Source organism: Podarcis pityusensis (genome assembly GCF_964106645.2).
Source record: "Podarcis pityusensis genome assembly, chromosome: 11".
In the NCBI taxonomy this organism is placed as follows: Eukaryota; Metazoa; Chordata; class Lepidosauria; order Squamata; family Lacertidae; genus Podarcis; species Podarcis pityusensis.
Window position 1 is genome coordinate 60,742,433 of NC_138036.1, and position 288,358 is coordinate 61,030,790.

At 42.4% G+C, this 288,358-nt stretch overlaps 1 protein-coding gene across 2 annotated transcripts; it reads right to left on the reverse strand.

The window, feature by feature from the left end:
* Positions 1-7,546: 7,546 nt before the first annotated feature.
* On the reverse strand, positions 7,547-151,325 carry RORB (RAR related orphan receptor B). 2 transcript variants are annotated; one of them, XM_080972888.1, is made up of 10 exons: positions 151,240-151,325; positions 52,681-52,766; positions 49,721-49,862; positions 40,866-41,267; positions 19,181-19,302; positions 17,284-17,416; positions 16,085-16,192; positions 13,534-13,644; positions 10,230-10,342; positions 7,547-8,088 (listed from the first exon to the last, which is right to left on the reverse strand). In XM_080972888.1, exons 1-10 carry the CDS (start codon positions 151,244-151,246, stop codon positions 7,933-7,935), a joined length of 1,380 nt encoding a protein of 459 aa, XP_080829014.1. In that variant the 5' UTR covers positions 151,247-151,325; the 3' UTR covers positions 7,547-7,932. The 2 variants fall into 2 exon arrangements, with proteins under 2 accessions (XP_080829014.1, XP_080829015.1); XM_080972889.1 differs by lacking the exon at positions 151,240-151,325 and adding an exon at positions 53,064-53,079.
* Positions 151,326-288,358: the final 137,033 nt, after the last annotated feature.

Here is a 288,358-nt window from a genome sequence, read left to right on the forward strand (position 1 = left end):
AGCAAGTTGGGGAAGGATGGTGCAGGATGGCACATGAGTTCTGAGCACATTTACCCATCTTGTTTCTCCAATTGTTTCTAGAATGCGACATGAAAGAGAAAGGCTTAAAGCAGAGAATTTAAGTGGGCAAATGCATCAGTAGCTTTATGTAGAGCCTATGCTGTACCTTTGGTTCCACAGGAAGCTGCCTGATCTCAGGTCAGACTATTTGCCTATCTGGTCCAGCTCTGACTTGAAGCAATCTCCAAAATCCTATGGAGAGTTCTTTTTACACCTGCTACAAGATCCATTTTTTTTTTTAAAAAACCAAAACCATAAAGATACCAGTTGCCTCCTACATATACAACAAGTGCTTTACCATGAACTGTGGCCCCTTCCTTGGACATCATTTGAACTGGGAAATACTGTTTCCAGGATCTCTAATGACCTAATTTGAAGGGGCAGTTCCTAAGCCAATCTGAGGGGCATTTTTTGATTTCCTTTTGGCCAAATGAGCTCTAAGAAATGTACTGCAAGAAATGGTAGGACAGAGCTTACACACTTTGCTGTCATTCTTGCAATGGCGTAAGTGTTAAAAAGTACAGGTACAAATCATGGAATCGCTTCAGAGATACCCACCAATCCACACAGTACTTCCTTTGCACGATTATAGGCACATACTGCTCAAAGACAATTGTGTGGAGAATATTTGGTAGCAGAAATGAGAGTGTGAGCTGGCTCTAATTCTTTTAAGGGTGGGATACTCTATGAAGTGCTTTGGTCTGTCAACAAATAGAGGGGCTCAGCTGGATGATTCTTTTGCAATAGGAACAACTTGGTTGTTATTTTACTGCTATCCCATATATTTTTCCATGTGGTAAATCAGCAAAACTGTAGCAATTATGCAAATGTGTTACAATTGTCTGTCAAAGATCTTAATCAAAACACACTTACTTAGATTAAATCCCAAGTCCTGCTGCCTTAACAGGGACTTATATTCAAGCAGGTGTGTTTATAATGGTAGTGCAAGTAATCCATCCTTTTTTTTTGACCACAGAAAATGCTTTGCAGACCAAATGTTAAATATGCCAGTACTGTACTTTGAAATTCTATTTATATGGTCAGAATTTGATTCTGAAGGATGGAAATTCACAATATGGATCTCGTGCTCACAATCAAAGTGTGAAATCAGTGGTGCATGTTGCTGAGGAAATAGTAACAGTGAATTCAGTTTGTAACCTCATCATCTCTAATAGCTGGCTTGAAAGCCTTGTCTGGGTCTTCCACATTTTGGCATCTCAAATTGTGCCTTTCAACACATTTCTAATAATGGTTTCCTTATTATTACTGTCATTTTATATATCTTATTATTTTTAATAAGGTAATATCCCTGAGTGGCATACAGTGCAACATCTGCATCAAGCAGTGATTGTCATTTACAAAGTGAAGATTTAAAAGGAAAGAATAAGATGGCCCTAGTGTTCGATATACAGTTCTTACAGCATATCAGAGACACTGGTTAGTTTATAAAGAGGAGGCAGAATGGCTGAGTCATGTGTACACACACACACACACACACACACACACACACACCTTTTTAGTGTCCAGAAAAAAATAGCTGTTTGTCTCAAGTTTCAAAGTTTCAATTCCATATGCATTTCACCATTGATCCCATATTACCATTTTGGAAAACACAATGGCACCCTGATGCAAAGCCCTTGGATGAGTGGCCTGCGGTGCTATTTCCAACAGGGAGAGAAGTTGTGGTTATATAAAGGAATGGCAATATGAATCTGTCTGGGCATCATAGTCTCTACTTCACATAATGAATTCCTGGCATAGGGCAATAGTTTGGTGACCTTATTTTTGGACTGGACCATTAGAATTCTCGTTTTACTGGTGCAAACCTCACTATGTGTGCTCATTTGAAAATGAAAACCTACCTGCCGTTGGCATCCCACCTTCCTCTTTGTCTGTCATTTTTACCATGTTGATAGTGTGGAGTTAAAGTGAGTACTGATCTTCAGCCCATGTAAATATATCCTCAGATTCAACAGAAACAGATTCAACCCAAATCCTACAGCTTGGGAGCATCCCAACATCCCCACAATGTAGAACCCACATAGAGCATCAAGAAGGAAAACAAGAAGATTATGTTAGATGAGAGTTGAAAGAGCTCAAGACCTCCCTGCCTCAAATCCTGCAAGGTCCCTAACACAAACCAATCATCAAATATATATTGCATTTGGAAACAGCTTGGTTTAATTGAGTGTCTTCTATTACCCTGTTTTCCTAGCAATCAGTAAAGTAATCTTTCCATTAGAAGGAAATATGACTCTTGGAATTAATTCTTTATACAGAGAGCCAGCAGGAGTGACATTTATACAAAATTAAGTCCCTGTAGAAGTGTAACAAGCAGTCTACATCTGTCTGCTCAGACACTGAGAATAAAGTGGCTCAGTGCTTTTACATTATCAGAATACAATATAAAGTGTTATTGCTGTGTTGGTTCCAGAGGAGGAGAGACAAATCAAGTAAAGGAAGAAGGGGTATCCGTTACAAGGACAGCTTCTGTTGTCTCGCCATATCCTGTTATTTTGAAGAGGGAAAGCAGAAGAAGAAAGAAGAAGCAGGAGGCAGTCCAAGAGTATTCAAAGGAGGTTTTTCCTATTCAGTTGGCATGGAGCTCAGACTCTTATTTTGTAAAACAATTCTTTATCAGTTGCTGAAAAACCAGTGCCATTTATAGTGTAACTTCTGCCTGTCTCTCTGTTGTTAAAAGCACAGGAGCTTTATAAGGGGCAGAAGGATATATGGCGATGTGACACCCAGAGCCACTTGGAGGGACATAGCCTGTGGTGATGGGGTGGGAAGTGGAAGATCTGATCCTGGTTTGGTTAATGATTCTAAACATCATTGGATTTTTTATATATATATACTTCAAAATAATTCCACTTTCAGGAGACTGCATCTACTGAGACAGGAGACTGCAGCTATTGAGATGTGATGTAAGAAAGGCATGTATAAAGAAATGGAAGGAAGGGGAAATCATGAAGGAAGGGTACACACACAATGTGGGTTGCCAGTGCGGAGGAGCAGATGAGTGGGAGGGAAAAGGACAGAGTGCGCATGCACATTCAATTGCCTAATGGCATCCGTCTCACCAGGAGATTGCAGCTGCAGAGATAAGAAAATGAAATTCATTCCGCTATCTGGAGAGGTCGCTTCCTGGTTCGCATGGAGAAGCCCAGCACCAGAAGCATGAGATGTATTGAGGCAGCACCGGATGTTGAAATTCTGTGCCCCCAACAATTTTGCACCCAGGGCTACAGCCCCTGTGCCCCCCCCAATGCTACACCACTGTAAACATGAGTTGCCAACAGCTGCAGGGAGAAGGTCAGGCAGGCCAAAGCTCAGAATGATCTCAGGCTTGCAAGAGAGGTTAATAAGAAAAGAAAAGGTTTCTTCAGCTATGTTTGAAGCAAGAGGAAGAACAAGTAATAGTATGTCCCTTGCGTGCAGAAGATGAAGAAATGCTACTGTGTGACAGAGAGAAGGCAGAACTGCTCAACACTTACTTCACCTCTGTCTTCACCCAAAAGCAAAGTGATGCCCAACCTGGTAAAAGCACAATAAACAAGGCAAGGAGGGAGTTGCAGCCCAAGACAGGAAAAGAGGAGGTAAGGGAACACTTAACTACTTTAAACAAATTCAGTTCTCCAGGACCTGAAAAGCTGCACCCAAGGCTACTAAAGGAGCTTGAGGATGTAATCTCAGAGCCTCTGTCTATAATTCATGGAAAACACGTGAAGTGCCTATGGACTAGAGGTGGGAAAATGTTGTTTCCATCTTCAAAAAGTGGTGGTGGTGGGGGGGGGATGAGAAGACCCAGCTAACTACTGGGTCCGGTCAGCTTTATGTCAATACCAGAAAAGGTCCTGGAACAGATAATTAAGCAGTCAGTCTATAAGCACTTAGAAAAGGATGCTGTGATTACTATCATCCAGCATGGGTTCCCCCCATGCCAGACAAATCTCTCTCTCTCTCTCTCTCTCTCTCTCTCTCTCTCTCTCCTTCTCATAGAGTTACAAGCTTGGTGGATCAGAGGAATGCGGTGGATGTAGTGTATCTTGATTTCCATAAGGTTTTGACAAAGTCCCCCTTGATATTCTTGTGGTGAAGCTGGTAAAATGTGGGAGTTAATTGTTAGGTGAATTTGTAGTTGGTTGACTGATCAGACCTAGAGTACTTACTAACAGTTCCTCATCATCCTGGAAAAAACCTGACAAGTGGGGTGCTGCAGGGCTCTGCCCTGAGACCATTGTTGTTCAACATCTTTATAAAAAACTTGGATGAAGGTATTCATCCAAACTGGGAGGGGTGGCAATGCCACAGAAGACAGAATCAGAATTCAAGATGACATTAACAGATTGGAGAACTGGGCCCAAACTAACAAAATAAATTTCAATAGGGACAAACGAAAGGTTCTACAGTTACACCGGGGGCGGGGGGGGGGACCTGGTGTGCTAGTAGTACATGTGAAAAGGATTTAGGGGTCTTAGTTGAACATGAGTCAATAGTGTGATGGAGCTGCAAAAATAGCCAATGCTATTCTAGGCTGCATCAACAGAAGTATAGTGTCCAGATCAAGGGAAGTAATGTCAGAACACAATTTAATAAGGACACTGGGAAGCTGGGAAGTGTTCAGAGAAGGGCAACCAAGATGCTTTAAGGGTCTGGAAACCAATTCTTATGAGGAATGATTGAGGGAGTTGGGTATGTTTAGTCTGATAAAGAGGAGACTGAGTGGAAACATCATCTTCAAATATCTCAAGGGCTGTCACATGGAGGATGGAGCAAGCTTGTTTTCTCCTGCTCTGAAGCCTAGGCCCTTAACCAATGGATTCAAGTTACAAAAAAGGAGATTCTGACTAAATATTAGGAAGAACTTTCTGACAGTATGAGCTGTTCGGCAGTGGAACAGTCTCCAGTGGAGTGTTGTGGACTCTCCTTCCCTGGAGGTTTTGAAGCAGAGGTTGGATGGCCATCTGTCATGCATGCTTTAGCTGAGATTCATGCATTCCAGGGGGTTGGACTAGATGACCCTTAGGGTCCCTTCCAACTCTACAGTTCTATGATTCCATGAAATAGAGTGCAAGATCTTCATTAGTTCTAATGTAGGTCAGGCATTTAATGATTTTGTTCTCATTTACAACAAAGGACAAACATTTGTAAATTAAGTTGGAATCTCTAGGTGGCACAGCAAATTAATTTAGGAAATGAAAGTGAATTTGCGTATGTCAGTTAATGTGTTGCTATTTTGGAAAATGGGGTACTGGCTTAAATCACCACCACCACCAAAAAACTCATTCTACTTTTTTTTTTTTTTACAGCTGTGCTTTTCCAAACTAAAGTCTGGAATGCAGAGAACAGATTTCAATAAAATTAGGAGCTGCATATAGTACAGTATGGACTTTAAAAAAACTTATCCCAAGTCTGATGTGATTGCTATGGGCCATTGTTGTCAGAGGGTATAAAGAATATATTTGTGTCATAGAAAAGAGGCAGTAGAAGGTGGAACATAATGGGTTGCAGAAGAAAGGCAAGAGAGGATACATCCCATAGTATCTAGCAGGCTTCCAGGAGGTTTGGAAGGTGGGCCAGGGCAGTTTTAGAAGACCACAAATATGTTGCAGAGATGGCAAGGTTTATACATGGATTCTTGTGTCCTGAGCTGTTGAAGGACAACACATGCCCAAGGCATCTAAGATGCAGCTTTGAAGAAGACTGCTAAGAGAGATTGGATCCAGTGTACAGTTGGGAGACATCTGCTCTTGGAATGGCTCTGCCCTTGCAATTCTTAACACATCTACAACCGTAGGGGTTGGGGAGTAGGGGATAGGTTTCATATGAAATCTCTTAGATGCTGGTGGAATGTTATGTAGAAGCTCTGTGGCTTGAGGATTCATGGTTCAGAGATCAGGGGCATTAATGTTAGGTGCTTCAATGGGTTGAACTAGCACTCCTGTATTGTTTAGACATACCAGTTGAGCAATGAAAGCCCTGGATTTGAAATGAACTAGTGAAAACAGCTGTTGATCCAGACACTGGGATATTAAAATTGCATTCAACAATGGGTATGCAGATGGAAAGCCTCCACTTTCACCTCACAGCCTCACAATAATACCTTAGTGGATGATAACAGGTTGTTTGCTCTTGTAACTTTTACTTTACTCCTTCAGAGTTACATCACTGGGCTGCTCCATCACCCTTGGGGAATATCAGAGCAATAGTGATGATTTTTGTTTGACGATGTGTTAATAAAATAAACTCTTTCTGATTCACAAAAAACTGTTTTGGACAAGTCTACATTTTACTCTGTGGTTTAAATACTCTATTGGCATTGTGTCCTATAATATTAGGTTTAATATATGTTTTATCACGGGGGGGGGGGGGAATCTCCCAATAACTTTTTCTCTGTCCATTTGAATTATCCAGACAAGGCTTTGGCACCATAATACTAACCTGACTTTTCATTCACTGACTGCGTACTGCATTCACATTATATACAAACTGATCAGAAAAGGTACCATCTTGTCATTATACATGGGTGGATGGCAGAGCAAAATCCTAATTGCCCAACATAAAACTAGCACATTACATGAAGAGTTAAAAATGCAGAAGAGCGTCCCTAGAAAATAGGCATCTTTTAAGCTACAGCAAGTGTTTGCGTATTCCATATATGTGTGTGTATATATGTACTATATTGGTATATAGCAGGGATGGCTATCTGGTGATTCATTAACCAATTTCATCCTGAGTCTGGGGTTGCTACCAAATTTGAATCAAGTTGTGGTTAAACTTTGCCTGTAGTTTTATTTTAGGAAAAGAAATGTTGATTTTATGTGTGTTAATGCTTTTTAAACACTTCATCTCTCTTGGGCATATTGGAGCTCAGCCGCCCAGCATGGTGAAGTAGAGATGTGCAGCAAAATAGACTTCTGGCACCTGACTGCTGTTTTAAGGACAGAGAATGTCAAAGCCATCCATCCCTGGTATATACTATCCATGTATGTATACACACAGGACATGATCCTTGCCCATGTGTTAAAAGATCCCCAAAGGGCATAAGGGAGCCCTGTTTTCACTTATTCCTCTCAGTTTGTGCAGAGCATAATGGAAATTTACAGAGAATGGGAAGTCCCTAAAGCTTGTTCATGTAAGCTCAGACGGGGGTATGGGAGGCACATAGAGACCACCCATTGCCCAGATTCCTCTAGAATGCTGCACGCACAGGGCCAGGAACACGGGCTGCGGAGAGGGTTGAAACAGAGCTCTTTTAAGCCCCCTGAGGTATCCTCCATGCACCCACACGGCATCCAGGCAGGAAAGGCTCATGCCCATATATATATATACACCTACACACACACACACACCTATTTCCAAGACAGCCACATATTGCCACATGCATTTAACTAGCTAAAAACATAGAAATAGGTAAGCCTAGTTTAGTGGAAATTTCTTAAATTATATTTGAACAATAAACAGCAAGAGTAATACCGCAAAGTACTCCTCTGTTTTCATTTATATCTACAATAAACTTCTATAAACAGTTTGTCTCCCAAAAACAAAGCCCCCAATAAAATAAAATCAAAAATAAAGGTAACACCCAGTGTTCTATATTTGCAAATTTCTGGTAAGTTAAAAATAAACAAAACAAAACAAAACAAAAAGAAGGGGAAAATTAACATAAAGGGAAAAAGAAGAGAAACAAAAACAGGCCCCACTCAGAGGTGCATATTTACATTCTTCAAACTGTAGCGGTGAAAAATAATTCTATTAAGTGCAGGACATTCCTAGTGTTGCAGTAGTGACATATTTAAGAAAGTCTCCATGAAAACAATTCTTTTGTCTGAAGAGTGATGCATTCCATGAAATATTCTAGCTTTGCCTTCACTTGCAGCCAGTGGCAGAGTCTGGATTGAACAGTTCCTTGTATAACGGAGGAAACAGTGTATTCACTATATCGGGATGAGATTGTTTAAATACCTGCAGTTTTTCTCCGTGCAAGTTGCAAAGTGCAGTGATAGTTGGTATCTTGGCTACTAACTATAAGACAGACAAAGAAGCAAATTGAGAGAAAGTTTATTCTTAAAGAAATTGTCTCATGAAATCCTGATTTCTAAACTGATTGGCTTTCCTGCTGCAATTTTCTTCTAAAAGCAGCAGCTGTGCATGAAAATGACACAGAGAGGTGTGTGCATGTGATTTGGGTTGGGGCTTCTGAGTGGGAAGTGGGGTTCTACATCCTCACATTGCTGAAGCTGCTATTTTCTGGCTACCTGAAGGAGCACCACCTGCCGTATAGATTACCTGGGTCTTAAGATCAACTTCCGAGGGCTTGTTTTATGTGTTAGGCCACTAGGTATCTAAGGACAAGAGTTAATGCCTTTTCAGTGGTGGCACTACAGCTCTGGAATATCCTCTATGTGGAGCCAATAGGCTCCATCTCTGGCCAGTTTCTACAGAGAACACTTTTCATTTGACAGATTTGTAATGTTTAAAACTTTACTACTGATGTTTCTCTCCAGTAGCTTTATATGACTGCTTTTTAGTTTTATTTATACTGGTGTTTTTAATGTGTGGATTTTGCTTTCTGATTTCCTCTTTCTTGTGTTGTGACATTCCTATGAGTGCCCTTGGGGCACAGGAGCAGACTATGAGCAATGGAGGCAAATACATGTAGGCACACATTCTATGCCTGTATATTTTCCTTTCCATGGCTAATAGCAGCTCCATGGGAAAGACTTGGACCATAACATACAGGAAGCAGAAGCCCCTGGTGTGTGTGTGTATGGCTGGGGTGGCTGGCAGCTGCCCTACTGACACTAGTGTTGCTGGTGCTCATCAAATGATATGGGGTGCGGCAGGGAGGTGGCAAGGTCAGGAACACTGCACATGCTCAGTGATGGAAGCACTGGCTTGGCTTCCCCATGTTGGGAGAGCAGCTCTGGGGCACTGCGGCCTCGTCATGCTGGCTGCTCCTAATGGAGGGGAAGCGTTGGAATTCCCTTCGCCGTACCAAAGACCTTATCCAAATCAGCCCAGCTGCTTTATGAGGTTATTTTTCTTTATAAAATAAACCCAAAGCAGCTAATAATAATAATAAGCATGAAACACCATAAAACAGTTCCAATTACAGTGAAAAAGTTCAGATAACTGCATTCAAATTCACACAATAAAACTAAGAGCAGAATACAACAATTCATCATGAAGGCGGTGGGACAGGTCTCTGCTGTAAAATTTAATTAGAGCCTAATAAGTTTTTTTTAATAAAATAAATTAATTGTAATACAAATTATCAGAGCATGGGGATTGAAACTGAATTATTTTTCTTTGAGTTTTTATAATGTATCTTGACTGATGTTTTAAATTGGTGGCTAACATCAGCAAGCTTGACATGCAGTTGCATTGTGCCTATTAGCCTGTGATCAGCAGATCAGCTGGAGCAAAAGGGCATGTATTCTAGCTCCATCAACACAGCTCCAAGTGCACAATCTATTGCTCTACATGCAAATCCCTTCACACACTGGATGCAGCAGATTTTAAATTCTGGCGTAGATTCTAGCATGTGTGTGGAATAGAAGCCATAGCAATGTTTGAAGATCACATGGTGAGTTCTGATATACAAGGAAAATTCCTGGGTAGGAGTGTGAAGAACTATTTGATTCAAACAAGAAAGCCTTTGGGGGCAGGAACACTGGAATCACTAATAAGGTAAAGGTAAAGGTACCCCTGCTCGTACGGGCCAGTCGTGACCGACTCTGGGGTTGCGCACCCATCTCGCTTAAGAGGCCGGGGGCCAGCGCTGTCCGAAGACACTTCCGGGTCACGTGGCCAGCGTGACGAAGCTGCTCTGGCGAGCCAGCACCAGCGCAGCACACGGAAACGCCGCTTACCTTCCCGCTATAAAGCGGTACCTATTTATCTACTTGCACTTAAGGGTGCTTTTGAACTGCTAGGTGGGCAGGAGCTGGGACCGAACGACGGGAGCTCACCACGCCGCGGGGATTCGAACCGCCGACCATGCGATCGGCAAGTCCTAGGCGCTGAGGTTTTACCCACAGCGCCACCCGCGTCCCTGTGGAATCACTAATAGCCAATCAAAAAAAAGGGGGGGAATTAAAATCAATATTAATTAACTGTACACTTTTTATGTAGGAGTGTCAGTTTGTGTACTGAAGAGCTACCTTTGCCAAAGTCTCATCGTCAAGATGATTCTTCTGGATCACATGTTGAAGTGCAAAATAAATCTTTTCCTGAAGCTTCTGGACTTTCCTTGGTTCCAACAGCCAAGCCCGATCTGGCCAAAAGAAATAAAATAAATTCAAATGAAGGCATAAACTAAAGCCAGAAAGATGGAAAGATGACTTGTAGCAATAGGTGTTAATAGCGTTGTGGTCCCAGTTGCAGAACCACCCCTCCTTGCGCAGAAGCTATAGCTAAGGCATAAAGGAACAAACCCAACCAGACTACAATCTGGATTAGAAATGGACACAACTTTATTGATTCCAAATGCAGGTGGACTTTTGCTCAGGCATTGGGTGCATATCCATCCAGCCTCCTGCTAGAGGGCTGAAACTCTGACAGCGTGGTGCCAAGGTTTATGGTGTCCCCAAGAAGCCAAACTACCAAGGTGGCCATTCCCACCTGCCCCGCACTTGGCTTCTGGACAGAGACTTCCACTAAGGCCCCTCTAACAGGGTATCCTGAGTACACACCTGATCTTTGGTCAGGGTGATGCACCAATTCAACTGGGACCTTGATAACTAGGATTCCACCCAATGCCTTACCTGCCCAAAGTTGCTATGGGGAAAGTTGCTCGTTTTGCTATGGGAAAGGCAAAACCTCGCCTGTTTGCAGGCAAATTTCTTCCTGGCTCCAAATATGGCAACCATTAGTAACCAGAGCAAGGTCAGGTATTACAAGGAATAGTAAAAAAACAAACAAACAAGTGACTTGGAAAGCAAAATAAGGTTAAACAAGACACATGACAAAAGCATGGCAAGGAGGGAGGGAGGGTTTGCTCTTCTGCCAGCTGTGATGAAGGTGCCAGGCTCAGTTGGCTTTAAAGCATCCCTGGTGGACTGGAGAAGAAGCATCTGCTTCCCAGTCCATGAGGCTCTGCTCCCTCAGGCGCCCAGGATTTGGTGGGCAATCCCATCCTGCAATGTGTCCGGCCATGCCCACGAGTCCTGGCTGCCACGACAGGCCACAACTGCCTTCCACCCGAATAGGGTAAGTGGCCATTGTAACCCCACCATCAGGAGGAAGTGCAATATTTTAGCTCCCCATCTCAAAAGAGCTAAGTTTTTAGTACTTGGGTTTATCTGATATTAGCTTTCACTTTAGGTGCAGGTAGCACTGCATTCCTCTCTACCCTTGCCCTATGGCTTTCCCAGCCCCTGCAAGATGCTCACATATCACAGCTGTACTAGGCAGGTTCTGGGGAAAATAGATGTTTTGGAATCTTACCACACAATCTAACAGACCACTGTGTAAGTCTATGATTGGGACACTAATTTGTGAAACTTGAAACCACATAACTTTAAAGGACGTTCCACTGAAAACAAGAATGTTTGTTTCCATTGCAAGCAATGTGGTTTGAACCAATATGCTGAATGTCCTCTCCCAGTTTCTGCTCTGACTGAAGATTAGTGCTTTCTGGTTCTTGGACTAGAAATGGCATCTTTTCTGCTGTAGTTCTGAGCCTCTTATTTTCTCATATGTGGAGATATTTGGCAGTGGCCAGAGCAGTCCTGGTTTAGCTGCTTTCCTGCAATTTTCATTTTTTTCTTTTTATTATCCTGTTGATGAATTCCATCAAGATAATGCTGCATGTAACAGGGGAAACAAAATAATACTTCGGTTCTATCCTTGAAATATCAAATAACTGCCAGGAAAACGTCCACAAGTTTAGTAATGGAATTGAATTAAAGTGCAATGGAAACTTTGCTGTACAATATCCAGAGTTATATGGCTATATAGTCCGTATGCCATACCTGTTCTGTATTCAAACATGCACACAGCAGCAGTTGTAACTTGTAACATCAATTCTTCTCCTTCTCCACTAATCCTGTTTCACAGTTTGGCATGCCTGGCCATTCCACCCTTCAGGTTTAGCTGTGCAAATTGCCACTGCCTGAAAACCCACCTCCTTCCCTGCAGAGAGGTTTCTCTTGGTAGTTCCATTGTCATCAGCATCTTAAAAGTGGTTGGCATTCTCTCTGGCAGTTGTGTAACTCCCTCCCCACAGAGATACATCTGGCATCTTCTTTATGCAGCTTTTGGCAAATACTGAAGATGCTGTTGCAATACAGTATACAGTTACGGACTCACACTTGCATGCATGAAAGGGTTAACTTGGGCCCTGAGCTCAAGCTGCCAATGGGTGGAGTTTAGTGGGCTCCCAGCAACTTTTGATCCCCCCTTTCCTCTCTCTGCTGTCTTCCTGGATGAAAGGAGTCATGTGGAATGGCTCCCTGACAAAGAAAAATCAAGTGAATGAATCTCTCTAAAATAGATTTTACACCCTGCAGCTTTCCTAAAGCTTGCCCGATCCTTTTGTGATGAAACCAAGTTCTTTTCTTTTAAGTCATTTGGATCCTTTTTTCTTCTTTGCTTTTCTTCCTGTGGGTGGAGACTTTTTTTGCTGTAACTCCTGAAACTCTGAGTAACCTCTTCAATTATTTGGAAAACTAAATGTCTGATTTATTCTAGTATTTTCATGCAGATTGTTTGTTTAAAGGTTGATGAGGTGAGATTTAAATCTAACCAAGTTTTAATGTGCCTGGTAGCTATGAGAGAGTAAAAAATCTTTTCCAAGCCTCTTTCTCCAATAGATGTAGCTCTTTATGCTGGCTGTTGGCACCTGAGATGTATATCTTTTAGGAACCACATCATTTCTGTGATTTCAGGTTGTTTTCAACATTGTGTTTTAATTGTTGTAACCTAACAACAACAACAACAACAACCACCTACACTGGTTGTTCAGCCGCTGCTTTCTTCCATGTGAAAAAGGAAGTGTCACCAGGTTATGTGCTGCTGTGACGCACTTTAAAAAACCTGCCACATGAATCAGGATAAACTTACCCACTATGCAGAAGCACTGCAATATAATACACTATGGTAAAGTCCAAGCCATGCAGTAGAACAGTGTGGTCAGCCCCAGCTAGCATGGCAATGGTTTGGCGTGATAGCACCATCCATCACCATCTGGCCGACCATTGCTCATTCCTGCTCTAGCACATATTTACCCAAGTTTGTTCCTGTAAACGTCAGGGATCATGTAGCCCAGCTTCAATGCTTAACCTCTTCAGTTGTAATTTTTATTGAATTACAGGCAAAATACAAGACAGATCAAACCCATTCAGTAATTTAACGTACGTACTTATGTGAAGAACAACAGTAACCAGCATAGGCTGAAAAGAACTGGAAATAGTGAAGTTTCTATGGGATGCAGGTGGGAAAGTATAATTTGTTGAAGATAACTACCTGGTGATATCAGAACAGCAGATGAAAACAAGGCAATTTCCTCCTCAGTCAGCTGCAAGGAACATAAATTCTTTGCAAAGTCAAATGCTTCATTCACGAGGTCATCAGAACCTGTGTGCAGAAGACAAAGTCAACATAAAATCATATTGTTTCACATGTAATGTTTTCCCAGGAATATTATTGTGATCAAATGCATGCATGTGTCCATAATGAATGGGCATCAGTTCTCTTCCATTTCCCTTACATCCAGGCAGTGAAACAAATATATCATGCAGAAGAACCAGTCAGTTTCCTACACTAACAACACATACATTCTTGGTGCTTAGAGATAGTTATGAGGAAAAGTAGTTTCAATCTTCCCTGAAGAGCTGCTGATTGAGATCAGAACATTAGCATGAGTACATGAGAACTGAGGATATTTTCTCTGGGGTCTGTAAGGGATGTTCAGCAAGCATGGCTTTCACTGCTGTCGTACTTCAGTGACAGGACAACAGACCACTTGTCATTTTTCTTATAGCTACTAAAGACAGAGAAGGCCCATTTCTTGTGCAAATGAGAAGCTAACTAAACTATTGCCTTTGGGCGATTTATTTGAGGCCTTATACAACTTGCCTCATATATATCCTAAAGATACAACATTTTGAATCCAGAGTTCCTGTGAGTGAAACTCCAGTCATGGGAAGTTCCTACTGGAAGAAGTTGGTTGTATTTTGTTGAGTCTTCCTTTCCTTCTGCAACCTCTGAAATAACTGCTAAAGAGCATCATACTCTGATGAACATGGTAGGTTGGAGGGGAGGCTTAAGGGGGAACTGGTAAAAATCATCTTTATTCAGTGGGAACCTTAGCTGAATCTCATGCTCTTTCACAAGTTCTTCCAGCTATAGAGGTAACTCTGGATCCAACCAGTACCCTTGAGTATGCCAGAAAAAAGCACTGGATCCAACCTCGTGGAAAACTCAAAAAGAGAAAGACCAACTATTGCGCCGAATGCTACAAAAAAGGCTAGGTATGTTTTCAGTTACTTTTCTAATCTTTCTGTGTTATGAGTTATAGTTTTACAGCAGATTATCAGTTGTGTCCAATTCAATAGTCAGAAAAGAACTCCTCCCACAAGCCCGATTGAAACATAACAACATAAGTGTGATATGAGGTTCCAGTCAAATATATAGTTGTATGTGCTTATTTACTCATTTAAAGCACTTTTACACCAGTCTTTAAAAGAAGAAGACAAGACTCCAGAGTGGCTGACAAAGTTCAGAGATAAGAAATAAGAAGATAAGAAATAATTCCAACTCATTTCCACCGGAGTTTAATGTACAGACCTGTGCCTTGTATTGTGGCTTAAATTTATCTGGCACACTTATGAAGGTACACTTATAAGTGGATACTAATAGAATCCCTTTTCATGAATCAGCTTTACCTTTTGTTCTTGATCACTTCACGATTATTATAATTTTACTCTGATTACTCTCACAGTTTATATTTGAGCATTAATTTTGTTTCTACCATACAATAGTAATATAAAGGAGGCTCACAAAAAGATATAAAGCAGTGAAATACAACAGTACAAATGGGACAGCAGCATATTGGCCCAGTATACCTGAAGGAGAATCACCACCCCCATTGTTCAGCCCAGACACCTCTGAGGGCCTTCTGGTGGTTCCCTCACTGCAAGAAATGAAGTTACAAGGAACCAGGCAGAGGGCCTTCTCAGCAGTGACACCCTCCTTTCAGATGAATACCATTCCTTCAGATGTCAAGGAGATAAAGAACTACACAACTTTTAGAAGACAGCTGAATGCAGCCATTTATCAGGAAGTTTTTAATGTTTGACATTTTCTTATGTTTTATATGTGCTGTAAGCCACCCAGAGTGGCTGGGGAAAACCCAGCCAGATGGGTGAGGTACAGTTGTTATTATTATTATTATTATTATTATTATTATTATTATTATTACTAGTCAAGGGTGGTGCAATTAAGGGCTTATCCACACTTACCTTTGCCTCGCACTTTCCAGGCACAGGCCTGTGCTTTAAAGCTCTGTGTCCGTGCATTTTTTTCTTGCCCTGAGCTTTCCCTGTGAATACTTGCTCTTTAGTGCTCAATCAGAGTAAACACCAGTTCAGGTTTTCCACCTTCAGTGTACATTAGCATCATTTTTATACCTTATACAGTAAATAAAAAACTTAAGTGGATCCAAGCCCTGATTTACATTCTTTCTCCTTTGCCCTTTTCCCAAATCTTAATATGGCGTTAATGTTTCTCCCAGCTCTGTTTACCCAAAGGGCTGGAGAAGAAGCATCTAAAATGATGATTACACAATCAGAGGTTCAGATTAAGGAGAGTGTTATTAACCTATGACCTCACTTACATGGAAACAAGCAGTGCCTGGGGAATTAGTGGAATCTAACAGATTCTTTTTATTTCAAATATCTTCAATGGTGATGAGTTGATACTCATTTGATAATATATGGCTGCAGGTGCCACCACTATATACCCAGATCACACCACAATTTTATGGCTTGAGTAAACAATGAAGAAACCACCCTACCCAAAGCCTTGAACATTTGCATCCCTCCATATTTTCCTTCAAACAGAACAGTGTTGTTGAGTGGATTGAAGGCACGGCACATTCTGACTAAAACCACTTCCAAGCAGCCTGGAAAGACAGCAAAAGTTACTGTACAGATATATCATGATGAGATATTTGCATTCAGCCATTTTCTGGAAGCAGAAGGTATTCACAAACAAATTCTTATTCCTGATCTCCACTGCTAGATACAATGGTTAGTGCAAGCCAGCCTGCAGCTCTTCTTTTGCAATTGTGGGATTTCGGTAATATTCTGTGAAAAAGGCAGTGAATGAGTGGATGAGCTGCTTCTCCCCTGTCACAGAAGGGAGAAGTCACAGAATTACTCTAATTTAATCATAACAGTGCTGGCTGAATATGCATGGAAACAGTATTGGACGACTCAATTGTGAGAATGTATTGTGGACCACCAAGCCCTTGCTTTGCCTATTTTGGAGTTGAGGTTGTCCTGCAAAAGTAAAAAACTGTCCAGCATGCTTTGCTCGAAAAATCCCACCCCTCCCCCATCTCATTAAGAGAAAAAAGAACAACCGAATATAATTTTAAACCAACAAAATATATGTAAAATATTGTGTTCTCTAAACACTTTTGTTGCATTTATTTATTTATTTTTGATAGGCATTGGAAGAAAAAAAACAGCATTAGAAGATAGCTGCTTGGCTGAAGTGATGATAATGCAGTTCTGTAGTGAAGTTGATTTTATCAGTCTTTTTTGTCCTTTTTCCAGCTCAGCATTATTTGCAGGGCAACCCTATCCATGTCTTTTCAGAAGTAAGTCCCACTGAGTTCAAAGGGTACAAGCATTTTAAAACTCTCACTTCTACTCAGGTGTAAGGGGGTACAACAGGATATCCTCTGTACATTTAGGTCATAGTCAAATTTTAGGCATTGTTTAACACTCCAGCTTTTTCAGTGACACAGCATGATGTCCCATCTGATACCCTGTTTGAATCCTGAAGCTGATTTATCAATGTTTCTGTAAGCTTTGGTAATTCTGTTCCTCAAATACTGCTGTTAGCAAATTAACTTCCCCAACCTGATCCCCTCCAAAAGTTGAGCTACAACTCCCATGAGCCCCAGCCAGCTGTTGTTTAAAACACCTGGAGGGCCCTTGGTCATGAAGGCTAATGGAAACACTGACACCATCCCTGTTTACTCACCTGATTTGAGAAGTAGAATTTGATCATTTTGACAGAGTTCCATGAAGCCTGTTATCCGCTTTGCAAATTCCACCACGTACTGAATGGCATGTGTGATCTGGATTGCACACTGCTGCCATAATGCTTCTCTTGACTTTCAGAAGAAATGTGCGTGCAAAAGGAGAGCAGATAGTAATCATAAAGCAAGTTGATCCTTCAGACATGAAATGAATGTATGCTGTTCAGCCACATGATCAATAATATATTGATGACAATTACTCATGCGATAGGTGCAGATCCTATGGTTACTGAAGCAATAGGTGGTATTCAACTAAGCTTTACTTCAAGTAGACCCACTGAAATGTGTGACATGACTTAAGTATTTTAATAGGTCTTCTCAGAAAACTTAGTTGAATACCACTCATTGTGCAGATGCTTTAACCTACTATGATAATTACTAAGTGCATATATTAAAATAGCAAGAAAAAATAAGACTATTTAATAGGACTGTTTTGTGGTGTTAAACACAAAAACATTCATGTAAGTCCAGGGTGCAAATTTCAGGGTGTACTCACTGCTGAATTGACCTCCTCTGAGGAACTCCATAGTGCAACCACTCCCTGCCCAAAGCAGCGTGATGTCAGTGCTGTTCTGCTCATTGGCACTGACAGCATCACTTGCCAAGGAACAACTGGGAGCAAATGAAAATGCCCAATGTAAACGGCCGCACACACCTGTCAAAGCAGTCTATATGTTGGATCCAGTTTCCCACCCCTGCTCTAAGGTAGAGATGTGCATCTCTCACCTGGTTTCTGGAGAATGTGTTTTTTCCTTCCCATTAGGTTTATTCAGACTTTTTGTCCAGTAAGCCCCTGAACTTCCACCAGCAAATCGAGGGACATCTGAGTCCATCAATCCATTGTATGCTTTCTTATCTGAGTGGAGGAGGATCCACACCAACATCTCATAAAAAGGCCCTGACACATGTGGGAACTGCTAATTTTAGGGAACAACACGAATCCACCAATGGGACTCAGTTCCCATGTCTTTTCTGCCATGTTCCCTCACAGAGCTGAAGAGGACAAGGAGCAAAGCCCCAAGAGTGGCTGATGTAACCTGCTTGAGCAAGGCTTGTTCTAACACACGGAGCATCTTTTTGCTCCAGTGCCTGTTTATGACTGGGTTCCTTGTGCAGTGCTTGTGGGTGCTCTGGAGTCCTCAGATTCGCCCCTTGGCATCCATTGAGCCAGCCTTCCAGCTGGCTGCTAAAACTTTATTCTAAAAGGAAAAGGAACCCTGCTGCTACTGGGAAGGGATGTCCTATTCAACAACAATAATAATTTATTATTTCTAACCCACCCTCCAGACTGTGTTGCCCCAACCACTCTGGGCAGCCTCCAACTTATATAAAAACATAATAAAACATTATCATTAAAAAACTTCCCTATCCAGGGCTGCCTTCTGATGTCTTCTAAAGGTTGCATCTCATTGGCTTGGGGAAGGGGGTGTCACATAAACGCCATACCCTCCAACATTTCTCCAGTGAAACATTTCTCCTAAGGAAAAGTGGGACATTCCAGTATCAAATCAGAAACCGGGAAGACTTCTGTAAACCTGGGGCTGTCCCTGGAAAATATGGACACTTGGAGGGTCTGTTATTTTATTTGTTTATTGGATGTGTGTGTTGGTGTTTGCCATAGTGCTCCACTGAATTCCTCCCTAAGACATTGCTCCTGTTTTAAAATGTCATTTTTCAAAAGTGCTGTCCTCACGTGTGTTATCCAGAAATTAATTGGCAGAAATAATGCACAGAACAACAGTGATTAGGAATGAGTAATAACAATAATAATAATAATTTATATGCTGCCCATCTGACAAGAATATAGAAGCCTAATACAGTGAGTTGTCTTTTTGGTACCTTGCTCTGGTATTCTTTGACTTCTTCATATGTGTGGGTTTGCCAGGCCAGCTGGTGTAGTTCCTCTATTGTGTACTGACATGTCTCCAAATGGGACTTAATGATATTCTGTGCAATTCGGTCTAAGAAAGAGGAACAAAAAGGAAGAAACTCTGCTTCACAATCATTATTATTTTAAATATACTTTGTTTTACATTGCTCTAATCATGTTTTCTTTTGCTAAGAAGGCAGGACAGAATTAAATAATGTTATCTAGTAATACTAGGATAATAGTAAAGATGAGGATAATCCTTTACTGCAGTGACCATACGATGAGCTGGCAGCTGAACAATAGTCTCAAGAACACTTTCTCCATTGCTACAACACACTGGGCACTTTTTTTTAGTGGTACTGTACTCCACTGCCAGGAGCACATTTTGGGGAATTCTGAATAAACAATTCAGAGTAATGTAGAAGCAGTAATTTATTACTTGCACTTTCTATTAATTTGTCTTTGCAAGGGTCAAATAACATAACCTGATAATCAGCCAACAACAAACACAAATCTTTGGTTGTACATCTTGCTTGAACATCACTCCTGTAGCCATAAAGTGATGGCAAAACAGCAACTAACAGTAAGTACATGCGGAATGCAAGTGCTGAAAAATTGAAGTGGAAGAGATTCAAGCCCATATTGGGGAATGTAGACTTGTGCAATTAAAGTGGACGAAACTGCTTTATCCCCCACCATGCAACAAATCCACTTAAAAAAAGTAACAGACTCTTTTGTGGTCAGGAAAGTAATGGGGAAATGCATTTTTGAAAAGGGTGGAATGAATGAATGGCTTATAAACACCCCAAAAGGAAATCAGGATAAATTCAGGAAGCTTGCTCCTTGCAAATCAATAAGAATGAATGCTCAATAAAAAATGAATATAATCTAACTTCTACAAGCAAAACAGGATGAATGCTCAATATATAGGTTGTCTGCAGGAGCCCTGGAAAACAGGGAATGAGACATTCTGCAATATAGTACAATAGCTACCGGTATATTCTACCATATTGCACAACTGCTGAAAAAGCCAGTAAGACACAACAAGGACACTCAATAAGAGCTGAGCTGAGCTGCTTCTCTGCTCAAAATGGCACTCGTTTTGCCATTTTGAGCAGAGAAGCAGCTCAGCTCAGCTCATGGATCTGGAAGTATGCATTATTTAATTAATCCATTTATTTAAAATATTAATGATTCAAATATGCATTGCAGTATAAAAGAGAAATAAATAAAAATTATTAATACCAAGTACAACATGTGTATGGAGAAGCAGCAAAAACTATAAGGCACAATGAAGCAGAATAAACATTAAAAATTCCATGACAAATAAAGGGTGACTTGGCTTAGCACTGAAAAGATTTTAATTATGGCACCAAAGATCATCTTGTATAGCATACTTCCACTAAAGAAGGCACTCAGAGAATAACCTCAAATGAAGACTTTTAAGACATGGGCAGACTGTTATGGGAAGAGTTGTTCCATTAGGCATTTGGGTCCCAAGCCATTTATGAATTCAGTGGTAGGTGCCAGCTCCTGGCTTTGGCTTTGAGGTGAACAGGCAGACAATGCAGTTCGTCCAATAAATTGTGTAATCCAAATCTACTTCACTAAACCAGCCATAATTTTGTAAGCCAAGTTCTACTTCAAGTCATCTTCAGGGACAACACCACTGGCGTGTCAAGGTCCCCAAGATACTCCCCCCCCCCCAAAAAAATAACACACACATCACATAGAATTTTTGTTTAAGGTTTTTGGCATAATTTTGGCCACAACTTTATTAACATACATGGATGTGAGTGGTTGCTTAGGCATTGGTTAGGACTATCTGTCCCCACGCCCAGGGACAGAACTGACTTCTGGATTCCAGCGAAAGTCAGTAAGGGGAAACAATATTGGGGAGAAACTGGAGCTGTGCCACAGGCCCTCACCTTCTCCCCGCATGCTCCCAGGAGCTTACGCGGGCCAAACTCGATTCCAGGGATTTGGACGAAAGCATGGCAAGCCCCTGAATTCCTTTAACGGAATTCCCGTGCAGCAGCAGCATTGGAGGGGCAGGCACAGCCAATCCATACCCCTCCTCCAACCAATTTTTAACCAATGCCTAACCACAACCTTACAAGTTGTGACGATTTGCTATGCAGTAGGCAAAGACCAAATGGCACCGGCCAATCAGCCAAATGGACAAAATTCCTACCAGGCCCCTGCCCCAACGGCAGACAACCCCATGACAGGCATAGCAAGGTCAACACACAAAACCTAAAATAAGGGAGGGAGGGTGGGTGATCCGGTGCACGCAGTGAAAGAGAAAACTGAACGCTGTGTGCACTGCTTAAAAAACCTCTGTTCCCTCCCCCTAATTAGCAACATCAGAATTACCCCAGCAACTCAAACTACCAATCCCTGCCAGAGACCAACCACCCCAACCCGCCTGGCAATAGAGGGGTGGCTTGGCTGGCCCCCAGCACAACACGGGCTCTCTTTTAATGAGAACACGCCATACAAGACAGTACAGAAATCCAGCTGGGAGGTCCCCAGAGCAAGGATCACTGTCCCAGGCAACCCATGTAGATGGCAGGCAAGAGGCACTCAATGCCACTGAGGACACCTGGGCCGCCAAGCACCAGCCCCCTGTATAGGCAGGTTTGTGTCCCATAAAGACTGTAAAGTATAGATACATATTTTAGGATCTGTGGTCACTGTGAGACCAAGTACCATTCTAGTTTCACCCAATGCACCCTGCGAAGTGATCCCAGTCACTTCACATGCTTCTTGTAAAAGGACAGATTTCCCTATGGCAGCAATGTAGGCCCAGGTTCACATTCACAGTGCGCATATCTGCACTGATAGTATTTTTGAAATTTAAAAAATCTCAATTTTTGGTAACAGGGCAAGATGTTGGAATTCCAACCAAACCTCCAAAATCCTGGCCATTGAGCCACTGCATACAAACAGCTTTCCAAGCAATAACAGAAATCACGCGGAGAATTCCAAGCAACCTCCACAAAGTAGCCAAAACCACTTAACAACCACCTTGCACTATTATTGATTGGCATAGCTAATATTTACACCTTTGAAGCACTTAAACTATTTTGTCTCATAAATGTTAGTTATCTTGAAATAAGTTGGTTCAGCAGCTTTTGAAGTTAAAGCCCTCTGCCGCGCCACATCATAGCTTTCTGTGCATGTGCCCCTTGTTCCTCAGGATGATGGCAAACCTCCATCTAGGTGTGCAAAGCCTTAGGGTGGGCAGCAGAAGCAGCCGCTGCCAGCAAGGCTCTGTGTGCTGGCATCTGAAAGCAAGCCAGGTGCAAAGGCAGACTTGAGATTCTTGTGCCCCAGGCCAGCAGAGCTGGAATGTATCAAAGAAAGGCTGTGCTTGGACTCAGGGGACCCGAGTCTGACAGCTCATTCTGTGGGCTGATTAGAGTTACATAAGCATCGGAGGCTGCTTGCTTGCTTAGTTGGCATTGATGAAAGAGAGAAAGGGATTAGTCTTCGAATGGAAGACAGTGGGCTGAAAGGTCTTTTGAAAAAGCCACAAAAAAGCTTGAGATGAAGAGTCCAAGTTAATGCGAGCTTTTTCATAGACTAGCCAACAACAGAACACATGCCAGTTAAAGTGGGTGGGCGGGTAAGAGGAGCAGAGATCTGTTTTTACCCAGACACTTCAGAATGAATGCAACTTTCTATCACGTCAAGAGGCCTGGTGCCTCAACCAATAAAGTCTCCATGATCCATATTTCCTGCTATTCAGAATCCCCATGTTATGTTGGCCATGGAGCATACTCACCACAAAACTTCTTGTTCACTGGTTAGAATTACTTTCTTTATGTAGAACTACAGCAGGTAACACTCAAATTATTTTCTTCAGATCATTTGGATGAGTCTTCACTATCAGATTATTATTTTCCCTTTCTTTCTTGGAGAAGAGTAACCCTTTCCCAAACAGAGCTAGTGAGGAGAAATGGAAATGCTGAGAAAGGAAAAAGGTCTCCTCCCGTGCTGCAGAGGCAAAGTGGACAAGGAGTGTGGGGAGGGATCTTAAAGATCATCCAGTCCGCTGCCTCTTGATGGGTCACTCCCTGCCCCAGTGAGCCCAAAATATGGGGTTTGGTGGGGCAAGCTCATCCCGGTTAAGTATGGGAACACCTATCTCTTCATCAAAGAAACGTCAGGCATCTCCAGTTTCCTGCATTTTTCAAACTTAACCAGTATGTCTCTGTCCTTATTTCTCTCCCGCTCCCACCACAATCCTCTCAAATTTTATTCTATTGCTCTTGTACACTAGTTGTTTCATTTTGCATTAATTTCATCTCATGGGTCACAGTGCTAATATCAGAAATTATGGATGAATCTACACTTAAGGTTTTTAATGTTCAGGAAGGGTTAAGGAATGGTTTGGATAACATATGTGGATAACACATAACGTCTTACTTTTAACATTCAGAATGTGTTATTAAAATGTGACACAAGAGGGTGGTGCAGAGTGCAACCAGGAGTAGGGAGACAGCATTTTGGTGAAAAAAACAAAGGTAATAAATTCTTTATTTTACAAGTGACATTTTAGAACAATGTATCTAATATGGTTCTAATAACATTAAATAGGTCAGTGTAGATCCAGCCTATGTTGCCATTGGGGGAAGAAAGGGATTTTACATTATATTCAGCAGAGAAACAATCTATGACTCTCCTTTGTGGCATTCAGTAAAAAGTGACCTGGGTTCACATTTTTCATAGCTTAGCCCAGGACCAATTCTTGCATTTCAATTTTTATCCAAAATCATACCCGTGAAATATAAAGTGCCAAGGATTTATAGTATACCTGTATCTACTCATAAGGGGCGTGGGTGGCACTGTGGTCTAACCCACAGAGCCTAGGGCTTGCCGATCAGAAGGTCGGCTGCTCGAATCCCCCCGACGGAGTGAGCTCCCGTTGCTCGGTCCCTGCTCCTGCCAACCTAGCAGCTCGAAAGCACGTCAAAGTGCAAGTAGATAAATAGGTACCGCTCCGGTGAGAAGGTAAACGGTGTTTCTGTGCGTTGCTCTGGTTTGCCAGAAGCGGCTTAGTCATGCTGGCCACATGACCCAGAAGCTGTACGCCAACTCCCTTGGCAAGGTGAGCGCCGCAACCCCAGAGTCGTTTGTGACTGGACCTAATGGTCAGAGGTCCCTTTACCCTTTACTTTATCTACTCATAAGTCTGGACTCTCTATATGCTATACAGGCAATGCTTAAAATGGGCTAGAGTGATGCCTTACTTTAGTCGCTGCACTAATGTACAGAGTCAACAAGTGCTTCTGCATTGTGTGGAAATGTCCTAAGTCAGTGACATCATGGTCTGTTCACACATGATGTGGAAGTACATATTGACAGTTCTCCATATCATGACCACACCAGGTATAAATGGACGCTATTTCAATTGTTCTCAGCTCAACATGCTTCAGACTTAGGTTGCTGGCTTGCTATTTGAATTGCAGGAAGATGTGGTATACATTCTTCCAGTGTTACAATCTGTGCCATGGAAGTGACTCCTAGATGATTGAAAAGTGACCCTCCACCCGCTTTGAGTTCCATAGGGATTGTATAATGCAATGATGCAGGAAAATGACAGTGTGTGGCGCAGAGTGCTCATGTCAAAACTGGAGTTATATAGTACACAGCTTTCAAAATAGCAACTGACCTTTTCTATTTCTGATTTCAGTAGGTTCTCTTCCTGACACCATAGTCCCTTATTTTTAGACTACAGCAGACTTTTCCGCAGAAGAGTATCTTCAAAGGTTACTTATAGCTAAGATGTGAGTTTCACTGAAGGCTTAAATAAAATATCAACAACATGGACATGTACAGAAAAGAAGCATTATCAGTTAGATCTTAAGATGCTGTTAAAAATGATAGTTATTTACTTTAGTAAGAAAGCAACAATTTATTATATACTGGATTTACACTTCATGCTACAGCCCATATTTTATTTCTGTTTCTTAAATCTTATTGGCTTTGTGAAGTACCAGCTGCTCATACTTCTCAACTTCATCTCTATAACTCTCTTGGAAAGTGTGAAGGCTTTTTGCCAAAGATAGGTTGCCTCCTACAAGCCCAAGAAATAAACTGATTTGCTTTTCTCTGTGAGTGTTAAATGTCATTTGCCTAAACCATGGAATTTGGAGCCCAGTTCAGAGTTGGGGAGTTGACCACACAGAAACAGGCTCAAACAACATTTACATTGAGATCATTATTTTACCTCAGAGTAAAAAATCACCCAGGTTTTAAGATTGGTCAGAAGAAGAGTGAATGGACAGAGGCTACAAAACCCCTTTCTCTCTGCTGGCTATTTTTCAGCTCATAATCATTCCAAACTGTGTTTTTACGTACTGGGAGGTGAAAAAGTGGGGATCAAGATGAAGAAACATTGTGGGGGAGAGTTTATGAGTTGGAAAAGGACCAGAGAGAAAAGGGTTAAGCAACTTCTGGCTTATTAGACTCCAGACTGATTATTGCCTTAAAAATTCTCTCCATCTGAAAATGACCAGAGGGGAAAGGATTAAGCTGCCTCTCTCCATCTTCCCTCTCTCTGCCCCCACTAGCAGCCTGCCTAGACTGACCTCGGGTCCTGTGCTGCTCAGACTGTTCATAGGAACAGCACCTTCTTCTCAGAGATGCCTTGTGCCAGAAGAAGGATGCCAAACAAATGAGGCCTATAGATGGGATTTGTTATTTCAAAGGAAGTCTATGTCATTTCTTCCCTATGTTCCTTTAGCAAGCAACCAGTGTATTTTGTTGCATAGTTTTGTGGTATTTTTAAAAGAGAGCTTAACATTTCCTTGTTTTATAGGAAGGTGTACACTAAATTTAGGAGCATAAGCTCAAAAGCAGTAAAGCGCTTTCCTGGATAAAGTAAATAAATACACTTGGAAATGAATACCTAAGACCCTTTTTTGACTTTGACCTTTTTGCTTCATTTCCTGATTCTTATTAATTATTTACTTAGGACAATTTAATTCAGTCTGTTTTAGGAGATGACATTTTCTGTTTAAAATTTGAATGTGCAAAAATCTGAACCAAGAAGGGAATTGAAGTTAGAGCTCCTAATATCTTGCAGTGAAATCTATTAAGAAAGGGCAGAAAATGGGTGGCGGTGAGCACTGATTAGGTAAAAAGGTAAAGGACCCCTGGATGGTTAAGTCCACTCGGAGGTGACTATGGGGTGCGGCGCTCATCTCATTTTTCGGGCCAAAGGAGCCGGCGTTTGTCCACAGACAGTTTTCTGGGTCATGTGGCCAGCAGGACTAAACTGCATCTGGCACAACAGGACACTGTGACGAGTGCCAGAGCACACGGAAATGCCGTTTATGTTCCTGCAGCAGTGGTGCCTATTTATCTACTCGCACTGGCGTGCTTTCTAGGCTCCCCCTCTTTCCCCTGCAGTGCTGACCCTTCACAACCTTTCACTTTGATATCCTGCAATCTTGGTGGGATCATTTTTATAAATAGACGATCAGAATAAAAGTACCCAGGAAACAAAAAAGATGCTTAAAAACGAATGAAAGAAAAAGTTCAAACCTTTCCTAGGTTTGAGATTTCTGAAAGTCTGAAAATTTCACAATTTGTGGCTCTCCCCACAAAAAGCCAGTTTCCTTTGAAGCTTCACTACCCAGCAGAAAGAATGGAATCTGCTTAAAACTGAAGCACATCCTTGACTTCTTTATCACATGTTGGTGTCAGTCAGTCAATTGACCAATAGGAATGTTGGTGGAAGACTAACACCTCCCTCCTGCTGGTGTCTGGGGTGGAGCTTTTTAAAAGAGATTTCCCAAAGTTGTTGAGCTGCCCAGCAACCCCCGTGATGCCCTACACCCCCTGTGCCCCCCCCCGTTTCCTACGCTACTAACAGTATTGGAGAGAGATCCTTAATGTGGCATAAAGGTCAGACACGTCTCTGGCCCCATAATGTGATTCCGCATATGGCCCTCGTGTTTTTTTATTTAAGTCTTTCCTGCCTGGCCCAAGAATAAACTGCTCAGAGCCGAGCGTGCTCAATGTGTCTCCGAAGCACCTTCTTTCTTTCATTTGTTCCTCTTTTCTCTTGAGAGAGCCCTGCTTTCTTAGCATCCACTTCTTATGCACAGGGAATAACAGAACTTTGAAGTATGTCTCCTAAAATACTGATAATCATCCTCAATTAAAATGAATAATGAATTTTAATTTGCTACTTACCCTTAGGATACAGTTGAGTAGCTAAGAGCTCATTTCAGCTTATACACTGACTTGAGTTCTCTTAGGGATCCATTTTGAATTAATGCCGTATTGGCTCCATGGCTTTACTCTGGTGCTTGGAAGTATTTATTTGTATCATTTTATCACACATTCTCTTTCTTAACTAGAACTAATATTACTGGCCCCAACGCTTCAGTACTGCTAGGTCATTTGTGATAAATGGCATGCTTCTGAACCCCAGTCCAAAAGACTGGTATATATTTTTCTGGAGGAGCTAAGAGTGGGACAGCACCAGGAGAAAAGTCAGTGAACCAGAGGCAATTAGTTGCATTAGTTTTATAAATGGAATTTACAGCAACAGAGATTAAGCTACAGATGAGCTTTGCTACAGGATTCTCTGCTGATGTTTAAGAGACACCAACAACAGGATTTGATGAGCTCAAATTCAGGTTTCTAAACAGGGACATTAGGGATCTTCATTTTGGGTCATCCATTAACACTTATTCTCATGTGAACGTATCAGTAGTTTTAAGGAAAACACTCACGGGCTGTAAATACAACAGGATAAACATTTCTTGTTGAGGGCAATCATTGCAGTTGTTTCCCTGGTGCTTTTGACTCACCCACCCCTTGCTTGCTGACTTATATCTCACATCAGGCCTGGCAAGGATGAGCATGGTTTTGCCCAAAACAGGCTCTGAAGCCTAGCAGGCCAGAGGATCCCCACCTGTGGACAAATGGAAGGGGCTAGCCCTGGTCTCATGATGGTTTGCTTTTCATTTCTCATGACTTATTGATTTATTTAAAATATTCCTATACTGTACTGCCTTTCATTTAAAAAGAAACAAAGCAAAGCAAAGCTTAAAGGTAGAATCACAGCAATTTGTGAAAAGACATGAAAAGTACCGCAAGGCAAGCAGCAACTCTTGCGCCAGTGCAGTTCACAATAAGATGATTTTACTGGCAAGCAAAGTGTTCCTCTCCTGCTCTGTTCAAACATTATAGCAAGGCTACAGATGCATTTTGTAATGTTTTTCAGTGACAGGGATGCCTTTACCACGGCTGCAGTCAAGGCTAACTACAGGGCGAAGCTGGTTTTGAGGACCTAAAAACTGACTGTACCACATTTTTGCTGTTCCTTGGGTAGTAAGGATGCTTAATTTGATTCTGTCAATTGCAATTAAAACACATCTGATCTGCACCTCCTGGACTATTCTGCATCTCATAATGTTTTATCATCACTTGGATTTCATACTCCTCTGAATATTGTGATGCAAGAGTGAGGCTCCAAAATTATACAAAATGCATATTTAAATATGGTGTTGTTGTTTTTAAATAGCATTTAAACATGTACTTAAACACAAGTTTTATTTTTAAAAATGAAGATTAAGCTTGAAACATGGCAGAAAAGACTTATGGATAGTGTTTTTAATGTTTTTAATATTTGATGTTTTATTGTGCTTTTAATTCTGTTGGGAGCTGCCCAGAGTGGGAGGAGGAAACCCAGTCCGATGGGCGGGGTATGTATAAACAAACAAACAAACAAATAAATAAATAGATAGATAGATAGATAGCAGATGTGAAACTGATGCAGATCAGAATGGTTGAACTTTGGCATAGAGGGAGTTGCTTAGCTCGAGTGGATAGCTGTGGAGGCTGGTCTCTTAAGAGGAGAGGGGCACATGCCCACCGCCCTCAGCCTGCCTTCACCCGGCTCTCCCTTGCCTGCCTTCTTACAGCCAAGCCAGTAGGTGGCACTTCTTGTTACTTGCCTCTTCCTTAGTCTAACTGTAGCTCTTGCAGAACTCCAGGGAGGAGGATGGAGTCTGTTTTGCTTGTCAGGGGCTCTTGTTCCACCTACTGTTGGTCTTCTTGTCTTCTTCCCAGCCAGCCCCATTGGGCACCAGCCACTACTTACAAGAAGGAATTGCCTGTGTAGAGGCACCCAAAAGGGAACACACAGAAGCTTGCAGAGCCATCACAGACACATTTTGGGGCAGAAGCGGCTTTTCTTTCAGAATATGCTGAGAAGGCACAGAACAGTTATAGCCTGTCCTCCCAGTTAAACTAGTTTAGCTCTCTGCCTGTGAGCTGCTTTTTAAGCAGTCTTAATTTTTTGAAAAGCAGTGTTATGTTTGTAGGTTTTTTAAAATTTCATTTTAACGGATATTTGTAAACTCCAACTCTTAACAAGCATCAAAATCATTAAAGCTTTAAAACTTTTAAATCTTTAAAATATTAAATTTTCAAAATGCAGAACAAATGACCAGCACTGAAGCAAATTCTCTAAAAATGCTTGGCAAAACAAATAGGTTTTTGGTAGGCAATGGAACATAAGGATTGCATGTGCCTATTTGATTTCAATGGGAACTTCAGAACTCAAGTTGCTTTTCAGAGTACAGTGGAACCTCGATTTATGTACGGCTCTACTTACGTACGATTCCAGTTACAACCCTCAGCAGGTGCTTCGACTTATGAACTTTCCTCTAGATACGAACAGAGGCCTTGCTGGCCGGCTGGCCGGCTGTGGGGCAGCGCTGGGGCCTCTGCGGCCGGGGAGAGGCCTCTGGTTTGCCGGAGCTCAGTCCGCCGGCGGCGGAGCACTTGTCTATGTGACTGTGTGGCACCTGTGTGGCACTTCAGCTACTGGTTGATTGTGTGACTGCATAATGGATAAAAGCCCCCCCTCCCCCGTCCAAACAATGACTACTGTATCATCAGTGCCCGTAAGAAAAAACATAAATGTTAATTTTTTTTTCATCTACAATACTGTCTTATTTATTTTATAGTACAGTACATTGATTATTGCCTTCATTTTATGGATCTATGGTCTCATTAGACAGTAAAATCCTTCCAGTAGCACCTTTAAGACCAACTAAGTTAGTTCTTGGTATGAGCTTTCGTGTGCAAGCACACTTCTTCAGATACACTGAAACAGAAGTTGTTTCAGTGTATCTGAAGAAGTGTGCTTGCACACGAAAGCTCATACCAAGAACTAACTTAGTTGGTCTTAAAGGTGCTACTGGAAGGATTTTTTTATTTTGACTATGGCAGACCAACACGGCTACCTATCTGTAAGTAAAATCCGTGTTAAATTGCTGTTTTAGGGGGTGTTTTTCATTGTCTAGAATGGATCAATTCACTTTTCTATGGAAAAGTGCGCCTCTCCTTATGTATGTTTCTAGTTAGGACCGGACCTCCGGAACGGATTATCGTTGTAAGTAGAGGTTCCACTGTATATTGAATAGCATAATATCTGTTGGGGGAAGAGGAGGTGATAGGAGGGAGCATTTTGGTTTTTTTTGTTTTGCCTCTTTCTACTCTTGATCTGGACAGAAGTGCTTTTACAAAATAAAAATGGAGAAGTAGCTTCTGGATTTTTTATGGTCAAGCATCTGAAGAATGAAACCCACTTAACAGTAGCATGCACCTTAACCATTAAAAAAAATTACGGTGCTCAGATCCTCATGAACACTAAGGAAATTATTGCACTACCCAAGCAAAACATGTTGATTTCCAATCCAATGGGAAAGTTGTATTGTTTCCTTACTGCTTTCACCTTGTTCTGTTATTATTTGCAGTAGTGCTGTTGTAGCTCACCCACACTCTCACACCCTACAGATTGAGAATAATATTTCATGCATTGATGAAGTAGATTGGTGTCCGCCAAAACCTTTAGCGTAATAAATCTTTTATACCACAATTCATGTCTTTTCAGAAGTAAGTCCTATTGAATTCATTGCTGGTTACTCTCGGATAAATTGGGTTAGGATTGCATCCTTAAAGTTGCCACAGGTCTGTTTCATTTTTGCTGCAAGAGATGTAACACAGATCCCCTTCTGGAATTTATTTGCACCTCATTTAAGTGGCCAACATTGCACTTCCTAGTATATGCAGCAGATGAAACAGATTCTAATCCCAAATATTATGTCCAATAAGGAAAACACCATTCTGAAACAGCAAATGCTACTTTGGATAATTTTCATTATGTTCTTGGAAACATTCTCCCTCTCACACTTGCAGGCTCCCCCAGCTTAATATTTCAGGAATATTATAAAAAGAAAGTCATATCAAGCCTGTATCAAAAACATTTTTATTTGCACACTCCCTTTCTGTACCACCAAGTTCTTATTTACTACCACAAATGTGGGAGAAAACAACAACAACAGCAACCCACCCAATGCATCCCAAACGTTAGACAAGAGGAGCAGGACACTAGGACTTGGAAAAAGAAACCATAAATATACTTGTGAATATATATGGGATGGGGCATGTCAGCATCAAAATGTTCCCCCAAAAGGGGGATCTTGAAATGATTCCAATCTCTCTCTCACACACAATTTGTGCTCTCAATGTGGACTCAGACCTTATCCTCTTGTCCCTTAGTAGTTATTTTTAATGTGGTGACCACAGAAATTATAGGCTTGTTGCTTGCTTCCCACATTAAAAAAATATATTATTGTATTTATAGCCCACCTTTTCACCCAAGGAACTCAAGGTGGTGTACATGGTTCCCTCCTTATTTAATCCCTATGAAGTAGGCTAGGCTGAGAGGCAGTGACTGGCCCAAGGTGTGAGGATTTGAACCCTGGTCTCCCAGATCCTGGTCCAACACTCTAACCACTACACCACACTCTGTTGCCGCATGCATGCTTGGCATGCTATCACCTGCCCACTTCTCTGTTACCTCTGCCTTCACGGGCTAAATGGCACAGGCTCAGCTTCTCACAGGCAACTGGTTGGCAGCCCTCATTCTTTCTTTCTCTGCTTCCACTCTCTCTTGGATGGAAAAATGTGTTGCCATAAATGTCAATTATAGCTTTTGTGTTACTTATTGCCTACAAATACTGAAAAATGAGAAAGGGTTTGCTTCTCATGAAGCCCACGGGAAGAACACACATTTTGTCTCTTGGCTTCCACCAGGGACAAAAGCTTGTTGTTTTGTAAATGAAAGCAAGGAATTCAGCCCAGGTAATGGTCTAAAGAGGCACTGGCTGGCTTGGATAGACTCCTGGTGAAACCTGGTGAACTGGGAAATATGGAGAGCCTGTGTTGGATGGTGCAGGCAGGGCCTGGATGGGGCTCAAACCCTCCCAACATGAATGTGCACATACAGACACCTCTCCAAATTCTATCCTTTGCCCTCTTATGGGGTAAGCCCTGCTAAAGACTTCCATAATGACTGTGGAAGGATTGCCCGTTCCCCTTGATTGTCTAGAACAATGTCTTCCTATAACTACAGAGGGAATGTTTGGTGCTTTCCATTTTCTGTTCAGTTACCCGTCTCTAGCTCATATTCTTTTTTCCCTTCTGCTATGAGTGGTGGGTTTTCTTCAGTTAGTTCTCTCTGGATAGCAAGTTCTCTTGCAGTCAGAGTTTCCTTAGAATCTCAAGCATGAATTTATGATTAGGGAAATTCTTTCATTTCTCTGGAAAAGGGATGCCTCGGGTGTTTATCAGAAGAAGCCCCGTCCCCAGCCTCCTCCTCCTCCTCCTCCTCCTCCTCCTCCTCCTCCTCCTCTAGCAACAACTTTTATTTCAAGGATGCCTCAAACATTGTAAACAATTATTTTCTGCAACTTAAGAATTTGGGATGGACAGATCTGTCAGTTTTGGTTTCTCTCTGTTTCTCATTTTTCTAATTTTAAATTCATATCTCCATATTTTTGCAGCATTTTGTGATTTTTTTAAAAGACCCTCAAGAAAAATAGAGTGCAATTTAGTGTGAATTTCCCCTAATAAGCACATTGTTGTAGGCAGTTTTGACTAATTTCCTCTAATATTATGCATTTCAATGCAGACTTTTCTCACAGATGCATTTCTGTACACCTGATATGCGTGAAGAACCGCATTGCAAAATGCAGAAAAGTACAAATTTTGAAGGGTACCTGGATTTCAGTTCACATATTGGTTTGAGAGGTGCAAATTAGGTAGTTTCTCAGTGGGCAATGATTGGCAGAGCCAACTTTTTCTAGTTTTCTCCCCATCCTCCTTTCTGCTGAGCTGCACAAGGGAATATCTGAGGCCACATTTGCATCATACATTTAAAGCACTATTATATGACTGTAATAGCCATGGCTCCCCCAAAAGACCCTGCAAGTTGTAGTTTGTTTTGGGTGACGAGAGTTGTTAGGAGACCCCCTATTCCCCACCCAGAGCTACCATTCCCCAAGTGGTTCAACGTTAGTCCCTCTTCCCAGGCAAACCTGGGGGTTGTAGCTCTGTGAGGGAAAAGGGGTCTTCTAACAACTTTCAGTACCCTTAGCAAACTACAGTTCCCAGAGTTCTTTGACGGAAGATGTAACTGCTTCAAGTGACATGATAGGGCTTCACGGTCCGGTTGTGGCCTCTGAGTAAGGAAGAAGAAGGTGACAGGCTGTGCCCTTCCCTGGACAGATTGTAAGCAGGCAGAGCTGACTAAAGTCAGGCAGATGTGGTCATACCAACATGAAACAAAAATAGATGCAACTTTCAGTGGTGGAAAATAATGACTTGTAAAATATACACAGATTTTCTAGTTAGCATATGGAAGAAGAAACCTGTGCGACATGTTTCCCATACTTTAGCAAAGCAAAGAAATATGTATTTCTCAGCAATAATGGGAGAGTCAAATGCAGATATTGGACATGTGTTTTGGGAAATTCTGTACCTGTGATCCACATAAAATATGCCCGTTTCTAACTACTTTCAAAAATGAGCAGGACAATATCACTTCTGAAATGGCCCTAATCAAAATGGTGCCCTCCATGCTGAATTACAACTTCATTTTAGGAGCTGATGGGACAAGCAGCCCAACTTCTTCAGACCTGGGGCCCACTTCAATATCACCAAGCTTCAATATGGGATTCACTTCTCTCTCTCTCTCTCTCTCTCTCTCTCTCTCTCTCTCTCTTTCTCTCTCCAACCCTCCCTCCTTCCCTTCTATAATCTTTCACTTCTAAAACCATTTTTTAGCCTTCTAAAAACCAAAGTCCATTCATTTGATATCAGTAACTCAATATCAGCATATAATACATCTTAGAAAATATGCAAGTAAGTAAATATCAAACCGTCTTATGTAAAGCTCTAAGGGTCAAAAATCAAATAATGTAGTCTGCCAATTTTAAAATACCTTTGGCTCCAAGCCATTGCTAAAAGCTAAATGTACCCATGTCCCAGTGATCTCTTGTGCCAATCCTAGGAGATTCCTCAGAGTTGACAGAACAGCTGGGGAGTTCTGTTGGGCAGTTTTTTGTCTTTCTTTTTAAACACCTCTAAAAACAAGTCGAGTGTGCTTGCATATACACTCCTTTGGATTATTGTCAACTGTAATGATGATGATATTTGTATACCGCCCTTCATCCAAAGATCACAGGGTAGTTCACAACATAATAAAATACTGCTGAATATGTTGAGCTAAACATTTTGACATTTTTAATCTGTGTGTGTGTGTTTTATTATAGTAGCAGTGATGCATCACACTGGAGCAGGACTAATTATCCTGGCTGCTTCGCAGAAACATTTTTATGAGAAAATTGCCCCCTCTCCTTCCCAATCTTTTGCCCTCAAAACGATGTGGCATAAACAAAACATGAAGTGGTGGTGGGGGGCTCCAGCTCACTGCAGGCAGATGGTGTCTTCCACTCCCACTTGGAACACTCACTGACGCTCCAAACAAAAAGGAGGATATTTGAAAGGCTTTGGCACGAGTGTAAATTGATTAAACCTCAATTAGGAACACTGCCAAGGGCCATCATTTGTCAATTTTATAGTGACCTTATTAGATGGCCCAGAACATATGATGAACTGGATTAATTTATAGCAGGGATGCACAGCGTAAATCACTCTACTGTTTACTAGGAACCTTTTTCTCACCCAAGAATAGCATGGCTATGTTAACTACAAAAGTTTTTTTCTTTTTCTTTTTTCAATTTTATCACTGTGCTCTTTTTAACCCATTCTATACTGGTACCCTTTTCTTTTTCTCTCTTCACTCCAAAACACACCTTTTAAAAAAAAAATAATTCTGTTCATCTTCCTTCCTTCCATTCCCCCCTCTACTTAATCCTGTGCTCTGTTGTATCACAGCCCAGCCCAGTCCACTCGCTTCTCGCTTTCTCTCTGCACCACCATACATGTTTGTAACCCTCTCTGAGCTTCTCCCTTTTTCGCTTTCCCTTTACCTCCAGGTCTCTCTACAGCCTCATTTTCCCTTTTGCTCCTCATCACATTCTCCTTTCCTTCTACCACCCCAGAGAGCTGCAGCTCCACTTCTATTATTCCTCTTTTTTCTTTCCTTCTCCCATGGATTTCTTTGCAGCCTCATTACTCTCAGCTATTCCTGAGATATCACACATGTCTCTATTTTTCTCTCTGCACCTCACTGCCAGTGGAGGCTTGTCTGCTAGAGCAGATGGGGCACTGCCCTACCAATTGCTGCCTGCTCTCAGCCAGCCCCAATCTGCCTTCTTACTTACTTACACCCAGCCTAGCGGGTGGAGCTGCCTGACAGCTTCTTGCTCCTCTGTAGAACTTGTCACGGGGCAAATATAGAATTAGTTGGCTCTGCCTGTTGTTAGCTCTGTTCCACCTCTTGTTGACATCTCTGCCTTCCTCCTTACCAGTCCAGTGAGCACCAGCCACCTTCGCTCTTTCTCCATCCCACAATTTTTCAGCATGCCGACTTGGGTGGCAATAGCATAAACAGCCTTCAACATCCGAACATAAATGACTTTCACCCTCCCAGCATAAACAACCTTCAATACACACCAGAGAAATAATGTTGGACATGACTAGGCTGCGCAGCACAACTGGCCACAGCATGGTGATCTCCACTGTACACCCCCAAATTCAGAGTAGGAGCAACACAGAGGATGGGATGGAGTCTTTCCCCTATTTCCCCAGGTTTTAAACCCTTTTAACACAACCAACCAGAAGCCGTGAAGCCACAATGCTAACTATTAAAATGCAAAACCCGCCTAATCAACACTTCCCCAAACAATATATGAACTGAAACTCATCTAACCTTCAAAATTTGGAGTTTTCTGAATTTTGCGAAGCGGTTCCCTAACCCGAAACTGTTTATAAAAATGAATATATTGGGGAAACTGTGCATAACAACGCTTGTATTGATGAAAATAACATACAAAATGGCATTAGGGAAATTCATTGCAAACATTTGACTATTACACAAAGCTGCATACAAAAATGTGTACATTAAAGAGAAACCTGCAATAAAATGCTGATGAATTTTCATGAGGACTTTTTAAAGAAATCACAAATCAACATGGAAATGTGGTGAAGTGAATGGAATACTGTGAAAAAAGCATAAACAGAGAAAGGGCTAGATTTAGGGTTTGATTTGTGCATCCTGCCGATGGGGCAGTACAAGAGAGAGAAGAGTATTGCATACGCACTTTTTAAAGTGAGTGCCTTTTGTAGGACTTTTCAGACAAACCCCCCAAACACTAACCATTTAAACTTAGGGGAGTTTAGAAGAGGGGGAAATATGTGCCGTTTTCAGGAGTGAACATTTAATAATGTTTAACAGTAATTTCTGAGATGGTAGAAATTAGTAGATGGTAGATACTGTGGGAGAACTTCATTTAACATTGCTTTATTTGACTTTAAATTTTGTTTTAGAAATGCAGAGGGAATCAAGTAATTTTTTGTATTGTAATTTACAAGGCTTCATTCCAAGGATTGTTGAGAGCACTTAAGACTGTAATCATATACATGCTTTACTTGGGAATAATTCCTTTGGTACTAAGTGAGAACCACTTCTGAATAAATGGTCTAAGAACAGTTTAGCATAGGCAGTAATATAGTTTACGGGGGGGGGGGGGATGGCACCCTTTGAATTTGTCCAGGCATGGTGTCAAAATAATTATTGAATGTGATTAGAACTTTTAAATAGATACCCTGTTATTTGATTGCATCTCAATTGCATCTGCCTAGGCTCTTGCTATAGTAGTAGTTAAATTACTCACTAGATGGCAATATTGATCCATATAAATATAGTTGAGATGCATACACAGGATCTTTAAAGGAAGAGTAGAGTAATTAAAAATGATTTTCTATGTGGGATCTTAAAAAGTATTTGTGGGGAAGAAAGATAAAAGGAACAGTAGCACAAGGAGTCCCTAGATGAATCAGTTTGTGTGCAATGAAGAAATGTGGGTTGAAAGAAATTGCATAAAAGGGGGTGTATTCTGTAGCTAATTGATCAATGTCTAGTAAACACATTCAAACACAGGACGAGCTACTGCCTTGGGTAAATTCAGCAGAGTCCGAAGCATGACATTTGCATAGCACCCAACAAGCACCTCTAAACTGCAAGCATAAACTGGCTTAAACCCCCACAGGGCATTCAGCCCTGGGAACAGGCTAGGGATATAGCCTTTCAGCAAAAATTCTCAAGCTTCCTTGTAGGAAAAAAGTTTCCATACCATTTCAAATCAGCATAAGAAATTGGGGTGTTTCAATGAAAACAAAGACAAGGTATGTTTCAGTATAGAAGTATATGCCACCCTGAGCCCTGTTTAATACATCTGGGGAACTTTTCCACCTAGATGAATGTGTGGTGTCTTTGGAAAACAAATTGTGTTGTGTAAAACTCACACTAGGATTTCCAACTCCTGTTCTAAAAGAGTCCCTGTGAGGTTTTAAGGACAACAGAGCAAGGAGTAACTTGGCATCTATGGGGTGCAGCTTTTTAGCAGCACACCTGCTAACCTTTCCTTTGTCAAGCCAAGGCACAGGATTCCCCATTTGCTCAGGACCTGGCAATACTAGAACAAGCTTGGATTGGCAGACTTGCTTTAAAGGCAGCACAAGTAATCTGCATAGAGTGCTGAGCATTCAAGGCTTTTATGCAGCTTTAAAGCAAAAGGAAGCATTGTTCAGTTTTGCAAGGAGCTAAGCGCTATGATCCCAATCTGGAAAATGTGGTTAGAACCTTTTCAACCCTCAATCATGCTTTCTCATGGGATGGCCTGGGACCTAACAGGGTAGCTATTGTACTCTCCACCCCCTCCCAATCACTGACTCATACTCTGTTTATCACTAATGCAACTAGCTCAAACGGATTTTAATATCACATTTCCATTTTTTAAATGTTGCAATTATTACATGTTTTGGTTGGATTAGGACCAAGCCTGCCATTTCCAGGGGGGCTCCCTCCAATTGATACCATATTTTTATTTGTACATTTTTTATTTATCTTCATACCAGGCAATGTCTTGCTTAAATTTCTGCATACCAGGCTGCTGTTAAAGGCACAAAAGCAAAGACAGAAAAATGGTGGCAACCTCTCCTGTTCATGGTCAATTTCTAGGAAGGGAGGTACAGAGGAGGTTGTTTAGAAGACATGCCTGATGACCTGGAAGTCTTACCAGATGCAAAGGAGAACAGGGATACATCTGAGTGAATAATTAATCTTTAGCTTCTGTACCTCCTTCTAGGGGTGTTGGATAATATGGATGAAAGTGGAAAAGGAAGCAGACATTGCTTCAGTTTGAATGTTTGTCTGTGGTCAGGAATGCAAATTAGTCAAGTGAATGAAATAGGCAATTATTTTTTACATTGTTTCAGTTTCCTGTTGAAATGAATGTGAGTTACATAAGTTACATAAATAGTTGTTACATTAAATAATGGACAGGGAGATTAATAACTTAATATTTGGCAGAAAGTGAACTGCAGCATGACAGAAACAGCACTGATTGCAACAAACACAGGTCAACATGGAAATCGCTGTCCTCTTAGTACCTTAAAGGTAAAGGGACCCCTGACCATTAGGTCCAGTCGTGGCCAACTCTCAGGTTGCGGCGCTCATCTCGCTTTACTGGCCGAGGGAGCTGGCGTACAGCTTCCGGGTTATGTGGCCAGCTTCTGGCAAACCAGAGCAGTGCATGGAAATGCTGTTTACCTATTTATCTACTTGCACTTTGATGTGCTTTTGAACTGCTAGGTTGGCAGGAGCAGGGACCGAGCAACGGGAGCTCACCCCATTATGGGGATTCGAACCGCCGACCTTCTGATTGGTAAGTCCTAGGCTCTGTGGTTTAACCCACAGCACCACCCACATCCCTTCTTAGTACCTTACTGACCCTTATCTCTGTAGGAAAGAGCTCAGAAACTGCACTGCACTGCCAACTTCTAGGGAACAGGAAAGACATGAGATCCACAGAAGGACTGGCTAAACCAAACCTGAATTTATTTCCAGTGCTTTCTACCCCTTTTATCTCCCTCTAAAGGGAAGAAGCTGGTTCATGGGCTTCATCACCAATGCCACAGCCCATAAAACATGGTCTACCTCTTCCCTCAACGTATTATATTTTAAAGTTCAAACTAATTAAATCCCCCTTTCCATGGTTGCGCACTGCATGGTTTTGTCTGTGGCAATCCATACTGGTTGAACAGCCTTTCTTCCCTGGTGGACTTGCCTGACAGCACCTTTATACAACTTCTATGGCCAGGTCAAGGCTTCTCATTCCTTCAGTTTCTTAGCACTTTTGGGAGTGGAATATTTAGGTTCTTTTTGCTTTTTAATATATGTACATTTTTAATATATATATTTAATTATATGTACACTGCTTTCAGCCTTTTAAGGAAAGGTGCTGAAAAACTAAATATTTCAGCTGTTGCCTTGGTGTCTTGGACATTTCAATGAACAGCAAGTTCAAGCAGCTCTTCTGTGGCCGCTGGTTTGTATGCATTACCCTTAAATTAAAGGGACTTTAAGGGAGGATAAGTTTAAAAAATACAAGAGAAACTCTGCCATAGATATCAGTACAATATGTATCACCTGAAAGCAAGGTAAACAACTGGTTGGTTTCTGTAATTAAAACACTTCTTATGGGTATGAACCAAACATTGCTCACCAGGAAAACATCACTTTTCTTGCTATGCAAGACACCTAACAACAAGGTTATCAATCATCACCATCAAAGTTGGATAAATGATACCCCAACACATGAAACCACATCTTCCAAAGAGTTTACAAAGACAGTATGAACCCATCTATTCGAGATCTGGAATGCAGTTTTACTGGTATAAATCCAGAGTGTTCAGTGCAAGATCAAACAATGATGTTGTGCATTGTAATTAATTTAAGAGTGAGTTCTATTAATGATCCACCTTCAGAGCTCTTTGTTGACAAGAATGTGTATAGTTGTCAAAAAGATCATTAAAGCCCTCCTGATAATGAGCTCGTTTGATACAAGCTCCCTATTTAGTAATTATCACTTGATTGATTCATCAGTGGCTCTGGTGTTTCAGCTTCATAAACAGATCATGAATTGCTCCATTTACGCAATGTAAACATTTTAGAATTCTGTTAACTGAATCCACAACAAACCCAGTCATACATATGCCTCAGGACCAATCCATTCCAAAGGAAACTGCACGGTTAGAAATACAAGCACACAGAGTCATTATGAGAAGTTAAAGATAGACTTTTCTTACCTATTTCTGCCACGGTTATCCCAGGAGCTAATTGCCCATTGTTGCAAGAGCTATAGGTAAACAAGTTTGGTACTGAAGTGAGGTCATAGATAGGTTCCTGCTTGATCTGTTTGATTCCAGTCATGTCTAAGCCAGACTGATCTGGGGAGGGCTGGGCAGAATCCACATTGTAATAGCCTTCGGACTTTGGCAGGTCAATGACGTGCCCGTTTGAATAAGTGCCACCAGTTTCATTGTTTAGGTTGCTCAAGCCATTGGTGATGCTGTTGCTGTAGACTCGGGCCAAGGCTTCAGCCTCGCCACTTTGCTGCTGCCGTTGCTCCTGCAGTCGCTGTTGATGCTTCTGTACCTCGGCGTACAAGCTGTCCCTCTGCTTTTTGGACATTCTTCCAAACTTTACAGCTGAAACAAATCAACCAAAAAAAAACCAGGCATTATTGGTGGTGGTGCTGACCTTTAAAGCCCTAAATGGCCTCGGCCCAGTATACCTGAAGGAGCGTCTCCACCCCCATCGTTCTGCCCAGACACTGAAGTCCAGCTCCGAGGGCCTTCTGGCGGTTCCCTCGCTGTGAGAAGTGAGATTACAGAGAAGCTGGGCAGAGGGCCTTCTCGGTAGTCACGCCAGCCCTGTGGAATGGCCCCCGCAGATGTCAAAGAGATGAACAACTATATGACTTTCAGAAGACTCTAGTTTGGCTGATTACATTACATAACTAGTATCCAGTATTAAGATCACTTTACTGTAATTTACTCTCTGTGGAGCCTCCTTTGAAGAGCAACCAGAACCTACAATTGGGCCAGAATGCAGCATCCAGCCTCCTAGCTGGGGGTGGGGGGAGTGAGGCTTTCACAGGCTGCTCCTTAAAGAGCTTCCCAGTTTGTTTCAAAATCCTAAAGGCTCTGTGTTCAGAGTATCTGAAGATGCTCCTTTTACTAAATCATATGTGTTTTGAAATGCTACTGGAAATATTTCAAAATATTTATGTTTCTGTTTACACTGCAGCAGGTTATCTTCTGCCTTAATAGACAGAATTGTGCTCTTTCATTTAAATACATTTTTGTTAGCTCTGGTGACGAAAGGTAGAATATAATTTTAAAGAACACACACATTTGTCTATCTCTATTTTCATTTCTGAAATGATGGAGGAGACTCGATATGGTAAGATCTGCTTTGATCTCATGGGGGCAGTTGAACCATATGATACCGTCATCACAAAATGGCAACCCGTTGTTCTCTTACACGTGCACCTGCTGCTACATTTTTGACAGACAAAAGCCTTAGGGTGTAGCCTGTGATCCTTACCCCAGTCACTTACACCAAAGTAAGTCCCGCTGAAACCAATAGGACCTGTTTCCAAGTAAATGTGCCAAGCAGCCAACATCCTGCTGTGAATAATGAGCAGGCCTGCTATTTCTTTTTCATCTCTCCATGTTCACCAAAGAGCAAACCAGTGCTCTATAAAAATGTACAGCCTTCAGATTTGTATCCTGTGTGATTTATCAATTTTCCCCAAACCTTTAATCTGTGCACTAACAGGATTAGTACCTTCTGAAGATAACAAGCCCTAAAGCCCTATTATCACAACCTGTCAACGTGGCTGTTATCTTCACACACTTATTTTGAAGGGAAAAAGAGAGAGAATGTTACAGGTTACAGTTAAGGCCTAGGGGGAAATAACAGACTTGAAGGTAAACACTCTATAGGAATGGCATTTCTTCCAAAGAAGCAACATATTCATGGATTACTTTCCAGATATACATTTGCAACATATAATCTTAAAGTGCTAAATGTGTTCATTCCTCCTGAGATGAAAGAAGAAGAAATTGTGTTTCCATCGGAATAAGTCAATGTCATAATTCAAAGGCATGTCTCCATCATTTGCAAAAGGCAAAGAGACCATTGTACAGTGGCCAATGAAGTTAATCCAATTATTGCTAAGTGATTTTTTTTTTTTGCAAAAGGCAAAGCAAGAGTAAGGTTTTCATGACCCTTTTTTCTAGTTTGATGCACTCCTGACAGCTGTGCTCTGTAGAGTAGGGCACGTGGGCACCCTACATAGTCTGGAACCCTCTGCATTGGCAGGACAGATGAGGGCTGCACCTGAAGAGCGCTGCAGTCTTTGCTGCAACTGAAAGTTCCCAACGCCTAAAATGAACTCTGAGTGGACAAAGAAACCTGGTGCCAGCAGGGCTGGGCTTGAAGGATGTAATAAACACAAGACAAGCATATTGAGATCAAAACAAGCCACAGCTTTATTGATTTCAGATGGCAGTAGGTTTTGGTGTAGGCATAAGACGTGTATCCTGAATCATCCAAGCCACTGCTGGTTGATTGCTTGGCAGGGTTGATCCTGAGTTAGGTGTTGCCCTATGACATATCTCAAATCAAGGTGACCCCTCCAAGTTCACCACCTCAGGCAGGTGCTATGGCCCATCGGCCCCCAGTCTGGGCATCCAGACAAATGAACCACCCCTGGACCCCATTAATGGGGAACCCCATATTTTGGAGGGGTGTGCCTCTCTCCCTCCTGACTAAGGATCCAACCCTTATGTACTAGCAAGTTGTGACAATTGCTATAAGGAAGAAACCCCCCCAGAAAGGGCCAATTTGCCCAGAGGAATGTTTTCATAGCAAGGCCCTAAGCATGACCGCCCTCTCAACTTTGTGCAGGGGAAAACCTGCTGTAAGGGGTGGGAGGGTGGGAGATCCAACTCTGACCTAGGCACTGCGGACAACTGTGGCCCCATTTTAAACCTGGGGAACAGACCTGGTTGAAGTCCAATGAGGAAATCTGCCTTTAGGCTCACTACCTAGGTCCCACCCATCAGGTTGGACCAGTCACAGGTAGGCGCTGTCAGCCCCCACAGCTGGTGAGGGAGGACATGATGCCCCCCACTGACCATGTGGGAATCAGAAGCCACCTCTGCCTGGTGGCTAGCAGCCCTGAGCCGCAACTGCTGCTCCCGTTGAAAATGACATGAGAGTCCTTCTGCTTCAAATGTTGCTTGATTTGAAGTGAACATTATCTGCCATGTCTTTATGGATGAATGTAAAACTGTCTAATAATGACTGCTTCTTGGGCTGTATGTGCACCAAATTCAGTTTGCTGGTGATCAAGAAGTAATGTGACAAACTTCCTTCACAATTCTATGGATTCTGAGCTTACAAATGTCTTCCTTTCATACTTTTATAGCAATTACCATATTTTGGGCAACATGCATCCTCTATTAAAGCCTGCTGGGTGGCCTTGATGTACCTTAACCATTCTGAAGTGCATATTGACCCCCCATTTTAGGGAAGAGGTGTACAAGTATCATATTTCAGGCTTTTTTCTACTAGCAATATACCGTATTTTTCGCTCTTTAGGACGCACCGGACCATAGGACGCACCTTGTTTTAGAGGGGGAGAAAAAGAAAAAAAATTCTCCCCCTCTCTGCTCAGCGCCCCTTCAGCAAAGCAGCAGGAGAAACGGAGCCCCTTCCATTTCTCCTCCTGCTTGGCTGAAGGTCTTGCTCTCCTGGCTTCAGCAAAAGAAACCCGAAGCCTTTGGAGCACAGCACAAGTTCCCGTTGTGCTCTGGAGGCTTCAGACAGCTATCCCTGAAGCCTGGAGAGCAAGAGGGGTCGGTGTGCACCGACCCCTCTCGCTCTCCAGGCTTCAGGCTTTGCATTGCTATCGCTGAAGCCAAGGAGCCTGCATTCACTCCATAGGATGCACACACATTTCCCCTTAATTTTTGAAGGGGAAAAAGTGCGTCCTATAGAGCGAAAAATACGGTAAGTGTCTTGTAATATAAACATTATGGGCTACATGGTGTGATGGCCTGGGAATCCGATTCAGAGGGTGAACCGGAGGAATCCCAGCCTGCACAGGAGTCCCCGCCTCCAGGGCCGGCTGAACTGGGGCAGGGCCTTGATTCTGAGGCGCCTGCACCTGTGCCGGATCCTCAGGAGCAGGCACCAGGTGAATCCACTCTGGCTCCAGAGGTGGTTGAGGACTCAGTGCCTACAGGTGAGTCTCCCCCTGGGCCCAGTAACCCTTCAGCCTCTCCTGAACTGCAGAGGCTCAGGGCAGAGAGGCGAAGGGAACTGGTTTCTCCCAGGAGGAGTGCTCGCCTTAAGGCCAGGAGAGGCGGGTCTCCTGGGGGCCGGGACCGCCCCTGGCCTCAGAGAAGATAAAGGCCAGTCAGCCCGGTCCCAGGTTGTGGGAGCAACGTCGTTGTTGAGTACCTGTTCCTGCCCGGACCCAGACCTGACCCTCCATTGTTCCTGTCCCCGCCCGGCTTCCTGCTTCGGACCTCGCCCTGCTCCTTGTGAACTGTTTCCAGGCTAGTGACCCAGGACCGGACTTTGACTACGCCAACGGTAACCTTCCCCCCGGGACCAGCACACATGGTTTGTAGCTCATCAGAAAGTACTCTAACAATTTAAATACCGCATGTGACTGTCAAGCAGTGAGCTCAAATATATTTATATGTTTCGTCTCTGCTCCCAAGTCTCAAAGCAGCTTAAAATAACAAAAAATGCCATATAAAGCCACCCACTTCATCAAGCAAAAGAATTGTCACAAATCGCCGTAACAACTGCTGCTTCCGAAATTACTCCTAAAAATGCAGCAAAGGATGCTGCTATGTAATGTGGTATAGTAGACCTATCTTTGGAAGAGGTTCCAGAATCTGTGATTAACAACAGCAAAGGCTCAGCTCCAGATGTGCACAGACAATTCATATAATTCATGGAACACATATTGAAGCAAGTGCTGAGCAGTTAATCAAAACACCCATAGTGGTACCAAATGGAAAAGGTGCTACCTATGGTATAACCATTTTACAGGATTCTAATGGTAATTAAAAATAGAGGCGTAGTATTAAAATTTATTGAATTTTATTTTTAAGAGCATTTGTAGCCTGGTGCCCCAGCTGTGCTCCTGGCCCACTGTTAACACAAACATGAAATATCAACCATTTCTGCCACAAGTTGCAGGAGACTCACACTACAGAAGCACATTCAGTTTACATGGCCAGGTATGTGGTGAAACCTTCCTGGATTAGGGCTGGGTGGGACTCATCACCTATAAAGAATGTAGACAGATAAAACTATGGATGGCTTTTATTTTATTTTTTAACTTTTTCTCTTTGTACATTTATTAATAGGACAAGTGGTGCAATTAGGTGATCTTTAACTTTGGACTTCATGGACCTCTGGAGGTCTCATCCCTTTTGGATGAAAATGTGTATTAATTCACTTTGAAATGTGGCAATGTAGCCCTGCTGCACTGGGGGCCCCTCCTAGGAACGTGGGAAACGGACTTAGGTCAGAGACCATTGCTCCATCTTGCTCAGTACTGTCTACACGGACTGGCAGCAGCTTCCCAGGATTTCAGGTAGCCCTACCTGCAGACAGTGGTGGAGGAAGGGGGTGCGGGGGGGGATGCGGTTTGCCCCAGGTGCCATGGGCTCACTTTTTAGGAGTGATGTGGCGGCTTAGGCGCCTGCAGGTTCCGTGCTGCCTAAAACTGCAGCTTGGGACTTGCGTCTGCCGACTACCTCTCCCTCAGCCGCCCTACAGCTGAGAGGGAGGTGGCGGAGAGGTTCGCCCCGCCCCCATGGGCACGGATGGCCCCCCCCCGGCTGCAGGACATGCCCCCACACCAGGCACCTGAGCAGCTAGCTCCGCCGCTGCCTGCAGGGGGCAGACATTGATCCAGGGATTTCCGCCTGCAGCATTTGCTCTGTCCCTGAGCTTTGGCCCTTCTCCTGTTATTCTCCTGCGTGGGCCCTGGACTCCATCTCTAAAGTTCTGCCCTGCTGGCACCTCTGAACAGGACTACTATCAGCATCAAGTATGATAAACTACTGAGGTAAAACTGTTACACATTTCCTTTTGGCAAAACACAAAATCTCAGGAGAAGACTATTTTAAATCCTCTGGAACTTTCCATTTCATTGTCTCCTTATCAATGGCTAAACTATAAAGGCTACAAAGATTGACAAGTATCGTGGGGTGAGCAATTCTGCCTTCCTGACTAAATAATAGAAAAGGCTTTCAAACTTTTGGAAGCTTTTGGACAGGTCAAGGGCAGAGTACTAGCAGTTGTATTCGAAGACCTGTATGAGCCGACATCAAAACCCTGAAGGGCAGAGAGGAGATACTCCTTTAATGCCAATACTTTTAACACAATTTCAATAACCTTTCAGCAAAAATGAGGGCTTATGAAAGAAGATCGCTGAACTTTAACATCCAAGAAGTTGCATTGATTTTAGAAGACAAACTTCATTAACCTTCCTGTGCTTGTTTTGCCACAAATTTTCATGAATTCACTTGGCCAGTAAAATACCATGTGCTAAACATATTTTAAAAATCTAACATTAAAGTAAACATAAACCACTTATCTCATTCTAAGCTATTCAAAGGATCATTTTATTTTACACTAACTAAAAAAAACTTTTGTTGTCTAGAGGTGAGGGAAAGTGATGTGATAAAAGCATGGCTGAAAGATTCTAAAGGGATGTTGCATCCGAGAATGGGAAATGAGGCAAGAGCCAAATAATTCTGCCTTACTTGCTACTGGTGCTTGAATCCTACAGCCCTGGTGGAGTTGTGCAGCTCAGCAAGTCAGAAACAAAATCATGAACATTCAATGTGTTCACTGTGCCAGATCTACCTTGCAAGAAAAATGAAAGGCACCAGCGAGGGGAACGAGCCCTTTTTATTATATTTCAACCCAGTGCTCTTTTTTTCTTCTTAAAAAAATGTTTAGGGGTACTCTCATTTTGACTCAATAAAATCACCATTTTATAGTTCAAATCGGGAAAAATAAATACAGTAAATGGACAAAAGTACACTTATTCACAAAATGTTTAGGGGTATGCTTACCCCTGTGTCCACCAAGAAGAAAGCACTGTTTCAACCTATAGCATATCCTGCCCTCCCTCCCATATCTCTACTGGGCCTGTGAAATGCAAGGCCTCTGAGCTAGGATTCTTTACTACCGTATTTGGTTTTCTCTCTCTTTTTTAATTGCATCAGATTCATCTAAGGAATACCCAATCTGAACATGTAATAACACAAATTCCATTTTATCACTATTGCTTTCAACATCTACACCTGTAATCTAAAAGCTTACATGTAATATTTTAAGAGCAGTAACAAACACTGTTTCTCCATGGCGCTGTTTAGGCAGAGAGCCTTCTCGGTAGTGGCACCCACCCTGTGGAACGCCCTCCCATTAGATGTCAAACAGATGTCTATGACTTTTAGAAGACATCTGAAGGCAGCCCTCTATAGGGAAGTTTTTAATGTTTGATGCTTTATGGTGTTTTTATATTTTGCTGGAAGCCGCCCAGAGACCTGTGCCCACCAACATCCTTGCAGCTGCATGTTGAGGGGATGGATGTCTGCAGCCGGGAGCTGAGTGTACTCAAGGATCTTCCATGCTACAGACACACAGCCCCAAATTGTGGTGGCTTGTCAGGTGCTCAGTAGGACCTACAAATGTGCCCTCATTATCCTCCATCCTGCCACACATAGGCTCCAACTCCTATGGGCTGAGGTGTCATCAGCCCTCTCTATGTTGTTTAACAGGGGGTTCACCCTACTCTGAAATATTGAGGGGTGGAGGAGGCCGAGTGGAGTGCTGCCTTGCGCCACCCCGCTGCTGCTGCCTTCTCCTCCCACCACAACTGTGGGTCTCTTGGGAGAAGTGACTGTGGCGATCACAGTTCAGGTGGATCTGCAAGTGGCCAGCCCTCCTACAGCCAGGGTGCTCTGCTGCAGTGCTCCGTTGCTGCCACTGTTTTCCCCTTCCACTACCACCAACTGCAGCTGCTGTGGCAAATGTATTGGCAGCTCCCACTCCAGCCACAGCCCGGCTGGCAGGAAGCTCACCTGGTCTTCCACCAAGCTCGGTGGGCTGGGCTTGGGTCCTAGCCTCCTCCTGGCTTCATATGCATGTGTGACATCACAGGTATGCGATGCTATTTCAGCCCTTGATATGTCCAAACTGAGGCAGTCAGTTATATGGCTGCTCTTGGCCAGAGGTGTAGCTAGCTACCCAGGAGCCTGGAGCATTGCATGAGCCCTCCGCCCAGGGTGGGGCAAGCCACCCATCGGGTGGGGCAAGCCAAGGCAGGGCGGACTACATCAAGCCTCGCCTCTGCCTCCCCCTCAGCTGTAGGGTGGCTGATGGAGAGATGCCTATGCAGACTCTCCTCCACCCACCGACTCTTTACAGAATTGTGGCCCAATACTTCTTATTGGGACGCGGGTGGCGCTGTGGGTAAAACCTCAGTGCCTAGGACTTGCCGATCGTATGGTCGGCGGTTCGAATCCCCGCAGCGGGGTGAGCTCCCGTCTTTCGGTCCCAGCTCCTGCCCACCTAGCAGTTCGAAAGCACCCCTAAGTGCAAGTAGATAAATAGGTACCGCTTTATAGCGGGAAGGTAAACGGCGTTTCCGTGTGCTGCGCTGGTGCTGGCTCACCAGAGCAGCTTCGTCACGCTGGCCACGTGACCCGGAAGTGTCTCCGGACAGCGCTGGCCCCCAGCCTCGTAAGTGAGATGGGCGCACAACCCTAGAGTCGGACACAACTGGCCCGTACGGGCAGGGGTACCTTTACCTTTACTTATTATTTATTCTTTTGCAAATTGTCCACTAGCAATATCAAACCATTTTATCACCCTTCATGTTAGTCTTTTCTCCAATAGACACCTCACCAAACATCAAAATGCCTTAGGTTTTGGGAACAGCCACGGTCTCTGTTACAGAGCAGCAAGATGCCTCTCTGTCGGGAGTGAAAAGCAGAGCGCAATGAGTTTCAAAGGATTGATCTGTGGAAGCAGGAAGCAAGCTCTTTACCATCTCGAGACATTCCTAGGGCAAGACACTTCTGCAGTCGGCAGTGTTGGCAACGGTTTCTGTTGGTTCTGTCAATTAAGCAGTTTCTTTGCCTTGGGCAGGAGTATGAGGCATTGTTCTGTTGACTCCTCCTAAAGAATCCCTGGGGGGGAGAGAGAGAGAGAGAGAGAGCTTGATTCAATGACATCGTGTAACGTACTTTCTAAATGCTGCTTTTGCGATGTGCAAGAAAAGTCATAAAGATAATGAAAATCATCATGAGATTCTCTTTGCATACCAACCTCAGGAGCCAGTGTGGTATCTATTTATTTTATATTAATTTCTCAAACCCTCAGTGAGTTAGAGACTTTCCCTGCATGCAAAGAAAGGTCCCAGCGGATTGAGCGGAAGAGACTAATAGTGGGTCAGGAAGGTCATGTGCCATAGAGGGAACTCCATACCCAATCAAAGTAAAAGTTAGGGAGGAACTCTGAAATAGTTCCCTCTGTAATATCATCACCACCACCATCATCAATTTCACAGAACTGTAGAGTTGAAAGGGGTCCTGAGGATCATCTAGTCCACCCCCTGCAATGCATGAAGATGCAGCTGTTCCATTCAGGGATCAAACCTGCAACCTTGGCATTATCAGCAGCACAGTACAACCAGCATACCCTGCCTTTTCCCCTGACTAGACTCAAGGCAGCTTGCAGATAAAAACAAGAACACTAAAAACAGAAAAAAATTAATAATTAAAATACAATTAAACATAATAGATTTAAATATATATACATATATAAAATCTGTTTAAAACATATCAATAATTACAATTGAAATGAAAGCTGGTACATTGCCCCCTCCCCTCCCCACCCCATCAGGGTTGCAGCAGAAGAGATTAGGCTAATTGATCTGATACTTTTAAAACCAGTTCAAAAACAATAGGGTTAAACCTGCTTGAAGTGGGAGAGCTTCTCCTTATCTCCATGAGCTGTCTCCATGCAGCAGGGCTGAGGGGGATCATCAGCCCACAAGGCACACACAAAGGTAGCCATTAATGCTAATCACATCTAAACAGGACTGAGCCTTGGAGCAGCGCTGGCTGGCTCAACTGCCTCTGAAGGCCAGGAACTCCTTTTCTGCTCAAAGCCAGATTTGCTCCTGATCGTCTTTATGCTGGGTTTGAAATGATTGTATCAATCAGGCTAATCCAGCGCTATGGCCATCATGAATCACAGCAGCATCAGGATGGGAATTGTTTCAATTCTGATGGTGCTGGCAGATGGCAAAATGTAAATTTTAAAGGAAGGGCATGTTTTGTGCATGTTCTGTCCTCCTCAGCATCTCCAATGAGGATCCTTGAGAATGGCTGCCAGGCAACTTCCATGGATCACTGGTCAATATAAAACACCTTTATTCAAAGTGTTTTGGGGGTTTGGCTAGAAAATAATGTTATCGTTTTCAAAGAGAGTGAATCCATATATTTATCATAATAGTTGGACAGACTTGAAACTCTTGCTTAGCAATGCAGTCCTAGGCAAAAGGAAGTCTCAGGCAAGTGCAGACAGCAGCCTCCCACAACCTGGTGATCTCTGGATGTTTTGGGCTACGACTGCCATGAACCCCAGCGAGCTTGGGCAATGGTCCATAGGTGGGAGCTGCAGTCCAGAATTCCTGGAGGGTGTCTAAGACGGCAGCCTAAGTCTCTGTTCTAAGCTTGAGCTGGATGGTACTGAAATCCTTTTTGATGCACCTAAACATATTTTCTTTGTCCATATGATCACTAGGGAGGTGAGGAGGCCCCGCCTGCCCTGTGTCCATCACAGGCTGCACAGCTTCTATTCTGCTGGGTGTCTGACAGAAAACACATTATTTGTCTCACTATTTGCTATGGTGACATTTACATAATTACTTGCACAATTAATCAGTTTATTATTATATGACTCCACAACATTCATTTCAGTGAATGAAAATTGGCTATTCCACAATGCAAATTGGAAAAAATGTCCTCAGGTATATATCGTTATGTAGCATTTGGAGACACAAACAGTTGCAGAAAATACCACTCATATATGCTGGATTGATTCCCATTCTGGACATTGGATGAATAAGCAAACATTGACAGTTTCCGATGTCTTTTCTGTTTTCGTCAGAATTTTTTGACATCACTAATGATCATTAATAAAGCCTTACATATTTTAAAATGTATTTCACATACCTCTTTGGGCTAATTGTGAGGAAGTGCATATAGCTAGCTGTACAGGGACTTTTAATGTGGAACCTGCTGCTTCCTCCACTTATTCATATAAAGGCCTGGTTCACACGACTTTGATTGTGTGGACTCCCAGAGAAGAGCTCACAAAAATCTTCCCCGGTTCCTTTTGCTCCAATACTGTGCTGAGCTAAGCCACTGAGCTGACAGACCCTCTGTGTCCCTATTTTCCAGGGACGTCTCTGATTTGGAGAAGTTGTCCCAGTTTCTTATTTGATCCCAGAATGTCCTACTTTTCCTTAGGATGTCCCTATTTTCATCGGAGAAATGTTGGAGGGTATGAGCTGAGCATGTCTCCAGATTTGGTTTTGTGATTAAGCTCTCTCCTCATGAATAACAACCTGCAGCCTGAAAGTTCCCTGACAGAATTTATTTCACGTTAACTAGGAGAAAGTGGAAGATCCATGTAAATTTAAAACATTTTTAATTAGGAAACTTCTATACTGAACTATCAGTGTTTAGTTCAAATAGTTGCTAGTACAGATAATTCCAAAATTCAAACACAGCAGCATTTAGAGTATAATTTCATTGCTAAGTCAAGAAGGCAACGTCAAGAAGGCGATATTTTGTACAAAATATTGGTCCTTATTGAAAGCATATATGACAGCTCATAATTATAGAATTGACGAAAACTAGCACAGAGTACAGATCTCTCTCTCTCTCTCTCTCTCTCTCTCTCTCTCACACACACACACACACACACATCTCATACCTTGCAGCCTTCACATGTGATGACTCCATAGTGTATTCCAGAAGACTTGTCACCACAAATTTTGCATGGTATCACTTCAATTTGTGCTAGAAAAGAAACAAAGAATTAGTGCATGCTTGACAATACAATTTTCTCTCTTTCTTCCTTAATTTTGCATCATGGAAGAGACAGATGGACAAGCCCTTTTCCTGCCTAGCCATAACAAGTGACTGTGAAATTGTATCCTACACTGATGTAAGTTCTCAAACCTTTCATATAGTTTGGTTTTAATGAGCTCACATTATCAAGCTACTCCCATTCCCCTTGAGAGGGTGCTCCACAGATTTCACCCTGAATTTACTTATCATGACATTAAGTCAGACTTCTCCTTTTGTTAATTATACCTCATGAAAATCCATTCTTCTCCTCTACAAATTAGTCTTTCGCTTCTCATCAGCCTTCTAATAATTTTGCAGGCAGTGATCTTGACCTCTCCCACACCCTTGGATAATGTACTGTGTAATAACAAGTCCTCAATTGCTCTTGACACGGTGCAGTTCATATCATATGATCACAAATACAAACCGTAGTTATCTAAAATTTTCATGAAACTCCATATGACTGATAGAGGCAACAAGGCATTCATTGTTTCCATAAGCATATACAGATTGGTGCATCCAAACAGCAAGACTGTCTGCATTTTGAAAGCTAGGGAGATCCCATTTCCCCCATCCTTTATTTCTCAATAAGTAACAGATCACATATTGGTTTTCAATGTGGTAAACGCCTCATTTTACCACATAATCACATAGTCAATGTTATATATCTGGCCATAAAGTAATTCATGTGAACCACACAGCTATGGTGAACTTATTTCTTTATTTCAGCCAATTACCAGTATTTATGGTGAACATAGTTTTAGTAAGAGAGTAAAACAGGAAGTAACTCTATAAAGTAAGGGACAATTTAAACCATGGGTGGAGAAACTGAACTACAGCCCCACCCCAAACCATTGGTCATACTAGCTGAGGGTGATGGGAGCTGGTCCTGCAACTTCCAGTGGGCCACAGATTTGAAGGAAAGTTGTGAATGTATGGAACTGTCTCCAGATTTTTGGGTGGGGAAAAATATGCAGTGAGGTGAAAAGGCTCACCACGTACAGATTTCACCATGCCAATAAGTTATATACATGTCAGCTCTAAGGACTGTCAGTTGAACACATTCAGAGATATGGATCAAGAACCCTTCTGTATGTAAGAAAGGAATCTCAAGATGCCCTGCTTTACAGTCAAGCAAACTGACTGTTCTACAAAAAGTGCACATAAAAAAGCTAATTATGTTTTACAAAATACATCACAATTTAAGCAAGATGTATGATGAGAGTTTATGACTAAGTAAAATTATTTAGCAGTGATTACTTTGGGGCTATTCAATATGCCACAGCCACAAATGATTTATATGAAGATGTTGTATAGAAATGAACAATTTCACTACAAACTTGTTCATGCAACACATGTTCCAGGCATCAGAAATACTCTTGGGATGCAGCTTTTGTAGAGTATTGTGCAAATGGGTAGATCAAGCTCTAGCACATTGCATCTAGGAGCAGAAAGTCTGTTTCCTCCAGAGAAGCAACAGAGGGAAGTGTGTGGATACAGAATGGAGCCCTGGTAATCTCTGTGGTCCAGCAGCTTCTGCAAGAGCTCTTGGAACATGCTTTTCAAACTGCACCATGCATGGATTGAGACACCAAAAATGCCTGATAACATGATATATGATATGTTTCAAGAACTGCTACTTTGGGGAGCTGAGCTGAGAATTTCTGAAAAACATGTAATTTTTGTAAAACGCTTACAATTTATTTATTTTTTAAGCACACAAACCCAGAACATTTGTTCATATGCCTGCTGAGAGTATCATGTTGAGATGCAAAGAACGGTACAACTAGGTTAATGCTTGCAAGGGAGTGTTAGGCTTGCGTTTCTTACGCAGCAGCCTCACTTGTGATATCACAAGCAGCTTTGGCAATGGCAGAACTTTCAAAAGCAGATTGTGATCTGGCTTTTGGGAAATAGGAAGGTGAAGGCTGATGACCAGAGGACAGAGAATCAAACGTACCTCTGGGTGTGGCCAAACCCTTGGGTGTACTTAAATAAATTATCAAAATTTTGGATTGCAGTAATTTATTCTGTATTGCTTTAATCTGTCCAGATTATCTCCACTACACAGCACTAACATAGGAGTACCAATGCATGGGTTTGTTTGTTTTTTAAAAAAGAATGAATGACAAATGCCAGAAAAGCTACCTACTCCAATCACAACGCATCACCATTTTGTGAAGATTTTCTATGTTTATCTTTTTTAAAAATAAACCAGACACTGAATGGGCACTCCTACATTCCTGCTCTGGAGCACACATCTAGCCACAATTCTTCTGCAGTTTTTCATTTTAAAAAAAGAATGAATGACACAGTATCATGGCTATACTGAAGCCACGCCACTCTCCTCCCCAGTCTGTGAGATAGGTTTATCACTTTGACTAATTCTGTGAAAGGAAACAGAAACTGACCATGCAATATGAAACATGCACATACAGTGGTACCTCGGGTTACAAACACCTCAGGTTACAAACACTTCAGGTTACAGACTCCGCTAACCCAGAAGTAGTACCCCGGGTTAAAAACTTTACCTCAGGATGAGAACAGAAATCGCGTGGCGGCAGCGGGAAGCCCCATAAGCTAAAGTGGTACCTCAGGTTAAGAACAGTTTCAGGTTAAGGATGGACCTCCGGAACAAATTAAGTTTGTAACCAGAGGTACCACTGTATTTTTAAAAGCTCCTCAGGACTGGTTTGCATACTGGACAGAACTGCTAAGTTCCTTCCATGTGCTTGTCCTTGAGCTCAGTTTTTCGTTTTGACAAGTGCTTGCTAGGATTGCAGGACTCACTGCAGTATGTTTGCTGTGTGCATTCATGCCTCCAGCTCAAATACTATCTCCACATGACTGTGGGACTGAGGCTGCATTCACATGGCAGTTTATTCCATTTCTTTCCTTAGAGTTTCCTTAATGTCTGCATGATATTTAAGCTTTCACATGACGCAAAAGCCACTATCAGAAAATGAATTACATATAGTGTATGTTTGCACTCATCTTCATGTTTTTTGATTCCAATAAAATATTGGTTTACAGCTCCCTTAACCTTGAAAATTGCGGGAGTAAGTGACAAAATTTTGGGCAATAGACTGGAATCCAGTTCTTTCCTGCTGTTTTCATTGGGGAATCCTGGGGGGACAGAAGCATGTGCAGAAAGCATGGGAGAGTAGTGACATTGCCCACTATGTTAGTTGCTTCACACCATGCCCCTGGTGTGAATGAAATTTAGCATGACACAGTCATATTGGACAAAAAGGCACAGTTCCATAGCACAAAAGGTACTGCAGTGTGGAAGGAACAATAGAAAATGTGACAGGTGCATTAGCATTATAATCAGGAAAAATAATGAAGTTTTCCTAATGTCTAAATACACCCTGAGTGAACTCAAAGACAGCAAACAGAGGAGAAGGAAATTGATGGTAACGCCACCTGTGACCACTTTTAAGGAAGGGTATATCAGGTGAAAGTGTAAGAGAAGCAGCCTTTCTAGATGTCAACATCTTACAGTGCTTGTCAAGTATTATGGTGCACAGCCAAGTGCTCTAGCAGAATGCACATTGCTGCAGGAAAGCTGCCAATGAAGTTTATATGCTTCCAGCTGCCATTGCCCCCATTCTCTCAGTTCTAAGGTTGAGCCACTTGGGTTTTGTGATGAGCTGTAACAACAGCTGGAGTTCCTTCTCTTGCCTGAACAGTCAGGCCTCCCTACCCACTGCCATCTAGTGGCTATGTGCCAAACACCACACCAACCGTGTGAACTGAGGGACAAGGTTTGGCTGATGCTCCCTCCTACACAGCTCGGACAGCAGTTAACTGGAAATGCTGGAACAGTTGCATTTCTCATCCTTCCAGTTAAAGCCACTTGGGCGTACCTAATGCTGTGCAGGACAAATGGCTCCGGATTCTTTCCATAACTAATAAAAAAGAGGGGGAAACATACTTGATGACTGTGATAGCTGACGGAACAGGCATCCTCACTAGCCTAGAGAAAAGAGATTTAAAGATGTTGGAAAATGCAGACTTGATGGCGTTCTCATAGGCACTCCTCTTTTGTCTAACAGACAGCAGGACAGTTTAAGGACTTGTAACAGAAAACTCAAATCAATTAATTGTACAGGCCTGAAGAAAAAGAAGCTTGTGTATTCTCAGAAACATCTTGAATTACTGTAATTAACACCCAGTGTACCAGGTTTCCTTTGCAGATTTAATGATTGTCAGCAGCTCCTACACCTTGTTCACATTGCAGCTTTGTTCGACAATCTAGAACTAGGTTTCCCTCTCTTTTTTCAAAGCTTGCCACACTTCCTCATGCAGGCAGTCAAATAACTGACAAAATAATACAGCCTGTTGATCTTTCTTTCCAGGGTGGTCAAAAAATGAGTTTCCCTTACCAGGTTTGCCGCATTTAAAGTTTCAATCATGTTTTGCAGGTCTATGCCATTCTAATGCCACATTGAAATATGAAAATTTGCCATAAATATTGGTGTGATCTGCCTTCTTAACTTCTGCTTGTGATCTTGATTCTGTGGACTTGTCTGTGTGGAAGATATATTTCCACCTCTGTCATCTGTTGTGACAATGTTGTTAGAAAAATACTTGCAAATATAACATATATAAATATCTATGACTGCTCTTTTATTCAATAATTAAGCCCTGTTCTGAGGACATATCCCTGTTGATCATTAATAAAATGCTCAAGCCCTGCACAGATGACATGAGCAGAGACAAGCAACGTGCGGGTGAGGCTGGCAGTGCTGGCCCACTGGCCTCACTCTTGACCTCCTTCATGTATTCATCCACATTTATGCACACAGCCTACAAACCTCACATGGTATCTCGGACTTCCGGGTTGGCGCCATCGCCGAATGGCGGACTCCCTCCGAGCTCCGGAGGGAGCCTGCTCGGCAGGGGCTGGGTCCTACCGCACCGGCGATGCGGGGACCCTTAAAAACCACGGCCACGAGGGTCGTGGACATGGAGACTCGGCTGGCACCGCTAGCGCCCTCCCGACTCGTGAAGGAGCCTTTTTAAAGGCTACGGATCGGGTGCCGGGGAGAAGCGTGGTGCTTTGAGTCCTCTGCTATCCCTGCCGAGCGCAGCCGCATGCCATCCGGCGGAGAGCGCTGACTTCTTCTATTGAAAATTCGGACTTTTAGACAACAACCCGTGAGTAATTTGGAAACTGGGTTTAAAAGGAGGAAAAAAAGAATTTCTTTTTGAATTGGATACGAGCGGGGGGGGGATCCAAAAAGGAAGTCAGTCCCCCCCCCTATTGTAAACCTTTTAAGACAAGGACGGGGAAACCAAGGTCCAAAAAGATTTGTATTGCTGATAATCACTAAGAATTCCACGATGGGGAATCATAAGAACTGTGCTGGAGGATGAATTGAGGGAGAAGAAACGTAACCCCCCCCCCCCGGGAACCGGGGTGATTGAAGAGAGAGCCTGGTGAAAAGAGTCGGAGATTTTGACAGCTGTCAAAGTAGCTGTCAAAGTCGGAAAGCAGAGAGGATTTTATTATGAGAACTTTGCTGGCTAAATTTGTTACAATTTGCTACAACTCGTTAAAACTTGGATACAAAATGGCGAAAATATGGATAACAATCGGACTTTTGGACTAGAGACGACAAAGTTATAACAATCCCCCTAGAGGAGTTTCGGGACATTACAAAGATGGTCGTAAGTGAAAAAAACACCATTGGAATTTTACAGGACTGGTTATCTTCTGGGAAAGCTGCAAAACGGAAATAATATTTTGTCTACAGGGTGTTCAGCTAAAGGAGACAATAGAATTTTCTATTGAAGAAAGGAAGGGACTGAACGCAAGTTTTTGTTCCTGAATAACAATAATCCCTGCAGACTTACTAAGCTTCTGAATTAGAACGTTTCAGCAGCGGAACAAGAGGAAACTGGACTCTAATTTGGAAAGAACAATGGGGGGAGCTTTATTAAAGATCTGAAGTTAAGTGTTCTAAAAATAATTATGAAAGGGAAAAAAAGGAAAAAAAAACCAGCAAGGAGTTGGGGGAAATAGGTGATTCATGGATTGTAAGAATATGGTTTGGTGGTCAGGGGGAAATTAAACCGGGGACAGGGGGGGAGAACTAAAATCCAAAGGCTTGTCAACTTCTTTTTTTTTGAACTGGCTTTGTCTCATCTTTTATACTTTTTATTTCTTATTTCTGATATTTTTATTATGTGGGGTGTTTCTATTATTAAAAAAAGGGAAATTGTGGAATGAAAATGGGGTGGGCCCTGGGAAAGAAATTTTCTGTGTTTTATTAAGGGTATTGATGTGGAGTGTAGAAATTTTAAATTTGAATAATGGTTTAAACAAATTAAGTTTTTATTCAGAACTGAGAGCTTGTGGAGCCAACAATATGAAAAAGGAATATGGTAGGGGTGGGGGAAGGGGGAAGTCCCAGAAAGTGGTTCTATGAAAATAAGGCTATGAACGTATTTTAATTATTGCTTTCTGTATTTTCTTTTTTTTGAAAATCTTAATAAATATTATTTAAAAAAAAAAAAAAAACATGGTATCTCTTTACACAAGCCTTCCCCACCCCTGGTGCCCCCCAGATGTTTTGGACTCCACCTCCCACGAGCCCCAGCCAGGCCAGGATGGGAGCTGTAGTTGGAGAAGACTGCCCTAAACAGTCAGGGCGAGGGGAGATACAAGTCACAGATACTGTATAGAGAAGGGCTAAATACCTACAGCTTGTTTGTGTGCAAAGACTCTCCCCACATGAGGGGGGATCTAAAGTTGTAAGCTCAGAATCTGGAAAAGCTTATTGTTGCTCTTTCTATGGCTCTTTCATTCATGCAACCTCTATTCAAGTCCCTTTGTAACTTGCCACTCCTTGAGCTAAGATGTTCACAAAAATGAAAAAAAGAGACCTGTTAGGAACATGTGGTCAACAGCCTGTCTTGGTAAGGACTGGCTGGAACCTACTTTGGTCAGGACCAATTATTTCCCTTTTATCAGTTACCACTGCCAGAATCCACAAAACCAGATAATTAGTGTTTGGTACCTATGGAGGCATAAGGTGCCAAGTGTTAGAGGTCAAGGTCCCTTTGCACACACATCCCAGTAATATATTTAAGGGGGCTGCCCCCCCCCCAGTTGATGGGCATTACCATTCAAGTGGGTTGTATGTGTGTGCCCTGTCGTGTGATTGATTATGTGGGGTGGGGCTTACCTGGGCTCCCCCAATATTTTATTCAAGTTGGCACCCCTGTATGGAGGCTTTGAAATTGTTTGACATCCATCCACTGCTGGTGCCTCTTGCAGCTAGGCATGGTGAAGATTGTTTCTATAAAAAGTGATTCATGAAATTGTAAAGAGAACTGTGCAACAAGGTGATTTTTTAACAAACCCAAAGCCACTTGGTATATTCAACATAATTCTAACCAGTTATTGCAAGCATTTTCAGGATGTCACAGCAGCTCAGCCAACAATGGGTGTAAGAGAAGAAAGCCTCCCTGGAACGCTACAGATGACAGCCAGCTTTTTAAAAAATGTACCATTATGCATAGTCTCACACAGGAAGCAGCCACAGTGGACGGGAATGGAAATGGGACTAGAACTTGCTAGTTCCAACAAATAAATCAGTATTTGCCATTGTTCTTTGCAGTAACAAATGTCCTGACAAACATGGGTCAGGAATGAAAACCTATGCCTTCTTACACCCCTAACCATTGCCCAGTGGAGTTTTTTTGATGCCAAACCCCTATCATAAATCAGCTTGGGAAATCCCTTTTAAAAGCAGTTTGCCATGTGGCACTGGAAGGTTGCTGTCCAGGGAAAAAACTGAATCCCTGCTGGGTTCATGACCTAGCTTCACAGCTTTCCTTTTTTTAAATTTTGGCCATTAGTTTTTACTTTATATATTAAGTAATAAATGGCTGCATCCCTAAAACTGCATTTACTTTTGAGTTTCTGGGCTAAACATGTTTACTGAATGAAATGATGGGAGCTATGTTCTGAACCCTTAACAAAAGAGAATAGGGAGTAAGAAATGCGAGTTTAGAATGGCTACGGTGACAGAAGACATTGCTGCAAAATAAACATAAGATTATTTGTTCTTCAAACCCACTAGGCCTCAGAGATTCAAGATACCATTTCCCTGATACAGCACACTTTCCCTAAAGAGATTACGACTGTAATCCCAAATATTATGCTAGTGCAGGCCATCTCATATTTGAGCTCATCAGATTCAATGTTCTGCACATAATCTCCAGCAGCTTTAGCTGGTGTTATATAAAGCTGCCCAGGGAATGGCTGTCTCTAAGTAGTAATGATGACCACACAGTAAAGTAGTAAGGGCCACACTTTTCAGGACATAAGGAGGAGGGGTGTGTGTAGACATTACATTTTACTCCTTGTCCCTCCTCCCCTCCAAAAAGTGTTCCATATATTTCTAGGTACCTGCAATCTTAATGAAAAGTATGCAATATGACATTTCTATTTACAAACCAAATTATTTGCTGTCTTCTATATATAAATTTTCTTCCCAAATTTGTTTAATACAATGATCTCTTGGCGTACTAAAATTTCCTAGTGACACATTTCCCTCCAAGTTTCAAAATAGGGATAACGCCCACAACTCCCAGCAAAACACACACACACACCTGGAGACTTTGCTATGTGTTTGCTGTATGTTGTAGTCATTTATTCTGCAACAGCTTGCTTCTCCATTTACATAAAAGCCAACACACTGTTTGTTCTTTTGGTTAAATATATATTGGAAAATTGTCTGACAATATGTTTCTACCATTCAAAATACACCAAAGTAGCTGGAGTGATATAGCAAGTTGTGCGCTGCTTTTGTGCTTGTAAACATGTTTCTATTAATGTGCTTTACAGACAAGATACATCTATCCCCAACCCACAGGGCCAACCCAATACCTTTCCCCCAAGAATCAACCCTTCACAAAGCCATTGAGGTGGGAAGGCAATCAGGGCTGATTACCAGACAGCTCAGGGAGCAAATAGAACTTGGGAATGACATGACAGAGATAACACTGGAAGGAGCACATATCTTGTAAAGGGCAAATTCTTTGCTCAAATATCTGCAAACGCTGCACAAAAGAAAGCCCAGAAAACAATCTGACTATTTTAAAAGTAGTATGATGGGAAAAGACTCATCCTTTGCAAGTGGAATATGTTCACAATGTGCAGGAAATGTTCAAAAAAAGGGAGTTTTATTATTATTATTATACTGCCCTATACCTGGAGGTCTCAGGGCGGTTCAAATTTTTTTTTTGCTATCATGTATCATGTCCAAACGGTACAGTGTGTGACCACAGCAATTAATGCCAATTTCTTCTTAGATGTCATTATTTTGTTATTTACTCTCCATGAAGAACAAACCTAACTATTTGTGGGACTGTCATTAATTTCAAGATGAATTGAGGAGGTGTTGTCACAGTTATTTCACAGCATTCCAGATATTAACAAGGCACAAACCATTTTACACAGCCCAGGGGATGCTCTACACTGCTTTTTGATGCTATAACACAGAAACAATCTATAAAGAGGAGCAGTTAGTGTTCATCATGTTTGCAATATAATCTCAGTTGGACATTAGCTCTCAGAATGGGACTTTTGAAAAATAGGAGATGTTAAATTTGGAGACAGTGACCTAAAGGTGTACATTGTTTCAAGACTTAGTACCAAACTATGCAGAATACTACTAGAAACACACCATTCTGTTACCCCACCATGTGGAAATGGAACTAGAAAAGATGAAGGAGTTTGACATAACTAAGGAACTCGCCTAACCTACCTCGTGGTTTGCACCAGTTGTCCCAGTCATCAGCATCTGATTTTTATAGGTTATCAGAGAAAAATGTGCACTTTCCATACTGAAGGACTTTCTCCCAAAAGCAACAGGAGCTGAAGAACTTTCCAAAGTTGATGCCTCAAGTAGTTTGTAGTGAACACCTTTGGCAAAGCAAAGCACTAAACTGACTATCTTTCTCACACTTTTTGGGACCTCTTGTTATCATTGTTTGCCATTTGGAATCACAATGCTCTTGAGATTTTTCACAGAAAAATGGCAGAACTCCTTGGAGGCATAAAAGGAGCCACTGTTTTCATGGCACATCAATGAAATACCATGACAAAACGCTATCTGTCATCTTGAATATGCTCTATGAATCTGGACACAAGTGAAACAAGGAGAAATTAATTTCTTACCATGGTGAACTAGAGTGATCACACAACATGCAATAAAACCACTCTCAGAAAAGCTCCAAGTCACAAGGGACCCGAAAATATCAATTAACCTAACATTACAGAAATGAGGTGCTCTCTCTCAGAATGGTGATCTATACAGGTTGATATTTGCAAGACAGTTCAATAGAGGCAATAAGCCTGTTACTGAAACCCAACATGTCCTGGGCTTGAGGATTAGAACATGAGGCTACCTTCATGAAAAATGGACTTGATCTCCAATAAAGTTCTGTGATGTCAACAAGCCCACAATGGTTAGTGCTGATGCAAGCAGCTATGAACTAGTCTGAGTGTTACTACAGCTTTTACAGATACCAATGTGCTCCAACTTATTTCCTCACAGACCATAAATCTTCAGTGACCTTAAGCAGAAGAAAAGATTTGAGTCAAGTACCATTACAATGTGAACATCTAATAATGAGATTCACCCCGGTAGTCAAGTATGTTCTATGAAAAAAACTGGTCATGGCAGATACCTTGTCCTAAGCCCCACAATGCAATTGATGGCTACTCGTTAGAGTAGGATGTCAAGGCTTCTATTTATATTGTGTGATGTTACTCTTTTTATTTTTTATTCTTTATTGAAAAATAAAAACTACATAATTACGAGTGCACAGAGTAAGATAAGACAAAAAACAACAACAATAATACCCATGTAGAAAACAAAACAGAACAACAAAAAAGCAAATTATATACATTACAAAAAAGAGAAAAAATATTTTGGTAGTTAACCATCCCTTAACCTAATATGGCATTGTTTCTCTACCAGCATTTCAAAATCAGCATAATAAGATGAAAAAAGCTACAGTGGTACCTCGGCTTAAGAACTTAATTCGTTCTAGAGGTCCATTCTTAACCTGAAACTATTCTTAACCTGATGCACCACTTTAGCTAATGGGGCCTCCTGCTGCTGCCACGTCGCCGGAGAACGATTTCTGTTCTCATCCTGAAGCAAAGTTCTTAACCCGAGGTACTATTTCTGGGTTAGTGAAGTCTGTAACCTGAATCGTCTGTAACCCGAGGTACACTGTATTCAATCAGATCCAGAAGTTCAAGAAGTCTTATACTGTATCAGATTAGGATGGCTTAAATGTCTTAGCAATGCTTCAGGGATGGCTAGAAAGTATTTTGATGACAATGAATCGGAAGGCCTAATAACAAAAGGAAACTGTATTGTTGTACCACAACCCATAACAACCAAAGAGTATCAATAGTGGACATCTAAATTTGTTCACTTTGGCATATCAGGTGGACTTGTCACTGACAATGTAATCAAATTTACAGCAGAGGAATTATGGTCATTCTGGATATTACCACTAGCTCAAACAAGCAGGGAGTCAGGGTACGAGTATGAACTGTGAAGAAAATATTGAAACTCCTGTATTTCACCTTTTAAATTCTGGATCTACACTACTGATAGTTTCCAGATTGCGGATAGGAAGACTGACAGTACAGTAGTACCTCGGATTACATATGCTTCAGGTTACATACGCTTCATGTTACAGACTCCGCTAACCCAGAAATAGTACCTTGGGTTAAGAACTTTGCTTCAGGATGAGAACAGTGGCACAGCGGCAGCGGGAGGCCCCATTAGCTAAAGTGGTGCTTCAGGTTAAGAACAGTTTCAGGTTAAGAACGGACCTCCAGAACAAATTAAGTACTTAACCCGAGGTACCACTGTATTCTTACTACATAGAACGCCACCCAGGGTTCATCCAAACTTCATTTTGCACCATGTTTTTATGCAGAGTTCTAGGCTTTAAAGCTCTGTGTCTGGGTGTTGGTGTTGTTTGTCCTGACACTTTCCCAGGAAAACAACAATACTTGGCTATGGAGCTTTAAAGCATGGACTGGTGCCTGGGAAGTACAGCACCTAAGGAAGTCTGGATGAGCCCTCACTCTGGTTGAGTTATTTGGAAGCCTTAAAGATCACCTAGCATTTCAACAGTACTGATTCAGTATTTGTTTCTTTAAACCAGGGGTGGGGAACCACAGGCTCAGGTGGGGAACCAGTCCTTCTTCTCCAACCCTGAGGACCCTTCTTTGGCCATGCCCCCATCCCAGACCACATACCTTATCCTGCTCCGCTCGCTCCTTGAGTGCTTTTGTCTTGCTAGAATGTGTCCTTTGGACTTTGTGGATGCCTTTTGCTTGCCTGAATGAAGGATTGGAAGGATTGGAAGGGGTGTGTGGGTGTGTAAAGAAAGAAAGATAACTCAGTTTTTGTGAGGTTGAAATGTACCTTACTCAGTTTTTGTGAGGTTGAAATATACCTTACTGTACAAAGGGTAGAGTCACATCCCTTGCTCCACCTCCTTTAGCCTCCGGCCCTAGTCACTACTGGCATGTGCTCCAAAGTAAATTGACCAAGAGGGAATGTGACTCTCAGGTTGTAAAAGGCCCTGCACCCCTGCGGTAAACAAAAGCAGGGAGATATGTTGAAATCTTCATCATAAAGTTTAGTTAGTAGGTGACTAGTTTTAACTGGTTGAGCCAGGACTTTCCTGCTACTGTTCCATTCTTGTTAGAAACAAACAATGAAGTTCTTGTCCCACTCCCCTACTGGTGTGTCCTCTAAGTCAGGGATGGGGGATCTGTGGACCTTCAGATGTTGTTGGCTACAACTCCCATAATCCTTGAACACTCACTGCGAATATGTTTCAGGAATCTGCACTTGGCCCCAGCTTTCTGCCTATGAGGGCACACCATGGCAGCAATAAGGGTGTACAAAGAGTCGGCTATTGCTGCCCAGGGCCACAGGAAGACTTAATGTGCAGGAATAAATGTGGGTGTCCAGTTCATCCCCTACACCACACAGATAATGTCACTTGCTGGACATTTCAGACAAATGGTCAGTCAGAATGGAGGAGAAAGGTGATACAAATTGGAAGTCTGCACAGTTGAGCAGTGATATAGAATACCCACTTCACAAGTGATGTTACCTGCATGGTTGAGGGGATAGATGGCAGGGATTTTTCATTATAAAAAATGGGGGCACAGAGCATTGGCTAACTATTTCCTAGACAAAGTGGTAAAATCCTTCAGTGTGTGAAACAGCTGAAGGTCACAACATCAACAAATGCCATGAAACAGCATGTTTAAAAATGAGTGCAAGTTTTGAACTAAAATGGGCAATGACTTGCCACCATTTAAGCAGGCCAAGAGCACTACAGATCTACAATTGCAGAATTTCATACTGGCTTTTAACAACTTTAGGCCCTAACTAGAATCACCATCTATAATCCTTTGACAGTAGGAGGGATGGAAGAATGAGCATTCCTGAGTACGGCTTAAGATCTGAGCATAATTCTAAATTTAACTTCCCCCCACTACCTTTTAAATACAGTCGTTAATATATAAAACCAAATCCTTCTGCACGGAAGGATTGAATGTAACACTATTTTACAAAAGTGCAATAGAATGATATGGTTTAACTATTGGCAAATACTTCTCACGTGAGCCCTTGGATTATTTTAACATCACTATTCTCCTTGGCTATCCTGGGTTGGAACAGTCTCCCCCTTCCTGTCCTCAACTTAATTATTCCAACCAAAGAACAGGAGTCCTGGCAATAGCAAAACCTTAAGCCTGGCTGTCAGAGGGACAATTAATATTCAGAAATCAAGTTTGACTCTTGTCCTTCTGAGCTAACTGGATTCTCTTGGACTTCACTATCTACCACCTTTGCAGAGTCAGACAGGTGTGGTAAAGCTGGCTTGGGAGCCTGAGCATCTTTACACACACACTGGAGAACTGTGCAGGGGATGTGATCACGCAGCATTAATTAACATAGAAGAATTAGTATTCTGCCCATTGACCAGAGACTACACACATTCAGCATAACATCTTCACAGAACTCACATGCATATGAGCTGTCCATGCATAAACTCTCCAGAGCTGGGTCCATGTTCATGTTTACAGGGTCTAGATAACACATATGATGTGTGTGCAGTTCTGCTGCTTTGCTCTAATGAAGTTGCTTGTGTGTGGTTTTAGGAGAAGCCAGAGATCTCTTGTTCTAGTCAAATTTCTAAGGTTCACTTTAGACCCCATAGATCAGGGCTGGGGAGCTTGTGACCCTACAGATGTTGCTGGACTCTGAATCTCATCAGCCCCAGTCAGCATAGCCATGGTCAGCCATGATGGAAGTTGTAGTCCAGCAAGGTCTAAGAGCTCACATGTTCCCCATTCCTGCATCAAAAATGCCTTAAAATCTGAAGAAAACTTTTGTCTGATCAATTTGATTTGCCATCTTCCTTGATAATATTTAATCCACATTAAAATCCCAATATTTCCTTTATTTATCTATTCACAGCTTTCACCAAAAACAAACTTTTATAATAAAGATAATACAAAATGTTCTGTAAAAGATGATTGAAAGAACCAATCATACTCAATTCTTTCCCCAGTTCATGGCTGAGATAGTAGAATTACCATAATAAATAGGAGTGTCACATGAGGGAATGTGACAATCCTACAGTATGAAAAAATGCAAAATAAAATAAAAATAATAAGACTCACCAGCTGTATCTGTTTTTATGCCAGGTTGATTGTCACACATTTTGACAAATCCAAGAGAGAATTTTTCTCCCTAAAAAGTGAACCCTGGCTTTAGAGGATGTTGTTGCTCTGTGGGTTGGTGACAGCACCTGTACTGATTCAAAGACTCTTATTAGGAGTCTTATTAGGTTGCATTAAAAGGATTAAATGAGCAGGGTCTTAGTGGCATAGATTGAGCCATTTCATTAAACAAGACAAGAAGCTGCTTGAGGAAACCATAGATAAAAGGTTCTTCTTTAGGCTCTTACCTTGCGTTATTTATGGTCCACATAACTGTGATAGCATTTAGTTCAGTGGGGTAATAATAATTGTGGAAGAGCTGAAGTTTGTGGATTGTTATTTGTATTTGAAATGATTTGGTGAATGGGGTTTTCTAATGTTCGGGTGGATTTTATTAGCAACTCTTCTTTTCCCCCGAGAGTTGTGAAGTGAGCAGGATTGCTTTCTAATACACAAAGAAATTAGATGTTTGGGGCTGCAGTCCAAACCCCTTTTGCACTGGGCTGAAGTGAGAGTGGAGAGGGGTGATGTCCGTGTCACTGAGCCAGCACAAAGTTCCCTTTTCTGACCCTTCAGTGTGTGGAGAAGCGGAAATGCTTGGTGGTAGAATCCTGCAGAATGCTCCATGGCATTTCAGGGGTGAGGAGGGGTTGAGTCTGCCCGGGATCCACTGCATCATGAGTCATATGATGACACTGGGCTCCAGGTGGCCCAATGGCTGTGCAAGTTCCAGGCTGGTGCAGTGATTTGTCTGTGGCTCCAGCTGGCATACACAGTCTGTCTGTTAAGCCCTACTATTTTCTCTTTATAAAAAAAATGCAGGCCATAATACTTTCTTTGGCAAACCAGCTATGTTTGCAGACAACCAGATGTCAAGTATTTCGTATTAAAATATATATTAGCAGTTCTGCCAGAGTTTTCTGCTTTATTTGAAAAATCCTAAACATGAAAATTCTGGGGGCTACAAGATAGTTTAGATCTTCTGTGGAAAAAGAGGTCCGACCTTGCAGGGTGAAATCTGACCTTGGAAGGCTGAGATCCATGGCTGTAGGGTTATGCACTGAGGCTGCAATCCCATACACAATGACACACCAAGAACAATCACCCACTGCAGGTTATGAAGAGGGAAATGTAAACCCCTGAGGGATAGCGGAAATGAGCCTGTTACCTCTTCCATCTCTTCATTGCCATTTCAGTCTTTTTCAACTGTTGGAAGGTAACTGTATGGAAAATTGGGGTTTGAAACACATGAGGAGTCCTTACAGATACAAAAGGCCCCCTGCTTCAGACCATCACTTTCTGCACACTGTCAGGTGACTGAAACGGTGGAGCCTGGCAGCAGTGCACTCACTTCCCCTGCCCTCTCACACGTTGACATTTCTGCTTTTATAATGCCTGAAAAGGACTTCAATGGGCCTTACTCCAGAGTAAACATATATAAGATTGACTTGCAAATCTTATTTATTTATTTAAGCTGTTTTTATATCACTTAATTGATGATGCTTTTAAGTGGTGTACATAAAACATACAGCGGATAAGATCAATTAAAATTAATCATAAAAGCAGATTTTCTGGGGGGGAAATCTTGCAGGTTTTCATATATATAGCTTTGTTGCCTAAGTTTAGACTACAGAGCAATATTTGCAACTCAAGATGAGTAACTTCCAAATAATCATAAACTCCATTTCCTATTCTACAGTCCTAGGCATCCTATATTTCTGATTAATAAGAAAAGCTCCCTATGAAGAGTTACCGAACATGACAAAGAATAGAGCTAGCCATAGCCCTTTTATTTCACAAAACACAAGTCTTTGATGTTGTGGGCCATAATTTTCCTTGACTTGAAAAATAATTGGTGTTTAATTTCCCTCTGTTGCAACATTTCATTCTGATCACAGGAGGGGGAAAAACCCTTAATGTTCACTGTCTCATCTTGTACTTTTACACTGAGCAGAAAACAAAAACTCTGATCAAAGTAATAGCCAAAATAAATTCGAAACCTAGTGAGTTGCCTTGCCATTCTGGTGTGCAGCTTTAAAATATGGATCTGCCAGAGTAAGAGGATAAATATAATAAAATAATCCAGATGATGTTACAGTATTTGGAATTTGACCATGTGGGCCCCAAATGTTGGAATCTGAGAAAATAAATAACCTGAGCCATTTTAGTCTGTACCTCAATGAGCCAAGCAAAATTCCAAATTGATCCAAAAAGAGTTCACCTATCTCTCATTCACCTCTTACATTCACTAGCTGAGGAGACAACTCCTATGAATGAGGCAAAATGGCTTCACAACCCTGAGTGGACAATATCCATGGCAATTTCCTGCAAATCTTTTACCTTGTGTGAAAATTAGCATGTGTGACAAGCACATACATCAAAGAAACCAACTCCTAGGGGCTGAGGTCCAATAAAATATCTGATGGCACTGTCCCTCTCCCCAAGTTGATGTGCATTTCCATTCAAATGGTGTGTGTGTGCTGCGTCATGTGATCGATCATGTGGCACAGGGCTTACATGGGCCCCCAATATTTTATTCAAGTTGGCACTCGTGACACACATATCTCTTTGCTCTGTGTATAGAAGGAAGCCCCAATTTCCAGCAGGTTCTCAGCACGAGTCAAAATAAACACAACTCACGTCATGGTGTCCTTTGGGAGGAAGAGCAGGGTATAAATTGAACGAATAAATAAATATATGAATGTGATATCCTCAAGGAAGACTTTAGCAATCTGAATTGCTATGGCTCTCAGCATAAGCATCTTTTCTGGACAAGGCAGAAAGAGAGAGAAATCTGATAATGGAATCTATTCCATCAAAGTTCAAAAAGAACATAAACCAAGGGGAACAAAACCATCAAACCTGATGAATAAAATCATAAGATGCCAGCTAGAATGCTATAGAATACACCAGAAATTCTAGCAAAGCTCAGACTTGAGTGCTATAATGTTAAAAACCTACACTGGAGATGAACTCACCACTTATACCCCATTCTCCAAATCCCCAGTTTCTTTAAGCAGTCCTTATATGGCTAGGAGAGCCATATAAGGCATTCCTTCTTCAGCATGCTGGTGGCGCTCCAGGATGCTAGGCCCAGAGGCCCTTGGGAAATGTAGTTTTGTTCTGGTGCACTACTAGTGTGCCACACCGGGGGGGGGGGGGGAGATCTCCCTTTTCCCCTTTCTCCATGGCTAGAGCACCACTGCTGGTCTAACAAGATCGGAGTGAATTTATATTGACTCAGAAATAAAATGAGCAATTTCTCTTTTGTGAGGAAAAAGGCTTTGCTTATTTCTGTCTCAGTCCTGACCTGAACCAGTGGGTCATTGCCCATCTTTAATAAAAGGGCAGCAGACATTTTTGTTGTCATAGAATAAAAATCATTTTAAATACACATATATTGATAATCATAGTTCGTAAAAAATAACCCACCAGATAAGAGGGCATCTTGCAGCCATTTCTATATAGACAATGCAGCACATGGATCTAGCTGAATTCTGTACATCCAGTCTGTTCTTCCTGTAGTTGAGTGACTTTTGCAGGCTCCTGTTTTAAAGGCAATGCACCCATCTCTGTGGCAGTAAAACTTTAAAGGGGACTGCATAGGCCAGAGTGAATTCTATGTAAAATTTAACATAGCTCTACTTAAGATGAGAAAATGGTGCTAATTTTCACCCGAAACTGGCCTTTGCTTCCTCGTCTCTCTTTCTTTCTTTCTTTCTTTCTTTCTTTCTTTCTTTCTTTCTTTCTTTCTTTCTTTCAAAAAATACCTACAGAACTTTTCTTAAAGGGTGCACATTCCTTGACTGACTTTAGTATGCCAAAGGAAATTCAGTAGCAATGTCTAGAAACCTTGTGCAATTTTAAAAGATAAGTGCTTTCATTGTGGGAAGCAAGCATTATCCTTAGGGAATGTCATCAGATGAACTTGTGGGCTTGCTCTCTCTGTATCTCTTGCTGTTTTGTATTACTTCAGCCATGCAAACTCCAACAAACCTTCTAAGTGTCCTTTTTTTACTGTCTTCCTTGTAAGTATAAGTGCAAAGAATAGTTTCGGTTGCAAGTCTTGTAATTGTGACATCTAAGTTGCTGCAGCTCTTGGGACATTTGAGCAAAGCGAGTCAGGTTCAGTCTTTGTAGGAGGTTAGGTTGTAGCAAATGAGACACTACCTCCTGGCTTAGATGAAATTCTATACCAATATGCCTATGGCATGATCTCTGTCAATGCTGAGGAATTACATCTGGCAGCCAAGGAACAAGCAAGGCAACATGTCTTTCCTGAATCCTATGAATGGTGCAGCTGAGCAAAAATGGCCTTCTAAAATTATCCATACTGTTGTGGGAAGAGGGAAGGCATTTTGTTGATACATAACCACCTGATCCTTAAGGTCTTGGTTGAAGGTCAGGGCTGTGCAGGTACATCAGCAAATCCAATCTGGTGCCCCAACCTGTGGGGCCACACGGACTTCCCTGCTGCCAGGGGTGTCAATTCCTGGGGACTGAGCTCTTTTAGGGCCCTCCAATATTTTAGGGAGGGGGCTGCTGCCATGTCCAAAAATCAGGGGACAGAGGAGGGGGAGTGCAGAGCCAAGTGCTGCGTGGCTTCAGTGGCCGGCTCCCCCTGCTGTTGTGGAGGGGAAGGAGGTCGAAGCAGCCCCCCTGCCAGTGGCAGCAGCAGGAGCCCGTGGAAGAGGAGACTCTGGCCATTGAAGCCATGATGCTGCTGTGTTCAGCATCACCCCTGTCTCCACCCCTGGGGAACCTCCTGGGCTGTGGGTCCTGCCTCAAAGTTGCACTACTGGTTAAAGTTGCACTCTAGCTGCACTACTGATCATTAAAGGAATATTCAAATGCCTTCCCTGCTTTTTTAAAAAGTAGAGATAAATGGATGGTTGTGGAGAACCACCATGTTGCTGCCGACTACTTGGAGGGCAGGTGGCATATAAAGGTAGCAATTAAATACATGGACTCCCTTAGACTTCTAAAAATTATTTTCTTCACAAATCCATAAAATCTGGCTACAGCATTGCTTGTCTCCTGTTACTAGGCTGCATGATAGCATCTGGTTCCACAAGTGTCCTAGTGACTGCCATATTTTGTCTTGGCATGCCTTCTACTCTGAGTCAGTAGGTCTGACACTTGCAGAGGCACTCAGGAATGGCCAGCCTCCATGCAAACATTTGCTAGAGCAAAGAACAGAGTCAGTGTAACAAACTCATACGTTTCTACTATAGTCACTCCTTTCAGACACAGTTTCCCCGATCTCTGGTTTACTACTGTAGAACAGAATCAACCACACAACACAAGCTTGTTGTATAGGCAAACTGTACGTTAATGAATTGACTGGTACTTGGGCAATTCTTTATCATTCACATGGGTGTAGAGTCAAAGACAGACACACAAACAGGAGTTTCCCCAAAGAATTCTGAGTGTGTCTGTGGAAGATTTGACAAAGTCTAAAACCAAATGTCATCATTCACACTCCTGCAATCTCAATGGGAGTAGTAAATCCAGCAAGGCAAGTGATTATGCTAATTTAATACATATCATCCATTCAGATTTTCACATGGGGACATGGAGGCTAGCTCTCCTGGTGGCTATTAGTGAAGATAGCTAATTGGCAATATAGTGTTCAGTTAGGGATGCTTGAAGAAGTCAATCTTCATGAATTCCTGAACAAATGACTAATGTGCAGATTGGAACTCAGCTTTCCACTGGATTTCACACCCCTCTGAATGTTGCAATGCAGTTCTCAGCAGCTTAAGTGGATCAAATCATTAATTAAAATATGTATTTTGAGGGGAAAATACACATTTAAATGTGATTATATGTATTTTGAGGGGCAGTACATGTGTAAATATGTATTTAGAGAGATAAAATTAAATTCACAAATTAATGCAGAACTGGCATGGAACTGCTCCATCTTTAAATATGCATTTTTTTAGAAGATACAAATGTAAATAAGCATTTTTAGTGGGTGGGTATACTTGAAACTTCACAGATTAATGTAGAGTCAGAATGGAATGGAGTTATGGGTAGAAATGTGAAAAAGTGACATGCACTGGAAATAGGCAGATTTGCATATCCCAGTGTTCACTGATAGCACACCTTCCAGAACAAGATGTTGGAGGCAGACTATGACAGAGTGGCGATCATGCACCACTTTTGGGGTTCCAGAAGAATCTGGAACCTCAGTGTTGGAAAGAGAATACTGGGCTTGGGGTCCTTTAAGTAGAAAAAAGACTATTGATTTCGGCCCAGACTTCTTCCCCTATTGAAGCTTGAGCCAGCCAGAGAACTGATGCTGCCGTACCCATCACATCAATGTATTTCAGAAGCTGAAACTATGGGCAGCACAGATTAGATGCATGACTACTGCCACACTTGAAGCTCTTTGTGATGACACAGAATCATGGAAGTGTAGAGTCATCTAGTCCAACCCCCTGCAGTGCAGGAATCTCCACTAAAGAGCCCATAACAGATGGGCAGCCAACCTCTGCTGAAAAACTCCAAGGAAGGAGAGTCGCCCATCTCTCATGGGAGTCTCTTCCACTGTTCTTACTGTTAGAAAATTCCTTCCTGATGGTTAGTCAGAATCTCCTTTCTTGTAACTTAAAGCCATTGGTTTGGGTCCTACCCCTCCTTGCCCTCCACCAGGGCAGGAGAAAACAAGCTTGCTCCATGTGATAGCCCTTTAGATATCTGAAGATGGCTATCCTGGCAAGCCTCTAGCAGATACTGAAGTATTGTATGTGCTGTGTGGACATGAAATCCAAATAGGCAACAGAACCAGAGGAAATTGTCCCCACCAATTACCTGCACATTTCCTTATCTGAGTTGTCATTTACAGTGATGTGGATAGGAGTGGAAGCCACATGATTACAGCTGATTTGGGGAATACTTTCTGACTGAAGTGAGCTTTGGAGGGAAAAGAAAGGCACCCTGGCTGCCAGATTGCAAGGTCAGCTGCAGAAGAAAGCATCACTGCTGGGTTTCTAATCTTGAGTCTTGTGCTCATTAATAATACAAAATACAACATCAAACCTTTCTAAAACAAGAAGCCAAGAACTTCACTTTAATCACTCTGTCAGCACTTCTTGTTTGCGCTCCCAGAGACCAAGACTGCGCTCGGCGACAAAAAGAGTGCATCCATTTTTTAAGTCATTCTTCTAAACACACCAAAGGCTTCTGTTTCGAAGTGCAGCCAGTGAATAATGCATGCGAAGGCCAACTTTTGTTAATGTAAGGAGGGAAGGAAGAGATTTTAGCTGACTGAAAGGTCACTGCTGTGGTCTGGGAAATAAACTTAATTGGGGAGATGTAACAATAAAGGTAATTGTATTTTGCAGCTTTCTCAAGCTATGATCTCTCAGAGTGCACATAGGCACACACACCCACACCCACACACACCCTGGTTTCATTAAATGGTGAAGTTGTGGGGTTTTTTTTTTGCAGTATATGGTAGGAAAATGCATGGGACCCATGATTTAACTTGTATCTGTGCATTTTAAAAAGTCTGGAGTGTCCAAATCACTCTGTACACTTGCCACTGCTGTCTTTGTTTCAGGTTCAAAGTCACTCCATATAAAACAAAGCTCTGTGTTCTCTCAGTCACTATAGAGAAGAATCAAAAAGAGCTATAACTTTCCCTTTTTGGACAAAGTGGATGAAACTTACTGGCAAATGGGCCTTTTCAGAGTGAATTAAGTCTACCAAATTGCAGGCAAATGGGTTTAGGAGCTAGGGGACAGGGAGTAAAAGGGAATTTCCTTTTCCCTCTACTCCCTTATGATGGGAGGAGTGGGGGAACTGTCTCTTTCTTACTTTAAGGTAAGTAAGAGGTAGACGAGTGATGTGTATTATTGCTTGTGCATTTTTAAAGATTCCTACTAGTCTAAATGTATATTGTCCCTTTAAAATCACTCCTGGAGTAAAAGCAGATTTAGCTTCAATAAAACCTTTGGAGGGAGGCCCAAGTTATGTACCTGCAGGTACAAGCAATTAGGCTAACAGGGGTGAGGCCTTTATAGCAGTGGCCCCATGTTTATGCAACTCTACTCCAGCTGAGTTTGTATGGCTTCATAACTGCAAGCCTTCAAAGGGGTGCTAGAGACCTAAATGTTCCAAATGGTTTTTTCTTCTTTAGAAGTATATTTCACTGCTCTTAATTTATTACACAACCTTTCTACACTGCTTAATTGCAATAAAATATTTAAGCAGTTTCCAGAAAGAGCTAGTATGGAATTATTCTGTTCATTTTAATGATTTTATCAGCCCAAGTCGGGTGGTTTTATTTGTTGCTATTTTTATGCTGCTACTTTCCAATGTTAGTCATATCCCAGGGATGAGACAGGGCTTTAGGGTTTCTCCCATATGTAACATCCACTTCATCAAGAAATCTTTGGATATCCTTCTTACTCCTCTCAGGAAGATACTGTCATCCTGTGTTTAGGGTCAATGCTGCAATGATTCCCTACTCTAAGCATCATTTGAGTGGTGAATGGACCCAACATCACAGTAACCTTCCAAGGCACACTTCTGCCCTACTCACAAGTAGGGTATCCGAAAATTCTGTTGGAACCAGAAATGGAAGTGGAAACTGATAGAATTTGCATGTTCTGAAGTCAGAATGGAAATTAGGCAAGTAAATATGAATGTCATTTGTTTGTTTGTTTGTTTTTGACTGCAAATGTTATGTAAACAATTGTGTTATTTTCTGCATTTTTTTTTACATTTTCCTACCATTGAAATGCATTGAAATTAAGTAATTAATTATGTTTCAACTATAGGAGATAGCTATAACTAAGAAAGGTTTTAGTGGAAACTGAAATGTGATGGAATGGAAACACAGCAGATTGTGATGAACACAGAATGAGATGAAAACCAGTGCCTCCTTCCACCTCTACTCATGACTCAAGGCACATCAGTGTGTCCTGTTGACACTCAGTCTGGGAATCACTGAGATATCAAAATAAATGAATCAAGAGGATAACTCTCTATTTTCTCTGCTTTTCAAAGCCATCATTATGCACAGTGCAGTAGCAAAACACACACATTTATTGTTGATTTTTTTATTGCTAAATCCCTTTGGGATGTTTTATGGGAAGCAATAAACAATTGAGGGGGGGGGGACAGACTGCTAAGGAGGACTGGGATCATGTCCCCACATGGACATACATCACCTCTTGGGTGACCTTGAGCCAGTTCTCTTAACCATGCTCCCAGGTTGTTATAAGTGGAGGGGGAGTAAATATCCCCATGTACATAAGGGACATGTAATGGAGTATTCTTGTTCACTGTTTCAGTCAGCCAGTCAGCCATGCCCTCCCCAATGGTACAGTACTCCATTCCACTTCATTCACCCTCCCACAACAGCAAGTCAGTATTCTGTAGCTGCTAAATGCACACTGCCGTTATTTGGCTATTGGTTTTCCCCCTCCCTCTTAGCCCCCTCCCCAAAACATTATTCATACTTCTACAAACTTTGGAGTTGCATGAAGTCTGCTGATATCCTTCTATTGTTTTTGAGAGATGCTGTTCTAGCTGTATAAGGAGTAGCACACAAGTCCTAACACAGGATATAGAAGGGATGGTTTGGCTCATGATACTCATGTTAACTCAAGGACTAAATTCAGAGTGTGGTGAGGGAGAGGACTACACAGGACAGTGAAGGGAGCCACTCTTCACTGCAACATTTTTAGAAATGAGGTTAATTAAATACGGTTGTAAAACCTTAGAAATAAGATTAATTAAACAGGGCTGGGATTCTTCTCCTGAAAGTCACCCAGCCAGCAATCATGAGTAGAGGTTTGGAAAATGCAATGTCAAGGTGGCTCCTGGTACTTTGTCTATAGTATCTATCTGTCTCCTAGGGGTATTTTTTTCCTTCACTGTGGAGGTTTGACTTCCCTGCAAAATCTTATGTGGAGATGGCTCACTTGTAGTTCCCAACCTGAGGGAACAGAAGGAGTCTTGTGAAATGAGAGGAAGAGGTTGATCGGTCTCCTAAACATTGTAGAAAAATCTGGATTCATCTTGCTGGATGGGTACTACCATTGTAGAAAGTGAGACCTCTTAGTGGAGGCTCACCAAAGCCAAACATACATTCCGCCTGATGTCCATGATAATCACACAGAAATCACACTTGGAGCTCTCCAGGAGTAAGTCTGAGAATGGTTTATCCCATCAAAATCTTAAGGAACTAATCAGTTGCCAAGGGTGACTTGCGGCATTGTGAAAAATCAAAGAAAAGCTCTAAATTGTACATTAGCAGTAATGGCAATACTTTTCATTTATAGAATGCTTTCAAGTAGCCCTAAACTTTGCAAAGGACTTGATGCATTTATGTGTGTGATAAATGAGAGTCGATGCTCCAAGCACCCCTAAAACAATAGGGATTGTAATAATTATTACCACAGGTTATAATTATAGTTGATTTGATTAGCGGAATGAAACATAAGTGCAATACAAAAAAAAAAAAAAAAAAAAAAAAGGAGGGGCGGGGGAGAAAATAAGATGAGTCACTGAAGATAACTGAAAGTCTTCTATGTCTCAGGTCAGGCAGTATCTGAAGGCCAGGATCCAAAGAGCTATTTCCCCCCTTTAGAGGGCAGAACCCACACCCTCGTCCATCCATGTATCCAAACTTTTAAAAGAAGTTAATGGGCACAAGCAGATGCTCTTTGAAAAGAGCTGCCTTGGAAATTGGGAACTAGTTGTGCAGTTCTTTGAAGACAGGCTAAAGCATTTTCATGACTCTTGGGGACTCTCTCTCTCTGCCCACTACACACACATATGTAAACACAGAGCTTCTCATACATGTATCAACTCTCCGAATCACCTGAAATGAAATGCACCTCTGTTAGTCATGCCTATTAATTTCAATGGGTCTACTCTGAATAGGAATAGTATTGGATTCAGTCTGATGATTCTAGATAATAAACTACAGGTTCTCACAAGTTGGTAGTTAATCAAATAATCCAGTGAGGAAAGTATAACGAGAATCATAATAACATCCTCTAGGTATCTAATTCTAACAAGTGTGTGATTCTCTGACAGACAATGTACAAATCAATCCTGCTTCCTAGTGAGGAAAAACTTAATTTCCTAGACAATATTTTTTTAAAAAAAGAACTTGGAACAATCAAAATATTTTTCCTCTTTTCTTTTCTCTAACCAGTAGATTGTGTATGACCATGGTAAAACACTAAGCTACTTTCTATAATATTCTTAAATCCTTAAATTATAATCACATTACCGTTGTGAGAAATAGCATCTTTATTAAAATGTCTTAATGGTGTGCTTATAATGACCTTTCATGCCATATTTTAATGCTCATTTAGATGAGGGAAAATATAGTCCTTTAAACCAGATTCTCTTTCTGCACCATTCTTATGCATAATGCAATTACAATGACTTTCTGCACCTCCAAAGTACTAACATTTTCTATAACTGCAGAGGGGAGAAAAACATCCTGAATTCAAAGTACTGTACATGACAGACAGATCTTAGTACTATATCTCTTATTGCTTAAAATGATAGTGAGTAACAAGAGACTGCACTTGCATTTTCATTTTGGGTGGTTATACCTTCCTTATTACCCATTCCTAGCTTCACATTTCACTGGACATAATGATTTCTTATCATTCAGTTGAAAAGATCCAAGAGAAGCTGTAATACTAGGCTTAGTAAGAAGCATCCAGACAGCAGAAACATAATAATACCAGCAAACAGGTGCCAAACTATGGCACTTTGACAGTCTCTGATAAGGCACTCTTACTGGGTACAACTTTAGTTGATATCTCCAAGAGAAGAAAGGGAACTTGAAACCCCCACATACATGCCCATACACCCCAGCAACCGCCTGGTTCAGTTCCTATTACTTTTCCATTAGTATCTGCTGGACAACAAAGAGTTCTCCTTCCCTTCCCAACTGATATATTTTTCTTTGGCGATGCTGAAGGGCAGGGAGCTTCATTAATATATAGTTAAGTATTTGCGTGTGTGTATGTGTGTAAAACACTCTTTCCCTTTCTTTCCTCTGCCAGTAGATCTACCTGGAAATCTTTATAACAAAATTCTCTCTTCTTCTCTCTCTACTTCATCGATCTAATGCTTTAATTGGCAGTCAGTAATGTCTGATGCGAAAATAATGGTCTTTTAAATACCTGGGAATGAAAAGCAAATTAAGTTAGCACAGTGTAAGAGGCAAGTAATTACATCATGTCAATTCTGTTTTATACAGTTTAGTCTTTAAACAGCATGCACAAAAAAGGACATGTCTGGGAGAAAATATGAATCCCATTTCTTCAGGTGACTCAGATGCTTTTTCCTCAGTAAGGAAAGGGGATTATTACACGTAACAGCAGGCTTTTAGCTGAAATGTGTCTCAAATGCAGCTGCTAACGCCATTAGTTTGTGTATATTTAAAGATTTCCCGTCCTCCCATCACTTTGAAGTGTCAACAACCAGAGGTGCTAAGATGGTCCTCACTGATTGGATTGGGAAATGGTTTGTGTTTGAAATAAGAATTTCAGCTCCTGTAACTATGAGAAAACAGAAGTATGAGTATGAAAAATGAAAACAAAAGAAGTAAAATGAGAAAGATACATTGAAATGGGCATTTTGTGGCAATTTTGTAAGCTGGCACATGATTTCTCTGGAGACCCTTCAGAAGATAAAGAAAAAGCTTTTACTGGCTCAGGATAGGGATGTCCTGGTAATCTACTAGATGCAATCTCTGATATGGATATTAGCATTTTCCTGGTGCAATCCTGCACAGCCCTGATGTCTGATTATACCAGATTTAATTTTGATTGGGGGTGGTGGTCAAACTCTTAGTGGAAATCTCTGCAGAAATAAAGGGAATGTTTTGCACACTTTTAGCTCATGTCTTGGGTCACTAGATTTTCTGCACTACTATGACACAGAACACACATTATTTGCTTAATTACATGTCATTATTTGTTAAATACACCTGCCAGGAACTTGTGACTGACCACAGCTCCCTGCTGAGTGGATCCTCAGCGGCAAAGCAAAGATCACCTCTGCGGAATGGCTCCTAGTCTCAGGGATCTGGGAATGACTGTCAGAGAGAAGGTCACACCTTTTGGCTCATACTCCTATACTATTGGGTTGTTTTTGTTCTCTCTCTTTGTATCTCCATTCCATGGACTCCTGGGATGCCCTTTCATGAGAAACCAATTGCATTTGGCCTTGTCCATAAAGCTTTTTCCTAACCCACCTTGAGTCCTGGTGTGTGAAAAAGGTAGGGCATAAATATGATAATGATCATTAATAATAATAATAAAATAAGCTTTTCTTCTTTCCCTCCTCAGAATGAATCAGGTACTGTAATGAACCCCTTCTTATTCTCAAATAATTCTTGTAAATTTTAAAGTTTAAAACAGGAGCTGGTGTAGTGTAGTGGAGTATCAGACCAGGGTTCAAGCCCCAACTCAGCCATGAAGCTCACTGGGTGACCTTGGGCCAGTCACTCAGCCTAACCTGCCTCACAGGATTGTTGGGAAGATGGAGAGGAGGAGAACCATGTATGCCAACTTGAGCTCTTTGAAGGAAATATGGGGTATAAATCTAACTTGTTTGATCCCAGATCCCATAGTTCCTTCCAAAACAAGGGATGCTGGGAAGGAAAGTATGGTGAGAATATTAACAACATAATGTCAGCAACTTCAGATCTAATATATGGTGGGAAATAAAAAGTGAAACATCATCATTTCATCCTACAGGTCTGGATTGCATGGAATCTGGAAGTGGAAGCATGCCAGAATGGATATTTTGAAGCTCTTGATTATATTCAGAAAGCTTTGGGAAGAATAAAGTCACTATCGTATTTATTCTACGTGACAAATTAGACCTTCAGATACTCTTTTTCAGACTCATTGACTTCCAAGCATGGCAGCAATGGCATTACTACAAAATGAGCGCTTGACCAAATTTTACTGGCCATTTTCGTTTAAGAGAAATGACCCTAACACAAAATAAATAGAGCTGAAATTAAGATATAAAAGCATAGTTCAAGTTCAGTGTCAGTGACTGTTCACAACATAAATTCTCATTACATTTGAGTTTTTCACCTTCTATATCCCAAAGAGAGTTTACTAATGTTTTGCTCTTGCAGTGCTTCAATTCCCTAATTGGGCATTAAGATTATTTAAGGTATAAGCTACATCACTGGACTTACTGTCTTTTTAGTTACTTGTCCACTCAGAAATAAATCCCCTATAATTCAATGGGAACTACTCCTACTGTATTTTTCCGTTTATGAGACGCCCCCATGTATAAAACGACCCCTATTTTTTTAAACCCAAAATTAAGAAAGTGCACTATGCACTATCCATGTATAAGACGACCCCTTATTTTAAACTTCGAAAATTTAGGAAAAAATATAGTCTTATAAATGGAAAAATGCGGTATGTCTAGGATTGCAGCCTAACAGTACAATCCTAGGATAGTTTACTTTGAAGTAAGTCCCACTGGTTTCAATGAGGCTTATGCCCAGGTAAATGGGCATAGGCCTCAATCTTAAAACAATCTTTTTCACATGAAGCCATATATATCTTTATGGTAGCTGATGTGGGGGGGGGGGAGGGAGAGGGGAAGTGGCTCATGCTGGCAAGTGTGGAAGGTGAAGATGTACAGGGGAGCATTTCCCAACTATTCTGCTTTGCCAACTCCAGGCAGCTGCAGCACAGAGGCCCAAATCTTCCCAGGAATTGAATTGTCTTTTGATCCAGTGGATTCATCACTGACCCTGCTCTGACCCCACAACACCCTGTCTGGGGTTTTTACATCAAACTCAGGGGTGGTGTATGCTGTGTTGGTCTTTGGGGAGACAGTGTGGGGGCCTCTGCAGTACCAGAGCTTCCCATAAGTGGAGTCTGGGGAAGGGACAACTCTGCCGAGTCCTAATCCCACCAGAAGCATGGATTATGGATTAGGATGGTTTTGACCCACATTCTGTGAAGCAGGATACCTTCGTGTAAGAATTTGTCCTCCACCCCAGGGCTCCCTGCCATCTCAGTCCATCTGGTAAGACACAGTTCAATCTGGATTTTCTGGAGTGTTCAATTTTAATTGTTTACTTCATATTTTCTTTACTAATGAACAACCCGATTATAAGATTTGCTAGAACCTGCAGCCAATGGATGGAACACAGGGAAGGGGCCAGATCACCCCCCTCATCTTTAAACAATTGTGCTATCTAATGGTAAACTCTATATATTGTACAAGGTTGCACAATCCTACACTGAGAGAAGTCAAGCCAGTAAAATATTTTCTTGTACTTCATCTCTTATACAAATTCACAGTTCATTGATGGTGTAATCTCAGAACAAATTATTATTACAGGAAAGAAATATTTACAAATGATAAATAAACAATAAATATGCACACATGAAACTTCTTATTAACTTGCCCAACAGTCCTACAGTTGTTTTGTTCATTTTATCCTCCTCATTATTGAAATGGAATACCAAATGATCTTAACACAAATACATTACAATGATTGGATAGACACTGTCTGCCAAATAGGTTTTCATTACATTTTGCTGTTTTTAGCGCTCTCCATCTAATATCCCCATGCATGAGAATATATCTAATCTGATCTATAATTTATTGCTATATTTATAGCTATCTCACTACAGATTCATTCGCCATATACACTATTACATGCAAATTGCAACAGATATGTTAGCAGTGCCTATAATCAAACAAACAACATCTATACTGTCTTTATAAATTAGTGTGTCAGTCACTAGCAGATTTTGAAGTGTTATATAGTGGTACCTCGGTTTATGAACTCAATTCATTCCGGAAGTCCGTTCTTAAACCAAAACCGTTCTTAAACCGAGGCATGTTTTCCCTAATGAGGCCTCCTGCCCAGAGCCATCTTTCCCATAGGGCTTAGTGGCTCATTGCGCCAGGGCACCGGCCTCTCGGGGCCCCCCAGCAAGTGGGGGAGCTGCACAGATTTGCCGGCAGCCTCTCCTTTCCCTGCATGCCGCCAGCTGCGCCCTGCCAACCTTCCTACCCTCCTTGGCCCACCCCCCTCTTCTGGAGGGCACTTTGGCGATGCTGCTGCTGCTTGTGCTGCTCCCACAAGCGCTCCGTGGCAGCAGCGCGGGCTGCAGCAGACGAGGAGCTGCTCCTTGACTCTGAGGCAGCGGCTGAGGACGGGCCGCCACCTCTGCCACTGCCGCCTCTCCCTCGGCTGCGGGAATCCCCTCAGCCGCCCCGCCCACCGAGCCACTGTCATCATTGTCTGAGGAAGCAGTGGGAGTGGCTCCCAAGGGGCCTCCTCTGCCCCACCAATGCCTGCTGCCTCACCACCACTCCCCAGGGCACAGGCAGCGGCATGGCAACCGCCTCCTGCTCCTCGGGCCCTCAGGCCGCTGGGCAGCAGCGAGAGCGTCGGCAGTGGGCTGTCGTTGTCAGGCAGCAGAGGAGGAAGAGGCGCCCTGGAGCCTCGCAAGTGAGTGTGGGGTTCCAGCAGTCTGGCCAGCCACACCGCGTCCACCACATCGGTGGCGTCTTCTGTGGGCGGCGGCTTCCAGGGTGCTCCGCGAGTTGGGCCCCAAGTTCTAAATTCTGGGAAAGGGGGGGGTGCTGGAGGGATCTTTGCACCACGGCATCGGATATGCTTAAGACAGCCCTGTTCCCGCCGCAGGTGCCCTTCCACCATTCGGATTCCGTTCTTAGACCGAGGTTCTCAAACCAAGACACTATTTCCAGTTTTGTGGAGTTTGTAAACCAAATCATTCTTAAACCAGACTGTTCTTAAACCAAGGTATCACTGTATTGCCTCTGTACTTACTCTCTCAAATGCATTCTTAATAGGGACCTGCCAGTTGACACAGAATTGTACATATTTTTCAGCTCACCTGATATCCAGATATAAGAACACATTGCTCTGAAATGCCATGTAGATGTCTGACACTCTCTTCTAAGCAACTTAGGCTCCACAAACGAATCAATGGCTTATACTCATCCATATGTAGTTTATCATCACTGACAGATATAAAATGGATAACAGTCTCTATGTGATAACTATGCAAATATAATGCAAGAAAGACTGAAATTAACTTTTAGCCCAGCCTTTGAAAAATTCATTTGGAACCCTGAATACAGGCCATCACCCTGAATGAGCATTGCTTATATAAAATATGAGGGAGCAGAATGGCAGTATTTAGAATCTCCTGCGAGTCTCTGTACAAGATTTGCTAGAGCTCAGGTTTCACGGCATTTGGGGAAAGTCACGTTCTGATCGCATTAGCAATCAGAGGCCTTTTAAGTTCATGCTGCAGTTCTAAATTCTAATGCAGTGGATGCTGGCTAGAGCTTCCTGCACGGTTGGAAGCATGTAGCTTGTAAATATTAAAGAAATATATAGGATGCTTCACATGTACCATACAGGTTTCTGATATAAGGTGCTGGCACCGGAAAAATCCACCTGGCAATGGTCCTACAAAATCCACAATCAATGGTGGTTACAAAGGAACAAAAGCAGATTTTTGTAGCCTTGTAAAAGACTAGCCTAGCAGAAAAAGCCCAAATAGCAGGCAGATCTGCCCTCCCAACACCAGCATTGGTGCAGCCAGACAAGGCTGCATTGGGACAGGATGGCTGGGAGGCTGGGGCTGTGCAGGTGTATTAGTGGAGTCAATCTAGTGGCCCAGGCACTCCCAAACTTGTTGCCACCCTGCCCTGCTCTGCCCCTGCTCCCTTCAGGTAAGCCGCAGACATGCCAGTGTTCGAACGGTGACCATAGACGTCACTGCTGCACCCGAGGCATGAGAGCTGTTTGCTTTTCTTGATGAAAAGTGGAGTGCGAGGAAGAACAAAGTTTAGCATGCCCCTGCAAACTGATGAAACTGAGCATTTGTATAGGTGTGCAGATATTCAGCGCAAGCCATGCATACTCACAAGAAGGGGAAATGCGGATACAAAGGATCTGCTGGGCCCTGCATTTAGGTACACGCCTGAGGTCGCATGTTTCTCCTCATTTCTGAAATATAGTGCAGGAACAAAAGGATTCTAAACTGCATGTGGAGACTACATGAATAAAAAAGGCTCCCCACTTGGTGAAGTTGTGAGGAACTGGATGAAGCCACAGGACTTCAGGGGCCAGACTGATGCACAGCAACACAGAGAGAGGGTTAGCAAATCCTACATGTGCAGTTACTTCTCACTTCTGCTTCTGCTGATGGCCCTGACTGATTGCCAGAACAAAGTATATGCCTAGCATGCCAATAGCATCACAATAGTGTGACAATATATATGTGATTAAAAAGCAGAGGCATCACCTTGCCAACAAAGGTCCGTATAGTAAAAGCTATGGTTTTCCCCGTAGTGATGTATGGAAGTGAGAGCTGGACCATCAAGAAGGCTGATCGCCGAAGAATTGATGCTTTTGAATTCCGGTGCTGGAGGAGACTCTTGAGAGTCCCATGGACTGCAAGAAGATCAAACCTATCCATTCTGAAGGAAATCAGTCCTGAGTGCTCACTGGAAGGACAGATTGTGAAGCTGAGGCTCTAATACTTTGGCCACCTCATGAGAAGAGAAGACTCCCTGGAAAAGACCCTGATGTTGGGAAAGATGGAGGGCGCAAGGAGAAGAGGACGAGATGGTTGGACAGTGTTCTCGAAGCTACCAGCATGAGTTTGACCAAACTGCGGGAGGCAGTGGAAGACAGGAGTGCCTGGCATGCTCTGGTTCATGGGGTCACGAAGAGTCGGACATGACTAAACGACTAAACAACAACATATATGTGATTATATTCCATTCATATATTATCACATACTATCAATTCATGTAATGTCTTGTTCACACCCTATATTTAAGGCACACCATTCATTTCTCAATATTTATTGGAAAGGGCCCTTGGGTTCCTGAATGTTGGGGGGGCCAGTTGAGTGCCCCACACATGCGAGGTCACTGCAGCTTCAGCAGCCTGCCCCTCCAGAGCATTCAGCCTCCTCCAGATGAAGAAGAAGAGAAGAGTTTGGATTTGATATCCCGCTTTATCACTACCTGAAGGAGTCTCAAAGTGGCTAACATTCTCCTTTCCCTTCCTCCCCCACAACAAACACTCTGTGAGGTGAGTGGGGCTGAGACACTTCAGAGAAGTGTGACTAGCCCAAGGTCACCCAGTAGCTGCATGTGGAGGAGCGGAGACGCGAACCCGGTTCACCAGATTACGAGTCTACCGCCCTTAACCACTACACCACATGCACATTGCACGTGCTGGACTCCCTCAATCTTGGGGACAACCTGGCACCTCTGGGTTGGGCAAAAGGAATCTGCAGGTGTAGACACGAGTTAAAATTAGAGGCATAATTTATGTTGTGTGCTTGATCTCTGAAAAAATATTAATTAAGCAGCACTACTACCTGAAAATGGTTGGATAGTGTCTTCGAAGCTACAAACATGAGTCTGACCAAACTGCGGGAGGCAGTGGAAGACAGAAGTGCCTGGCGTGCTCTGGTCCATGGGGTCACGAAGAGTCGGACACGACTAAACGACTAAACAACAACAACACTACCTGAAAAATGTCAGCCAAAGAGTTGCTCTGCCATTTATCTTAGTTTGAAAGTCTGTGTTAAAGCCTTCAGATTGAATTTAGGATACCACATTACAGTGGTACCTCGGGTTAAGTACTTAATTCGTTCCGGAGGTCCGTTCTTAAGCTGAAACTGTTCTTAACCTGAAGCACCACTTCAGCTAATGGGGCCTCTGGCTGCTGCCGCGCCGCCGGAGCACGATTTCTGTTCTCATCCTGAAGCAAAGTTCTTAACCCGAGGTACTATTTCTGGGTTAGCGGAGTCTATAACCTGAAGCATATGTAACCTGAAGCATATGTAACCTGAAGCATATGTAACCTGAAGCATATGTAACCTGAAGCATATGTAACCTGAAGCGTATGTAACCTGAGGTACCACTGAATTTGCATTCCTTTATCTGTATATATATCCATGTATCCTGGTTTTGTAAGTGGATACACGTTAAAGTCATTGGCCAATCCATATGAAGACTTCCAAATGCAGGTTGGCCATCAATCTGGACCACATCCAGCTATTTTGTAGAACAGGATGCAATGGATTTCTCCCACAACATGAACACAAGAAGTTTCATTGAAGAAGAACAAGCTGTCTCATTTAGTTGCAGAAATCTACTTTAAGGAATAATACGCTTGTGCAAAGTGATACTTTTAAGAGGGGTGGGGAGGTCTTCTGTAGGCCAATAGTTCCTCCTGCAAAAGACTGCTTAAAGAACATTCATATCTTGTGGTTTAGAATGTATTATTTGCTTCGTTGTTCAATTTTAGTGGTTCATATGAAAGCTGCAATTTTTTATGGGGCTATATAAAGGGCTGGACTGCTTCTTACATGGGCGCTTTTTTCTAAAAAAATGTTTAGGAGTACTCTCATTTTCCTACTCATATTGAAATACTGCCCCTCAATGAGGCCAAACTCAGATTCACAAAATGTTTAGGGGTATGCGTACCCCTGCATGCCCCCCCAAAAGCACTGGGTATAGTACTAAACTTTAGCATGTGCATAACCCTGGTGTAGGGGAAACACGGAAGACCATTGTAATTTCGAGGAGTTAGATGACATGTCTCTTTCCCTTTACATCCCCGGTTTAAAGTTTTCTGATTCATGCTGGTATAACTTGTTTTCCACATTCCTGTGCCAGGAGTTTCCTGGGTCTCCTGTGTTCTAAGTGCTGATTGGCTAGTGGGGAGGATACCCAGTTGCAGTGAATTGGGTTGGAGACTCTCAGCTGCTCCGCATTCATGTTGAGTCACACCCAGTGTCCCGGGCTGATCAATCAAGTCAATCAAAGTTGGCTATAAAAGCTGTAGGTTGAAGGGGCTCAGAGAGCGTCTTCACAGGTTGAGGTACCAGATACTGTGAGACTGTTGGCTGGGGTCTCTCTCGTTGTTCTACCTGGAGCTCTGGGCAGCTGAAGGGGAGACTGTGTGTGACTTCTGTCTGGTGTGCTTATTGGCTCCAGATCCAGAACGAACACCTGGGCTTTCTTCCTTTCTCCAGTGCAGCCATGAAGAGACCAAAAGTTTATATATCCCCCCCTCAATAAACTATGGTTTATTGTCATATCTGAACACCAAATCATGGTCAAGCTTAACTGTGGTTTAGAGGAACAAACTAGGACTGTAAACCACTTTTCTTTACTAAACCCTAGTTAAGATTAACCACAATTTGCTGAGGCAAAGATATAACAATTCACCATGTTTATTTGGAAACAGAAGCAAAAAGAAATAGTTCAAAATATCTAAATGATGCCACTGCACCTGAACATTATTGGGGGGGGGGGGGAGAGAGAAAACCAATCTCAAACCAGAGAAGTTGTGCTGCAAATAAATGTGTTGAAGAAGACACTTCTCTCCGTCTTAAAAGCTCTCATGTACTGAAAAACAGGTGGAACAGAATGCTCATAAGAGAATCACAGGTGGCACTCCTGTGTTCACTTACTTGGTAGAAAGCCCCCTTGAGCTCCATGTGATTTACTTCTGGGTAAACAGGCATATGATAGGGCTGGACACTTACTGAGATCAGGTACAAATGAGTGGTAATTTTTCACTCACTGAATCAAGCACAAGACTACTGAATAGCTAAGGCAAGCCAAATCTCCTACCAAGGCTCTGCACCAAGGGATACGCCTCTACCAAAGACCCGGAAAAAGATGCGCAACACCTGCTCTGTTTGTCGTCTGAATTATTTTCACTTCACACATTTTCACTCAATATAAGCCATCACTCCTTCCCAGGCAGGTGGAAATATTGCACTTTTAGTTTGAGGTGTGAATTTGAAGGAAATAACACAGAGGCTATTCTGCAATAGTGTCTGTGAAATGTTGCTTAATAATAGAAAAGTCTCTCCTTCTCAGAGAGAAAAGATCAGAAAAAGAAGACGTGAGAGAAATCAAACCCACAATTGCCTCTTAATGCTGTAAATAACCATGTTTCTTTGGGCCTCTTTTCTGGCAATAATTCCTCTATTTCCCTCCATAATCTTCCTTTAATTTATATTGGTTGCAGTCAACTATGTTTTTTGTGATTGACAGGTATAGCTTCTGATCCAGGGGGCAGCTCTTCCATCACAGTACTTTGGGGAGCAGATGTTCTGTGTTTTTGATAGTTCTGCAAGTGGTGCTTGCTTGGAAAATGCCTAACACGCACAAGCCACGCACACCCCAAGCTAATTTTCCATAATTTGTCAGGTTTTTTTAAAAGCCTAGAGTAACCTCATTTATGTAAGCCATTATTACATAAAATAGCCAGAAAACAATAGGGGAGATTAAGTGGATATTTTTTAGCCCCACCAAAACTATAAAAGCTGTTCTCGCAGAAAAACCACTTCAGCTATCCTTCTGAGATTTGACGGGATTCACCCGCTCAGAACAGGCTAACAACCTGCAAATTTCATAAATTTCTACCACTTTTAAAATAAAAAAGTCATAGAAGGTTCCTTAATTCCTCACTGCCAATGTATTCAGCACAACCTCCATGGACCTACTCAACTGTAACTTGGCAGGATTAATTCATTCTGGAGGAGCTGCTGTGCCTCCAAACATCATCCAATTCCGTCACAAGGAATTCCTACTCCCACCCATATTATTGCCATTTTTAGATTTACCCATATATCCCCTCTCCTGCACCAGACTTGCACACTGATAAATTTGGAGACTGTTTTACTGATGCTGCCTTGCTATCTGATGGGTATAAATCCTGGAGCTGTCTGGGTAGAGGCACCCGAATTATGAAACTTCTTAAGGTGTGTGTGTGGGGGGGGTGTTGTCTGTCAGTTTTCCTCTCAGTTCTCTTTTAGAAAACAGATCACTTTGATTAAACTGGCTGCTGTGTTGTTTTTTGTGTGGTTTTTTTGAGGATATAACAGCCATCTACTATACTGTTTTAATTTGTCTTATTTGTCCTTGTTAAAGATTTTGAAAATTGGTTCTCCTATTTGTTCTCTATGGAAGCAGTAAATACAAATTTGAGAAAAAGATTGATTAAATGAATGCAGAAACAAATAACATGAAACTTTCCAATTAGCACTTTAGTTTATCAAAGAGATGTTAGCTTTGAAAGGTAAAGGTAAAGGTACCCCTGACCATTAGGTCCAGTCGTGGACGACTCTGGGGTTGTGCGCTTATCTCGCTCTATAGGCTGAGGGAGCCGGTATTTGTCTGCAGACAGCTTCCGGGTCATGTGGCCAGCATTGGTTCTGGCGAACCAAAGTAGCACATGGAAACGCTGTTTACCTTCCCGCCAGAGTGGTACCTATTTATCTACTTGCACTTTGACATGCTTTCGAACTGCTAGGTGGGCAGGAGCTGGGACCGAACAACAGGAGCTCACCCCATTGTGGGGATCGGCAAGTCCTAGGCTCTGTGGTTTAACCCACAGCGCCACCCACGAAAGGTAGTGATTTCTAAATACTTGTGGGTCATTTTTTCCTATAGTAGTCTAAATGTGAATAAATCTCAGCTTTTTTACTTTACAAATATTCTACATAGAGCAAATAAATAAGGGGGGGGGGGGATTGGGTGCTGCTTCCACCATCAATATATAAAACTTTACCAACAAGGAATTGTACTTTCTAGAAGTAGAATCTTTAAAAATAGCACTGCAGGATTTCGTATTTCTGGCCTCTCTGTCAAATCGTATCAGCTGTGTTGAGTCTACTTTACAAGAGAGATGGGATTTTGTTTTCCTCATGGCCAGTTTCAGCAACTGCAGCTTGTAGACAAAGTGTCAATTTGGGCTCCTTACATTTTAGATGGAAAATATAAAAATAGTTCTCACTTAAAATAGTTCACCTTCTATTTCTGGCAATCTTTTTTGCCCAGTCCCACAAGAACTTAATACAACAATGGAGTGGTGCAGTTAGGTAATTTTAAGATGCAATCCTATACCCATTAACTTGGGAATAAGTTCCATTTAACACAATGGGACTTACTGCTGAGTTAGCAGGCGTGGGACTACACAGCACACTATGGACTGCAGGTTTTACACCTCCACTTCTGTAGATGGCAATGTGCATTTCTTCAGGTCACTCATTGTCTTCAGGTCACAAAATGAGTTGACCTGCTGCAGGGCCCTGGACTTCTGTCCCCAAGTCCTTCCTTGATGACACTGCTGTGGGAAAGTTGCAATGGATTCTTCCACCAGCTCATCAGGGGTCAACTTGGGCTTTTTTTTCAAGGCCAGGACTTAAGGTTGCTTCTCTTGCGCAGATGTAACTACATGCACAACAGTTTCCAAACACCTCTAATTATAGTAAAATAATGGGGAAGAGGTGCATTATGTGGTCCCTGGGAAGGCATCTCAGGGCCCCATACACCCATAGAAAGTGAGGAGGAGGAGGAAGTCCACTCTCACAAGCCTTGCAAGTCTTGTACGCAATTTTACCTAATTCACACTTTTTTTGGCAAAAAAAAACCCTAATAGAGTGCATTTTTGCATGTTATCTTCACTAATTACATGCACTTTATGCACACTTTACCATAGTATATGCATTTCTGTAACTACTATTTAGCTGGAGAAGTGCACATTTTAAGGAGTTTTGGTTTGCAAATTGTTTTGGAAAGTGCAAATTAGGTATATTAGCTTTTTAAAAATGTGTACTGATTCAAATTTCTTTCCCACCCATCGCTGCCAGCTTGAGTACTATAGGCAGAATCATCATCTCTAGGATTCAAAAGGCCACATCTTTCTCTAGGATTCAAAACTTTCTTCCGTCCATAAGCAGGGATAGGACTAAACATTAAAGATCCTTCCAAGGATGCAGGCAGTTGTACAAGCATGCAGGACAAAGACATCAGTGGGTTTAGCCTTCACCTGGTAACCTCTCTATGTCAATACTACTAAGGAACATCTCAAACCACCTGCTAGCACATTGCATAACTTAATAGCATAAGGGACAAATGAAATGTGACCTCATTCTCATTCAGTTGTCAGTTGTGTCAATGGAATTTTGAGTGCAAATAGCAGGCACAGCAGTGGGATCAAGACTGAGATACTGGTGAGGCAGGGAAGCAGCTTTAACCCCACCACCAGCACCTGCTACTTGCACTATTTGGCATATATTAGCCCTTTCCTTTCAGTGCAAATAGCAGGCATAGAGGCTAAGGTCCAGACCAGGACTGCGGGAAAGAGCAAAGAAAAGCCTCTCCTACAAGGGTCTTTATCCCAGTTGACTCTATTTACACTTCGAGAAAATGAGACATTTACACCTAAATTGATGAGTTAAAAGAAATTTAGGTTGTTCCTGCTTCCTCTACAAGGCTCAGAACCAAAACTCAGGACCCCCCCCCCCCCAGTTCTTTAATAGATATAAATGCTGTTGTGAACAGCAGCAGCAGCAGCAACCACCACCATAATATTAGTGCCCAGATAGGAAAACCCACCATGTTTCTTAGGATCCCACTACTTGCTAGAGTAGACTATAGCTGTGGATGAAGCTACAGACACGTAATGTGATTGATGCCACATCTAGCCTCAGCAGAAAATTATGCAAGAATCTTTTTTTTTAAAAAAAAAGTATTCAAGCAACTTAAAAGCCAGGTCAGCTTACGCTTCTAGAAGCAGAATAGCAGTGGTCTAAGAAGAGGAACAAAATACACACACAGACAAAAACCAGGGCTGTCTTTCGCAGGTCATAAAATCCAATTAAAACCCTAGGAAAGTACATAAGCCGTATCCCTTTAAAACTCAATGTCTCCTCTATCACTTGGACAGAAAAGACTCACACCTACACAGATCATTTTTTTAAAAGGGGGGAAAACCACTGGGTCATGGAGCTCTCTTTCATGTGAGGTTTATTATGTAGGCTGCCAATGAAAAGTCCAGATGTCTCTCTCTCTCTCCCACAATAGAAATGTGTTGAGCACAATTCTGGCAACCTGGCTTTGTTCTTTAGCTGGTAAACTTTATTTTTTAATTTTTTAAAAAAACAACACACAATTCTAGGACACTTCATACATTCCATATTTTTTCTTACTTAAACTCAACCTCTTCCTGGGCAGAGGCACCTGGGACATAGCTGTCAACTTACAGATTTGAAAATAAGGGACCAGCAGCCAAAATAAGGGACCAGCAGCCTTGAAAATAAGGGACCAGCAGCCAAAATAAGGGACCTGCAGCCTCACCTGTTCCAGGCACTCCAGTCTTCCTGTCCTCCTGCAGTCTAGTCAAACTCATGCTGGTAGCTTTGAGAACACTGTCCAACCAACTTTGTAACCACAGGTTAAATTGAATAGAATCTGAATCACATGTACCACAAGGCCTATGCAGCCTCAACTTAAGATGGCTCCCTGGCCTGGCTTTGCACTGCAAAGTTTGCAGCAGCATGTGCAACAAAATGGCGTCCAGCATTCAAAAAACCCCTCAGCTTGCATTAACTAGCCACACACAAGGCATGCAAGCTCCACCCCCCAGTCGTTCTTAGACTTCTTATTGGGTGAGCAACACAGCCAAGCAACACAGTTGGCGCCTCCCTCCCCTCTGGCCGGCAGGGAGGGAGGGAGAGGAGCTGCTTCCTTTGAAATTTAAGGGACATCATTTAAGGGACATTTAAGGGACATCCATCAATAAGGGACAGCAGCGGGACATGGCGCTGGAATAAGGGACTGTCCCTTCAAATAAGGGACACTTGACAGCTATGACCTGGGAGAGTTTATTTCTTTTATTTCAGCTGAGATCCAAGGCTACCATGCTGATTATTGTTCTTGTGACCAGCACTTTGTGATATTCCTGGTATCCAGCATGGATGTAGGAAAGAGTATCCCACTGCATATTGGTTGGAATGATCTGTCCATTCTCCCTCACTAATGATCTGCCTTGAGCAGCTCTCATGCTGCACTCACCCAAACATCTGGCACTCTCCATCTGAAGAATATTCCCAAGCTACCCTTCTTCACTACAGCCTTATACAGTGTTTGGTTCACCCAGATTTCTTGCAGCTTTTGCACCTGATGCTACAAGACCCACAGGTAGGACAATCACATAGAGACCTGCTCACATAACTTTATAAACAAACACACTTGATCTCTGCTTAACAGTTTGAGCTATCGGGGGGGGGGGGGGGAGAACGGTGGATGTACTAGGCACATTATACTGTCTCCTAGTTCTCTGCACTTGGAAATTCCTTTCCAATACCTTCTCTCCTCAGTGGCAACACTCCTGTATGTCTAATGTAATGACATGTGTAGAAGATGGACCTGATTGCTCTATTTATTAGTATTAGTATTAGTATTATTTACAGTTCTACTGTATTCTACCCAGCCAGATGGGTGGGGTATAAATAAAATGATGATAATAATAATAATAATAATAATAATAATAATAATAATAATAATTCAATTACTATTGCTACTACTACCAGCACCACTATTATGAAAACTATTGTGAAAGTCAGAGGAACAACTTGGTATCTGTTTCAAGTGGCCAGTGTTGATCTTCAAGTCTATGAAGAGAAACCAAAGACTAGTATTAATCTGTGAGATTTCTAAGTGGGGAGGGTGTAATCATTAGTTCTACATTTTACATGTTGGCCCTGAGGAACAGGGAAAGAAAAAGGCAACCCTTCTGCCTGATAAATTTTAATGCTGCCAGATTTCCAAAATCTGTAGTACTATTTCTTCAAAAGTGTTATTGATCCTGACTAAAATACAGCTTGCAGTGCAGAGAGGTAAAATGAATAGAACAAGAATCTGGAAACTTTAGCAGCCAAACTGGCTATTTAAAATCTTATTCTAGAGCACAGGCCAAACCTATGGCAAAACAGCTTTTACACGGAACGCTTCTCCTGGTTTTCTGCTGCTTGGTCACAATTACATAATTGTATTAACTTGCTGGTCAACAAATTATTTAGTCCACTAACTATTTACATGACAAGTATGAATTGTCACTCAATTAAAAGCCAATCTAAGGCAATCCAACTTCAGAACAAAGCCATGTGGTTGTTTAAGGGCTTATCCAGACCTCCACTTGCCCGGCTGCTTTTCCATGGGGAAACGCAATCTTTAGCGCTGAATTTTCCATGCATTGCCCTTTGTTCAGATTCAGCACTAAAAAGCAGTTTTTCCAGGTAGGGCAAAGCAAAATTGCTTGGAGCCATGCGTAGAAAGCACGGGACAAGCAGAAACTTGTTCAGACCCATGCTTTCTAGGCATGGGACAAGTGGCAGTGTGGGTGAGCCCTAAGGCCAAAACGTCTGGCTTTAACATGCTGCAATGTGCATCTAGGGTTGCCATATGCCCAGGGGGATTTTTGAAAAATGCCAAAATGCCCAGAGCTCTGGGAGCACAAAAAGCTGTACGGTGGAAGCAGAAGCAAGTGGTCAGAAGCCAGCGGTTGCTTCCTTTCCTGCCGATAGCGAGGCCGTCGCTAGCCAAGTGTGCAGGGTGGGGGGTGGCAGGGTGTGCGTGTGTGCGTGCGTGCAGTGGAGCACTTAGAGAGAGGTGGGGAATGTGAACACAACCACCGCCTGCCTGCCTCGGTCCCCTCAGCTCCTGGCTTCTGGCCCAGCACTGCCTCTCCAGGTGCATAGCACTGAGCTCCCCTGGGCCAGGAAGCCTGGCATCTCTGGGAACGCCGTGCCAAGGCTGCATCAGCACTGCAAGAGTCTTTACGCCTTTGGGAAAGTGATCCTAGTCCACGGGCAAAGGTGTTTGCACAGAAGGGGCCTAGAGGAAGGCTTGGATGGCTTAAGGTGGTTCTGGGATGGTGCAAAAAATGCTTAAGTATCTCTTTCCTCACCTGGGCATGCTAACTCATGAAAGAAACAGTGTATAATAGGCCCACCATGATTTCACTGACAAAAGGCAAATGCATTTGGAAGGTATGTCCTCTACAAAAGATTTTAAAGAAATGAAAATTAAGCAAAACAACATACAGGACGACAACAAATAATAAACTAGTACAGTGGAACCTCGAGTTGCAGACGTAATCCGTCCCGGAGGCATGTCCACAACTCGAAGCGTTCTCATCCAGAAGTGCCACGCACACAAAGCAATTTAGTGCTTCTGCACATGCGCGAGCGGTGAGACCCGGAAGTAACCGTTCTGGTACTTCTGGGTTGCTGTGGGACGCAACTTGAAAAGATGTAACCTGAAGCGGACGCAACATGAGGTATGACTGTATAGAGCATGGGTGGGCAAACTAAGGCCCAGGATCCAGCCCAATCGCCTTCTCAATCCAGCCCGCAGACGGTCTGGGAATCAGCGTGTTTTTACATGAGTAGAATGTGCCCTTTTATTTAAAATGCATCTCTGGGTGAGGCATAGAAATTTGTTCATATTTTTTTTCCAAAATATAGTCCAGCCCCCCCACAAGATCTGAGGGATAATGGACCGGCCCCCTGCTGAAAAAGTTTGCTGAGCCCTGGTATAGAGGCAGGTTTTATTTATCTAAGTATTTCTGTATTGCTCTTCACCATTACAGTCCCAGGACAGTGTACAACAAAATAAAGTAAGGCACACATAATACAATAATTTAAACCAACTCACATGAAATATGCATTGCTAATATAGTTCCTTCATTACACTTAAATCTGGCTTCGCCCATCACAACTCTCCATGCCTAATTCCTTCTAGTTCCTAGAACAGGGACCCTGAAGTACAGTTTCAGTTTCTGACATTGCTGCTTCAGCAGTTTGAACTTTGGAGGGTTCTATAGAATTATTTCTCTTTAAATGTCCCATTACTGCTTCTGACTATAAATACAAACCTAGGGAGACTGACAGGATATGTTTAGCAGGTGACCAGGAAGAGACTACTTTTTCTATAGTTTTTGTCATGACTCTGTCATTACCTGTTCCAACCTTTTGACCAGGGAAGTATTGAAACAAATAAGTGTGTGTGAATGACTGCTACAGTGAGTATTCAGATTGCAGTGAATGTTGGAAGTCACAAGCAGATGTCAATAATCCATTACATATGTTGAGGTCCCCAAATACTGAGACAGACCAGTGAGCATAAACCCATTTTCTTGCAAAACATATATTCAAATGTGACAATTTTTTAAAAAAATTGGAAAATGAATTCACAATCCTTGTCAATATTCACGTGGGTATAATTCCATCATTCCAGACATTCTATTTGGTGCTTGCAAGATTATCAGTCTACCTTGGGGTGGTTGACAGTCCACTTTGGACATTTATGAGCCAAGTCAGAGTGTTCTGCTAAAATGTTTCATTGTCAGATGGACTCCTTTTTCTCATTTCAGCTTTCTGCATGTGTTGCACTAGATCTCACATGATCTAGTTTGCATTTTGATCTGTGGTCTGATTTGTTAGGAATGCATGAGTACAGGAAAATCAGTCACATGTATGTTGTGGGTCGCAATACAGAACCATTTGAGTTCCATTCCCAATTCAACAATTCTAAAGGAAATGCTTATCTGCCCTTTGGAAGAATTGTGATACTTTCCTAAAAGCTGTGAAACAAAGTGAAGTCCTTAGATAAAAGGCATGAAAATCTATAGAAATGGATGAGCAACAATTTTTCTAACCACTACAAAAACTCTTTTACAGAATGGTGTGCAAAGTCTTTAAAAAAATACCCACTCTCAATATAAATATAAAATGTCAACTTCATTATCAACTGCAGAAACAATATGAAAAAGGCGATAGAACACTATGATTAAAGATCAAACTGCTCCCGTTACACTGCTGCCATTTAGTCACCTAGAAGAATCTTCTTAACAGTAGAGAGCCTATTTAATGTAACATTATATCCTTGAAATTCTCTCAGTGGAAAAAACACACTTTTGTACTGCAAGGTGGAGGGGATGGGAAAGTTCCTGTATAAATAAAAGCTCAGATTCACAAGCATTACAAAAGCTTTATATAACAGTGGACAATGGAAACATCAGTGTCAAAATTGTCATTACTCAGCCCTCCTATAGTGCTCAAACGGGCTTAACTTGGTTGGTCGTCATGCGGGAAGTAGTTTTTTTATTATCTTTATTAAAAATGTACATATTTATTTTAAAACTTCTGTGGTGGATTTTAATTCAATAGGATTGAATGGTGTTTGTTTGGATTTATTAAAGGAAGAGAGACTGAAGCCTAACATTTATTCATTTCTAGGACTGAGATTTAAAATGTCTAACCTAACCAAGCACTTCAAAAATACTTCTTCATGAAGCCTTCCAGCCTTCACACTGAAGCTTCATTCAGCTGACTGCCACTTCTTCCCAACCAGTGACACAAGGGAGAAGGAGATCTGAATCGGTCAAGAACTTGGGGATGAGAGTAGCTGTGGGACTGCATATGCCCCCTTCTTGCCTGGCCCCTCTCAGGTGGGAATTCCCCCTGGCTCCTGTGCTCAGTTCTGGCTATCTCTTAAACTCACTTTGAAAATTGAAATTAATCAGTGTTCCATGGTGAGTTTATTTCCCATTTATACATTCCATGTATATCCCAGCTTTCTTCCATCAAGGGGCTCAAGACAATCTACATAAGCTTCCTAGGCAGCCTCCCTTCCTAGTATCCCTTCCTCCCTTCACACCGAGACCTGCTCAGTTTTCAGCAGGGCCCCTTCAGACCATACTCTGTGACCTAGGACAATGAATGATTTCCATTTACACTGAATTGGGAATGGTCCTGGGCAACTCCTAAACAGATAAAGGGTGTATGTGTGTGCATCATTGCACAAAGAGGTGGTGAAGGTCACACCCTACTCCCAGTCACTAAACCCAGGTTCAGTTGCTAAGTGTGAACTGGGCTCAAGCAGCTGATAAAAAAAGTTCATGGGTAGACTTCCCCATTAGGATATTGAGCCTCTATATTTCCAGTTCTCCCAGACCTAAGAGTTGTTTAATGGCATCACTGTTTAAAAATAATTGGAAATGCTCTTGATTACTACAAAGCTTCATGCGTGTTCCTTCCCATTGCCATATTCTCCAAGACAACATGTTTGTTAAAATATTAATTAGAAAAACTTTTCTCTCTCTCTCTCTCTTCACAGTGGCCTCTGGAGAAAATCTCACAGCTCTATTGTGCTATTGCTCCGTTAACCCCAATTTAGTAACTAGTCTCCATTCTGATGATGGCAAACTGCTTTGTCCTTTCTCCTTCAGAAAGTTGTGTAACTCATTAGCAAGCCCTTGCTAATTGAATTTGATTTAGTGTCAACACTATCACAGTCACACTGAAGAGCGCCAATAAAATTTCAATCCTACTTGCTGTGATCATTAAGTCTGGTTGTCGAACAACAGGAGCCTTGCCTTTGTGCTGAAGGTTGTCAGATCAAGTTCACAGGAATTACAATGCCCATCTCCATTCTAAACTGAAGGCAGAAAATATGGCATGCACAAAACACTGCTCTTGACTATTCTTGGGTATCTGATCTTTTGAAAATAAAGCATAGGCACAAATTTAAATGACTAGGTACCCTAGCTATAGCAAAATGCTTCTATTTAAAAACAGCATGAAGATATCTCAACACTCTTCAATCTATTGGTTTTTTCATAAGGCTCAATTATTGTGGTTATCACCAGAGTCCCAAAGAAGCCTAAGCACAAGACCTGCATTCACAATGGGATTTATTTTTTATTTTTTTAATCCACTCATCAGCATCCTCTATTCTGTTGCAATTTAAGGCTGAAATTACCGAAGAGTTTAAAAGCAACATGTCATGCTGTTTAGGGAAGTTGCTGTTTGGGCGTGTGCACCTTTTCATAAGCTGTAAAAAAACATTGCTGCCACTCTAGGTCCTTTTCCATGGGTAAGTGAGGACTATGATTCCCACCCTCACTTAGCCTGACTTGGCTTTTGGATGCCATGCAGACATATCTGAGAGGCTACATATCATTGCCATATAATCATCATGGGATATGAACTGAAATTGCTCAATATTCAGTATGAAGGATTTTTTTAAAATGGTGCAAAAGCTGATCAGGGATGTAAACAGCTGCCCACGTCCCCCAAAACCCAGCAAGGACTTTTTGGAATATGTGTATCCCCAACCCCAGAACTACTTTCGCAGTGGAACAATACTCTGCAGCCTATGAACCCATGGAATGTGGGGTTTAGCCTTTGCCTTTACTGTTCTAGCCTTTGCCTTTATTCCTGGGAAAGAGTAGAATTAAAGGTTTAGGGCAAAGGAGCAGCTTGGTTATACAGTGTTGTCCAGTACATCTAACAGGAGGCCAGTAGGAACAGGACTAGCCCCCCCCCCCCCCCAATTCAGTAGCCTAATCTTCATCAGCCCACCCTGCCACTTAATGTTGCAGGGCTAGCTGACAGGCTGAGCGTCAATTTATAGGGCACCATCCATATGCATGGCACTTTACATGACACTATAAGAGAACAGGTATCAGCCCTGAGGCGCATACACCTTGGATCTCAGACACCTTGACTCCCAAACAAATTGGCTTCCGAATGATCAAAACACGGAAGTGAGTGTTCTGGTTTTGAAACGATTTTCGGAAGCCGAACATCCAGCGCAGCTTCTGATTGGCTGCAGGACGAACAGTTCCAAGAGTTAAACGGACTCCCGGAACGCATTCTGTCCGAGAACCAAGGCACGACTGTACAAACTAAAAATGGACACACATGGAAAAATAAAAGAAAGGGGAAGGATGCAGATTATGAGGCACTGGAAATAGCAAGATGAGGCACATTATCAGTTCAATAGAACATGAGACAGGGATAGGGATACCCCCCCCCATTTTAAGTTTAGTTTTCCAATTTCCACATCAGTTTTCATCCCCCCACCAAGTCCATTAGTATTTTAGTGTGGAGTTCTCATAATATACACATTTTATGAAATTTTGCCCAGTATACCCATTTTTGTAAAACCCCATATATTCACATTTTCCCTAATGCATTTCTCTGTGTTATTATCTCTAACACATGCATTTTAGACACACTTTATTGTGTTTTATGTACACATTATTTGGCTGGAGAACTGCACTGCAAAATCAGACTTTGGAAACTGCCACTTTGGGAGGATGTCTATGTTTCAGTTCACAAGCTATTTGGAAAGGTGCAAATTTGCCTTTTCATGCAAACTGAATTTGAATTTATCCCCCATCCCTAGACAGAGAGCACCTCTGCTGGCCTCATGGCCACAAGTATCACTAGTATGAGATGAGTCCCAGGGGAACAGTTGATGGCTATGTGCATGAGCAGCAAAGAGAAGTTAACTGTTGTTGTTGTTTTACTAATCTGATGCTTTGAGTGCAGGTGGGCATCATCTGATAAGCTCAGTTGATAACATATGTTCTTTCCTTGCTCTCTGTTTCTGCATTGCATAATAGAGAAGTATGGCATTTCATCAGTTAATTACGTTGCATGTCACCTATGTTAATTTAACAAAATTGTGACTCTTGGTCCATTCTTTGTGCATTTTCATTTCATAGCACGCATGTATGTCTGATATTTCTTTGCCAAAAAATTGTGTGGTGCTTCTTCTTCTTTACTCTGTGCTATGTTCCTGAAGGCACAACAATGTCATGAATGGTTTGTCCCATGGGTGTTATTTTTCTGAGTTAAATGGTGCAAGCGTCTTAATTGTATAAGTTATTACCACCTAATGAAAGATGCTGTGACAGATTCAATAGGCATGAAGATACTTAGAACTGTTGTATCCATTTCCTGATGGAGAAGCACATCGCCACATGAAGCACTGGGCTTATTTGTAAAGCTTTTGCTTTGACAAAAAGATTTCTTGAGAAACTGAGATGCAAAACACACCAAAACATCCTTTACATTAACATTGAATATATTATATTGACATTCTAAGTAGCACTTTGGTGTTTAGACCGAGGGGGCAGTGATCATTTATATCGGCAGGCCAACCAACTTCCTCTTGTCCTGAGGGTTTTCCTTTAAATTGTGAGGACTCACCGCTGGTGAGCCCTGGCACCTGGCCAGCCCAGATACCAGCCCTCTTTCCTTGGGCTCATTCTGAGACTGAAGACAAGCTGCTAAAATTAACAAGGCGTCAAAGTTATTGCAGAAATGCTTCTTCTCAGTCTAACCTTTATTATAAAAAACTAATTACTTTTCTTTTAGTAGCAGCATGTCTACTAGTGGCACAGAACAGGAAAGGATTGGAACATCTGTGTATCTCCCATGGAAGCAGAATGTGTGGTGTATTGCTTTATTAGAAAAATTAACAAACAGATTACATGTATTAAATAATACAAATGATGAAGATGATTTTGTTGAACTATGGCACCCTTTTTTAAAATTCTAACCCTGAAGAATGGCAACTACCGATATCACAGATTGGACTTGGGCAACCTTAACTAGATTGATCCATCCTGAAGTGGGGAGGGGGGAATGAGTTAGGGTTTTGTTTTTGTATCTTTTTCTCTTTTTTGTAAGTGTGTGTGTGTGTGTGTCAGTCACATGGGGGGATGCCTCTTCTCTTTCTTCGTGCACTTGCAGCCACTCTGTGCAATATTAAAGTGGAGGGGGGGGGATCTGTGACTCTCCAGATGTTGCTAGGAGCCCCAGGCAGCATGACCAAGGGATGACAATAGGAGCTGGAACCCAACCACATCTGCAGGGCCAGAGGTTCCCCATCCCTGCATTAAAGCATACTGTATTTCCTTAAAGAAATGGAAATTCATTCACAGGCTGTAGAGAAATCTAACTCTCACTTTGTAAAGTTATTGGAAAACAGAAGTTGTGCTTTCCAGCACAAGTTTAGATGGATAAACAACCTTACCTTCCAAGGCTGTCTCAAGCTCAATGACTTTTCCATACAGTTGTGTATTGAGCCAATGTGGTGTAGCAGTTAGAGTTTTGGACTAGGCCTAGGAGACCAGGGTTCAAATCTACACTCAGCCATGAAGTTCACTGGGTGATCTTGGGCCACCCACTTCCTCTCAGCCTACCCTACCTCACAGGGTTGCTGTGGGGATTAAATGAGAAGAGGGAGAATTATGTACAACACCTTGAACTCACTAAATAAATAAATAAAATTTGAGGCATCTTTCCATGTATGCACATCTGTATAGAAAGTCAGGTGTATAGTCATTTTAGCCTGCTGAGGCAAATAATTAATATTATATTATAATACTATATTATATTAATCTTTTTAAAGTATTATTTTATAGTTTTGTTGTTTGCTATCCTGGGCTCCTTGGTGATGAAGGGTGAGATAAGCACTGCAATGATATTAATGATAATATCAACAAAGAAGTTCATGGCACCTTAAATATTAGCAAACATATTGTGGCATATGCTTACATGGGCCAGAACCCACCTTGTCAGATGCATAGTCAAGCAAGGAAGCTTCAGTTGCCATGATTGTGCTGGAACTGGAACAGGAAGTATAGGTTTCCTCTTTCACTAACTGCATCTCTCTGAAGAGGGTGATAGAAGAAACTTTCCTTCCACTTGCTCCTCATGTGCACACAATGCTGGCTGACAGAATATAGAGTTCTCTCTTGCTAAGATGTGAGTCTTCTAGTAAAACTTGGCAGTGCATGACTGACGATTTCTTGAATGGCTTCGAAACTAAGCTGCTGACAGCAGAAAGAGAATGGGAGGAGGAGATTTGTGCTATCCTGAAATCCAGATCACTGAATATCAAAACAGCTATTAAGTGACAGGGGAGGAAAGGGTTCAAAGACATTTCTCTTGGGGCCGCTGAAATACTTTGAGAATCAGCTCTTTGGTGGCCTTAAAAAAAAGGTAAGCTCACATGTGAGAGAGAATAGAAAAAAATAATGCAAAACAGCTGATTCAAGACTGGCACGTCTTCTGTGCAGCTCTAATGCAATGTATATTGTGTCCACAGTCTTTTTTCCACCTTCCATTGCTTTCAGATTAAAAGAATCTTAGGTAAGCAGAAGTCAAATACACGTGATTTGCTACTCTCCCTTCAAAGTCGTTGAATCACAACTATTTGTCTAATCCTATTGTGATTCTGATACAGTCAAATATGCACTGCATATCAGCTATTTTGGGCTGATTCCCTAACTGGCTCTGACTGCTGTGTAATAACCTTGCTATTTGCACATTCCTTTAAAAAAACACACACCATTTTTGCAGGGCACTGTAGATTACTGTGACATACAAGCAACGGGTAATCCTGTAATGTAAGGGGTTTTTCCTGAACACTTCAGCACTGAATGTGCAAGGTTGTGACTGCCTACTTTCATGGTTGTAAATGTACAGCATGCACTGCAAATATTTGAATCTCTTAAATACAGACGTGGGTAGCTTTATTTTGATCAGTAAGCAGCAGTGGTCCTGTACTTATTAAGGTCCTGTTCCTTTAAATGTGGCTTTAACTGGGTCTGGCATTTCTGTTGTCCTCTGATATCGGCTGAAAACCTACAGAATATTTATTCTGGGCAGGGGTGGGGGGCGAGTTCTGGTGTGCAGAAGGAACTGGCAAGTCTGTTCTCATCCCAGTATACTTCTGTCATTTTGCAGTCTCACTAGACAAAACAGGAACTTGAATAATATGAATCATAATTACATTGACTTTCAATTCTGAAAAATTAATGTAAATGCACACAGCAGGCAAATACAAAAATGAATTACTTGGGTGTCAGAAAGTGCTGTCCAGTGCTTTCCCCCCCTTTTGTTGTTTAAAATTAAGCTGTTTCAAATCCAGCGAATGCTATCATTTATTTTTAACCACCTTGGATATTGTGAAATATCTTGGGCACCCTTACAAGGCTGAAAGTCAGAGCTAAGAACCTAAGAAGAGCCCTGCTGGATCAAGCCAAATACCTGTCTAGCCCATTCCTATCAGTCTCACCTTGTTCAGTCCTATTGGGTCCACTCCTATTTAGTAATATCCTGTTTTCCATAGGAGGCAGCCAGACCTTTGGGAAGCCTATGGGAAGCCCAGAAGCAGAACCTGGGCAAAATAGCCCTTCCCTGCTGTTGTTCCCCAGTGAGTGGAGTAGGAGATATTTATATTTATTCATTATTATTTTAACACTAGGTGAGCAGAATGTTGTTGTGTTCATGTCCCACTTGCAGGCTTCCCGTTGGCATCTGGTTGACCACTCTGTGAGAACAGGATGCTGGACTACATGGGCCCTGACCTGCTTCAGCTGACTCTTCTTACGTTCTTAATTTTCTTTAAGTGCCACCAGCTCATACAATATAACATGGCAGTGTACAGCAGTAGGTACAATAATGGGACCAGTGACACCCAATGCCCAACTTCTAGCAGAGGCCAATTAGGGGAGAACGAACAGCGCTCTCCGTGGTTGGGCTGTGATAGAAGAACTCAGGTCATTCTTAAGCTCAGGGTGATATGCAAGGCACATCAGGAGGCACATCAGACTGAGAAGGGGCAATTAGCACCAGTCATCCAGGGGCTTTCGCAGCTGAGTAGCTATTTGAAGCTGCATCACCTCAATCCTGGTACCTGAGACACTCCAAAGCATTACACCATGCTGGCTTATTACACCATGCTCACTACAGATGCTCATTCAACTTATCTGCCTCCTTAAATTCTGTTACACTTGGTAAAGGCATCTGGTATAGTAAAAGTAAAGGAAGGTACACCATGCTAACAAAAAGACTTTTTGCCAGGAGGCAAAGAAGCAACATTTGCACACAAAATATGTAAGTGGCAACAGCTTCTCTTAGCATTTTCTCTGTGGTGTGGCAAGGTATTTCCATAAGAACATACAGGGAATCCTTCTGGATCAGGCCAGTGCCCATCTAGCCCTGCATCCTGTTCTCACAGGGGCCACCCAGATATCTGCCCACAGGAAGCCCACAAGCAGGACCTGAGCAAGAAACCCCACAAAAACAAAACCCACCCTCCCCACTTGGGATTCCCAGAATTGGGTATTCAGAGACATAGCATAGCCGTCACAGCTAGCTGCTTTCCTTTGTGACTGACCAACTGGTTGCTGCATAAAAAGCAGGTTGTCTTCTTCGTACACAAGCACCATTCAGACTCTACAGGACAGAACTGTTCCTTCCTTCAATGTTTCTTCCTTGGGTCCTCACCCACTCACTGAAAATGTTCATTGCATGAGATGCACAAAAAGCCCTGCATATCCCATCAGAAGAGTGAGATAGCTTTGCGTAACACTCCATACATTTATCCTCATAGCCAAACTACAGGCAAGTCCATCCTTGGACAAAGACAGTTTTCAGGGAAACTGTAGCATGAAATCTTTGAATTGCAATTAATTGGGCAATTCAATTCTAGAACCTTCAAGTGCTCTGGCAGCTGCATAAACTAACATCCACTGCCTACTGGTCAAAGGAGCCATGACATAGGACTGGGCTTTCTATGTGATGATTTCTCTCTGGGAACTCTCTCTCTCTGGGAAAGCATATGTTCATTCCAGTTCTCCACAGTTCCACATCAGTTTACACTTTTCTTTTTAAAGTCCTCACGAAGATTCATTAGCATGTTGGTGCAAATTTATACTAATTGCATATTTGTATGCAATTCTGAGCAATAAACATATTTTTGCAAAGCAATTTCCCTTAAAATAATGCATTTTTGTATGTTATTTTCACCTAAAACAATACATTTTTATGCACACTTTACTCCAGTTTATGCATTTTTGTATGTGTCACTCAGCTGGAGAACTGCATTGCAAAATTCAGAGAAGATTAAGTTCCAAAGGTGGGCTGCATTTTTATTCCTGTATTATTTTGAAAATGCAAGTGAGGTACTTTGAGAACAGGACATAGCCCTGTGGTGAAGCATTTGCTTTGCGTGCAGAAAGTCCTAGGTTCAATCCCCAGCATCTTAAAGTAGCGCTGGGAGACGCTCCCTGACTGATAATCCTGGAGAGCTGCTGCCAGTTGGTGCAGACACTACTGAGCTAGATGGGCCCAATGGTTTCACTCAGCATTTGGCAACCTCCTCTGCTCCTAGGTAGTTTGCCTTTAAATGCAAACTGAATCTAATTTCTCCCCCAGCACCAGCTGAAACAGAATTAACATGACTACGCCTCTAGAATCTATTATTTCATTTTTCTCTATCAACCTCCAAATTCCAAACATCCACTGAAGTGGGAAACAGTCCCTAGTTATCACACACTGCTGATCTGAGTACCACCCCACCCCACCCATAGAGTTCTCCTGCGAATGGGACAGCTTAAAAAGTAGAGTGCTGGTGCAGAGAGATGGTCATAGGAAATCTTACTGGATAACTTTGGTGCACTGTATGCATTTCTAGATCATGGTCTTTATTTCTGTATTACTTCCTTTTGTGCTTGTGGTGGGGAATCTCAGACCCTTAGAAAGAGAATATAGTAATCAGAAGGTGCATTATACAGACAAGGGTCATTGTCCCATAGAGCTCATTGGGTGTTTCTATGCACTGACTGATAGCAGCTGCCTGGGGCTTCAGGTGAGGGTCTAGTCCTACCTGGAAAAGCTGGAGATTGAATCTGGGACGGTCAGGATGCAAAGCAGCTGCTCTGCCACTGAGCTGAACAGCCTTAGACTTAAGAGGGAGGAGAAGAATGGTAGTACAAAGCCTTGTTGCATTCAGGGTCACACAGAAAAATTGTTTTGCCTAATTGAAATGTTATTAATTTAAGAGAAGATATGTTAACAGTTATTAAACCTCACCTTTAATAAAGCATTTAAAAGAACAAAAAATAAGAGTAATGGGGAAATACAAGTGGAATATAATGCTTTGCTGCTTTAGCATCAAGCGCTCTGGAGTAACTAGTTTACGGATCAAGTTGTAAAACTTTATGATGAGCAAGGAAAAGGGTCTATTATTTCTCTCTTGTTCCCCTAGAGATTCCATTTAGAGATTCGTGAAGAGGAATGGAGTTTATTTACATCTTAGCAATTCACCATCTGAAGAAAACATTAACAATACCAAATACACACATGCACACAGAAGACAAAATGTCATCTTTTACAAATAAAAAACCCTGAGAAACAAAAAAGAGATAAATTATTCCCATGGCGAAAGCTTACCGTATATAGTCAGAATGTCATAGGCATAGTCAGCCATATTCATTTTTCTACTTCGTTTTTATTCCATTTTCCCCTTTGTAAATTGTTTAAAGGAATAAATAAAACAAACCCCAAAAAGAGCAATTCAAACTATAGATCAGTAGCAAATCCTACACTTCCGTTTGTCACTATCTTAGCATGTTAGATCTTTTGGATTATTGAAGCACAATAATAATTCCAATTCTGTTGTTTTAGGGACTCGACTCTGGATTTGTATAGGGTTTGTTCCTTAGCCTTCTCTTCTCCTGAAGATGTCCTGAAAGGCAGCTACCAACTTGGATGACTGTAAAAGAGGGTTAGACAAAATTGTGGAGGAAAAGGCTATCAGTGGCTATGTTCTGTTTCCAGTATCAGAGGTGGTGCACCCCTGAGGACCAGTTTCTGGAGAACACCAGAGGGGAGAGTGTTTTGGTGCTCATGTCCTGCTTTCAGGCTTCCCATAAGTGTCCAGTTGGCCACTGTGAGAACATAGTGCTGGACCAGATGGGCCTTTGGCCTCATTCAGCTGGGCTCTTCTTATGGCCCACCAACCCCTGCCCTGCGCAGCATGGTTATGCCTTGTAAGGGTCTCCTGTGGAGTGAGGACATTACCAAAGGCTTGATCCAGTTCAAGAAGGATGCCTGAGCAACGCTGGATCCCCTGCCCTGCTGCTTCCTTTCTTCCAGCCCAGAGGGAGCTGATACTCTTTCATATTTACAAGCATTTCTTTTGCACTGCCCTCCTGTCCCAAAGGGCACCCCTCTCCACTGGCAAACCATTTTTTTCCCTTGGGTAGGATGGGAAGCTATGGGGAGGGAAGGGGGTCAGGGCAATGGCAGAACCAGGTGTCCATCTGGCATAGTATTGTCTACACTGGCTCCCAGTCAATTTCCCAGCCATACCCAAAGATGCTGCGGACTGAACCTGGGATCCTCTGCACTCAAAGCAGATGTTCTGCCACTGAGCTATGGTCCTTCCTCTGTTAAATATGTTAGGAAGCAGGAAGCAGGAAGCGTTAATCTTTCTTTTAACTGTAGCCAATCTATCGTGTAGAATTTACAGCTGGTCAAACTTCTGCATCTTAAAATAAATAAATCCTAGGCTTTTTTTTACCTTCCTTCTCTCTTTTACTTGCCACTTTTCCGGTGCTTAAACCTGTAATAGCTTTTCAATTAAATAAAACTGAATTTCAAAAATGCACAAACCCATTACTTACCTTTGGTCTCCATTTAAAATTACCCCCCTCCCCCACCTCCACACACACCTCTACTATCTTAATTTAATTCAAAAATATTATACCTTTCTCTAAGCATTCTGGGATTAAATAGTTAGGTCACAATTTCATGATGACTAGCTGATTATAATTTCATCATATAATTAGCAGTGGCAATTAGAATGCTTCAAAATGATGTTTAATTGAGTAGTACATGTTACAAAATTACCAAAGGCTTCATTATAGGTAATATGGGCCAAGGAAACAGGTGGTAGCCCAGAAGTGAACTTCAATGATATCAAAACCTTTTGAAAAGCATTATTAATATCATTTAGATAGCAGGCCGATGAACACAGACCAGGAGTAAGTCCTACTGAACTCAGCGGAGTTCACATCTAAGTAAACATGTATAAGGATTGCACTGCCTGAGGTACAAAAATACTGGAATCCTTATACATGTTTACTTAGATGTGAACTCCTGCAGTCGGAAGCAGTGTCCGGGTGGAAATCGCTAAAAATGTCTGGGAAAATCCGGATGTATGGCAATCCATGTCAGCTCAACAACTTTTCTGTCCAGATTTTCACTGTTTGAAAAATGGCAACCCTAACATTGGATGTGCTAATGCTGTTGCTGCTCTGATCTCTAAAGAAATATGCATGCTTTACTGTGAAATCTGAGAAGAAATATATGCAGAAGAGAACAGATAATGTTATACACTGTATGACTTTTAAAGAAGCTGAATAGAAGCTTGGCAAGTCATCTACAAGTGATGGGATTTTTAAGAGCTTAAAGATAAGTACTCTTAAAGTGTCAAAATAGTGCATTCAACAGTAGGAACTTGATGCATGTCATTTATCCTCTGCTAGGCTTATTCCTGGTTATTCCTCCTCCGTTCTTCCATACTGATTTTGTACACAAACTGCCCTGTCAACTCCTACATTTGGAAGCAGCAGAAAGCAGTAATGTTAGCACCTACCTGAAACTTTAATCACTCTTTGGGCTCTCAAATTTCAGACCCAGCCAATGGCTAGGAATGATGGGAGATGTCATGTGAAACAGTCCCATGCAAGCTTATGCTGCTGTTGGCAATGTACTGCATAATCCATACAGCGTTCTGACAGCAGAAGCGTTATTGAAACCCATGTTGTTTATCCAGCCTTTCAAGTAAAGGTAAAGGGACCCCTGACCATTAGGGCCGGTCGCGGATGACTCTGGGGTTGCGGCGCTCATCTCTCTTTACTGGCCAAGGGAGCCGGCACACAGCTTCCGGGTCATGTGGCCAGCATGACAAAGCCGTTTCTGGCAAACCAGAGCAGCGCACAGAAACGCTGTTTACCTTCCCGCCGGAGTGGTACCTATTTATCTACTTGCACTTTGACATGCTTTTGAACTGCTAGGTGGGCAGGAGCAGAGACCGAGCAACAGGAGCTCACCCTGCTGCGGGGATTCAAACTGCGGACCTTCTGATCGGCAAGCCCTAGGCTCAGTGGTTTATTTCCACATAAATTGCGCAAACATACTTCTGTCAGTCTAACTTTTATAAAGCACTTCTGTCGAGTCCCCTAAAAATATTTCTTTATCAACACAGGTGACCAGGCAAAGGACTGTTTTCAAGCCTAGGTAACCTCCTACCAATTCAGTGAAGGCCCCAAACATTTTTACATTTTGACTGTTTAATATGACAGTCCTATACTTTTACATGCAGAAGTAAGCTCCACTGAGTTTTGTGAGATTTACTGAGGTGTGTACAGACCTCAGTCCTAAACCCTCTTGTTTGGTATTTAGGCTGTGTACACATAGCAGTTTAAAGTGGACTCAATACATGCCACATGTGCCTGTTTTCTGCATCATCCATGTGACATTGTCTTCATTCAGGCAGAGGGAGTGTGCCCTGTTTTGCTGCCAGAGGTAAAATGGGAACACGCTGCCCTACCCCGCTGCCAAAGCCTCCCTTACCTGGGTTGCAGAGCGGTACCCACAAAGCAGTAGAAACAATGGCAGGTTCCAGCCAAATCTTGTGAGATCTCACCAGAAACTGGTGCTGCTGCCAGCACGACTTCTCTGCCAGTGTCGGAGAGAGTGGGGTGGGCATGGCACCCACACAGCACTGCCTCTTGGGCTTGCACCACCCAGTGCAGCTGCCTCACCCGGCCTCATGAGTGGGCCAGCCCTGCACTTAAGTGACAGCCTGACCTCCCCCTCCTTTCATTTGAATTTTCCTCATCTGCAGACAATACAGTAAGGAAAATAAAATCCAGCACAAAATTGCATGTTAATAAACTGGGCATATTGAAGCACATTGTGTGGGCAGGTTGTTTTTCCTACACATGGGTGCCATCTATCACTGTGCCCTGACTTCTATTGGAAATATGCTCATTGCTAAACTGCTGGTGGGCCAGTAGTGAAACACATATGTTGTTGTTGTTGTTGTTTAAAAAAACCCTGCTGTTTTGTATATCAGAAAACTTGTGTCTCAAAAATAATTTTAAAATGGTCCCATGCTCAGGTAGACAAATCCCTGCATGCATGCTCACAATGGACTTTGGGTTTCTGATGTGCAGGGAGGGGGTGGGGAGATGCTAACTGAGGTGAGGGGACACCAATGCAGTGCAAATATGTCTCATCAAGCGCTGCTTGTTAGTGTGGATAGGAAATGTTGAGACAGAGTTCAGTTGAAAGTGATCATGTGTGGACAAATATGCACAAAAACACACATGGGATTATCAGGTCTGTGTGACTCACGTGTACATTAACACTCTTCTTCGCACCCCATTCGGCCTGCAAACTGGTTGGGGGCCACCAAAACGTAAACCATCCCAGTTGTGCCATCCAGTACGGGCCTTCTTGCCACAGCTACCTTGGTCTCTGTCCCAGTGCCAGATCACATCAAAAGTTTCCTCTACATGAGGAAAAGGATGAAGGAGCTGGGTGAGAAGGCAGTCAGTCCTTTTAAAGCAGGGGCTGGCAACGTGTGGCCCATGGGCTGGATGCAGCCCACAAAGACCAATTTCCCGGCCCACGAGCTGCCCCTGAACCGAGCCACCCACTCGGCAAGTCCCCCGCGCACTGCACTAAACCGCTGCAGTGCAGTGCAGGGACTTGTTGAGAGGTGCTGGAAATCACGTCTGCACATGCGCAGATACCAAAAATCGCGTCTGCGCATGTCCAGACACCAAAAATCACTTCTGTGCAGGCATGATTTTCGGCATCTGGGCATGTGCAGAAGCAATTTACGGCACCTCTGATATGCGCAGCCGCGATTTCTGGCGTTGCGCTGAGCCAGTCCAGCCCACAGACGATCTCCATGGGAGTGATCCGGCCCATGGCCGGTAAACCTTGCCGACGCCTGTTTTAAAGGGAGGCTCTACTCTGACCATCTATGAGATCTGATTGGACTACATGGCATGTAACCCCCTCCCTCAAGATCTTGCAAGGAGATCATCTTTCCTTTTAGCCATGGTGACCATGGTACCCCCCCACCGGCAAATCAGCTGAAGGCTTTGATGAGTTCACCATGCTGTAACACTGTAGCATGTACACAGTCGTAATCTTACTGCCATCAGTGGGGGTTGCTTCTGAGTAGACAAATGCAAGATTAACCTGTTAATGATCTATTTGGGCTCCAAATAGATCTAGTTGGAACAGCAGCCCTCCGTAAAGCATGGACACTGGAATTGGTTTCCTTCTTCCAGTCAAGTAACTTACTCTTTTTCAGTTTTAATGCCAAACTGGAATCTTGCCATGACAATAAACAGTAATTCCCCCTCCCTCAAAAAGTTTGCTTTTGCAATTATAGAACATAATCAAATCAAAAGTATAAGCTGGATCTGATTTGCGGTTTTCACAAAATATAATAGCTTTTTTTAAAGTTCCTGCTTTTCACTTGTCCCAAGATTAGTAAATCCGCTCATTTCTTGGATACGAGCCCCGTCACGGTCTAATAAAAGAAGCTAAATCACAGTAGGGACAAAGGTCTCTACTGTAGTTTACAGAAAAATAAGATTTAGAGTCATATGCTATACAGAGAGTGCTGAAAAGCTTTCATGAATGGAGCAAAATGCAGCACCTCTGCGACGGAGTGGAGCAAACTGCAGACATCTTTGAACTTAGGCCTCATAGTAGCTGTCAGGAAAGCAAAGGGAGATGGAGAAGCAATCTGGGAGGCAGGGTACCACTTGCTTTAATTAGTGGTTTATGATACGCTGCATTCCCAAGTTTTAGCTTGAGCCTGTTTGTGCTCTCTTTCCCTCTCGAAAACGAGATGCTATATACAATACTAGAATGACAACATGACACCATTTCCATTTTGGGCACCCTGGGGCTGCCTGTCGTTAGATATGCAATTCTGACGGAGAGGAAAGGAAAAGAGAGGAAAGAAGGAGAGCAGAGGAGAGTCAGTGAAAGTGGCGGGTGCTTCCCAAATATTCCTTGTGGTCGTCAGAATTTTTGAGGCTACTGTTTCCAATCCTCCCCACCCCCACCCCCACCCCCATTCTCCATCGGCCCCCTTTGTATTAACTCGTTCTGCAACAAAAACTGGCTTGTCTCAAAGCAGCAATCAGATAAGTGATGAATGAAATAAGACACCAGCCTTTCAGTCTTTTAAAAAAAACAAAAAACAGAGAGAGAGGAGAGAAATATTCAAACTGGACTTCTGCAGAAACTGAAACCCCAGGTAGCCCTTGACTTGTCTTCTCAGGTTTACTTCATGATACACTGGAGATTGCCACTTTTTAATTATTCAGCCAAAACAAAGCACCAGCATTAATAACATGCCAAAAGAAAAAACAGCTAGCAATGAAAACGACACTTTAAAAAAGAGAGAGACTGAAATAAGCACCTACTACTACTACTTACAGAAGCTGGAACTTGCAACAAGATTTAAGCTGCAAGCACATGCAGATTCAGATCCCCACTCCCCACCCAGATCCACACTGGGTAATTTGGCACCCATCATTCCACTGAACCTACCTTTGGGGAAGCCCATAGCTCAGCGGTCGAGAATTTACATTGCATGCAAAATCTCCCCGGTTCAGTCTCTAGGTGGGGCTGGGGTAAGACTTCTGTCAGAAACCCTGGAGATCTGCTCCAGTCAGTGTTGACAATACTGAGCTAGATGGTACAGGGTGAGTCCTTTAAAAGAGGCCCTGTGGATACAGAGTACACATGTTCCACGTAGCCTCTTTTAAAAGACTCACCCTGTATAAGAGTGGTGTAAGTGATATAGGAGTGCTTTAAATGTATGATGTGGGTGTGATAAGGTAGAATAGTATAAGGTGTTAGTATCAGTATAAGGCAGCTTCCTAAATTGCCAGTCTCTCTGGAGAGTGGAAACCCTTTGGAGACTGAGGGTGGCACAGTGGCTAGAAGGTCAGACTAGGACCTGGGAGGCCAAGGTTCAAATCACCACTCAGCTATGAAGACCGCTGTAGCCTAACCTACCTCACAGGGTTGTTTTGAGGGAAGGGGAGAACCATGTACACCACCTTGAGTGTGGCAGGATGATGTGATGTAATTGAGACTGAATGGGCTAAATAAAAAAATAAAGGACCCAGGTTCTATTCCTGGCATCCTCCCTTGAGGCTGCGTGAGATTTCTATCTGGAATCCAAGAGAACCACAACCAGTCAATATATGCAATATTGAACTAGATGGAACAATGGTATTCCAGAATTATTATTGTGAAATTAAATGTGTGTGGGGGGGTGTACGATGCATACCATGTAGCCTTCTGGAGGAAAGGGTGGCTATAAATGTGTGTGTGTGTGTGTGTGTGTGTGTGTGTGTGCCCCCTTCTCTAGAATTACCTTCCATTGAACACAATCAGACTGATTTTAACATCAACACATATAGGGCTGAGTTTTTAAGTCCCAAATGCCTCAGAGAAGAAACAACAAAAGTTCAGAGGGAACGTCTCTAGTTTGCTTGATCTGGATTTCCCTCTCTGGAACCACAGGAAACAACTGTGACAAGAAGGAGGTTCACAGATACATTCTAAAGGTAAAGGTAAAGGTACCCCTTACAATTACGTCCAGTCATGAACGACTCTGGGGTTGCAGCGCTCATCTTTCTTTACTGGCCGAGGGAGCCAGTGTCTGTCTGCTTCCGCAGACAGTTTTTCCGGGTCATGTGGCCAGCATGACTAAGCCGCTTCTGGCGAAACCAGAGCAGCGCATGGAAACGCCGTTTCTAAAGGTAGCCAGAATGAATTACCAAAACTTTCTATGAAAGCTACAGAAATTAAAGAAGAAAATTCAAAATTCATAACATGATCCACTCACCTATGCTGTGTACTCTTAGATCCAAGCAGCAGCACACAAAAATCTATTTGATGAAGAGAAGCATTATCATTTACTCACTCACAAGGGAATGCTTGAGGAGAAATTTCACTTCTTAACTGTAATTCATGTGACCAGTTTTAGGAAGGCAGCTGTGCACAAATGTCAGATTATTTCTTCTTTAAAATGTCATGGGGAACCTGTGACTCTCCAGATGTTGGTGGAGTCCACCTCCCATCAGAACCAGCCAGCATCACCAGTCATCAGGGATGATGGCCTCTGAGGTCCAACAACATCTGCCACAAGTTAGCTGCAGCTGCTTTAAACTGGCTGTCACATTGAAGTGTGTGTGAAGGAGTCTTGGGAGATTGCAGATTGCAGCTCCGGAGGGAATATTTTAACCTCCTGTCCTTGTGGTGCCTTATCTGGATTGGCTCCCCGCAATTACTTTTGAGTAAGAAAAGAGGTGCATCCTAGCTTAAATATAGGGATGAGAGAATCTGTCTTTATCTTAAGTTCAGTTCTCCACATTTCCACTTCTGTTTGCTTCTTCTTTTTTTAAGTCCTCGTGAAAATTCATCTGGTCTTGGGTGCAAGTTCCTCCTAATGTTTGTATGCAATTTTGCCTAATGTACAGATTATGTTCCTGAATATAACACATTTTTTTCTATGTTAGTTTTACTAATATTTCCATTTTTATGTACACTTTAGTATATGCATTTTTGTACACATTACTTGTCTAGAGAACAACATTGCAAAATTCAGAAACATGTGAATTTCAAAGGATGGCAGTGTTTCAGTTCATGCATTGCTTTGGAAGGTGCAAATTAGGTAGAGATGCCTTTTAATGCTAACTGAAAATAATTCCTTCCCCATCCCTGCTTGGACATAATATGCACCTTGACTCTAGGAGTCTTTTAATGGGACAATGTCTCTGCTTAATAACATACTTTTCAGAAGATCCACCAGCATTTTCTCTTCTTACTAGTAATCAAATATGTCAATGGTCAAAGTATTGGACCCCCACATTTTAAATCTAATTTCAAGTGCAGAGATTAATTTGGACAAGCAATGGGCTTGGGTGATGGACTTTGACAAGTCTCTGCTGTGCAAGATCTTCCAAATTCCATGGAGCGAGTGGAGTAGACTTTTTCCATGGAATTATTTTGAGTGAGTTCATCCATCTATAATATCAAACAACTTTGTTTCTTATCAGGCAAATTCCAAAGAGTGACAGGGAGAATTTGTAGCAAGTTACTTTTCTAGTGCTTCAGAAGATATTCTTTCATCAAAAAGTTTGGGGACTGCGACTGTGCTTTAAAGTGATACTAGATGATTATGAAATTCCTTTCAGATTAGAATGATGGACTAGTCCAGAGTTTTAAACCTGCTTTGTCCTTGGCTATCTCTCCATGTGTAAAAAGACTCTGTCATCTATAAAGGACTGTCTAATGGAATTTATCCATATTATGGGATGGGAGGTTTTTTAGAGTTTTAAGGTATTGTAAGTAGATAATAAAACCTTAGGGGGTTCTGTGTAATCTAAGAGTCACTGTTCTTTCCTGCACCTCAAAGGACTGCCTCCCACCCCCCCTTGTTCCCTCTCAAACATGATACCTGGATATGAAAATGGATAAAATGTATGAAAACCTAAAGCTGTTTCAGTGCTTTTATCCTAAAAAATGAATCTAATAGGTAGCAACTTGCTTTCAAAGAGTCCCAGTTTTGTACCAGGTTTTTAGATGAGCCAGGTGGAAAAAGCCTTAGCCCACTGGTAGGTGCAAAGCCATAGGGCGGTTTTGTAAGTGGATACAGAAAGATATAGCTGATGATTCCCCACCCCTCATTTACTATTATTTTGAAAATTTGGAAAGCTGGCATCCAGAACATGTGTGTATGTTTGTGAGTGTATGTGAAGGGGATGTGTGTAAAATAGAACACTCTTGCAGATTGTTATTCTTTTGCTAATTTAATTTAAATTAATTAATTAGATTCATAACTATTGACTCATTAATTTAATTCCATTCATAACTATTGACTCCATGAAGAAAGAAAGAAAGAAAGAAAGAAAGAAAGAAAGAAAGAAAGGTTGGTTTAAAGCATTTTTCCTCTCTCCCTTATTGATACATTTTTGTACCTATTTTGGAATTAGTGAGGGGAGCATTAGGATGCACGGGAACCCAACCAATCACTGTGCAAAAGGCTGCTGTTTCCATATAAAATAAATACATGTTTCACCTTGTTCCCCAGGGCTCCAAATTGCCAAGCATGTGATGTGCTGTCATAACTTATGCGTGACTGGCTGGTTACAGTGTCTGCTGATCTATATGGAGAGGTGAGAATTTGTCACTGTGCATAAGCAGAAAGATCAGTCAGATACAGTGATAGATCTGTTCCTTGTCTGGGTTCATCTGCTGCTATATTAAGGAGCCTCAGCAGCTGCCAAATCGAATTCTGAACTTAGTTTTGTAGTTAAGAAAATGGATGGGGGAGGGGAAGGAAGCAATGCTATCCTGATGCAACAACTTTATGATGCAATAACCATAGAAGTAATGTCTTATTATTGTGTCAAAATACTCTGAGCAGCCATCGTCCCCCAAGTCAGCCATGAGGGGCCCAGTGCCATTCCATCATCTTTCCCATTTCATGGCAGTGCGTGTACAAAAAGAGCATTTCAGAGTAAAACACCAGGACACAAATAGGCACACACTCTTCTTTTGATCTATTTAGCATGAAAGTGTCTGCTTCAGGCAGAAATAACCTTCTCATTCTCAGGCTCTGTGGTGTTCTGTAGGATCTACTGAATCCAACCCCTCCACCCTTGGGCTTAATATGTGTGAGTAACAGTATCGTATTCTGAAAGCATTGTATATATAACGTACAAGGCAATCTCTGCTTGGATACACAGACCTTATATCTGTAAGATGTAAGGGGAACAGTGGTGGAATATCTGCATTGCAGGCAAAGGCCCAGGTTCAATCACCGATATGCCTGTCTGAGAGCCTAGAGTCTCACTGCTGGTCAGCATACATATCCCCCAAGTGTCCCAATTTTCCAGGGACAGTTCCAGAATTTCAAGGGGACTGAAAATGGGGGAATCGATGAGGGTCAGTTGTGGGGGGATGAGAACTCATGGGGTGGGAGCAGTGGCAGAAACACTGACACTGAAGGGGCAGCATATCCTCCAACATTCCTCAGATGAAAATGTCCCTATTTTCATCTGAGAAACATTGGAAGGTATGAGTGTAGACAATACTGATCTAGACAGGCTAATGGTCTGACTTGATGGAAAGCAGTTACTTATGTTCCTAAGAGGATTCAAACAGTAAGAACACACACAACAGAATATTACAGGTCAGCATTTAATGCCAACTTGAGATGGGACTCTTTCCAATTGATCAAGTTAATGTGGTTTGTCAACATACAGGGTGACCTAAGCAGTTTCTGTGCCAAAACTGGGCCTAAACCCCAACTGAAATGGATCTAGAAAATCAGTTTCCTCCAAGAACTCCTGGATCTGGGCCAGTACCACCTTCTCAAGAACCTTGCCCAAGAAGGGGAGTTTGGCAACAGGCCTGTAGTTAGATTTTCTGAATCCAGAGAGGGTTTCCTGAGGAGTGGTATTACCAATGCCTCCTTCAAGCAGGCAGGGACCACCCCATCTCACAAGAAGGCATTAATCATCTCCCTGGCCCAGCCTGATGTCCCCTCCCTGATAGTTTTTTATCATCCAAGAGGGGAAAGGGTCCAAAACACACATGGTTGCCCTGATTGATACAATCACCTTGAGCCTTACTAACTGAAACTCATTCAACAGAACAGGACTAGATAGTGTTCTGGACACTCCTTGAGATTCATTTGCTGTAACAGCGGCGTCAAAATCAGCTGCATATATGTACCTGAATATTTCATGGTGGCACAACACAGCAGAAAAATAAGTAAGTTCAATTTGTTTTGTGAAAGGCACATACAAAAACCGCCGTTCATTTCATTGACAGTGTCTCCATGCAAACTGTCTAGCGCATGGATTGGCTTGACCGTATGCACAACCTCCACATTGTCACTGCTAATATGATCCTCCACAAGGATGCCCTTGTGGAGCTGCCACCAAGCATATATTTCTTCTTTTGGCAATCTCTTCAGAAGATTTGAGTGGGCTGCAAGTACTCAGTGATTCACAGGGGCAGCGATGTAAGCTATTCACCTCTCTGTTATCATTTCCAGAACACAAGAGGCTGCCTTGTACTAAGTCAGACCACCAGTTCATCTCGCTCAGCACTGTCAACACTTATTGGCAGCAGCTCTCCCTGGTTTCAGGCAGGAGGCATTTCCAGCCACACCTGGAGCTTTCTGCATGCCAAGCAGCTGCTCTGCCCCTCAGCCACAATCCTTCTCCTAAATTTGTTGTACTTGTTTTTATACAATTCTGATCAAATCTTATTTCCCAGATGGCTTAAGTGTCCTGCTGTTGTTCAGTGTGGTCAAACAGAAATCTGTTTTCTTTATAGTACAAACTGTTCATGCATATGTAGCGCTAAGAAGGATTTGCTCCATTCAGCAGGAACAAACAAGTCTGAGTAACAAGTAAGGGGAACACTGTTGGGAATGAAGAGAAAAAGCTGATTAAGTGAAGATATTGTCACAGTTCCTCTGCTGAAAGAAACTTGTTCATGGTGTTTTACCAATACTTTCAAAATGCTGGTAAACTACCATTTTTATTTCATTTCAGCACCATAACTTTATGTGTTTTGCTTTCTAGAAAGTACATCATGGAGCATAACTGTCAAAATTATCATCACAAAATTAATGCTTAATATATTTTTAAAAATTTATAATACGTCTCAGTGAACCTAGAAGCCAGGTAAGATTATATGACTGACTCACTGCTGCCAGCAAAACCACTGGTTGTAATCTGGTACTGGGCTGAAAATGTCTCCTGCATTTTTTGACCCATCTCCATCAATTAACAAGAAAAAGTAATTTCATTCAAAAACTATCAAAGAGGAAAGGGGGGAAACAATCAAGGAAATTGTTACTGGGTGGGATGTGCAGGTTTCATTACACTTACCTTACTTTCAAGATGACTGGAAGGTTTTGAGAGTGTCTTTTCTTTCATGATACAAATCCTTCCTCTGGGGCTGTGCATTCTGCAGTCTTCCAAAGTGCCTGGGCTTTTTGAAAACCACGTGATGGCCTTACCCAGGCTTCCTTGTAACACAGTAAGCCAGGGAGCCTACCTACCATGTCCCTGACATCTTTTCATTGTTAATTTTTGTTACATTTAAGAAAAACCAGTTTAAATGAAAAAAGATAACAACAAAATCAGCTAGCCTTCCAGTGCTTCAGTTAATGTCCACGAAAAGACACCAGGAAGCAATTCCTCCCATGAGCCTTTTTCAGCTCAGGAAACAAAAGGAACCAGGGGTGCAGGGTGCAGACAGAGTTCTGTAGAAATGTTCATTGGAAAGAGAAAAACTAGGTTTTGCTAGGGGTGTTGGAGGAAAGAGACCATCAAGCAGATTTCCTTCTGCCCACCTGTTCATCTCCCATCATGCCATGGACCCTTGCTATGAGTGATTTTTATCTTAGATCTGTACAACAAAACATCCACACGTTATATGAAGATAGATACGTAAGTTGCTCTACAGTGTACATTACTTACATATTCATTTTTGTATAATTGGTACTGTCTCAGTAGTTGCCTTATTGCTTTTTTTTTTAAGTGTTGCTTTTCACTGCTGGAGGCAGCCAACATGCACTAAGGCTAGGATCTTAACCATTTCCACTCAAAAGTAAGACCCACTGCATTCAATGGGACCAATGGGGTTAGACTGCAGTGTTAATCTGCTTCCTACTGGGAATTTTTTTAACCAGTGGAATGCACTATTTATTGTTCTTTTCACATGGAAAGATGTGAACTGTTTTGCTACTGTAGACTTCATCTGCATTCCTCAGTGAGTTAAAGTTTGAGCCTCTTTGCCAAGGTGAGAAAAGCCATCCTATCCATATATCTCCTTTGTTTTAAAAGTGTCCTTGTCCCATTTCTATTCTTTATTAAGGTTCTTTTTTACATGGTAGGAGAAAGAACTTAAAGTGCTCAAACATAAAACAAACATTTCAAACAAGTTAGCTTGAGCATCATGTTTCAACAGCCACACATGAACAACCATCAATGGTTCCTCTCCATCCTGGAGAAGAGTGACTAGTGGGGTGCCACAGGGTTCTGTCTTGGGCCCGGTCTTATTCAACACAAAATATCAACAGGATGTTAGACCTTTTCTCTGTGATGCCAGAGTGATAGGGAAAAGATAGAACACCATGTTTATATTGGTCTATGGGTCACTGGATTCAATAGGGACATGGGGTGGTACTGTGGTCTAAACCACCAAGCCTCTTGGGCTTGCCGATCAGAAGGTTGGCGATTCAAATCCGTGTGATGGGATGAGCTCCCCTTGGTCTGTCCCAGCTTCTGCCAACCTAGCAGTTCGAAAGCACACCAGTGCAAGTAGATAAATAGATACCACTGCGTTGGGAAGATAAATGGTGTTTGCGTGCACTCTGGCTTCTGTCATGGTGTTCCGTTGTGCCAGAAGCGGTTTAGTCATGCTGGCCACATGACCCAGAAAGCTGTCTGTGGACAAAAGCCGGCTCCCTTGGCCTGAAAGCGAGATGAGCACCACACCCCATAGTCACCTTTAAGTGGATTTAACCATCCAGGGGTAGTTTACCTTTACCTTTTACTGGATTCAATGGGTATATTCAGTGGCTGAATTGAAGTCATAGATAGCTTTGTGATGGACCATTAGTCACCTTATTAACTCTGTCTTTAAGATGCTACAAGACTGTTAGTTGTTTTTGCAGCAGAAGTCTAACAGGGCTACCTCCCTGGAAATTCATTACCTTTGAAAAGTAGTGCCAAGGAAAGGTACTTTATCTGTAAATATCTACTGGTGGTTGAGATATTGTGCTCTATGATATACATAAAAGTAAAAATTCTTACATTTCCACATCAGTGGCCAATGAAATGGAAGAAAGACTTGGGCAAAATAAACCAATTGCAGCTGAATAACAAATACAAGATGAAAGTGTGAGTGAATTTTTAGAATTGATTGAGGCACATTTATACATTCCTAGATTCTACTGACTTTGCTCAAAGTCTCCTTCCCAGAGCCATGGTCATCAAACTAATTGAGTGCAAGGACTAGTCATGAGTGCTGGATGGAGATAAGAGGGAGCCACTGATCCTTACTCCACTCCCTTCATGCAACTGAGCAGCAGGTGGATCATGTCCCCGATTTTATCTGCTGCAGCAGTAGAGGAAGAGGCAAACCCATGCTGCAGAGACTTTTACTTTATTGACACACAACTGTCATCACTAAGAAAGAAAAAGAACCTTAGCCTCCTAGTTCTTTAAAAAGAAATCAAACCACACAACTGACTTAACTAAAGCAAAATGCTCTTTGGTCTCCTGCTGTATTCTACAAAAGAATCTTGGAAATATGACTGCTTGCTGCCATGGTGTTTGAATAGGGTTTCTCCTGCTTGCAAACCTTTAGCTAATAATGAAAAAAAATCAATATACTCTCCCAACTCGTTATAATGTCTTCATTTTACATTGCCAAGAGTTTAATAATGCACAGTAGGTATTAAGGACAGACTAAGCACATCTTGTTTATGTCCTTCAGTCTTTTTACTTTAAACACACAAACACTGAATTACGTGCTTTCCTCTGATTTTGATGTACTGAAGCAGGGATGCCAAATCCTTGGGGACAAAGCATCCCCCCCATTTGTTTACCGGGGGGGGGGTGACTCAATGTTCGCCATGTCAGGTCAGAGGAGCTAGGAACACAGCAGCATCCCCAAGAAGCAGAGCACCAATGCATCTTTTGAGCCCTTGTGGCTCGGGAACTTCTCCTCTTGCCAGCAGCTGCATCCTGCCCTTGCCCAACCTACCCACTCTGCATCTTCCCTTGGCTTTGTGGAGCCCTGCATGGGCCATGGGGTGAAGTGTGATGGGGGGGGGGCTCCTCGAGGCCCAGTAGCTGACCTGCTTCCACTCTCGTGTGACGTTCCTTGGAGCTGACCCACTTCATTTCTTCTCAGCTGTGCTGCCCCACCTTGCCTGAAAGAAGGAGGGAGGGGGGAAACACTCCTATCTGTGTCTGGAGAGGGAAAACAGTGCCTGGCCGGCGGCAGCAGGAGGAGGAGGAGGAGCCACTGGCCATTAATGCCCTGCTGCTGCCACGTTCCTGGATCCTCAGCCAGGCACAACATCTGGACATGATGTGACAGGCATGGTGGTGCCCCCCCCCCATCTCATTCACAAGCTGGCATCTCTGTACTGAAGTTTTTGTTAAAGGGGAGAATTATTATTTTCTTATCTGAAGATTGCAAACATAATTTTCATGGTAAAACAATTTTCCATTTCCCTCTGATAGAATGGCGGCACTTGTACTAAGCTCACTGAGTCACACGAAACAAAACAAAATGAAAAGGGAGGCAAATCCTGATTTTGCTATGCAGTATGAGACCTACCAGACATGCCAGTCTTGCTTTAAGGATGGGTGAGTTCCCCCTGGCTCACCTTGCAATTTGCTTGGTTTTTCCAGTTTTTCTCAAACATAATGGCTTTATTACAGTAATCCAAGAAAGTTTAGAAAGCTGAAGCTCAAGTGAGCTTCTGGACAGTCCTCCGCATTCCTCCTCTTTCCCAAGCAAACATGGCCTTGCAGAAGAGAAGATTGCCAAGGCAGACATATTGGATGTGCTCAGACTTACTCAGAGGCACCTGTTGTCACTGGGACGCTTAGGAGATGTTGTTTCCAGTGCCTCCCAGCCTGATTTAAATCAGCTTCCTCTGGAAAGTGCTGCCATTCCTATGCATTCCAATGAAAATAGATGTCTAGAAGTATCCACAGGGGCAGTAAGGCCTTAAGGGTGGAGTCAGCAGGGTCTCTGCCACACTGCTGGTTCCCTCTCTTCGCATTATAAAGGGCGAGGGCTCTCCCTGAACCTCATTAAGGTTGCAAGTCAGATTGCAATAAACTTAATGGCCCCTGCCTGAAACCTGGGGAGCAGCTGCCAGTCAGCGTAGACAATACTGAGCTAGATGGTTCAATAGTCTGACTCTGTATAAGGCAGCTTCCTATGTTTGGGGGACAAACCACGGAATCCACTGTATCACTGCTTATCTTCAGGTGTGTCACTAATATACTTCACTGTGCAGAAAGGCATCTTGCAGCTGCTTCTAAGGTCTACAATGAAACTAAAACCCCTTTAAAAAAAATAGATACTATGTTGTAAAATTTAAAACTTTTTATTTTTTCCAGTGATCATCTTCTCTCCCCCCCACTCCCCGACCATCATATGTGCTTTCAGAGCATATAATAAAAGAAACTGAACAAAATAGATTTGGATGGACCTATTGCTGGTAATCAAATTAGCTGAAGGCAGAACCAAAGATGTGTAGTTCAGTTACATAATCATGTTGCAATACACCTGTGCTGTCTGTATTACGAAAAGCAATAATATTTAAGAATATGGCTTTTTATTTTACTTCATTTGGCTCTACTGCTGTGTTGATGTAGATGGCTGACCTTTTACTTGAACTTGGCTGGATAAACTGCATAATTCTATCAGTGTCTATAAATCTAGCTGCTTAGCAACAACAGCAACAATAGTTTTCAGCTGAGCAATATGATACAAACTATGGAACAAACTAGTTCTCTTGGTGTGGGTTTCTGTAGGAAGTCTATCAGATACTTTGTATTATTGAACAGAAGGAAATGGCAAACGGACTCAGCTTGAATAAGCTGATTAAATAAACATAGATATTTATATTATTAGAAACCATTTGGTTCTCTTTAATTTTCCATATGGTGGCAGAAGATCAGAGTTTATACAGGTCTTTAAAAAAAATGAAAGCCACATCTGGATGAACAATATATATATATTTTTATATATACACACACTATATAAGAATATGGAAAAAATGTTTTAAATATTCAAATGTTTGTAATATCAGGAAAAATCAGATCCAGGTAGCTGATCCTCACAAAATAGGAACATTTAAACGAGGAAATTGGGGAATCTAATGGCTGAAACCCTTAGCATGTGTGTTTAATATGAGGAACAGTGTAAAAAGGGAAAAACAATCAAACACAAATTCATACACACAATTGCTTACAAATATCATCATCTGAAGGATAGTTTACCTGGTTTTTTTAACTAATGAAAAACGTATTTCATAATAGTGCCAGCAGCACATTAAAGAATCACTCATGTGCTGTGACTGAGATCAGAATGACACAATGCACCGCAGCTACTTCCTTTCACAGCAATTTAATTGACTGATTCCCACTAAAAATTCTCCAAATGCAGACAATAGCTTCATGTTGTGTTTTTAGAGTAGCGCTACTCAGGATCCGAGGGGAGCTTATGTAATGGGTACAACAGGGGATGGGTAATCAGGACAAAAACTGAGCAAACTCTGCTGGATACGATTCATGTGGGTTACACATGAAAAAGGCCTGTCGGGATCCATTTGTAGGGCTTGGCAGTGGGGAAAGCACAGGCTTGTTCATTTGAAAGTGTGTTTTATTAAAAGCGCGGTTCTCATCTAGTTTGGAGGTATTTGTTTTTTAAAAAGAGGTAGGAATGGGGATGCCTTGATTTTATTCACACTAACATTCACAAGCAGTGTTTTGTTTTTTAAAAAAGACTTGTTTGTTTCTAAACAGTATAATATGATATATTTTAGAAAGTGACAAAATAGTTGTATCAAGGTGATAGGACCTCTTGACTACAGAACATACATAATGGAATGTTAACACGCAGCACTTAAGCTCAGCTGTCCATTTTCAGAAAAAGTCCAAGTCAGCACTCCCCCCGCCCCAGCAGAATCTTTTTAAGGATTTAGAGAAGCAAATGGCGAGTATCAATATTCCCTGTGCAAACTCACATCTTTGTTCTGCTCTGTCTTGCTCACTCTGTCTCTTTGAATTTCCTATAAAAGCTAAATTAGGTCTCAGGGGCACTGCCACGCTAAACAAGGATCTCTTCTAGTCCATTGTGATGGAAGTAAATGTACTCTGGAGGGAGATGTACTTGAAGGAGAGGCTAAAGTGTCTCCCCTAGTTTTCCAATATTTAAACCCACTTGCTTCACCCTCCCTGCAAAACAGGGTTGGGAAAAGGAAACTCTCTTCTGCACAGCTGCAACATTGCATTGTGATAATTTACAGTACCAGGCTGGAAATTTCCCCTAGCAAATAAATTGAAAACTATCAATAACTATCAACTATCAATGATCAAGTATCATGATCATAATTTTTCTGCTTTCTTCAATTTGATTTTTCAGCCTCTCATTCCTAAAGAGTGAAGAGAGGTAAAACTACCATGTTGCACTAGGAGAGTAGCAATAAAGAGGCAGGCTAAAGCAGAGGATGGGATGTGAGTGTTTTCACATGTTCATTGTTTTAGGAACTTGTTTAGTTTTCTTCTGTAGTACAGTGGTACCTCGGCTTACAGACGCTTCAGGTTACAGACTCCGTTAACCCAGAAATAGTACCTCGGGTTAAGAACTTTGCTTCAGGATGAGAACAGAAATTGCGCAGCAGCAGTGCCATTACTAAAGTGATGCTTCAGGTTAAGAACAGTTTCAGGTTAAGAACGGACCTCCAGAACGAATTAAGTTCTTAAGCCGAGGTACCACTGTATTCTCAGTGGTGCTACAGATGGTCAGTACAATGCAGGAGTGGAGGACCTCGTGCCTGGAGGGCAAATACGGCCTTCTAGATCTCTATGTTCAACCTTTGGGACTCTCCCCAGGCTACACCCCTTCTTGGTCCTGCTCTGCACCCTCCTCAAGTGCTTTTGCCTGGCTGGAATGTGCCCCTGAACTGTGATAAGGCTTCCTGGCCTAGATGGACAGGTCTGGGTGTAGGAAGTTCTGTCTTTGACTCACAGTCTGCTGTACAAAGGTGAATGACACTTGCTGTCAAAAGCTAAGTCACATAGCTTGCTTTGTCAACTTATGTGGGTGGCTCCACCCACCATGGGGATGTAGTCCCTGGGAGATTCCATGCAGGAATACAGCCTTTGAGCTGAAAAATGTTCCACAGGTCCCTTAGGCCAATGCTAAGATGTTGGGCGGATGCTGATGGGAGATGGAATCCAAAAAAAAATGGAGGGTCACAAGTAAGGATGTGCACACCAGACACAAGAGCCACCTTGTATTTTTTTTTATATTTTTGGGTAGCAGCCCAAAGGGTTTTGGAGGCATCCAGTGTCTTTCCAATTCAACTCATTACTGGGGCTCTGCTTCCCTCTTCACTACAATGGGAAATATAAGCACAGTGGTAACTTTCCCCCCTTTTCACAAAAGTGGATGAAATTTACAGGAACAGCAGCTCCTTCAGTGTGAATTGAGCCAGTCAAATTGTAGGCAGACCCATCTGGGGTTTTGTTTTTTAAATCATGGCACCTTTATAGTTTGGTTTTTAAAAATTATTTTTAAAAAGTCTATAACAAATGCAGTTTTTAATGCCTCCCTCAAATCACCATAATTGGAGTGCCCTGGGAAATAATACACTGTGCCTAAAAGCTAGACCTGTCTGTCAAAACAAAAGATCCTGCCCACCACCTCCCCCCTCCCACTCTGAGCATTTCCCTGGTCAGCTTCACTTCACTGGGGGTGGGGGAATGGCCATCTGGTTCATGGACAGCAAACAGCACAGAACAATTTGCATGCTTAGGGAATCCCTGATCCAAATTGAAATATATTGTTAATGGCTCTATCTGATTTAGAAATGTAAGGACTTGCTTCAGAATTTGGGGTCAAAACAAAGCTGATGCAAAAGTTCCCCACCACTGCCCTTCAGGCTCCACAAATATATTTACTAGGAATTCTCTGGTGAACCATCCATAACATATTCAATATTTCATAGTATATTATCAGTAGGCATCTGAGAGTATTTGATTACCTTAATATATGACTACTAATATATGACTAATTTGCACTTTCTGGAAAAATATGCAAACCAAAACACATTTGCACCACTCATAATTTGGTGGTGCAGTTTTCCATCAAATAATGTTTACTATAAGGTATAATGTATATAATGTATATAATGTTTACTATAATGTACTATAATGAGTCTGACCAAACTGCGGCAGGCAGTGGAAGACAGGAGTGCCTGGCGTGCTCTGATCCATGGGGTCACGAAGAGTCGGACACGACTAAACGACTAAACAACATAATGTGTATTAAATGCAGAAATTATATTTAGGAAAATTGCTTGCTGAAATGTGTATATCAGGCAAAAATGCACACAAACACTGTGGGTCTGTGTGGAGAGGGTAACAACGTTCAGATTTTTGGGCATTGAATTACAAGAGGATCTGTCCTGGAGTGTCAACACAAGGGGGCTTGTGAAGAAGGCGCAGCAGAGACTGTACTTTTTGAGAATACTAAGGAAAAACCATCTTCCGCAGAAACTGCTGCTTGCCTTCTATCACTGTGCCATTGAGAGCGTGCTCACTTATGGCTTATGTGTGTGGTACGGAAGCTGTACTACCCAGGACAGGATGGGGTTGTGCAGGGTTGTTAAGGCAGCAGAGAGCATTGTTGGCTGCCCACTCTCCACCTTAGAGCAGATTTATGCCACAAGGTGCCATAGGAAGGCACTGGACATAGTAAAAGATCCATCGCATCCTGGTCACTGTCTCTTCGAGCTCTTGCCGTCGGGACGGAGATACAGGACGATGAAGACAAGAACGAGCCGTCTTAAGAACAGCTTCTTCTCCAGAGCGATCTCGGCCCTGAATGGGAAGCCCGGACTTTGAAAGTCATCTAATCTCCCTTGCTGTATTATACTGTATTGATTAATTAGTGTTTTTATGGAGCAGTCAAGTAATTTCGTTGTCCCCGAAGGGGGCAATGACAATAAAGATATTATTATTATTATTATTATTATTATTATTATTATTATTATTATTATATTAGGAAAAATACTGAGAAACCTGTGAAGTGTAGCTTTCAATTCCTTATGATGTCTCAGTCCACTGCAAGGGTAGGTTTGGAAGGCATGAAGTCAAGCCTGTTACAAACTGCAAGGAACTCCTCAGCCTAGCATTCCAAGCCCCTGGTTATAAATGTCAGCCTATCGCAGATATTTTACACTGTTTTATATTTGGCAGCTAACAATACTGGATGCTTCATATTTGATACACAGCACCATTTGCTAGTTGCAGCCCTGAAGAATACGGGAAGCTGCCTTACAGCGTGCCAGACCCTAAATCCATCTATCTCAGTATTGTTCACACTGATCAGCAGCCGTTTTCCAGGGTTTCAGGCAGAGTATGTTCCCAGCCCCCTCCGAATAATCCAGAGATTGAACATGGGACCTTCTGCATGCAAAAAGCAGGTGCTCCACCACTAAGCCAATTGGTCTTTCTTCAGCCAATGATCTTTTAACATTAATGCTGTGTAGGCTCTTGAAGCCTTCATAGTGGAGCTTCTCCCTCATTAGCATTTTGCACGCTCTCAAGAGGGGAATGTTTGCCTTTTTTTAGCTTCAGGTATATGGAATGTTGAGACAGGTATTGTTACACCATGAACATCTCAATGAAGTAAAAAGAGGCTGGCTGGGAACAGTATTTGATTAATATTCCAAATCAGTCTTACAGATATTAGTTTGGCATGTTATTTACATCACTTTCCAAGATGGCAAAGTTATACTGTTGATAGATAGATGATAGATATATAGATAGATGATAGATAAATATTTTATTTCTAAATTAGAAATCCATAACTGTAGAAGCAAAAAATCATTATGCTAATTGTTATGTTGCTGAAACTTTTCCTTTGAAAGTAACAATGAGATAAGAGGGAAATGAATAATCAAACACTGTGATCAACTTCTATCCTCCTCTCCAAGCCAACGATTTTGTTTTATCTCTCAAATACAACTGCTTTTGCTGTTTTCTCTATTTCTCTCCAAATACATTTCTTTTAAAAACTATTTTCTATTGCAGTCCCTTTGATAAAATCAATTTACTTTATCATCGGAAAAGACAATATTCATGTGGGCTTTATCTTACTGACTAGCATTCATAACTCTGACAACTCAAATTCTGAAGGCCAAAGTAATTGCAGAAAATAAACCAAGAAGAATAAAGCCACATCTCTCATTCTACATTATGAAATTGAAATGAGGGTGCAGACTCCTCCAGACTGGTTTTTTTCTTTTTCTTTTTTTGCAGGTGTGTTGGGCAAAATGTCATTTATGCAATAATAGTGCATTGGTGGTGGACTGTCCAAACAAATTCTGCTTTATCAGTTGCTTTGGGACAGGGAAGCATCTCCAAGGTCTTGCGAGGCCTCGGATGTGACTTCCAGTGCTTCACAAGGCTCCAGATGTTGTGTCAGGATTTTTTGCGGGTGCTCAGGCACCCAGAGCCCCTATAATTGGTTTGGGATGCCTTCCCAGTGTTACTATGTTATTGCCATCGTGAAGGGCATTAATGCGCCACAGTGCAACAGAAGCAGGACAAGCCCCTCATAAGAACATAACAGTCTGCTAGATCAGGCCAAAGCCAGATGCCTGTGGTGGCCTGCAAGCAGGAGTTGAGCACAAAGGCAATCTACCCTCCTACCATTTCCAGCAACTGGCATTCATAAGCCATTCTGACCATGGAGGCAGAGCATAGCCATCGTGGGTAATAGCCATTGATAGCCATATCCTCCTCCATGTATTTGTCTGATCCTCTTTTAAAGCCAACCAAGTTGCTGTCTATCATTGTCTCCTCTGGGAGTGAATTCCATAAGTGCTGTGTGAAGAAGTGCTTTCTTTTGTCTGTCCTGAATTTTGGTTGCCCTTCTCTGAACCTTTTCAAACTATACAAGCTCCATTTTAAAAGCACCAGCAATGGCTCTCACTTTTAAATAAATTTATTTAGGAGGAAGATCCTAAGATCAAGTGCAATCATGGATGGTATAGCTAAAAAATAGTGCGACATCTTATAAATATATTTAGGGGAAAGGATGTGAAGGGCTGTGAAAAGGACATGTTGTGTGTAGAGCGGGAGGAAATGAGCAAATATACACAGAGTTAAGCCTCCAACTTGTTGAAATGCAGGACTGCAGCCAGTGTAGCTGCCTCTGTTTTTGTATAACACTTTGTGCTACATCTTAGCATGTTTACATTTTTTCTGACATGCACTCTAATACCAGAAAACTTGATGCCATGTCAAATTAATATAATGAAATCTTTGGCAGGGGGGGGATGGAGGGACTCTAAGGAGCTGCAGCGCAAGTGTCTCTCATGCCATTCCACTATTGTGTCCGCCAAAGCCAGGAAAGAAAGGAGGAAGAAGAAGGGGGGGGGAGAAACCACCCCCTTGCCAGTCCATTCAAGCCCTGGCCTTAACTGCTGAGATTGCTACCAGGAATTTCAATTAGTGCTAACTGCAGTGCAGGATTTCACATTCCCCCACCCTTTGCTTTGTTTTTGGGTCTTGTGGAGAAAGTTCATTAAGAACTAGATGGAGACCACCAACTTATTTAACAAAGCCCTTGCAAATAGACATCATGTTATTAGCGCAATGACTGGTCACTACCAAACAGCAGGGAAAATCTTACAGAACTACAGTACATGAGTCTAAATGTGTTGGATTTATACGTGGGACATTCAGGTTGAAATCCATATACCCATTAAACAAACAAATAAATAAATCCCAGTTCATAATCCATAGTTTTAATCAATTGCTGTTAACCATTTTGAGCTCCGTTGAAGAAAGGTAAGAGTGACATGGTTTAGATATTAAATAAATAAATAACTATGCCATGGCACTCCGCTTTCTTCCTCTGTGAATAACCTACCACACAGCTTTAGTTTACTTAGTGAAATGAGATAACAATTGTAAAACATCTCATCGACTGCAAAGTGCTATAAAATGATCATGATAAATGATAATTCTGATTCCATAAACCAATCAGTCATTTAATTTATGCTAATTTTTCTGGCACTGGTGGTATGAGATTCTACAGTCCACACAGTGTTTTATTTGTGGTTCTGATCTCAATGCCCAAAAGATGCAGAGGAATATACATGTTATTTATTTTTATTTCCCTCTTCTATCTTTTTCCTACCCATATTAAATATGATCCCTCTGTTGAGATTTTCTGAGGCATAGCCAGTCGTAATTTTGAGACTATTCAATGTGAAAATTATGCAGATGAATTTTTTTTGTCCTAACAGACCCCTAATAGAGAGAAGTGAGCTGTTCAGATCAACTGCCAGGAGACTAAGGCACAGCGATCTGTCTGAAACTGGCCCTCCAAGTAGAGTGAAACAGCCATAAAACAGAGCCCCCAACTCACAACTCATGGAGATGGTCTAAGAGGAGACTGTGGTTAACAGTAGCAACAGCCACTGAGTGATCCAGGAGAAACAACTTGGCCAATTCCGTCCCAGAGCTAGGCCTGAATCCAAGTGAAAGGGGTCAAAATAACAAGTTCCATCCAAGGGCGCCCAAAGCTGCCACCTCTTGATTCTCTTCTCCCAATAAGATATATTGGTGATTAAGCAGCAGTTATCATAAGTCCAAGACTATTTTATGCATTACATGAACATTTTTATAAGCCACTTTAAATTTATTTTATAAGTAAAACTGGGGTACACATTTCTTTAGAAAACATATCTATAGGCCATTTTCAGAATTGGTGACTTTGGAAACAAACTGCAGTGTTACCAAAATGTGAATGTTGTTCAGCTCAAGTATTATCAAAAACATCTGCTCTTCATTCATGATTTTAAATACAGTAGGAAGCATTTAATACACTCACCCACATTTGTGTCTAATTAATCCAGTGATCAGGGGCAGCCCATCTATTTTCGCCAAACAGGCAAACAGGAAGGTATTGCCCCTGCTACTCCTCCCCACGAAGCCTCACTCACCAGGGTCATGCAGCTGAGATGGCTGTGGAGGCTTCCAGCGAGCCTCGGCTGGATGCCACCACCTGACCCTGGTGGCAGTGGCAGGGGTGGGTGGGGAGATCACTAGTGTGCCACCCTGTGGGATTCCACCACCCAAGACGTCTGCTTCACTCTGCCAGATGGCTGGACTGGCCCTGCCAGCGCTACCTGGTAGTTGTGGATGGCATCCTTATCCACCCAAAGCTCACCAATATTTCCTGATTCACTTTGAAGGAAGATGCGGCTCCAGACACTCAATGAGAGGCACACAAAGACATGAATGAGACTTTTGAAAAATGAATAGGGAAATCCGTACACACATGAACTCACTGAGCTCTGGTTCAAGGTCTAATGGCTGCAATTCTGTATGGACATTTATTGGCAAGTAACTCATTGGAACTTACTTCTGAATAAACATGCAAAGAATGTTTCTAAATACTATGAATGGACTGAACATATTTCCATTTCAATTTATGAGGCAAAAGTAGTTTTTCTTAGAAACCCCCCCCCCCCCAAATTCTGATGTCATAGAATATTATATTAACTTTGATATTGTTCACTATCATTTTCTCCCTATATGCTGCTACCTTGCACTCTGTCTCCCATCAAATTACTGTCCCTTCTTTCAGAATTTATCACATAGTTGAGCCCAATTAATCACTAATTACAGAGTAACCAGGGTGATATCTCAGCACTATGAACCAAATTGGATCTGGCTATGTGAGGCTAAACTAAGCCAGTTCAGAGAGAGGCAATATTTACTCAATAAGCCACAACGATCATCCCAAACCCAGCCTGTTTGGTTGGGATCATTTTGTAAATAGGATGGTGTAAATATACTACGCAACCAGTTTTGACCACAATGAAGGCAAATTAAATAAAGGCTTCCTTAATAAGTGAACATTTTCAAAGTTGTAACTGAACAGAAACAATTGCTTTGTTTATCGAGTAAAAATTGGAGATTCAAAAACAGCCACTCTCCTGCTGGACTGGTGAATTTCTGTTTTACAGATTCTGCTTCTGTCACTGAGACAAAACCCATTAACCCTTTAACTGAACCAAACATGTGATTTGCATGATTTGATATTGATCATTCTTAATTTTAGCAATTGAAATGAGAAACATTTTTCATGCCGTTTGCATGCTTTGCATGCTCCAATATTGCAGATAAGGCCTGACATTTATACAAATGTTGAAGTGAACAGCATAATTGTACCATTTGCCCTGTAAACACAACAATAGGTAAACAAGGATGGAAGGAGATGAGAAAAGGAAAGGGAGAGCAGTGGGTGGGGTGGGGGGAGATGAATGCCTATTTCCTGTATTGGATGCAAAGCTACATGCAGAAATGAAGACAGCTACCTGCAAATTGTAGTGCTTCCCTTTTCTTTGCCAATGGCAATTACTGAATAAATTAGGAAGACAGCTATAGATATAAATAATATGCCACTAAGAAGCAATGGCAGAGAGGAAGCCCATCATAGTCTATCATTAGATTATTTTCACAGCATGATCTGACCCCATCCTTTTGCCCTTCAGACGTTATTAGAAAACATGTATATTTGCATAACGGAAATGCAGATCAGTAAAATCACAGCTTGATTTTAGGCAGGATGCCCCCATCAAAATCAATAAAGTTGTAATCCTATGGACCATCAAAATCAATAAAGCTGTAATCCTGGATTAGGCTGTTTAAATTCAATGGGTCTTTATTTCTGAGTAAGCAAGCATGCCACTGATTGTGAATAATTTAAAAATCAGATAGACATCCTAATCCAGTCGAGTGATCCACACAGTTTCTCCTGGGCATGCCAGCTGTAGCAAGCACACAAAAGGCTGAGGCAGTCAAGCAAGACGACAACTGTTTCAGAGCTATGGTTGGCAATAATGCACATGGAACCATATGTTTCTCCCCATTCTGATTTCTATGCAACAGATTTAAGGAGTCACAAGCACTGAAGCAATTACACACAGACTTCCACCATGCACAGGATTCCCTGGATGAGAGCAGTGTATCATTTTAGATCTGTAATAGTTCTATGTACAAATAAATATTTTGTAGTTTGCTGAATTTATTATGCATCTATCTGGAATGTTTATTAAGGCTGCAATCCTGTGCACACTTATCTAGGACTAAGCCCCTTTGAACTTAGTGGGGCTTGCTTCAGAGTAAACATGTGTAGTATTGCACACTAAGAATTATTTAAGGGATGACAAGGACTGGCTTTTGAAGTGGGGAGCTTCTATCCAGAAGTAACAGTATTTTGTTTCTTGAAAATGTAAACTTTAAGGTGCAATTCATAAAATTGGTTTAAGCAAGGAGCAGATGATTTCATTTAGAATTTAATATTGCCACTCCATTATATTTCTGCTTCAGACTTAGCACAGTGCATTGTTTAAAATTAGATATTTGTCAATGAGGAAGCAATTTTGAAAGATAAGTTGGGAATGTCAATACAAAAGGTAAATCTTAAAAATGTAGTTCTTTTGGATTATTCAGGTGCAGATACATAGAACTGGTGGGAGGAAAAACCCCTACTAGGATCAAACTGATATCTGTAGACTATATCATTTTCTTCATCAGTCACAGGTGCCAAACTTGCTTCCATTTAATATCTAACATATTTATACTAGTTAAGCCAATCCTAAGTCCTCTGAAATCACAATTGGCACTAAATTTGCCTTTACTTATTTGCACTTCAACTCAGATTGGCCTGTCTGGAAAGACCATTTGTAATAAAACATTCTGATTCCCTGTGCTTTTCAGTTAGCTGTAGCCTGTGCCTTTAAGCAAAGCTCTTCTCTGAAGGGGACTCTGAAGGCAGGAGCAACCACCTTGATGGAGCAAAACAGGTCAGGATCTGAACTGTGATTGGATGGGAGACTGCCTGAAAATTCTTTGTATGCTGCTTTCAGTTGCATCATGGAAGAAATATGAAGTGTAAATGTAATAAATAAATGAGAATAAAAATCAATCAATTAAAATCTAGTCACATAAAATGCACAAATGCTGCATTTTAAATTGCATGTTAACCTGTATTTTGAATTGGGGTTTCCCCCCCAATTATGTTTTTACTGTAATTTTACTGGTGTTAGCCACCCTGAGCCCGGCTCTGGCAGGGGAGGGGTGGGGTATAAATAAAATGTATTAATATTATTATTTTGCTTTTGAATATGTGGTGGTGTATTTGGGGGCAGGATATGTGCATATATTCAGCACCAAATATATGGCTGCTATTTTTGTCATTTAGCTTTTTGTAAACAGTAAGCATTTCACAGTAAAAATCCATCTCAAGCCACATAACTCTGCTGAAGTGGTCTAGGCACAATTTTCTGGTGTCTGTAATTTTTAATACAGGTTCTTTGCCCATCCCAGAACCAGATCAGTGGGTTTTGCTTACCTGCAGAGAGTAGTACATGATAAGAATATGTCCAAGAACTTCACAAAGTGAAGAAAGCATTACACAATCATGAAAGGTACACTTGACAAGGGAGCGCAGTCACTCTCACCCCAAGTGCACCCATAAGTATGTGCATTCCCAGATTCCTGTTTGTCACATTCACACCTACGTTTTTGAATGGCCTCTTTAAAAAAACAACTCGGGTATAAAAAATTACAAAAGAAACGCAGTACAGAAAGTAGCCCTTGGAATGCATTGAAGAATACTCCCCATGATATCACAAATCATTTGAAATGCACTCTTAGTTTACACAGGGAACTAGTCACCCCAGAAACAGCAGAGCAGTATAAATTCATGTGTTTCTTCCAGCACAGATGGCATTCTTTGAATTATGCCGTTCCAAGAACCTACTTAGCCTACCAATATGATCCTTCAATACTTTTGCAAAATTGTATTACTCTTTAGTGTGTACTGGATTACTTCACTCATTCATTCAAGATTATTATATTCTCCCCTTCCAGGGCAGCTAGCAAATGATCATGCAAAGTAACACATCATTTGAACAATAAAGTTGTTACAACAACAGTTCAGCAGTGAATATTATTGGTAAAATAGTTTACCCCATTATACAAGCACCATCTTTTCTTATAGATTTGTTTGAAACAGAATCTATTACTGTCTGCAGGCCACCTAGAAGCCTTCTAACTGAAACAACTCAATTCTTATCACAACTCTTTCCCTGTTTTCTTGCATCAACACAAACATGGGAGTATCCAATGCTGTGCACACAGACTTCTGTTCACGCAACTCGACCTCCCCTTGTTCTTGTGCCTCCCCATAATTTGCTCTGGAGGGTCCTTTGGGACTCTGGAGCATATTTTGAGGGGACTGCAGAGGTTGCAGGGGAAGGAGGTAGTTCCATTGTGCATGCAGAAGTTTGTTGTGCAAGCGGAGCAACAGCTTTGGATATCACCCACAGAAGTCTATGATCAGTCACAAATCTCTGTGCAGGCAATTACTGTGCAGATGCAACAAAATATTAAATCCCAACACCTTCTGGAATATAGCACAGTATGTCATAATATGGTCATGCAACTTGTTAATTACAAAATGGGAATTAATAAAGGAATTATAAAACAATGATTGTGCATTGATCAGCTGAACACATATTTTCTTTTACTTTTCTCAGTGACATTGCATAGGTAGAATGACATGAAGCCTATACACCCAAGGAAAATTGTGCATAGAATTAAAGACTAATACTTTTTAGATTATAAAAGATCCAGCCAAAGTCCTTTCTTTAATATAAAATCATGCAAACAGCCATAAAATAGAACAGGAAGAAATGAACACAGCTATGGGGTTTTCTCTACATACAGTACTAGTATTGTCTTTTTGGACAGCCTCTATTGTGCTATTTGACTGCATGTATGAATGAGCAGGATAGGAAAAAAAATGAATTTTAAAGCCTTGTACTGTATGTATTTTACATTCAAACTTCAGATTAAGGAATTGCATAACCCGGCTGAAGTGCTACATGTTATAATGGTCCCACTATATATTTGTCAATTTCCTTTTGATCAAGTTTCCCAGTCTTCTCTAAACCCTTTTACCAAACAACATTAACAAAATGTCTAATAAGACAATATAAAGCCACTTTAGTTATTCCTGCAAGATGAACTGAGAATTATCCAACACTCTGGGAACTAGGGGTTTATTGAGTTTTGGGTAGCCAAGTGTGTTACTTATTAAGGCTGCAGTCCTAAGGACACTTGCCAGCAAGACACATTAGACACTATGGAACTTATTTCTGAATAAACGTAGGGTTGTGTTATTAGTCAGCTGGGTATGTAGAATCAAGGCAGCAAGGCTACAGTCTGAACCATGCTAACTGGAGAATAAACTCAACTGAACTCAAAGTCCCACTGAGCTTACTTCTGAGTACTTTGTAAATTTGAGATTTCCCCGCTTCCTTGTTGTTGTTGTTGTTTAGTCGTTTAGTCGTGTCCGACTCTTCGTGACCCCATGGACCAGAGCATGCCAGGCACTTCTGTCTCCCCGCTTCCTTAGTATTGGCTAAATCCAGAGGAACTTCCTGCAGCAGAGTAAACCTTCTTTCATTAGAAGGAGCACCTTCTTCATCCAGAGGAAGAAGTTCCTCTGAATCCTACCTTGACAACATCTATTCAACGGGGTGTTTTAAAATTTACTCCTGTTTCATACTCATACCTTCAACAGGAGTTTGGAGACTGTACAGTTCTGTGGCAACAAAGCTTGGCAGCAATCCATTAAAATCAACTGGAGTTTTACTACTGACTTCAGTGGGACCAGGATTGCACCCTTTCTAAAATGCTAAATGATTTTATAGCTTTGATTATCTCAGGCAATGTTTAATCTTTTGCGTTTCATAAAACTTCAAGCCACCAGATTTCACATGGGCATACAGTACACAGATTCTAATCTGATTTTTCTTGTTCATGTGAATAGCCTCAGGATAGCAAAATTTCCCTGTAGACTATGAAATAATCTCTCAAATAATGAGTTCATCTCATGAGTATCCACCACCAATGCTTGACCTTTTTTTTTCTTGAAAGAATACTTTGTTTACGGAGCTTTTAATCCAGAGATAATCTGGAATTGTCTTAAAAAAAACAACCCTTAGGTATTTTATTATACAGCCTCATGCTAGTTCTTGAAACAATTACAGTCCATCAGAATAGTTTGATAATAACACCATAAAAAGTACACTCAGTGTACTTTGCATGTTGAGATAAATTGCAAACACTTCTCGAAGTAAATTCTCAGCACTATGTGTTTTGGAAAGGTGCGACACAATGGACATGATCCAAACAAACATTAAGCATGTGGATTTTCCTTTCCTTTCAGTGGGAAATTAAGCATTTGCTTAGATGTTCCTTTGAAATCAGTAGGGACCCACTGACTGACTTGGCTTGATCATGCACAAGGTGTGTAATTGTAGTTTAGACCTTAAAAAGGTAATTTTGATGAAAAATGAGAGAAGCGCGGTATATGAATTTGAAGGAACCAACATTGGATATTGGTAATAAATTTGGTAACCAAGTAAACACTAAGAAACCCTTTGAATCAAAGGGCATTTTCAGACATAGCACTGATGGCAATTTATAGCCCTTACTGTATTGGGTGTACAGGCGTGAATGTTATTACTGCAGGGCATTACTTAATTTTAGTTTAATTCTAAAATGAAACTTACATTCCAACTAAGGTAGACTGCATTATATTTGAACTGCAAAAGGCAAACAACACATTTTAGTCATTCAAAAAGACATATAAAATAAACTGTCCCTGTTCACTGTAACCTTACTAGGATCTTGTACAATCAGTTTTCATAGAAACCATAGAAGAATGGTTTAAATGGTATTCTTACTCAACAATGAGTTATTAATATCCAAACAGTATTTGACTCCATGAGTCATTGAGGTCTCTGTATTCTTCAGGATGCTCTTATTTAATGTTTTATGAATTTCTTTGCACTCTCTATCTAGCTCACTATGAGTTCTGTGTAATTACTGATAGTTACTTACACTTCTAGTAATTAGTATGATTGTCATTAAAATACCCGTGGGTTGTCTTGCAAAGGTATGAATGGGCAGGGTCATGCACTGAAGACTCAACATGGACTATGAAAGGGCTGACTCACGTATATTGTATTGGTACACTGGTAAATCTAATTTCCATTCATCTGATGATTACTTCAATCAATATTAATTCCTGTGTGCTTCCTTTGTCTTCAGTTACAAAAGCAGACATCCTTCCGTTTCATAGACGCCAAGGCATTTTCCTCTGACTCTATTGCGTAAAGCAAAAACGCAGCTTGATGGCTTATTGGGGGTTTTCCCTTCTGATATTGCTTTCTTGCCCTACACAGCCATTACAAAAATATTGCAAGTGGCTGTTACTGGTACAATATATTCATAGCATTAATTGTACCCTTGCTTTACCTAGGAAGTCACAGAATATTTCATTTGATTCCAAATACATTTGGATTAAAATATGGGTATGAGCTTTATAATGTGAGATATTTCTGTAAATTAACTATAAATTAATTCATTTCCTAAAGTTTCTTGGCCTTTCTTTGAAAATAGGAATATGTTTCAATACTAATATCTAATTTTAAATGGAAAAAAAATCCCAATACTGTTTAGATTAACATGGACAATTCAAAAGTAAGTTCTGTATGTTTGGACCATATGCTTGTTACTAGAATTATTTTGGTTTCATTGCTGAATTTCCCCCCTGATAATTTCATATCAATTGATTTGTTTCTTATAATATTCTAGATTGATCACCCTCGAAAGGGCTGTGTCTAACAGAATATAATGTTTAAAAATCTAAAAGGGGTTGAACATATGGCCAAGGCAGAATTGTTATTACTAAAAGTGCTTCAAATGTGGCTAAATATATTTTTTAAATTGTTCTTATATTTATTTGTAAGCACTTTACTAAAGTAAAACCTTTCAATATGTTATTTAATTAAAAAAAACAGTGAGAAAAGCATCATTATCAGAAAAAATACTAATCTATGGAAAGAGTTTCAAAAAGATCACGGCATTTTCAATTTCAGGCTAGATTTATGTAACATGACTGGAAAGGTATCAGTCCATGCAAAATGAAACCAATGTATCCAAGGTACTAAGCAGTATCAGACAGCACTGTATGTCCCCTAGATTTGTTAAGTATTGCTGCAAAGTTGGCTTGTGTTTTATGGTCACTGAAGGCCTTTCTACTCACAGTTCCTTTAATAAGCATGGTCGTATCTATTTATGCCACATATAAATAGTATATTTAATGGTCAATGGTTCCCTGAATCTTTTTCATTGCTCACATCAATAAAAACTGAACCCCAGTGGTGACCAACTCAAATAAAAGTATCAATTCTGGCTAATGTATTATGGATAGCTGTTGACTGTTTCACAGATATTGCACCAAATCAATTAAGAATAAAAAAAAATCATTCCTTAGGATGGCATTCAGAATTAATCATCATGGTTCAGTAACACACAATTATTGATAATTAAAGGAGAAATTTATTCATGTTAATAATCTTGCGAAATTACCTACATCTCACTGTCAGACAAATTATATATTTTGAGTCATGAAGATCGAGTTTTATGCATTTTTTGATAATCCCCAAAACCTCCAAATTGTTGGGGGAACCATTCTACTTCCTAGGGGCCTATTCTGAGGCTAAAAAGAATACACACGCACACACTTGAATGCCAGATTTGTGAAGCTGAGATTGAATGCATTGTTGCCACTGTAAAGTTTTAAAAGTACAGATTTGAAAACAATTTGCGATGTATTGGCTTAACACATCTTTACAATAAATGATGGGTTGTGGATACTTATCAGTTGTGGATACTTATCAGGCATGCTTAGGATATCATCAGCTTCAGTTAACCTTGTCACTTCTCTACCATTTTGGTTACAGACCCAGCAACACTAAGAAGTATCAAAACTCTCGACATTTTAAGTATCCCACAGAGCATCAAAATCCATGGGTTTTTTGCATGGGAAAGCCACAATTTAGATGTGTTTGTTCTTTTAAATCTGGACTACCCACTGATTCTATAAGTATGTATTTTAATGTGAAAAAGATGTTGAAGGGATGTTCCATTTCTTTTCTTTTTGGAAGAATCAGGAAGAATGCATTTTAAATTTCCAGCTCAAATGGGCATTTTAACAATTGCATATGAATTCTTTAGTTATTTTTTTCTGTCAGCTCCTCCGTCCCCACAACCACGAACAATTCTGCGAGTCAGAGATCTTTTAATCGCAAACTACAGCGATTAGTTGAAGAGGGCAAGACCAATGTGTGAAACGCACAAAGAAGCCTGCATCAAACCAGATGCTAGATAGACTTCTGTGGTTCCGTTATACAGTGGCAATAGCAGAGAATTCTTGAATTACAGGAAAACGTTAACTTGGCTCTTCCCAGGCTCCTGTGAAATTTTGTTGCACAAGACACGAGAGAATCGCCTTAATACAGAGAGCCTCACTCTGGGATCTGAAAAAACACTGCAACTCATCGAATTCTGGTCAGGGCAGGGATACAACACCCCTCAGGATTTTAAAATCAGACCGACCCCCTCCTCATCTACCCACCCTTCAGACGTTACTTTGGCAGATCAACAATTCATTTCTGCCGCCCTTTCGCCTACTTTGACTTGAAGTTTGAAGTTCAGCCAACCAGGAGGGGCGGAGATGGAGAGGAGGAGAGGAGCGAAAAAATGCGGGATCTTTCGAAAGTGGAAATGGTGAGATGTATATATATCGCCGCTAAATAAGACCTTTATCGCCTCCTCTGCTATAACCGCGTGTTCAGCCTCGCAAGGTTAACGTGCTTTGATTTTGCTGAATGCCAATAAATCTATTGATTCCCGTGTCCTCTTCCCCTTCAGGGACAGAACTGAAAATGCGGTGTGATTAATATTCCATTAACAAACAACTCCGGTCCTAAATCGAACGAATCGCCACTACAGTATTGTACTAGACCTTCTCTAGGATTGTGGGCTGGAGGATCCTAGATGAACCCGGCGGCGTTTGGGATACTCGCTGTTGTTGTTGTTGTTTTAAATAAAACAAAAGACATATCGGGGTTCATTTGGCACCATTGTCTCAGCAGAAGGAGATGTCAAAGGGAGAGGCGTTTTGAGTCCGACTTCAATCTGAGCACCGGTGCGAACCATCATTCCTCGCCATGAAGCTCCACCAAGTGCAGTGGGCCTGAGGATGTAAGCCTAACCATACTGACTTGGGCTTAAGCCGTACAGAGGACGGTGGGACTTGCTTCCGAGTAAGCGTGCATAGGATCGGGCTACGCGATGCGGGCTTGGAGCGCAGCTTTACACTATTAGAAGTCTGTCATGTTGACTTACTCGGTCGATTTATTCTGTCTGCGCTTCGTGCCAACGTTTCATTTCATTGCTCTTCCGTGGTAACAAAGGCCCGTTACTCATAAATGCAAGCAAATTGCTCAGTATACCCAGATTTATTTAGGATTTGTGGTCAGATCCAGACAAAGTTGCATCCACCATTGTGGACGCCTAACATGGGACGAAGCCTCCGCCTACAGCGGTGGATGACGGCAGAGCTGGTAGAGGGTCAGCGCGGGGGAGAGAAGAGGGGAGTCTTGTTGCACCTTAAAGCCTACTAGGTTTAACTTAGCAACGCTTTTTAAGACTGGACTCCACTTGGTCGGAATCGGATACATCTGATGAAATGAACTCTCTAATCCAGGAATGCGCGTGGGCCATGAGATATTTGTTGGGTTTTAAGGTGCTACAAGACGCCTTGATGTTTCACGTATCGCTATACCCAACCTATGCGCCCCAAGTCAAGCTTGCACCCCTCCTGCAAGAGGAGCCTATGCCGGCAACCGACACAGGAGCTGTAGCGTGGCTCGGAGTTGACTCTTTCCAGGCTGATGGACGCCATTCGGTCCTTGCTTTGTGGCGGAAGGGGCCGGGAGCGAGCGCGAGGCGCAGCTCCTTGGGGCGGGATCCAAAGGCCAGCTCCCCGCCTCGGATGCCCGCCTGAAATGCAGCCACCGCCTGGGAAGAAGGCCCAGAGGTCCGCAGGTTCTGCATCCGCGCAAATACGATTTGGATGGGCTCTTTGCCGCGGGGGCTGCAGCCTTCAAGATCCCGCCGTCAGCCCCCCCCCCCCCGAGCTTGCAAAGCTGGTGGCGGATGGCGGGGAGGGGACGCGGCACGCCAGGAAAAGGGGCGAGGGGGAGGGAGAGTTTCCCCGGACTGTTTCCCGACGTCGAGGCCCTCGAGTCGGCCCCGATTTCACCCCCGCCGCAACAAAACGTTTAAAACGGCGAGCGGGAGGGATTCCTGCCATGTCCTGGTCCCGAGAAGGCCCTTCTGATTGGCTCTCTTGCTGCCCTCCCCGCCCTCGGCCGAACTTTCGGCTTGTGGGGACGCGGGGGCGGGCCTTGCCAGGAGAAAGTGGTCTTGCTGGCGGGGCCCCGTCACCTGCAGGAGAAGGCGAAGGGGGCAAGGAGGTGCCTTGGGCGTGCGGGACACGAGCGGGAAGATGCAGAGGCAGAGAGATTGCTGGGGCCGGCAGAACCGAAGCAGCCAGGGCGCTCCCCTTCGGGGCCTCATCCGTGGCATTGATTTCAAAGCCAGCAGTTCGATGTGCCCTCGTGCAGCCGCGGAGCGCGGTGGGAAGGCACTTACTTGGAAGTAAATGCCGCTGACTTCTTGGGCCTTAGCTCCTCCCGGTAAAGGTTAGGGCTGCCAAACCCATTTTACTTAGGAAGGGGTAAAGTCCACGAATCCAGAAAGGTCCGTCGGAGTTTTGGAGCGGATGTGAATTTCGCATCCTTCGGGAAACCACGGGGGGAACCTCTTCTTTCGCGTTTTATTCAGGCAGATTTGACGACATGGTGCAAAGGCCGTTTTTAAAACTAGATGAGAGCAAACTTGCACCCCAAGCGTCCTTGGAAATAGGTCGCACTGAGTTTAATGGGACTTCATTCTGCGTAAGGGTGAACAGAACCACACTGGTGTGTGGGGAACAGCAGATATTGTAAAAGCAGCACATTGCGGATGGAGAGGAAAGCAGACATACACAAACGAACCCCGCAATTTTTCGGTGGGAAGGGACTATAACCCAGCCTTTCTATATTTTCCCACCGAAGCTTCGTTTGCATCTGTCTGTGGAGTAATTGGAAAACCATGTGTCAGTCCTGCAAATTTATTTTCAGGCCGATTCTACGTGCAAGGAACCTACAGTCCAAATGGAACTGCCGTTCACGCATGGTGTTAAGGAAGACGTCGGCAAGATGTGTGTGTGTGTGGTGTTCTGTGATATATAGAACCTATAAAAATATTTATGAAAGAAAAGCGCTTGGAAAATCTGGATAGCTTTCGCTGAGTAATCTCTGCCTGTCAGGCGCTAGAGACTGGGCGGAGGGGATCCTGCCCTGGTCTCTGGACTTGTTTTCTCAGCCGAAAGAAGTGGGTCAGTGGAGCACATGACAAGCCCCGGCTCCAACACAGAAACATACAAAAGAGACAGACAGACGGAGAAAAGACAGCAGATGCTGCCGGATTCATAGCTTAGGTAAAAGCAAAACGGTTGGGTTTCAGACCAGACAGTGGCTGGTCGGACTGACACAGGCCCTTTATCGACCCTCAAGTCAGCTACACCTTCTAGATCCTTGCCTGCCCCTTTTTGTTCTCAGCAACCCAGTTACTGGACGTGCATGGTCCCGATCCTATTGCTTGCTTACTCGAAAGTAAGCACAGTTGGTCGCTATAGGGTTTGCTTCCCCAGGTAGAAATGCCCGAGGTTGGTCGACCTGCAGGACCATTCAAGTCGCATAGCCAGGTCATCGCTCGCCAACAATGCTCTTCGAAGGTTTACATTACGCGGGTGAAGGAGAGCCTTCCCTGGCCAAGGGAAATGGGAGGCCGCAGAACTACGCGAGGCTTCCGAATCAGAGAAGTGCCTTATCCGAGTCCAGAAGGCGCTTTCCCCAAAACCAAGAGCGGCGCCTTCTATTTTGGCAGCGCATTTCCGCACATCTGGTGGTTCGCTTGGTTTTCCACTGCTCATGCTTGCCACCTCTTCATGCATATGACCCGACAGGATCTTGTCCTCCAAATATCCCAACACAAAAAATGTCGATTCAGCGATGTCTGCTTGGAGTCCCATGGAACTCAGACCGACCACACAACTCAAGCCGGAGCATGCCCTCCCCCACCCCCGAAAGAAATGCCACTCATCTCAAAGCGGCTTACTCCCTAGTAAGTGTGCTTAGCACTCGCTGCGCACACCTACCTGAGAGTAAGCCCCATTGAACACAGCAAGGATTACTTCCGAGGAAACATGCACGGCATAAAAGACTGTTAGTCTCTAATGGGGTTGTCATGTGTCCTCTTTTTCCAGGACACGTCCTCTTTCTCAGGGGTAAAATTTGAGACAAATTGCATTTATTTGCTTTGAATGGCCGCCATTTTGCTCTTCAAAATATAGCAACTCTACAATGCTACAGTAGCCCCATTTCCTACATAAGTCGGGTCATCCGTCTGGGCTTTTTTTCGGCATGTGTGGAGTGTCATCGATGCTACTTCGAACTTCCCACCCTCGTGGTCCATTCTAGCCACTGTAGCTGCCTCCTCCAATTCCGTCCCATTCCATCAGAAAAACAGGACTCAAGAGAAGGCCGGAAGGAAATAACCCCAGATTTCCGCAGCCGAGCCTCTGAAACCCAGTTCATCTAAAGTGAGAATCGAAGCTGAGAATGGCTTTGAGCGCGTGTAGAGTGTATTTCCCTAGCTACTGAGCTGCGAGGTCAGAAAGCCAACAGGCCAGTCTCACCCCAGGATCCTCTCCATACAAAAAGATATACATTTGCGTCAATGGAGTGGATATGAAACGCCCCCCATATTCGTTCCCTCCCGGCTTCTTCCCAGCTTTTCTTTACTCTCCACTCCCCCCCCCCCCGCCCAAAGTGCTGCTCCTTCTTCCTCCACTCTCCGAGGCCCAGCAATGGCAAGGAAGCGCCCACGGCACTGCCTGCTGTCAGGCCTTCTCCGGCCCTCCACAGAGCACAGGCCGCCGCTCCAGCAGGGTCGTTCCGACTGCGCGCGCCCCTCTACGGGCCGGCCTGCTTTCAGCTCCAAAGCACCCCTGACTGACCTCCGCTCGCGGGGAATCATCATCCGCCTTTTTGTCCCTAGCCTCAAAGTCGTCCTGCAACGCACAGCACCTCTTCCCCACAGCCACAATCCTTACAGGTATGAAGGAAACTGCCCCTTCACATCAACACCCAGGGATCTCACCCCCCCCCCCCGCTTCTGGTATTATTAGTATTAGTATTAGCATTGGTATTGGTATTAGTATTATTTAGTAGGAATCGGGAATTTCGCTCCGACACCGAACTCGTACCTTTGCCTAGAAACACTGCACAAAAGGAAGTCTGGATGAGCCCTGAGTCTCTCCTCTCCTTAGATCAGCAAGTTAAAATCGAACCCCTCGACACCCCCACCCAACCACCCTCAAAAACCCAACCCCAAATTATTTTCCTTTGTGCACGGCCTGTCTCCAGGGATCTAGAGAGGAGTGAGACTGTTACGGAGGGCGCGCACACAGAGAGGTTTTTTTTGCTTCCCCATCATGCCAGGTTAACATACGCCCCCTCCCTTCTGCATTGGAGGGCGCTGTCAGTTTTTATCTCCGCTTTTGCCTTCCCCGCCTCCTACTCGTTTGCGGGAGAGAGACAGCAGAGACAGAAAAGTTCACTCAGCAAATACATATCCAGCAACCAGCGTGAGTTGAGTTTGTGAGACTCTCCCGCCCCTTTCCCAGCTTTACCGAAGTCTCCTTAAAAGGGAGCCGGGTTAAGTAGGGAGTGGGTTAGATATTGGGAGCGAGGAAACGCGCAAGCGCCCGTCACATCAGACTTCTGAGCAGCCCAGTAAGAGCGAGCGAAACAGAGCCATGCACAATCCTAAAGTTTGCGTGCTTGGGTAGCGAAGAAGCAAGGGTGCCTCTTCTAAGCTACCTGCTAGACAGCAGTGGCCTTACCCTTTTCAAAGGCACCGGCCAGTCCACTACTGAGTGAAGGGGCGGGAAGCCCGTTGGGCCGGCCTTATTTAACATGAGAACAGGGCCAAGAGCGCTGGTCAGAAGACCAACGAGAAAGCTGACCGCAAGCTCCGTTAGGCGCGCAAGACAGAAAGATGGAGCAGTGCCACCGGCGCGGCCGAAGGCTTCTGGTCCAGCGGAAAACGCGCTGAATGGGAGAGTAATATGCATTCCTCTCCCCCTTATTTTTTGGTTTTAGGTGGCAGTCCTAACCCCATTTACCTAGGAGTAAGCACAATTGACTTCAATGGAACAGACATGATTAGGATTGAACTGTAAGTCTATCATTTGAAAAACACTTTTGCACGGAAGGAGTGATGTACGAAGGACATGAATTGGGTGAAGGGCGGTATACACATTTAAATAATAATAATAATAATAATAATCAACGTTGGGCGGGGGGTTTTTTGGACTCCACTCCCTGCGCCCCCCACCCTCTCCATCCAACGCTTTGGGGACCTTTCTAAACAGCTTTGCGATCTTTTCTGACGGAAAGCGCGGTATAAAAGCACTTGGAATAAATACATCAATATAAGGATCAGGCCGGAGAGGGCCCACGGCAGCAAACTCGAGTTTCACTGGCTTAGGGAATACGAGGCTGATAACTTGGAATACTAGGATCCGCGTGTGGCCGCAATAACAGTTGAGAGTGGACTCGTGGAGTGGTGGGATATGCTTGGGAAATGGAGGTTGGGAATGATGGCTTGGGTCTCTTTGGAGGAGGAGAGAGAGAGGTAAAAGCAGGTGGTGGTTCAAGGAACCCCTCGAAAATGAAAAACGAGTCGAGTCAACATGCGGGGTGGGGGTGGGGCTTCAGAGAGACTTCAGAAAAGTCCACTCAGCAGAATAAGCGGGGGGGGGGGAGGGGAGCTCGTCACATTTTGAAGTAGTTGAAGGAGTCCATGTTACCATCTAAAGAGAGAGCCGCTCCTCCCGCACGTAAGGCTATGGAGTCCGGAGCCTAGAATTACCTAACCGCACCTCGGGGGACTATCCTGGCCGAGGGACACCCCGGCAGTCCTTCCAAGAGGCAGGATCCACGGCCGCAGGCAGCTCAGTCCCCCGTCCTTCAAACATTTCAGCTCACCCCCCTTCAAACCCCGCCTCCCCACCCCTACCGCCAGCCTTGGACTCGAACAGTGATGCCAAAGGACGGCGAGTGCCACTGAACAAGGACCGATGGTGCCACGAGTGATGAGTTCCAAAGAAAGACAGTCAACAAGAATGGGATGCCAGCAGGCTAAGCTAAGCGCGAGAGAGATGCCTGTCTGTGGGGACCACCTGCATAGGTGGACGAAGGTGCCCCACTACTCAGACACCAAGGGGGCCCAGGAAAAGGAGCCATCTGTGCCAAGGGGAGCCTCCAGCTGCCACTCCTACCCCCGGGACTTGCTGCCCCCAAGCATGCAGAGGGATCGCGGCCCCTCCTAAAAATGGGCGCGTCTCAAGTTTGGGATGCTCTGCCTCCGGTCTTTACCTGCACCCCTTGGGCTAAGTTGCACTCAGTGCGCCGACCAAGATATCCCGACTCTCCACGCAAATACGTGCCCGCCCCCCTTTATTCTGAAAAGAAGAGCGGTGCTCCCTTTCTCCATCCCTGAGCACCGGCCACCTGCTTAGTGGATGTGGGCGCCCATCGGGAGAAGACCGAGTTGGGGGGCTCTGTTTCGAAACTCGCTCCGAACTCTGTGCCCGCCTCCCCGAAGAGCGAGCCCCCGAAGCGCCAAGTCAGCCTCTCTCCCCAGGAAGCGCGTGGTGCTCAACTGGCACCCAAGGAAGCCTCCCACAAACTTAGAAGACGCTCCGGGAGAAGTTGTCACGCAGGATGCCGCTCATGAAACTTCTGCTGGAGTATCAGGAGAAGAAGGCGGAGAAGGAGCTCAGGCCCCACTGAGACACCTTTCTCAATAATAATAATAATAATTAATAATAATACTAGAAGACATGCTTCCGAAAAAGAGAGACACGAACGCGAGAACTTTCTGACAACGTCAGCATCCATTTCCTTTCCATCTTTGATCCCTTCTCGACGCCCCGAAGCCCCCCCCCGCCCCCCCCGGCGCCCGGAGCAGGGGGTTCCGCCAAGCCCCCCTTGGGCCGCCCGACGCCCCGCTCTCCCCGCGGATCCCGATGCAGCAGCCCTTACCTCGCATGATGCTGGCGCTTCCCTGCTCCGCGCAGTCATGTAGCTCCCAGCTTTAAAATCCCCTTCTCGGCGAGAGCGCGGGCTGCTCGGCGGCGAAGAGCATTCCTCCTCCGAGGCTGCGCTCGCCCGGGCTTCCTCTCGCACCCTTTGCTTGCTCGCAGGCGCCAATTCTGGCCGCGGCCGGAGAAGCCGCCTCCGCCCTCAGCCCGGGGTCTTTCTGGGTTGTGGCGCTTGGGCGTCCGGGCCGCCCCTCCTCCGCGCTCGCTCTCCGCGTCCCAGGCGCCCCCGAGCGACTCCCGAGATTTCTTTTGTGATCCCTTGAACGGAGGAGCGCCGGCCGCGGCGGCGGCGGCGGGAGGAGGAGGAGACGGGCGAGGGAGGGGTCGCGGTCGCCTTGTCAGTTTCGGAGCAGGAGAGAGAAAGGAGGGCGCGAGGGGGGACGGGAGTTTCTTTCTCGAAAAAGAAGACGCCGAAAGACCAGGGCCGTGGGGAGGGAAGAGCCTGTGCGTTTCTCACATGACACCCGCGCCTGTCGGAGCAGCTTTCTTTCCCCGGCGCGACTTGGTCCCCGGCTTCGCTTTTGACAGGGACGCGCCGAGCGCGGGAGACGGAGGGCGAGAGGTGCTGAGGGAAAGCTGGCAAGAGGCTTATAGCGGAGGGCGGGCGGGAGCCGGCGACTTCCAGCCCCGCCCACTGTCAGCGCCTCGGCCAATCGGAAGGCGCCCGAGGTGGGAGCCCGGCTGAGGGAGAAGCTCCGGCTCGGACGCGGGGGGGGGGGGGCGGGGCCAAGGAGAAGGCGCGCCGGCGCACGGAGACGCGGAGCTGGACTGGGCTCTGGGCTGGCGCGCCGCTCGCTGGGTGACAAGACGCCGTGTGGTAAAAGCTGCGCTCTCCCGTCAAGCCGAGGAGGCCGCGGGAAGGACTTCGCCCTCTGGAAATGCGCCCCCCGCAACCCCCCCCCACCTCTGCCAGTCCCTCGCCCGCAAATAACTCGAAGGGCTTCTCAAAGGAGACGCGCGCAGATAGCGGGGCTGAGCAGCCCGAGCGCCCCACCCCCGTCGGGCCAGCCCCGCTCCAGGACGGGAGAGCCCTTCGAAAAGCCCGGCTGGTCCCGTCGGGGACTCCCTCGGAACTTCCCGCTCGGACCTCCCCTCTCTCTGCTCTTCCTGGCCCAGAAGATGGTCGAGAGTCGCTTGTTTCTGGCCTCCTGCGAGCAGGGTCCCGTCTTCAACAGGAGGCAAACCGCCGAACACATAGAATTTATTCGACATGGTTTCTTTCAAACAGTTGTGAGAACATCCGAAGACGCTCACACCATGCTTCTGATTCAGGAGGCTGTTGCTTATGCCAGAGAAAGCCAGGGAGACTTCAAAGCAGAGAACCTGTGGCCTCCAGATGTTGCAGGATACCTGGCCATTGCACATGCTGGCTGGAGCTCATAGGAGTTGGAGTCCAACAACATCTTGAGGGCCATAGTTTCTGCAACCCTACTTTAAAGTGTCACAATGTTCTCTCCTACTAAGGATTCAGAGTGATTGGAGATGCCAGGTTTCTTTTGTTTGGATGTCAGACATACTAATTCAGTGTAAGAGGCACCTGCAAAATTTGTGAAGGCAATGATGAATCCCATACTGATCTTCAGAATAGCTGACAGGCTCAGCATAGACAGAACTGCCCAAACCTAGGATTTCAAAGCCCCTGCTTTGATTGAAGTTTCTACCTCCTTGTCTGGTAGGTACTGAAGTGTGGCATCCAGAGGACATGCAAATCATGTTGGAGCAATTCCTTTGTGTAGTTCTGTTGCCCAGATGTATACACTGAAAATCCAGCTGCCAGTTCAGCGGCTGAAGTCTTCCATTTGTACAGTGATACTGCTTCAATAATAGGCCTCTTCATAGGTTCCCTCCATGCAGGGTTGAGCATGTTGACTCTACCTGCACATGAGGCAGGAAAGGCAATTTTGTGTGAGGAGGCTTGTGTGAGGAACATTGCATGATCACAGTTCTCAATCATAGTCTATATAGAAGCACCTTGTACTGCATATGTGTGTGTAGAGGTCAAGGTTGGGGCTAGCTGGTTAGCGGATTTCAGAGGTGGATGCATCAGATTGGATTCTAGTCCTTTCCTCACCACGTTCACTGAATGTAGGGAAGAATGTCTGAGTTCATCAGAGAGGGATAGATGAGTCTGTTAGTACTTATTTCTACCAGTTCTTCATCATTTAAAGGTTTAAATTCAGTTTGTCCCATTGCCATGTCAGTTTGCAAACTTAAAAATAAATAAATCAGCACCAAAAATTATTATTCATTGCATGCACATTTCTCGAATACTCATTTTTGTATGGTGGTTTGACTGATATACACATGTTTACAATAAATTCCCCTAATACAAAGCATTTTGCACATATAAATGCATCTTGTGCACACTTCCTCCTAAGAGGCACTTTTTTGCATGTATTTTTGGGTTGAGATCTCAGTTGCAAAATTCAGGTAATTTCACATTCAAGTTGCAAACTAGGATTTTGGTCTGAGACAATGAACAATGTTTTGGAAGTTTTGTGAATATTGCTTTCAGTCTCATAGAATTCAGAATGACCATCAGAATTTTTGAAGCAAGATGCAAAATGAATGGAACAAGCATATTCAATCTGCTCTTCCTCCTATTCCTCAAATGTGGTGAGAAGCATTTCCTGCACTTCCTGTTTAGTGCTAATCTATGCAGTCATCAATAGTATGTGCTGCAGTTTAGAAATATTCACACGACCATTCTTGTTGAGCTAATTCATTGCAACTTAGGCATGCTAATTTTTTTTCTTATTATGCTGTATGACTCTGAATAAGAGTTAGCTAAGTAGTAATGCATGCCTAGTAATGAGTGGAGGGGGGGGCAAGAGCACATAAGTAGAGTCACATTCCCATGTGCATTGCATTTTTGCCTCCCTTGTGCTGGCTCTGTGGGGATTCCCAAGGCTGATGTGCATCCGCAGGCACATTTACAAGCTTGGATTTGCATATGTCATCTAGCTTCCTGACATCAAGTGGTGTGCTTACTTGCACATGTAGAAGGGAGACTTCTGGATCATCTCTTTTTCTCACCACAGAACGGGATTCTTTACAAATCTGTACACTTAAAATATCCATTCCGTGCACTAGGTTGCTATCAGATGCCTATATAAATTGCTGGATCAGGGGTTGGATTTTATTTGGTAAAAAACTGAGTCTAATTCCTCTGCTTAGTTTCAAATATGTTAGTTAACAAGCTGAAAACAAATAAAGAATTCTCAAAGGTACATCATTCCTATGTGTGGATTTCAGGTAGAACAAAGAAAAGTTGCATTCGGAATAGTCAGCAACAGAAGCACCTTTCTGCAGCTGTGTGCGCGACATATTTTAAGGCTATGCTTAAAGGGCGCAGCACTTCATTACTCTTAAACAACTAAGCGACGACAATCAGAGCTGCATTAACATCGTACCACATTATGCCTAATTTACTTACTTCATTAAAAATTACTGGAGAGAAAACATGGTCATTAAGCCTTCTGCACCTACTGAATGGCTTCTGCACCCCTTCAAATAACCCCTCTTTCTGTTTTAGGGAAAGAAAGAATTATGTGACCCAGAATCACTATTTGTTTCTGTGCTTCATTAAAAAGCAGGATAGGGCACTGTGCAATATTTGAATTGCATCTGCCCGAAGCAAATATAACTTGAATGCCAGGCATTCCTAACCTTTCAGAAGTCACTGAATACAGTACTGTACTTGAAAACTTTCTTTTAAGCATTTGCATTACAAACATGGAAGTAGAAAATTGTCTCTGCTGCTTCAAGAACACAGGCATCTCTCTCTGAGAAGCTGGAGCTGGAGCTCACTTTCTGCATTATGTAACTCTTCCCTGCTTCTTTGTTGCTACTCTCTGCTTTAAAATGATACATAAGGCATGCACAGAGAAACATTATGTCTAGTCAAACTCCTGCTTCGCTTATCATTCATTTTATGTCAGGTTGCATTAATATACTTCCCTTTTCTTGAAGGGCATGCCATTTTCTTCTGATTTGTATAGCAAGGTGTGTTTTAAAAACACCAAGAAAAACTTGTTAAATTAGCAATACTTTACATAATCAGTTACATAATTTAAAATATTTCACAAGAATATTATTAACGTTATGTCTTTATGCATTATTAGATTCAATAGTTCGCTCAGCACAGTAAAAAACCCAGACCTAATATTTTATCTATGCTTCTAATTGAATCAACATGAAGTGTTAATTTTTCTAAAGATCATACTGTACCTCTAGAATGTTCACAATATTTTACAATACTGAGATGCAACTTCTAACCTTAATTTTTTCCTGCACATTAAGAAATGTACTTTAAAATACTATTTATTGATTAAAATATATTTATATTTTTTTCAAATGTACAGTTATGTTCAAAATTAGCTATAAATTGTAATTTATGAATGATGATCTATATCCTACAATTTTCATGAACTATGGTTTGATTTTTTAAAAACCAGAACAACAAAATAAAGCTTAGAATCATAGAACTGTAGATTTGGAAGAGACCCTAAGGGTCATCTAGTCTAACCCCCTGCAATGCATGAATCTCAACTAGATCATACATAACAGATGGCCAGCCAAACTCTGCTTAAAATCTTCCAAGGAAGGAGAGTCTACCACCTCCTGAGGGTGACCGTTCCACTTTCAAATAGCTCTTTACTGTCATAAAGTTCCTGATTTTAGTCAGAACCTCCTTTTTTTTGTAACTTGAAGCCATTGGTTTGGGTCCTAGCCTCTAGATCAGAAGAAAACAAGCTTGCTCAATCTTTCACATGACAGCCCTTGAGATATTTGAAGATGGCTATCGTATCACCTCTCAATCTGCTTTTGGTTTCCCCTTGATCAGTTGCCCTCTGCACATGTTCCAACTTGTCAATATCCTCCTTAACTTGTAGTGCCCATAACTAGGCACAGTATTCCAGGTGTGGTTGTACTAAGGCAGAATAGAGTGGAACTATTGCCCCCTTGATTAGAACACTATACTTCTGTTGATGCAACCTAGAATAGCATTAGCTTTCTTTCTTTCTTTCTTTCTTTCTTTCTTTCTTTCTTTCTTTCTTTCTGCTGCATCACATGTTAAGCTTGTGGTCTACTAAGATCCCCCAGATCCTTTCCACCTGTACTACTGGCAATCTAGATGTCTCCCATGTGAATCTAGTTCTTCCTGCCTAAGTGTAGAACCTTAAATTTGTCCTTATTGAAAATCATTTTGTTAGTTTTGGCCCAGAGGCAGAAAAGATTAATGATGTTTCAGAATGAATTCTGGTTTCATCCTGAATCATGGTTATGGCTTATGCCATGGTATTGTGTCCAAATTGAAAAAGTTATTGTGTGTGAGTAGGCAGGAAGACAGATTCAAAATCCATGCTCTGAAGTTGGTTTCTAAGTTTCATGCTCTGAAGTGTCATGAAGTCTGAATTGAAAAACTATAGTTACAACCAGTTACAACCTCTGGAGGCTACTTCTCTTACAGATGGGAATATTTTATGGAAAGGAAAGAAGTCACATAGCTCTAAACCACAGTTTGAACTTCCGAACCATGGTCTGACATGAGGTCTAAATTCAGCATCAGTATTGCAGAATACACATCTCTTCCCACACCTGTTTCATTTTCACTTCCAGAGCACACCCTTTAGAGAATGTGTGAGTGGGGAATGTGTCTATATCTGCTTGTTTTAACATATGCTATTTTTCTAGAAAAAGAGGTGCCGGAACTCACCATGAACACCTCCCTCATTCTCTTAGAATGGCAATGGTGCCCACCTGAGAGGTGCCAGAACTGAGTTCCGGTGACTTTCTGCTGAAAAAACAAACAAACCCTGTTTTTAACAGACAATGAAAAATGGAGAACCAAACATCACACTTTTTATTTTCCCTTCTTAAAGGAGATTATGTGCATGCAGATATTAAAAGAAAGGTCAGAATCTGAATTTGAGATTTGAGTTTTAAGTTCTAAGACAATGTTCAGTTTTTCGTGAACCTGAAAATTGTAGTGTTAAAATTTTCTTTGGGATTTCATTAAAACAAACAAACATAGGTTTGAATATCACATTTTCTATGATACATCAAACATATTCAGCCTCCGAGGTTCCACATCCTTTCTCAAGATTCCTGGTAAATGCTTGTGCTGTTAATTTTCCAGGCTGGCACAGGGTATGAAGAACGGCAAACATTTGTTCAGAAAGAGGGAGGTACGTTGTAGTGGGCCAACTCAAGTAATGAGGGAAGCCTTAGCAACTTTTCTGCATGCTGTAGTTGCTAGCCTGTATTTTAGCAGGTCTCTCCTTCCCCCACTTTCTCCTGCTCTACTGTTTCAAAGAGCGGCTACTCTTTGCACAAATGTTCAAAACATTAAGGCTGCATTCACATGGCAGGTTTTTTATTCCCCCTGCGTTTCCCAACTGCTAATTTCCACATTATGTTTGAGTTCATTTCCAAGTTATTCGATTCCAGAATAACTGCCCCTTAATCTGGAAAACCGCAGGAGTAAAGTGATGAAATTTGTGGCGGCACACCTCCATACTGTTTTTTCCTGCTGTTTTCATGGGAGAATCATGGGGAAGCGTGTGTAGAAGGACTGGAGGAGAAGCAATGTTAGAAAGCAAGACAGAAGTGATAGCATTATAATCAGGAAAACTAATGCAATCTCCCCACATCTGGATGCACCTTAATAATTCAATGCTTTGTAAGCACAGAGTACCAGAATGTGTTGTGTAAGAGTCATATAAAGATGCCAAATAATTTCATTGAATTACAATTTCAATCTCTCCTGGGCAGGGTTGTTCAGTATGGTCTTGTTCAACACAATCACATTAGGCTTTAAAATGGCTGAATTTACTTTCATAGGCCCTATTATTTTTGCAAGCTACTAAGATTTATTATAATAGGTAGGCAGTTTTATCAGAAAGCTTTGGGCTGAGGAGGGCACAGAGTAGTACAAACACAGGGCTGCTCAGTTTAATTAATATAATAATATAAAACAGATGATAGGAAGGGAATATATGTCAAAGCACTGAGTAAATTCCTACATTTATTTTTTTATGGGAAACGTCTAACAAGCTTTTGTAAGATGTCTGCACTGATAAAAGAAGAAATTTAATCTTAAATGTGTTCTCCAGCTTATTTAAATGCCTATCAAGTGCCAATTTAGTGTTTAAGCAATGATTTTTTTTAAAAAAAATCAGTCATTATTAACAAGTGATGGTTTTTGACTTAATGACCTGGGGTGATGCCAACAGCAACTTGCACTCTAGCAAACTGGTTGTTAACTTCATTAATGGCCAATTTCTTCAGGATTATTGCTGTTAATACATGAAATTCAATGACTTGAAGATAATTTGCATTTTTTTAAAGGAAAATTAGCTGTGACATGCTTGGAGTTTTCTCTAGGGGTACTTCCAGATGAAGATTTTGTTTGTTTTGTTTAGTGTAAGTGCACTGAATCAGTATGCTTGATACCCACGAAGAATGTGGAGACAATGCTGATTCTAGCTGAGGGACAGAAGAAAGAGGCAGACACCAACACATGAAATTAAACTAGTCGTCGCTTTCTGGTAGAACCATGGCATACAACAGGGTGAGGTACAGAATTCAGCCAGTGGTCTGCACCCACAGCCTCCCTCCTGTGGGTCACTTTGACAGGTGGTTGGGATTGCCCATTTGTCAGTCACCTGATGTCACCACACTGTTGGGTGACGCATTTTTTCTTTGCAGGCTGGATTGAACATACACCTCACTGCAAAGGAATGTTTTTGGGGAATGTCAGAGAGCAGCCAATCCCAGGAGCCACTGTTGATTAGCACTGATGTCAGGTCCTGCATACATCTGGGATTTGATCAATACCTCCTGAGTGGAACTAATCCCAATGGGGTTAACATTTGGCACCAAATTGAAAAGGTGTCAAATACAAGGCCACATTTGAAGGGTCCCAATTGTATCTTTGTACCTTTGTATCTTAGGGGGAAATGGCCAAATCAGGACCTCTGCTGAACCTAATTAGGCCCATGGGCAGGTGGTTTCCAATGCTGGCATACCACATTAGCTAAGAACAGTGTGGAGTCCCAATTTCTTCACTGAGATGTATAGTGAGAACAGCAGGGATACTACCGGTAAGTGTTTTGTAGCTTGTTTAATGTATGAGAAGGACAGATGTTAAGTTGGCTCTCCATATAAGATGTTTATAGCCAGCAGCAATGCCATCAAGACGGGACTTTGGGGCAAACATCCAGGGTCCCACTCAGTAGAATGAGAAAGACACCCCTAAATACAGCAAGGCTGGCTCACCCCCATATGAAAGAACAACATATCATGGCCCCCCTGAGCAACAACCTCCTAACTGAGTTTGGTACTGTGACAATTATATACAAAGTAAATCTCACTCTACCAAAAGAACACAATGAAAACACCATTGGACAGAAAAGAGCACAGAAACAAATTATTATGAATTAGAAACGTAAGATGAGCCTGCTGGCTTAGGCAAATGACCCATCTAGTCTAGCACTGTTCTCACAGTGGAAACCCACAAGAAGGATCTGAGCACAAGAGCATTCTCCCTCCTACGGCTTCTAGCAACAGGTATTCAGAAGCATTACTTGTCTCTGACTATCTCTGATCAGAGCTAGAAAAACAAACAAACAAACAAACAAACAAACAAACAAACAAACAAACCTGAAAGCAAAACAACATTTTCATATGCCATACAGAGTGACCAGACATAGCCCATTGTGCCAAACAGATAGGTCAGTGTGTTGCAGACACTATGGGGGGGGGGTTGAGTTTTATATGCCATTTCTAACTCTCATGACACCTAATGTGAACATAGCCCCAGTTCTGCATAGCTTGTTGCAAGGCAGAACATGCCCCCTCATCCCTGTTCCCGACAGCTTCCTGCGTCCTCATAGGCCCTGATACAGGGGTTGCAGGCTCACTCTTCTGATCTCTGCTAGCTACTTTTGATAGACTCTGCTGGGCTCTACCAGGTTGAGTGTGGTTAAGCACAATACAAAGACTGATCATGTCCCTGTTCTCCTGTAATTTGTTTGCAGAGCACATGAGCTGAAGGTGGACGGCAGTTGCACTACCAGTCTGACCCCAGATGCCAGGTCTCCAGGCTAGCCTTCTCCTGATGTTTGCACATTCAGGATGGATGTCTGAAAAAGGAACCCTTTGCACAAGCAACAGCTCAGAAGCAACAGCTTGTACCACATGACCAGGACACCCAGTTGTGTTGGTGTCCTGCAAATGTGGAGCCCCCGTGTGCAAGCAGCAACCCAGTCAGATGGGTCAGCATGAGGACCAAATAGGATCAGTTGAAGATTGCCAATCTGTTATTTTAATTTTTTTAGAAATGGGGAAAGACAGCAACAGAGACTAGCAGTGTTTGGTAAGTAGAGCCTAGTGGTTCAGGGTGGGTAGTCAAGTAGAGCACACACACACACACAAACAGAAAGAGAGAGAGAGAGAGAGAGAGAGAGAGAGGTATGTGTTGTGAGATTTCTATTTCTCTCTCTCTCTCTCTCTCTCTCACACACACACACACACACACACACATATATATATACACAGGGCAAAACAACAAATGAGTGCACCCTCTCCTTTGAGGTACCGTTTTTTCACATCTCCAATTAAAGTCATTTATGGGAATAGATGACATCTGATTATGGCTAACAAAAGTAGTTTTTCGCTCATGAGTATTCAACAAGTGAGTTTCATTGTCAGTAATTAAGCAACAACAAAAAGATCTGGAGTCAATTGGTCCTTGGAATGTTTCAGTTCAAACTCCTGGCCCTTCATTTAAAGAGAGAGAGAAACTGGAGAAGTGATATACATGTTTCTGCCTTACGTATGGATTAAAGGTAAAGGTAAAGGGACCCCTGACCATTAGGTCCAGTCGTGGCTGACTCTGGGGTTGCGGCACTCATCTCACTTTATTGGCCGAGGGAGCTGGCATACAGCTTCCAGGTCATGTGGCCAGCATGACTAAGTCGCTTCTGGCGAACCAGAGCAACGCACGGAAACGCCATTTACCTTCCCGCTGGAGCGGTACCTATTTATCTACTTGCACTTTGACGTGCTTTCGAACTGCTAGGTGGGCAGGAGCAGGGACCGAGCAACGGGAACTCACCCCATTGTGGGGATTCGAACCGCCGACCTTCTGATCGGCAAGTCCAAGACTCTGTGGTTTAACCCACAGCACCACCCACATCCGTATGGATTACCAATTGCCAATTAAAATTAAGCAGAATCTACTCCAACATTTCTTGCTCACATCACTGTAGATCCCCATGCAAATTATTTTTACTGCTGATTTGCTGCACAAATTTGTCTGCTTGTATTTGACTTAAATAATGCAAGAGGGTTTGATGCCAACCCAGTGCTGCACAATGCTGAATTTGACACCCACACAGAGTTTGGGTTATCTGGCTTGTCAAAAAAGGTTTTCCCCCTCTGCTACCTTCAAGAGGGCAGTGAATTCAAAGAAAATGCATGGCAGCAAATGAAAGTGATGCATTATTCTCCCAACCCCATTCACCTCCCCCACCACATAGCTACACTTCATAATATGCCATAACATTGGCAAGCAAAGCTCAGAGCTCTTTAAGAACAAGGCAAAGTTCATGAATAATGGTTGAATTAGGAAACTGATAATTAAATGAGACAGCTGAATGCCAGTGGAGTCCCCAGTGGAAAGTACTCTTCATTGAAGATATTTTCCACCTTTCATTTCCCCCCACTTTTGGTACAATCTAGCAGTTCATTACTGCAGACATTTTTAAAAATAAAAAAGTCCTGTATGATAAAAGAAATATTCATGTTTTTCACTTAACATTTTTGTGGGGTGCTTTCTATTTTCTAAAATGTACAGTTTGGAAAAACACTATAAGGCATTGTAGCGCTCTGGTTCTGTTTGGCAGGTTGCATGCAGCAGGGAGAGTTTCCACTAGTGATGGAGGAAGAATTAGTTGGGTCCACTTTTCATAGTGGATTGACCCAACCCTGCAATTTCTAAATGGTCTTGGAATCAGAATAAAACTCCTGGTTGGATAATACACTTCTCCATATTTTATGATGTGCACCAAATACGGTATGTTTATTTTACATAAAAAAGGGGGGCATACAAAATGTGTACAATTTAAATGTGGTCTTTTTGCATATTATTTCAAATACCTGCACAAAAAGCGGCAGCAACAATCTATGATTGAACAACAGCAAAGCAGAATTAAGTTGCTCCATCCATCTCTGGGTTTAATCCCCCCCCCCCGACTTTTTGTGATCCGCATGAAGCTCCAGAGGTTTAGGCTAAGACATTGTCAATATGTGGATGACCCACAGTTTTACCTCTGTTTTGCATTCCCTGTTCCAAGAAGGCAGTTGAAATCCTGAGCAGGTGTATGAAGCTGGTTTGGGGCTGGATGAAGGCAATCTGAAACCAGAGAGGGGCTGTGTACAGACAATACATTTAAAGAACATGGCTTCCACCAAAGAATCCTGGGAACAGCAGTCTGTTCAGGGTGCTGGGAACTGTTGCTCTCTGAGGGATGAACTACAGTGCCCATAATTCTTTGGGGAAGCAATGCACTTTCTGTGTATGTTGTGCATACAGCCAAGATGGAGGTATTGTGGGTTGGAAATTGGGCTGAGGTGTGCAAACGATTCTGGATAGAGTTGCACTCTCTAAAAAGTCAGGAATGTAGTTTGGGAGTACTCTTGGACTAGGGCTAGGCATTATATATGGAGGTGCAGGTAGCATCAGAGGGTGTTTTTTTTACAGCTTTTTACAGCTGGTTTAGAGAAACAACACTTTGCTTCAGTGATATTGTGCTTTGGTCACATCCAGGAGAAATTATGCTAATATGCTATAGGTGGGGCTGCCCTTAAAGGTAGTCTAGAAACTGCACTTTGTGCAGAATACAGCTGCTAAACACTTGTAGGAACTGGATACCTATTACACTTCTGGGCCCAATTTAAGAAATTGGCATTAAATCATACCCAGAGATGGGGAGAGTATCTTATATGTGCCTGCTTGGCTGTGCTCCTTTGTATGTGGGTTGTAATATTGTTCATTGTGGGTGGTTTAAGTATCAGAGAGAGTATTTGAGGGAGTGAATGATTGCAGCGGTTGTGTGAGTGCTTGTTTGAATTTTACACAATGTTGTCTTGTTGTACTCTCTTATTTTATTTATACTGATAATGGATATTCTTTACACATTTGTTATTACATAAATAATTTGAGATGTTTCTTAATGTAATATGGGACGCGGGTGGCGCCGATCAGAAGGTCGGCGGTTCGAATCCCCATGACAGGGTGAGTTCCCGTTGCTCAGTCCCTGCTCCTGCCAACCTAGCAGTTCGAAAGCACATCAGAGTGCAAGTAGATAAATAGGTACCGCTCCGGCGGAAAGGTAAACGGCATTTCCGTGCGCTGCTCTGGTTCGCCAGAAGTGGCTTTGTCATGCTGGCCACATGACCAGGAAGCTGTACGCCGGCTCCCTCGGCCAATAAAGCGAGATGAGCACCAGAACCCCAGCCACAACTGGACCGAATGGTCAGGGGTCCGTTCACCCTTCACCCTTTACCTTTAATGTAATATATATAATCTATATAAAAAGATCTATATAGTACTTATTACGTAAACTGCTTTGAGACCTAATAGTTAAACATGCTGATTTTACTTACATTTTAATTTTTTTAGGACAACTTGTTTTTAACATTTGATTTTATTGGTATTTTAAAATAAATATTTCATATCATTTTATGCAAACCAGCAATAAGTGGCTTTTTCCAATAAAATGGTATATTAATCTTATGAAAGAAAATAAATTAAAGGAACATAATTATGTCAGTAAATCTGCTCATCCTTCTATGTGTCCTGTGTGAATCTGACTGTCTACAATCTTGCACTTATTTTCAGATGAATGTTGAATGGGTTAAACATTTATCCCAACTGCATAAATGCATTCAGTGAATGCATGGCAAAGGAGGACTGACCCATAAATGGCAACATTCATTCACCCTTTTCATTTGAAATACATAAGCCATGTCACCTCAGCACTCTTCTTCCCCGCTCTCTTTTTCCTTTTTTCCTAAATGAGATTCACGATGAATGTCAATGTTTCTGAGCAAACCTACTCAGACTTTTTTTTAAACCAGTGATTCTTAATTTTGCTCTCTTGACAGCTTTGCTTCTATGTTGCTAGGATATTTTTAGCAATCCTGCACAAACATCAGGAAATTTTTCACTTTATTTTGAGGGCCTTAACATAAACACCAGAGAAACCATTAGTGTTTAATATGTACCTATAATGCCTGGTATGCGTAATAATATATTACTGAGGGGAAATGTATTTCCTTAGTGTAAGAATTGGTGGCTTAATACAGAAAACAATATGATTTTTCATTCTGAAATGGTGTAGAATGTGGAAAAGTGAGATTAATTTTTGAAAAGAAAGAATGTGGGAGAATGGGCAGGGAGACCCATCTGTTCCCTTTCTCTTCACTTTTAGACAGAAACTGTGTAGTATTTCCAATAACATAACAAGGTAGGGCAAAGAGCAGAGCCATCTTAAGTATATCTGGCACCGTGGTGCAAAGATCCCTCTGCCCCCCCCCCCCCGGTTTCCCAGAGTTGCTGACCTTTTTACGGCGCTGTCTGCAGCTTTGCGGGGCTGGAGGAGGCGGGCAGCAGCTGGAGGGCAGCTCTTCTGGCGGGGAAGAGGTGGAGCTTCCGGGTGCGGCACTGCTTCAGCGAGGCGGGGGCAGTGAGCTGATGCCAGGAGGTGCTGCGCCCAGCCTCCGCCTCTTCCCTGGCACCCTCCAGAACTTGGTGCCCTGGCGCCCTGCGCCACTTGCCTCTATGGGCAAGACGCCCCTGGCAAAGAGAACTATGCCTCCAACGCCTGTGCCTCCAATGACAGAACACCCTTCTTTGATTCTGTGTAGGCCTCTGGCAGTAAATCAGCTCCATATGATGGAGAGAGAGGGCCTTCAGGTAGCCCAGGGAGCTCCTATGTGGGTAGGTGGGTGGAGACCACAATATTTAGTGATTTAGAAAACTTATAAACCTCTTGATCAAAAAGTGTACAGATAAAAAGTGTTGTTTGTTGTTGTTTAGTCGTGTCTGACTCTTCGTGACCCCATGGACCACAGCACACCAGGCACTTCTGTCTTCCACTGCCTCCCGCAGTTTGGTCAAACTCATGCTGGTAGCTTCAAGAACACCATCCAACCATCTCATCCTCTGTCGTCCCCTTCTCCTTGTGCCCTCCATCTTTCCCAACATCAGGGTCTTTTCCAGTGAGATAAAAAGTAGAACACAGCAAAAATCCACAAACCAATGAAAAACAAATACGCACAAACCAACCCACCACCTTTAAAACTAAAGATAAAATCAATACAACTTCTAAAACAAATAAAGGTAATTTAGAAAGAAGCTGGCAGGTGTCTAAAGCATTATAGGCAGGGAGTTCCAAAGCTCAGGTGCTGCCTGTAAATAGGTGAAACAGGTGAAAAATGCCTCCTTCTGCTGAATGGAGGATCTGCCGCATCAGTGACCTTTCCATCAGCAGAAGGATAGTATTGGATACAAACCACAGTGGATTCATTTTTGACTATTTCCAAGTATAATTCTTCCTAAAGTTTAATTTACATATGCATGCTCATTACTCCACGTCTTGTCGCTTCTCATGGAGCTTCAGCACTTGATAACTTGCAGCAATCCGTGTGAGCAATTTCTATTTAAACATATTGTGCTTGAGCTGAGATGAAAGCTCCGTATGTGGTGCTTGATGTGGGATGCTTTTTGTCACACAAATGGTTAGTCACTGCGCAACGGACCCGGAGAGGGAGGAGGGCAACTCCACAAAGCCCCATCCTTTGAGGATTTTAAATGCCACCAAATCTTATGGAAGAGCTGTTGGGCAGGAGCAGGCACAACCTCCAGACCTGGATTTTGCCACCTGCTCCCCTCCCAGATTTTGCTCCCAGACAGGGGTGCCAACTTGAATAAAAGGGGGGAGCAGTAAGCCCTGCACCATGTAATCAATCACAGGACAGGACACACCCACACCACTTGAATATCAATGCCCGCCAACTTTGGGGGCCCCTCAAATATTATATGGGGCCCCTGAAGAGACCTCAGCCGCTAGGCGTTGGCTCATATGCTCCCAGAGGTTGCTTCCCAGAAGGACTTACTCTTTGCCTATTGCCGAGATTGAGACAGACGGACCCTGAGCCCAAATCAGCACAAGGGGTCTGTCCTTTGGGCTTTGGGTGAAAGACCTGCATGTAGAGGCCTTTTACAAAACATGGTCACAAGCCAACTTGTACTATGCAAAAGGTATATATAAATATTCTCAACAAATGGGTCTGTGACTCACTCTTTTGTCCAGATATAACTTGAGGAGTAATCTCACTTGGATATTATCTGTCAGTGGCTCAGGTCAAAGGACTGGCAAATGTAATGTGCAGAAAGGCAAAGAGCAGGCAGCTGGCTCCACACTTAAACATCCTGTACCACCAGAAAGTTTAAATGCTTAGCCTTATTTCCTTGGAATTGGATCCTATTGGATATCTACATGTGCTCCTGTTGTGAGTTGCGATATTCTCCAGCTTTCTAAACATAGTATTTTGTCACTGGAAACAGGGCTATACCCCACATCTCAATGATTTCTACCAATTGCAGTGCTGAGCATTGTGTGGAATGTGATTTTGTGAAATGTGATGAACACATATTTGGCAGTTCCAGTGATATCACTGGTGGTGATAGGCATGAGTCCTCCTCTTGTCCCTTAAGTTGATAATGAGGAGGATGGTGTTTAATAGCTGAAAATTTCCTTTTACAACCCTTCTCCCCCCCAAAAAAGACTGCCTATCTAAACCATTTAACAACAACAAAAATGGTGAATACCAGAAAGGGTATGTCTTCCTCAGAATCATTTTTTATGAAGTCTGTGTAGTTTCTTCTCTGCTCTTGCCAATGGATGGGCCTTCAACATCACTATCTCACAGCCTAATCTGCTTCTCATGGTTATCAGGATAAAAGGACCAACACAGGCTGTCTTGAGCTTCTTGGGAAAAGGATTGCATTCAGATGTGTCAAACAAATACCATATAAAGGAATAAATATTGCCTTATTGTTGTTGTTTTAAAAGAAGTGGTACACATGAATATGGCTGTCCTGTTGTAAGATCCCCCCCCCCCCCCAGTGTCATGGCCCTAAAAGCAAATTCTAAGGCTTTTTATCGTCTGGAAATGCCTCAGGTCTATCATTATCATTATTGAATATGTACAGTAGTGTTGTCTATAGTTGTGTTTTACAAGTACATTGATTTAGACTGGAGATATTTACATCAGATTTGAATGTAGACATAGATGATATAAGCATTGCCACCATATGGGTTAAGCCACGGACAATTAATACATTAAAAACAAACATTTTTGTTGCAGTGTGGTGGTGTTCTTTTTTTAAAAAAAAGAAAATGTTTATTATTTCTGCTTGTTTAGCTTTACATTATTTTCAGTAAAGTAGTATTTTCCTCTGTCATGGTTAGTCACCACACTTTGCAAATCTGCAGTGAACTAGTGTCATAATAAAGGTGGTTTCCTTCCAAAGCAATCTGTTTAAATAACATTTTATAGGCATAATGTGATACATTATGAGGAGAGCCTCACATTTATAGCCTCGCTATAGCTTCAAACGTTCATCATGCTTTGTGGAGTGTGTCATTAAAAATACATAGTTGAGCAATTGATTTTTCTTCATATGGTGTAAATGGCAATCCTGGGAATTTATGGCACTGGGCGGGAGGGGGAAGCATCTGGAGAATGAAGAGCCTTTCGAGCCAGCATAGGCAGTCTTCCCCAACCAGGTGCCCTCCAGAGGATTTGGACTAGAAGTCCCATCAACCTCAGCCATGCCAGCTCAGGCTGATGGAGCTTATAGACCAAAGCATCTGGAGGGCACCTGGCTGAGAAAAGCTGCGGCAGAGGACAATGGATTGGGAGAGGAAGGAGAGGGGAAAGCTCAGACCAGGGTGCCAAATATGTTTCTGCAGAGCGGGCTCATCCAGACTCCCAACTGCCCTGACACTTTCCCCTGGGAAAACCTGATCTTTATTGCTGAGTCAAATGTCAATCGGGTTTTCATGGATTGATGTTGGCTCGGATTCGTTTGGCGCTAAAAAGTAGATTTTCCTGGGAAAGCAGCAGGGCAAATGGAAGTGTGGACAAGCCAAGGGGCAAATCCTAAACCCAGCCCACTGCATCCTACACTGGCCCTTATGGACAGAGGCCTGCAATTGCAGAGATATATTCACTGCACTGGTCCTTGCAATATACAAACCCCCATTCCAGACACATTCTGCTCAGTGGTGCATATATTATAATATACTGCAGAAAATCACCAATCTTGTGGGGAAAAGTCCCCATTTACCCTGAAAATTTGGTTGTTCTTTGCCCATGCTTTTTACACATTTGCAATGCCAGTTGGGAACTGATGAAACAATCTACCCACTGTTGCATTTCAATTAAATACTTGAATTATATCCAATGTACATGTGTATCTAGGTTTGCTGTTTCCTCAGTGAACTTACTATGAGATATTTTTAAAAGCAGTCTCACCCAAAAGGGATACCTGATTACTAGTTGATGAGGTGATTATTGAATTTATTGGTCTCCAATCTTCTGTGCAATTTGGCGAGCAACCGATAGAATAATTTTACCAAAAATAAAAGAAGTCCAGTAATATATTACAATGAGATTCTGATAATAGTCTCCAGGACTCCAGGGAATGTTCCTAACCAGCATGTACCTTTACAGCATTAATTAAGCATTATCCTGCTTTTAATCACAGTATATATACTGATAAAAATGACCTGCCAAGGAACAATAAAAAAGGCAAAATCAAATGTTCTAAAACCTTGTTTTTGTCCACACCTAGATATGAAGTATCTTCTGAGGTTCTACTGAATTAATGTAATGATGCACTTAGCTCCTCCATGCTAAAGATCCTGGCTTGTGCATCAGTACTCACATAGACCATTAGACTTGTAGAAGTCAGCTGGTACATAACCTGTTAAACTTGGGTCCACCATCTGTTGATGGTATGACACCATCCATCAACCAGTGTGATCAGCTGCAGAATCTTCCAGCAGAGCACCAGAGTTTTCTTGCTTTCCAGTGGTCAGTCTTTTCCAGAGTTCCCTGTTAAGAAAACTCCTTTCCCACTCAGTTCTGTTCCAAGTACAAAGTTTTTATTGCCGGCCAAACATATTGCAAAGTTGGGTGCGGTCTGTGGTCTGTGGGTTAGACTTCCATGCAAAATGCATAGAGTTGTACACACACCACCTTCACACAACCAGGAACCTCAACTACACAGGGTTCCAGCTAGGCAGTAGGTGCATAAAACTCTTCTTTGCAAACACCCTCACTCAACTCATGGATGTCAGGGCTGGTGCATGATGTCAGCAATGGGATCAGAAAGAATGACCATGTTCTGTTGTCCATGAGTTTACCCTACACTGGATTGTTGAAATGACAATACAATGTAATGTGAACATGCACCACTGCTAATTTTTGTGTGGAAAGTGTAGGGTACAATTGTGGTTAATACCAACTGAGCATTCCAACCATGCGAAGAAAGGTTTTTATCTAAATGGCCTTAAGAGATATTTTAACATGATAGAAAATGTATCCTCCCCATTTTAAAATGACCCGTATGACATTTATAGTTGTGCATTCATAAAGCTTCAGCTAATATTTCCATTCAAAACATGCATTTTCAGAGACTAGCAACAAGGAAGATATTCATTTTGCAAAATTTAGTAAAATGTCTGTTAACTTGTTTGACAGATGAAATCAAATTCTCCCTTGCAAAACTGCAAAATGTAGAGCTAGGTATTTAGTAGGCACTTAGGGCAATGTTTTATTCTGTTTGTATGCACAGGAGGCTACTAATTTTACATTATTTACACCATTTTTGTAAAACCGTTGCAATTAAACAACAATAGCAACATTTTCCTACAATAGAAAGTGCACATTTTTCATTCTATATAAAGATGCTGATGTTAGCGGTTCAGCTAGTAGAAGCCATCATAATTCTATGGAGATTATGTGAGCTAAGTTGATTTGCACCCAGTGAAGATCAGAACACCCCACCTCATTTTCAATGAACTCATATTATTGTCCAATAGATATGGATGCAAGTGACCATATATAGTTGTGATTTTTATTCAGTGTATCACCATAAGAAGGAACTCTTCAATCTAAATGGCCGTAGATATTTTAACTTATTGAAATATACTCAGAGTCGCAAAGTGATTTCATGCTCTTTATTCAGCTCATAGTGGTGAGGAGGAATGAATAAATGTCCCCTCACAGTATCTGCTTTATATACATTATTTACACAATGGGCTGCACATGATTGGCTAATTCTGGAATTCTACTGTAAGCCAATCAGGTTGTGGATTCACTTCTATCTGGAGCAGGATTGGGTGGTTCCTGCCAACCAATCATACTGCTGCATTGTTCTAGGACCAATCAGACTGCTGCATTCTGAATCCTATTGTTCTAGGACCAATCAGACTGCTGCCTTTTGGATCCTATTGTTCTAGGACCAATCAGACTGCTACAGTTTGGATCCTATTCAACTCAGTACATAACACCCCTCCCCTCTAAGTTCCAGTCCTGCCCGGGAGGTCGCATTCATAGTCCTCAAGGTATGCTGGCGGCCTACGTGTGCGTTGTGGCCTGGGGTGTTCCCTGGTCCGGGCTCCGGGTTCTGGCTCGTGTTCCAAGGATGCTGGCTGTGATGCGGCTGTTTGGTCTGGTGCAACCGGCTCGCTCAGTCGTGGTTCTGGTTCCGGTGTCCTTTCGGCCTCACGGGTCCTCTCTGTATTTACTGATTCTGCCTCTCCTGCTGGCCCCTCCTGCTCTATGGGCCTCACTGCCCCGCTGTTCCCTTGGGACTCCTCTGACCTGTCCTCCTCCTGGTTTTCTCCCGGGAATCGTCGCCGTATCTGGTCGCAGTGGCGGCGCCAGCATTGCCCCCCATCCGTTAGCACCTCGTACGACACGGGGCCAGTGACCCTGGTGATTGTGGCGGGTACCCATGCTGGGCCTGCCCCAAAATTCTTTGCGTACACTGGGTCCTGGGCCTCGAAGGTCCGGGGGTTCCTGCCTTCCCCCACCACTACCTCATCCTGAGCTCTATCGGGGTGAAGGCGGTCCAATCTGATTGCAAGGCGCCGACCCATTAGTAGTTCAGCGGGGCTCCGGCCAGTCGTTGAGCTGGGGGTGCTGTGCTGTGCTAGAAGGAATGTGGCAAGGCGGTACTCCCAGTCCCCTTGCGTCATGCGGCGAAGGGTGTCCTTGGTGGTCCGCACCATGCGTTCTGCTTGGCCATTGGTGGCAGGGTGGAACGGCGCCGAACGGATGTGGCGGATGGCGTTCTGCGCTGTGAAGGTTTGGAATTCTCCTGACGTAAATGCAGTCCCGTTGTCTGAGACGAGAGTGTCAGGGAGCCCGTGGGTTGCAAACAGCCTGCGTAGTACCTGGATGGCTGCGGACGTGGAAGTGGACGGTACCAGTGCGACTTCCAGCCATTTGGTGTAGGAGTCCACCACTATGAAGAATGTTTTCCCCTGAAAGGGGCCAGCGAAATCCACATGCAGGCGTGACCATGGTGCTCGGGCGGACTCCCAGGACTGGACTGGGGCCCTTGGGGGATCTGGGCGGGATTCTTGGCAGGCCTGGCAGTGTTTGACCCAGGCCTCTATCTCTCCATCGATCCCCGGCCACCACACATAACTCCTGGCAAGGGCCTTCATTCTTACTACCCCTGGATGTGTCTCGTGTAGGGCTGTGAGGACCCTTTTGCAGAGGGGCTGGGGAACAACGACTCTGCTTCCCCATAACAGGCACCCCTTGTGGGCCGACAGTTCATGTTTGCGGGTTGTGTAGCCGGCGAATTCTGGCCCGGGGCTGCTGCTGGGCCATCCCCTCCACACCCAGTCCAGGACCCGGGAGATGACCCTATCTTTCTTGGAATGGTGTGCAACTTCTTGTGCCTGAATGGGGCGGTCGGGAAGCAGCTCCAGGCTCATAACCTCTTGTGCAGGTGCTGGGTCAGGGCCTGTTTCCGGTAGTGGTAGCCTGCTGAGGGCGTCCGCATGGCCCATCGCCTTCCCAGGTCGGTGAATCAGTGCATACTGGTAGCTGGCAAGGAAAATTGACCACCTGAGGACGCGAGGAGACAGCACTTGGGGGGTCTGCTTTTCGGGGGCAAACAAGCCAAGCAACGGCTTGTGGTCAGTCACCACGGTGAAGGGCCGCCCGTACAAGAAATCATGGAATTTTTTTACTCCCTTTACGATTGCCAGACCCTCCTTGTCGATTTGCGAGTAGTTCCGCTCGGTTGTGTTGAGTGTCTGGGAAAAGTACGCCACCGGTACCTCTCTTCCATCCGGGAGTTGGTGCCCCAGGACAGCTCCAATGCCATAGGGTGAGGCGTCGCATGCTAGCACCACCGGCAGCCTCTCGTCGAAGTGTGCCAAGACCGAGTTTGAGACAAGCAAGTCCTTGACTGCCTGGAATGCGGCCTCCTGGCGCTGGCCCCACACCCAAGGGGCCCGCTTGTCCAGGAGTCTGTGTAGGGGCTCCGCTACCGCCGCCTTGTGGGGAAGGAAGGAATGGTAAAAGTTCAATAGTCCCAAGAAGGCCTGAAGTTCAGTCTTGCTCTTGGGCGCTGGGGCATCACAAATGGCCCGTACCTTGTCCCCAGTCGGGTGGACCCCTTCTGCGTCCACCATAAATCCCAGAAAGTCCACCTGAGGCACTCCTAGTAGACATTTTTCCCGCTTCACCTTGAGACCCACCGTCTGGAAACGGTGCAGAACGGTGCGGAGGCGGTCCTCAAACTCCTCTGGTGTGGGGCCGGCAATCAACACATCATCGAAGAAGGGGGTGACGCCAGGAATCCCTTTAAGGAGAGAGTCCATTATATTCTGGAATATGCCTGGTGCCACGCTGACACCGAATTGCAGCCGCTTTACTCTGAACGCTCCTCTGTGCGTCACAATCGTCTGTGCCTCTGCTGTGGCCTCATCTACTGGCAGCTGTTGATATGCTTGGGCCAAGTCCAGCTTGCCAAAAATTTTCGACCCAGCCAGGGTGGCAAGGACATGGCTGACCACTGGCACTGGGTATGCGTGGGCCGTGAGGGCCTTGTTTATGGTACATTTGTAGTCTGTGCAGATGCGGACCGAACCATTAGGCTTGACGGGTGTGACGATTGGGGTTTCCCAGGGAGCATTAGGCACCGGCTCCAGCACTCCTTGCTCTACGAGTCGGTCCAATTCCTCGTCTATACGGGGTTTCAAGGCGAACGGGACCCGGCGGGCCTTGAGCCTGACCGGTCGTACTGCGGGGTCAAGCTGTAGCGCAATGGGGGGGCCCGTATACTGTCCCAATTTCCCATCGAAAACCCCTGGAAATTCCTTGCATATGGCGTCCACGTCCACTTGTAAGCTAGTGTGGTTCACCCCGGTGACAGCTAGCCCCAGTGGTCCAAACCATGCCAATCCCAGTAAGCTAATGTAGGGGCCCTTGACCACAAGCAAGTCCAGTTGCCGCGTCCGCCCTCGGTATTGCACCCTGAAGGTCCCCACCCCCATTGTGGGGACCTTACGTTTCTGGAAGTCCCGGAGGGTGAATGGGGCCGGCCTGAGTTTGGGACCCCCAGTGGGACACAGTTTCCTTAAGGTCCTTGCCGAGATTATGGATAGAGTTGAACCCGTGTCAAGCTCCATGCGGCATGGGGCCCCCTCTATCTGTACCTCTACATAAATTTTCTCTACGTTGGGGTGGGGCAACTGGTATACCTGGAAGTCCGTGAGCTCCGTCGAGTTGCCTTGGTGCGTTGGGCCCCGGGACCTGGGGCTCTTGGATTGGTCATCTGATGCCTGGTGTCGGGTGGGCCGAGCCCGACACACCCGGGCGATGTGTCCCGATTTTCTGCACTGCCTGCACTCTGCGTTGCGGAAACGGCAGGTCCTCCTCTCGTGACTCTCCCCGCAGCTTGCGCAGTTCCCTCCTTCTCGTCGAGGCAGCTGTGGTCTGTGCGCTGCTTGAGTGCGCTGCTGTACTCGGTGCACATCCTCCCTGTCGGATCCTGAGTCGTCGGTGAGGTCTTCATGGTGGACCCTCGGTTGGGATGGCAGGCTCGGCCGTGCCTCTTGGGTCGACCTCTCGGCAGCTTCTGTTGCCAGGGCCTCCTCCAGAGCGACCTGGAACGTTAGGTCCTTCTTAGCGTAGAGGCGTCGTTGCAGCTTCTCATCCTTCAGGCCACCGACGAGGCGGTCACGAAGCATGTTCTCCAGCTCTGAGAAGTTGCAGAACCGGGCGGCTTGGCGGAGAGAGGTCACAAACCCAGTTATGGTTTCCCCAGGGGCTTGCCGCTTTGCGTAGAAGGCATTTCGACGAGCCACCACTGAGGGTTGCGGCGAAAAGTGCCCCTTCAGCTGTTCCATTATTGTTTTGTATGGAACAGTAGCGACGTCTTCAGGCGCAAGGAGAGCCCGGGCGATTTCAAACGTCTCCTCTCCGCAGACGCTGAAGAATATCGCCCTCTTCTTGGCGTCTTCTTCGTCGGTGACCCCTTTGGCTTCTAGGAGGAAGGTGAAACGGGAGGCGTACGCTTCCCAGTCTCCAGATGCTGGGTTGAATGGCGAGAAGCTGCTGTTGGCTGCCATTCTGAGTTCCTTGTGCCCCGGAGCTGAAGCCTGGATACACGGTGCGAGGCAGCGGTGCGGCAGTTGGCGGTGCTGCGGTGCTGTGTGTGGCAGTCAGCTCAGCGGGATCCCACCTTCGTCGCCAGTGAAATATACTCAGAGTCGCAAAGTGATTTCATGCTCTTTATTCAGCTCATAGTGGTGAGGAGGAATGAATAAATGTCCCCTCACAGTATCTGCTTTATATACATTATTTACACAATGGGCTGCACATGATTGGCTAATTCTGGAATTCTACTGTAAGCCAATCAGGTTGTGGATTCACTTCTATCTGGAGCAGGATTGGGTGGTTCCTGCCAACCAATCATACTGCTGCATTGTTCTAGGACCAATCAGACTGCTGCATTCTGAATCCTATTGTTCTAGGACCAATCAGACTGCTGCCTTTTGGATCCTATTGTTCTAGGACCAATCAGACTGCTACAGTTTGGATCCTATTCAACTCAGTACATAACACTTATGATAGAAATTTTCTCCTCCTCCCCCTTAAAAAAAGTGGATTATTTTTTCAGACTCCAGTGTTTTGGGCCAGCAAAAGATATATATATATATATATATATATATATATATATATATATATATCTCCTCTTCGAGATTTCATATATTATTCACTTTTCCCACTATTCAGGCTGCTTTGCCAAAGAAGGATTTTCCTGCGACACATTGTACCTTCTCTTTTTGAGTGAAGGGGGGGATGGAGATGCTTCTTAATTTCTGACTTAGCAATAAAGTAACAAATCTTGAGCAAGATAAGTTCCTATGAAGAAATCCTTAAATCTATAATGTAGCAAGGCACAGATCATACAAAGCAAAGGAGCGCATTTGCAGTTACATCTGGAGTAATGGTGGGGGTTTAAAATATTCTAGAAATGAGAATCATAATTGCATGTTACATCAATGCCTGCATAATGCTCTATGCGCATGAACAACACCCCCCCACAATAGCTAAGGAGGCATTTTTTCTGGCTTCTAGTTCAATGATAAAACAGATTAAATATAAAAAAACATAGTATAAGTATGGACACAGTTCTCATAAATGAAATATAAGTAGAAGTCAACACTTAGTTCAGTTTACCTTCCGGGTGTATGGGTCTTATAATTCATTATACTCTATAGCCCCCTTTTGTTTGTTTGTTTGTTTGTCTGTCTATCTAAAACTATATCTATGTTGTAATTTCCTGATTTTTCCCCATTACAATTTACAAAACTGTCAGGTGTTCATGAATTAAATCTATAAAGTAAAAATACGGTTTTAAAATCTGCAAAGTAATGTGAATTTTTTTTCTGCTTAAAATAAAATAAAAATATCAGAAGTTTGGGTGTTAGTAAAACTTTCTTTTTGTCTTGATTTGAATAGCACTCCTGTTAAAGTCTCGGGCTATATAATTCATTCAAATTGCCACCTCTGCTCTGCTGTGGTTTGTACTTTTCTGATTTCCTCTTGCCTTTTAACTCTGCCCATATATTTCTTGTCAAGCACGACCAATGCATTTTAAAATAATCATGTTCATTTTAAATGGAACTTCCCTAGTGGCCTTTTCTCTCCCCGCCCCCTAAACCCTCTCATTTCTCCCCTCTCTTTCTGACCATCCCCCCTCCCCTTATATTAAAAGATTCCCTGCTGGAATTTAATTTTCAGTTAAATCTTCACCCCACCCTTAGGGCTCCGAGACAGAATGAAATAACTCCCAATAAAAAGTAATGCAGCACTCCTAGCTATGGTCGTGTAATATCAGTTGTCAGGCTGTCAAAGCAAATGTGAAATCTAAACTCACTGGTTTGGCTAGTAAAGGATGTGTGTGTGTGTGTCTGTGCGCACACATGGCTGTGAGCCGATGGGGAGGAAAAACACAACTTGTGACCTCAGAAACAACTATCCCTCATATTTGTTACTCAGTATGCTAGAGAGTATAGGGTGTTATGAAAACACAATCCTCTGTATACCTGTATTATTTCTTGCCCCATCGTTTGTGATGAAACAAGATGAATGGGGGTGGGAAATGGGGAAGGTCTCTTCTCGTATCTTGAGGAGCATGGCTGCCTAATGATTTCGCAAAATGCTCTGAGAGGAACCGAAGAGAATGAAAGCTGCATTTTAGACAAAAACAAGGCAAAATGGCAAACTGAAATGTTCTTGCTTTCTCATTTCAAGAATGAAATAGGAAATATAGGACTGTATGTGTGAATGTCTGGGAGAAGCTACATCTGGGCAAAGAAGCAAATAGGTAAACAATGTAACTGTTTAGTCTGTAGATTCAATTGTATAACAATGAATTCCTATCCAAATGACTATGATAAAATTGCAGCAAGTTAATCTTGGAGATTTTTGTACCTATGAAATCAATTGGTCATATGTGCATATACAAACAGTCTCAAAACAAATTATTCTACAAAAAGAAAAGAAAACCTCAAGTTTTCTGCGATCCTGGGATCAAGGCACTGCTATACAGAAGGGTTCATGGGTATAACTAATATAAGGTGACAGCTCAGTTTGGATCTGTCTGCTTGTCCCTAGCTAGACAATTTTCATGAACTGTTTGTTTACCCATGAAAAGCTTAATTCAGCTCATAGAAGAGATGAGTAGCTCTCATCTCAGTGAGTAAAATGTTATAAGCAACCAGTGAGTTATGCTGTTGGAGATTTGGTCTTTTTTCAAGAAAAACAGCTCAGCAACTAACATCCAGTTTTCCCACTAAAGAAGGCAAGTACTTGCTTTCAGGAGAAAACCATCTCTGTGTGAATTCTCGGGGGGCCAACTGCAGGGTGGGGAGGGAGGGAGAGTAGAAGATATTTTAACTGACAGCACTGTTGTGCACAGGCAAGTGGGAGACTTTCAAGAAGCACCACAGTCATTTCTCCTATATACGCACACACAGGAAAAAAAGAGAGAAGAGAAAGCTAAACACACATGGAAAATTAAGTGTTGTTTGATGAAATATTTTGCACTTGATAAGTGACATCCAAGCACAAAACCCATGTGTAAAATGCAATTTATCAGTGCAGTCTTTGTTTAGAAAAATCACCACAGAGAAGAAGCCACATCTTTCTGCTTGCTATTCTCAAATATTTTTGACAAATTTGAAACTCGCACACCCATTTATGAACTACACTATGTACATGAATTTTGTACCTACATTTTGTACTTGGGAATAAAATGTTTAACACACTAAGTTGACTCAAGTACAGTTCATGTGTGATGTTGATTTCTTTTGAACAAAAGGCGGCTTATCTTTATTATCAGTGTGTTGAAGGGCTTTACAATTCCTAGATAGATGCAAGCCAAGTACAAAATGCTGTGTGTTCTTCTATGGCTGCACATCTCATATTGTATACTATTGATCATCAGGTGGTGGGTTGTGACTAGGAGGCTGTGCAGTGACTTTGGACAAATCACAAGCCAAGGGACTAGCAATGTATAAGAGTTCTGCTGAAAGCTTTTGCTTTTTTTTTTTTAAAAAAAATATTTATTAAAGTTTCAAAGGGAAAAAAAATCACATTAGTAAAGAAAAAATTAACAATGAAAAGAAAAAAATACAAAGTAAAAAAAAGAAAGAACAATTAAAAACAATTTCATCTTTTCCTCACTTCTTTTACGTTTACTTGTTTCCCGGACCTCCTCTTACCTCCCTCTTTTGTATTCTAATTAAATATGTTAATCCAACAATTCCTTTCCCTCCTTTTTAATCCTAATCTTTAATCTTGATATATTATAACTTTAAATTTTACATTTTACATATTAATAACCAATTTTTCCATATTCTTTTGTGCCTGTACAGCTAGAAACCACTTAACTTCAATCCAACATCATTCTAACATTCATTAATTTTGCAATATTTCTGTAAATAGTCTTTGAATTTCTTCCAATCTTCTTCCACCGACTCTTCTCCCTGGTCATGGATTCTGCCAGTCATTTCCGCCAATTCCATGTAGTCCATCATTTTCATCTGCCATTCCTCCAGTGTGGGTAGATCTTGTGTCTTCCAATACTTTGCAATGAGTATTCTTGCTGCTGTTGTAGCATACATAAAGAAAGTTCTGTCCTTTTTTAACACCGATTGGCCGACTATGCCCAGGAGAAAGGCTTCTGGTTTCTTCAAGAAGGTATATTTAAATACCTTTTTTAGTTCATTATATATCATCTCCCAGAAAGCCTTAATCTTTGGGCACGTCCACCAAAGGTGAAAACATGTACCTTCAGTTTCTTTACATTTCCAACATTTATTATCAGGCAAATGGTAGATTTTTGCAAGCTTGACTGGGGTTATGTACCACCTGTATATCATTTTCATAATATTTTCTCTTAAGGCATTACATGCCGTAAATTTCATACCTGTGGTCCACAACTGTTCCCAGTCAGCAAACATAATATTATGTCCAACGTCTTGTGCCCATTTAATCATAGCAGATTTCACCGTTTCATCCTGAGTATTCCATTTCAACAGCAAGTTATACATCTTTGACAAAATTTTAGTTTTGGGTTCTAACAATTCTGTTTCTAATTTTGATTTTTCCACCTGGAAGCCGATTTTCTTATCCAAATTGTATGCCTCCATTATCTGATAATAATGAAGCCAGTCTCGCACTTTGTTTTTTAGTTTTTCAAAACTCTGCAATTTCAATCTGTCTCCATCTTGTTCCAAAATTTCCCAATATTTCAGCCATTTGACCTCCATATTGAGCTTTTTCAAGGCTTTCGCTTCCATCGGTGACAGCCACCTTGGAGTTTTATTTTCCAATATATCCTTGTATCTTATCCAAACATTAAACAGTGCTTTCCTGACAATATGGTTTTTAAATGCTTTATGTGCTTTGACCTTGTCATACCACAGATATGCATGCCATCCAAATACATTGTTAAAGCCTTCTAGATCCAAAATGTCAGTGTTTTCAAGAAGCAGCCATTCTTTCAACCAGCAGAAAGCTGCTGATTCATAGTAAAGTTTGAGGTCTGGCAGGGCAAATCCACCTCTATCCTTTGCATCTGTTAGTATTTTAAATTTTATTCTGGGCTTCTTGCCCTCCCAGACAAATCTAGAAATATCTCTCTGCCACCTCTTGAAACAGTCCATTTTGTCCACAATTTGCAATGTTTGAAACAAAAACAACATTCTAGGCAATACATTCATTTTTACGGCAGCAATACGACCCAGCAGTGAAAGCTTCAAATTTGACCAAATTTCTAAATCTTTTTTCACTTCAGCCCAGCATTTTTCATAGTTATCTTTAAATAAGTTCCCATTTTTTGCTGTCAAGTTAATCCCCAAATATTTAACTTTCTTAACCACTGTTAAACCTGTCTCATTCTGAAACCTCTCTCTCTCTATTGGTGTTAAATTTTTCTCTAAAACCTTAGTTTTTACCTTATTCAATTTAAATCCTGCGACTTGACCAAATTCTTGAATCAATTCTAAAACCCTTTTGGTACTAGATTCTGGCTCCTGTAACGTCAATACTAAGTCATCTGCAAATGCTCTCTGCTGAAAGCTTTTGCTAACCACCTGGTTCCTATGTATAATCAACCCATTTCCTTCCAAATCATTACAATCCTTAAAAAAAAAAAAAAAAAATCCTTTGGATTTAATCTTGCTATGGTTACATTTTTGTTTGAGTGGTAAAAGAAAGAAAGAAATTAAATACCAACAAACTGAAAGCATAATAAAAAGACTGGAGCCAAAACAGTTACAAACTAATATAAATGCATATGATATATAAAACATAATTTAATGAATTCAATTATTTATTTGCTTTAGGTAGAAATAAATATTTATTTATACCTAAAGCAAAGGAATACAAACAGTATATATTGACAAAAAACCCAACTGAACAAACGTAGTTCATGAAACATCAAGAGGCACAAAAATGTCAACCTTAATTTTCAAATGAATAATACCACTTTTAATTATTGTATTTCGCATTTGCAGGTGGTGCTACATTTCCATTTGGCTTATTGCACGTTGAGCTATCATTACATTTCTGCCAAGCACAGAGACCATGGAGGAAGACCACAGCTGAAACACCTTTGGGTTTTGTAAAAGTTTGTTAGGACCACCTCTTTTCATATGAACCTTCCTGGACTCTGAGGTCATCTTCTGAGGCCCTTTTTCGTGTGCCTCTCCCTTGAGAGGTCTGGAGGGGGGCAACACGAGAAGGGGCTTTCTCAGCAGTGGCTCCCCCTCTGTGAAATTGCTCTCCCCAGGAAAGTTCGCCTGGCATCATTACACATCTTTAGGTGCCAGGCAAAAACATTCCTTTTAACCAGGCCTTTGGTTGATTTGATTGACATCCTATGCCCTTTTAAAATGTGGGGCTTTGGGGGGGGTGTTATTGGGTTGTTGTTTTTATTTTGATTATATATTTTGTTGTTTTATATTTTGATTTTGTTCTTTGAACCGCCCTAAGACCTCCAGGTATAGGGCAGTATATGAATTCAATAAATAATAATAATTTCTGTGATAAAAACATCACTGAGCTACAGTGCTCCAATTTGTGATATTTTGATATAAATAGCCCCCACCCCAGAATAGTTATGGGGCTGTTCCGTGTGTAGCCTTCTTTAGGCTTCTCAAGTGATTATATTTTATTAATTTCATCTCCCTCTCTCTCTGTCTCTTTCCCTCTGCTTGTTTTAGTAGTGCAAGTCTATATTCTGTCTCTGTGATTTTTAAAATTATGTTCTTAATTTCTTTGCCCCAGTGTGCCTTATTAATTATCAAATTATTCTCTCTGTGTCTGCATGTCAGGAGTAGTGAGTGGTGACAAGCAGGCAAGAGCAAAGCACTAGGCCACCCGGGCAGGGGTTGTCAAACACCTCATAGTCCCACGAGGGCTTTTTCATAGAACCATACAGGGTGAGTGTAGAATCATAGCATCATAGAACTGTAGAGTTCCAAGGGACCCTAAGGGTCATCTAGTCCAACCCCCTGCAGTGCAAGAATCTCAACTAGATCATGCATAACAGACAGCCATTCAGCCTCTGCCTAAAAACCTCCAAGGAAGGAGAGTCCACCAACTCCCAAGCACGCCACTAGAGCATGATTTCTGTTCTCATCCTGAAGCAAAGTTCTTAACCCGAAGCACTATTTTTGGGTTAGCAGAGTCTGTAACCTGAAGCGTATGTAACCTGAAGCGTATGTAACCCAAGGTACCACTGTAGAGTGGTACGATTACTTTGATCTGGACACTAGACTTCTATTTCGGCAGCCTAGAATAGCATTAGTCTTTATTTATTTTTCCTGCTGCATCACACTGGTGACTCATGTTAAGCTTGTGGTCTACTAAGACCCCTAGATCCTTCTCACATGCACTACTGGCAAGCCAGGTGCCCCCCTCCCAATCTTATGTTTGTGTATTCTGATGATACACAGCTCTTCTTCCTCGTCATCACCACAAGGGGGTCATGGCCCCCCTAAACACTTTCCCGCTCCAGGCCCAGTGACTGTTGAGGGAAGGAGAAGCTGATCTCTCAGCACAGCCCACTCAATAGCGCTGCTTTGCATCTCTCTCTCTGTTATATACGAGGTCCTTAGGTAATGATAGTGAGGTTCATGAAACCGGTTGCACTTCCTTTTGTGGAGAGGCTTGCCTGTCAAAAGTTTGAGAGTTTCTAGATATACTTGCTATTGATGCTTCAGCACAAATTTCTTTTGCAAAGTTGCAGATCATTTATAATAGCAGCAGGTCCTTTGGCTACACTCTTGTCTTGTCCACATAAGCGTTTCTTTCTCCACTTTAATTTTGAGGTGTTTGGTTATTATTACTGTATTTCTCCCAGGGTATTATATGCAGAAATTTGGTTTGGTTGGGCTCCTCCTTTCTGTCTTTAAAGAACAGAATCCTTTTAAAAGATTCTGTTCTTTTGTAAAGCTTGTATGCTGGCTGATTTTTTGGTGTGAAAATATATCAACCATGGAAAGTAGGAGGGTTGTGATTATGCAAAAAAAGAAAAAGGAAAAAAAAGGTTGTCAGGGTTTGAAGTATATTGGTATATACTTTGGGGCATGAAAACCATGCAAGCATATGGCCAGCTATTTACATTTTTCAAACTTCATAACGTAGGAGATGAAAAGACTTTTTTTGGTGGGGGGGTTATAAGGCTCTGGGTATATAAAAAGAGGTGAGAACTGAAGCATTTCAGATGAGATTGTCAAACTAAATTTGCCCCTCTTGCTGAACAGCACACATGAAATCTGAGGAGACAATCGAGAGTCTGTAGCAGCTATTGAGATATTTAATTCTCTCTACCTTGCATCTACCTTGCACATTAAACAGGTTTGACATCTTCCCAGGGAATCCTGGGTACTGCAGGGCTCTCTGAAAGTGCTACCACTCCTTTTCCAAACTGCATTTACCAGGATTCCTTGAGGCAGCACTGAGTAAAGGCCTTGGCAAAATACTTTCTCGTGTGTCCCCTTAATACTTTGGTAGTCACAGATGGACATACTTTGTGCTGGTGGCATTTACAAATGGACAAATCTGGCAATTTTGCTTCATCCCAGTTTTTTGAGTTCAGTTCTCTAAATTTCTGCATCAGTTTATGAATTTTTCAAAATAAATTCTCATGAAAATTTGTCAGCTTTCTTGTGTGCATTTCTCTTGATACACACAATTTTGTACATCAGGAGAAATGCAGTTTTGCTTAATATACACATTTTTGCAAGCAGCTTCCATTGCCTATAATTCATTTTTATGGGCTGTTTTAAAAATTAATAAATGCATTTTAATGTACTCATTCCTCTAATAATCACATTTTTGTGGTTGGAAAAGTATTGTAAGATTCAGAGCAAAGTTCAAAGGATAGTTATGTTTTGGTTCACATGTTGTTTTGAAAAGTGTGGATTGAGTAGTTTTAAAATGCAAACCAAATTCAAATCCATTGCGCCCCCATCCCTAGTGGCAATGGTGGGCCCCAAGTGCAGTGCTGCGATCCGTGTGGCGCAACTTGCAGACACCATCTGAATTTCCTACAATACTCCAAAGGGGGATATTAGAATGGCGGATTCCTCAACCCATTTGGCCAATGCAGGCGTCCTGAGGCAGGCATTGGAATAGCAGTGGGCTCTGCTCGAGGGGACTGTGTGCTGATGTCAACAAAGCCTTGAAAGTTAAACTGATGTAAAAAACAAAAAACAAACAAACAAAAACCTGATATAAAACCAAAATTCATTTGTAATGTCATTTTTATTTAAGGGTCTGAGGTTAACCATATTTGTAAATATAACCTCTTCCCTTTCCCCCAGTTTATATCAGGACTCCTAAATTCAGAACTGGAGAAATATTGAGATAAAACAGATCTAAACAAGAGAATCTCAATATATGACCCTCTTTTTCTAGTTTTGTTTTCACTCAGCAAGTAACAATTTCCCCCATTGGATATCAAATTTTTCAGTACCAATCCTCTATAGCCTGTTAAATACCGTATAAATTATTTCATTCTGGAAGATCACCGTTTACTTTCACACCTCCTTTATTATAAACACACCATAGGTCCACTGAAGTTTATAAAATAGATCTTGGGTGTCAATTACAAAAATGATGCTCTGGCAAGCATAGTATCTCATGGAACAAATACTTGCTGCTTCCATATTTCAGCAGGTCACATTTGGCGTAGCCTGGAAAGAAAGCAACAGGAATTTTTAATGCATGCAGCCTTTTATGATAAGATTGCCCATACTCGTGCTTTTCTGATTGTATATTAGTATCAGCATCTGAAGAGCCACCTCTTAACTCCTATGAATGTAAGGGCAACCAAGGTTAAGCTAAGTGCTTGTTGTAAGCCAAAGAAGGGCATCTATAAGTTACGGCAGCAATGATTACAGCAATTTGTGGCAGAGAGGAGGAGTTAATTCTGCTCTTTCTGAGTTTATTGTAATCTCATGACACTCTGGCCTGACCTCTGCAAAAGGGGGCGGGTGGAAATGGGAGACAAAAAGGCAGAGGCAAATATAGTATTTGCTTTATTGAAGATGAGATTTTTTTTCCTGCAAGCAAATTTCTGAGTTGCAATACTAGGACAACAGTGTGAGTACAGGAGGGATTTTATTAACTTGTTGGAGCAGAGTTTTTTAGCATCATGGACACAAACCGATTCCTTCAGCAACTACTGTGATAATTTTTCTTAGATCCTAGGCTGTGCTAATTTATAATTTGTACGCTCTCCCTTTACTTTTGTCTCGCATTTAGAAACCTGATCACCCAGGGATCTAAACTGTGAAGGAAGCCTCCATACATGGAGAAGTCTCCTCCAGACAGACATTAGTCTGGAAATGACAACAACCATGATGGAGACAGGAGGCAGAGTGGGACTCGGACATGTGTGGGGCCAAAGATGAAGCCCCAAGCCCACTTTCCACATGTTTATCCTCTATACATGAATAATACATTCTTATTTAACAAATATTTATTTAACAAATATTTAACAAAATTTACAGACCAGTTACTTGACAGAAGATCTCTAATAGTTTACAAAGAAGAATTGAAAATATTCATTACAAAAAACCAAACATTAAAATGTAAATGAAACCAGCAATTTATAAAAAAAGGATACACAATCAAATTACATGTTAAAATTTCACATACCTTAGTTGGCTTGATGAAACAATTTTTTTTTTAGCAGGTGCCAAAAACAAAGCAGCAAACGTACCCCTGCCTAATAATAATACATTGTGGGTATGTTTAATTTTGCATTTAGCGTTCACATTGAATTTTTAGATTAGGATTGGGTCCTTGATTTGCTTGTGTGATTGGTGATGTGGGGCCTGTGAGCTGGTATCATTGTTTCTGAAGCTGAGACTTTCCCCTTGCTATGGCATGCATAAAGTTACAGATGTAGTTTCCACAGGTCAGTCTGGCAGCCCTGCAAGAATGTGAAGCTGCTGTTGTGCTGTTCCAATATTTCTTTTCTTTTCTGCCCTGCAATATGAAATGTACCAACACTAGAGTTGTGTGCATGTGGACACTCAAAATTCTTCACCATATTGGTGGTAAGAGAAGTTGGAAGGTGGGGAGAAAATTATTTCGTTAGATTCCTCTAGGGGAGGTGAAATTCTTCAGCAGTTTCTCATGGAGGGGCCTTACTACTGGCATTGGGGATTGCCATAGGACAGCTTCTTGCTCTTTTTAAAAAGGTTTTATTCTTCTTCTTCTGCTGAGTTGGTGGCCTGGTCACCATTTTGCATCCTTCACAATGCTTCAGTCCTAGCATAGAGACTATTTGTAGAACATTTTCAGAGTGGCCTTCCTTTTTAGCGGGATGTGAAAAAGAAGAATTTCAGCCCCCTTCCCCTGTAAAAGGTCTTCTGAGAAATTGGGCCGAGAAAAGTTTTCTCCTCTCTCATAACACAAGAAGAAATGGGTATTGAATGAAGCTAAATGTTGGATGATTCAGGACAGAGAAAAGGAAGCAGTTCTTCATGCAGCCCTTGGTTTAACAATGGAACTTACTCCCACTGGAGGCAGGGAGCCACCAGCCTAGATGGCCAGATACAAGTCATGAGCAGGGGAGCAGTGGCGGAGCTTCATGCCCCGGCACCGGGGGCGGAGAGCAGGCGGGGGCGGGGTGTGCCATCCTGGGGGCAGGGCATGCTGCCTACAGGGGCAGGGTGCCCAGCGGGGCGGGGGGGGCATCCGCGATGGCACCCTGGGGATCACGCTGCCGGGGTTTGCCCCCCTCTTATTTTCACAATAATTCATTTTGGTACAGTTTAAAAATGTATTTACCCATATTAACATAGGATGATGATAATGGGGATGATTATTTGGCATCCCCTTGGCTTGGTGCCCTGTGTGGGTGAATCGCCTGCCCTGTTTTACATCCAGTCTTGTCTTGAGAGCTGTGCTCGGCCTCTGTGGTCCAAGGGAGTAGTGCTTCTGCATCCCACATGCTGGAAACCACAGAGTGCTCATGTGCTTGGGTCCTTAGGCATCTGGTGAGAACAGCATTCCGGACTAGATGGGCAATTGCCTACACACACACACACACACAGAGAGAGAGAGAGAGAGAGAGAGAGAGAGAGAGAGAGAGAGTTATCCTGTAGTTGTATTTGCTTCTATAGACCGAAATGAACAACAACTTAGAAGTTACCCTTATATAAATTAATGCCAGGATTCACTATTATGGGGAGAAATTGAGAAAAAAATAATATGCCCGTACAACAGCAGCACAGATCTTCTGTTTAAGTGAGAGGTTATATCATCTCCATTTCTTTTAAAATAATACTTTCCCTTTTTTTGCTGAACTCTTTTTCAGCTGCTTGGTTAATGATATCACACCTAAGTCAATTAAGACTGAGATGCTCTCTTACATTGTTCATGTGGGTAACTTAAAATAAAATAAAATAATGCACTTTATCCCTACTTGTGAGGATACATGTGTTACAGACAGAATGTAGTGGTCAGAATAGAAAAGCACAAAACCTATTCAATGAAGAGAAAATTGTGACTGAAATTTAAGCTCTTTAAAAGGCTTCTGGGGCAAGGAATTGGCAGCTTGGGAAATGTGGAATAGAAATAAAACCCAAACAGTCCAGGGCTGCTGCCTTGTCCCCACGATTGAGGGGTTCTGGAGTTGTGCAATGTCAGCGCACCTCGTGGCTTGCTCACAGTGTGCTTATGTCACTCACACATGCCCTGGGAAATGCTGATGTGTCGTGTGGACTTGCACACATGACACAAGCATGCCCCTTGGAACTTTGGGGGTGCCTGGTCCTTTCAATGGAAATATTGGGGGCGTTGGCCCCTCAGCCCCCCCTCAGTGCCTATGAAACAGTCCATTACTATCATTATTATGATGGGACATTATCAAACACATTTATTTATGAACAACATTTATATACCACTTCCCCCAAACCAATAACTTGAAGCAGCAAATAGAAGAAAAAGCAACAGGATGTGTCTGAAGTCCTCTCAGCTGAAGTGGAGAACTTTATGGTGCTCTGTTGATACATGCATTAAAAAAAGAAAATCCCACTGAAGATACATATCTGCTAAAAGCACAGGAACATAAGAATCTGCCTGATACAGTCAGCCTGTTGGTCCACCTAACTTAGTACTGTCAGCACTCACTGGCAGGGTTTCAGGCAAGAGTTTTCCCTGGATTGAATCTGGGACTTTTTGCATGGAAAGCATGTAGGGTTCCAGCACAGTGGCGTAGCGTGGGGGGTGCCAGGGGTGCCAGCCGCACCGGGCGCAACATTTGGGGGGGCGCGAGTCCAGAGGGAAGGGACAAGCAATCGAGGCTTGGTTGGGGTGGGGGGTCGTCGTCTCCGCCACTGCTTCTGTTTTCCGCTGCGCTGAGGCGAGCTGGGCGCGGCCAGGCATGCAAGCGCAGCGCCTGGCCAAGCGCTGCAGCCTGGGGAGCCGGCGCCTTAGCGCCTCGCCGTCGGCCACGCAGCCGTAGCCCAAGCTCGACAACTCGTGGAGGGCGCCTCTCTCTCTCTCTCTCTCTCTCTCTCTCTCTCTCTCTCTCTCTCTGCCTGGAGGGGAGGGGCTTTCCCTGCTCTTTGTTCCGTTTGAGCAAACACAGCAACGAAACAGAGCAGGGTGGGCAGTAAGACCCTGAGGCAGAATGCAGGAAAGCAGCCACTTCCTCTTTTCAGGTTTCCCTTCTCCGGTACCTACCCACCCACGTTTATTGCGAGGGAAATCTAGCTGACTGCAGGGAAGGGGTTGGGTGCATGTAATGTGTGACAAAGGCATCAGGTGTACGTCTTGGGTGGAAAGGGTATAAGGGTGGGGAGGTAGAGTGCATTTAAAAAAACCAAAACATTGTGGATTTAAACAAGGAAAATGTAGCATAATCTACTGTTTGTAAGGGCCCTTTGGGATTGGTTTTACCCATCTCAGACAGTTAGCTCATAGTGTAAATAAAGATGGCTGTTGTTTACATTTTTTTAATAAAAGCATCAACAACGATCCTTTTGCACGGTCTGTTGTGCTGTGTTGCAGAACTTTTTGCAGTTGCAGGATTAGGGATGGTGTTCTGTGCTACAGTGGCGTAGCGTGGGGGGTGCAGGCTGGGCCGGCCACACCGGGTGCAACATCTGGGGGCCCGCGCTCCACGGGTTAGGGGGCGCAAAATCCACGGGTTAGGGGGCGCAAATTACTTGCCTTGCCCCGGGTGCTGACAACCCACGCTACGCCACTGTTCCAGCATCAAAACTCTGGGATGTTTGAATCTAATTAATGTATGAAGGGCTTAAATCATAGAGTAAGCTGCCCTGTCAGGTTTAGCCTATGTCCTCACTCCTCACCTTGAGATGAAATGGGCCACCAAGACTTTACTCTTCAGTGCCTCTGAACTTTTGGCTAGTTTTGTCTCTGATGATCTTAGTTGGAAGCTCCTTGTTTGTGTATTTGTCTCATTCCAGTCCTTATTTGCCCAGCCCAATCCTTACACACCCACCGCAGAGAGAAGAGTGGGGGCAGCAGCAGTTCCCCACCTCATGCACTGCTTCCAGTCTTCATGGAGGCTTCCCAGGCAATGCAAAGTCCTGGAAAAACCAGCCTCCTTAAGTTAAAGCACGTTTCACCCTTCAGACAGGCAGCCTTCAGCTCACAGAGCAGCAAGAGAGATGGAGATGGAAGGTAGAGTTTGTGTGCTTGTCTTCCATCACATGTTGCATTCATTGCCTTCTCATACATCTGAACAGTAAACTGGTTGGCCATATTTGGACAGACAAAAGAAAGTAGTTCATATAATACGTAATTAACTTATGGCATTCTTCTGTAAGATGTGGTGGGGATTACTGACTTTGATGGCATTGAATTCATGGCTACTTCTCATGTTTGCTGAATGGAATTTTCAAAGGAAGGAAAGCGTTGAGTACCAGTTACTGGGGACCAAGTGGCTGGTGAGGACAACTGCTCTCATGTGGGCTTCCCAGATTTAACTAATCAGCTATCATTGGTTTGTGAGTGTTTTTTAAAAAGGACGCCGGCCTAGATGGATTTTTGGTCTTATCTGGTAGGGCTTTTCTTATATTCAAATCACAGTGTTATACAAGAAACCTGAAATGGCTTAAGTACTACTGCCCTGTGCCCTGCAGGAGTAAACAAATAGTTGTGAGAAACATTTACAACTGCCAATTTTCTAACAACCCGTGTAAGATTATCTTTATCAATGTAGAGCAAGCATGCTTTTTTTAAAAAATAGAGGCTGTAGCTGTGTGTTATAACTAGCTGTGTCTCCAAATGAGAGGCACTTCTGCATCTCCCCTGTAACAATTGCAAGACATCTGATGCGGCGTCATCTCACTGTGACTTTTTTCATCTCTTGTGCCATTTCATTGGCTGCCATTTGTACCGCAGCCAACAAAATCTTGTTTTGTCCGATGTTACTGAAGGAGAGAGGAGGAAGAGATCCAGGGTGTCTGCTTATGGTGGAAGGCATATCATTTCTGTTACAGTTGCCTCCATTCACAGAACAGACAATTTAGGTGAGCATTCATCCTGTTCTGAACACTCTGTTCTTTAAAGAACTGTTTGAATATGTGCGGGGGGGGGGGGACCTGGATAAATGAATGCAGTGCTGTAAAAGAAAATTTGAAGCACTGAGAATATGAGAGCTAGTGTGGTGTAGTGGTTAGAGCGCTGGACCAGGACCTGGGAGACCAGAGTTTGACTACCTCCTTGAACATACTCACTGGGTCACCTTGGGCCAGTGACTGCCTCTCAGCCTAATCTACCTCACAGGGTTGTTGTGGGGATTATATGGGGTTGGGAGAACTATGCATGCTACCTTGATCTTCTTGGAGAAAAGGTGGGACATAATTTAAATGAATGAATGAATGAATAAATAAATAAATAAATATATACAGACAATTTACTTGCCTACCCAGTTTGTTTAGTGACAGTTTTCCAGCATCATAGACAGGGGGCCTATCTCCTGGCATCCTATAGCTAGCGACTTTTTCCTGCCACACATGTTGTGTCCTAGATGAACTCTGCACCTTCCCCTGAAGTTGTGTAAGATACATTTTTTATTTTAATGAATATTTTAGGATGATAGGAACTTAACTGCATAGATTTTTAAATAAAAGCTGCAGAAAAAAGAAAGGGAACTAAGTATCCACTTCCAGCATCTCAGATCTTTAAAGCAAAATGCATGCTTTAGGTTTGTGGCAAGAAACAGCATCATGAATAACTTATCAATGTTGATGATATTTTATTCATTATTTTCTAGTCCTTAGGGCCCCACCAGCCTTGAACCTAGTGCAAATGTAAATTATGCCCATGCTATCTCATATATCAATCCTTAAGTCAGGAACTACACTTGACCATTCGTTTCCTTTAGAAAACAACAACCCAACCATAAGTGCGCTATGCTTTTCATGACTGTTTTTGGCTTGCATAATTCTGGTACACAGTCATGCTGTCACTTATAGCCGATTGCATTTTCAAATGTGGTTCATCCATAAAATCTGCACATGCATACATAAGTAGGCCATGCATACGATTAGCATGCATACTAAGTGAAAGTACACAAGAGCTTCCCAGAGGCAGCGACTTGGCCACTGTGAGAACAGGGTGCTGGACAAGATGGGCTTGTGGCCTGCGCAGCGTTCTGCTGGCTAAAAGAATGGCTACTTCTTGAAGACACTGACGTGTTGGATTTGGAAGGGTTTAACAATACTTTTGGATGGCATGCATACTTATGGTACGACAAGGTTAAAGCTAATAAGGCCTTTAAGAACCATATTGTCAGAAAATCACTGTTTAATGTCTGGACAAAATATAAAGACTTGTTGGAAAATAAAACTCCAAGGTGGCTTTCACCTCTGGAAGCTAAGGCCCGAAAAAGACCCAATATGGAGGCTAAATGGCCAAAATATTGGGAAATACTAGAAAAAGATGGAGACAATTGGAAATTGCAGAGTTTGGAGAAAATGAAGGATAAAGTGCGAGACTGGTTACATTACGCTCAGATTAAAGAAGTTTTTAAAAATGATAAGAAACTAGGGTTCCAGGTGGAGAAATCGAAATTAGAAACAGAACTGTTAGAACCAAAGTCTAAGGTACTTTCAAGGATGTATAACTTGCTGTTAAAATGGAATACACAAGATGAAATGGTTAAATCGGCTATGATAAGGTGGGCGCAGGACATTGGGTATAATATCATGTTTGAGGACTGGGAAAGGTTGTGGAGCACTGGGTTGAAATTTACTGCATGTAATGCTTTGAAAGAAAATGTAATGAAAATGATATATAGATGGTATATGACCCCAGTCAAACTTGCAAAAATTTACCACCTGCCTGATAATAAGTGTTGGAAATGTAAAGAGAGTGAAGGAACATTCTTCCACCTCTGGTGGACCTGCCCTAAAGTGAAGGTGTTCTGGGAAATGATTTATAATGAATTGAAAAAGGTATTTAAGTATACCTTCACAAAGAAACCAGAGGCTTTTCTTTTGGGTATTGTCGGCCAAGGGGTGGTAAAGAAGGACTTGACATTTTTTATGTACGCAACAACAGCAGCAAGGATACTTCTTGCAAAGCACTGGAAAGCTCAAGATCTACCCACACTGGAAGAATGGCAGATGCAACTGATAGACTATATGGAACTGGCCGAGATGACCGGCAGAATCCGTGACCTGGGAGAGGAGAAGATGGAGGAGGACTGGAAGAAATTCAAGATTTATTTACAAAAACATTGTAATTTGAGTGAATGTTAAGCAGGATGCTAGATCATAAATAATTGAGCACCACTAAATTGGATGACTTAAGATAATAAGTGAGATTGAGAAAATATAAACTTTTTTGAGAATTACAAGATTTAAATATACAGATGGGACATAAGAATGTAAATAAGATAATAAACTGCTGGCAAAAAGTTACAACGATGAAAGTGGGAGCGGGAGATGTGAGGAAGTCCAAAGAAAATGTGAAATTATGTTAAGACATATGTTATATTGTTTGTTATATCTATTTTTATTTGAAACCCTAATAAATATTTATTAAAAAAAAAAAAGATGGGCTTGTGGCCTGATCCAGCAGAGCTCTCTTATAACGGACTCCCAGAACAGCATTACACTACGGTGGGGAGCAGTTCAGGAGTCCTCCTGGATATGAATAAAATAAAGCAAGCTGACACTGAACTCTGTGACGAAAGACGGAAGAGGTCAGGTGGAACAAAACCATTTACCATTTGAAATCTCCAGGCTTGGATTTTTCCAGCTCACTGGTAATTATTTTGAGACTAACGAAACAATTCTTAATATAACAATTCCCTTGCATAAATCTCCAAACTAGCTGACAACCGCAAAAAAACAGACATTGTTTAGATCAGTGCTGGGGAATCTGCAACCCGTGGGCATCACCATTTGGCCCGCAAGGCCATTTTGGCCAAGTCATGATCACAGCAGTACTTGCCTTCCTCCCCCTCCCTGGTGAGTTGCACAAGGGCAACATAGAGACTAAGGAAGGTGACGCTGTCAGTCAATGCCACCCCCCGGACTGGATGTAAATAACAAGGCAGCCTGATGAGGGATGGTTGAGGAGTGACTGAGGTTGGGTGGGCAGTGCCCCATTCAGCCTGATGGATCATTCTCCAGTGCCTCCACCCCATATTCTCGACTCAAGCTGTTAATCTGGTTTATTCTGAATGTTTAATAAAAGTGATAGCCTGGTTCCAATCCAGAACAGTGTTAACCTCTTTCTTTGCCATCTACAAGGATATTTATGTAGATACAAGAAGTTAGGTTTTTGCTTTGTGTTCTTCAAAGTGCTCAGGCATGGACTTGATTTTAAATGCATCCTGCTTAAAAGACATTAATCATAGACTGCTGCTTTGATTTTTGAGGGCTGCAGCTCCAAGAACCACTTTGCTACCTTGCAAATTGAAAAACCAAAAGATGCCAGTGGATGTACATTTAGTGTGGATACTCTCTGGTATCACCAAGTGTTTTGCTGAATCAGCCCATCATCTTATGTTCCTGGACCATTTCTTCTCAGGTTTTATTTGACAAGTTTTGACTTAGGTTGTCAAAAGAGGCTGGTCGCTTCTGTTTATGATCCTCAGTTCTTCTGGGGATGTTCTTATACTTTACAGCATTTACAGGAAAGTATAAGTTGAAAAGTCCATGAAAGCAGCCCCGGAAGAACTGAAGAATACATGGTGCAATTGTATGATTGTACTGAAAGTATTCCAGAAAAGGGTTGTTGTTGTTGTTCCTCTCTCAACATGCAGAATCTGCCACTCACTTGTCACTGTTGTTTGGATTTATCCATATGCAATTAAAGTTTCTTTTTTTCATGTATTCTTGTTTTAATATTTTGACTGAGACTAATTAGAACACTCTATTTTTTAAATCCTTTGGGAAAATTTAGGCCAGGGTGGTGGGATCTACAATGTTTTCTACTATAATCCTGAAGTTCACTAATTACAGCCACGAGCAAAATAGTTGATTGGAGGGAAGGCAGATATGCATTCAGAATTAAGGAACATTTAGCCCAAGAATTTGTCTTCAGTACCAGAACTGAACTTAGAGTCCTTTCATGCAATATCCCTCTCCTAATTTCCCTCAAGCATTAACATTTCAGCAGCTTAATGTAGTGGTTTGGAACTTTTTTAGTTCTTGTAATTGTTAAGCAATTTAGGAGTCAGAAATCCTTACTGATTTACTGCAACTCAGCCTGATCTCCCTCTGTCCATTCCTCATTTATACAACCTATAGTAATATCTTATGCGTTTTTACTCAGAAGCCCCACAATGTTCAATGTGATTTTCCTCCAGATAAGTATGCCTAGCTCTAGACAAAATCTTAACCACGGTGCATGCAGCTGAACTTTCAGGGATCTCAATTTTAGCCCCTGAAACCTATATCTCCTCTTTAATTTGTTATTACTTCTGGTTATTACCCACCATGAAATTCCATGGTTGAGCAGGAACATTTTTAGGACCTTTCTGTTGAGCAGAGGCATTGGTCCTGAGGGGTGCTGCTTTGCAAGTGCCTTTTTTGCAAGAACACCACTTGCACCCTGCAAGGGTCATGATTGCACAAGAGCTGTCAAACTAAGGTATCAATCCTACATGTGGCTGCCCTGCAAAGCTGCTGCTTGTGAAGGAGCACCCTGCATAAATGAATCCCCTCCTCTGCTCGGCTCTGTGTTTCATTAGGGTTTTCTAACCCTAATTAAACATTCTCACCAAACTAATTTGGGAATGGATGTGAAGTAGGTCTGGTGGTCCCTGGCATGGCTGCGAGGGTGGAGCTGACTGACCCTTTAGTCACGAATGGTGGGTTGTGCCTGAATTGGGAAAAGTTCTGTGGCTGTAGACACAGATACACCCTCATGCTCCACCATTAGGAAATGTCAGCGTTAGGAGCTTGCCTGTGGAAATAGCCCTTTGTGGATTTTGAGGATGTATTTAAAGTTTAGGAATTTGGCATTCTAATATTGTGGAAGTATAGGAGACTGGAAGAGAAATTACATGGCTGCCTGATTTGGTGAACCTGGCTATTGTCACCTGCAGTGAATGACTGCTCTCATGGGCAGGACTTTGACTCAGTACCAACCTCACTATCTGCCATCTCCTACGAACTGAGCTCGCAAGCTGACCGCTCCCACCAATCAGTGGGAAGAGGCACGAAACAGATATCTCCCAAATCATGCCCACTGGGGTGATGTGTGTGCACATGCCACACAAATGAAAATACAGAGGATGCATTCTGGATCTTTCACAAAAGTTGCATTTTTTTGCAGTATAAGAACAGCGGGGGGGGGGGGAGGGGGGAGGTACTGTATTCCAGAATACTAGTTGAATATTGACAACATTGTATAGTAGCATGCCACAAAATCCTTAAAAACTGCCACTCTACCACTATAAGTGGTAAGTGTAGCAAGTCTACATTTTGCAAGTCTACATTTCCATTATGTGTGGCTTACTGTAATTAAAGGATGCATTTCCTATTCCACAGCAGCAGTTAAAGATTGCTAGACTTTAGAAAGTGAGACAAGGATTAATGAGTTTGGAGGATTCTAAACAAAGAGATAGCCAATTATATGCAGGTACTAGTTTACTGGCTGTCACTTTCTGTTTTAGAAATTAAAAAAACCACAAGAGTTTCCACCTGTCTACTCAAGAAGATGCAGCCAAGCACTTGGGCTAGACAACAGTACAGTTATTTGTTTTTGGAGAATACTCTCCTTGTGAATTACGTGAACAATGGGGAACAACCCTAATATTTAGGAGCCATGGCTTTTAAAATCAACAACAGTAGTAGAAGTAGTAGTCGTCGTAGTAGTAGTCGCAATAATTTATTGTTTATATGTCACCCATTCTGGGCAGCTCCCAACAAAAAATTGAAAAAACCAAACAATCATCTGAAGGCAGCCCTGTTCAGGGAAGTTTTTAGTGTATGATGTTCTGTTGTTGTTTTTCCTATTTTTTGTTGGGAGCTGCCCATAATATCTCCACAGAACAGGACTATCCATGGGCTCACTCTTGCCAGGCATAGCAATAGCAGATGGCCAGGGGGAACATGCTCAGAGCCCTGCTCAAATGATCTAAGAGCCACACGGACGCCTTGCCCCTCCTTCCAAATCCCAGAGAATTATTGCCAGAAATAATATAGACAGATTCTTAGCAGTATCATGTGGATCTGCTCCAGGTCTGTATTTCCCAGCATTTAATAGAAGATTAGAAGACTATAGGTCTTGCAGCTTCTCAATGGCTTCTGTAAAGTGGTTGGCAATGAGATATGCAGAAAGTGCCACAGCTGGATCCATGTGCCCACTTATCAAAGATGCCATTCCCATTTCTTGCCTATCCTCAAGCAGCCCATGAATGCAAAAGTCACTGTTTTCAGGCCAGAGTCTTCCACAGCCATGCGAGGCGCTTGAGTGCTGCTGTCATCATGCCAGCAAGACCATTTATTTGCCAGATGTTAACAGCATACATAAAAGTGCCGAGCAGGTTTCATTGTACTGTTGGAATTGCTTCCCTGCTCTTCAGATAATCAAGCTCTTCCTTGTGATTTGACTAAAATCTGCTACATTTAACTGTCTTGTCAATTATGCATCTCTTTTGGCACTTGAAGTCAAGCATCGGGGAGAGTGCAGGGGGTTATGCAACTGCTGCTTTGAACCTGCATCAACAAAACCCCTGACATTTGTTTTCCCTAACAACACTCCATTGATCTAGAGCTTTCAGCACAGATGAAGCACAAGAGTAGCTGATGCTGAATGCTAAAGAGATGCTTGCTGTTTCTCAGACTTTCACATTTTGGGCAGCCATATGATTGTTTGAATAACTCTGCTGCCTTCCTAACCAGCATCCCCCACTCTGGGAGAGGACTGTTTCATTTGGTTGGCAATGCAACAAGAGACCTGCACCCACATTTCTGCCTGGGTTGCACTAAAGTGAGAAATGCTCAAACTGTGCCACATGGGAAATGAACGGATTAAATCATGAAAGCCTCCAATGAGCACAAAGTACCTTCCCCTATGGAGAAGGCTGCTGGTTGTATTTCTGCATGATCTATTGCCTGCAACCCTTGCGGTGGGGTGATTTTGGCACATTTCTTGGCTGGGTGTGAGAGGGTCACTCAGTTGCTCCAGATGCACACAGAATTACACTGCTAGTTGCATCTCTGTGTGAGTCAGAACTTTGTGTCTGTTCCCAACAAGACAGGAAAACTGAATCATGCAGAAACATTGCAGGGGCTGGCCATGCTGGACCAAGACATGTTGTTGTTGTCTGACTGCACTCCACTAGAGGCAAAAAATTTAAAAGTCACGGTACACCATTCAGACCCAATTCCTGGCCTCTTTTTTTGATGACGTTTCACTGCTATGTGAAGACATTCCTGTTTCAAATGGACTTTGGACTATTGAGACAATTGTTGCTTTCCCCTGTTGCAGTCTAGTCTTATTAGTGTGAGCTGGCTGCTGCTTTTATATTCACTTTTTTGTTTTATTGTTAATTTTGTGGGCTTATTGTTGTTAATCATTTTCTAGCATGGAAAGGTGGGGTGTAAGTGATAATATTTCATTTATTTATTTGTACAGGGCTTACACAGACATGCGTACAACAAAAGGTTTGGTGCACAAATAGCCCCAAGCACTGGATTGTTTGGAGTTACATCACATGCTATCACCCCCCCCCCAATACATTCTAGCAGTTCCCCAGTCGGGCACCAGTTGGGTATAGTTTGAGGCCTCATCCACCACTCTGTAACCTGCCAGCTCCGTAAGTTCCATCTAGCACCTTCACCCTGAGCTTCAGTCTAACTAGAACCTCAGTCAAGCACTCACTGCACCACCCCTTCCCTTCCCCCTCAGTTACGAAGAACATGTTGTGGTCTTACTGTCAACAGCTTTGCCTCTCCCCAGGTCTCCTTATCTGTTTTATTAGGCTCCACTGCAAGGAGGAGAAAGGACATGTATTCTCTGACTCCAGGCTTGTCTCCTAGCCATTCTCCACCAGCAAGCCTTGATCCTGCATCCACACAGCAGAGAAGCATAGTGGGCAGTGGAGTGCATAACATTCAGAAAAGCAATCACCCACACCCCGCTTCAAATTGTAATATGAACAAGCGACTCCACGAAACAAAAGAAGCCTAAAAACCAGGGCAACCTAATAAAAACCTGCTGTAGCCTGGAGCATGGTGACAAATGTGTCTCAACCAAGCAACAGTATTCTGGCAATGTTGTGGCCATCTTTTCCTCCAGGAGGAGGGAATTCCACAGTTGGAGTGCCATTAGAGAGAAGGCCCTATGCTATATCACCACACAAAAAGCTACCTCTACTGGTGGGACAATGAGACCCTGTCTCCTGCAACCTAAGGTGGGTATGGGGTTAAGCACCACAATTTTGAGGTTCTAAGTTGTTACAACCCCTTAAACTGGCCTGTTAACATATAGGTGGCCAGAATAAATGCTGCAAAATAAGAATTATATGAAATTGCACAGAAGCACCAGACAGTGCTCTGACACTTGCATTCTGCACTAGCTGCACTTTCCAGACTATTTTCAAAGGAAGTCCTTGAAGGGCGCATTGATATATATAATAAGAATTCAGGACATGAGTTCCAAGCAGGCTGGAGTTATCTCATTTTAGTATATAAGGACTTTCCTCATCTTGAATCAGACCACTGATTCATTCTAGAATGAAACTGATTAATCTAGCATGCAGTGGCTCTCCAAGTTTTCAGGGAGGGGCTATTTTAATCTCTGCCATGTCCTTTAGCTCTTTCCGTCAGGTGAAGAGGGGATCAAAGGAAATCAACCTGGGAGCTTCTCAACAGGTGCTGTCACTAGACAGACCTATGCACAGCTGCTTCTTTTCTTTCCTAAGAGAGGAACACAGAAGGGATATGACCTTGGAATGGTAGTGGCAGAAAGCCAAAAGAATTATGTTTATTGGAATGCGAGCAATCCAAATTCGGATGTGCACACAATCAGTATAGGAGCATACCAGGCCCCTTTCCAATCCTATCCCATTCCAGCAGTTTATTGTTTCATACAACATGAAGATTTGTGAGGACAAAAAGCCACAGGAATACAGAATCTGCTTTGTCCTGTACTCCCACAATGCTCTTCCACAGGCATGCGACTTACCGTATTTTTCTGTGTATAAGACAAGCTTTTTTGACCTAAAAATGAGGTTCAAAATTTAGGCTCATCTTATACATGTGTAGTGCTGAGGGGGGGACTCACGAATGGTTTTTTGGCCCAAGCCCGAGATTGTAAGCGGTGATTGGCTGCTTGATTGTTGGGGGGAGGGATGCCGAAAATTGCTCACCTGCCAGAACGCAGCACACAACTGCTCGCGTCACTTACAGTTACCACTTACAATCTTGGGCTCGCACTTTGTTCTGATGGGTGAGCAATTTTCGGCATCTCTCTCGCCCCTCCAACAATCAAGCGGCCAACTGCCACTTAAAAACTTGGGCTTGCGCCACCTATCAGCTCAGAAACCACCTATCAGCTGCCTGATCGCTGCCAGCGGCCGCCAATCACGCTCCCGCTTGTTGAGACCAGGGCAGGTGTCTATTGGCTGCCGCAGCGGCAAACACAAGGGCTAATGGCGGTGATTAGGCAGCTGCGACACGAGCGGTTGTGTACTGCATTCCGGCGGGTGAGCAATTTTCGGCATTCCCCCCAAATAATCCTCTCCAAAAGCTCAGTCCCTCCTATTTTCTAAATTTTGAGGCCCCCAAAATAGGGGGCGTCTTATAGAGGGGAAATATGGTACTTCTGAGAAGGGATGTTGGAGAATTCTGCCAAAGACAGAAATGGGAGTCAACATTACCCATGTTGGCTCATTTGTCAAAAATGGAAGTCAGTCCAGTGAATATGATTTGTATTTGCTGTTGTTGCTTTCAGTCCAGAAACGATACACAAATTCCCCATTTGCATTGCATTTCCTTTGCTTACTTACTTTTTACTTACTTCACCAAACCTTTATTAGGGATAACAAATATAGGCCATCATAAAACATCCATATATAAAATTGTAAAATACAGTGGCACCTTGAGTTAAAAACGTAATTTGTTCTGGAAGTCCGTTCTTAACCTGACACTGTTCTTAACCTGAGGTACCACTTTAGCTAATGGGGCCTCCTGCTGCCGCCACTGCGAGATTTCTGTTCTCATCCTGAAGCAAAGTTCTTAACCTGCGGTACTATTTCTGGGTTAGCGGAGTCTGTAACCTGAAGTGTTTGTAACCTGAAGCGTCCATAACCTGAGGTACCACTGTATATACAAATACATTTCCTTTGCACTGAAAAATTAATGGTTTGGAATAATGTAATGACAATGGAACTTACATATTATATGAAATTAATTACGTAAATTGCTAAGTTACATACCATTCCAACCATGAATAGGGAGATGAATAACATAATTTTTAGCAGATGAATTGCAGCAGAATGGAAACAGTGCTGCATGTGACAAACGCAGGACAGAACATAAAATGATGCCTTCTTCCCTGTATAACTAGAAGGAGCATCTCCACCCCCATCATTCAGCCTGGACACTGAGATCCAGCTCTGATGGCAGATGGCCTTCTTGGTGGTGGTACCCTGTGGAACACTTTCCCATCAGATGTCAAGGAAATAAATAACTATTAAGTATTAAAAGAACTGGCAGATGTGATCTCAGAACCACTGGCAGTCATCTTTGAGAATTCCTGGAGAACAGGCGAAGTCCCGGCAGACTGGAGGAGGGCAAATGTTGTCCCTATTTTCAAAAAGGGGAAAAGAGAGGACCCAAATAATTACCGCCCAGTCAGTCTGACATCAATACCAGGGAAGATTCTGGAGCAGATCATTAAGCAAACAGTCTGTGAGCACCTAGAAAGGAATGCTGTGATCACCAATAGTCAGCATGGATTTCTGAAAAATAAGCCATGTCAGACTAACCTGATCTCGTTTTTTGACAGAATTACAAGCCTGGTAGATGAAGGGAACGCAGTGGATGTAGCCTACCTTGATTTCAGCAAGGCATTTGACAAGGTGCCCCATGATATTCTTGTAAAGAAGCTGGTAAAATGTGGTCTTGACTATGCTACCACTCAGTGGATTTGTAACTGGCTGATTGACCGAACCCAAAGGGTGCTCATCAGTGGTTCCTCTTCATCCTGGAGAAGAGTGACTAGTGGGGTGCCACAGGGTTCTGTCTTGGGCCCGGTCTTATTCAACATCTTTATCAACGACTTGGATGATGGACTCAATGTCAGCATCGCCCTAGAGCCAGTGCACCAACTGGACTCTTGCACCTCAACCCCGACTGGGCTAGGCGAGCTGGGTAGCACCGCCAGAGACCTCCTTCTCACAGGAAACGGTCACAGTGCTGTGGACTCACAGCTCAGAGCTGAGAGCACCGGATTCACTGTCTCAATAATACAGTCGTTGCGCAGCAGAATTTTGCAGAGTCTTGCAGAGTATAAACCACTCGGAGAGCAGCTCTGTAGAATATCTTCCTTTTATTCTATAACTACAACTATGATACAAAACTATATACAGAGCTGAATATTCTAAGCATAAATCAATGCTACACTGAGAGTCTGCAGCTGCACTTAGCAGCAATCTTATCTCTAGGATCTCCAACACTCTCACTCTCTCCGATACACTGACTGACTGACTCTCTCTCACACACATACACAGATATGTTGCTGGGCAGAATAAGTAGATAGGCAGGACACGCCTCCTTCTCTCTGGAGAGTCAGCAAAGACCATCAGGAGATGATCAGGAGATTCTTGGGTATGGGAGGGGTGAAATCTCCTCATCCTCCCCCATTTCATCCGACCATTTCAAGAATCTTTAACATAACTGCAATTTACACACACACTCCAAAAGTTGTTCTCTGCTTACAACCTTGGTTAACATATCTGCAGGTATCTCTTTTCCCGGCATATAAAACACTTTTACAATACCACTGAATAAGCAGCTTCTGGAAAAATCTTCACACACATTTCTTTCTCTCAAATACAAATTGACATTTCTAATTAGGCAGATTTGAACAAACCACTTTCAGAACTCAAATACACGCTTTCCTTCAAATATCAGGTAAGGAAATAAATAAAGCGTTTTGTGCTACTACTCTCAGCACACTTCATGCTAGGTTTGAAAACCCCACCAGAGTTGCTCGTGACCGCAGTCTTTGCAAACTCTTCAGAAAACCTTTTCGGTGGTACACCCTTGGTTGTTCTCTCGGACCTGCGCAGAACTCTTTGATCCTCTTGTTCTGGTGCTTCCTCCTCTTTGGGAGAATGGGGAGCTAAAGTATATGAAGCTGCTAAGTCTGAGTCAGCGTCAGACTCACCTGAGGCTTTTGGGCTCTGATAATCTGTGCCATCATCTGGAACTACATTGGCATCAGGATTATCATCACCAACAACACTTGCCTCCCTCTTAACTTTCTTTGCCCCTTTTGCACCATCATCACAAATGGGATGGCACTGAAAAACGCCAACTCTGTCCCATTGTGGATTGTCATCAATACTCCTGGTCAGCCTTATGGTTTTCGTGTCTGTGATCAGAACACGATAAGACCCTTTCTCATATCCTAGGAAAACACCATGTTCTCCACGCTTGCTCAGTTTGTCACCCTGCGAGGTGTGCACCCAAACCTCCGAACCAAAAATTTTAAAATGCTTTACACATGGCTTTCTTCCGTGAAGCATCTCATATGGGGTGCAATTTACACTAGACTGGTATCTCCTGTTATACACATGACAGAAAAACGAAAGAGCTTTGGCCCAAAAAGGATTGGATAGCCCCGAATCATGTAACAGCGTTCTGATTCCTTGCTGCAGGGTCTGGTTTACTCTCTCACATAAACCATTCTGCCAGGGTGATCTGGGCGTGGCCGTCCTATGCTCAATGCCCTGTTCAGAAAGAAAACTCTCAAACTCTTCTGAACAAAACTCTCCACCCTTGTCTGTGAAAAGAAAACGTACATTCTCATTATGTACATTTCTGAGCCATTTACAAAACTGGCGAAACTTGGTAAAGGCTTCAGCCTTTTTCTGCAGCATATAGACCCAAACATATTTCGAATAGGAGTCTATCAGAACCATGAAAAACCTTGAATTGCCTCTAGAGAGCGCTAGAGGCCCCACTAAGTCTGCATGAATGACTTCATATGGTTTCTTGGCCTCTCTCCCAGACTCTGTACCTTTGGGAGCTTGCCTTGCCTTACTCTCTGCACAAGAAACACATTTCATGTGGTAGGGACATTCTTTCAACTTCATACCCTGAACCATATCAGGCATTTTTGCCACAGCCTGGAAATTCAAATGACCATAAACGCGATGGTAATGATGAATACATTGGTCATGCAACTTCTCATTCTTATCTACAGATAAATTGCAACACTCTTTCTCAGTTGCTTCTGCAGTGCCTGTACCTGAAACAAAAGGCAATTGGTACAATCCATTTACACATTTTGCATACAGAATGAGCTTGCCATCTCTAAGAATTTCACAGCGAGATTTAGCAAACACCACCTTAAACCCTTGACGATCAAGCTGGGAAACACTCAACAAATTGTCCTGAATATCAGGCGCATACAGGACGTTCTTAATAGTTGCATTCAGGCTCTTTAAGAACACAGTTCCCTGAGCCACACTCGTGAGAACTGTCCCATCTGCTTGATGAATTTCTTTCTCTTGCTTCTCAAGCTGAACAAAGAGATTCTTATCTTTGGCCACGTGGTTTGAACAGCCAGAGTCGACCACGAAGAAACTCCGCCCACGTTGACTGGAACAGCGAGAGATCAAAGCCTTTGAAGTAGCAGGTGCATGGGGATTTCGTCCTCCTCCCCCTCTGCCTCTGAAGTTTCCCTTCTTCTTTGAAGATTTCTTGCACTGGAAACTCAAATGGCCTTGTGCTCCACACGAAAAGCACCGCTTCAATTTCAAAGCTTTAACAGCAGCAGTTTCACTTTCACTTTCCCCTGCTGAAGACTCAGGCACATTTTCAAGCATATTTTTAACAGCACAGTCCCGGCTTTCTTTAACAGCCTGTCTGCGATCCCACTCATTCAAGAGCACGCTAGACACATAATCTTCTGTTAGCCGGTCAGAAGGCATTGTGGAAATCTGGGCAGCCACTCCATCATAAGACTCATCTAGGCTATTGATCATCAGCATTGCAAACACAGCCTCTGAAATAGCCAGGTCTCGCTGAACAAGATCCTGTCTGAGACGCTTTAATTGAGATAGATGGCTAGGCAAATCACCACCTTTCTCCAACTGCAGCCTGCACAGCTTCTTAAAGAAAATCACACTGGAACCAGCATTTTGTCTAAGATGCATATCTCTCAACTTATGCCAAACAGCTTGTGCAGTCTCTTGACCCTCTAAGTTCACCAGCAAGTGGTCTGAAACACTCAAAATAATTGTCCCTCGGGCTTTCATATCTGCAGCATGCCACTCAGCCCAATCATCATCATCCTTATCTGGAGGGTCATCTTCTATCGTGTGAAATAGCTTTTCCCTCTGTAAAAGCGCTTTCATCTTTACTTGCCAAACTGCATAGGTTTCAGGCGTGAGGAGAGGAAAGGACAGAGCCATCTGGCCAGAATGTGCACAGGCCATGTCTGCTATTACTTAGAGCAAGACACTTCCCTCGTGCAACACAGATAAAGCCTTGACTCCTTCAGCCACTCTCTCTCCCACTCAGAGCGCAATTAACAGGCAAACAGGGATGCTATTTTCTTTCTTTGGCAGTCAGCAACATACCTCCATAAATCAAGCTGCAGCAACAGCAACAGCAGCAGCTTGAACACTCTGCTCCAAAACAGCTCTGCTTCTGGGCACCGCAAATCAGTCCAGCATGCAGCGTCCGTTCCACCGTCCGGCAATCAGCAACAGAAACCTCTGGCGACTGGGACGACTGGGACGCCTGGGATGACTGGAACAACGCCAGGTCAGACGACTGGAACAACGACTGGGCCCATAACCGATGTCAGCATCGCCCTAGAGCCAGTGCACCAACTGGACTCTTGCACCTCAACCCCGACTGGGCTAGGCGAGCTGGGTAGCACCGCCAGAGACCTCCTTCTCACAGGAAACGGTCACAGTGCTGTGGACTCACAGCTCAGAGCTGAGAGCACCGGATTCACTGTCTCAATAATACAGTCGTTGCGCAGCAGAATTTTGCAGAGTCTTGCAGAGTATAAACCACTCGGAGAGCAGCTCTGTAGAATATCTTCCTTTTATTCTATAACTACAACTATGATACAAAGCTATATACAGAGCTGAATATTCTAAGCATAAATCAATGCTACACTGAGAGTCTGCAGCTGCACTTAGCAGCAATCTTATCTCTAGGATCTCCAACACTCTCACTCTCTCCGATACACTGACTGACTGACTCTCTCTCTCACACACACACAGATATGTTGCTGGGCAGAATAAGTAGATAGGCAGGACACGCCTCCTTCTCTCTGGAGAGTCAGCAAAGACCATCAGGAGATGATCAGGAGATTCTTGGGTATGGGAGGGGTGAAATCTCCTCACTCAAGGGCATCCTGATCAAATTTGCAGATGACACCAAACTGGGAGGGGTGGCTAACACCCCAGAGGACAGGATCACACTTCAAAACGTCCTTGACAGATTAGAGAACTGGGCCAAAACAAACAAGATGAATTTTAACAGGGAGAAATGTAAAGTATTGGACTTGGGCAAAAAAAATGAGAGGCACAAATACAAGATGGGTGACACCTGGCTTGAGAGCAGTACATGTGAAAAGGATCTAGGAGTCTTGGTTGGCCACAAACTTGACATGAGCCAACAGTGTGACGCGGCAGCTAAAAAAGCCAATGCAATTCTGGGCTGCATCAGTAGGACTATAGCATCTAGATCAAGGGAAGTAATAGTGCCACTGTATTCTGCTCTGGTCAGACCTCACCTGGAGTACTGTGTCCAGTTCTGGGCACCACAGTTCAAGAAGGACACTGACAAACTGGAACGTGTCCAGAGGAGGGCAACCAAAATAGTCAAAGGCCTGGAAACAATGCCTTATGAGGAACGGCTAAGGGAGCTGGGCATGTTTAGCCTGGAGGAGAGGAGGTTAAGGGGTGATATGATAGCCATGTTCAAATATATAAAAGGATGTCCCATAGAGGAGGGAGAAAGGTTGTTTTCTGCTGCTCCAGAGAAGCGGACATGGAGCAATGGATCCAAACTACAAGAAAGAAGATTCCACCTAAACATTAGGAAGAACTTCCTGACAGTAAGAGCTGTTCGACAGTGGAATTTGCTGCCAAGGAGTGTGGTGGAGTCTCCTTCTTTGGAGGTCTTTAAGCAGAGGCTTGACAACCATATGTCAGGAGTGCTCTGATGGTGTTTCCTGCTTGGCAGGGGGTTGGACTCGATGGCCCTTGTGGTCTCTTCCAACTCTATGATTCTATGATTCTATGATCTGAAGGCAGCCCTGTATAGGCGAGTTTTTGATTGCTTGATATTTTACTGTGTTTGATTATTTGCTGGAAGGCACCCAGAGTGGCTAGGGCAACCCAGTCAGATGGGTGGTATAGAAATATAAATAAATATTTATGGTATGGGAAAGGAAAGGTTCACAGAAGCTTTTATAACCATATAATTAGGAAATCTTTAATGAGAGTATGGGAGAAATATAAAGATCTATTGGAACAAAAGTCTCCTTGGTGGCTTTCACCACATGAAGCATTACTGCTCAAACCACTTGGAAAGAAAGGAAATGGCTTATATATATTGATTTATTAAAGAACCATGATAGAAAATGGAAATTAAGAGATTATGATGAGATCAAAGATCACTTTCAGAGTTGGTTGCACTATCGACAACTATATGAAACATATAAGGAAGATAGCAAGAAAGGGTTCAGCTATACAAGATCTAGGTTTCAAACAGACGTGATCGGAGGGAAAGTGAAACTATTGAAGGCCGCATACAGCATACTGCTAGAATGGGAGACGAAAGATGAAGAGGTAAAATCAGTCATGATCAAATGGGCACAAGATATAGGTCACAACATTATGATGGAAGATTGGGAAAGGTTATGGAAAATTGATTTAAAATTTACAGATTGTTCTTTGTTGAAAGAAAATTATATGAAGATGATGTATAGATGGTATATGACACCAGCGCAGTTAGGAAAAAATGTACAAAATCAGTTCAAATTTATGTTGGAAGTGTAAGAAAAAGTAGGGGACATTTTACCATATGTGGTGGGATTGTAATGAAATTAAGAAATTTTGGGAAATGATATACAATGAATTGAAGAAAATGTTCCATCTAACATTTGTTAAAAAACCTGAAGCATTTTTGTTAGGAATTGTACGAAAAGACCTGCCAAAGAAGCTGAAAAACATCTTCATGTATGCGACAACAGCGGCGCGAGTTTTAATAGCACAAGGATGGAAGACTGAGGAAATCCCAACTAAAGAATTATGGCAAGAGAAACTGATGGACTATGCAGAACTGGCAAAATTGACACATAAACTACAGGACAAGGATAAGTGTGACTTTAAAGAGGAATGGAAACCTTTTACAAAGTACCTAAAGATGCAACAAAGTGAATTGGACTCCATGGCAGGTTTTGAATAAACACTCACAAATCTTTTATTGATAATAATTAGTTAGATAAATTAAGGACTTATACAATTCTGTAACATGCAGAGAATAGCATTTATAGAGAAACCAGAGATTGGAACTGAGGGAAGTCGGGGGGGGGGTGAGAAAAAAAATTAAGGATTATATGTTTTAAGATAATATGTTTTGTTGAATTACCTAATAATTTTTTTTCAAAATAGATAAATAGAGATAAATAAATAAATAAATAAATAAATAAATAAATAAATAAATCTTCTTATTACTTCTTCTATCCCGTGTGTGTATAGAACTTCACTGTGAGTGTCCTAACATTTGGCCTTAGATTTCTCACAATGGGAATAGTTCTCATTAGTTTGAGTAGAAAGGCTTTTCTCAACCTAGAGAAAATATGTAGCTCCAGCAAGCAATTTTCCGTTTCATGCTGAATCTGTTTCATGATGTTCTTTTAATATTCAGATAATAAATGTACTGGAAATCCTTGCCAAAATATGGGGATCTTAATGAGTCTATCCCATTTCCCCTCACACCATATAAATTGGTTATAATCTATTTGGATGCCTTGGCATAATCAGGTTGCACGAGACGGGTGAATTGAAACACTTAGCCATAAGGAGATGGGAGCAGGCATGAAATGGGGAGCAGAATCATCTTCCCCAAGTCAAAAGGCTGTCAGTGAGAGTTGTCTTACTGGCGTATCGTGTGGAATCAGTCTAGTTCTGGAATTCAGGAGAGGGCTGGGAGATTCACATTCACAGCACATTTCAAAGACCTGCTCTTGGCTATAGAGAAAACGAAGATGCCAGTCTTACACCTGGCTGCCTGGGGAATAAGACCTACTGAATTCAACGGGCCTTTCTTTTGAGTAGACATGTATAGGATTGTAAAGGCAAAAAGAAAAAGAAAAAAGAGGGAGAACACAGGCTACTTTAAAAGGATTTCTTGTATTTTACATATTCCACCCCCAATCTTAATAAAAACAAATATTTTTGTTTGGAAACCCAAGTTAGAGGAGAACTGCCCCTAAAAGACATATATGATTTGTAGATTTAAAAACACAAAAGCAATGAGTCACACCAATACTTGTAAAAATGAATTAGTATATGATCTCTCTTTCATACACACCAAAACACACACACACACACACACACACACACACACACACAGGCAAATTCCAACTCTCATGCACACTGCATTTGTTTGTTTGTTGATTATTTAAATTTGTTTCCTATTACCTAAGTCGTTTGGGTGATGTACAATACAAATAAAATAATACAATAACTTATCAAAGCAGACCAAAAAACTCAAACTATTAATATCAGCTGATGCTGTACAGTTAAATTCTGGGGTAAGGTCAATTTTTATTTCCTTTTTGCTTTACTTATTGTTTTCTTTGCCTGTTTCTATATTATCATAGCATTGGTTTTAATTGTATTTTTGTTATTGCAAACATAGAACTTGCCACAAAAGTGGTACAGGAATATTTTGATCTTCGTCATCATTTTGATCTTATCACAGTTACTTGGAGCAGGGCTTTTAGTGTGGCTGCCCCTGTTCTGTGGAATAGCATTCCTACTAAAAGCAGATCGAATACTTTTTTGGGGGGAGGGTATTGGTTTGGTTTGTTCTTGTTTTTATTATGTACTTTGTTGCTTTATTATGTATTTTATGCTGCGAACCACCCTGAGATCTTCAGATGATCTACTACTACTACTAGTAATAATACTAAACATCAGCTCAAAAATATAGATATAAATATATTAAAATGGCTACACTAATCCTATAGTGGATCATGATACAAATACAAATACAAAGCTATCTGAACCTGTTCATAAGGCATCTTTACTAGGAGTGTGTACCTCAAATTACAGAGTGAAATGGGATGATTCAGGGAAGGTTCTTGTCAGATTAACAAGGACCAAATTACCCAAGAGACCACCTTATGTACCCAGTAGATCACTGTGTTCTGTAGGAGAGTCTCTTGCTGAAGTTCCTAAAATATCAAAGCCTTCTCCACAGTAACTTAGGGCTTTCAGGGCGGCTGCCCCTGTTTTGTGGAACTGCATCCTCACTGAGATATGGCAGGTGCTCACTAGTTGTACTTTCCTGAAATAATTGAAAACGTTTTCCTTTTGACATGCTTTTCCAACTGGATGAACGAATGAACAAATGAAATAAAAACTGGGTCTCTGCACTGATTATTTATTTGTACTGTTTTTGAATTGTCTGTAAACATTTATTATTATTTCCCATAGTAATAATCATGATGTGATTTACAATAAAGTCAAACGTATATAAAATAGTTAAATATTGTCAGGGAACTGCCATCGGAGCTAGAGGCGGAGGGAAGGCTCCAGAGGGATGCCGGAGAGGGTCCCAGTAGGGAGAGAGGCAGCCCATCTGCTGAGGAAGGAAATCAGCGTAACACCAGTGGAGAAGGGGGGCAGATGGGGGAATCGGAGAGGGGGCTCCAAGACTCCTCGCCGGAGACCAGCGGAGAGAGTACGGGTCCTCCGCTGCCCACACCCTCCCTGCGCAGAAGGCTTCTGCGCAGGGAGACTAGGCGGAGACTAGGCGTCAAAGAACTTTTGTGCTGGAAGAAGTTTAAGAAACGCCCACTGACGGATTCTGCCAGCGACTGAGACAGCCATGAAGCTAGAGGCTGTCCAGTCAGAAAGGGTTCAACCAGGTAACCTAGCCAGGAGTGGCGGCAACTTACGCACGAGCAACCCCTAAACCCATTACAAATATAATAAAACATATATAAAACACACACACATATATATGTTAAAGTAATTGCATATATAGCTATTTTTTATATAAAAAAGAATGATGTATATATGAAAACAGTTTAAAACAGAACAGCAGATATATAGAATCAATTGAAATCCAATACTCACACCAATACAGGACTGCCTCTTCCCATAAGAACCTACCCGGCCCCTGGGATCCTCATCTGAGGCTCTTCTTCATGTGCCTCCTCCGCATGGGGTCTGGAGGATGGCAGCACAAGAACAGGCCTTTTCTGCAGTGGCTCCCCATTTGTGGAAGGCTCTCCCCAGGGGGTTCAGCTGGCACCTTCATCATGCACATTTAGGTGCCGGGTGAAAATGTTTCTCTTCAACCAGGAGTTCCCAGGCCTTTTTAAATGTATTTGTGGGAGGGGGAGTCATTGGTTTGTTTTTGTTTTATTATGTATTTTATAGTCTCATTTTGTATTTTTCTCTTGTGAACCACCCTGGGATCTTCAGATGAAGGGCAGTATATGAATTTAATAAGTAACAACAAGGATAGAAATCTCCATTTGGAGATTTGGACTTTGCTGAGGGGCATCATTTCCACTTTCTTTCCTGGATATTTATGCTTCCTTCTGCTCCTGGAACCAAGTTCCTTCCACATATCCAGCAGTCCCCAAAATCAGGAGTCCATTTGTGCCAACCTGTGCTTGCATGTCTAATCCCCTTCCAATTGAGACCAATGGAAAGTAATTAAAGAAAAAGAAGACCATTGCAGGGTGGGGGAGGGGACAACACCCCCCTTTCCACTCTAGCCAGCGTGAGCCAGCAGGGCTTTGAATGTGATGGTCAATCTGCCACTTCAAAGCCCCCAACCTCCGGGGCTGCACTGTAACTCTTTCTTTAGACTGAGGAATGATAAACCAATTCAGTCTTATATTTTATCTTGAACTGCAACTACGGTGCTACCTCTGGTTACAAATGCTTCATGTTACGAGCTCCGCTAACCCGGAAGTAGCTGCTCCTGGTTGCGAACTTTGCCCCAGGATGCGAACGAAAATCACGCGTTAGATGATGGACTACATGGAACTGGCGGAAATGACTGGCAGAATCCGAGACCAGGGAGAAGAGTTGGTAGAAGAAGATTGGAAGAAATTTAAAGTTTATTTACAGAAACATTGTAAAATTAATTAATTAGAAGGATGTTGGAATGAAATAATGCGGTTTTAGCAGAAATGCTATAAAGGATTAAGGAAAAATAGATTGCTAAATGGTGAAGGAGGGAAAGTAAAGTTACGTTATATTAAGATAAAATAGAGGACAAAAACTGGAAAAGATGGAAAGGATTTGCTGAAATAGCTAATTGAACTAGAATACAAAAAAGGAGGTGTGAGGAGGTCAAGGAAATAAGCAAATGAAAGATAAGATATGGGAAGATTTATTGTATTTTTTCTTTTTTTCATTTTTTTCTTGTTTCTTTTTTATTATTATTGTGATGTGATGTTTTGTATTCCTTAAATATGCTGTTTTTTAATTTTTTTCTTTGTGTAACCCTTTAAAATTCAATAAATATTATTAAAAAGAAAAAAGAAAACCACGCGTTAGAGGTGCACGCGCAGCAGGAGGCCCCATTAGCAAAAGTGTGCCTCAGGATAAGAACAGTTTCAGCTTAAGAAAGGACCTCTGGAATGAATTAAGTTCACAACCAGAGGTACCACTGTATAGCGATGTTTTAAGGTTCCCATTTGGAAATGCCAGTTCTATATTGCAACCAGAAATTTTCAAGTGAAACATTTACACATCAAACAGCAATGCAATACAACCTGGGCAACACAAAGGCATTCAGTGTTGAGAAGATTTGCTGGGTAATCCCCCCTCCCCCTATATGAGAGACAAACTCAAACATTTTTCATTTGCTGCACAAGAAGGTTTGTTTGTTTGTTTGTTTGTTTGCTTGTTTGCCTAGCACATTCTTACAGCATCCCAGGATACAATGGCAACATGCCAGAATAAAAATTAAATGGTGGTCTAATCCTCTGGGGCAGATAGACTTGGATTTTTCTTTTAATGGAGACTTTGTTTTGCAGACAGTGTTTACTTTTGTCAGACAAACGGCAACAACATCTGCTAATGTTGGTAACAACTGACCTCTTCATCACGAGCTACTCATTTCAGAATGACTGCAGGCTGTTGCAACGCTGGCTTACTCAGTGAATCCTTCTGTAACAACCTTGTATTCTGAATGAACTATTGCTTACCTGCCTTTTATTTCCACTAGAGAAAGGAGTTCTAGAACATAAAAATCACTTAGTAGATGGATACACAAGACACAAATTTTATTTAGAATGGCCTACTGACTTAGGGGTCATCTACACTTCCCCTTGGGTCTGAGCAGTTTTCTGCTTGTCTCTGGTTTCTAGGCATGAGTCCAAACAGTTTTGCATTTGCCCTGCCACCTTCCCTCAGAAAGCCTACTTTTTAGCACCAAATCAGAGCATGCATCAATCTGGAGAAAACCTGACCGGTATTTGCTCCAATTCAGCAGTAAACAGCAGGTTTTCCTGTTAAAAATGGTGGGGCAAGCTGAATAAGCATCAGTATTGCTTGCTTCCAAACTCAATCCCATTCAAATGAATGGGATGGGGGGGGGGGACTTCTGGGTCAGCGCCATTGGTGAATGGCAGAGTTCCTCCGACCGGAGGAACGGGCTCCGTGAAAACTGGGTCTTCCCGCTGCGGCGAAGGTGGGGACCTGCTAGAAATCCCAGGTGGAGGAAGCCTGGGAACGTGGGGTTCGGCAGGGCACCAGAAGCGCCCCCCTACTCGCGGGGAATCCCATCTAGGGGCTCCGGAGCGAAGTGGGGTGAGAAGCGCGGTGCTACGAACTGACTGCTACTTTCACGGAGTGAAGCCACACAGCCATTGCCAGAGAGCGCTGACTTTTTCCTGTGGACAATTGGACTTAAAACAAGTACCCGTGAGTAGAAACGGAAAATTGGATCAAGAAATTGTTTTAATTTGGTAACGAAGCGGGAAGGTGTAAACAGGAAGTCCGCCTTCCATTTCCTTGTATATAGACTAAAGCAAAAATTTTGCAAGCTAAAGCCGGGAAGCTGTCAAAAAAGGACTAAATTTCCTTCATTTAGAACCACTGAAACCCCCCTTGGAAGCAGGAGAAAAGGGGGGGGGGACTCTGTTTAACCCTACCAGGAGAGGGAGTGAAGAAGGATAAGTTTCCATTGTCTCTAACCTGGGAACGGGGTGTCAGAGACAGAAACTGTTGCTAAGGTTCATTGACGGTGAACGTAACACTTTGACAGATAGCTAATGAAGAGAAACAAGTTGATTCTAATGTTGCCTTTTGCATCTTAAAGAAACAAAATATCTGAAAAACGTCTGAAATATCTGAAAAATGAAAGTAACTTTCCTTTGTCTTTAAAAAAAAAAAGGCTACAAGTAGATTGTCTCCTCTAGAGGGAGCTTGCTAAATTGTTGTTGCAGCATATTTGAGACCCAACATCTGTGAGATTAAGACTGTGGGAACAGACTTTTTCGACCTTGAACAAAGATGAGCTGGGAGAAAGACTGGTTGCTTGCTCTATGCAAGACAAATGCTTTGCTGGAACAGATGCATGAAAAGATGGACTTGATGAATGAGAAAATGGATTTGACTGTTGTGGTTAATAACATTGATACAGAAATCATCCAAGAACCAACCTATCAATCTGTACCGACTGGGCAAGTGCAGTTGACAATGGAGGAGGATGTGGCTGCACCTCAAATAGTACAAATGGAGAGACCCGAGGCCCTACAGGAGCATAAGCCACTGTTATTGAAGATTGAAGCTGGAGCGGGCCAAGGGGAGTCTGGAGATGAGGAGACTTCTAGCTTTGGAGAGATTCTGAAATTTGATTTTAAATTCATTTTGGATTACATCGAGGACTGTGGGGAGTGGGACTGTGGGGAATGGGTGAGCTGGATGAAGGGGGATGGAGACAATTTTGGGTTGGAATCCCCCAGAGACCTACCCCTCAATGAGAAAGGAAAGAAACTAAGACAGAGACCAACCAGAGACAAGGAAAAGGGCAAGCACAAACAAGATGAAGAAGAATTGCAGAAGGGACATGGAAGAGATTTAAGGGCCTCAGACATAAGGCTTCCAGGTTGATGGACTAGACGGAATGGACAATAAGGACAATAAGGACTGACATGACCTGAAACCAGGAAGAAGAGACGCTCGATGATGATTGGAAGAGAATTTATAATGGAAACTTTTTTATTTTAGAATCAGCTAATGAATATTAGGGAAAATGTGGGAATGAAACTATACGACTCTAGCAGAAATGATATTAGGAGTTATGTATATTTGAAATTTAAGATTTAAGTTTTAAGGCACTTAGGGGTAAGATAAGGTTAAATAAATTAAGGTAATCTGAATAATAGAATATGGGGAAAAATGGTAAGGATTTGTTGAGCTAATTACTAGGTTAAATTGTTAAGACAAATTTTATAACAAAAATTGAGAAAGATGGAAAGAATTTGCTGAAATAATTACTAAACTAGAATACAAAAACGGAGGTGTGAGGAGGTCAATGAAACAAGCAAATGGAAATTATGGATATGCAATTTGGGATTTGTGTTTTTTTTCTCTTTTTTCTTCTTTTTTACTTTTTTATTGTTGTATTGTTATATTGGTTTTCACATTTTGTGCTTTTCTCTTTTTTCTTTATTGTCTTTTTTTCTTTTTTCTTTTTTTGTATTGCAGTGTTGTTTGCTATTTTTTATTTTTCTTGTAATTTTGAAATTATCAATAAATATTATTTTAAAAAAAACAAAAACAAATGAATGGGATGGGAATTCCAAAAGAGCCCTGGATCTGTGGCCAATAAAATGGGGATATTGTATAAAGATCAACAATCTGTTCTATCCGTGTATCCGTAAATTGAAACATAGCATGAGAATCCTAATCTGAAGGAGGGAAGAGGCAGATTCATTCACTTCCAATCTCCCTCATCCCTGACCTGATTATGGATCTGGCCTGTATCACTGAGGTGGGTGAGCAGGGCAGAACTGGTCTCACCCAGCTGTGCCTACCTGCAACATCAGGGCCGACTTGAGGGTCACAGAGGGGGAGTTGCTGTGCTCCATAGAATCTAGAGTGTGTGTTGGGCAATTGGAACAGCTTAGGTATCTGCTGGTTTACCGCCCTACTCACTGCCAAGCAGTCTCCTTGCCTGAGCTTCCAGAGTTGGTTTCAGAGGTGGTGTTGAGGAATGGTGGTTCTGGGGGACTTAAACATCCATGCTGATGAGACTGGCTCTGGGGTGGCTCAGGACTTCATGGCTGCCATGGGGCTGTCCCAACATGTCACTGGCTCAATGCATGTGGCAGGCCACACTCTGTACCTTGTTTTTCAACTGGGCAAGAAGAGGTTGATCTGGGGGATATTTACACCAGTCCCTTGTCATGGCCAGATCACTACCTCCTGAGAATTAGGCTTTCAGCATCTTTCCCCCTCTGTAGAGGTGAGGTCCACCCTCAGAGGCTGATGGATCCAATGGGTTTCCAGATGGCTCTGGAGGATTTTCCATTGACACAATCACTCAGTTTGGCTGCCCCTTCATTATAGACCCCAGGCAAAAACATTCCTCTTCAACCAGACCTTTGGCTGATACCCTTTCAATTGTGTTGTGGAAAGGTGGATTATTGGTTTGTTTCTCCTCTTATTTTTATTATGTATTTTTTGTTTTTTTATACTGTATTTTTATGTTGTAAACTGCCCTGAAATGAATGAAGGGCAGTATACAAATTTTAATACAATGGAACCTTGGGTTGCAAATGTGATCTGTGCAGGAGGCATGTTCACAACCCGCAGCGTTCACAACCCTCAGTGCTGCGCCTGCGCATGTGCGGGTCATGATTTGGCACTTCTGCACATGCGTGAGCACCGAAACCCAGAAGTAACCAGTTCCGGTACTTCTGGGTTTGGCGCAGTGTGCAACCCGAAAATGCGTAACCTGAAGCATCTGTAACCCGAGGTACCACTGTAATGATAATAATAATGATAATAATAATCTGGAACGTGATCCACAGCTGGCTCATTGCCTGCCTCTGTTTCAAAATGTTGTCTTTCCCATTCCTAGCTTAAACCTCTATCCAGTCAAAATAATGTCAAAGCTACTTTAGTTGCACCAAAGGACTTGGGTGTGTGAATGGCAGACACCACAAATGGTTTTCAAAAGCAGTTTGCCATGTACCATGGGAGGGGTGTGAGAGACCAAGTCCCTTTTGATATACAGAGCTACATGTCCAAGGGGTTCTCCTGACGCCCCTTGAGCCAATTTATGAGGGCACAAGGGCAGGTGGCAGGAAGAGAGAGTTGAAAGCCCCATTGCACAAGCAAAAATCATTCAGCTGTCAGGACTCAGTTGAATCCTGCCCATTTGGTGCAACTAATAGCAGTTTGATGAAGGATCTGCTCACAAATTTCCCTCTCTCTGTGAACACTGTGAGTAAGAGAAGGAGGGGAAAGAGAACCACAACTGCTGGCACCATGCCAACATCCATAAATTTAGGGGAACATCAGAAAGGAGCATGCACAACTAGGGATGGGGAAGAAATTTCATCCATTTCACATTCAGAGCTGCACTACTGAATTCTCACTTTCAGAAATAATATGTGAACACTGCCATCCTTTGAAATCTGAATTTTGTAATGCAGCCAAGTATTGTATATACAAAGGCATATTCTGAGGTAAAGGTAAAGGGACCCCTGACCATTAGGTCCAGTCATGACCGACTCTGGGGTTGCGGCGCTCATCTCGCTTTATTGGCCGAGGGAGCTTCCGGGTCATGTGGCCAGCATGACTAAGCCACTTCTGGCGAACCAGAGCAGCGCACGGAAATGCCGTTTACCTTCACGCTGGAGCAGTACCTATTTATCTACTTGCACTTTGACATGCTTTTGAACTGCTAGGTTGGCAGGAGCAGGGACTGAGCAACAGGAGCTCACCCCATCGCAGGGATTCGAACCACCGACCTTCTGATCGGCAAGCCCTAGGCTCTGTGGTTTAACCCACAGCGCCACCCGCGTCCCATATTCTGAGGTAAGGTGTGCTTAAAAATGCATATAGCTGTGAAAATTTTTAAAAATGCATTGCATTGCAAAAATGTGCATATCAGGCAAAACTGCATGCAAAGATGTGCACTAAGGAGAAATGGTCTGTGCATGGATGTTGGGGTGGGACCAGTTGTCATGGCCCCATTTCACACACACACATGTAAAATGTGTTATGTGTGGCCACTGAAATGGTTATTACCGTATATGGAGAAATACCGAGCCTTTATTTTCAGTCAATGATTTTTTGACCCATACATATGAATAAATCTTTTTTTCTGGCCTCATGGTGAAAGCAGAAGATGCCTGAGAATAGTTTTTTAACCTGGCTTTGGAGAAGGGAGGCAGGCTGCTCACCTTACATTTAGAACAAAGTACAGTGGTACCTAGGTTTAAGAACAGCTTAGTTTATGAACAACTTGAAAAAGAAGAAGAAGAGTTTGGATTTGATATCCTGCTTTATCACTACCTGAATGAGTCTCAAAGCAGCTACCATTCTCCTTTCCCTTCCTCTCCCACAACAAACACTCTGTGAGGTGAGTGGGACTGAGAGACTTCAGAGAAGTGTGACTGGCCCAAGGTCACCCAGCAGCTGCATGTGGAGGAGCGGAGACGCGAACCCGGTTCCCCAGATTTCGAGTCTACTGCTCTTAACCACTACACCACACTGGCTCTCAGATAAAGAACTTGGATAAAGAACGCTGCAAACCCAGAAGTAGGTGTTTTGGTTTGTCCTTGGAATAAGAACATGTTTCACTTCCTGTCAAGTGTGTTCCATTTGTAAATTGAGTCCCCCCGCTGCTATGGAAAAGCATGCCTTGCTTTAAGAATGCTTTGGTTTAAGAACAGACTTCCGGAACAGATTAAGTTCATAAACCAAGGTACCACTGTATTGGTAAACAAATCCTCAGGTTTCTGCAGACTGCTGCTGGAGTTAAGGGTCTTTGCCTTGACTCCTCCAAGGGCCATTGTTTACAGCACAGCATAAACATTCGTCTCCATTTGAGCCCATTCATTGCCCCCCCCCAAAGGCCAGTGGCAGGGTGCAAAGTCCAGGTTCATTACGGGTGGAGCACTTTGAAGATTGGCCATTAGCATTAGATTCTGTTCCTGATGAAGTCAGGATCGTGTTCACATTGATTTCCACGGAAGTCAGAAGGATTTCCCTCTTAATTCCTTTTACCACCTTGCTGCACTGCAACCCTCTGTTCTTCATGGCAAATGCAGGCGAAGGTCTGAAGTTGGAAATTTGACAAAACAAAGGACATTCTTGAAAGTTAATCTGCTCGACAATGTATTCCTGCATAAAAAGGTCTATTCAAATCAGAACACCTTAGCTAGCTAGTTAGTGACTCAAGTTCAAGTGAGGTGAGTCTGACCTCTTTTACACTGTAGTATTTCATATTTTAATTGACAATATTCACATCTTTGAGCCTTTTTTTCATTTAGACTTTGATAAAATCTGCTCACAAAGGCAGATGGCAGGCTGTTATTTTTAATTCACAAGCCATGTTAAATATATGGCATATGTTAAAGAACTTCTCAGGCGCAGCCTTTGAATGCTACCACAATAAACTTACAAACTTACATCAAAAGGCAATCTGACAGGGGGAATTATGCATTTGTGCATACTTTTTCTGGGAAACGGAGCAAATGGTTCGGCTCCTTACTTGATAAAATTTTATAAAAACCGTAAAGCTACCATTGAAATGCTAACGCCTCCATAAAGGTAAAAAGTAGACGAGGGATCTTGCTAATTAGAGAAACGATCACTGGCATTGAGTGAAAATAGATGGGTTTGGGGGGAGGGGGAGGGGGAAAAGAGGCATTTATGCACTTTTGTTCTTGCCTTTGCTTTCATGTAGAAGTAAAACCTCAGGCTGTTTTTTATGCAAGCGGATCTTGAGGATGCCACACTCTCTTATTAAAAAGTGCAATGCAATCCCATACAGGCCTACTCTGAAGTAAGCCCCATTGATATCAATGAAACTTATTCCCAGGTAAGCATGTAGAAGATTCTGCATTTGAAGTAATTGCTGTGAAATGGGAAGTTTTTCTTTTAATGGAAATAGCAGGTGCAAAGCCCTGATCCAGACTTAGACATTACTATTATTAACAATAAGAGTTCATAGCAGCTTGGCATGCAAAGTGACTTGCAACCTATTTAAAATATAGATATAGTATAGTATTAATAGACGCATACAAAACATATACAATTATCTATCATCCATCCATCTATCCATCTCCTGCCTCATAGCAGCCCCAGGGAGCTTTGGCAGCACCCTGACAGCAAAACATCATTATCATAGTACATCCGAAGCCGGGTGTTGGTGGTGGAAGGTAAGCTTTTACCTGGCACTGAAAAGATGCCTGGGAAGGTGCAAGGTGAACCTCATTGGAGAAAGTATTCCACAGACAGGAAGCATCAACTGCAATGGATTTTTCCCTTCTCCTCATCCTATGAGTTAACTTCAAAGAAGGGGCTCAGAGTAGGATCTCAGCAGAAGGGCAAAGCATTGAAGTGTCAATGTCCCCCACACTAGGGTTCCATTCTAGAACAGAGGCGCATGCCTGCTATTTACCGTATTTTTTGCACCATAACACTCACTTTTTTCCTCCTAGAAAGTAAGGGGAAATGTCTGTGCGTGTTATGGAGTGAATGCCTACGAATGGCGAGGGGATCTGCTGCAGTCATGAGCAGAGGATCCATGGTTCCTCTTCCCTCCTCTGTGGCTCGCTTTGAAACAGCAAAGCAGGAGAAGAGTGGGGAGGAGAGAGGGACAGACAGCCTGCTTGCTTTAAAGGAGCAAAGCGGGAGAGGAGAGGAGCCTTCTCCTCTTATACCCCTCCTCTGCATTGTTAGCAGCATCCTTCTCCACCCACCCCTCATGTGCTCCTTGTCCCTTGAGCGCTTTTCCTTCCCTCCCACCTAAAACGTGGTTACAAAGCATGGATCCACATGGATCCTCAGGATTTTTGCACTGGGTCACCCCAAATTCACCATCAGATCACATAGCATGTCCATGGCTACAGCTTGCACCAAAAAAATCATGCACCCACTGTTGCCTGGGGCCGCAGTGGTGCAAAAATGTGGTTACAAAGCATGGATCCACATGGATCCTCAGGATTTTTGCACTGGGCTACCCCAAACTTACCTTCAGATCACATGTCTGTGGCCACAGCATGAACCACAAAAATCATACATCCAATGTTTCGTTATAATATTTTTTTTCTTGTTTTCCTCCTCTAAAAACTATGTGCGTGTTATGGTCGGGTGCGTGTTATAGAGCGAAAAATACGGTACTTTTTAAAAGACCTTTGCTAACGCAGGAATGGTGCCTCCTCCAGTTTGGGCCTCAGATGCCTGCTTGTACAGTCTCTTCTGCCGAGTTATGCAAGGTCTGAATCTCCTTTCAGTCTCAACTGTGAGACAGGTACTACGGTTTGCTATTATTCCCAATTAAATGCTTCACTTTGTGCAGCACAATTGATCCTTAATGGATTAAAAGCCTTTAAAGTAGTGTAGAGAGCAATGGTTTGATGTTTTCTTCCTGTCATGAACCATCTCCTTCTGTTTCTATGCAAAAGAATAGCTGTGGGCAACGCCATGATCCTTGACCAGGTGATGGTATTTCTTTGTTGTGGTTCATATACAACAGTGGTGGTGAACCACTGGCTCTCTAGATTTTGTGGACCTCATATCCCATCAATTCCAGCCAGCATGGACAATTGTCAGGGATTATGGGAGTAGTAGTTTAACATCTGGAGGACCATGGTTTTCCCATCCCTGATTTACAACATCATAGATCATGGCAGGGTGTTCATTGTGTCTCTATCCAGATCCAACCTCCTGGTTTAGATTTATGAAAGACCACTAATGAATTTGGGCTATTGCACATCATGAAAATACTTACTTCCTTTTTACATAATTTTGCTAATGCCTGTAGTATTTTTGGAGCAATTAATGCATCGATTGGACTGAAGAGTTTGACATTAAATTCCTGATCACAGTTCAGAGTAAGAATCTGGAAGCTGGTCAAGTGTGGCAGAGTCTGATCAAGACCTGTAGCTTATTTATTTTTCCCCCAGAGAGAGAATTATTCATTCAATGGGACTGTACAGAACAAGCAAGAAAACCAATAGTCAGCATGGATTTCTGAAAAATAAGTCATATCAGACTAACCTGATCCCGTTGTTTTTTTTTAATAAATATTTATTCCAATTTTGAAATTACAGAAAAAGAAAAAAAGTAAAGAAAAAGGAAAAAAAACCAATCACATACATCTTACAAAAGACAGTAAAAAGAAAAATACAAAAGACAAAAAATCCCAATAAAAAATGACAAAAATCAAATTAAACCATTACAACCGTCTTCCCATTTACTTGTTTCCATGACTTCCTCTCACCTCCCTGCTTTGTATTCTAATTTAAATCGTATCTCCAGCAAATCCTTCTAGCCTTCTTTTCATTTACTTATTTTAACATTCGAAAGTATTTAATTCTCCTCTATCTTTATTTTACACTTCATATTTACTTATTCCATTATACTCTGTCTGCCAATACGATCTAATATTCTTCTCCAACCTTTTCTAACATTCTTTTATATTACAGTGTTTCTGGAGATATATTTTAAATTTTTTCCAATCTTCTTCCATCAACCCTTCTTCCTGATCTCGAATTCTGCCGGTCATCTCAGCCAGTTCCATATAGTCTATCACTTTCCTCTGCCATTCTTCTCGGGTAGGCAATTCTTGTGTCTTCCAGTATTTCCCAATAAGTATTCTTGCCGCTGCTGTCGCATACATAAAAAAATTCCTGTCTTCCCTTCGCACCAATTGGCCGACCATGCCCAAGAGGAAGGCCTCTGGTTTCTTCAAGAAAGTATATTTCAATACCTTTTTTAATTCATTATATATCATTTCCCAGAAGGCCTTGATCTTTGGGCACGTCCACCAAAGGTGAAAAAAAGTACCTTCATTTTCTTTACATTTCCAACATTTATTATCAGGCAGATGATAGATTTTTGCTAGCTTGACTGGGGTTAAGTACCACCTATAAATCATTTTCATTATGTTTTCTCTTAAGGCGTTACAAGCCGTAAATTTCATACCTGTGGTCCATAACTGTTCCCAGTCAGCAAACATGATATTATGCCCAACATCTTGCGCCCATTTAATCATAACAAATTTAACCATTTCATCCTGTGTATTCCATTTCAACAGCAGATTATACATTCTTGACAGATTTTTAGTTTTAGGTTCTAACAACTCCGTTTCCAGTTTAGATTTTTCCTCCTGGAAACCAATCTTTTTATCTAGGTTAAAAACCTCCCTTATTTGATAGTAGTGAAGCCAATCTCAAACTTTAGTTTTTAATTTATCAAAGCTCTGCAATTTTAATTTATCTCCAACTTGTTCTAAAATTTCACAATATTTTGGCCAAACCTGATCCCGTTTTTTGACAGAATTACAAGCCTGGTAGATGAAGGGAACGCAGTGGATGTAGCCTACCTTGATTTCAGCAAGGCATTTGACAAGGTGCCCCATGATATTCTTGTAAAGAAGCTGGTAAAATGCGGTCTTGACTATGCTACCACTCAGTGGATTTGTAACTGGCTGACTGACCAAACCCAAAGGGTGCTCATCAATGGTTCCTCTTCATCCTGGAGAAGAGTGACTCGTGGGGTGCCACAGGGTTCTGTCTTGGGCCCGGTCTTATTCAACATCTTTATCAACGACTTGGATGATGGACTCAAGGGCATCCTGATCAAATTTGCAGATGACACCAAACTGGGAGGGGTGGCTAACACCCCAGAGGACAGGATCACACTTCAAAACCACCTTGACAGATTAGAGAACTGGGCCAGAACAAACAAGATGAATTTTAACAGGGAGAAATGTAAAATATTGCACTTGGGCAAAAAAAATGAGAGGCACAAATACAAGATGGGTGACACCTGGCTTGAGAGCAGTACATGTGCAAAGGATCTAGGAGTCTTGGTTGACCACAAACTTGACATGAGCCAACAGTGTGACGCGGCAGCTAAAAAAGCCAATGCAATTCTGGGCCTCATCAATAGGAGTATAGCATCTAGATCAAGGGAAGTAATAGTGCCACTGTATTCTGCTCTGGTCAGACCTCACCTGGAGTACTGTGTCCAGTTCTGGGCACCACAGTTCAAGAAGGACACTGACAAACTGGAACGTGTCCAGAGGAGGGCAACCAAAATGGTCAAAGGCCTGGAAACGATGCCTTATGAGGAACGGCTAAGGGAGCTGGGCAGGTTTAGCCTGGAGAAGAGGAGGCTAAGGGGTGATATGATAGCCATGTTCAAATATATAAAAGGATGTCCCATAGAGGAGGGAGAAAGGTTGTTTTCTGCTGCTCCAGAGAAGCGGACACGGAGCAATGGATCCAAACTACAAGAAAGAAGATTCCACCTTAACATTAGGAAGAACTTCCTGACAGTAAGAGCTGTTCGACAGTGGAATTTGCTGCCAAGGAGTGTGGTGGAGTCTCCTTCTTTGGAGGTCTTTAAGCAGAGGCTTGACAACCATATGTCAGGAGTGCTCTGATGGTGTTTCCTGCTTGGCAGGGGGTTGGACTCGATGGCCCTTGTGGTCTCTTCCAACTCTATGATTCTATGATTCTATACCTACAAGATGAGACAGGATATGGGAAAAAATGTTATCGGGACTCTAAGGAATTTGGTGACGGCCACTAAACAAAGAATTATTCTAGTTCTTATCATTTGCTTTCCTAATCACCAGATCAAGGAAAAGTATCACTAATGACTCCCATCCAGGTTCTGTAACTATGATTCCACAGTTTAGATTTCTTACTGGTAGTCTGATCTTTTTGCAAAAGCTGCCTGGCAGTTTTTTGTTCTAATCCTCGTTCTGAAGGCTCCATTGCAGGAATGGAGTTAGCAGACCTCTGAATATCATCCCCTGGGAAACAACTGCAAGAGAGAGGGCTACTGTCCTACATGTCCTACCTGTGGGCTTTCCATAAGCCTCTGCTTGGCCACTATGGGAAACAGGATGCTGCACCAGATCGGCCTTTGGTCTAAACCAGCAGGACTGTTATGTGGGAGGGAAATTGCACCTGCATTTAACAGGAAAGCAGTCACAGAGCATCTTATGGAGAAGAAGTGAAGATGCACTGCAAGCCTGGAGGTGTAGCAACATCCTATCAGAGCTCCTTATGCTTGCTCAGTTGCTAAGCACAGCCACCTCATTTGACACAAAGCAGGGCTGTCTCTTGCCCTTTCCTTTCACTGTCTCTTAGATGATATGTATCTGCTTCACCTTCATACAACTAGGGTTCTATTGCCTGCATCCAGGAGGACAGTTGCAGGAGGTCTAGCTCATGCAATGTCCAAGCACACAAACGACACTTCTTCAATGCAGCCCCTTGTGGCAAACTAGATTGACAATTAGTCTAAGTTATTTTGAGTGGGTAGTTCATTGCCATTGCAGATTTTATTCCAGATTCTAGTGCACTTGAACTGCTGAAAACTGCCTGAAGCCACTGGGATGGAAGTTTTAAAGAAATATTATAAATGAGTGCCAAATAGCAAGTGCATTTTCTATACAGAGTTTGGATGGCTGGGTTGTTCATTATGAATAATTTATCCTTTCAGCATTGGCCTTTTTAATGAATAAATTATTTGAGATTTTTATTTACTAATAAATTAGATAGCTGACTATTTGGCATATAGAATTTATTATCCATCATGGACTAAAATCATGTTGAGAATTTCCTTTACATTAGCTGAATTTAGCATTTTAAACTGCATTTAAATAATGGTTACATTTAGAATAAGTGGTTTTTTTTACTGCTTATTAAACAATAGACTATTGAGATTCTGGGATGCATAGGAAGGCAGCAGAAATAAACTTTGTGTAGTTATAATATTGTCAGCACTTATGCTTTCTGAAATGTTCAGTCCCTTACTGGTTGGTAAACATCTACAGAATTAATGAAATGACTCATATCTCCCTTTTTAATATGATAGATCCAAAAAGCAATTTAAGATTTGAAATTAAGATTGGCTGCAGCAATTTGCAGCTGAAGATCAGTATCCGAGGCTTTGCTCTCAGTGCCATCTTGGGATGTTCAGTGTATGAGAACGAAAAGCAGGACCTTTCCAGTGGTGGTGCTTTGATTGCGGAATTCAAAGCTCTCTCCGCCCCAGGATCCACCAAACTCCTCCTTTCTTCCTCTTTTGCCAGAAATTGTAGGCACTTTTTATTTCAACAGACTTTTAATGTGTAACACCCAGTTGACTGTTCTCTGTATTAAAATGTAACATATTTTACATTTGTTGCTTCCAAACTTTTGATTTGTTTTTAAGTGTTTTTCATTATTGCTTTCAGAATTTTGTTTTCGTTGTTCTTGCAATTCCTTTCCTGATTATGTTGTATAACACTCTGGGTACTTTTAGTAGAAGAATGAGAAAAATAAATTATTATAGTAGTTGCAGTAGTATATTAATATTAAAATGGTATTGATATGCCTCCCAACTGATCTATCAGTTCTGTTCTTGAAACCAGGTCTTTCTTTACACCCAGTTCTCAGTCACCTGGGTGTTTCTAGCCAATAAGAGAACATGATGTAAACAAGACATTGCTTCACTAAACAGCCAGTCAGGTGAGGACCACAATGAGGGCAAACAAAGCCAACTGCAGGAGAGGGACAGCAAGAAAGGGCAGTGCAAAGCAAGTCTAAACAGCACAGAAAACCTCCCAAAGGTTTCATATAGTGAATGGTCATCCTTGCTGAGACCCTTGACTTATGCCATTGCTGCAAGCACCCTCCACTTGGCAAAGCTATTCTTCTCCCTTTCTGTGTTGCAAAGTAAAGCTGAAAATTTGTGTGCTCTCGTTATGCTCGGTGTGTGCAAAGCTCCCATCACTGCTTTTACTCCAGTGTGTATTTCCATAGCCAAATTACTGCACTTACAAAAGATCCATAATGGAGTAATGAGAAGAAGGTGTTTCTCCTAAGATTACAGTCTTGACGATAGATAAGCATTTTTATGGAACACAGTAATTATTATAGTAATGTATAATTTTCCCCTGGATTGGCTGCCTCCTACCACACTAATCTAGAAAGCACTAACTCATTCGTAAATAGCATCATTAGGCGCTGTGGTAAATAAGCAGCTGATATGCCTTGTACTATGCACTAAGGCCTTGAGATTGCTTTCTTTTCTCCCCCATTTTTTTTGTTTTTTTTTGTTTGCACTCATTAATTCAGTTTTCATGGCTGCTGCAGCAGGTGGAGTATTTTATCTTCTCATCTCATTAATCACTACTGGGCTGCTGAGGAGAACTCTATTAATACCTGGTCAGGAGACAGCAGCAGTATAATCCATAACAACCCCTTGCAATAGCACAGCCAGCTGCGGACCCAAGGTGCGGTAATATAACCAAGGCTTAAGTAATGTATGCAGACTAAATGTGAGGCATCTGTAAGGTAAGCCTGCACTACTTAAACAAGGGGCTGGCATCCTGTTTAAAACAGGCAGACACTTGCTGAGAACATAAGACAGAGCTGTAATTAGAAAACAGTATTAAGGAAGGGGGGAAAGCTTCCCAAATTGATTGGATGAGGATTAGGGATTTTGACTTTTGCTAATTTCTAACTAGGTGTACTCTCTTTCCTATGGAAAATGACCTATTCTCTCCAAATAGCTACTGCATTGACACCTTAAAGCTGGATTGCAGGACAGAGATCGACTTGTGGAGTACGTCTGAGTTGTGTTTCCCCATTCTCTCTTTTCTTCCAATGTAATATAGAACTTTTTCCCCTTAAACTTTTGGGATGTATACAACTAAGTCAGAGTAGGCTCAGTGAAATCAATATACTTAAGTCAATTGATTGCAATGGGTCTCCTATGTGTGTGACCTAGATGGGTAAACCTATTTCTAGTCTTCCCAGAAGGGTTTGTCCCCATGTTGCCATTAGCTACTCCACTGAGTGTTTACTTCCCCTGGAGGTATTCTCTGCCACCGCCTACAAAGGCATATGACATCTGAGAATCTTGGCACCAATAATGTATCCCACACAAAGTTACAGTTTCCCAGTATCTACTGATACTGGAAACTGCAGGATTATTTGAGGGAAGCTGTCTATGACATGAATGCATGCTTTGTCTCACTGTCCCTCTGTCCTCACAGAGTTTTCTTCTATTTTCAGTGCACAAAAGTTACTGGACTCTCAGCATCCATCAGCCCCATGCAGCTTTGCCAATGGCCCATGATCATGGAAGTGGTAGTCCAACAAGACCTGGGAACCCAAGGTTGATGGCCCCTGACTTTTCGGAAATGACACGCTCTCTCCCTCCATCAACATTCCATTGCTCAGTGTCGGTTAACCTCCGACTTCTATTACACCATTGTTGTTATTACTGAACAAATTAACTCTCACTGATACACTGCCCAACATACTGTTGCATGTTCAAGGAAATATCAAAGTTGAACATAGGCTGGTCCCTAGAACCATGTGGTGGTGCTTCAAGGAACCTTAGTTTTCACTGAGATGCATGTTGCAACTATTTTTAAAATGTACAAATTCATGCTTGTTGTACAGAACACAACTTCACAAGTAATATCCCTCACCTGAAATTCCATCCACCCACTTCCTTCTCTCAAGACACTTTGGGTAGGCCTGGACCTTGAATGTTATTTTGAGACACCCACCCCCATGTCATTGCTGGTGTGTGCTGTTTGTTGATGTTAATATGGCCTCACCACCCTCATCTCAGACCTATATCCATGATTAGAAAATAATACACTGGGATGTGCACAATGGAAATTACATGAGGTGTGATGTCTGAGTTTGGTTACTTTTAAATAAATGTGTCGGGGTTTTTGCTCCATAAGAATACAGGAGCAGATGTAGATTCCTGTGCTCCCAAGTACTGGCTTTAGGAGGTAACTTTCAATATTTTCCTAATCCTTTGTTCAGGTTATTTTTCACAATTTGATGGCGTCCAAGACATTTTCAAGGCATTTTCAGCATTTGCCTTTGGAAAGATTGGAAATGAGTAGTGCTCGTATCATGTAAATTTTCAAATATTGCTGTATTTAAAGAAGTCAGACATTTTTTTAGCCCCATTTCAAACCTGAGGAGCATGTTAAATTCTACAGTTCTGCCATCGCTTCCTTTCTTCTCTGAAGGAAAGCTCATTCAATCTGTTCAATACGAGGCATCTCTTAAGACAGATTCATCCTAGAGATAAATTACTAGCCGATCCCCTTCTGTGAAATGATGTGATCACAGGCCTTCCTCAAAACCAGTCCTTTCTATGAAGTGTCCCATTAGCAACTTCTTTAGACATCCGGGACTGAAGCCTCACATGCTCTCAAGGATATGTAGAACTTTTCCAGGTCATTAGCATACAGCTGCTATGTGGTGTAGACGACATGCAGTCAGACTTTGGTCTCCCTCTACACACAAAAAATAAAAATTGCAGTAATATCATTTCTTATGAAGAAAAGAAGAATGCTCAAAGGGTCAGATGACTAAGTGATCAAATATATTATGAAATTTAAAAATAACAAGAGCCCAACCTACACTTATAAACAAGAGTTGACCATTTGGGATTTCAAAGACTCTTCAGTGACATACTGTATGTGTTAGGCCACTAATCACTCTTGATTTGATGATAAATTTGAATACTAATCCTCTTTGAATAGGGATTAAGCTTCAGTGAACTGGGGAGGCAGTCATTAGAATTCATCTCATCAAGACACAGTTTGAATGAAGTTCTGTAGATCCTGTGTACCACAGCCTTTTCAGTGCTAGCAACCTATTGCCCAAACTAGCAGAATTAGACATTAAGTAGATAAATTCAAACAAACTGTAACCAGTCTACATACTCCTTCCCTCCAGTCCAAAGCATCCATTCCTTGGTTACATTGCACCCAAAAGAACACTGCTGAATTGCAGAACAATCACAGCTGCAACTAATAAACCTCCATTTACTAATAAACAGAGTCCTGAAGTCCTGAAGTCAAAGAAAAGTGACAAAGTTGAGGAGGATGCACAAGGAATGCAACTTTATTTTGACTCTTATATGCTGCTTGATGCATTCAGAATTGTGAAGTTGTAGACAGGTGAAAAAATCCGGTCAAACATTATCTCCCTTTTGCAACATTTCCTAGGAAACACTGGAAAATACTGAGCAAAAAGCTTAGAAAAATGTGCACACAGAGAGGTTTATACAGCTACCCATACTCTTTGAGAGGTGTTTGATTTCTGAAGAGGAAGCATCATGGAGAAATCTTTTCAGCATTCTGGCAACGCTTAATAGGAACACAGGCAGCTGCCTTGTATGGAATCAGACCATTGCTCCATCTGGCTTAGCACTATCTGGCAGCAGCTCTCTAGGATTCCAGGCTTGAGTTATTCCCAGACCTACACAGAGCTCCGAAGACAGGAGGGCCTGGCGTGCTCTGGTCCAGGGGGTCATGAAGAGTCGGACATGACTAAACAACAACAACAACAACAACAACACATAGAACTCCCATAAGCAAACCATGTACTCTGCCACAGAGCTACCACCCTTTGGGCCTGATAATCTCAGGAATTATTTCAGTCAAGACTACTCTGACATATGATAGAAACTCAATTTAGGCCTAATGAGGTGGCTAATCGTGATGACCCTGAACAGCCCTCTCAGAACTAGGGGTTAATATTGATCCCATGCACCTCAATTGCTTTTTCCCTGCTCTTCTTGGACCTGCATCTCAGGTTCTGAACTGCTCTGTATAAAACAAAGCTCTGTTTCCCCATTCATTGTAATGGGGATTCTAAAAACCTGTTTTTTGGCTAAAGTGGGTGGAATTTACAGGCACAAGAGCTCTTCCAGAGTGAATTATGCCCACCAGGGCCTTTTGCAGGGTTATGTAAAAGGGATTCACTTTTCACAATCCATTATGAGGGTTGGAAGGGAGGCTATTCCTCTGAGAGGAACAGAGGTTTGTCTCTTGGTCTTTCTTACCTTAAAACAATTAAGGCTCCATCTGCACTATACATTTAACTTTAAGCAGTCATGGCTGCTGAGATGCCTGGGCCCCAAAAGGTGCCTCAGTAGGCCAGGTGCTGATGCTTGATCTGACTGCATTGCAAAGTCTGCCCTTGTACATGGGCTTGATCGCCAATCATTCCTAAATGAAACTAATTATCTGGACCTATTTCAATCTGGCTTTTTGCTTAATTTGGGGACAGAAACTGCCTTGGTTGCCTTGGTAGATAAGTAATGCTGCGTGATAGACTGGGGGAGGGTGGGCCCCTGCTTATTTTCCTGAATCCTCTGCAGCTTTCTGTTATCTCCAGCTTTGATAACCTTCTAGTTCTCCTGAAGAACTGGAGGCACTATACTCTGCTGGATACATTTCTACCAGTAAAGTAAACTGCAGATAGAATATGATAGAATTCAGGGGAACTTCTGTAGCACTCCGCAGCATTTACACCATGTCCTCCATTCTTTTAACCATATATTTGAAACCTGTAGGTGTGGACATTCCACACCTTGAGAGAAACACCATCAGGTTGCTGCTGATAGGTAGTCCTATTTCTTCTCCTTCTCTAATTCAGCTACAGCAGTAATTATTGTGGAAAGGTTCCTAGAGCCAGCAATGGGCTGAATGAGAGCTGGTAAACTGAATTTTTTTTGATGCAAAATGGAAATGCAGATGTTAGCATATGATTCATATTGGCCATAGAGGTGGTGTTTGTTGGTTCTCTGCTAGCACTGTTTCTGAGCTGATTGAGTAGTTCAGAAGTGAGATCACTAAATGAAAGCCCAAGTTAATCCTGCGGCTAATAACACTTATTCCTGTATCAGCTGTGTCACCTCCTGAAAAATGATTATCTTGCCATAGTCATTCATTCTTTGGTAAGCTCCAGACTGGATTACTGCAATGCATTTTGCCTAGGGCTGCCTCTGAAGAGTGTTTGAAAACTGAAACTGGTTCAGAAAATAGCAGCCAGGTTAACTAGCACTCACTGTGCTGGACTGAATACTTCAGTGCTTAAAGACAGTCCAGAAACTGTATCTGGTGCAGAATGCTGCTGCTAGCTTGTTATTTGGGGTAACAAGATGGGATCATATAAGACTGATTCTTAAAGCACTGCATTGTACCCTTCTCCCTCTTGTACAGGGCGGGGACTGTTTTGGCTGTGTAAGGATAGGCGCCCAGCTTGCTATTAACTGGTGAGATCTAATTAAGTCGTATTGAGAGTAGACCTGTTGCAATTAATGGACCAGCAACTTTGGCTCATTTATTCCAGTGGGTCTAATCTGAGTATGACTAACCCAAAATACGGAGGATGATAAGTGTTCTTGGAAGAGAAATGGCCCTCTAAAAAGCACCGACATAGTCCTCTCTTCTATCTGGTGGGTTGTTTGCCGTGCTTCTTCCGCCTTTGAATAGTGTGAACTCCTCTTCCTGCCCTTCACCCAGAGATGTTATGAGCAGAACATATATCTTATCAATGGGTGGGGAAAATATTCATTACAGATTACTTATCTATTTCTAAAGTTAAACAGCCATTCATTATAATTAGGCTAGCCTATTTCCCATGAAGACTACATAGCTCATTTTAATTACATATCTTCTCTCCATTATGCAAGCTGTAGTGTTTCAGACTCACATTGTTTATTGACCACACAGTTTTAATTACAGTCACTATGCTGGTCTCATATTGATTATGGCAATTAAGTGGCCAGCTAGTGCATCCTGCATTTGTCAGAGAGAGAGGCAAATGAAATGGCAGGTACAAAAATTGAAGCCTATATGTGAGCATAAGTAAGGGTTGCAGTCTGACGCAGTGAGGATCAATATGGTTCCAGTAAATATTGTAGAAGCAAAGCCAGGTGTATTAATAGCAAACAAAAATGATATTTAAAATCTCCTTAACTTTTGTGTGTAACACACACAACAACAACAACAACAGCAGCAACAACAACAACAACAACTTACATACATGCACACAGCTACAAATAAAACTGAATTAATCAGACAAGATTGGTTGAAATAGATACATAAATTCAATCATGCCGTCTTCAGAAATTACACTGTTGTAAAAGCAACACATGAATGAGGAGAGTGGGAATGAACATGCTAAAGCTCCACCCGGGTCACCAGTCCCATCATTCTCCACAAGCTGAAAGCTGGACTTGAAGGAGGCACCCTACAGTTTGGGGACTGTTATCTTTCCAGTTGTAAAGTGTGCAGGGAGCCCTCAGAAGCAGCAAAGCCTGTTCAGAAGTTCATGCACCCACTCATGGAGGGCAATGGAGATGACAATAGAGGGTGGAGGAGCTTAGTTCACTTGCCCTCACTCAGATGTTGGTGTTGCATGTGTTGCATGTGGTGTTGCAGCGATCAAAATACTACAATAAATTAAATGGGTATTGGAGAAAGAACCAGTTTGGTTCTACAAAGATATAGTTCAATAGCTGTAAGGTGCTGCCATGACTGAAACTAAGGACCTTTTGGATCTGTTTGCAGCTGATGAGCCACTGGGCTGTGTTGTAGCATCTGCCTAGGCTGCTTAGTGTCCCCAGGTCCTGGACTGAACCCATCCACTTAGGTTGATCATTGACTTCTCCTGGACAGAAAGGAGTATAGAAGGACTTCCTGTTTCATTTTTGGGGGTTAATTTTTTTTATTCATTTTCAATAACAATCTTCCAATTAATGACAAATGAAATCAAATCAATCCAAATTATAATAATAATACCACCAATTATATATTCCAATTATAAAAAAATATATAAAAAACTTTGGGACTTCCCATGTTCCAGATGTCTAGAGATAATCATCCTCATTCATTTCTCTGCATTTTTGGCTATTTTTCAAATTCAAAACTAATATTATCCATCCTTATTCTCAGTCTGATCAGTCGTTTCTGTGGCTCACATCTTCTGTAGCAAAGTTTTTATACACACAGAAGTTGTTTTTTGTCCACATCTTATTCTCTGTCGTTATTTTTGTGTTCGGTCCTCTTATCTCTCCTTTGTTCATCAAGTTCTCATTAAAGGCACCAGGCATTGTTCCAAAAACAGAGTTTATAAATGGCAAGTCAACAAGTTCTCTCTGATGTCTCTTAAAGAGCTAATGTCCGTATACGTCTGTATATAATGCTGTATTGTGGGGCATGCTTCCCGGCTGTATATTATGTGGAAATTATTTAAATTCCCCCAAGAACAAAAGGACCCCCCCCCCAGCTACTCCAGGTCCCGAAAAAGCTGGCAGAGATTCAGGACTCTCTGTCCTTCTGTCCACAATTTCCACAATTTCTGTCCACAATCATGTATAAAAATAATCCATACAAGCAGAAGTATTTTAGAACGAAGTACACCCCAAGTACAAAGGAGCTCTTTCCCATAAGAATTCCTTTTTTTGTAGCCGCACAATAATGATCACCATTTTGTTTCCATCTTCAGCCTGAGTTGCCATATCTGATCTTATTTTGCCAGCTCTGATTCTAATTAGAGTCCGTTAAGGGCTGTGCATCATACATTCAATTAAATTTTTCACCTCTTGTGTTTCATTTAAATAATTAAATTCTTTCTAGATGAGCTTTGCCAAATCATGATGTAATATAACAAGTACGGAAAGATAGCGGTCGCTCACCTCCATAATCCACATTCAAGATGAGAGTCCATTTGAAGTCCAAAATTCAGCATCCAACGACTGTACAGCTTGGCAGTCCCCCCCCCTTAATCTCTTCCATCTGGAACATGCCTGTTGTCCCCGCCCCCAGATCTTATTATTTTGTAAAACAGGTCTCTCCTGCATGTAGGAGTGGCTCTGGAGAGTGCCAGCCGTGCTGTGCTCTTAGACCCAGCGTCCCTGCCACACCTTGATGCGAGCCGACAGATCACGGACGATCTGCGGGTCTGTGAGACAGTCCTCCCCCACCCTGGGGAGTCTGCCAGGGCTAATTACCCCCATATCAACCCTGAATTACTGGCACAGCTGGGGTCCGTTCATGTGGGAAGAAGCCATTTCCCACAGCAGGAAGCTGGAAGTCCGGCTTCCTGTTCCTTGTGTAACCAGCAAATTCTTCTTGAGCTCTGGTACATTCCTCTGTCCTTTGGTTGCCCTTCTGTTCCAACTTCTGGTTTGTTCATTGTACCTGGCCTTCCTCTCAGTTCTGGCTTGAACCTCCTTCCTGCCTCTGTGGTTTGTCTTTGGGGCTTAATTTGCCTTCTGGCTTGCTCCTTGACGCTGCCTCCTTGTTGGTTCTGACTAACTGGTTTATTCCATTGAATCTTGTTCCAAGCTCATCTCAGACTGCTGCCACAACAGCAGCACTGTACATGCACCACGAGTTCCACAAGTTTAATTTTTGGTGGTCTCCAAATAACTGTGAAGATCCAGTTAAGTTTGCAGGGGTTTCAGTTTGAGCCCACAAATGTGACAAGGGTCGTGTTGCTTTCCTTGCCTTGGAATCAAGCTTCAGCAGAACCAGACCTATTGGAAACCTGTAAAGCCCCATCAGGAGGTCTGTAAAGCCTATCGGGGGACACAAAGGACCACCAAAAATAAAGGCTTGTGTGAAGCTGCAATATATTTTTAAAATGTACAAATAAAAATACACACCACCCTTAATTATTTTAAGATAAGGAAAAAACAAATCTTGCCCTACAATACGGAATTATGGGGAAAACCTAATTGTTAATTTTCCCACAGAAAGCTCCTAGGCCTATTTGTCTGAAATTTGGCAGGCCTAATCCACTGTGGAGGAGCTCTCATGACTATAAATTTAACCCACTTTGTCCAGAAGGGGGGGGGGAGCAAGAGACAGTGCCCCCTATTTTCCACTCCTGAAAAGGGATTGAGAAAAGCAAATCCATTTTACTTCCCCCACAAAAACAAATAAGCGCGTTCTGCCCCGCCCCTGTTCCACACTGTTCTGCCCTCTTCCGTGTCCAAAATAACCTGTGTGTTTGTGACTATGCATCAATTGAACACATCTAAAATGGTCACAATTGGACAGTTTGAAAGCACATCAAAGTGCAAGTAGATAAATAGGTACCACTCTGGCGGGAAGGTAAACGGCGTTTCCGTGCGCTGCTCTGGTTTGACAGAAGCGGCTTAGTCATGCTGGCCACATGACCCAGAAGCTGTACACCAGCTCCCTCAGCCAGTAAAGCAAGATGAGCGCCACAACCCCAGAGTCGTCCGCGACTGGACCTAATGGTCAGGGCTCCCTTTACCTTTTAAAGTGGTTTTTGGCCCTGAAGGGGGTGGGTGGGGCAGGGGAAGAACAGACTTACATGTGATTACTGACATATACAATGACCTGAAACACAACCCCTGTGCCAGGGGCACCAACTTGTGAGGGAGATTGGGGGGGGGTGACATCATGTGCATGGTGTCTTGAAGGAGCCAGGAATGTGGTGGCAGTGTGGCTTCAATGGCCAGCGGTTCCTCCTCCTCCTGTCTCTGCCACTGGCCAGGGGCTGATTCCCACCTCCTTCCCCTCCGGGAGGGGGGGAGGGGGAGGAGGAGCTGGTCCCTGAAGCTGCACTGGCTCATCAGACCTGGTGCAACATTATTTTGAACATTGGGGGCTCCATGCAGACAGGGAGCTGCCTGTAGCTGTTTTTAGATTCCCTGTTATATTGAATGGAGGAATTTTGATTCATACAGAACAACTCAGGAGTTGAATTACAAATCAAAGTGGAGAGTGTACAGAGCAACTCAGAAACAGATTGGAACTTTTTAAAATGCACAGATACAGATACAAGGTGAATCTTGGAGTCTGTACACACCCCTACTATTAATCTCTTCTTCTAGCTCATTGATATATATGTTAAATAAAGCCATGATGAATAATAAGCCTTCCCCTTACATTATAACAGGATGCCTCCATCCCGACTCAGCAAACTGCCATCTGCCACCATCTTTTATGCAATACAGTGCAGCATTTTTGGCAAACATACACTCCAGTTGTAAAATCTGACTCCCAGTTTGTCGCAGTGGCTATATTTCATTTAGCATAAATACAGAAGCACAAGAGAGTAGAGAACATGCTAGCAAAGTTATTTCTGTACCTGCTAAACTGAGATAAGTGTTTCCAAACCACTATTATAAATGCTATTTAAGAATTTGATCCCTACTCACATGAACAGCCTTGGTAAACTGAAGCAATGTGCCATTCTGCTGCTGAGAATCTTGTTATAACAGCAGTTGGGTTAAAGGAAAATGCACAACAGGATAGTGGTAAACATTCAAAAAATAATCCACTCCCCTTAAATATGTTTATGGTAAGATATGGCTTCCAAAGTTTTACTGAAGATTTGGCACTACTGTATAGGTTTACAGTACTGTTGCATGATCCTTTCATTAAAAAAAAAAAAAAAAAACCTATTCACATCCACAAATTTAGAAAAAACAACTGACAAAAGACATTTAATTATTTGTTCAACATCTACAACATGAATACAGAGATTCCAACCCATAGACTCACAATCTAAAGAAAAACAACTGTAGAGATGATGTAGGGGTTTGCAAGGTGTGCATTGCAGCAGCTACTAAGTAAAGCAGAGTTGAATACCACTCACTTCTTGCAACGACTAGCCTCCTGTGGTACATAGGTGGTATGGGGGCAGTGCCCTCTCAACGGCAGCACCACCGCTCACTGGGAATGGGATAAGTCAGGGTGAGGTAGTGGTTAGGCCAGGGGCACTGTGGATTGCCCTCTGCTAACCACTAGCTTCCTGTAACCTCACCCTGACCAATCCATGCCTTGGTGAGCAGTGAGAAGTCACGGCTTCTGCTCTGCCCCCCCCCCCCCCATGTCCTGCTGCTACTAGTTAGAGGATTTCCGTTAGAGGATTTCAAACAGTGAAAATCCAGTTGTGGAAGTTTTGCCCAAAGTTGTTGCCCTTTAAGCAACTGATGTTTCTGAGCTGTTTTTAAGGAAAACCGGCAAAAATGACACTACTGACATGGGTTACCAACTTCCGGATTTTCCCGGACATTTTGGCGATTTCTGCCCGGACACTTCTTCCAACTGCAGTATTCTGGATATGTCCAGGAAATTCCGGACGTATGGCAACCCTACTGCCGGTACTAGCCAAATTCTGCTGTACTCGATTAAAGGAGACACTCGGAATGAATCTGCGCTACATCCCTTTCAAAAAGGGGCTCTAGGAAGGGAATGTACAACTTTTTCTTTTGGGCTTTTAAGCACCTTCTGTTACCTTATTAATTGCGGACTGTACACAATGGAAAGTTTAAAAAGGTGAGGCATGGCTGAATCCATTGCATTGTGGTGCTCTGCTATGGTATAGCATTCTCTGATGATATGTCTCCTATGTAGATTCCAACCTGGTTATATCCCCTATATTAATTTTTTTTTGTTACAGTTATCCCACAAACTTGGTTGCTCAACTTTCAAGTGAAATGATAGAAGGCAATTTTGGAATCACATTATTAGTTGCTTCAAAAAGTGCCCCTAAATTTCTTTAAGAAGATTAATGCTTTGCTCATTAATGTTCTGGTGGTGACTGCAAAGGGCAAGACCCCTGCCTCATTCAGAATACTAGAGGCCAGTTTTGCTAAGATAAAGACCTCTAAAAATGTTTAGTGCATTTCCTTTGAGAAGCAAAGGTTCTTCTGAGCACATCAGGTTCACTGCAGCTTAATGTTTTACAATACCCATTGATTCCCCCCCCCCCCACAAAAAATAAATCTTCCCTCTGCACCCCAGTCTCATGCATAGCAAAGACTGGGTTAATAAAATCCATTACAACAATGGAAGAAAGGGGTGGGGGAGAGAAGTGCAGTTCATAATGGATTAATTTGCCAACACAGATAACCACTACCCAATTTAACATCTCAATTAAGCAGCACTGTATGTGGCTGAAGCTTCTGGAGTTTTGGAATAAAGATGATGAGATCTGATTAACTTTAGCTTAGCAGCAATGCATAGTTTTATTAGATATCAGATTCAGAAGAGGAAATATCCTCAGTGTTAGCCATTTTATTAGCAGGACCACAGCTTTGGTTCCTGTTGCTATCCCCATTTTAGAAATTTTCAATAAGAAAAAAATCTGGGTCTCCCAAGGCAGGTGGCTAGGAAGTTCATACATTAAAGCACTATTCTAAACTAAAAGCAAATGCATATATCTCTAAAGCACATCCAGTTGAGGCACTTTGATTTGATAGAAATGTCAGTAAATGGTCAGACTTCAATTACACGGCATGTTTATGCTGCCCCATGGGCTTAGATTCATGATTTACCAGTCATTTTATTGACAACTGTCTACTGAGCAATGGCAATTGAATAATGACCCTGTTGGCTTACTCCAGGTAAAATGCTCTGTCACTTCCTTTTTATTCAGATTGGTTAATAGCTGAATATTGATGTGGGAGGGTTTGTTTTCATTTGAGGGTTTTTTTAATAAAAAAAATACTTTAAATATTCCCTACTACAATCTCTGCCAATGCAGGAAATCTGCTGTTACAAGACTTTTCCTCATTGGCTCAGCATCTCTGAAACACATTACCAGCTGAACTTCAACAAGCTTCATCACTTCTGCTGTTTAGGTTGTGAAGAGCCACTTGTTTGGTTGAATTGTGACTTTGGTCCCCCTCCCCCGACAACAAAGAGCCTTTGGGCTCATCCAGGGACCTGGTAAGACTTTCAAGTCCTGGCCAGCAGCATTTATTCCCCATCTTCAAATTCATCACGCTTGGGGTGAACTTTTTAGGTTGATGGTGTGCATCTTTCAGAATGTTGGGCAACAATTTCTTTTTGTCAGATCTGCAGCATGAGCTCCTTGATGCTTGTCAGCGCTCATGGTGGGTAGCTCAGGGAAGTTATCATATAGTTAAGGAATGGTGAGCAGCAGCCATCTGCATCTTTCAGGATGAACGGTGTAGTCCTAAGACTTACCTTTGGGGCTGTGGGACTTGCAGGCATGATTAGTAGTGCCTTTTTAAAAAAGATTTTTATTTTATTTTATTTATTTTATTTTATTTATTTTATTTTATTTTATTTTAGTTATTTTATTTTGACAAAGTAATAATAATAAACAAATAAGAAAAAATGTGCACCCCTCCCCTGAGACCATTACATTGTAACTATCCAACCTCCCAAAATTTCAGCACCTCTTGCAATGATTTGATCTCTTTCTGTTTTAACAGTACAAATTCTACAAACACCTTCCACATCTCCTCAAAATCATTTCTCCTGCATATTCCCCATCTTACCCTAATAGCACATGCTAACTTAACATTAATAGCTATATCCCACACCTCTTTATACTATTCTTCCATTTTATATTCACCTTGCCCCTTCTACTTCCTAGCTATAATACTGTAACTGGTGCAGCTATCAATAAATTTGTGAGCAAGTTCTTCATAGCCTGTGAAACTTACACCCCATTGTAAACTGATTTCAGTCAGCTTTAACCCAGTGATTTCTGTTATCTCCTTAAACACCCTTTGCCCCCAAAATTGTACATATTTACACTCCCACCACATGTGAACATAAGTCCTGGTTTCCTGGCACCCCCTCCAACATAACACTGAATATTCCTTGTTTATTTGATTTAATCTGACTGGTGTTAAATAACTTCTCCAAACTAACTTATAATAATTTACTTTTATCCTTATAAACAACATTTTCAAAGTGTGTTTCTTCCATATTTCCCCCCAGCTTTGACTGTTTATCTGCCCTGTTGTCTCCCTTTCCTACACTTCTTTTAATTGATTTTGTTGATCCTAGAATCCTAGAATCCTAGAATCCTAGAATCATAGAGTTGGAAGAGACCACAAGGGCCATCGAGTCCAACCCCCTGCCAAGCAGGAAACACCATCAGAGCACTCCTGACATATGGTTGTCAAGCCTCTGCTTAAAGACCTCCAAAGAAGGAGACTCCACCACACTCCTTGGCAGCAAATTCCACTGTCGAACAGCTCTTACTGTCATAAAGTTCTTCCTAATGTTTAGGTGGAATCTTCTTTCTTGTAGTTTGGATCCATTGCTCCGTGTCCGCTTCTCTGGAGCAGCAGAAAACAACCTTTCTCCCTCCTCTGTGTGACATCCTTTTATATATTTGAACATGGCTATCATATCACCCCTTAACCTCCTCTTCTCCAGGCTAAACATGCCCAGCTCTCTTAGCCGTTCCTCATAAGGCATCGTTTCCAGGCCTTTGACCATTTTGGTTGCCCTCCTTTGGACACGTTCCAGTTGGTCAGTGTCCTTCTTGAACTGTGGTGCCCAGAACTGGACACAGTACTCCAGGTGAGGTCTGACCAGAGCAGAATACAGTGGCACTATTACTTCCCTTGATCTAGATGCTATACTCCTATTGATGCAGCCCAGAATTGCATTGGCTTTTTTAGCTGCCGCGTCACACTGTTGGCTCATGTCAAGTTTGTGGTCAACCAAGACTCCTAGATCCTTTTCACATGTACTGCTCTCAAGCCAGGTGTCACCCATCTTGTATTTGTGCCTCTCATTTTTTTTTGCCCAAGTGCAATACTTTACATTTCTCCCTGTTAAAATTCATCTTGTTTGTTTTGGCCCAGTTCTCTAATCTGTCAAGGACGTTTTGAAGTGTGATCCTGTCCTCTGGGGTGTTAGCCACCCCTCCCAGTTTGGTGTCATCTGCAAATTTGATCAGGATGCCCTTGAGTCCATCATCCAAGTCGTTGATAAAGATGTTGAATAAGACCGGGCCCAAGACAGAACCCTGTGGCACCCCACTAGTCACTCTTCTCCAGGATGAAGAGGAACCATTGATGAGCACCCTTCGGGTTCGGTCAGTCAGCCAGTTCCAAATCCACTGAGTGGTAGCATAGTCAAGACCGCATTTTACCAGCTTCTTTACAAGAATATCATGGGGCACCTTGTCAAATGCCTTGCTGAAATCAAGGTAGGCTACATCCACTGCGTTCCCTTCATCTACCAGGCTTGTAATTCTGTCAAAAAACGAGATCAGGTTAGTCTGACATGACTTATTTTTCAGAAATCTATGCTGACTATTGGTGATCACAGCATTCCTTTCTAGGTGCTCACAGACTGTTTGCTTAATGATCTGCTCCAGAATCTTCCCTGGTATTGATGTCAGACTGACTGGGCGGTAATTGTTTGGGTCCTCTCTTTCCCCCTTTTTGAAAATAGGGACAACATTTGCCCTCCTCCAGTCTGCCGGGACTTCGCCTGTTCTCCAGGAATTCTCAAAGATGACTGCCAGTGGTTCTGAGATCACCTCTGCCAGTTCTTTTAATACTCTTGGATGTAGTTCATCTGGCCCTGGAGACTTGAATACATCTAAACTAGCCAAGTATTCTTGTACTATCTCCTTAGTTATTCTGGGCTGTGTTTCCTCTGCTGAATCATTTGCTCCAAATTCTTCAGGTCGGGCATTGTTTTCTTTATAGGAGAAGACTGAGGCAAAGAAGGCATTGAGGAGTTCAGCCCTTTCTGTGTCCCCTGTTTGAATTTCACCATCTTCTCCTCTGAGTGACCCCACTGTTTCTTTGTTCTTTCTTTTGCTACGAACATACCCATAAAAGCCTTTTTTGTTGCTTTTAACCTCTCTAGCAAGCCTGAGTTCATTCTGTGCTTTAGCTTTTCTGACTTTGTGTCTACACGTGCTGGCTATTTGTTTGAATTCCTCTTTGGTGGTTTCGCCCTTTTCCATTTTTTGTACACATCCTTTTTTAATCTTAACTCAGTTAAAAGTTCTTTAGATAGCCACCCTGGCTTCTTTAGGCACCTTCCATGTTTCCGTCTCATTGGTATTGCCTGACGTTGTGCTTTTACTATCTCCCTCTTAACAAACTCCCAGCCATCATGAACTCCCTTTCCTTTTAGTATTACTGTCCATGGGATCTCACCCAGCACTTCCCTAAGTTTTATGAAGTCGGCTTTCTGAAAGTCAAGAAATTGAGTCCTAGTATGCTTGGCTGCTCCTTTCCGCTGTATAGTAAACTTCTGAAGAGCATGATCACTCGCGCCTAATGATCCTTCCACTTCTACCCCACTAACCAGGTCATCAACATTGGTTAGGACCTGATCTAAAATGGCTGTTCCTCTTGTTGCTTCTCCCACTTTCTGGACAATGAAGTTGTCTGCAAGGCCAGTGAGGAATCTGTTTGACCTTATGCTCTTGGCTGAGTTTGACATCCAACAAATATCCGGGTAATTGAAGTCCCCCATTACTACTATCTCCCTTCCTTTTGCATGCTTGGCCAGCTGTTCCAGGAAGGCATCATCTACCGTATTTTTCGCACCATAGGACGCACCGGACAATAGGACGCACCTTGTTTTAGAGGGGGGAGAACAAGAAAAAAAATTCTCCCCCTCTCTGCCCAGCGCCCCTTCAGCGAAGCGGCAGGAGGCACTGAGCAGAGAGGGGGAGAATTTCCCCCCTCTTGTTTTCCCGCTCTAAAACAAGGTGCCGTTTAAGGTGCCTTCAGGCGGCTACCTTGGAAGCCTGGAGAGCGAGAGGTGTCGGTGTGCACCGACCCCTCTCGCTCTCCAAGCTTCAGGTTCCTTTCGACCTGCTCTTTGGGGCTGGCAGGGGCAAGCCCACCACCAGCCCCAAAGAGCAGGTCAGGGAGCAGCGGAAAGGCGCAGCGGAGAGGCTGCTGCCATAGTCGCGTGTCACCTCTCCAGCTGGGAGAGGGTCGCGGGGCTATGGTTTCTTTAGCCCCTCACGCGCTCTCCCAGCTGGAGAGGTGGCGCGCTGCTAAAGAGGATCCTGCCATAGCCGCGCGTTACCTCTCCAGCAGGGAGAGGGTCGCAGGGGGCTTCTTTTGCCCCGCGCTCGCTCTCCTGGCTGGAGAGGTGACGCGCGGCTATAGAGGCTCCTTCCATAGCTGCGCATCACCTCTCCAGCCGGGAGAGGGTTGCGGGGGGCTTCTTTTGCCCCGTGCGTGCTCTCCTGGCTGGAGAGGTGATGCACGGCCATAGAGGCTCCTTCCATAGCCGCGCGTCACCTCTCCAGCCGGGAGAGGGTCGCGGGGGGGCTTCTTTAGCCCTGCGTGCGCTCTCCCGGCTGGAGAGGTGACGCACGGCTATAGAGGCTCCTTCCATAACCGCGCGTCACCTCTCCAGCCAGGAGAGGGTAGTGGGGCTATGGCGTCTTCGCTCCATAGGACGCACACACATTTCCCCTTCATTTTTGAAGGGGGAAAAGTGCGTCCTATAGAGCGAAAAATACGGTATGTCCTCCTTTTGGCTTGGGGATCTATAGTAAACTCCCACAATGAGGTCACTGTTATTCTTCTCTCCCTTGATTTTGACCCAAATGCTCTCACTTTGGCTTTGAGGTTCTAAATCTTGGATCTCTTCACAGGTATACACATTCCTGACATATAACGCCACTCCTCCTCCTTTCTTGTCTGGTCTGTTTCTCTGAAATAGATTGTATCCCTCCATTATTACATTCCAATCGTGGGACTTATCCCACCAGGTTTCAGGGATGCCTATTATGTCATATTTAGTTTGCTGTACCAAGAGCTCAAGCTCATCTTGTTTATTTCCCATGCTTTGCGCATTAGTGTACAGACATTGAAGTCCATTAATCATTCCCCCGTGACTCTTATTTAAGGATTTTTTCCTCCCACCACTAGGTCTGCGTGCTGTTTGCTCCATTTGGTCTATGACATTTGGATGATCATCTTCATCAATTGATAGACTCCTACCTTCAGGAGCACTGTCTCCCTCCCCCACATTAGTCAGTTTAAAGCCCTCCTGATGAGGTCTTTGAGATTTTTGGCAAAAACATTCCTCCCAACCGTTGTGAGGTGCAGCCCATCGCTTGCCAGAAGTCCATCTTCAAGAAACTGCAGTCCGTGATCTAAGAATCCAAACCGTTCCTGTTTACACCATTTGCGAAGCCAGCTGTTCACTTCCACTATTTTCCCCTCTCTCCCTGGGCCACGTCGTTCAACTGGGAGGACAGATGAGATGACAATTTGTGCATTTAATTGCTTCAATTTCCTGCCCAGAGCCTCGTAGTCTCTTTTGATCTTCTGGAGGCTATTGCTTGCAGTGTCATTGGTTCCCACATGAACCAAGAGGAAGGGGTATTTGTCAGTGGGTTTTATGATTCCTTGCAGTCGTTCAGTTACATCTTGGATCTTAGCCCCGGGGAGACAGCACACTTCCCGAGACATCTTGTCAGGCCCACAGATCACTGCTTCTGTTCCCCTCAGTAGGGAATCCCCTATCACCACTACACGCCTCCTCTTAGGTTTGGTCGGGGTTCTTCCGTGAGCTGTCTGTTCCAAGGTCGCCTGCACATTCCCTGAGGACTGACTTTGCTGCTCGTCTTCATATACCTGATCGACTGTAATGAGGGAGAGATCCTCAAATGGAGTCTGCTCTTCGTCTTCCATGCTAGGGGAGAGGACCTCAAAGCGATTGTGTATTTCTAAACAATCAGAGCGAACCCTGGGCCTCCTACTTCTTTGAGTCATGTTTCTCCATATATCCTACTCCTGTGTTGGTGAACTAGCCTCCTTCTCAGGGGAGTCCCCTGTCTCCTCCTTGGTGGAGACGGTGTGCTCTGTTGCTGCCAAGAAGAGCTCCAGCTCTCTAATTCTTTGGAGCGTAGCTACACGTTCCTCCAGTTGCTGGACTTTGTCTTTTAAGAGGGCAATCAACATGCAATTGCTGCAGGTAAAGCTGCCTGCAACCTTTGGCAAGATGGCAAACATTGCGCAGGAACCGCAGGCGACTGCAGCTGTTCCCTCCCCCTCCATCTTGAGAACGTGTCGTTGGGGGTGGCTACAGCGGTCCTCCATCATAAAAAGCGTGAAGACAGGACAAATAACTCCCGCAAAAAAACCTAGATCTCCCCCAACAAACGTTTGAGACTAGCTCCCCTAAATCTAAAAGATGGATCAAACTGACCTTTGCACAGGGAGGGCAGCTAATCAGCCACAAAGAAACACACACACACAAGAAAACCCTTTTTGCACCTTCTTCAGCTGCTGCCCTGCAAGCTCTGATAAGCTCCTCCCACAGCTAATCACCTGCCTCAACAGAAACCCTGCCCCCTCTGAGCTTTGCACAGGGAGAGCAGCTAATCAGCCACAAAGAAACACACACACACAAGAAAACCCTCCATTTCTACTAATATGTTATAAATTTCACAGGTTTCCCCCTTTATCACTACATTTTCTTCTTTATCTCCCCTTTTTATAATCTTTCTTTTCAAATTTTGTATATTCTTTGCAGTTCTTGTTCTCCCTTAACCACTTCTTTGTCCACTGCTCCAGTTGTATACAGTTATTTCAAGTTATTTTACTTCCTGTTAGAGCTTCTCTTATTTGTTCTTTGCTTCTCATTTTCTCCATCCATTCCTTTATTTTATATATTTTCTCCTCTTTCGCTTCTTTTTCAATTATTAGGAGTGCATTTGAGGCCAACCTGCAACATCTCAGTGGGGCCCTATGAAAGGCCTCCCTACTCGCCTAAAAGATGGGGTTTAAGGGAAGGGGTTGGTGAAATGCTACCCCTCACCCTTAGCAGGGTTGACTCACCCACAGTTTGTTATATTCAGATGGAGAAGGGCCGTAGCTCAGTGCTTTGCATGCAGAAGGACCTGGTTAAGTCTGTGGTGTCTCTAGGCAGGGCTGGGAGAGATGCCTGCCTGAAACCCCAGAGAGCCCCTGCTAATTAGAGGAGACAATACTGAGAAGAATGGACCAATAATCTGCCTTGGTATAAGGCAACCTCCTATGTTTCTAGTATCCTGCACCATTGTCCCCACTGAAGATCTGTTGTTAACCCAACCTTGTTACTTCTTATTTCATTCTGTAGCTGCAATCAAGCACCGTTCACCAGCTGGCATTTACACAAATAAAACTTCAAGTCTATCAATGATAGCTATCTTTAGAATTATGAACATTTCTATATTGCAAATAAGGTAAAGGTAAAGGGACCCCTGACCATTAGGTCCAATCGTGACCGACTCTGGGGTTGCAGCGCTCATCTTGCTTTATTGGCCAAGGGAGCCGGCGTACAGTTTCCGGGTCATGTGGCCAGCATGGCTAAGCCACTTCTGGTGAACCAGAGCAGCACACAGATACGCCGTTTACCTTCCCGCCGGAGTGGTACCTATTTATCTACTTGCACTTTGACGTGCTTTCGAACTGCTAGGTTGGCAGGAGCAGGGACCGAGCAATGGGAGCTCACCCCATTGCGGGGATTCGAACCGCCGACCTTCTGATCGGCAAGTCCTAGGCTCTGTGGTTTAACCCACAGCGCCACCTGCGTCCCAATATTGCAAATGGATAGCTGTAATTCTCCAACAACGCAATCCTATGTATGCTTACTCAGATGCTGTTGGATTCCATCAGTTGTAGCCAACTTGGTCAATGGTCAAGGATGTTGGGAGTTGTAGTCTACCAGTATCAGGATGACAAGAAGTTCCCCACCATTGTTGTACATTGATTTTCTCTCTTAGGGCAATGTTTTATCACATGCTGCATGACATTTTTTTCTGCCACTGGACAATTAAAACGACACCAGTGTCTATTTTTTCTGATTTGTGTGTGTGCATATGCAGTTCTTAACTTAATGTAATTCCTTAATACATTCCTACCACAATCCTTTTTATGCAGCTTTATGCATTTGATCTCCAACAAATTTCTCACTCTATACCTTTGATTAAAAACACACGTACCCTTGATGTCTTTGAAGACACTGTTCTGCTCTGGTGTGAAGTTAATGGATTTATTAAAAATTAGAGTCTCATCACTTAATGTTATATATCTGTGCAAAGTATGTATTATGCCAAGAGAAAGAGAACACCACAATCATGGCAGAAAAAATGAAATATTTCACAGATTATATTGTTCATAGTGTTCATGTTCCGGTTTATTTTTTATCATAAAATGCACAAGAAAAAGGCATTCTCTGTTACAAAATTAGTCTTAGTGGAAATTACCTTTATATTTAATCTTTAATCAAGAAAAATGCAAATATTTGATAAAGAAAAATTCCTCCTGCCTCTTTTGCTCCTATTTACTGTATTTTTTGCTCTATAGGGCGCACTGGACCATAGGGCGCACCTAGTTTTTTGGGGAGGAAATAAAGAAAAAAAAATTCCCGCTCGCTGTCTTGTCTTCCTTTTTAGCCGCGGGGCTGGGGAAGCCCGAGCTTCCCCCGACCCCAGCCCCCAGAACAAGTCCGGGAGTGGGGGCAAGGTTGCATGCAACCTTCGCTCCCGGAGCTTGCTGCTATCCGCAAGCCTTCTGAGCCCGGCAGGAACTCCCGCCGGGCTCTGAAGGCTTGTGGATAGCTGCCCGAAGCCCGGGGTGTGCAGCGCTCCCCGGGCTTCGGGCTGCAGGCAGCTATCCACAAGCCTGCGGAGCCCGGCGGGAACTCCCTCTGGCTCTGAAGGCTTGCGGATAGCTTTCTGAAGCCTGGAGAGCGAGAGGGGTCGGTGCGCACTGACCCCTCTCGCTCTCCAGGCTTCAGCGAAAGCCTACATTTGCTCTATAGAACGCACAGAAATTTCCCCTTCATTTTTGGAGGGGAAAAAGTGCGTCCTATAGAGCGAAAAATACGGTATATTTAGGTAAATTCCTCTGTGTCCAATTGCATACTTCCAGGAAAGTTTGTATAGGTTGGTATTCCTTATGTTTTGGAATCACAAAATAGAGGATAATGTACAACCATATACCTTATAAATATATTATGAATGCAGGGCTCTGATGCTCTTAAAACCAAAGGCTTATCAAGTTCAGCATCCTGTTGTCACAGTGCCTGCCCAGATACCCATGTCAGCAAGAAGGACCTGAGGCAACAACATTATTCTGTTCATGTTTCCAGCAACTTATATTCAGAGGCTTTGACAGTGGCATGACTAGAAGCTGGTGGTCACTGACAGTCTTATCCTCCATTTTTTCTTATTACCTTTTTAAAAAACAATTTTGTATTTGTTTAAAAACTTTGTGTAAAAACAAATACAAAATTGTTTTTTAAAAAGGTAATACAAAATAAAATAAAATACAATACAAATACAAAAACCATTAAACACTTATCCAGCTGTACATCTTAAAGAGTTTGTTTCATCCATTGACTCTAGACACAAACTTACACATTCAGATATATTACTTAATGTACCGTCTCCACATTAAGTAAGAGAATATTCAGTGGATGGTGTAACAAGGTCTTTATTTTGGTCATTAACATAGTTAAAGAAAGGGGTCCGCATTTCTTGGACGGTGTCTCAATTCATTATGCCTTCTAATTACTTTTAAAGCCATCCTGATTGCTTGTCATTCCCTACATCCTTTGTGGTAGCAAATTCCATAATGTAACTATGGTTAGTGTGAAGAAGTCCTTCCTTTTCTTAGTCCTGAGTCTCCCACCAATCATACTAGGGAGGAGGAAGCAGACAGACAGGGCTGCCTCCTGGGCTAGTGGTAAGGAAGAGGATGGGGCAGGTAGGCTTGGAGAACAGGGAAACCAAAATGTTTGTGGGACTCACTTAATTGCAATATTCCCTTCATTGCAGAAGCCACACTATCTCCAAGGTAAGCCTGTATATTCTGTTAGTAAATTCTGCTACTTCTGTAGAGCAGGCATCAGTTTCAAAGGATAGACCGAATCATTCTTCCCGCCCTTTGCAAGAGAAAAATAAGTACTCAGAGTTTGTATCTGTCAGTGACGGTGAAGATTTCTATAAACTTTGTTTCTGCCCTTAGCAGAAATAATTTGCACTCTTACATTTTTTGAAACTTCTCCAAGTATTCTTCTTCTTCTGTTTTTTTATAAAAGTCATGTAAAGTAGTTGCTGACTCTGCCTCTTTTTAAGCTGTACACCCTTGAGGTGTGTTATTGAGGCTGTGAAGTTGGCTATGTTAGGTGTAGGGTTTATGAATATGAAAAGCAGGAAATTTGCATGATTGTGGTGTATCAGTCATTTAAATTCTCTCCTGTTAGAGAACATAAAGAGGGTATCAGTGCATGAAACATTCAATTAATGAAAACTAAATCCTTAAAACAAAAGCACAAACTTGAAAAAAAGAAAAAGAAAACCATGGAGAAGAAAAGGAAAAAGGAGGAAGATTTCACTTCTTAATGCATTTCATTTCATTGAATCTTTAAAGATAGAATCTGAAGATCCAGTGTCAACACCATTGCGCCTTCAAAACTCAGCTCTGCTTCAGATTGCAGCATTTCAAACTTTTTCTTCTGAAATCAAAACAAGGGAATGTAACCTCCCGATTGAAGTTTCTCTTTTATAAAATCAAAGGCTTGAAAAGGCACAAGGGCAGCAATTATGCCATCTGAAACCACCATGACAAAAGTGCTCAAGATTATGGTGAAGCTGCTTAAAGGAAAATGTTTTTTTAAGGAAAAAGAGAAGGTCTGATTTCATTTACAGCAGCAATTCATACTCTTGAACAGGGTATTTCACCATTTTTAAGTGTGTGTGTGTGTGTGTGTTTTAAAAAACACCCTGCTTTTGTTCTCATGGTTCTCCTTGGAAAAATGAAGGTTAGAGGAGCAAATGTATTCTTTATACTGCAGGATGACAAACTCCACTATCTGCCAGCCTCAGTTTGCCATAACACTGAGTGGTAAGTTTGCATAGTTTCAAAAAACTTATTATTTTGTTTTCCCCAGAAAGCAATGTTGTAGATGTTTTTTGAATTTTTGATAATTCAAAATGGCTGCCACTATGAATTTTTCACTATCTTCATTACTCACTGGGAGCCACCATTATAGCAATCAACAGTTGAATATGTATCATGGTGCCTCACCGGCCACCAATGAATATATCTCAGAAGTCTGGTGCAGATGTGCATGGCTAACAATACAAAGGGAGCGTCTTACTTCTTCTGCCCATAAGTCAGGAGGTGGTGGCAGCAGGTGTGTCTGGATTCAGTGGAGTGACTGAGGGGCAGATCCTCGTGACCAGCCAGGGTCAGGTCCTTGTAGAGAACCCCAGGAACATCACACTTGCATTAATTTTGATGAAGTTTATCTCGTTAATATGTTCCAGGGCAACCATCTGCCCTGTGGGAAGTAAAAAGAGACTGGGGCAGGCAGGAGAAGACAGCATCACAGCCTGCTCCAGGTGGATGGTTCCCTGTCCCCATCCCAGGCCCAGCTTTGCATTTTATATCACATCTTTCTCTTAGTATGTCAAAATTGTAAACTGCCTCGGCAGAAAGGCAATGTATAAATGCAGTAAACAAACTCCTTGCCTCAAATGCAGCCATCGGCTCATGTCAATAGCCTAGTAGACTGATCCAAAAAGGGCACTGACTGCAGATAAAACTGCTCAAGAGGAGATAAGCCAGCTAGTCAAGTTATATCTCAGAAGAAAAAATTCTGGAGACCATCTGCACTGTTTTAATTCTGTTTGTGAGCAGGAATCCTGCTTCCACTTTATGAGGGGGAAAACACACAGAGAACATCTTTTTTGTCAAAACATCAAAAATCAGTCACCAAAAAAACTATAAAGGTGAACACTTCTGACTTTTCGGCACAAAATGATAGCTAACAAAAAGAGAAAGTGTGACACATTTCTAGGATATGAAATGGATATTTCAGGTTAGTCTTTGACAGAAAATATAATGTCCTTAAGTAAAAAAGGTGGCTATTCTTTTTTATTCTCATGCCGCTTCTCTAACTACTACTGTACACTAGAACTCTCGAGGAAAAAAAAGCACAGGTAGCAAAACTTCATCTCCCCAAAATGCACTTCAATACATTTTAAGTCTAAAAACCTAATTTAAAATAATGTCAGCATCTTTCGGCTGCAGAATATGAGGCTCAGCATCTTTAAATTATTTAAGAGGTCCTCAGAGAGTCAGTTATGCTTATAGCATCAGATTTACTCAAAGCAATGGAAAGAGCCAAAGCAAAATGTCGAATAAGGGCTTCCTGTGCTATTTCACAGAGGAATTTTTTTTTTACTGGCTGTAATTGAAACAATGTTCCATCCTCACCAAAATTGTGAACAAAAATATATACACTATATATTTTAGTGACATGTTTTCTTTCTTACTAAAAATAAATAAAATAAAAAGACCAGATATTTGATGGTGCTCTAGTGAACTTCTAAGTCAACCAGGCATAAATTCATTTGAATATGTAACACAAAACCCATCAAGCTGTAATGACAAGTTTGGTTTTCCTGGTGATTCTGTCACCCATAAGGTTTTCTAAAAGCATATGAAGGCCAGACAACAGACTATTGTTTGGACATGGAGGAAGATGCGTGTGTGTGTGTGTGTGTGTTAACTCTCTTAACAGCCAAGAAGCTCACAGGTTGCCTAAGGATGCTTTGCAGACTTGTGGACCCCCTCAGCCTAATATGTCTCCTAGGCTTGAGATAAAAGTTGAAAAGACATTTGCACTGAAAAGTGAGGACTGAGCCTAAAGGGTGAACTGATTGCAAGCATTTGGGCAGCATAAAAAGCCCCCACTTTTAGGAATTTTAGAGAGGTACACAATGGGCAGAAGTATTCATCTGTTGAGACGGAGGGCAAAGGTCCCTGAAGACTGTATCATTTGCACCAAGTGATGTTACCATTAGCCAACTTCAGTTAAAAGTTTTGACTGAAGGTTCCTCAGTTTGAATCTCCACCACAAACTCATTGGTTGCCCTGAGCTAAGATTATTCTGTACTGCACTGATACCTCCATGTTCAATGGGATAATAATACTATTTCACTTCAATCCAGAGCAAAACTGGAATGTGTTCTACTGCCTGATCCCACTCCCCACCAGGCTCTCATCAGCTTGGTAGACCTGAAGGTATAGACTTTTTATAATTCCTCCCCACATATTCCCTCCCATTAGAAGCAATGGGTGGAAAAGGTTTAGACACGCCCCAGAACATGTCTAAATTCTCTTACATTTGAAGGGCATATCAGGAGACTGGGAGGGCTCAGGATCCTTAGTGTCCCAGCTTCTTCCTGGCACACTCCTAGAATAACCTTTCTTTGGACTTGTCTTATGCCAGGGCTCCAATGTCAGTTAGGCCAGTACTTTGGGAGAACCTCCAGCAACTGAGGCTCTGGCACTGACTCTCCTGGTCCAATGTCACAGCCCTGTCTCTGATGCCAGAGAAAGTTTTTAATATCCTATGGGCCCTGGGACATTCTCTCAGGAACCACAAAATTGCAGCACTAGCCTAATTGTGTCTACTCAGAAGTAAACCCTATTGAATTCAATGCAGTTTACTCTCAGTTCAGTGGGTTAGAATTGTAGCATTAGTGTACCTTAATTTGTTGTGGTAATGATTACTGAGACACAAACTTCTATAAGTTTGTAGAAGGAAAAGTGAATACAGAAATTATTTGTACATCACCAAACTCCATTACTCTGGGGCTTCTTGCCATCATGAACGAAGCAGGACACAACAATTATTTTCTCAGCCAAATCTGGGGAGGCCCTTGCACAGATTTCCACAGATTTCCACTGAAACCCTATTAAAGCATTCTACTTCTAAACACATAAGGAGGAGAGCAAAGATGAGCACACTAACTTTGCCTCCTTGTCACTGTTCCCATCATGCTCCATGAGAGAGGGATAACTTCTGCAGTAGGGAGCATTATAGGCTAGAAAAGATTAAAGTATGTTCTGTTTAGGGATGGGGGAGGAATTTGATTCAATTCACATACATTCACCCTTCCTGAAACTATTTCGCAAACTAAAACTAAGTCATACTTTGAAATCCTCACTCCATTGAATGTTGCAATTCAGTTCTCCAGTCATGTAGTGTGTCCAAAAATGAATATATTAGGTAAAAAGCATACTTTCATGAAAAATAATGTACAAAAATGCATTATATTAGTGGAAATTGATTTTCAAAAATATGTATATTAGGCAAAAACTGCCTACAAAAATGTGTGGAGAACTAAACTTATGATTGGAAAAATGAGAAACTGAGAGAAACTGAAACTGACAGATTTAACCATCCATAGGCCAGCGCCAGCCTCTCAGGTTTACTTCTCCCAGGAGGAAGGATATGGTACCGAAACCCTTTGTAGTGTGCATCCTCATCTTCTCTTGGTGGTGACTCTGACCATGCTTGCCATGGGCCAATCAGGGGTCGGGGGCGGGGCTTGTGGCCCTCTAAATGAAGACTGCATCTGAATCACACACCCCCTTGGGTCACTGTTGGATTCACCAGTTTGTATGTTCCCGAAATGTGAGCAGGCAGGGCAGTGTGAGTACCTAGCTATGGTACATTCAGTTGCCATATTTGGGGCCAAGGAGAAATTTTTCCTGCAGATAAATCAGGTGTTGCATTCCTTGCTGCTTAAATAAGATGATACTTCAAGCACAAAGGCTTTAATTAACAAGGTGATGTCTGTTGTCGAAGCCTTGTACTAAGCATCTGCCTTGAGTTATTGAATACAAAGTCAAATTGGTTTTTGAAATCAAAATGAGAGACAATAGAATGCACTGCTTCCTCTTTGTCATTCAGCGCCACTCCATAGTGGAGTTTGGTAAGTGTATTTATCTTATTATACATGCTCCCAAATTCATGTTTTGTAATATCCTTCAGGTATCACCTTTAGGTTTTGTTGTTTACTCAAAATACTCTTCTTTGCAGGGAAACAGAGCAGTTGTCACTTCATGCCTGATCACTCAGGGATGCTGGAATATGGAACAACTACTTCTTGCAGTTAACAAATATGTGTGCACCTATGCAAATGAATAATTAATCTGTTTAAAAAGAAATAAAAAATAACCTAAGGCAAAGAGCCATATATGCAAATTTTCACACATGTAATATCTGGAAGACATTTCTGCCCCCATTAATTGTCCTCTCTGAGGTCTGCTTCAAACATTAAAGAGATGTGGTGGAGGCTCTCAATGGTGGACTCCCCTTTGGCAATGTCTGGAATTTCAGTTACCCAAATTGCATGGTATTTATCTCACCAATAGTCTCAATGGCTAATGGCACAGGGAGAATTTATGAGATATGGAACTTCAGGTATTACCAATGCAATATGTGAACCAAGTGCAGGACGAGTGCAGAACCTTGTGCTTTCTTTCCCATTTATGGAACCAAGTTATTTTTTTCCTATTACACCTTACAATTATTATTCTTTAGTATACAATTTACAGAGTTGGTATTGTGTAGTTGTTATGAGTCAGAATGAGTGGATTCCCTCAGTTTCTCACATTTTAGAACACTGGAAAATTAGGGTACTAAAAAAAGGAAATGGAGAAAGAAAACACTGGCAGTATTAAGATAAATTCAACAGTGTAATAAATATTGGAGTGATGTAAGACAGGGGAACAGAATCAGATGGTTATAGCAAAATATGCAGAAATGGTGAATAAACTAAATGAACCATGGAAGGGGAAGGAGGGAAGTCACTGAATGTGTATGTAGAGAGCTCCCTGTGTTTCAGAAGGCTTCTGGCTTCAGATGCTTGCCCTCCAACTGGTGAAGGGTAATGGAAACAGTGGCTGGGGGGCTGGGGTGGGGGATAGCTAGCATGCTCAGCCTCATGCCTTCCCCTTGTATTAAACTGAAGAAGAATGCCCCAAGAGACCTAGAGGCTTTGCCATATCTGCTTCCTTGATATCAGCATTAGCTACCAGAGGCATCTGTACTGTGAGAAAGAACACTATGCATTCTTCTTGGTTATCTGGATGGTTGGAGGGAGGGATTTTCCTTGGGACAGAGTTATAAAAATGATGGCTGTCCCAGCTGAATTTGGACAGTTGGCAGGTGAACAAAAGTTATCATACTTACATAATTCTCATATATTTGATACCGTTTTACCAGACAGAGATTTAACTTCTGCGAGGGATGGAAAACTTGTGGCCTTCTATCATCCCTGACCATTGGCCAGGCTGGCTGGAACTGCTGGGTGTTGGAGTCCCCAACAACATCTGAGGGGCCACTGATTTCCTGCCTCTTGTACAGCTGTTGGCTGGGGCATGTAATCAATCCCCTCAGTTATAAATACTTCCAGGTCAAGGCTTTGCCTTTTTACACTCCTGCCTGGGTATCATTTGTTCCTGTGTTGCCATCATCTCACTACAGTCAACTTTGTCTCATTTCCAGGACCTACCATATTCATCTATAATTTTCCATCTATGTATAAGACGCCCCCTATTTTGGGGGACTCAGATTTAAGAAAATGGGGGGAGATGGCCCAGAGTATAAGACGCCCCCTAATTTTTGACATTATTTTTAGGGGGGAAACCTAGTCTTATACATGGAAAAATATGGTACCTTACTTCCTTGAGTTGGCAGGAGCTAGATCTGACAGGTTGAAGCAAAGGGAAATCCTAGGTTCCGCCGTTCCTCTTGTACTCATGTGGCCTAGGAGGTACTCTCTGTCTTGAACTGCCTGGGATTGATTCATGAGCTGCAGCCTGAGTTTTCATGTTCAAAGAAGACTTCACATCTCCAGCCTCAATTTACTGTAATGTGCACTTGTTTCGTTATTTGGTAGATTAACACCTTATACATTGAAAAAGATGTACAAGCGAGGTGCAGAGTACTGGAAGCAATTTCATCCCTATTTGGTAGGTTTTTTATTTTTTTTGCAGCTCACATGTTCAAAATATTTGGCCCATAATCACTGATAAGATGACTGAACTAGTAGATATGATTGCACCTTCTCCAGTCCTCTCGTCTACTTCAAAATCCACTGGAGAAGCCTGGACTTCAATAAGTCTCAATTACCACAAGGGCAAGATGGCAGCAGAGTTAGAAAAGCAGCACTTTGTTCTCGGTCCTTAAATTTCAGCATTTCAAACTGCATGCAAAAAGGTTTTCCTTCTAGTCTTGACCACTAGCCAAGAATGCATTTTCTTCTGTTCTGACTTAGCTTTGAACAGAATTCTTAAAAGAGCCAGATATCTGAGTGATCAAATTATATCTATCAGGAACTTTTATTCTGAAACACAAAGATAAGATTCTCCCCCCCCCCCCACTTTAATATCACATAAACCCCTACTTGCCCTATTATCTCTTTATTAGAAGTGACATTTAATTAAATCAAATTTAATAGTGCAGCTCTTTGGACGTGTTGATGAGGAGATCATCTGTTGGGAGGGCTACAGAAAAATGCTAGGAGAAAAAATGTTGGCAAAAGAAGGTTGAAATCTTTCCTCAATTATAATAAAAGGGTAGTCTTCTTATTGATGCTAATTTTTTTTTAAAAAAAAAACCCTCCTGCAGTGTTGTACATATATTACTTACTGGGCTGGTGTTCTATGAACCTGCCAGAGTCCAGCATTAAAATACATTGCGCTCCTTTCTTTAACCATAACAATTGGGTGGGAATTCCAATCTTGACATTGGCTAGATGGTTTTTTTAAAGATCAAATCAGCAATGTTGGTGCAGATGTTCTCATTTTGCTTACAACCATTCATTATGTGGTTCATACTGTGCAAGTTTTATGAATAAAATGTGCCTTGATAGCAAGGCACGTGAAGCCATACGAACTTAGTCCCATTTGAATTTTTTGGGGAAGGCCAATTATAGGGTCAAGCTGAAGAATACAGGCCAATAAGTAATGTGCCTCTAAGAGTGTTACATTTTGCATTTTTATTTGTGAGAAATTATACAGTTATAAACAAATGTGTTCCAAATACACATGCAGAGCAATGGAATAATGATGGATGAATACTTGCAAAAATACCTATTCGTATTAGGAAAAGGAAAGCAAACATCAACTTATTCAAAGTGTTGTTCCTTCAAAAGGTAGGTGTTTTTTTCCTGGCTTTTTAAATATGCCCTCAGTTAAAAAGTGTTGTTTCAAATATTTTCAGTTATTAATTATGTTTCTAACAATATTCTGGATCAAACACTCCACAATGAATTTGTGATTTGATTTCTTTTTTAGTATCATAATTACACATTGTAAACAACGTTCCCTTTTCCCCAAAGGTTGTGCAACTTTATAAAAGCAGAGAGGGGAGAGGAGGAGGGTGGGGAGCAAGAACAAAAAATTCCATTGAAGTAGAAATTAAAAAGGGATGTTTGATATGATAAATAATGACTAGATAATGGGTTTCAATGGGATATGGAAATAAATTCCACAACGTGAAGACCTGTATAAGGGGGCTTTGCTGAGGGAGGGGGGAATAGTGCCAAGTTTTACTGAAGTTTTCTTTTTCTTGTGCAAACAATGATGCATTGGTGGATGACGGATTCTATAGAAAACTGGAGTTCTATAAATAAGTATGATTTCTTCATAATGTTCCCTGGAATGAGAGTCAGTGTGGTATGGGGTTAAAGTACTGGATTAGGACTTAAGAAACAAGGGTTCAGATCCCTATTCAGTTCACTGGATGACCTTGGGGCAGTCACTTTCAACTCAATCAACCTCAAAGGTGGGAGAACCTTTAATTTAATTTAAGTGGAAGGAAGGAAGGAAGGAAGGAAGGAAGGAAGGAAGGAAGGAAGGAAAAGAAAGGCTATAGCTGTTGAAATCAAAATCAGATATTTAGAAATTTGTTCTAAACACACACATAAATTTATATATATGCCTCAAATGTGAAAAAAGTGGAATTGATGTCTAAAAGGAACCTTTGTACTGATCTGTTCAAAAGACTGGTTGACTCCAGGAATCCAATGTAGAATTTTTAAGACCATGGTAGTGGCCTGGGTTTGTGGGAACTGAATTCAGATGGTGGGCCAAATTCTTAAATTCCCCATGACCCATGGGCCAACTCTGACAGGTGGGTGGGTCCATCTTAACATCTAAAATTTGGTAGAGGGTCTCAGGCACCTTATTCCCTGTCCAAGGGACTTGCTGGCTTGATCTCTGAAGTTCTGAGGATAGCCAGAGGGTGATATTGTTGCTATCAGACCACTATGCATCAATTGATACCAGAAGCCAATAGGGACCCATTTGGCCTTATAAATCTGCTGATACTGGCCTTTCTCCTCAGTCCAAGGAAATTGTCACTCAGGTACAGGCTGAACCACTCACTGTCTGCTTCTGTTCACCATGCTGTCATACCCTCCAATATTTCTCCAATTATTTTCTATGTAATGACTGCTTGCTAAACACAATTAATCCAACTGAACTGAATTTTTATTATTTATATCCCGCCCATCTAACTGGGTTGCCCCAGCCACTCTGGGGCATTTAAAAACTTCCCTATACAGGGCTGCCGTCAGATGTCTTCTTAAGATATCTCAGGAGTTGCATAACTCCACCCCCCGCCCAATGAAAATAGGGACGTCCCAAGGAAAAGCGGGACATTCTGGGATGAAATCAGAAACCAGGATGGCTTTTGCAAACCTGGGACTGTCCCTAGAAAAGAGGAACAATTGGAGGGTCTGTGATGTGCACAAGCTCAAAGAAATACTAGAGAGAGAGAATAAAATGGATAACAATGCTACCAGGATTAAAAACCTGGAAGATTAGCAGTTAGTAGGTTTCCAGTACCTGCAGCTAAATTAGCCAGACATGAACTTGGGACACTTCCCAGTGCAAACCCTTGGGAACAATGGAAGTTTTTGTGTCATGGACTTTAGCTTAACTGAACACCCAAATAGCAAAGTACAGGATTCAAGCTCTGCCTCTAGTTTTAAGTTTGCAAGAACTCCAAAAGGAAGTGCCTGGGTTGGAACCTCGTATGCCAACACCTCTGAATGGCCTCAGGAATTTTACAGAGAAGTGAGGAGTCTTGGAGGAGTGGAAATGTGATGGAGTGGTAGGGTCTAATTTTACTTTTTCAAAAAAGTCTGAACTCCAAACCTCAGAAGAACAGTCAGATATTAACCCCTCTGCCTCTGGCTAGCCTAGAGTTGGCTGTCCCATAGACTGGACCACAGGGCAAGTCAGCTTGAGATCTCTGGGAACCTGGAGTCCCACTGAGCCATCTCTGCAGAGGTTTCCCCTCAATCTGAATCACCATGTGAAGCATCTGCAACATCATTTTGGACAACAGGTGATCCCAGAAAGTGTATGTAAATGAGAGACAGTTCCCTCAGTCCCCTGAGCAATAACTACCTAATTTTGATAGGCAATGTGACAACTATAAACCTTACCAAAAGAACACAATTTTTTAAAAATTGGTCAGAAAATAGCATAGAAACAAATGATTAAAAATTAAGAACATATAAAGAGCAGGCCAATGGCCAATCTACTCAGCATCCTGTGCGCATAGTGGCCAAGCAGAGCACAGGAGCCGTCTCCCGCCTGTGGTTTCTAGCAGCTAGTTTTCAGAAGCACTACTGCCGCCAACTGTGGAGGCAGAGCAGAGCCTTCAACAGCCCTCTCTTCAATGAATTTGTCAAATTCTCTTGTAAAGCCAACTATAAGAACATAAAAGATTCACTGTGCTGAATAAGTGACGTATGGCATTGTGGAAACAGAATTTATGAGGTTTGGTTTCATTATTTTTGAAAAATGGATCCTTCCTTTGCCTAAAAATTATCAAATTAAAACAATGTTTGAATGGTGATAACTTTTAATCATTTGTGAACAAGTCATGGCCTGCAATAGTGTTTGTCCTGCAGTTACTTGAAATTTCATTCACATCAGAACATAGAGATCCATTAAGACCTTCCAGACTAACCTTACTATTCTTAATGCTGTATATTTCACTGAATACTCTAGTCCACAATTCCCATCAACACTTCCACAGGCTGAAATTAAATCAGTTCATACATCATCAGTTATCATCCTGGAAATCTAGCTAGCAACTATCCCCTCCAATTCTCTCCTCCAGAAATCTGTCAGAATAATTCACACTTGCTCCTATCAGTGCCTTTGACAATTTGTTCCATTATTCAGCAACCCCTTGCATGAAGAAATTCCATCTGAACAAGATATACACTAATCCCATTATTTTCATCAGTCCATTATCTTCTCTCTCTCTCTCTCTCTCTCTCTCTCTCGGTAAATTATTATCTCAGCCACTTTCTTGGTGACAATGCATTTCTTTGCCTTCAGAGTCATGCAATCCTTAATTAGTCCCTTATTTTCAGATACTTTAAAAACTCATCTTGCACACATATCAAAATATTTACAAATTCATTTCACAGTTAGTTTTGACTTCTTCACAAGAAAAAATATATTTGGATAATTTGTAGACAATCACAAGATGATATATAGAAAGAGGATATCTCTTTATAAACAAAGAAAGACCTACTGTTCTTGGGTATCTGAATGTGGTTTCCTGTATGTCAAATTAGGTACAAAATTGGGCAAAACTAATAATTGCTAACATACATTAACTTAAGACATTTTGACTTGAGTCAAATGGGAGAATGAAGACACTTGTTTACTTTTTTCCTATTCAACTCAATTAAACAAAATTGCTTAATCTTGTTACAGATAGGTAGCCGTGTTGGTCTGCCATAGTCAAAATAAAAAAAATCCTTCCAGTAGCACCTTTAAGACCAACTAAGTTAGTTCTTGGTATGAGCTTTCGTGTGCAAGCACACTTCTTCAGATACACTTAATCTTGGTTAGATCATTCCCAGTCCTAGGATGACAAATCAAATTGTGATTTGACCTCAGAAACAGATCTTCAGAAGACCTGTGCTAGAATAGTGATTTGATTTCCCATTGTTTCTCATGTTGTTGTGGATACATTTGAATCATTACAAATGGCTACACAGAAGTCCGTTCACTGACATTAGGTTTGTGAATAAAAGTTGTCCATATGTAGCTGATACACCAGTGTGGCAGTTCTCTCTAGCTGAAAATGAATACAGGAGTGCAGAAGGGCAAAGAGAAAACTGAAAGGATAAGTTCACTGAGATATGGTTTCTGTTTCTAAGATTTGCTAATATGAGGTGTTGCAACCTTTGTCTTCCCGGATCTCATTCTGGTGTGATGTACTTACCTAACTTGTATTCATGGAAGATGCAATGTCTAGTACCTGTTGTTTATTTATTCTAAAACTTTCACAAATAAACAAATAAAACTAAATAAACCACTTCTTTGGACATCTGACATTATTTGAACAAGTAAGATAGGTTTAGTGACTGCTACATGAATGAAACCTCCTGCCACCCTAGCAGTTTGAAAGCCCGTCAAAGTGCAAGTAGATAAATAGGTACCACTCTGGCGGGAAGGTAAACGGCTTTTCCGTGCACTGCTATGGTTCGCCAGAAGTGGCTTATTCATGCTGGCCACATGACCCAGAAGCTGCCTCCGGACAAACGCTGGCTCCCTCAGCCCATAGAGCAAGATGAGCGCCGCAACCCCAGAGTCGGTCACGACTGGATCTAATGGTCAGGGGTCCCTTTACCCTTTACATGAATGAAACAATCCATGCATTCCTATTTAGGTTCCATTTGGTCCTGAAATGGCTGCAGCGCTCATTGGTATCTTTCTGTCTCTTTTTTCCCCAAGCACAGAGCACCCACCGTCTGTGGAAGAGATGGCAGAAGGGAGTTGACTCCTTGGAGCAGTGTGAGCGGTGCAGTTGCACCAGGTGCACAGCTGAGGAGGGCACCTTCTCAAAGCCCAGTAAGCACTTGCCCGGCCTTGAGCCCTCCTTCCCAAAGCTGGGCAATAACTTAAAAAAATTATTATTTATGATTTTCAATTATACAAATTTTCCACATTCACATTCACCCAAATACAAACAGCTTCCCTTTTCCCCTTTCATGGTTCAATTTATTAACCCTTTACTGCTGCATATTCTAAATATTCCATGTTCTGTCTTTTTCAGTTTTCTGTCTTTTTCTCGGTAGTGGCCCCACCCTGTGAAATACCCTCCTATCAGATGTTAAGGAGATGAGTAATTTAGGAAACCACTGAAGGCAGTCCTGTATAGGGAAGCTTTTTAAGGTTTGATGTTTTACTATGTTTATATATATGTTGGAAGCTTCCCAGAGTCATTTATTATTATTATTATTATTATTATCATCATCATCATCATCATCATCATCATCATCATCATCTCAGTTTACTTTATACTGCTGAATTTACTCTAATCCTGCTAATGTTTTAATTAACTGCACTCTCCAATTTTGCCTGCCATTCCTCCTTTGTGGGAGCTGTGCCTTCCTCCCATTTCTGAGCATATACCATTTGGGCTGCCGTAGTTGCACTGCTGGGCTTTGGGAAGGAGATAGGAGGGCTCTAGGACCCTGCCAGAGCGAGCGCTCCTGCCTCCTTCCCAAAGCCTGGTGTCCTGAGGGCTGGGCGGAGAGCAGAGGGTGACATATTACCAAGGTCCACCCCTGCTTGGAGAGCACCCACCTTCAGGAAACTGATACTGGAGTCAGTGCCAGGGCTTCTATGGGGAGCAAATGGCACATTTTTCACTCATTCATTTTCTTTAGGAAAAAAAGAACCAAACAACTATAAAAACAAAATACATTATGTTGAAGGCAGCAGAATGCCTTTCTTTACATTATATTCTCATACAACAAAGGCTGGTGAAAAAAATAATGCTAATAATAGTGTGAGTAGGTAACTAAATTAAACTAGATCTGAGTCAAAATGCCATTTCACCAACCCATTCCCAGGCTGTAATGTGGAACAACCTTTTCATCAGTATGGGGGATGAAAATGTGGCAAAGTTTTTACCCCACTTATCGGAGGTGGCATTCACCCTCCCACCTGTTAGTGGGTGCTATATCCCCCCTGCCCAAGTTCCTTCAAGGACTACCTCTCCAGACAGGAAGCATTTCCTTCTTCCATTCACCCAGATGGCATCCATATTAAAATAAGGACAGGAGTTGGAACAATTGCTTCCTATCCCACCCTGTTTCATTCTGAGCAGAAGCGGGGGGGGGGGGGGGATGTTGCTTCCACATTTGCCACCACTCTGATTTGGCTTTTGGAAGGATATCTTCAGAGTTGAGAAGAAGGAATAAATGTTTCTTTTCTGGAAAGGAAGGAATGGAAGGAGCCTGGGAAGGAAGGAATGGAAGGAGCCTGGGGGTATCATTCTGCAGCACTGGGAAGGCCATTTGAATACGTGGCAGTGGCTACAAAAACAAGTGTGCCGCAAAAAAATGGCTCCTCTCCACATGACCACTGGAGGGTGAAGTCACTCAGTGGTGGACTACAAGGTCTCAAATATCGATGGCGACTTGTGAAATGCCAAATTTCAGTGCCCCTCACCTTCCAGACTACATCATAGTTGCGGCACTCCGAGGCTCCATGTCTGGTGTCACAGAGCTGTCAATGAGCCAGGTCAACCACCTGGCTGGCATGCAAATGGCAGGCATGGGATGCAATGAGCTCTTTCTCAACAGAAAATAACAACACAGCAGAGTCCTCTGGTTCTCCTTAATCCAGCTAAGATGTTGCTGAAATTGGACACTAGCTCTGCCCTTCCCCTTTAGCCTTTCACTATGGATCCCTCCCAAGCAGATGAAGGCTGCATCAAGGGACAAGCTCCTCCTCTGGGCCTGTCTGGCCCATTGCTCAGCAACATGCAATCGCAGTGTCAGAAGGGGAGGCAAGCCAGCAGAACTGGGACTGTACTGCTGCTGTGTAGCAGGGCCAATCTCTGGTTCCTCTCTATCCGAGTCTGCACTCAGTGGCGGAGCTTCATGCTCTGGCACCGGGGGGCAGAGAGCAGGCGGGGGCAGGGCTGGCATGCATCCCAGGGTGTGGTGCATTGCCTGAGGGGGCGTGGCACCCAGCGTGGGCGGGGTAGGCAGCCGCGATGGCACCCCACCAAGATCGCGCTGCCAGAGGCGGTGTGCTCCCCCCACACTCCTCTTCCTCCGCCAGTGTCTGCACTCACACTGTGACTCTATGCCTCTAACCCTGTCCTGCAAGACCCTCCTTCTCCTGACCCCCCTTGATCGCTCAAACTCCATGCTTCTAGCGGCTCCAAGCTCATCCCTTTTGCTGACTGCTCTTCAGTGTCCCACTACCAGGAACCAGGACCCAAGTCATCTTCTTCTGTGCCATCCCTGGGGGGCTCTTGGGCAGGTGGCTTCCACCATGTTTCCTCATCCAGCCAGTTCCTGATACCCTGCGTTCAGTCACACTCCCCTAAATCCACCTCTGGGTCACTGAATCAAATCTTAAGCAAGACTCATGTCCACCCTACAAAGCTGATTTGCCACCTTAAGGAGCATGATACACTATTTCTCTTCCTCAGCATTTCCGCCTTGTGTACAATGTACACCCTGTCGCAAAACAAATCCTAATTAAAGGAAACATTAATGAACAGCAGGAGCCTACATGCACCCACCCAATAGTAAGTCATTCAGTCTATGGTCTTTAGTAACCATCCTACTAAGGCAGAAATATTAACATTAGCATTCAGATCTGTGGAAGAGAATGCTATTATTAAAGCAACTGAAGGGGGTTTATTATAAATATGTATGACTTTGTGGAACAGTAAAGAAATATATTCTGCTCAAAGTTCTCCTTGTGCTGAATATTTTAATGAAACTTGCGGCGTTTTTGTACAAGTGCTATAAATTACCCACTTTAAAATTAGATAGAAACTATTTGAGAAATAATTATGAGTATATGTTCATTAGTGTGGAGTTGGAAGGCTGAGAGATAAGGGCATTAGGTCAAGTCCCTCAATCTGCCTCCAGATACTCATTTCCACTATAATGCCCATAAGCACATTATGGCAACTGAATCTCAATATTTAGAAAATTCTAATTCATCTCCACTCTTTCTCCAGCGCACTAAGCCAGTGAGAGAAGGACATGTGGAAATAGGAACGTGGCATTCTAGCACACGCATCGAGCACTGCTCTTTCATTTTCCAGACAAAGCCAGTCACTGCCCAGGACCTTACCAAGCTGCTGTAGACGGTAGTATTTACTTAATAATGGCATTGCTTTATCCTTGCTTTTAAGTTAATCACAAACAATCCCACCTCCCAATCCTTGCCAGGAAACCTCCCCTAAATCCATTGCAAATCGTCAACATAATCTGTGTAAATAATTAATCTGCTCGAATCTTATTCCAGCAACACCTGCACAAACACTGATTACCAGATGTGTAATTGCATCTTTCCTTGCATTTAAATAGATTTGCTCTCATATTCTACACTGATGACCCTCCCTGTGTATCAAGGACAGGCATTCTTGACCTGTTGTGGATTTTTCTGATGTAATAATTCAAATGCAGGCTAAACAAAGTCAGTTTGGGGGAAGGGCTGTAGCTCAGTGATACAGCATCTGCTCTGCATGCAGAAAGTCCTAGGTTCAGTCCCTGGCATCTCCAGGCAGGACTGGGAGAGACCCTTGTCTGGAACCCTGGAAGGCTGCTGTGGATCAGTCAATAGAGACAGTGCTGAGCTAGATGGACCAATGGTCTGATTCAGTATAAGGGAGCTTCCTGTCTTCCTATGGACAAGATGGGTTATTGGCCGGATCCAGCAGGCCCTTCTTCCCACAGCACTATGGAATTGGTTCCCACAGATGGCAGTGATGGCCACCAACCAGGGTAGCTTTAGAAAGAGGATTAGACAGCTTTGTGGAAGTAAAGGCCTTCAGGAGCTACTAGCCACAATGACTATGCTCCCTGTCATGGTCAGAGGGAACATGCTTCTGAATACCAGCTGCTGGATCTCACAGGAGGGAAGAGTGCTCTGGGCTTCCCATTGGGGCATCTTGCTGGCCACTGTGAGAGGGGAATGCTGGACCAGATGGGCCAGGGGCCTGTTGCAGCTGGCTGTTCTTATTAAGATTTTATGAAGTCAGAACAGAGTGAGGACAATGCTTCTGGCATAGTTAAGATAAGGGGAAAGGAGGAAAGTCACCACTAGCAAGCAGTGTGGAGATTGATTCCCACCTGCAGATACAGTGTTACCTCGGGTTACAGACACTTCAGGTTACATATGCTTCAGGTTACAGACTCTGCTAACCCAGAAATAGGACCTCGGGTTAAGAACTTTGCTTCAGGATGAGAACAGAAATCACACAATGGCAGTGCGGGGGCAGCAGGAGGCCCCATTAGCTAAAGTGGTACCTCAGGCTAAGAACAGTTTCAGGTTAAGAACGGACCTCCAGAACGAATTAAGTTCTTAACCAGAGGTACCACTGTAGTGGCATGAGACATGCTGTCTGTGGCAATATTTTTGGTGCTGTGCATGTGTAAATTCAGCTTAGCCCTGTGCTACAAAGTACTTCAGAAAGACCGGGGGGGGGGGAGGGGGATCCTTGACATGGCAGTGCCAAGGGATTCCAGAGAGATGGGTGGATATTAGCACTTCTTAGTAAACAGCAACAACACCACATTGGATTGTATCCAACATTTGTGAGCAGAACAACTTCTGCTAATAATACAGAACCTTCCCTCCTTTTCTCCCCCCTCACTCTGCCCCCAACCCTCCCTTCCAAAACAAACGCACTCTCACTGATAAACATAGTTTTTAAAAGGACTGACATTGCTCAAGGGCTCACAATCTACACCAAGGGACAGAGAAACAGCTATTGTTTTGCTATGATCCTAAGATCTGCTATCTGAGGGCAGCAGTGTTGAATAATGGTGAAATAGGAAACTTAAAGTATTAATAGTATTGTATTATTTTCTATACTACGTATATTTAGTACACATCACACAGATACTTAAAACTACACCTACATCCACTCCTGTTTCCAGAAGAAACAGTTATGGCTCACTGTATTAAAAATGTATGCCAAAGGGGAAGTGTTTGTAGTACTATAATCATGAAAGAATAGTACATCTAACTGTGATGTAATTTGATGCCTGCAAAAAAGATCTCATTAACCTTTTCCCTCTGTATTTTGCTAGCCTTTAATAAGGAGGCCAGATGTTGTCATCCTACGGTATATTGCTGAATTTAATATTTTGCATCTCTGGGGCTTTTTGTTCTGTTCCTTCCCCAAGGCATTTATGTTAGAATCCATAGAGTGAGAGACAATGGTTTAGAGTTAGAAGCTCAACAGACATTAATTTCATTTAGCATTTCCTAAGCTAGCTTCTGCTTTCCTGATGCCATCTCAAATCCTTTGGGATATTTGTTGGATAAAGAGCATTAAATAAATGTTGTATGAATTGTACTGTAAAAAGACTCAGTGCTTATTAACTCCTGCATTGACTTGCAGTTTGCACCCATTCTGGGAAGCACAAAAGCACTGGAGATAGGTAGGTGGGTAGGTAGATTATCTATCTATGTATCATCTAGAGATGTAGGGAAAGTTAAGCATATGCACAGGACAGAGTTTCCTATTTAGATATAGAATGCCAACTCCAGTAATTCTAGTGGAAAATGCCTACTACTTTAAACAACTGTTATTCTCTGAAAATCATTTAGTTCTCTCAACATCATACCATCTTTCTCCTAATACACTGAAAGAAGGGACCCTTTTGTGAATTCTGAGCTTCAACCCCAACAAAAATTGTAGAAAGAGTAACCAGTTGCATGCCTGGTGTGCCTTCATTTCACTTCATTCATCATAAATGTATGACCTCCTGTCTTTTCATATATATCACATTAATGCAACATACATTAGTTCAACCCTTGGGACTGCTGCTATTGTAAGAAATTAGTTTGGACATTTAAAGTTTCAGCCTTGGAATTATGATCCAGAGTCCATTCTTTTAATGTACTTCTTGGATATCTAAGTTACAAACATAACCTGACCAACAATTGCTCTTATAGTTCCTGATGCAGTGCTTTGATCTGAAATTGCACATTCATTTCTAATGCCAGGCACAGTGGTACCTCAGGTTACATACACTTCAGGTTACAGACTCCGCTATCCCAGAAATAGTACCTCTGGTTAAGAACTTTGCTTCAGGATGAGAACAGAAATCACATGATGGCGGCACAGCAGCAGCAGCAGGAGGCCTCATTAGCTAAAGTGGTGCTTCAGGTTCAGAACAGTTTCAGGTTAAGTACAGACCTCTAGAACGAATTAAGTACTTAACCTGAGGTACCACTGTATTAAGACCTTGCTGCGGCCACTTCAGAAGTGAAAGAGAGACTTTTATCAAAGGCCTCAAAATGGTGAGCATTCACCATTAGTGATGTCATAAGCAATATTCAATCAAGGCTAGTGAACAGAGTCTTGTGGGGATCCAAAATGCATCACCAATGCCTCATTTCCCTTTAGACTTTTCTCCTTTGAATATCACTCACTTTTGCATCTTACCACAAACTTCCCCAGATTTCAACATGTTGTAGTAGTAATGAACATATGTGTGAAAGCTGATGCTGTTAAGCTGTACAATTTCTGGTTTGGCATCCGGATCTCAGCGACTTGTAATGTTGGTCTCCAGTTATGACACTTCCCTCCTCACAAGTTCTTCTCCCGTTTAGGATGCAATGCAGATTTGGAGGAAGGGAAATTTGGAAGAATCCTTAAATAAAATATTATGGTTTTAAGTGCTGAAGAAATATGACATCCCCATGACAGATTGGAATCTCAAAGGACGATGTGTGGACTATGAAAAGAATAAAAGCAACACATTTAATGTTTCTGGAGATGGAGAAATGCCAAAGTTTGCCAAACCATCAGGCAGTGGGATGTGCCTGTCTTGTTCCCGTCTCCTTCTGAAATATTTATAAATGCACAGCCAGAGATGCGAAACTTGCAATCACGTCTTCATCTGACAGCACATTTCCCAAAGACAGTTAAAGGACAAAACGGAGATCTAATGTATAGGGCTAATGTTTTAACACATGCATGGATTTGTTGGATGCTTGCCCAGATGCCTACCACAATGTTAATTGATGAAGGTAATAATGCCAACACTTTACTTCAATAGTAGCTGTTACAATTACACATTTAACTAATAATTCAGTCAAAGGGAAAGTTGATATACAGCACTCCAACACAAACACATACAGAGCTGCAGAGGCAGAATTCAGAGGTTTCAGAATGATGACTTGTGGAAACTATCACAGATTTAAAACAAGTGTCAATTGTATACTAAAAATTTCCTGTATGACACCTGCCAGTTCTTTTGTCATTTCCTAACTCTATTTATGGGATACCCACAAAAAGGAACACAACTGATTTGCAAAATCAAAAGCAGAGGCCTCCAACTTCACCAAACCAAAACAAGAAAATATGCAACACTTTAGCTGAGCCCTAATGAAACTGAGCACTACAACCTAGTGGTTGGAGGTGTTGTGTATATAATCATATTTTATTCTTATACTAAGGAACAAAAACATATTCCCTACCTTATCTATTGCAACTGCTATGTAATAGTGTATGCTAAAGTCATACACATTCATGAACAGGGACGCCTTGGGCTTTCATAGTTGTGCTCTCATAGAATAGCAAAAAAACAAAACAAAACAAAAACAAAAACCCATGTTTCATTTTTGGCACAGAATTTTGATTCCTAAGGAACTCTGTGTTCATTTTAAATCCAGAAAAGTTTCTAGGAAACTGATAGGAGAAAGAGTACTAAAACATCCAGGTACTTTCGTCCTTCTATAACAGCCACATGGTGCTCCTCAAGGACCCAATCCTTTCCTATCTTTTCACTTCCTGTAGCCATTCTGCAAAGAATCAGTTATCACATTTAAAAGAAAAGATGAAGGAAACACATGAACCAAACATGTTTATACAAAGCAAACATATTTGAATTCATTGTTTTGATTTGTAATATTTAGAAATAACTGTTATGAAAGGAAGGAGAATTTGGTTTCTTTTGCAGCCCAATTATAATGACTTTCCAGCTCTGTGAACAATGCATATGGGGGGGGGATTCATTATTGCAAAATTTCCCTCCCCCAAAGAATCAAGGGAGCTGTTTGCAACACCCTTAACAAGCCAGTTCCCAGGATTCTCTGAGGAGGGATTGGAATGTGCTTTAAATTATAGGGTATAAACAGCCAATGTAGGGTATGCTCAGAGTGTCCCATCGATTGCTTTTGATCAGTCCCTGAAGGGAGAGGAGTTAAGCATATGAGGGGGTGCTAGGTTTGCTGGATCCTTCACAGGAAAATTTATTAAACCAAATCGGAAACCTGTTGTGCTGACAGAAGAATTCCCCTGAAAACTTGATGGGAAAAGTTTTGTGATTTGTTTTGAAATTCAAACTTGCTTGAGATTTTAGTTTCTAGAGTACTCTATAGCCACTCAGGACTTTGTGAATTTTATGTGTCAGACTTTATTCTTTAGTGTGCATTAATAATTCATGCTCTTGTTGCTTAATTAGAGAGAGAGAGAGAGAGAGAGAGAGAGATTGTGTCCTGTGTACTTGATGCCACCACAGTGTCTCTGTTCCCTTTGTGTATTCTGTACAACACATGCTTGTTTTGATTGCATGCATATATATATATATATATATATATATATATATATATATATATATGATAAATAGGTGCATACCAAAGAGCAGAATCCTCTTTTAGTTTTCCTTTTTGTTGTCAAAACTGAGAACTCAAATTAAAACTTCCTTAATATGGAGCAGGATGTGCTTTCCCACCCTCTTGCTCTGTTTGTTTGGCTTTTCACTGATGCTGAGCTCCTTTTTATTGGGGATTTTGAAAACCCACATTCTGTGACCAAAGGAGATTGTGATTGAATGGTAGAGCAGCTGCTTTGTATGCAGCAGGTCTTAGGTATACACACACACCCCTCATCAGAGGCACCAAGTCGCCCCCAACATCGAGGGGGCCCGTCAGGCATCACATTACATCACATGTGCATGACGTCACACGCACATGATGCCTGGCATGCTGGGCTCCTCAGTGTGTTGTTCCAGACTGGCGAGGATCTAGCCCTCTGGCGCGACCCGGATGATGATCACAGCATGTGTTGGGAAGGCCAAACGTTGGGAGGAGGCCGAGTGCAGAGCCCAGCTACAAGCTTGCCCTCCTCTGCCCCCTCAACATTCAGGGGGCCTGGCCTGTTGCCCCCAGATATTGAGGGGGCCAAAGATCTTTTGGCCCCCTGTAGTTGATGCCCCTGCCCCTCATCGAATCATGCCTAACTTGGCTATGTTGCTTATTTAAATGCATTTAATGTATGTACTCAAAGGTCACTTACAATGCAACAATTGCTTATGTAACCAGCATAGTGTAGTGGTGAGATTGTCAGACTAGGACCTGGGAGACCAGGGTAAAATTCCCCACTTGCCCATGGAGCACACCGACCTCACAGCTGAGGAGAGAGAGATACAAAACTTTACATGGGACGGTCTAATTCAATACCCGACTGGTTTCAGTACTTCCAAATAAAGGAGAAGTTTAAAAAAGATAAAGAGAGAGGATTTGCCCAAGAAGGATCAGAATTTGAAAGAGTGATTTTGCGGCCTAATAAAAAAACTCATATATAAACTACTGCTAGAGTGGGAGATAAAGAGAAAAATATGCATAAAATGTAGTATAGATGGCATTTGACACTGGTTGAATTGGCTAAAATGTACAAAAGAAATTTTTAAAAATGTGTTGGAAATGTCTGGAAACATAGGGTTCCTTTATTCATTTATGGTGGAAATGTAAATGATCAAAGAATTTTGGGAGATGGTGCACAGTGAGTTAAAGAAAATCTTTGAATTCACCTTCCCCAAGAAACAGGAACTATTTCTTCTAGGTGTACTTGGGAATGAATTACCAAAGAAAGCCCACAACCTATTTTTATACGTAACAACAACAGCAAGGATAGTATATGCAAGATATTGGAAACAAAGAGGAATCCCAGGGAAAGAACAATGGCAATGCAAACTAATTGAATATGCAGACCTTGCCAGTATGACATCTAAAATAAGAAATCAAGACGATAAAGTGACAAGGAGTGGGAGCACCTAGGGGAATATTTACAAAAATTGGACCTCAAATATAAATTCCAAGTAGGGGGTACTTTGTGACCACCAGTTGTTAATATGAAAGATATGAGTGCGGAAAATTGGGTGAAGAAATTAATGTATATGCAGCTAAGCAAGACGTAAAAAAAAAACTGTCATGAAAAGCTGGGTAGGAAGTCAAACAGAACTATTGTATAAGAATGGGGGCAGGGAAGAGTGTGATTGTAAAACTCAAAAATGAAAAAATGAAAAAAAAACCACCCCAGAATTTTACATGGGACTATCTGATGCAAAATGAAACTTCTATGGACAAGATTCTGTGGATGGTTTGCATATATATATATATTCTTAATTAAAATAATAGTAATTCTTTGTACATTTGAAAGTGATAAGATAGAAAAAGCTGGTTTTTAGATGATTTGATCATTTTATTGTTATAATAAAAAGGAAAGATACCAGATGACTAATCCGAACCTATGTAGCCAATCTGCTCCTGTTGCTATCAAATACGGTTCCATTGCAAGTTCCATTACAGTAAATGGAACTTGGGAGGGGGGGGGGCAGCCTAGCTAAACAACAAGGGGAAAGAAGGGAGACAACAATGTTTCTGAATTTTAGACATTAAAATTATTTATAAAGCAAAGTAATTAAACGTGCATGGTTTCTCATGTGGATGGATTTGTGGTCAGCCTTTAATGACTGTATGTGGCTTTAATCCTATCAATTCTCCTTGCACTGCTTCATCAGAAGATTAGTATTTGGGGAGACTGAGTCAGATTCAGGCTATTCTGAATGGGTTTTGCAATCGGTGACTTGGCCCAGAGTTCTGATCAGAGCAGTACAAGGTTAAGATAATACTTGATCTTCTTGACATTTTGCGTTCCTCATTTCTCTGGTAAGGAGACAATCAGCTGGCTCTGGGAGATGTGGAGGTGTTTGAAAGTGTTCTCAACGCCCAAGCTAATGGCACAAAATAATGGGGAGCCAACCTATTCTTCGGCCTAATTTAAAGCCTCTTTGCCAAATTAAACCATAGCCTTTCACCTTCAGTACTGGGTATATCCCGCCTTCATTTGTCTTCTTCTTCTTCTTTTTTTTAATAAAAAAGAACACATCTTCAGGACAGCACTCCAAGAGACCTCTCAAAGCAGTTGACAGGAAGCACTGAAGGGAAATGTGAAGAAATGTAAGCTTGATGTAAGGTTCTAGAAATGGTACATTATTCCTTAAACACCCTGCCTTTGAAAGAAAACAATGGTTGCCGTGTGTTTAATGGTGTGGCTGCAATTTGTAGGGGCTACATAGGCTTTGCAAGGGCTATGTTACAATTAGGATACAAAGTTAGAGAGCAGGTCGAAACTGATATTACCTTGCAAGTTACAATAGCTGATGTCAATCTGGTTCCCAGCCAGACCTGTTTCAACAATTACAGAGTCCAGGCATGATCCAAATTGTCTGGGGTCCTGATTTAGGCAATAGGCAGGCATGACGGAAAGAATTCAGTGATGAGCCCTGGATCCCCAGCTTTCATGCACAAGCGACGCTGACACAAAACACCACACATACATTAAGTAGAATAGAAACATTGCCACCCGACCCCGACCCCCCTCACCAAACCCCCCTCCAGCTCTTCCCCCTTTTCTTCCTAATGTAACACTAATGTCTCAGCAAATGAAACTGATATGTAAAAAATGTAACTTGAATGTTTTTGTGGGTATATGAGGGTTGTTTGTTACATTGCTTTTTAGAATATGAAAAAGAAAGTTAAGAAGAATTTTTTAAAAGTGTGCACTCTTTTGTACTTTACCTTAAGCATTTTGTATTGAGCATCAGTGTGTGTGCAGTTTGCTGCAACTTTCAGTTCCTCACAGTCTACTTTATCAAAGCTCATAATGCAGAGGTAAAATTCCACAAAAATGCAATTATGCATGTGGCATAAAGGAATCTGGATTGAATCACAATCATACACCCATTCTCGTGTGAATATATAATCCCTGAATTCATATTTGAAAAGTAGAGAATTATCCAAAAAAAGGATTGAGGGCAGTTACCTACATGTTACAGGGAAAATCTGATTAAGCATTAAGAAACAAAAAACGTTGCTATTCCGATATTTTTAAAAAAGGAAATAAATTATTTCCTTAAGATAAATGATACCCTGTGTGAAGAATATAAAGACATGTCATTCAGAGACTTTTTATTTTCTGTCAGTGACTGATAGGTAACTGATCACTATATTCTCAAACAATGGAGGTAGTCCTGTTCACAGAAAACTGATAGCAAAACTCTGCAATATTACTTCAGCATCATATACTTTCAATAAAGGAGAATGAATGCATTACCGAATCTCTCTGTTTCTCTCTCCATTTTTCTCTGTATGTCCTTGTGTGTGCTTGTGTAATTTTTAAAATTTAACTCAGGGTTTAAAAACCAAACCAAACCACCAGAGGCATCCCCAAATGTTTCAATGCACAACAAAGCCCTCTTGCAACATTTGCACAATTGTCAGCAGGAAACACCCAAGTATGAACTTTATAAATAGCCACACACCATCTGCTGCTTGTTTCTCTGCATAAGAGAAGGTAAAGGTTGCAACAGAACTGGATTCTCTTAGAGCAAGACTGTAGCTAGAGAACTACTGTTAGCATCAACTGCCATCTGCCAAAATTATTTTCCTGAAATGTTCTGTAATATATCATCACTAGTATAACAGATAAGTAACACATAACTTGAACTAACTTGAACTTTTAAGAGTATGTGTAATTTAATGCTAATATTGTTTCCACAAAACAGAAATATTGCTTATATAATGAAGTGGCGCTCTCTCTCTCTCTCTCTCTCTCTCTCTCTCTCTCTCGCACTCCCTCCCACCTTTGTTTTTAAGGATGGCACTGTCATTCTTAACTTCCTTTCCCATGTGTATATATTTCAATGTAGGAAGTTTTTATGGCATTATTGCTGCTTAATGAAATAGAGCTCTTCTGCTTGTGACACCTCAGGTGCACCATCTATGCGGCCAAGCCCACTCCTCAATTTTCACGAAGGGGGCCAGGCCCCCTCAATATTCCACAGTTGGCAGTCTCCTGTCAGACCCTCCTGCGGCTGTGACTAGGCCCCGTCAGGCCTCCTCCCACTGTACCCCAACGTTGGGCAGAACCCAGTGCTCCTGTGACACCTCATCACACAAGCATAAAATATATCAACATTCACGGAAGCAGCCAGAGAGGGGTGATACAAGAAAGGGAGAGAGAGGTAAGCCCCCTTCATTCATTATCCACGTGAAAAGGGCACCAGGCTAGAGGAGACGGGGGAGCGTCGTTCTACTGGGGCAGCCCCCAGCACCATTGCACATGTCAATTTTTAAAAATTTATATAGAGCTTCAGTGAAAAACAAAATTTTAAAAACCAAGCCTCTCGAAGGGTTTTTCTGATGACAGGAAGAGCAGGTGTGGGGAACTGGCCAACCGTGTCCTTATTGTGGCCTCAGTGGCAGAGCACCTGCCTTGCATGGAGAAGGTTCCATCTTCAATCGTGGCATCTCCAGGGAGGGCTTGGAATGTTCCCGGTCTGGAGAGCTGCTCCCAGTCAGTGTGGACAATACTGAGCTAGGTGGACCAATAGTTTGACTTGGTATAAGGCAGCTTCTGATGTCCCTGAGGTGCCTCCTGGAGACCCCTTTACATGTTCTCCATGAGAAGAGGTTGCTAGTTGCAGGTGGGTCATATGTGGATTTCTGAGAAGCCCCAGTGAATCCAATCTCCACCTTGCAGTCCAACCTCTGGCTACCTCTGCGGAATATAGAAGAAATATAAGGGTGAGAAAAGATTAATGGTACCAGCTCAAACATTGACTCTGCATCTCTTGTATATGCAGAAAGTTATATGTGATGACTGGAAATACACCTTATTTTCAATTATTAGCTTGAATTGTTGGCATATCAGCCTTACTTTTAAAAGACATCTGAAGGCAGCCCTGTTTTGGGAAGTTTTTAATGTTTAATGCTGTATTGTGTTTTTAATATTCGGTTGGTAGTCACCCAAAGTGGCTGGGCAAACCCAGCCAGATGGGCAGGGTATAAATAATAAGTTGTTGTTGTTGTTGTTGTTGTTGTTGTTGTTGTTGTTTTACTATCTTATTATTAAAATTAATTTCAGTCAGTGGCATTGGGTTGCTAACCTTCTTTGGACCAAGAGACATATTCAGGGGCTCCATGCCAGCAGATGTGCCAGAAGTGGGGTGCCCCCCTCTCATGCACACACACAACAAATACATACATGCACATCAGCTGAGGAGAGGCGTCATCACCCCTACCTGCTCATCAAATGATCCATCTGATGACCAGGACAGGGTAAAGATGTTAAGCACCATCCTCTTTGCCCACCCTAGTATACTGTATTGTGTTCATATTTTTTTTCTGGCACTGCAAAATTTGGGGTGGGTGAAAATGCTTGGAGGACTGTAGTTTGTCATCCATCTTTAGGTAATGCAATCATATTGGCAATGCCCTGTCCCAGCAATTATGAAATTTAACCATCTAAATTTAAGCATTCAGGATTCTAGCCTAAACACATTTACACTGATCCTTGCACAGGTCTAAATTAGGTGACAAGGAACTAAATGCCCTATGATTTTTTTTTTTTTGTTTAAATGCCCAGTCACTGGAAGACACCAGTGGTTCAGTTCATGTCCCATGTGTCCAGTCTCACATGGAGGAGGAGAGAGGCTGGCAGGGGAGAGGGAAGTCTACATGTGGAAACGGCATACACAGAAGTGGTGGAGAACTGGGGTGGGGGACTGGATCTTGAGTTAAGTCTTGGCTATAATAGAATGATACAGAATGACACAGGGCCAATGAAACAGGTACAATGAAAAGGCAAACAGGTCTGTTTCATACGTCTTTCTCTTCCATTATGACTATTGGTTGATCCAATTTTAATGCCCTGAAGATTCCATTGAGCAGAGGCCTGTTTTCTGAAAGGGCCTGATTCAGCTTCTTGTAGGCATATTACCAATGTCCATGAGTATTTCTGTTGTGTATTGTGTTTTTAACATTCGATTGGGAGCCGCCCAGAGTGGCTGGGGAAACCCAGCCAGATGGGCAGGGTATTATTATTATTATTATTATTATTATTATTAATAAATCAAAAATGGAAGCCAGATATATCAAAACCAAAAGTTATGAAAGGGCATCACAATAAGACTTTCAAGCACAGTGATGAATCATACAACACATTCATTGATGTCTGACAGCAGATTGCACTTCATGAAAAAAAGTGTTCAGCTACTGAGTGCATCTTTTCAGTGGTTTGGTTTATACTGGGAGGAAAGGGGCAGATTTGGAGGGGGCTTTGCTTTATATTTCAGGATATTCCCTTCCAACTACTTCAGACTATTTTCAGACTTGTGACTGAAAATATGCTTCCCAAAAGGTTTGCTTGTCCCCCCCTCCTTCATTTTTTCCTTCTTCAAAATTTCTGTACAATTTTGAGGAGCTTGAAGGCTCAATTTAAGATTAATGAACATCTCTTGGGTTTATCTGACAGAAAATCTTTCGAATCTAACATGTCAGCTATACTAGTAACATCCATCTGGTGTTTAACATGAAATAACATATTATTTTCATCTTACATCTTATCTCTGGGTCATAAACAATCCTTCAGCATAAAAGATAAGTCCTTTGAAATGTAAGAACTATCTCACAGTGTATTTCAAGAAAGAACAGTCTAGGAACTATAAGTGATAATATGGGTCTATTGTTCTTCAACCAATATAGGTAACATTCTTTGCTTTGGTATGTATGTTTTATTCTTATTTATTTTTATTTATAAAACTGCTTGCATATTGCAATTTCATAAAGAAATCAAATCAGTTTACAATAATTATATCCATGAAATTAAAACAGATCACCAGCTAACAATTGCAGAAAATGTTTGTCTTAAATGTATTGTGTGTGTGTGTTCTGTCATATTAACTAATTTTGTGTACAGATTTTAATCTTATGAATGCTTGCAGTGCAGTTGCTGTTGTCCCCTGACGATGCCTGCCTCTGTCATTCAGGGGAGGAGGGTCTTGAGCATTCTGCCAAAATGTACTCCTGGACTTCAGAGTTTCCACTGTTCCTCATGAGGCCAGGTGATGTGCTGTCAAGCTGGCAACTCTCCTTCCAAAATATGCCTCATTAAGGACCCAGAAGCTAAACATCTTCCACTTATAATAAATGGAGGTTGAATAAGATGCTTTCCCACCGTATATCTTCATTCTGCTTCCAGCTCTAAGGAATATAAGAAATTACCAGTATATTCTCGAATGCTACCAAAGAAGGCAATAGAGTTTGTAAAGTCAAAGCCTATTTGTGGAAGTCCTCTCAGAATGACCTCCAAACCATCCTAAATATCTTTGCAGAAGCTTCACAGAAGCTTAACAAAAAGCTTGGCCTGTCGTTCAACATCCAGAAACCCAAATTGCTGCACCAACAAGCACAAAACAACCCCTCCGCAGTGCCACAAATCTAACTCAATGGTGTAACATTGGAAAGTGTCAATCACTTCATCTTTCAACAAGGGCCGACATTGATGCTGAAATAATAATAATAATAAATTTTTATTTATATCCCGCCCTCGCCAGCCGAAGCCGGGCTCCGAAAAGTTTACACATAACTTAGGAAGACAGGTGAGCTAATTCCAATATACTGGAAGAAGCAAAGATCACCAGTGTCAAAGCAATGATTCTTCAACATCAGCTTCATTGAACTGGTCATGTTGTTCGGATGCCTGATTACCATCTTCCAAAGCAACTACTTTATTCCAAACTTAAAAATGGAAAGCGTAATGCTGGTGGTCAACAAAAGAGGTTTAAAAACTCTCTCAAGGCAAATCTGAACATTGACAACTGGGAAACACTGGCCTGTGAGCGCTCCAGTTCGAGAACCGCATTTACCAAAGGTGTCATAGACTTCAAAGATGCTCGTACTCAGGGTGAAAGGGAGAAATGTGCTAAGAGGAAGACATGTTTGGCAAACCCTCACCGTGATCGACTCCCAACCGGAAACCTATGTCCCCACTGTGGAAGGGCGTGTGGATCCAGAATTGGCCTCCATTGTCACTTATAGACTCACTGTTAGGACAGTGTTCATGGAAGACAATCTTACTCAGCTGCGAGTGATTGCCAAAGAAGAAGAAGAAGAATCAAGGTGATTCTTAAAAGATAGCAATCCAGTGTGGTCAGAGTGGTCAGAGTGTCCTGTGGTGAGGGGCTGACTAAGGCAGGGGAAACACAGGTTCACATCCCCATTCAGTAATGAAAACTTCTTGGTTCAGTTGCTATCCTGTATCAAGCTGAGCTCCTTGGAGGAAAGACAGGCAGAAGGTAGGCTACAGCTGCTAGCAATAAATAAATAAATAAATGACGGACTGCACAAGGATTCCCAACAAGTATTTTCCCTCACCACATTATGCTAGCTACTAAATCACATTGATCTGTTTGGAATGTCAACCTCAGAGGTGCAGGACTGCAGGGCAGGGCAGGGCAGGGCACAACACCCTGGACAACTCCATGCTGAGCCCTGGCCCAAGTCTCCAGAAGAGCAGAGTTCATATGATATTTCATATGTCCACAGACTGAGCCTTAAATAGGAATTGCAACTCTCTCTCAGTAGCTAATTCCACCTTTCACCAGAGTTCTTGGGTTCTTAGGAAGTGACACAATATCTTCCTCTTGTACCAGTTCCTCCCTTTCAGTTTGTAACCTTGGGCTGAATGCAATTCCTTCTCCCACTCCAAATCCCTGGCTTCATTCCTTGAAAAGGTGGAATCTGACCTCATGGTCATGACCCACATAGACCCTTGGTAACAAAATGAATGTGCCTCACATAAAACAAGTACACAGTAAGAGCCGTTAGCCTCCCCAAGTGGGAAATCTTCACTCAGGCTGCTTTCTCAATACAACAATACCACTGGCTTGCAAGATTCACATCTGTTCAATGGCATGACCAAGCTGGCATTTAGCATGTTCGCAAACTCTTAGAAATAGAACAATTTTGTAGTGCGCTCTCTCTCTCTCTCTCTCTCTCTCTGTGTGTGTGTGTGTATGTCTCTGTGTTAGAAAAGTGTCAATCAACAGCCTCGAAAAGGTGCATCTCTGTGAATATATCATTTCATGAAATGGGAAAAATGCATTCAAATTAGAGAAAGCCACCTATCTAGCAGCTATTGTCCAAATTAAACCATTACAGTTGCTTAACATGTTACATGACATGCTCAGCTGAACCCAAAAGCATATATTGAAGGCTGAAAGGCATTCTCAGTGTTGCTTGTTTAAATCAGAGGCAGTCAATCTTTTTATACCTACCACCCACTAATGCCTCTTTCTTGAAGGTAAAGTGCTCGATGGAAGGAGATTCAGCTTGTGCCGTAGAACCCCCTACCGCCCACCTAGAATCCTGAAACGCCCACTAGCGGGTGATAGGGACCAGGTTGACAACCCCTGGTATAAATAAAATAAAAAGGGCTAGGAATCTGCTTACAGTGCTATTTTTTATTTAAGACAAATTAATAAAAATGTGATTATAAGAAGCAGATAGAAAATCTAATGAATGTTTTGCAAACTAAGTAAACTTAACATTTCCTTTGACTAGTGTTTTAAAGCTGCAACCCCCAGGAAGGAAAATATAATGCACACCACTGTGATCCACCTGTACTCCTGGCACTATTCTTTGGTGTGCCTTTGAGCAGCAGAAACCGAGGCAAACCTTCCTTTTGTTATCATTCATCATATTCAAGATGGTCCAGGTGTCATGCAAAACACAGAGAAGCACCTCGTCAGCTATTTGACTGCAAATAAATGACTGTAATTCTGATATTTATGAAGGCTCTGTGACATAACGGCAAGGAGCTTATTAAAACAATAGCTGAAGAGAGATAAAGTACCTGGCAGCGAGTGGAGGAGGGGGGAATCATTTCTCCCTCGCCTCTCATAAGACATGTGCCAAAAGGGACGAGTGTGGAATAAGGTAGGCAAAACTGCTTGAGCAAGAGGGCTGAGAGATCAGTGGGAATCTAGGGGCAGAGATTTAATTCAAGGCTTCGTAGCTGATAGCTGCTTGCAGTACACCTTGTGAATGCAGCAGCTTCATGCCTGTCACCAGTTGGTTAACAAGATTGCAGAGCTTTAAGTGTAGTCAGACGTCAAGCTTTAACAACCTTGCAGGATGCAGATTATAAAGAGAGAGAGAAAGAAAGAAACCCAGATATTTGATGGTTACAGTAGAAGAGACACCAAACTTCTTTACCTGTCTGCATGAAGTTTTTGCTATTATTGTTCTTAACAGGAACACACAAGGGCCTGCTACTTCTTCCCAGTGTTTTTGTTTCTAAAAAAATGTTTAGGGGTACTCTCATTTTCCTGCTCATACTGAAATGCTGCCACTCAATGATGCCAAACTTACATTCACAAAGTGTTTAGGGGTATGCGTCCCCCTGTGTCCCCCCAGAAAAAGCACTGTTTCTTCCTACCCACTTGTCTTTCTTTCCTTGTGTTTGAGATTCAAGAAAGGGCAGCCATATTCTCCAAAGTATTTGCATATTAGCTAGAGTAGAATGGAGCTCATATGTGTGCAGGGGCTTCTAGCTATGTATGTTTATTCCTTCATATACATACAGTGGTACCTCGGGTTAAGAACTTAATTCGTTCTGGAGGTCCGTTCTTAACCTGAAACTGTTCGTTCTGGAGGTCTGTTCTTAACCTGAAGCACCACTTTAGCTAATGGGGCCTCCTGCTGCCGCCGCGCCACCGGAGCACAATTTCTGTTCTCATCCTGAAGCAAAGTTCTTAACCCGAGGTACTATTTCTGGGTTAGGAGTCTGTAACCTGAAGCGTCTGTAATCCGAGGTACCACTGTACTTGAATAAATTGAATAGTAATAGACTCCAAGGCAGGCAAAGAAGGAAAGAAGACAGGAAGAAAAAAAGACAGGAAGGAAGGAAATTCTACTAAGGGGGTCTTGAAAAACGAAGCATAATTCCAGCTGCTCCTATTTTTATGAGTGGGCTCAACTGCCATTTCCCTTTCCTCTTATGATCCTGCAATGAGAGCCCTGTGGAGCTAGATGGTCCAAAAGGATGTTGTTGTTCTTTAAAATAAAATTTAAATAAAATTTTAAACAACCATTTTTTTAGTTTTAACATGCCACAAGCTTCTTTGTTATTTATGAAAATACCTGAAATGAATAGAAATAAACCTGAGCCGTGATATCATTGCAGAGCCATTGAAGGGATGCAGCAGAAAGAGAATATGTCTCATCACCGCTATGTATACCTGCACACCTCCTAAACTCAGCAACTTTGTCATTTAAAGTAGCCAGGGCTTTTTTTCAGCCAGAACTCGCCAGAACTGAGCTCTGGCCCCTCTCAGGTGGGTGCCATTGCCATTATAAGAGAACAAGGCGCTTATGATGAGTTCTGGCACCTCTTTTTCTAGAAAAATGGTACTGAAAGTAGCTAGGTGTTCCCTTATCTCCTCTTTTCCTATCTTGGGCTGCAGCTCCCTCCTTACACCATTTGTTCTGTTATCACTGGGTTGGGCATCACTTTCCTTTTGGGTGAGGACAGAGGCAAAGTTCTTTACCTCGTATAAGCGTTTTTGTACACATTACTTGGCTGGCGAATTGGATCATAACATTCAGAGACGTGCATATTGTAAAGAATGACTGAGTTTTGGTTTATCTGTCATTTCAGGAAGTGTGTGTTAGGTAGATTCACCATTAATTGCAAACTGAATCAAATGCAAACCCGCCCACCCATCCCTTTATGCTCTAGCCAGTTCATCATGATCCTTCGTTCCTGGCATCATTTCCACAAAGGTCTTGCAATGAGGAGGAAATCCAAGGCAAACACTTAAAGGCTTCCTTTCAACTTCAGTGTCCCAGGACAGCACGTTTTGCACATGGAGCTAATTGTGACATTTACATGAATTGGTGGGAGGCAGAGTCCTGCTGTGTGGTGCTCCATTTTCACATCACATAGTGTATTTTCTATTTTTCACCTTTGCCCACTTGTTGCAAAAATATTGCTCTGAAAATTCTTCCCTTGGATGAAGGTCCCCATCTTCCCCAAAGGGAGGGAACCACACGCACAAGGAGGATGCAACAAAGATTTATTTTAGTGCTAAATGGTCAGAACTCTGTGGCTCATGCCAAAAACAGGATCTGAATGAAGGTTAGGGTGAATTGGTTGGGGATGACAAGCTCATGTGAAAATGCTGTCACCTTATGTGGCTGTTTGCAACTCTTATCCAGGGAAGTTGCTAAGAGAGTGGAAGGATAACATGTGCCCTGGCTCTAACCTGCAAAATAACAGAGCACTGTCTGTGGAAACAGCCAGATCAGTTGCTTCTAAAAGCCATGCTTGTAGAACATTATCTGACTGTCAATGACCACTTCTTCTTCTTCTTCTTCTTTTTCCCACAGAGAAGAATGTCTCTCATAATGAAGTTATGACTTCTCCCTGGCATAGTAGAAGATGGTTGATGGGCATTTCTAAAGAACTAACAGCAAAAAAATTAATATTTAAATATGACCACTGAGATTGGTGCAATAGTATAATAATACAGTGTGTGAAAGAGAACAGAAGGAAATATCCAAAACAGAATAAAAGACACAAAAGCCCACCATTTAAATAATCCCATGGATGATCACTCAGAAATAAGTCCTGCTATGTTCTATGAGGCATGTTCCCTAATAAGTATCTTTATAATTTCAGCCTTAGGCTTTTATCCTAGACATCATTACTTCGGGTTCTAAAATATACATATTTGTGCTCAAGGTGTTAATATATTCTAGGAATGTGACCATTCCATACACTTTGACTAGAAATTAGTTCTTTAAAAGCTTACTTTAATGCTAGAATCATAGAAGAATCATAGAATCATAGAGTTGGAAGAGACCACAAGGGCCATCGAGTCCAACTCCCTGCCAAGCAGGAAACACCATCAGAGCACTCCTGACATATGGTTGTCAAGCCTCTGCTTAAAGACCTCCAAAGAAGGAGACTCCACCACACTCCTTGGCAGCAAATTCCACTGTCGAACAGCTCTTACTGTCAGGAAGTTCTTCCTAATGTTTAGGTGGAATCTTTCTTGTAGTTTGGATCCATTGCTCCGTGTCCGCTTCTCTGGAGCAGCAGAAAACAACCTTTCTCCCTCCTCTATATGACATCCTTTTATATATTTGAACATGGCTATCATATCACCCCTTCACCTCCTCTTCTCCAGGCTAAACATGCCCAGCTCTCTTAGCCGTTCCTCATAAGGCATCGTTTCCAGGCCTTTGACCATTTTGGTTGCCCTCCTCTGGACACGTTCCAGTTTGTCAGTGTCCTTTTTGAACTGTGGTGCCCACAACTGGACACAGTACTCCAGGTGAGGTCTGACCAGAGCAGAATACAGTGGCACTATTACTTCCCTTGATCTAGATGCTATACTCCTATTGATGCAGCCCAGAATTGCATTGGCTTTTTTAGCTGCCGCGTCACACTGTTGGCTCATGTCAAGTTACTTAATTTGTTTCTGCTACTTAATTTGTTTCTGCATTTAGATTTTTTACTAAGATTTTTTTTGCAATCACCTCTCACTAGGAGAACTTAGAATCATAGAATAATAGAATCATAGAATCACAGAGTTGGAAGAGACCACAAGGGCCATCGAGTCCAACCCCCTGCCAAGCAGGAAACACCATCAGAGCACTCCTGACATATGGTTGTCAAGCCTCTGCTTAAAGACCTCCAAAGAAGGAGACTCCACCACACTCCTTGGCAGCAAATTCCACTGTCGAACAGCTCTTACTGTCAGGAAGTTCTTCCTAATGTTTAGGTGGAATCTTTCTTGTAGTTTGGATCCATTGCTCCGTGTCCGCTTCTCTGGAGCAGCAGAAAACAACCTTTCTCCCTCCTCTATGCGACATCCTTTTATATATTTGAACATGGCTATCATATCACCCCTTAACCTCCTCTTCTCCAGGCTAAACCTGCCCAGCTCCCTTAGCCGTTCCTCATAAGGCATCGTTTCCAGGCCTTTGACCATTTTGGTTGCCCTCCTCTGGACACGTTCCAGTTGGCCAGTGTCCTTCTTGAACTGTGGTGCCCAGAACTGGACACAGTACTCCAGGTGAGGTCTGACCAGAGCAGAATACAGTGGCACTATTACTTCCCTTGATCTAGATGCTATACTCCTATTGATGAGGCCCAGAATTGCATTGGCTTTTTTAGCTGCCACGTCACACTGTTGGCTCATGTCAAGTTTGTGGTCAACCAAGACTCCTAGATCCTTTTCACATGTACTGCTCTCAAGCCAGGTGTCCCCCATCTTGTATTTGTGCCTCTCATTTTTATTTGCCCAAGTGCAATACTTTACATTTCTCCCTGTTAAAATTCATCTTGTTTGTTTTGGCCCAGTTCTCTAATCTGTCAAGGTCGTTTTGAAGTGTGATCCTGTCCTCTGGGGTGTTAGCCACCCCTCCCAGTTTGGTGTCATCTGCAAATTTGATCAGGATGCCCTTGAGTCCATCATCCAAGTCGTTGATCAAGATGTTGAATAAGACCGGGCCCAAGACAGAACCCTGTGGCAGGACTTGGGTCCTTGCCTTCTGCTTTGGAAGGTCTGGTTACCTGTTCTTCAGCCTAATAGATGTCTGCACAAAAGTCAAGGCAAATGATATTGGATAATGGAGGAGGAGACAGCAAAGATAATTTCTTTTTAATTATAATTCTGTAATTTTGTCCTGAATTGGGGATTTTAAAGACCAGGGTTTATGAAAGGGAGCATGAAAGGGAGCCTCCCAAGGAGTGAATGAAAACTCTCTTGTACTTCAGTTCCAAGTGATAGTGGTGGAGTCTTGTAGGAAATAAGGTGGCTCTCTGTGAGCCAATAAGAAGTACTATGAAAGCAAGCAGAACTCATGGCAGACCAGGGGGTTGAAGTGGAGGAACCCTTGCAGTGAAAGGAATGCTACCTGAGCAATCAGGTCAAACGAGCTTCCGGTAATGAAGATCCACCCATTACAACGGTAGGCAGGCTAGAGCTGTAGATCACTTTCATGGCCCCTGAAGAAGCTGAGCAGTTATCAGTAACATTCAAAAATCCACTGGAAAGTCATTCATTTCACTTTATGTTCCTAATTAGCCATTTGTATAGTTCTATAATTAAATATGTTCCTTTCTCATCAAGTTTTTCACTTTAGTAATGATACCACTGTGCCACAAACAGGCCTCATGCTGTTTGGTTTGGGACTTATTCATAGCATTTAATTGGTCACCCAGTGGTTAGCCAATAACCCTTTCAATGGGAAGCAACACTCTGAATGTTGTTAATGGGCTGAAGGCACAGTGTTTGCCTCCTGGTACCCAGCAGTACAGGGAATAAAGCAATTTCCTCCACTGTGTTGTGTGCCCAATAGCTAATCCTCTCCACTCCTGAAATGCACACTATTTGGTTATAAGTATTTGTGCTGGCTTACTTACCGCTGGGTTGTTAATAGGCAGTGATTCTTCAATGCTCCTTCAGTGGAGTTACAGTCTGCTTGCTGACTGCTAATTAAAACAAGTTTGCACTCTAAGGCTACCATTAAAAGGTAGCAAGGTCACATTATTTAATGCAGCTGTCCTGTATTTAAGTGTGTTTATGATGCCCCTGCACGTGTACATATTGTGCAAACTCCAATGGTCAGTATTGACCACATCAGAATGACACTGGCTAATCTGCTGTTCTTTGAAGTGAAAACATCAAAACTCCCCCCTTTCCCTGAAACTTGTCAGTTTTAAAATGCAAGGGTGTTTCTTCCCGCTTGCATGCTGAATACTTATGTTGGTGCCTCTTCGTTAGAGGTTTCAACATGCATAGGCATAATGCTTTTGGTTCAGACCATCTTGTGTTTGCTTATATTTTGTGGTTGCTGAAAATGTACTTACAAATTAAAACCATTTTAAGTGAAGAGGGTTGCGGTTCATACAAAATGCTAACTTGATTGCTGCCAATAGCAACAATGGCAACAATTTTTTAAAAAGCAATTTGATAATGAGAAGGAAGATAGAAACAAGGTCTATGGCCTGGAGTGGATTTATTCCTAAGTAAGGCCCATGGATTTCAGTAGCCCATGCAAGTCTGTTAGAAGGATTATGGGATAGATTTTCTTTTCTTTTTTTTTAAAGTTCCATTCCTAGGTACTTAGATTTCACCCATCACTCTAATGAGAAAATAATTACAATAGCATATAGCATGTTACATAATTGGCATTTAGCATTTCTGATTTCTTTAGCCTTTCTTCCTCCAGATGTCACTTGATTTCCTTCTCGTTTCTTCTTATTTCATTTTAGGAACAAATAGGAAAAGACGTTAAATGGTAAGTAATTCTCCAAATGCTATTTTCCTCTTTAAGATCCTACTCAAAGAGCTGATAAGAACTTGTTGTGTCTTGCACTATATGGACAGTTTTGATCTAAAGTGTTTGCAGAAATGCAGAGTAGCTCAACTAGTGCTGAATTAAATATTTGGTCAATTTTATCACTTTCAGCATAGGGCAGAAAGTACCCTAAATAACTTTTGCTATATTCAGCATCTGGGAAAAATTCTTATGTTTTTGAAGGGTAGGAGGAGACTTGACATAAGGAGGCAGTGTGGTTTCAATCACTTTCCTGGGAGTGATGCCCCAGGAAATGAGGCTACCTCATAACATAGTATGATTTTGATTGGGC

Excerpts from the sequence above, each read along its gene's own strand:
- RORB (XM_080972888.1), bottom strand. Across the intron at positions 49,863-52,680 it reads TCACATGTGAAGGCTGCAAG|GGATTCTTTAGGAGGAGTCA; the intron begins GTATGAGATGTG and ends TCTCCCCCCCAG. Across the intron at positions 16,193-17,283 it reads AATTCTACTTCTCAAATCAG|GCTGCTTGGAAGTGGTTTTA; the intron begins GTGAGTAAACAG and ends CTGTCTTTCCAG.